At 36.7% G+C, this 211119-nt stretch overlaps 2 protein-coding genes across 3 annotated transcripts in view; both read left to right on the top strand.

The window, feature by feature from the left end:
• SALL3 (spalt like transcription factor 3) overlaps nucleotides 1-2956 on the top strand; it is a 19548-nt gene extending 16592 nt beyond the window's left edge. Inside the window, exons 2-4 of the mRNA XM_009093886.4 lie at nucleotides 1-991; nucleotides 1208-1548; nucleotides 2525-2956. The exon at nucleotides 1-991 is cut by the window's left edge and continues 1946 nt beyond it. Of these exons, the coding sequence (XP_009092134.2) occupies nucleotides 1-991; nucleotides 1208-1548; nucleotides 2525-2956 (1764 nt within the window). The remainder of the gene's footprint in view (nucleotides 992-1207; nucleotides 1549-2524) is intronic.
• Nucleotides 2957-44796: 41840 nt separating this feature from the next.
• Nucleotides 44797-195370, top strand: ATP9B (ATPase phospholipid transporting 9B (putative)). 2 transcript variants are annotated; one of them, XM_050970705.1, is made up of 30 exons: nucleotides 44797-44921; nucleotides 60878-61051; nucleotides 69996-70146; nucleotides 73711-73824; nucleotides 77401-77509; nucleotides 85094-85152; nucleotides 91540-91591; nucleotides 106092-106186; nucleotides 114520-114600; nucleotides 120911-120986; nucleotides 127990-128066; nucleotides 148483-148643; nucleotides 158257-158399; nucleotides 166216-166328; nucleotides 170592-170840; nucleotides 179176-179337; nucleotides 179941-180033; nucleotides 181171-181254; nucleotides 181800-181970; nucleotides 183373-183471; nucleotides 186032-186121; nucleotides 186571-186715; nucleotides 187039-187103; nucleotides 187530-187685; nucleotides 187839-187903; nucleotides 189075-189183; nucleotides 190800-190857; nucleotides 191485-191688; nucleotides 194149-194181; nucleotides 194940-195370. In XM_050970705.1, the coding sequence occupies exons 1-30, from the start codon at nucleotides 44827-44829 to the stop codon at nucleotides 195074-195076; spliced, it is 3420 nt and encodes a 1139-aa protein (XP_050826662.1). In that variant the 5' UTR covers nucleotides 44797-44826; the 3' UTR covers nucleotides 195077-195370. The 2 variants fall into 2 exon arrangements, with proteins under 2 accessions (XP_050826662.1, XP_050826663.1); XM_050970706.1 differs by lacking the exon at nucleotides 194149-194181.
• Nucleotides 195371-211119: the final 15749 nt, after the last annotated feature.

Below are 211119 nucleotides of genomic sequence, written 5' to 3'. Positions count from 1 at the left end.
GGTGGTCTGCTAGACTCTATGCAAACATCAGAAACCTCAAAACTACAACAGCTAGTGGAGAACATTGATAAGAAGATGACAGATCCGAATCAATGTGTCATTTGTCACCGTGTGCTTAGTTGTCAGAGCGCTCTCAAGATGCATTACAGAACACATACAGGAGAAAGACCATTTAAATGCAAAATTTGTGGACGTGCCTTCACTACAAAAGGCAATCTAAAAACACATTTTGGAGTTCATCGAGCAAAGCCACCACTTAGAGTACAGCACTCGTGTCCCATTTGTCAGAAGAAATTTACAAACGCGGTTGTTCTTCAGCAGCACATTCGCATGCATATGGGTGGGCAAATTCCGAACACGCCACTACCAGAGGGCTTCCAGGATGCCATGGACTCAGAGCTTTCCTATGATGAGAAGAACGTTGACACACTGAGCAACTTCGATGATGACATTGACGAAAATTCTATGGAAGAGGACCCGGAACTAAAGGACACGGCAAGTGATTCATCCAAACCCCTTATCTCTTACTCTGGGTCATGTCCTTCTTCACCACCTTCTGTGATCTCCAGTATTGCTGCTTTGGAGAATCAAATGAAAATGATTGATTCTGTCATGAACTGTCAGCAGCTGACCAGTTTAAAATCCATAGAAAATGGATCAGGGGAAAGTGACCATTTGAGCAATGACTCCTCATCAGCCGTTGGTGATCTTGAAAGCCAGAGTGCAGGCAGCCCTGCAATGTCAGAGTCTTCTTCCTCCATGCAAGCTTTGTCTCCTGTGAATAGCAATAGTGAAAGTTTCAGATCAAAGTCCCCCGGTCTCAGTAACCAGGAAGAGCCACAAGAAATACAATTAAAGACAGAAAAACCAGACAGTCCGCCACCCACAACTGAAAATGGAGGCGCATTAGACCTGACATCCACCAACCCGGGAAGACCGGTCATCAAAGAGGAGGCTCCTTTTAGTCTGCTGTTCCTGAACAGAGAACGTGGTAAGTTTAAAAGTACTGTTTGTAATATCTGTGGCAAGCCTTTTGCTTGTAAGAGTGCATTGGAAATTCACTACCGCAGCCATACTAAAGAACGTCCATTTGTTTGTACAGTCTGCAGTCGTGGGTGTTCCACTATGGGTAATTTAAAACAGCACTTACTGACGCACAAATTAAAAGAGCTGCCTTCTCAGTTATTTGAACCCAACTTTACTCTAGGTCCCAGCCAAAGTACTCCTAGCCTGGTCACCAGTACAGCACCTACCATGATCAAAATGGAAGTGAATGGTCACAGCAAGCCGATCTCTTTGGGTGAGGTTCCCTCGCTTCCAGCTGGAATCCAGGTTCCTGCTGCACCACAGACAGTGATGAGTCCGGGGATCACCCCTATGCTGGCACCCCCCCCTCGCCGGACTCCCAAGCAGCACAACTGTCAGTCGTGCGGGAAGACCTTCTCCTCAGCAAGTGCACTGCAGATACACGAGCGCACCCATACCGGTGAAAAACCGTTTGGTTGCACAATCTGTGGTAGAGCTTTTACCACAAAGGGGAATCTTAAGGTAAGAGGTCACATGAAACTGTAAAGGCTTGGGGGGGGGGGGTTCTAAGAGCACTGCTCTTGAATTCAGCAAGTTTTAGTGCTAAGTGTTTGTCCCAAAGACAGCTGAGAAGGGAGCTTCAAGGATGCTTGCTGTACGGTGGTGGTCGTTATGCTTTCACTGTGTAGAAGATAAGGACTGGAAAGTGGCCGTGCCATGATGCAAACTTTAAAACTGGTTCCAGCTGTACATGCAGGCATGTTGTAATTCTGACTGATGTGATGGCACACCCAGTCAGCTGGTGGACGTGTTCTGAGTTCTTACAGACCATCAATGCAAAATAACCTTGCTATAAACCAGGAACACAGGGCTTGCTCAGCTCCTTGGGTGTCCTCCCCAATTTCTATTTTCTATTCCACTTTGCAGCAATTGCAGAGAAGAATGATGTTTCTCACAGATTTACAATGGGTTACTACATGACTGAATGCTCCTATTCCTGCCGTTTGGGTAACCATCAGGACTCAGCCTGGGAAGGCATTTTAAATGTCCTTTTTAAAAATACTAAATTTAGCAAATTAATCAGTGCTTCTGAGATAAAACATGAAAACAGACAGGTTGAAAAAAGGAAAAGGGAAAAACCACCCATCTCCTAGTATGAGTAATGCCCTTGGTAATCTTCAGCATATGAGGACATCCAGCTTGCATGTGAAATTGTCTAACCCGAGAGAGTATGTACCCTTTAGTCTTACAGTGCTGGTTGTTTTCACTGAGAAGAAGCAAATGCACATTGAAAAACTACCACGGATCTGGGTTTTCTTTGTGTGGGCTGACTGGAACTTAGAACTGTGTCCATACTGGAATTGTTTTTTTTCAATGCGAATTAAAAGACATTTTTTTTTAGAAAGCAAGCGCTACTCTAAATAACAGCATTTCAGGCTAGACACCTCACCAGAATGTGCTAACTTGGGGGTGCTTCTCTTCCTTGTTCACTCTGCAGGTTCACATGGGGACTCACATGTGGAATAACGCCCCTGCACGCCGTGGCCGACGCCTCTCCGTGGAAAACCCCATGGCTTTGCTCGGTGGCGATGCTCTCAAGTTCTCCGAGATGTTCCAGAAGGATTTGGCAGCTCGGGCCATGAATGTTGACCCCAATTTTTGGAACCAATATGCTGCAGCTATCACTAACGGACTTGCTATGAAGAACAATGAGATTTCTGTCATACAGAACGGAGGCATTCCTCAGCTCCCAGTAAGTCTAGGCGGAGGCGCCATCCCGCCTCTAAGTAACCTTACCGGTGGCATGGACAAAGCTCGCACGGGCAGCAGCCCTCCCATTGTCAGTCTGGACAAAGCAAGTTCTGAGACGGGAGCCAGTCGTCCATTCACCAGATTTATTGAGGATAATAAAGAGATTGGCATAAATTAAAAGCATTCATTCCGAATAACTGTTGGACCTCTACTCGACACAACACTTGTCCTGTTCCATGTACAGCTTTTGAAGCTAAGCTTTAGTTTCCTGACCTAAATGCATAGGTTCCCTTTAAAATTTTACCCATAGCAGAAATACATAACTTTTTGTGGCTGCTGAAAAGTTGTCTTGCAAGATCTGCATGGTACTTCTTTCAACAGTGAGTTTGACTGTTACTGAGAACTTTGAAACCTTTTAATTTAACAGAAAACAAACAAACCAACCAGTTATGGGATAACTTCATTAGAAACAGAAAGAGGCTAGTCTGCATTCACTTTGCTTCTTACAAAACTTACTATCACCTGAGAAAGGGGGGGCTTCATTGCGGCATTCTGTCACACTTAGTTGCTGGTTTTGTTCAAATTAGTTAGCAACTTGGACTATGTTTTTAGGAATCTTAATCTTAAATAAGTGATTTAGTACCCCAATGCTGTGTATTATTACAGTATCCTTGTCTGTAGTATTTATAATGTTAAGATTATGCGGGTAACAGACAATATACTAGCCCCAAACTTAAATGAAGCTTTTGTACTGCAAAATTCATCTGGCTATGTGATTTTTCTTTTTTCTTTTTCTTTTTTTTTTCTCTTTTTTTAAGCAAGTTTTCTTTTACTATGAATAAGTGGTTTCTTTCAATGCAGGCAAAATTGTGAAGTTTTATGGGAAAGATAGCATGCTTTTCATGTGCAAGTACCTGTCAGTAACAAACCTTTTTTTATTTAAATATTTGTAGCTGCTATGTGGACAGTTGTTCTATTAAATGAAAAAAAACTGTAGTGTGGATTTTAGCTCAATGATTGGAAAACAAGTTACAGACAAACCTTAGCACCATAAATTATTCACAACATTATAAACAGTTGTGAGTAAATACTCCGTGTTATCAAAGCTGCACAATAAAAAGGTAATGTTTGTATAATGTGGTTGCAAACTCTTAATTTATACTATTGCACTTTTAGTATTTTGTATTAGGGAGGTTTGTCTATAATTTGAAACCGAACAAAGATGTCAACTATTTTATAAATAGTACTTTGACTTAAGGAATGAGGAGGAGGACCCTGTTGCAGTTTCTTGTTTTGTTTTAAACTCCGACAATGAGAGATCTCTATCAACTAAGCAGAAAATTGCAGAGAACTGTCAGATCCTTAGGAAATTCGGGGACTGCCGTTTCTTAAACGGAAATGATTCATTTAACTTTTCTACGACTCCCACTTAAAAGCGTGACCACCCCTGACAGAATTCTGATACATTTATCTTAGGAGTGTGATATTAGTACAAGTCTAGGATAGAGGAAGGGGAACATTATGTAGGTTTAATTTTCCTGTAATCTGTTCTGTCTCTTTCACACATAACCGTAAGAAAGATGCTGACTGCCTAATAATAGTGGGAACAAAAGAAGAACTTTTGGGCAGCGTGAGCAGTAGTAACACACAAATGCTCTGTATTTATTTCTAACTGTCTGATTATCTTTTCAGATTGCTCCAAAGCACAATGTACTCTGATTAATCAAATATAATTTTACATTGATTGCATTGTTGGATTTACGCTGAGTAAACAAAGGGATTGGTTCCTCTCATAAGTTAAGTGGGGGATGCTGAGGAGACTGGGGCTTAATCAAAACTTGAACAGTAAATGTTTTGTGTACTACCTCATTTTTGTGCATTACAAGCATGGTGGAGTTGACACTCTGAACTTCCGTCCAGCAGAATTGCTTGAGGGACATTATGGGTAGCTGGGTAACAGCGCAAGGAGTTTCATGCCCCTGAAGAACGAATCAGACAGTGAGGTCTTCTCAGTTAAGACTAAAAAATAGGACAATCTTTCTTATAAAACAGAAACCATTACTGTAAGAGGATGGACTATTTCTGCCATCACGTAATGGAGTGAAAAGAGGTTCAAAGACTTATTAGCTGTTTGTTTCTATCGGAAATGAACAATGAAGTCTACAGCTCCATTTTCTACAGTGATGAGATAGAGATATATAGATATAAATATATATCTATATCTGAGCAAAATTATATATCTGTAACACCTCTACAATATAACATAATTTTTTGCCACAGTGTGTGGGTGGTTAGGGGTGTTTTCAAGCATTAAAGAAAAAGAAAACTGAGGTGGCTTAATGTTGCTGTATTTCAGCAATTGAATGTTTTTATTTATCTGTGTAATTTTTGGTGTGACTTTTTTTTTTGTTAGTATTTGGTACCATGTAGTGTTATCTCTATTCCCTAAAGGATGTGTATAACTTAAGAAAAAAAAAAGAAAAAAATAAAAAAGAAGGAAAAATAGAGAAGAAAAAATGAAAAAGGAAAAAGAGAAAAAATATGTATAGTGTTGTAAATAAGATGGTTGATGATGGTACAGTAAGACTGACCCCATTTTGTATTCAGGGTTAGGCCATTCCTCTCTGCATGGTGAAGAGAGACACTATTTTTATACTGTGATACCATGCAGGGCTAGGAGCCTCCCTGAAACAGCTGGGAATTGTTACCTAGATCCAATATTTTTTATTATTAAATCTTGTTGGCTTGACACATCTACTGATTGAAATGGATGTCTTAGTCTAGGTTACTATTTTTGTCATATGGAATTGAATAAAATGCAGGATGTAATATTATTTCTGAATTGCGTTCCTTGATTACTCTAACAACAGAACAAGATATGAGACTAAGGTCACTCGTGGTAGATTGGTGTCAATGACTTCTAATCATTGCATCTGAAAATCAGAGTAAGGTCGACACCGTATATTCAAATGTTTTTCTAATTTATATTAACAGTGCAAAGGGATAGAATTATTAAAATATCTTTTCCAATGAAAATAAATTTTAAGAGCATTTATCCCAAGGTAGTAGAACTAAAAAAGACACCAAAAAGAAAATTTTGGAGGGGGGAAAACAGACTTTGGAATGACTAATGTTTCCAATTGACTGCTTTCTGAACATTTATCCCATACTGTCTAATGAAAAAGCCTCCTTTTCAGGTTGTTTAAACATCTGCCTAATATTCACGATACACTGCATGATAAAATTTGTGAACAAATTTATCAGGAGCAGTTCAAATTCTAAAATACAAAAAGGAAAAAAATTGACAGCTCGCATCCATTCATTCCAAATGACATAACCTATACGTTTAAACCCATGGTTTTGTTTTGTCTTTTTTTCCAATATCCTCAACTATCAAAGCATGTCTAACTTTAACCAAATTATTTTTTCACATTGGTTTAAATAAAAGTATTTACATTCTTAAGATTAGGCATGTGGTTACGTATCTCCTGCAAAAAAGCTGTATGTTTGAGTAAACTCCAAGCTGTTATATTCCGATGGTGAATGCCTGCTGCATTTAAAACAGACAAAAGATAAATAAAAGAGAAAAATCTGTATTAATCATTTTTCAGTGGCCTTGTTATGCAGATACTGTGTTTTATAAGACGAACCCAAAGAAGGTATGAGTTTCCTCAGGTGACTCAACAACAATGATAGATTTGTGCTTTTCTTCCTCCATGCACGTCCCTGAGCCTTGCTGAGAGAAAACATGATATGCAAAAGAGAAGAAAAGCAAAGGAGAGCTGATAGCTATGGTTCTGTTCAAAACACAAGAGGAAAATTACCTGCTTTCCCCTCCTCCCCCCCCCAAAAAAAGTATGAAAGCAGAATGGTATCTATTTTTAAATACGTATGGGTTATTTTTTTTATCATACGAAGACACTAAAAAATAAAATATGCTACACAGATTAAAATGGCCAAAGTCTGTTGAATTACAGATGTTTAAAAGGATAGCCATGTAGGAACTCTATATATGAACAGAAAAATTGCCTGTTACAATTTTTAAAGGAGAGTGTTCCAGAAAGGCTTTCAAAGTTTTCACTTCCGTTTTCCCCATGAGTTATTAGACAGCATTCATTAAATGATTGAAATAACTTAATTTTTACCCAATTCTTTTTTTTCATTTTGTATATATTAACCCTCAATATATTATCAGTTCCTTTACCTGTTTTTTCCTTTCTCTTCTGGCAAAAGCATTGTTTTCCTAAAGCTGCATTTGTGCTGTTTTTCTGTTGCCTTCAATTTACTTCTCTGCACGTACTCTGTTATTTGGAAGATACTGTAGTTTATTTTTTTCCTTTTTCTCTAATTCTGCAGAGGTCAAAAGAGCTGCCTGTTTTTTACGTCTATGTGTAACACTAGCATAATGAGTGATGAAGTCTTCAGTGATGTGATCAGGTATGTGCATAGCTCACAGGATTTACTGGCAAACGTGCCATTCACACTCCCTCCTGCAGATGAAGGCATGAAGCTCATTAGTTCTGCTGGTAGAGGGCAGCCACAGATGGGCAGGAGGATGGAAGTCCTGATCCTGACTTCACTCTGTCTGCTTTTACACCACTGAAGCTCTACGGCCTTCAGTGGAGATACTCCAGGTTTATTCTGGAGCAAGAGGGACTGCTTCCATGTTCAGGTGTCTTGATTTTCTTTATGCATCTTCAAAACAACGGCTAGCTACACAGTATTTTAAAGTATGTCTAAGCAAAAGCATTCTGGACTTTATTTTTAAAAAGAGGGAAAAGAGAATACATATATTTTAGTACATTCCACGGGATTATCCCAGTTTTAAAGGAGGTCCTGAAAGCTGAATCTAAAAAAATATATGGCTGTGCCCCTTAATATATAACTTGATGCCACCATACAACCATTCAAGTATTCACATAAATCCGTAAAAGAAACTGCAATTTTTATGCATATAAGTGAAAGAATGGGAGACTCTTGCTACAGCTCTGCTACACAAGGTATGCACTCACAGGGAAATGCCTTCCCTTTGCAGATATGAAAGGTATCAGCAGACTTAAGAAAAGAAAAATACATGTTTGTGCGTGTCACCGGACCAACACATAGTACCTTATTTTTTCAAAGGGAGAATGTCTCTATCAATTGACAAAATGACAAATATGAAAGCCAACAGCTTTGGGCTGTGCCACTGACATTTTTAAGGATGTGGGCAAGTTCTTTATTAGACTAATATTTTGCTTAAGAACAAGATACTTCTGGGGCCTCTGGGAATCCCCTTGCAGCATCAGCTAGCACCTTGTAGTATTGGGATGAGTTGCCCCATCAGTAAGATGGGATAACACTTTCGTACCTACCTCACAGGGGTGTTGTGAGGAATAGTTTTGTGTTTGTATAGTGTTTCAAAGATGGAAAATGCTTGGTATTATCACTGAGTTTAGAGACTTTACAGTACAAGTACTATTATTTATTATTTGTACTCCAGTAGTACCTATGAGCTCCAGTCAGGACTGAGAGGCCTTATCCTAAATGTTGTACACTCACCTAGTTGGGACTGATACAAAATTTTACTCAGTAACATTTTTCAATGGAGATATTTCATTATCAAATGCCTATTTGATTACTATAGGGTTTAATTCAATTATTTAGATATTTAAATTGACTATCAGTTTTAGGCTATGGCAGAGAATTATCTGGTATCACAGGTTTTTTTGAGCTTATATTGATTTTCAGAAAAAGTGCACCAATTTTCTATGGATATTCTACAATCAAATCTTGCCATCAGTGGAATTCTACTGTACTTTTTGCTATTAAAGATAAGCATTAAAATACATGTGTGTGTATACATTATTATACACCAATATATAATATATATACCTTAAAACATGTATGTTTTAAATTTCTTTAGCTACTTAGATTAATTTCAAACTGTGTGTGGCATATTTTGCTCAAGAATTGCCCATTTCAGATGCAACTTAAACATCGTTAAATGGTGTTGGCTCTCAACAAAAGACATATTGTTGCTATCATATTTATGAAGGCTTGTAAGGAAAGTGTCTAAGTCTCAAATGTATTAAAAAACCTTCAGTAAGTCATAGAAGTCTACTTAGATTATGTTGAAATAAACTACTACATCAGAATAAGATCACTGTATATAAGTATGTTAAAATGAATAAATAATTCCAAAGGTAATGCTTGCTATCATTTGGATGTTGAACAGAAAGTAATTTGTTTCCAAGACTGGCAAACTATAGTTAATATGTTTTTACAGGTCTCTGATTTACAAGACTGCGTTAAGCAGCCTTTTTAGCATCTGGTCATGTGCTAAATATATTGGCTCAATTAATTCTATTGATAGTCTTGGCTTTTTTATTTGATTTTAAGGAAAGTTTTTGGTTAGTTTTGATGGAATTGTCATCACTGATGTTAGTGTCACTGATTTCACTCAGGCACATCATGGAGTAAACATATGAGCAAGAGTGGGTGAATCTAGTCTAAAGAATGTCTCTTTCTTTTCCTCCTGGGTATTACAGATACCTCTCCATCATCCCATTCCATGCTGGTCACCAGCAAACACACCATAGGTTGTTGTCTTCCTTGTGTATTTATTAGCACTCATGGCTGAGCCAATTTTGTTGAACACTTGGCCCTTGTTCTGCTACAATGCACACTTCATGTGGGACCTATAGAAACACTAACATAAATATCATATTTAAGACAGGCTGCTAATGGAGTAAGTGAACACCTCTGCTGGAAGTTGTGTGTCATTACCTGTTGTGTGTGGCAAATAAAATGGGCACATTTGGTCATCAGGCCACTTTATACTCTCAATGATGTGCTTGATACAGGAGCATTGGTTTGGGTTTTGCTTTTTTAAACAATTGTTGCAAGAGCAGTTGTGAAAAGATACCTTAAAAAGGTGAATGTACATTTTCAGGAGTTTTGCAGGCAGAATTTGATTGGAAGCTGCCTTTTTTCTGCCCATTTTCTATTAAATGACTCTTCCCAACATAATCTTCTAGATAACTTCACAGTCAGAATTTAGTCCTTCACCTAGGTTTTAGTGCCACTATCCCATTCCAAACAGACTTACTAAAACCAAAGGGCTTTATGCTAAGACATTAGCTAATGCATCTAATGGGCAAGAAAATCCATTTTCCTGTGCACTTTTGATATTTTCTTAAAAGAAAATTCAGTTAAATCTTCAAAGAGTTTTTCATGTATCTTGTGTCATTGAATGTGGTAACCTATTCCAATACTTGGCAACAGTCTGGGCCACTCTGCAGTACTTTCCCTTAGACTGAGTAGCCCAGTTCTCCACAGTTTGCCCGAAGTAATGGAATGACATGTGCCAATCAGTATTAGTCATTAAATGGATTTTATTTTTCAATGTGTTATCATTGAAAGTAAGTTATTACAATAGCTGCAATTCCAGCCTCACAGAAGGTAGAGTAAATGAGCCTGGTAGTCTCTGCAGCCTGCAGAATCCCTCTTCTCCAAGCCCTACTGTCCTCATGAAGTAGTTTGCCAGTGTTTCCTCTGTGATAATGTGTCTTCTGATTCTTTTCAGCAAAGTAGTGTTGCTATGTTCATTTCTTTGGTTTCACTGTCTTTCTGTACATGATCATGTTCTTCACATGTTTTCTTTTAAGGCAGTGTTATATTTGCCCAGTACACACATCTGCCCTCGCATTATGTTGAGATTAATTTCTTTTTTGATTTTGGGGCCAGGCCATATTGCCCCCACTCACATCTCCACCTAATTTCGGTTAATTGCTTTCCCTGGGACTATGAGTAAAAGATACTGCATAATGAAGCAAAATTCAGCACTCTGAAACTTTGAAGAATTTTTAAATGTTTGTCCAGCTGTGATTACTGCACACCAACATGTTGAACTCTCGAGTTTATCAACTTCAGCTCTTGGGCCTGTTATACATAAAACTAGTTCCACTCTTAGTTCCTTTATGTCTGAAAACTCTTTCAGGCTGACCCTGATTTTACATACTTTTTAAAAATAGCAGTATATTACTTTTCCCAAAAACCTGTCTCAAAAACCCAGTCATTTAGTGGCTAATGTTTTCCACTCAACAAACAGATTGTAACAAGGAGTAATCAAATTTGGCTAATATTTCAATGGAACAACTCACATAATAATGCTGGAAATAAAGTTCAGATGAGATGGAAGTAAAGCTCAGATGAGCCCAATAAGTAGCTTTTTCTTCACAAGTATCTTTATAAGTAGCTTTACCTGTATATCCCTACTGCTAAATTGAAGAAAAAGAAATCACAGACTGCATGATTAGCAACCAATGTGGAGATCATGGAATAGTGGTGTTAAGCACAAACACAGGCACAGTACCAGAATAAAACACAATAGAAAACACAACAATTTAAGATTCTACCTTTTAAAAATGTACATCATAAGGAAACAGAACCACACCTCTATGCAATTAACAATCATGAGCTTTATTTTTTTACAAGGATTGACTTACCTGAAGTCAAGAGCATCTGAAGGGAGCCAAGCAGCATGTCCCTGGGTTCAGCTTCTTCTCAGACTCAGGAATCACTTTCAAGTTCAGTTGTTAAGGCTGGGGAGCTCCTGAAACCAGAAATATCATCTAGTCCGTGTTAGCATGTATGAATGTTGCAAGTAGATTTTCAGCTTACCCCTGCTCCACAGTCTCAGAAAAAACCAAAATATATTATTAATTCTAAAACTTACCATAGGGCTCCAAAAGAGGAATAAAAATGACCCTTAGCACATCCTGATAAGTGAAGCTATAAAAGGGCTCATCTTTCTTCTGGGCACAGACATTCTAATTTCTACAGAATCACTCCTGATTTACACTAGTATAGGAAGAATCAAAAGGCTGTAGTGACTGCCTCATCCCTTTTTCATCAGAACAAGACACTTGACTCTTTTATTAAATAAATTTATGGTGGAATTCATAAATTTTATGAATTCCATAAAATAAATTCCACAAGTAAATTAATTAAATTCATAAAATGTTCAGTGCACTTTTGCAGTATAAATCACAGTACACTCTGGAACAAGCATGGGATAATCAAAGTGTAACTATGCTTCAGTATGTCTCAGACCTGTTCCTGTTCTAGAGGCCACCTGTCCCAGCAGAAGCTGCATCCATATAATTTCAAACTCTTTCACTCTCTTGGAAGAGGACAGTTACATCCAAAGGGAATATTGAGATTGGCCTTTGTCCCCCAGATCCATCTTGGATATTGAATGGGAGTGTATTTGTCAGCCTGTGTCAAAGCTTCCTGTGAATATGTTGCAGTCTGGTAGGGCAATTCCTGGCTGCCTGCCCTGGTCCTGGTCAGCTCAAGGAGATCATTAAAGCCAATGAGGACAAACATTTCTTTCCTGAGGAGCAAAAGATGCTTTTAGGTGGAGCCATCTTCTATTCTGCTTTTATTGAGCTGTACTTTTGAAGTAACTGGAATGGCCTCTATCAAACCACCCCATTCAGCATCTTTCTCTCTTGCCATGAGGGATTTGACTCATGATATGTGATTTCATAGGTCACATCTCCTGCTCCTGGGAAGCTGGGCTTCTTCCACCAGCTCTAATGTGCAAAACGTGAATCGCTCCTTGTAGGTTTTCTGATTCAGTGAAGCTGCCAGAGCATCTTTTAGCACCTGTTTATTCATTATTTTATCTAGGCATATTATCTAGCCCACTCTTTTTCCAGCAAAAGAATGTTATTCATGGTTATTCAGGAATAATATTTCCTGAATACTTGTGTAGACAGAGTAGTCCCTTAAGTAATGAGTTCAATTAGGCAAAGATACACTATGTAGCAATTCAATAACAAAAGTCCTGGGAGGTAGAGGGAGGAGAGGCTTGCCAATTGCTTACACACAGTATGCTGGATGACAACTAAAGGCTCCGTGCTGTGGCATATTTGGCACATGCTGGCCTTCAGTTATGCCTAGCAACTCCCAAGGTTTGAGCAGTTCCTTACTAGGGTTTTAATCAAGGAAAAAAGTAGCATGGTGTGCAAATTAGTAAGACAACAGGCTCCATTTGAAATCTCTTTGGGGATGTTCATTCTTACAGAATACCAGCATCCAAGAAAATCAATTTATCTTCCATTTTTTTTCCCTAAAAAAATGTCAATAGACAGTTTAATTTAGCTATTCACTACCCTGAGCACAGGGTATTTGATTCAGAACTGTAACTTTAAAAAAACACTCTCAAAACTTGGAATGCACAAAATTTGACAGATTTGAATTAGGAATTACAATGGATTCAGCATTTGGTCTGCATTTCTCATTCCCATTGTTAGAACATTTAAATATTTAATCTAAGAAGATCAGTTAGCTGCTTTTTAAATGGGCTAAACATTCTACCAGGTACTTGAAAAAACATACCTTCACTTTTGAGTGTATATTCTTTTGAGAGAATAATACATTGCAAAACTGCCTGGAAATCTTCTTTGGCTCTGCTTGTAGTCTAGTGAGATTATTCTTCTCAGTTTCCATTTCAAGTTCCTTTTGAGGAGCCTGCCCTGTAAAATGTTGCTCATTTTTGGAGAAAATTCCTGCAAGATTTAAAACCTACTTCAAGTGAATATAATGACTATTCAAATGAAAACAACCCAGAACCTAGCAACACTACACGAAAATAATATGGAATTAGGGGATTCTTATGCCAATACCTCTGAGTCATCTGCTTTTCAGGCTCCTGGTTTTGTGATAGCAATGAGATTCTGCCTGCCAGAGCATTAAGCATTCTTCTCCAGTTTCTGAGGAGGTGACTGCCAGTCAAACCTCTTGACTGCTGCTGGGGTTAAGTCTTCAGAGTCTTGAGATATTGATAGAGATTTCTTGGCATGGATTTTTATGGAAAATGTTAAAATGCAAAGTTTCCCTCAAATGCTTCAAACGAATTACGTTATTACAGTAGTCAAGCCACAGAAGCAAAGGACAACGTTGGGTAATTAAATAAGAACCAAAAGTAGATTTCAGCTGCTGAAGTCATGCCACAGCTTTAGAATCAGGGCTGATAGGCCATTCATGGTCTACAAAGGTTAAAACTTGCCCACTGGGTTTGGATTTCCGAGCCATACTATACCTGACTGCTCATTGACCCAGTAAAAGCAAGACCCTAACAGAGTCCTGGAAAACAGAAAAAAGCCCCTGTTTCTCCATTGCAAGACAGAGATTTGACTGTTCTCCCGAGCACTTAAAGTTGATGTACTATAGTTTTCATGATTAGAGCATTACAGTAGAGCTGAAACTCTGCCAGGGATTTCAATATGGATTTTTTGTGCTTTGTTTTTAACTCATCTATATGCCAGTTCATTAACTTGAGGTAAGCTTTTCTCAGCTTGTATTTGACTTCTGCTATCATTATTCTTATAACTGGCTCCTGTCCATGCTATTTTGTACACAGGCAAGTTGTACTGTTCTGTTCACAGGATGTATTACTCAATAACTAGTTGTAATGTAACTGAAAGCATTCAGAGAAATCACAAACCCATCACATTGCTGCTTTTATTTGTTAAGATGTCAGATACTGTACTCCTTTAAATTCTTACCTTTGGCTGAAAGGGGTAGATTTGTCTCCATTTTTTTCTTTTCATGTACACCTATAAGTAGGGCACAGCCACTAAAATGACCATGTACTTGGTAGCTGCTTCTTTGTTCTAAAACCAAACTCTCACTATCTTGTGCCTGAAGTTTGTATTTATCCCAGAGTGGTTTAACTACATTATATAGTCCTCCATCAGTTATTTTGTGGTTTGTGTGTAGGAACTGGAACAACAGGTTTTTTCTTCTCAGAATGATTCAGAGATTTTAGTCACTTATTAAAATGTTGCTACCAAAATGACCAGAAATGGTTGGTTTGAGTTGCAGCAAAAGCTGGAGGCAATAACTGGCATAAAGTGATGCAGTTACTACAAACTGGCATAAAGTGATGCAGCCTTACTACAGCACAAAAATAACTAAGCAGGAGACAGGAAATTGTCTCAAGGGAAGGAAGGAAGGAAGGAAGGAAGGAAGGAAGGAAGGAGGAAGGAAGGACGGAAGGAAGGAAGGAAGGAAGGAAGGAAGGAAGGAAGAAGGGAAGCAGGAGGACGAAGGAGGAATGAAGGAGTAGGAAGGAAGGAAGGAAGGAATGACGGAGGAATAGGACGGAAGGAAGGAAGGCAGGAAGTAAGGAAGGAATGAGGACGGAAGGAAGGATGAAGGCAGTAAGGAAGGAAGTACTGAAGGAAGGAAGAGGAAGGCAGGAGAAGAGTGACAAAGCTAACTGAAATGTGCATTTAGGAAAAAAATCTCTTTGTATATAATGTCTTCAAAGAATACAAGACAAAGGTAATACTCAGTGCATATATATTTTGTGCAGACTGCAGGCTTTTCATTAACTGTTTGATTTTCTTATATGCTTTCAGACAAACCTTATCTACAATTTATTCCTTGTCTTCAGTATTTCACACTCTGAAAATCACTCATTTTTTATTATCAGCCCTGGTTTTGCCTCAACATCAAACTTTAAAGCTCTAATTGCTCCATTGACTGCCATAAATGCTGTCCTATTGCAAGTTACAGTAGTACAGCAACAAATTCCATTGGCCCCTTCTGAATATAGAAAATGCATCTCAGCTGAATAAAGCTTTTATCGAGGATCATCTCCAGCCTGTGTTCTGATACCATAAAATTGGCCTTTCAGCCCTACTGGAGGCTCAACTGTTGCTGTTTATGGATGTGTTGTAATTTGGCTTTATTTTCTTTGAAGAAACTTACTGAAGAAAAGTTTTGAAACACTGTTGAACAGATTCAGGGCAGACCACTGGAGCCCAGAGAGCCATTGCAGATCTGCTCGGCTTGTATCTTTCAGAGACCAAAAGGCTGAATGAAAGGCTTGGAAGAAGACAGCCACGCCTGAAGGGTGATGGAAAAAATATCATAGGGGTGTGGGAAACCCAGCAGACTTTTCTGCTTCTCAGTTAGAGGACTGGCTGGGATGATGGTCACACCTGAAAGGTTGCTGTAGGCAGAGAATTGAATGTAACACAGATGATTTTGCTCTCTAGCTCCCCTGAGGGCATTTTTCTACTTTAAACTCATTGTTCAAATAAAAGCTTTTATCACAATAAAAATTAGCTTTCCTGAGCTGGAGTGGGGAAGAGGAGGAAGTAGGACTGCACCAAAGCTGTAGTTGAAACAGAGCCTCATGACTTTTTCTATATGTTCATCATGGCAGCTTCCTTAGGCCACCACCAGCTCTAACAAATGTTCTCTTCCCTCATCCATTCAGCCAGCATACAAACACAGCCAGAATCTTCTTCTGAACTGTTTTGAGCCTCTGCAGCTCCAAGTGTCCGCACATGCAGGGTAATGAGATGATGAGGAAAGCTTGCTCCTGTCCTAGAGAACAGGGTGGTGAAGGAGATCTGAGGTAGTAAAGCAAATGTAAGGAATATCTATCCCCATCAGCTGGCATGGCCCATGCTTGGGCAGGAGGTGAAGGCACTTCTTCCAGCACACAGCTCATTGCAGTTAACTGCCTCCAGGCTGATTTCTGACTTTCTGAAATTGTTTGAAACTAATCAGGAACTATCACTGATGGAGAGCAACTCCTATAGATCTTCCCCCCATGCAGAATGGACTGTCGCTGAGCTTGTAGCTGCATTTGCTTTTATATGGCAGCAAACATAATTTAAAATAGTGATCACATCCATAGCTGAGGAGGGGGGAGCAGGATGTTGGGAGAAGCTCATGCATGTCACCTCTAAGTCTCCCTGGGTCTGGATTAGCTTCTTTGGAGGTGTGATTCATATTGTTGTTATTCCCTCCTGGATGGAATAGTGAGAATTTAAAAAGTTTGCAATTGGATTAAATGAAAATATTCATTCTGGACAGAAGGAATGGATTTACTTATGGGCATTGGTCAACCCTGCTCTTGCACATGTGCAATCATATTTTTTTACCTGTATTCAAATCACAATGATAGATTTAAAAATGTATTTAAAGAAAGAGCAAATAACTGTTTACCTACCCAATTTCTGAAATACCTGTATTCTCTACAATGATGGCCTGTGTTTTCCTGAGCCACTAACATCTGAATTCACTTGTCCTGGTTTTGCTTTCTTCTGTACCCCTTGCTTATGCCACTTTTAGGAATGATCTGCCTATCTAATGCTACCAAGCTCCTAAAGATGTGCACATTTTCAACTCTCCTCCCCCATGCTTTTTTCCCCCTTTGGTTACTTCCACAGCTTGTGAACCATTATAACTCCACTTCTACTGGTTTAATTAAATTTACCTATGGAAAACAAAGACATGAGATCTGGAAGTCAGGGAGCTCAGGGACACAAGGTGGTCTGTTACTGAATAAAGTGATGCTTGAGAGGTGCTATTCTTTATGCATCATCATGATCATCAGATAAGGAAGAATCATATGACACATTGCAAGAATGCTTTGAGGAAAGTGAAATTCTAATCCTTTCCCAACATAATCATAATGATGTAAATGTATCCCTTTATGTGGTGTAAAATTGATTTTTCCTTCCTGTTAACAGCTGTACAATTTCTGTTCTGCACACATTTTTCTTCAAAACTGCCTGGTTCCCTCTGAGTACATTATTGTTCTTTCCCTCATCCCTTCCTTAAACTCATTCATTTTTTATTTATTTTATTTGCCATCCTGACCCTTGGTAAGGTTAAAATGATTATTCAGCAGTTGTGCACTGTTGAATTACCTGGCCTTTGTTCCGTGGTCTATTTTGTTGTTAGTGTATTCCATAGACGCCTTTGACTCAATTATCTCTGATATTGTTAATCTCTGGGCTACTCAAGATGAATTCCCAAACTGTATAAAGATGACATTGGTCTATTCTATTCTTAAAAGACTAATTCTTTTGACAGAAATCCAGGAAACTTCAATCTGTGAATGAATAAGGTAAAAAGGACAGAGCAATGATGTGATACTTTTTATCACACTGACATTGTAACTTGACTCTATTATAACTTCTCTTAGGAATCTGATATCCTAGTCCAATAAAAAGTATGGCAGCCTTTATTTTATGTAACAAAAATCGAGCTTGTTCATGTACACTGCTGGACCTTAGCTGTCAGAGTGTGTTCAAAGGAGTGCAAAGGGCTGTGCTCTGTTCTCAGAAATAACTTGTGTGCTTAGAAACTTAAGGAGTCCCAGAGATGTCCCACGATAGGAGGATATTTTACTGATTTACTGCCTTGATAGGGGAGGGGGCGAACTATTGTGCTGCAGAGTTCTCACGGGAAGGCAGGAGTGCTGAAATAGGTGTCTCACAAACTCACTGGACTTTTGCAGCTCTTGAACTGAAGAAAAGCCCGAGGTTTGCTTCAGAGGTGCAGTGTAAGGCCTCAACAGACAATTGGGCACATGTGTTTGGATCCAAAATGCCGAGAGCAGCACCCATCAGGACCTTGGGGGAGGTGGCCACCCATAAGTACTGCCTGCTTACAGCACTGAACACACCCTAATAATTTTACACTATAAAGCTAAAGTACATGAAAATTTGGTAAAAGAAGGATTTTTCCATTTGGTCTCTGATCTCATTGTGGATTTAATACCATAATTCTAATGCTAATGTGAATGGTAATAGTTTAAGCCCACACCTCACTTTTCTCCTGCTTTTCTGGCATTGCACTCCTCAACAGCCTCATAGATATCATTCCTGCCTATTCTATGTTTACCTGCCACATCTCTCCCTAATCCCTGTCTGCCAACTCACATCCCCCTAAATTTGGACACCATATTCAAACTTCACACCTGCTTTTATTCTAGAATATCTCTTTCCCTTGGCTTCACTCACACTAGTCCAGGAGAAGTCAGTTCCTTAGACCAAGATCCATCCAGTTGCAGAGCTTCCCACTGGATCTTCTGAGTGAACTAGTTATGCCTTTAGCCTGATTAGGTGGCTCAGATAGGACTTAGATACATGGAATGAAGGAGATTATTCAAAAAGGAGGATTAGACAGATAATAGCTAAATTGGCAGGGAAGCTAATCCTGTGCATGTGCAAGAGGGACAACTAGCTGTCAAGAGACTTTTCCCTCCCTCATCTGTGTGGCTGCTGGGATAGGTGGAGAGGTGGAAACAAGGCAAGGTGGGTGTGTGGAAACAAGTGGAGTTTAGGTGTAGCTCCAACAGCTCTGAGTCCCACTGTTGGCCTTCACAGCTCTCCTAAAATGGGAGTGAGCCAAACCATTGAGAAAAGGATACAGATCCTGGGCTAAGAGCCATCAGCCAACTTTCAGGATTCAAAAAATAGATTGGTATGAAACATAGATGTGTATCCATATGACGTTACAAGATACTTTATGTCTGTACAGCTGCTCCATCTGTCTGAAACAAATTTACTGGGCTATTATAAAATAGCTATTTCCAATGCAAGCACGAAACCAGCCAGGGATCTCTTCTCTTCTCTTTCTTTTCTATCTCTCTTCTCTTCTCTTTCTCTTCTATCTTCTCTTATCTTCTCTTCTCTGTCTATTCTCTTCTATTCTCTTCTCTTATCTTACTATATATATAATTCTCTTCTCTAAATCTATTCTATCGTATCTTAACTCTTACTTACTTATCTCTATCTTTCTCTATTCTGCTTATCTTATATTCTCTCTTCTATCTCTCTCTTCTTCTTTCTCTTCTATTGATATTATTCTCTTCTATTATCTTCTCGTTATCCTAGCTCTATCTCTATCTTACTATTTCTCTTCTCTTCTCTTCTCCTGCCTTATCTCTATCTAATTCTCTTCTCTTCTCTTCACGTGATATTCTATTATCTGCTATCTATATTCGTCGTCTCTCTCTTCTATTATCTTTCTCATATCTTGTCTTCTCTTCTCTTCTATCTTCTCTTCTCTTCTCTCTATTCTCTATCCTTCTCGTCTTCTTTCTCCTCTATCTTCTTTCTTCTCTTCTCTTCTCTTCTCTTCTCTCTCTTTCTTCTCTTCTGTTCTTCGCTTCTCTTATCTCTTCTCTTCTCTTCCTTCCCCTCCACTCTTTTCTCTTCTCCAGCCGTAGATGTGATAATGATATCATTAATATAGAAAAAATTTATGTTTGATCATAGGTACCCAAATCATTGACTTTCAATTGGGCTAGAACGTTGGGACTTGAGTTCGACGAAAGGATCATTGTCTAATTTTTTTGTTGTTGTTCTTTTTGGGTGTTTTTTTGTTGTTTGTTTTGTTTTGTTTTGTTTTGTTTTGTTTTGTTTTGTTTTGTTTTGTTTTGTTTTGTTTTGTTTTTAAGACTTTTCACCTCTCTGTCTTTGACTATAGTCTCAATTTATTTAGTGTGACTTCTTTACCAGCTGTTCTGGCAGGGTACTGCAGATTTTATATGTCTAATATCTCTTCATTTGTAGTTTTAGGAATTAACATGATTTGGTTCTCATAATTCAATGAGATCTGATCTTAGCCCTCCTTTACTCATCTTACTTTTTTCCTTTCAAAGGATGAAGTGTATTTTGTTTTGAAATATTCTCTGCATTATTCAATCCTACTTACCTTCAAATATTCTTAAACTACCACACAAAATCATATTTGTTAATTTTTTTTGTCTTTGGCTATTAACTAACTTGCAAGTGCAGAAGTCTTAGGTATCAGCTGTGGTATTTTCTTTTTATTGGCAATTCTTTTTCATATAGCTGACCATTTTACATAAGCAAAGAAGAGCTAAAAAACCTGATATTTCACTCTAAATTTTTAGTTTATTCTAACTGAAACAATATGTGCAGTTTGAATTTACATACTTCCATATGAGAAGATTCTGGAAAAATTAACATTTTATGAATTTCTTTACATTTTTATTACTATTCATTTCAGGGCAATGGATCTAATTCAGAGTATTTTAACATTTCAGCTGGCTTGAAATGAAGTTCCTGTTTTGAAATCCATCCCCCACAGATCAAAACTTCACCTTTAACTTGCAAGGCCATGCACATTTTGTCTACATGCAGACTTGGTGAGATAACCAGTGGCACTGGGAATGCAATAATGAAGTGAGATAATCTCTCTTTCCACTTACTTGTGGCCTTACTTTTGTGTTGTCCTTAAGGGAAGTCAACAACTTGATAAATCATCACAACTCTTCCTATATCACCTTTTTTGTGTCCTAATCATGTTGAATTCTCTTTAAATTGTGACAGAATTGCAAACTGGAGTGAGATCCTTGCATAGAGATGGTTTTTAAAATGTAAGCATGATGGTTTCAAATTTAAAATATGTGCCAAATGAAGCACATTAGGTTGCACTCCTTATGAGTCTCATTTACTTCTTTGCCATTTTTTCTAAATTACAAGGTCTTTGCTCATTCAAGAAATAAATACATCTAATTATTGTGATGTGGAGAAAAGAGCTTCCATTTTTGAAGTTATCCTGACTGACAATAAAACAGCAGTTCTGCTCAGAGAAAATAGCCAAAAGCATTGTAATTATTCTGCTATTGCATTTTCTATGTGCTTGGTTTTGAACTGTAATTATTTACTTCGTTTTTAGACTTGCCTATATTTACCCATGGTCAGACTTTTCTGCTTTTGTTTGACTCACATTACATCTAAACATTACTGAAAATATAAACACAACTGTGCTTCAATTACTATTTTCCTTCTTCCCTAATCAGGCTTTTTTCTTCCTTATTTTTTGTGGCTATTATTTGCTCCCCTTTACCTACTCTAGACTGTTTCAGTATTTCCTCTTTGTCTCCACGCAGCCCCATGTCAGTCTCTTTTTGCTGTGTCCACTTCCACATAACTGTGGGCTGCCAAACAGTCTTCCTTCACTTCCTCCTACTTTTGTCTTAGAGCCACTGAGCTGGCAAAATCACAGGAGCCCACCCATTGACTGCAGAGAGAAGCAGGTCAGCTCTCTCCACTCTCCATGCTTTGATCCTGTATGAGAGGAAAGAAGGGAAAAAAGCTCCAATGAGCTCCTTCTTTGTGCTTCTTCTGTGTCCTGTGTCCTCTGTCTGCCTCAGTTTTGCAACCTCCTTGAAGTATAGCTTTGCTTGGGTCATTGAGAGAGGAAAAATACTGTTTTTAATGCATTCACACGTTTCAGTGAGACCATTAGTCTTGGGGTGGGTTGTTTTGGGATTTTCCCTACTGTTTCTAAACCAGTATTTAAGTAATACAGTATGAGGGAAGTTAGAGACTTTATTACTATTCAGAAAGCTTAAAACATTCCCATCCACATGCAAAAACATTAAACTTGTAGTTCTTTTATCAAAAGCCAGAGATGCATCTATGCTGGTGCTGAACAAGTCAGCCCAAGGGAGGAAAAGATTAATCAATAAATTTTTCAAAACTGACTGAACTCCACAGGGTACAGGACTGAAATGAAAAATATTTTCTGATCTCCATACTCGCTATACAGGAGATAAAGCAATAAGGAAGAGCAGCTATGAAAGATAATAAAGCTTTGGGGGAAAAAATGGATGAACTAGTACACTTAAGCCCCACATGAAGTGTTGGAGTAGTTGGTATGCCTGAAAATGCTTAGGGCATAGCTGAGGGCTCAGACCCAGAAGGATTTTTTTACAAGCTGGCTGAAAGAGTTATTGATACAAGCCAATTTAGCTGCCCCAGTTGTGCTGGCATCTGTCAGGAGCTCTCTTGCTAAATAAACTTCTCCCTTCCTGTGTACTGTGCTGGTGGGTTGTGTTATTGTTTTTGTAATAAAGAGGCTCCTTAAAACATCTAGAATTGCTTCTAATCTGAATTACCAAAGTTCTACTCTGGGAATATATATCCAGATTACACTTTGTTACTTTTGCAGAGGAGACAGATGTTCATGGCTGTGAAACAGATCTTTCAATATATTGGTTTTCTCCTCGTGCAGTTCACTACTCAGCCAGACTTTGGGTACAAGGCAAGAGGCATATGGACAGATTTTAACTCCTGATGAAGCAAGCATGTTTACACAGGATCAGTGAAAGTGAGATTTCTGTATTTTCAGGAATGCAGAAGTTAATAAATAAAAAATCATCCTCTTAGAACACTTCATGATGGAGCAGCAAAATGTGGAATTAAAACATCCTATGACATAGTGGTTACATTTCTTTATGTGATACCTTTATTTAATTCCTAAAGGTTCAGAGGTAAAATCCATACCATCATTCAAGGATGAAAAGAAGTCACTTCTCATATCATCATTTCATGACTGAATTTTAGATACCTGAGACTTCAGCAAGCAAATCAAGAACCAAGACCTCTTGACCCATATATTCCAATAATAATTGCTGTGTGCAGCTTTTTTTTTCTTTTTTTTTAAATTGGATATGCTTATGTGCACATGGAAATATATATGTATTCCAATTGACTAAAGGCTTTTTACACATGAATATGACATTTATATTAGGAATATGGAAACCTTCTGAAGTACCTGCCAAAAGAATTAGAAGAGGGACAAAGCCAGACATCCTAACTCTTTTCTTTCTATTTCGTAGAGTGTCTCCTCAGTCTTGTACTGCAGTTTAGTAATGAGGAGTAACTGACAGCTAGGATTTACACTATAATGGTATTATGATAATTGTATCATGTCACCTCTTATTCATCTGCCTCATAAACAGCCCTAATCTCTTCCCATGTGGAATTATTTCCAAACGTCTGATCACTTGCCTGTAAGTCCTTCCAGTTTATTGTATTTTTGCCCTGCTTTGTGAGAAGTGCTGACAAACAGTAAGCAGGATCAAAGCTGAAGGGAAGCTATTAATTTGTAGGATCATATGAAAAATGCCTTCTAGAAAGTGTCTTCTATTCCATCTCTTAATACTTCCTAAAACACTGTGGATTTGTTTGTGGTGGTTTCATGTTCATTTTTAACTTGCTGCTGCCTATTGAGCAGATGGCTTCATTTGAGCCACACACAAGGATGTCAAGGTCTTTTTCTTGAATGTTTACAGCTAATTTAGAAAAGTCCAAAACTCCCACTGAAGTCAATGGGGAAAATCAACAAGAACTGTTGAGGAAAGGCTCAGAGGCTGTCAGGATGTTACAATCTAACAATCTTCAGTATAATTTGGAAAACAAAAAAAAAGAAGGCAGATTCCTGTTCTGAGATACAAACATATTAAAATGATAGTGCTAATATCTTTCTTTTGGTAAAACTGGATGTATGTGATGTAGATATCCATTTCTTATAAGAGGGATAACATAGTTAGAGAATTAAGCATTACAAATAGGTCACAAAATTGTTTCCTCATTCCACAGACCAGAATGATGCAGAACAAAATTTCCACAGCTGGATGTTTCAGCATTCTTCTGGAGGCACATGGAGGCATTGGCGTTTAGCATAACTGAGAATCACACTTCATTTTGGTGACTTTGCATGGAAGCAGGATCCATTTTAGTTATTTAGCTTTTGAGCTGAATAATTTTTGTTTTCCCCTGGGTCTAATGGTAATGCTGCTGAGGCCAATGACTCCTTCACACAAACCAAGGAAAAGTGACAGAGCAGCCCAGCAGTAGGAGCAGGACCATGAATTGGGCTGTTCCCATTACTCAACTCCTTCTCCAGAGAAGCACACATGGAAGATGTACAAGAGCACAGGACATATTTCATATTTTAAATCTAGAAGTACAGGGCGTAAAGAGCTATATGTTAGCTCAGCTTCAGTGGTGGGAAACAGGTACTAATTGGGTGCTACACCTGATGTTTGACACCTCTGTGGTCTTGGCTTAACTAGATGAATGAAGGCATCTACAACAGGGGACTTTACAATCCTGCCCTGAGTTAATAAAGGACCAACAGTGTGTGAAGAGCTCTAGATATATGCATGTCCTTGGCATTGCTGACCACATATGCAGCTGAAACTCCTGTAAGATGTCAGTAATATTTCAGAAGCTCATGCAGTTCTTATATGAACTCCCTTTAGCACTTTAATAGAAAGCATATTGCTCTCTGTCAAACTCTATTTTTATTCTTGTATCCTGGTGTTTGGTCCCTGCATTTCATTACATTTCACAAGAACTATTTCTTTCTGTAATGTTTTTCCATGGCAATATAAATCTATTCAAAGTGGTAAGTGGAACCTGCATGAACCTAAATTTTTTGTGAAATTAATATTATCTATGCAGTTAAAATATTACTTTCATGCATTATTGCAGTTTTTGTTGTGCAGGTACAAATTGAAGTTGTTTGTTGGAAATAATTTGGCATGGCAATAAAGTCCTTTTCTTTCTTTAGCTACCTTACAAGTAATTATGCAGATTGCTTAAATAACAACTACTTATATGCATTATATGCTAAAACAGATCTTTTCTTTGAAGTCCATTAGGGAATTAGAGAAAACCATTTCAGTTACTGATTCTGTTCTATGAGTTGAATAATTTGACAGTTTTCTTCTTGCAAGCTTGTATGTTCATAGATAACTGTTCATCTCTAGTGTGGGTATTTTTCCTGTCAAAATGTTTCTTTCGAAATGGGAATTTACTTAGGGAAAAATGGGGAATTCCATGTCCAGCTGCCATGGGTCAGTAAACACTTAAAGAAAAGAAAACATTTCTGTGAGGTTTCTTATATTGACTCGGCTAGATTGGGAGAAATCCTCCAAAATCTTATTAAGGGTAAGAAAAAAATCCAACATGTCAACTTTTCAGACCAAAAAATTCCATCAATAATTAAAACATATGTGAACCGACAGTAGCTCAGTGACAAAACTGCAGCTGCATGATACAGCTGGGTTCCAAATGATCAGGAGGCTACTGAGAAAGATTTTGTCTAGCTCCTCTGGTTGTCTCTTGAGTAAGAGTCTCACAGATCAGTCTGTCCACTCCCTTACACATAGTAGTGCTGTCTAAACTAAGAAAAAGAAGCGTCAGGAAATGTTAAACAGTGGATTGAAGTCATGATAACTTTTTTTTGAATGCTGGCACCTAAAGAAACCAGATGGAAAAATCTGATCTGGCTGTGGTCAGTCCAAGAGATAGTGAACACGCTTGTTTGGATTCATATTTCTGGCCAAGATGACAAGAAGTAGCATTTAGTGGGACATGAGAGGCTTGATCCTGTCTCCTGTACATATGTATTAGTGCCATCTGAGATTCCCTCAGGTATTCCACCTGATGCCCCTGGCCCACCACTGCAGCAAGGTTAAGACTTCTTCTAGTCCTATATCACATTTGCTGGGCCCATGCAGAGGCCTTAGGCACCAGTTCTCTTGTTTTAGGAAAGTGAAATGTGCACAAGGTGATGACTGGAGCATCTCTTTCCTCATCCAGTATTACATATAGATAAACTATGTGCAGTTTTTGGTATGTGTGCATTTTGCAGTGTGTTTTATGCAAAGGACTGTAGGTGAGACGTAGCTGAGGAACGTTCTGGGTGACAATAAGCTAAACCACCACAGCTGGTTTTGCAGCGAAGAATTCAGAGCTTCTTTTGCTGCTTAGGACGGCGAAAGTGGTGGGGGTTTTTAAAAATTGTTTTAAAGAAGTACTGGATAGCAACAGCTCAGACCATTACACAATAACAATGCTGCAACACACAAACATTCTTTTTAACAAGGGGTCAAGGTATTAATTTTTAATTAGGGAAGAGAAAGATTAACAGTTTACAATACTCCTATGTGTTCTTCATTTGGCTAGGCCCTCGGTTAATTATAAGTCTAGGGAAAAAACAATATCCCCTCACACAAAGACCATATCATTATCACTAATTATTCACATATTTTATAATATCTACATTCAGGAGGAAATAGAGGGCTAAACTGAAACATGGATTCAGTACAAACAAATATTAGTTTTATTTAAAGAGACAATATTCTCCAGTGGCTAGACCCAATCCTATTGACTGCTTCCTGTGTTTCAGTCAAAACTCTCATGTCTCCCATGAATCTCAAGCTTTAATTTCTAGTCAAGGTATTAATTAAGCCAGATTGACTTCAACTGTCTGTTGAATACAAGTTTCATCTGCCTCATGTAACGGCTTTGAAAGGGCTGGTCCTGTGATCCTCTGTCTTCATCAGCTCTTTGGACCTATGACCTGTTCAGAAAAGTGTACAAAACTTAGAAGGCACCAGTGGATGCTTGAGTAAAGGTGTTGATTGGTACCCCATTTGTCAGGACCCTGCTTCCTTACAGCTCCTCCAGCATAAGTGCTTCCTGATCTATGCTGCTGATGGTCAGGCTGGGCAGGTGATTGTTGCTTGGCATCTTTAAACTCCTAATTCTAGGTATTCTTTTTTCTTTTCTCCATTTTTTTTTTTTTTTTAGCCTCCAACAATCTTGCTCTGTATCTAAATGTTTGCTATCTAATCATCTGATTTTTGGCCAGGACTTCAATGGTTCCTTGCTGACAGTTTCCAAGGCTGCAGAAAGCTGCCAAGGGGGTCATTAGCACAAATCCATAAACATCTGCTGTGAAAGGGAGTTTTTTTGCCAAAGATAGTAAAATTGGGAAGCAAGTAAAGCTGCCCCAAAGAAGTCAAGGGAAGCAGCACTTCATCTGTAAATGAAATCAAGCTCTTTTGGGAACAAGGACTTTTCCTTCTGTGCTCACATTGATGGTTCAGCACTCTGGTGCCTGAGCAACATCCTGGAAACTGGAGCTGAAGTAGGAGGGATGTGCTTCTGAAAGAAGAAAGATAAGAACTTAACATCCCTTCAGCAAGATGTACAAGGATGTACAAGGGCATACATTTATACATACATACATACTTTACATACTGATTAGGGTGCAGTCATTTATACATGTTGAGTTTTATACAGCTCGTCTGCCCATTGCATACTGCCAAATGTCAGGTGGTGATGGTACATAAATGCTCTGGTAGAGTGAATTTGATATCCTTTCTTTTCCTCTTTTTCTCTTACCTGCTAAATCTGTATGTGTTAAATGTACACAGATGCTTGTGTCTAATCCATGAACTATGTGCTAGGGAAGAAAAGGATTAGACTGATTTCTATGTGACTGGGATGTCACACAAATGAGTACCAGATCAGTGCTCAAGTCAGCTCCCCCAGGTGAAAGACAAAACTTTTTATCCACTCATGTAGCACCCAGTGACTTACTGGGAAAGGAAGTGAATTTGGAGAAAATTCTCTGCAGGTTAAGTATATTCTGTTATAGATGAAGCACAAAACTAAAGATTATGGACATCTGAACACGTCTGATGCCCCTCAAAACAGCCTTCTAACTGCACAAGAGATCCTACTCACTGCCAGAAACACAAAGATCACAGAGGACATGAGAGAGGATGAGATAAAAATATCTATGATGGACCACTTTGCAAGAACACTGAACAATGGCCTCATTCAGTACATGTGGATGTACCTTCAAGCACAAACTAATGAACAATTAAGTGATGTGTTCTAAGGGAATGTTAGCTGGCAAATAATATTTTTCAAAAAATTTTTTTCAGAAAACAGCATACTAAAATATTTAGCTTTATGGATCACCATTGCTGCTGTTTCTTTTCTGTGTAAATAAGGATGATAGGAAGCCTAGAAAACAGCATCATGTATTTAAAGATATTTCCAGTACTTACAGCTGGAATTCCCCATGCAAGATCACTGTACTGAAGTGGAGGATGACCTAAATCAAGCTTTCCACTCACTTCCAAGAGACATACCAAATAAATATTTTGGACTCTTGTGTTATTTTCTGCCAAAGATTCTATAGAATTATCTATGCAATTGCATAGGATATAATTATATAAGCAAAAATATATTGATTGTATAATTATACAGAATGCAGAATAATAAATAAGAATAATTGGGCCTTAAGAAATTATGAGAATGTTATGAAATTCTTTTAGCTAGTCTCTAGTGAGGGATGGTCTCTCTCTGTGGTATAAAGATACTACTACCAGTTGTGCACAATTTTGCTGAACTTTTAATCAAAGATTTACACCATGAAGAATTGCGAGGAGGTGGGATTTTTTGTTTGCTCACTGCAAAAATATTTCTGTTGCTTCTAAAAATGAGTTTAAGGAAAACACATCGCTTTGCCCATATTAACTGGGAGTAGGATTCTTTCACTAAGATGTTCTTATGCTCTCCTGGCTGGGAACAGAGATTTGAGGCTTGATGTGGCATTGCACAATTTTCTTTCAGCGGTGTTTCTTTTGTCATTATTGCACATTAAGTGCCCAGTTTTGGCCCATTACATGTCTTTAGAAAAGGTCTGTCTTCATATGCTCTTCACAGGCTTGTCAGGCTGGCTGCTGCCTTTGTGAAAGGGCATTTTTACAGTGAATGTGCTCTAGGTTTTTACAGGTGTTCTTCCTGGGTCCTTTGGTACCAAAATTGAAATCAGGCACATCTCCTCTTGCCCTTTCATGCCCTTCTCATGTACAAAGGAAAAAAAATGCCTGAGTGGAATAAAAGGGGGAATGAACAAGTCCTAGACTAGAACGCTAAAGATGAAATAGGGTAAGGATCTGAAAGGCTGGACTGTCAGGCCTTGGGGAACACTGACTGAGAGAGCAGGGGAGTCTGGCATTCAGACTGAGGGCAGAAAGGATGCTTGAGACTTAGTAACCAATTCAGAGGCAGGACAGAGGAGGGCATTCCCCCCCCCTCCCCATAACCTGGGAGACTAAAATTAGCATGTCAGAGGTGAAGGTTAGCATGGGAAGAAGAGGTGTGAAGAGTCTAATAGAGTTGCCTGACATTAGCTAAGCCAGGAGTTTTAAGAAAAATACACTGTGCTCAGTGTAACTAAATGGCCTCATAAAGTGTACAGAGCTGCATTGAGACTGTGGGAATTTGGAGGTCAAACGATGATGCCATTTTTGTCTTGCTTTATTAGACTAATAGAGAAAGGCTGAGATTTTGGTTGGTTTGTTTGGTTTTTCCTTTGTGCAACTTTGAAAGGGAATTAATCCTTCTTTTTTTTTTTTTCACTCTGACAAGCATAAAAAGAATTCTGTTCTTCAAAGTGCAAGCATTTATGAGGACTCAGTGAAAGCAAGAGCCTGAAAAGCCTAGGAACACTTACAGTGCTTGCCTTGGAGCATGTGTTACACCCTGCATGATACTAACCACCTAGAGGACTGGTGTAGCACAGCACACGCAGTGATACCCTGCAGTGTGGTCGCTTCTGATATTTATACAGCCTAGAAAACACAGAGACTCAAGGGAGAAATGATCTCACAATATAAATACTTTCTGGTAGAATAAGGAGCAATGGCCTGAAACTAAGAGAGGAAACATTTCGACTTGCTATTAGAAAAATGTCCTTAATGGTGAGAGCAATTGGGCAGAAGAACAGATTACAATGAGAAGAGATCAAGGAACTGCTGCTATTTTAGATTACATTAGGCTGAGAATAATACCAAAAGCCAACAACACCTGTGGAAGTTCATTTTAAGTGTTTCATACTTACAAAAGGTAGAATTTGTAAGTAACAATATACAGTTATCATGTATTCTTTTTCTTCTGATTGTTTTTCAAAGCAGTGGATACAATACATAATGATTGCACCCAAAGAAAATGGATTAGGGGAAAACCATAAAAAACTGAAAACATGCCTGATGGGATTTGCAAATTTCTTCACCAGAATGAAGATACATACACTCATGATATTTCTTGGTTACCACATCTGGAAAACTTAGAACAATGCTGAGTACCATGAACTGAACTACCTGCGAGAGCTAAGCCAGTCAGTGACAGAAGGGATGTGTTCAGCTGTAGCCAAACCACAGGCAACCTCCCTTTTCCACTGGGGTGAAGTTTTGCAGCTCTGAAACCTGACTGATCTGTCGTGATGGGTGCCTGGAGGAAAAGTCATATGGGGGGAAAAAAGACTGCATGTGTTGTAGCACCAAAGAATGTGTTCAACAGCTTTGGCATTTGAAGAAGGTAGACCTCAAAAACTTCTGCAATGCTAATAGGTTTTCTTCTGTTTGTGTGCAGTTTATTGTGTTTTGCAAATGCCTTTGTGTCGAGTCAGAATCTCAGTCATGCACTAACTCTAAATTATGACAGTAGTAATAATAAAAAACTACATACTTATTACAGTTTTGGCTTACTACATGATCTAAGAGAACCAATTACATTATTTGAAAAAAAGAGAGGCAAGCATAATAGCCAGTGCAAGATGTTGCAGAAATAAAATAATAATCTCATAATGTTGTTTTGTTTCTAATTTTTAATAGCCGGCAACATCTGGAATAAGTAAATGTTATCTATTTTCGTGAAGAATCAGAAAGGCTACATACCAAACCCTTTTATAATTGAAAATAATGAATGCCTGTGGAAATATTTTTGTGTTATGACAGAAAGGAAATTTTTATTGTTCTTAGCTACTCATTTGCACCGTTGATATTAGAATTGAAACCATCTTAGCACAAAGTCTCTGAATGAGAAATAAATAATCACTGACTGACATAGTGGGATACCTGATTGAATGTAACACCTGATAATGGTATTGAGATGCTTCAAAGCCCCAGCAAATATTATGGCTCAAAGAGGATGTTCATAAAAATATAAATCTATATATCCTTTTGCAAAGTATTTGTCTCTTTAGGCAGTAACTTAAATCAAGTAATTTCAAATAATACTCTCTGCAAGAGTTATGAGGGGAAAGTGACTACAGAAGCTAATAAGCTGCAAAGGTAGTTCTTGAGCTCAGAATGTACTTTTCAAGACTAATGTTTCATTGCACATGTGATGATCCATAGTGCCTCATCTTTTTGTTACATGAAATATATGATGGCACAGCTACTTCAGCTGTTTGTCACACCAAGCACAGGAGACTTTTATTGAACATTCACTATCCATTGATTACCTGCCATACATTCTGTGGCCTGAACTGACCTATTTGTATTTATAGTTTAAAAATATACTTAGGACACATATTTTTAAAAAGATTTTGTTATTGTTAAGACTTTATGCTTAACTATGCAAACAAAAGTGATACAAAAAACCCAGTGAGGATTTCAGCATCACCACACAAAAATAAACCTACTTGTGTCACACAGTCTTGGAGGATTAATTGATAAAGAGGCAAAATTAGATTCTTCTTATCTAGTCTGTCCATATTTTTATTTTGAGGAGTAGGGGGTTTTTTAACGCCATTTAAAAGATCTGCTCCATTACACTGTGGCTTTGCAATAAAAACTCAGTGTGGGACAGAAGAACAGCTGTGCTATCTCAGAAGCATCTTAGTGAACCTAAAATTGCCTCACACAATTTTTTTCCCTTTGTCAGAAACTTGGATAATGCAGTTGAAGTTAGTTTGAGTTTTCTTTTGTTTTTTAAAGCTCTTAGAAAAATACATCATCCTTTTCCTTTTATCTGTGGGATAAACTTTTCAAAATATGTATTTAAGTATTCAATTTTCCATCAAAACAGTTTTATCTGTATGTTTTTGATAAACCTAGCTTAGAACCACAAACCATCATATTTTCCATGATCCAGAAAGGGACAAAGGTAGTTTTTCAGTTTGCAGGGGCAGAACTCTGCTAACAAGGAGCCAAACCTTTCTTTCAGCATCTCCCTTCTTGAAATTTTTTTTATAACTAGGAATCCGTATGCAACACTGGTCTGTGAAAGAAGAAAAGTACTTTAGTTCATGGCCTTGCAAATACAGCATATGGAGAAAATGGTCAATCAGCACCTTGTCTTTTGATTCCTTCTTCATAAATAAGCACCTTCACCCTTCAAAGACAATATCACAAATGTAGATATAGGATGGGTGAGAGTTCTCTCTGGCTCATTTACTGGAGCCAAATGCAGTTCTCGGAAAAGGCTGGTAAGGACCATATTTTCAAAGAAATAAATAGATCCACAGAATGTGCCAAAGCACAGGGCAGGTTTTGGGGATAGATAAGAGGGTACAGACTAGGTAATATCTGCCTTAACTCTTGAATGTGAGTGACAGAAGTAGTTGAAATACGGGCAATGGTCCATCAGTTACATGCACTGAATCCTTTTGGCTCTGCTTAACCTACAGAGTTCGAGGAGGGGTGTCTTGGCTACACATCTGAGAAGGTGGGAGGGTGTAACCTTGTGCTCTGCAGAGTTGTGTACAGCATAAAATTGAATTATGATAACATAAACCATTAGAAAAAACAATACTAGCAAAATATTGTGTGTCTTCAGGATGGCAGGACTGCAACTCCAGGATGGGTACAGTCCACAGTGGTTTGTGAATGTTACATGGACTTCATCTAGAACAAGATATTTTTTAAATCTTTCTTCATAAAATGGGTATGTAGTTTTAAACAAGTTCATTCACAGGGAAAATTTAAGAATAATATAAGCAAATGTCTGCTTATGTTATTATATTATTATATTATTAATATTATATATTAAAATTCTATAAGAATATGAGCAAATGTCTGTAAACTGAAATTCTAAAAATAAAAATAGTACAAAATTCAGCACTGCAAAGCTCTTTCTTGCCTCCTGGGACCCAGACACTGGAGAACCACAGATTGCCAGATCTGTGCAGAACATGATGAGACTGGTGCTTTGGGGCTACATCTCCTTGCTGAATTGTGTTAAAAAGAGCAAGGGGGTTATTTTGGTCTTTTAAAGCATTTTTTTTTTTTTTCCATGTGGCTTTATAAGATCAAGATTAACACTTAGAGACAATATATGTGTGTGTTCATTATTACCATCCTAACAAAAGTGTTTCTGAAATATGCAGTTGAAAAACCCATTTTTTGGTTATTTGTGGTATTTTTGCATTACTTTGGAAAAAACAACTCTTAGAAAAATAAAAACGTAGTTTACGAAAGAAGATGTTTGCACATCATGGAAGAAATCTGCTTTGAGCATCCTCAATCATTTTGTTAGTGACAAGGAGAAGCTATATTCTTTGAGCAAATGAAATGCAGGAGATGATGGTTGCTCAGAGCAGCCTAAATTTGCAAGAACAGCAATCTTTGTCTTTATTTTCTTAAATCACTGAGGAAGACCTCCTGTCCTGAAAAAGACAAGAATGCGATATGATTGGGTTCTCTCTACTTTTTGATTATTTATTTAATACAAAATCATCAGTTGATGGGAAGCTGTTGTTAAGAGACAGGATTGCACGAATGAAAAGGTAGAATCCTTAGGTCCTCTCTCCCTTCTCAAGAGGGTGTAGCTCTGCAGGATTTGAATCTATGGATGGGGTCCCATTTGCCCTGAATGCACAGCACACTTGCTCCAGAGCATGGTTTCAAGACTCCATGTCTTTTGGTCAAACAGTAGGGTAGCATTTTTAGTGTTGTGGCTGACTGGACAGGACAAATAATTTGAGTTTATCTCAGCCTTAACTATTTGTTGAAAGAAGGAACTATGGATAATTTTCCTTGTTTGCTACTTCTTCAATGCAGTACAGAACAGGCATTACCTATGTCAATGTTCTCCGTGAATATGAGGCAGGAAAGAAATGAAAATACCGTAATCATCCTTTTGGAAATGCAGGAAGATTTGGACAGAATAATTACTGAAGCTGGAATTTAGCCAGAATGCCGAGTCTGAACACATTTTCTGTTCCAAATACTACTGTGGATCCTTTCCTGACTGCATGTGGCCAGAATCTGATTTTTTGCATGTGTTATAGCAAGCTGCCATCTCCTTTCATCCTTATCCCAAATTAAGAATGACATATTACATCCAAATCATAGACCTGCATTATCAACAGCTCATAGAACAGTCTTCAACATAATCAGTGTAAGTAATTTACCAGATAAAAGAATGTTAATAGCAAGTACAGTATAATTTATGTGGACACAAATTGTACCTATCTTTCAGAAGAAGAAAGGCACTGCTGCGTACAAAGAGTGGATCAAGAGCAAGGTCAAGTGTAAGCACTTCTGTTTAACATGCACAGCCTGAAAACAGCAGGAAGAGCTTTCAAAGACAGATGGAAATTATACCAAATAAGTTATTATAAATAATTGCTGTTTTTATGCTCCTAGCAGGTTTGATATGAGAGGCAGTTATAAATGGAAGTCCTATTCTTTAGAAGGCATTTGATGAAGACCTCATTTCATCAAAAGGGTTGAAAGTTTACAACTTTTAATACTAGAGGGAAATGGTCATTTTAGTTAGCTAAGTTTCTTAGCTAGTGTGTGTAGATATGCATGAAACACTGGCACAGGAGATTTTGTTCACAGTTCTTGCATCTCAGTTATACATGTCTTAAAATCAAACACAGGTGAACATTTGCCTTTGGATTTATGGACCATCTTTTCTTTCTGAAATTACCAGTGCCTAAAATGTACTAGGAATGGACTAGACTGTGAAAATTAAGGGGTTTTTTTGATATGTACCAAGGCTTGGGATTTGTTAGCTGCACAAAAGATCCCATTTTGCCTATTTTTTTTCTCTCCTCTTTATAACTGCTTAATAAGATTAAAGGAAAACATTCAGAACTGTCATACTGTATCTTCATAGTATCTAACAACAAAGCTTCCACTTCTCAGGGAACCTGCTCTTTGCATCATGAAGGGTTTCCCAAACATACTCCTTCAGCAAAGGAAGAAACCTCAGGCTCTTCCCTCTTGTGGTAGCACATGGACTTTCTGAAGCACAGGAGAGAAAGCCACTTTACTAACTGGCATTCAGAAGTTTGCTTGGGCGAGACACACTCTGTAATTGATGTGATATGAGGAATGCTTATTAAGAGTTGAAATTGCACTCTGTATGGCATGGAGATCACCCCAAAAATGTGTTGTCTACCATTCTGAAAACCTTCATGCTTCAGAGATAGGCTATGCAATCCAGTGGATGGGGGCAGGTTTCTGTCTAATGAAGCTCCATATTTTTCAGCAAGGTAATTTACCTGGAATAAGCTGGCAGAAGACTTTCTGGACAAGATACTAGACTAGGACTGAGGCAAAAGTGAATTTTTCACTGGATTTTCCATAGCCATTTTTTAGTTCATTACTGTTCAGTTCTGGTCCTATATTTTTATGTTGTGAAAAAAAAAAAACCTCCATCCCCAAATTTACTTGGGAAAAGTAGGGAATAAATGAGGCCAGACATGCCACACTGATAGTACCTTGTCAGCACATATCAGCACATTTTCTTCTGGGTATCTGCTAATTTTCACCCCATTTTCTTCACCTTCCTGAGCCAGCCCTGTGTCCAAAGGCCTGTGTCTCAGGCTTGTGCTTTGGGAGCTTTGCACAGCTGATAACATGACTCATCTGGTCAATTCTCTTAATTCTATAAAGATTTTTAGTCATGCTCTGACCAACAGTGAGGGCAAAAGGATTTTAACTGGTAGGTGAACAACAAGAGATGTCAGCACTCTGCAGCATTGCTGATCCCAAAAACAACACCTGTGATATAGGGATGCTTTAGCTGATGTCTTTTTCTTGAAGTATATGCCATGGCAGGTAACAAAGGCAGACTTTCCAAACTTAGACAGAACAGGAATCTCAGTCACAGACTATGTCCATACATCTATGGGTATGCACACACATATACACACACTCACATCCCTACTAAGCAAAGGTAACTGAATGAAAGTCAGATATCCACAAAGTCCTCTTGTACTTAGATCATGTTTTCTACTGCCCTCAGTTGTGTTCCTTTCATGCTGTACCCACTGCCAAGAAGACAGCAGAAAGGCTCCTTGCTGTAAAGACACAAGGAGGTGACCAGGGTGACTGAGGAGAGATTGAATTTCAAATACTCACACATACCCCATTCACCTCACAATGATTCTATGGCTCTATGAAGCTTAAGGCTACAGGCCTATTCTAAACTCCACCTTTTATGTACCACTGCACCCACATTGTTCAAGTTTCAGAAAGGGCACAAGGATACATTTCTCCTCTCTATCAGTGATGCTTCCATCTCAGCAAACTCTTCAGATAAGAATCCTGTAATGAAATGCATTTTTTCTTCTTAGGGACCATGTTGCACATTATTAGTACAAAGGGATGTACAGTGTAAAACATTAATTTCTATTTTACAGAAGAAACATCTTTGATCTTAAAATACAGTTACATTTATTTACTTGAAAATGTCATACAAAATTTGCAGGGTACCCTCTCTTTTTTTTTTTTTTGTTGTAATACTGATCAACTTGCCTCTTTCCAGAAAGCAAACCAGATGAAACTTGAGACTCCACATGCATCCTAGAAGATCAATATTTAATAGTAATGTGTATAATAACCCATAAATTTCATGGAGAAAAAGGAATAGGCCTATGATTTTGGCAGGATGGTATAATGCAGTCCTAACCCCAACTGAATCTGTTTGTGAGCAAATAGTTTTAATCTGTATTGCCATACTGCACCAGGTCTGGTACTTATTTTCAAGCACCTCTCTCACTGCTTTCAAACTGATCACTCAGATCTTTCCTTGTTTTAAGTGAAAAAAAATAAAACCACAAAAAAACACCAACAGGAAAGGGAAAATAGAGCATATAATCCCTCCCAAAAAGTCTATATTCAACACCAAGATAATATACCCTCTCGTGTGACATTGATAGAATTCACAGAAGAGAGTATGGCTTTTCTTCTTTTTTTAAACAGGATATATATGGGAGAAGAACAATTCCCTAAGATTCCCACATTTTTGAAGAGCTTCTTCCTTGACTCTTATCCAGATTTCCTCTTGCCAACAACCTTCGAACTCAAAGGTGCAACGCACATCTCTCTCTCCCTCTTTTGTTTCTTTTTAGCCTTTGAAAATGAATTAATTCAATTTCCCCGAAATCTATACAAAACATGGACTCCTTTAGATTCTTGTCACAGAAAATTTACTTAGGGGTTAGAAAAATCTTTCTTTTTACCAGAAGACTAAAAAATGACAAGTCACAGCTGACAGTCCTAGCATCCTTACAGTTGTACATACTATCTGCAAAAGAATGTCATGCTGCTCATTCCCTTAGCTGCTTGTTTCAATCGGGTTTTGTCTTTTGGGTTGTTGCACCTATAATTTTGGCATTATAAATATTTTCATTAACATCATGGGTTATGACTCCACACCTTTGTAATCCAAGAAATTAAATCCTGGCAACTTCAATCTAAATGTATTTCAGACCTTAAGCATTATTTTTAAACAATGGACTAACAATTTATATAGTCACAGTCAATTTTTGTGGATAACCTATTTACTCTGCTATATGAAGTATATCTTTCTTTTCAGTTTAAAGCCTCTTCACAACAATATTATCTACTTTCAAAAACCACTATGTTTGGCTACCAGTTCTTCCAGATTTAGATAAGTTAGAATCAGATAAAGATATTGGAAGTCGCAGGTAACTAACATTTGTAGAGTGACTGGTCTTTATCCTAGTACTTTGAAGACAAAATTGATTTTCTTTATCCAGTATTATTGAGGGCAACCCTGGCTTCAGTTTGCTTTGTGGAAGGAAACTGACCCTTTTTAGTTCTGAAAAGAAGCAATGAGGGTTTTTTTTTTTAATGGGAAATTCCCCAAGGAATGGGAGAAAACATTTGCAAATTATGGAAGCAGTCAAAACCCACTGGAATTATTTGATTATTATAATGGGAAGCAATCTCTCAGTGACAAATAATGGGTTAAGTGAGAACAGATTGCTGCTCAGGTCAGTATTGGGGAAGAAGGTAGAGCAAGGACATGGTGGGGCCACACCTCAAATCCTGTGTCCAGTTCTGGGCCTCTCACTGCAAGAAGGACATTGAAGTGTTGGAGTGTGTCCAGAGAAGGGCAGTGGAGCTGATAGAGGGTCTGGAGCACATCCTATAAGGAGTGGCTAGGGGAGCTGGGGGTGCTAAGCCTGAAGAACAGGAGGCTCAGGGGAGACCTTCTCACTCTCTACAACTGCCTGGAAGGAGGCTGTAGTGAAGTGGTGTTTGGCTTCTTCTGCCATGTCTCAGGTGAAAGGACAAGAGGAAATGGCCCTCAGTTCTGCCAGGGGAAGTTCAGATTAGATATCAGAAAAAAAAGTTTCCACTGAAAGTGTGATTAGGCTCTGGAACAATTTGCCTAAGGAGGTGGTGGAGTCACTGTCTCTGGAAGTGTTCAAGAGCTGTCTGGATGTAGCACCTGGGGATATGAACTAAAGGTTCATATCCCCAGGTGATATTGGGCTGACAGTCAGATTAAATGATCTTGAAGGTCTCTTCCAACCTTGATGACTCTGTGATTCTGTGAAAATAATGCTTCCTATATGGATAAGAGATACAAGAAAAATCTGTAAGGTTTAATTTGCTGCTTGGAGTGAAATCAGTGTACAAAGAGAAGATGTTTAGGTTTTAGCAGAAAACAGATCTGACTGGCAAAAATATCTGAGGAAAAACTCGTTTCAGTAGCAGGTCTGAGGCAAATTTTTGGGTTTTTTTTTTACTATTAGCCTGAACTGATGGCTGGGACAGACATAGGGAGATATCAGAGAAAGAGGAGATTTCAAGTAATTTCAGACTTTTGAAGGATATGCTTTACAAGACACTTAGTATTTTTCACTTCGCATCTGGGAACTTTTTCTTCATCTACTTCTGTATAGCTCCCAGAACAAAGACTCCCTAACCCCAAGTGAAGCTTTTGGTCACTATTGTATCAGAAACTGCAAAAGGAAATCAGATCCAAGCAAGCCTGATACTAGCAATCACAACTGAGTTTACACTTGGGCCTTGTTTGTCCTTCCATGACCTATTCAGAAGCTCTGAAACAACACAAAATTTGTAATTAATCCATGGGTATATTTTCTTTCAGTTTCAAGGAGTAGTTAAAACAGCTGTATTTATTTATTTGAAATATCAACAGCATAGAATTTGAAGAAATAAACCTACTGAGAACACTCAAAAAGAAAAAAGGGTCCTTTGAAAGTACTGGTATGCTTTGCTGTAATTTTTCAAAACAGATCATGGGAATATTTTATCAGATATTCTCTCATTTTAAGAGAAGATCAGAAGTTGGTAATACTGCTCAAGAGTTTTGAGTCCATAGGGCTTTTTATTCTTCAATTAGAAACAGAAATCTAACACTGAGCTTAAATACAATAAGAGCATTAGAAAGAATACCTCAGAAGCTAACTAGAAATTTAAATGCATGGGATTTTGGAATGTATATCAAAGCAATGTTTAAGTTAGAGGGTAACTTAACTGAAGAGATACTGTGCAAAATTACTAGATGGTTGTCAGTGAAGGGTCACTGTGAAAATGCAGTAAAACAATGAACATTGTATTACAAGTTTCTCCTTTTGTTTATTTACAATCAAAACTTAATATCTTAAGTGAAAGCATGACTGATATTTATATCAGAAGTCACAAAAGTTTATCTGATTTTAAACCAATTTTATTTAAGTACTCTAGGATTTGTACTTTTTTCTGCCTCAAGTGTTGCCAAGCAAATTGGAGAAAATGCCCTGTCAGCCAGGCTTGTTACTGTCTAGAAGACGTATCTCTAGTAAAATCCAAAAAACAGCATACACCTTATTTTTCTTATGCAATTGGAGAAGATATTGCTTGCATTTTATTCTGAATGTCTGACTTGGTGGAGTACAGGTGAGGGTGACACAGGACTGAAGCCAGTGCTGAGGGATGCATAGTTTGGTAAGGATGGACTACAAAAGGAGGAATAGAGATATGGCAGTCCATAAATGCTGCAGGGCTTCAGAGAGTTGGCATTCACCTAAGAGAATACCTTGAAAGAAGGTGTGAAAGAAATGTAACAGCTGGGAGTGCAATTAATTGACAAACACTGAATGTTGTGAATATTAAAAATAAAATGTGTAGAAATAGAATTTTCTTCTAGCTATGTAGACAACAATATTTTTTATTATGTGAGCAGCATTTTGTTTTCAGCATTTTTATAGTATAGAAATATTTTAAATTATTATTTTTACTTCTTTTTGCTGTTTTCAAACTCATTTATTTTGGCATATAAGTGAATTGCATGAGGCTTCATTGTCTGAAGAGGTCTTTTAAAACAAGGATCCTTTCAGAGAAAACAGTGTCTTCCCTTTTGTTCTTTCCCAGAGCAAGATAATATTTTGTTATATCCTTCTGTTATATATTGAAGATATGAGGCACAGCTATTAGCATTATTAAAACTGATAGAAGGAGCTAAACCAGCTGCAGTTATTTAATATTTGTTTTGCTCCCTTTCTCTAACAGTGTAAGAATTTATTTGGTGTAGCATTCCTTGCTGGCCTTAGCTCTTCCTACAAACAAAACCATATTCTTTCTGTGTTGGTGTGCTTAGGTCTTGCCAGTGATTTTTTTTTTTTAAGCCACCAGGTGTTTTGGACCAATTTACAATTTGATGAAGATTTGAAGACAGATACCTAGCTGGTACACCACTGATGAAAAAAGTTACACAGTTAAAAGAGAGGTACATGGAGGTTTGAAGGATAAGGAGGTTTAAAGGATAAGGTGAGAAAATACCCAGTATATAAGCAGTGCAAATTTTGTACCTGTAACATTACATGAGGCTTACTTTTTGTTTTATTTTTGAGCAAACTTTTTATTTTGTTTTATATCCAATGATTTTTGTATCATTTCTACATATTTACTCCAGTATAAATGATTTTATAATTTGGCTTTGAGAAGGATAGCAAAGAATGAATTAGCTTCAAACTGCCTTTCTTTTCCCCTGTTACCCCAGCCCAGATTGGATACATAATCACTATTAGGAGGGAGGGAGCACATAACCTTGAACATTTACAGCAGAAGTAGAATGGCAACAGAAGTATAAATTATTATTAAATGCCCTCTGGGGATATCAGGCAGAACTCGTTACAGATAGGTTCTGCACCTGTAGCAGATACATGCAACAAATGCAAAACAGTTTCCATGCCAGCTCATTCCTAGTCAAACCAAGAGTTCACAAGATCCATAAATCATAGGTTCTGGATCTCTGCCACTTATTAGAAATGCAAAAGTTATGCAAAAAAGAAGCACAGAAAGGATGATACAGAAAGTTTATTTCAGTGTGTTGCTATATTTACTTATTATCACAAATGTATGTTATCATGATATTTAAGTTACAAATGTTACTTAGCCAAGTATTGAAATTAATATTATAATATTAATATTGAAATTCATCCCTGAAAAGCTTTTTTTTTTCATAAAGAAAAATAACACCTACCTGAAACAACTGAATACCAAAATCTGGATCAAAAGCAAGTTTATTCTATGACCTTTCAGTGGGACATTTTCAAAAGACAACCTGAAAAATTATCACAGATTGTATGCCAAATTGTCAATTCTGCATGATGAAAACTTTTAGATAAATGTTTAGAATTTTCTTTAAAAAACAAAAGACAAGATCACATCATAATCTAGAGGCAAAACTGAATAGTACATGCTAAAAAATCAAAGATCCTGCACTTAAGAGCTTCTACCATTTTATGAAAATAGTGATGCAAAAAAGGCAATTAAGAGTGATCAAGAAAGTGAAATCATTATAGATTTCCAGCAACTGTCTTAACAAGCTTTAAACATATATTTGAAGTAATCAAAACAGCACGTTTTTAAAATTATTTGGCACTCCCTTGGCCATTGGCATACTAAAAAACTAATTTTGCTCTTCTTAGAAGGCTTTCTGGCCAAACTCTTCTTGGTACACAGGCAATAGAGAAGTATTTCTTTCTTAAAACCTTAAAGTAATCATAAATAGAATAATGCTTTATGGACTACATCAGACTCAGTAAGAAATGAAGGCTCTAAAGGTATTTATGGTTCCTAACTATTGTCTCATGCTGGGGCCTTTACAAGTCTGACAATAATAAACCTTTCATTACACATCCCTGATCACTTATTTGTCTATGTATATGGAATTTACAAACACAAACACATCATTGACTAACATTAGAGATTAGTTTCAGGCCAAACAACCTAAATAACTAGAAATATAACCGAATAACCAGAACCAAAGTTCTGCACAGGCAAGAAGATTATTCTTAGGCCACTAACTTGTGAATGAAGTGCTTTCTGTTCAGCTTAAAAAATTGCTCTGCCATGGGCTAGAATCCATTAATTAACTGGAAGCAATAGCTTTAATTCTCTTGGCCTCAGTGCTTTGCCACGTGAGAATTTTGAATATATAGTTATTAATATTAATGTTAAACATTTTAAAGCTGTGAGATGTGCAGAATTGCAGTAACAACAGCCATGAAAGCACCTAGGACTGGCATTATTGTTACCCTGAAAGTTTTCCAGGCTGTGTTTGCTCATTCCAACATGTAAGCTCCAGCCATCATGGCAGAGCAGGCCCCACACACCCCATAAACTGCCATAAACATAAAATGCATAAACATAAAACACATAAAAAGGGGTTGCAATAGCAACATACCCTTGAGCAGAGTCACCCACCCATACTTTGGGCACTATTACTAATTATGTAGGCTGCACCTACAAGAGGGAAGTGACCCTTCTCCTCTGTCTGGTACTTGTAGGACCTTATCTGGGTTACTACATCCAGTTTTGGTCTTCTCATTACAGAAGCTCATTTTTTTTGTCACTCTGAAGTGAGTCTATGAAAAGGTGACTAAAATGGCAAGGAGGCTGGAGAACATGGTGTATAAGGAGGGGTTGAAAGCTCAGCCTAAACAGCTCAGAGTAGAAAAAGTTGAGAAGAAACTTTGTGGCTGAATAAGACTACTTAATGGCACAATACCAAGAAGATGGTGGCCAGACTCTTCTCAGAGATGGATGGTTTTGACTTATCCTGTGTTTTCCAAGATGGAACACAGGAAGTTTTGAGTACTTATAAGCAATTTGTTTATCTCAAGATAAAGACTGTAACAGCTAACCCAGAGAAGCTTTGGAAACACTGTGCTGTCCTTGGAGGTATTCAATACTCCACATGGCCGTGAACAACCTGATACTAAACGTGAGATCTTGGTCTAGGCAATGTCTAGACATCTCTTTCAATATAAACTACAATTCTGTGATTCTATTGGTGAACTGATTCTGATTCTAATACCAAGAACATTATAAGGATTAACAGAGTTAAAAAGCTAAATAAATATCTTTTCCTCTTTCTGGCATTTCCACCTGTGACCCTTTGAATACCCAGCAAAGTCCTGTCACATGCCCAGCATGTTTTTCCCTTCTAGTCCTAAAGAAGCCTTGTGCTTCCTGTGTAACTGTTGTTCCCATCTCCTGGTTCAACTTCAAGAGTTCTGCATCTGTCAGCGAGTTCAGAATCCAGATAGTACGCTTACAGTCAAAATTCTGCTCAGAAATTTCCACTTGGAAAGCACTGCTGGTGCTCCATAACCTTCACTCCAGCAGACAGGAGCATCCTTCACTGTAAGCTGTGTGTGTTGTGGAGCCTTCAGGGTGATCATCTTCCCTTGGGCGAAGGTACACCTCAGGGTACAGCAAGCCTTCAGTCCGAAGTGCCTGGCTCATAAAAGCAAAATTCATTTAGCAACAGGCAGTGAGGAAAAAAAAATAAAATTCTGTTTCTCCTTCTGTGGAAAGTCTTCTGTATTTGTAATGGTGTTAGGCCTTTTGCTCCCCCACAGCATCCGATTTCAGAGGAACACCAACAGATAACATTCTACAGGAGGTCCATGAACACATGTATCTTTCAAACCAGCTTTTGCTGGTGGTGACTTGTATATCAACCCTGTGAGGTAACACAGACTGGTTCATTATCCCTGACATACAGAATGTCCACTTCCACGTGCCAATACTTGTCTCTGTTTAATGGCAGGAAACCATCACTGGCAGGCGTAGGCACCTCAGAAACTGAATAATTAGGGAATCACAGAACGGCTCAGGTTGGAAGGGACCGCAGGACCACCAACCTCCCTGCCCAAGCAGGGTCGCCCTAGAGCCCAGGCCACAGCGCTGCCTCCAGACGGCCCTTGAGTATCTCCACCACGGGAGACTCCACAGCCTTCCCGAACAACCGCACAGGAAAGAAGTTCTTCCTCGTGTTCAGGTGGAACTTCCTGAGCACCAGGTCTTGTCCTACAGCCTGCCAGCAAGGAGCAGAGCGCGGCTCCCTCCCTCCCTGCCGCCCGCCGTTCCCGCACTGCGGATCCCCGCTCTCGGCGATCCCGAAGGGCCCGAGCCCCGCGCGCTGCCCGCCCGTGTTTACCCCGAGCCCGCGCCCCGCCCCTCCCGACGCCACCGGCGTGGCCGTGACGTCACGAGGGCCCGGGCGGCGCCCGGCTGGGCGGCGGGGGGGCGCCCCCAAGATGGCGGACCAGATCCCGCTGCGCCCGGTGCCGCGCAGCGCCCAGCGCAGGGCGGCCTATTACAGCAGCGCCGCCGCGGCGCAGCGGCACAGCAGGTACGGGCGGGTCCGGCGCGGCGGCCGCTGCCCCCCTCCTTCCCCTCTCCTTCCCCTGTCCTTAGCCGCGGGTGGGGCGGCGTGCGCCCCTCGCCCAGTCCCGCTGCCCCGCGGGGCTCCGGGACCGACCGCTCGCTCCGCGGGGAGGCGGGAAGGGGCGGCGGCCCCGCCGCGGATGGCGGAGGGGGGTGTTGGCAGTCGTTGGCTCCCGCAGGCCTCCGCGGCGGTGGCTGCCTCTCCCGGGCCGCTGTTCCCGCGTCCCGGCGGCGGGGCTGGGGCCGGGGCCGGGACGGGCTGCGGTGGTGGCGGGCGGATGCTCAGGGCGCCCTCGGCCCGGCTGCTCCCGGCGCCAGCCCCGCGCCCGCGGGTGCGGCCTTCGCTCGCCCGGCCCCGCCGCCCGCAACTCCGCGCAACTCGCGTCCTTTGCCAGGAGTTCACTCAGGAAAGGGATGCTCGCTTGTTTGGGCGTCCTTAGTAAATATGTTCCGAGCTAGTTGTTGGGTGCTAGCGCGGACACCATTCCTGAGTGTGGGAATTAAATAGTTTCAAATTTGGAAAAGAAGATTTAAAGATCTGCCATCAAATTGTTTCCAGGCAAAAATTGGCTTTGCTTTCCTTCCCATTATTCTGAATAATTTCTTGGTAAGCTATTGTTGTGAGCATGGAGAAACTCTTCTCCATAATTTTGGTATCTCCATTGGATAACACTCTTACAGTGGATTATGTGATTGTACTTACTAGTTACAGGTTTCTTTCTTCTTTTGGTTCTTGTAGAGCATTGTCTGTGGGTAGAAGGACTGGAGGGAGCAGTTGTAGGATCTGAAGTAAATGGACTTGCTAAGAACAGAGTAGTTGGTGTTCAAATACAGTGATAAATCTATTTCATAAAGAATAAAATGTGATAAATCTGTTTCATAATGAATTGAATGTATTTACTTCTTTGGCTGGATGGGATAACCAACAAAAAAGGTAGTTTAAAGCTGTGCAAAATAGGTTAGGCTTACATTATGTTGTCTTGATTCTTAAACTAGATAAAGGGGTTTTCTGTGAACATTCACAAGTTTGTAGGACAGTCTGCCATAGTATTAGCCTTCCCTATCTCACTAATACTTGAATGTCTGACAACTTGTTGTAGGTTTGTCCTCTGTCTTGAGGTAGGGCAGTGTCATCATCATTAACCCCATTCCTTAGAGAATTGAATCAGAGAACGCTCTCACTGAGATTTGCTTCTCAGTAGATGTGCTTGGGATTGAAGAGGAGGATTTGGTTGGCAAAAATTTAGTCCAGACTGTCAAAGGTACTGGAGTTCTGTTGTAGGTTAACCAGGAGTGTTCTGGTGATGCTGTAGATGGGATGGCTTGAGTCCATAAGTCAGATGGTTACACAGGTTAATTGAAGGTGTGTGTGCAGGTGTCATTGTGGTTCTTTAGACAAACTTTAATTGTGGCTTTATAAGCATATTTGGCAAGCTGTAGGAACTAGCAAGGAACTACCAACTCTTTACAGATTTGCTTCTTGCCCTCTGTCTTTCATCAGTGTTGCCTTCCAAAGATTGTGGATTACATTCCTTCCAGTTTAGGTGACATCTTTCAGAGTTAGGGTCTTTTAAAATCTGTGTATTTAACATATTGATCCTCCATAAAATTAATTATCTGTGTTTTTAGTTACTTTTATGCAGCTTCTTGTAGCTATATAAAGGCTTTAAAAATTGACAGGCTCATTTATTGCATTTCTTCATTTTTGATCAGTTGATTAATAAATTGCTTATATGAGCTCTGAGAATCAGAATACTTATACCAGCCTCTTCACTCACTTTATTGGTTTTATTTTTCTTAATGTGAGTTGGGTAGGTTGGTCATTCTCCTTCAAAAATACCTTACCTTGGATTTGTGAGAGCACCTCTGGAAGGTGTCCAATGGACCTGCAATAAAAACATGGGAATGCTTGTGTAGAGTCTACCACAGCTGTCTTGTGTAGAGTCAAAGGGGAAATACAGCAGTGCAAATAGTGGAATTACAACTTGAAAGTCTTATGGCTCTGAGCTTGTAATTGAACTACAGCTTCTATATCTTTATGAATGATTCATCCTGCTTTTTTAATCTTTATCTTCAGCACAGACTCTGAAGAAGCCTTGTATTCCTGTGGAAACTGCAGCAAAGGTCCTGATGTCAGATACTTATGAGAGTGTTGAAGTGAAGTCACTGAGGTCTCTGATATGCAGAAACCTATCATGTGCATGTATGCTTGAGGATTTTGCCTAAAAGGGTGTAATACATATCTCTGAAGATGTCTAGAAACAAACACCTATTGAAATATACTGGAGTTGGCATGTCGGGTTTAATCCATTTCTGTTGTTTCTGGACCTTCAAGACATTTTGACTTGGTGTGATTTATTTTTTCAGTGAAGAATTTATAGTGTCTTGGAAGTCTTGAATGCACATCCTTAATTTTAGTGTGGTGGTGTTTTTAACTCCAGGTAATTGTGCTGCTGCTGTGCAACATCAGTTAATACAACTCATCAGTTGCTAACCTTTATTGGCCTCGCTGCTAAGTAGGATGACTTCTTTTGCTTGAGCTAAGCAGTCCGTAGGAGTCTTTGCCAATGTTGCTGTAGCTCACTTTGCAGTGAGGACAAAGATTATCATACTCATTGTTTGTCACACTCACTGTTTGTCTGTAGTGCATGTTGTGCTTTTGAGATTTATTTAGACAGACTGATAGTGCATATTTTAAAGCTTTAATATGTTTTCCCACACATACCTAAAGACACTTCAATAATATGCACACTTCTGTATAAAATTGTAGCCAGCTAAGAATCATTAAATGTCCTGGGATGTACTTTATATATAAATAAACATGAGAAATTATGTATTTTTTATATATTCATACTGTATATGTTAAGGCCTGTTAAAAATATATTAAAAATACATATTAAATATTACCTGTGGCTCAATGAACACATGCATCCTGTTCTGCTTTTATTTCTGATGTTTAAGCACAATTTATTACTTTTGCAGAAGAAATTCAGTTTTTATATTTTCTCTCATCTCTCCCTACCTCAGATGGACAGAGAACTGTTCATGTGTTGCCGTTAACAATCAGGGAAATCTATCTTGGAGGAAAAAGTTGTTCACCTTAAAATGAATTTGAAAAATCCTTGCTATTGTTTTGTATATTCAACTTGCATAGTTTTAAAAAGGCTTGGGGGAAAAAACTGATTGGTTCAGCACTTGTTTCAGCACCTTGTCCTTCAGCTTGAAGGTTGTTATCTACAGGAAAATAATTGCTGCTTTTTGTTTACATGGTGAGGGAGAGAGAGGACCAGAGAACAGTCAGTTTCACCTTAAATGGGCAGTGAGGCTTATTCTCATCTGTTTGACTTGTATTTGTCATCATCAACCGCAGAGTAATCAACTGCTGACCACAGGAAGGAAGTTGACTGTGCTGTCATGTGAGGTTGGTGGCAGGAAAACAAGAAGCCTGGTGGAATTTTGAAGCTGATAAGGGACTAAACAGTAGTCAACTATCATATATCCATAAACAAAATACCTGGTTTATTCAGGTGTTCTATGCTTGCTGCTGTCAGTGCTTGATTGTATTTGGCCTAATAGGGCTGAGGTAAGATGTCTTGAGACTCCTGGGCTGGTACCAGAAAATCACATCTTTCAAGCTCTCCCTTATGTGACCTAAATTCATTTGCATTCCGGATATTCATAAAAGAAATCTGTCCTTGTTCATGGTGTGGGCCACAGTAGTGTATTTATGAATGGCACAACTGGATATATTAAGTGGTTGTTGTAGGGCAACAGTTGTGGAACAGATCAACTGCTGTTGCTTGTCCCTGCAGTTTGCCCCTGATGGAGCAACTCTGTTTTGAGGCAACTGACTATACTGTTATTTTGGAATTCTTCTATGTGATTAGTGAATAAGAAAATTGCACAAGAAGGAAAAAGGAAACAAGTAATAGGATAATGTGTCTTTTGTGCAGGTAAATGTAGAATACTTGTTGCTTAACAATTTGGGAACTGTAGCTAATTTAATGTGAAGTATGTGTAATAGAAAAAAATAATATCTGTTCCAGACAAAAGGGAATGGAAGTCTGCAGAACTTGAAGTTCAATGAAAATTCACATGATTTCCTGATACTTAAAAATCTCAAACCAGTTTTTGTAGTACACAAAAAAATAAGATTATTTAATGTAGTAATACTGTTCTAATGCTTTTGATTTGAATGAAAGCTGTTCCCAGCAATCTTGTAGTCCTTATGGTTATGATTTCTCAGAGTGTTTGGCTAGGTTCCACATTGAACCACCAAAAAAAAGAGATAAAAATGTCAGTAGATAATAGTCAGGGTATGTGCTGTAATGCTGTGGGATTTTTCACTTCTGACATAGTCTGATGTGAGCTTTGTTAAAATACCTTTATTTTCCTGCTGTTTTTCCGTTGTTTGTTAGAATTGTGTCCTAATTCTAAATGACAACGTGATTTTCGCAGTCTAGATGTTATTTTTTGTATTCCAGTGGGTTTTGATATTTCATGTGTAATAACTAAGAATAATGTCTCCAAATAACAAAAAATATCATTTGCTAAGACCATGTAACAATCAGAGCTTTTAGGACCTAACATCTCCTGTAGAATGCTGTTCACAGAAAGTTCATGACTTATATTGCTAAAAGTGCAGGTCTGGAAAGCCTTTCAAAATGTCCATAATTGTTCAAACCCCCCAAATATCAATACATTTTCGTGGAGTTTACCCATTGAATGGGCTATATGCATTGATATTTGGTATTTTGTACAGTTTTGTGAAATGCTGCTAGTTCCTATGAATCTCCTTCCCTGGGTATTTCTGAATGTTTAGAACAAACGTTCTTACAGTATCTCGGCAGAGTTATACAGGTTTCAATTTCATCTTCTCCCCAACACACCTGTTAATTGAATGGTTCTACATATTTCATCCTGAAAATGAGCTTGAAAATGATGGATGAGGCTGAATGACTGACAATATTGGCATTAATTTGAATTTTAATATAGTTTCTGTGATAAAAAAATTCCAAAGATGGAACTGAACTTACTTTTGAACATCTGTGTTTTAAAACTGCTTTTTCAAAGTGACAGTAACTTCTTCCAACATCTGTTGTTTGACCAGAAGCAATAACTTGTTAAATCCAGAAACATAAACTATAAATATCTATGGGGGTTTTTTTTGTTTTTGGTTTTTTTGGTTTTTTTTTTTTTTTTGGTAGAAATAGCATTGTTAATGCTATTCATTCTGCTACTCTGGACATGATTACAGAAACTCCTGGAAGTTAAGCAGCTGTGGGAGTGTGCGGGTGGGTACTGTTTATTAATTCTCCATATGTGTACTGGCACACCTGCACTTCCTTGTGGATAAAGCTCCTAACATCCTAGTTCCTGTGGTGCTTCCTTTAAATCAGAGCTCCTGTCTTGTGTTGTTTTTCCTCTGTGACAAGCAAACAGGAATGGCAGCAAAATAGATGCACCATTACTGATGAATCTTCTGTCTCTGTAGGACAGAAATCTTTGCTGGAGGTAGCAACTCAAAGTGAGAGGTATCAGTAGTTACTGTGATGCCAAAAGCTGCAAATGTTGCAGGTTGCTCTGATACTTACTAGAAATGTCATGAACTATGAACAACTAAATCTGTTATTCCTGGGAAGTGTTTCAGGCTACAGGTGCTGATATGTAGATGTTGTAGTGTATTGGGAATGAGAACACATTAAATTACACAGCTGTATGTTATGCTGATATATTCAAATATATATATTCATTACAATACACCTCTGTCTCTTGTTTCAGCCTGAGGTGGAAAGGATCAAATGCAGTATAAAGAAATCTGTCTAGAATAGTCTTTAGGAGAGTTGTCTGTACTTTCATGCCATTCTTGCAAAGTGGATCAATCATGTATGTCCTTTGTTCTTTTCCAGGAGAACTCTCACCCCCCTCTTTATTCAAAGTGTTTGTCTCTTTTTCATGAAAAAAATTTCAACATTGATGTCACTGTCTTGCAGGATGTACTGCTCTTTGTTTATTAGCCTTTCCTGGATTGTTGTTTTTGGACAGAGATTCATCCCTGTTATTTGGAACTGTGTCACTCAGTGACTTAGGCCTAGTCTTAGATCCCATCTTGGAATTCTGATTCTTCCTACAAGGTTGTTTGTTTGGCAGCTTTGTACTTGGGATGCTGTAGTTGGGTCTGTTTTCAAGAACTGAAGTTGTTGAGAAACTAGTTCTCTAGTTTTTAGAAAAAGGAGTAGTTCATGTATTCCCATTCCTGCACTTTTTCGCACTTTTTCGTTTTTTTTTTTTTTTTTTTTTTTTTTTTTTTTTTTTTTTTTTTTTTTTTTTTTTTTTTTTTTTTTTGTTTAGGTTTGGTTTGTTTGGTTTTTTTTTCTTTGCTAAAGACTGTATTTATAAGTTAATACTGCTGGCTGGGACTGATGCCTGATTTAGGACAGGTGCAGATTCTGAAACTTCTGCCTGGAGCAAAAGTCTATGGAGTTTGATGTATAAGTCTTGAAAAATAGTCTTGCCATATGTGAATATTTTCAAACCTTTTATGCAGTGTATGTTGTCATTGTTAGGTTCTGGGGCTTTTACTTTTCAGAGCAAAGTTTAATGATTTAATGATGCTGGTCAGCATATGACATGCATATAAAGTTGTTCCTATTAGCAACTGTAAAATAATTTTACAAACAATAAGACTTTCATTGGTGCCATACCTGAGAAGCAGTTTGTTATATTTTATCTGCAGTCACAAATTTAGGTGACATACAAACCTTAGGTGATTTTAGTAAAAAAGTGGGTTTTAATTGCAGTTGTTTAACTTGACATTATGTAAACTGTGCATTTGGAAAAAGTTTATGTTTTTCTGTTCACTAGTAATGGTCTTTCATTCCAAGATAGGTTTAGAGAAAGTCATAATTTTTAGCAGAGTTATTCTTACAGTAACTATCCTGATCTGAAGTGTTTTAATCATTGGGCAGAAAAAGAGTTTGAGAATTTCAAATAACTATTGCAGGTGTTACTGTTGTTTGCATAAGCACAAGTGACTGCATGTTTAAGCTATTATTTTTGCATGCCTTCCTGGTTTGTACCTGTAGTATCTAAATACAGTGATTTGTATTGCTTGAGCAGGCATTTGGATTGCTAAAAAGAGGGAGAGAAAACAATTGATTGGGCTACAATGTCAATAACAATACCCAGTGACAGTGATAAAATGGCCCTGTTGTTCTGATCAATGACAAACCCAACTAATTAAAAAAGGGTTCTGCTGAATGTAGATGATGTTTCCTGAGGTCCTGCTGTGTACTTAGGTATTTCTGGTATCTATGTGTTAAATACAGAGACTCACTCATCTTGTCATGGGTTGAAAAAGATCTTGTGTTAAGGTATACATAGCACTTTGTAAGGTGAGCAAGGGGTAATAAAGATGGGTGCCTTTTGTCGTGGACGCTCCATTACATATCTTCTCAATTTGCTTCTTCTGTATGTTGTTCTAGTAAGAAAGTGTAATGCAGGAGAAAGAGAAGGCAAATAGCATTCAGAATATTTGATCTTGTCTGGTGGAACCTGTTGTTTTAGTGTCTGTTTTAAGCAATTTTTTAAAAGCTACTGATGAAAGGGAGCTGCTGTGGTAATAAGTTTCTATCACGCTTGTAGACCTTTCTCTGAACAGATGTAAGGGGTTTTCCCTTTGTTCTGCAAGGCTGAAGATACCAGCTTTTTGTTTGTTTGGGGCTTTTTGTATGTTTAGTTTGGTTTTTTGTTTGGTTGGTTTTGTGGTGGAGCTTTTTGTTGTTTCTTGGTTGGTTTGTTGTTGTTTTATTTTTTTTGTAGTAGTAGTTCAACAGTGTTGCCTTGTGATTTTCCATATTATCTCTCTGTATCATTTGGGGCAGTGGGGGGCAATGATTTATTTGGTCTTATTGCAGAGTTTGGTCTTACTCATCTCAGTGACACAGTTACAAACTTGCCTGCATGCAGTAGGAGTACTTTTTCCTTATATTTTGTTGTTCAGTGGATAAAGATGCACTTTGGCAAGAATATTGTACTAAGTTTTTAAAAGATCCTGAACGTAAAAGTTCTGCTCTATAAATATCCAGCGTCCTTAAAAGCTGCTAGTATTAACTGTGGTTACTCCATAAAAATTTGTTACAGCAGTATTTTGTGTGGTTTTTTTTTTTTTTTGTTTTTGTTTTTGTTTTGGTTTGGTTTGGTTTTTTTTTCAGGTCAGGACCTGTGTTCAGAGACTTCCCAAGTAACACTGATTAGGGTGGTATACTTGCATTAGAGGTACAGCTGAAGCTGAATAGGAACATAGAGCAGCAAGTTCTAATCAATTTTAAAAACTTCAGAAATACCTTTTCTGTGTTTTTTGGGAAGAGGTCAAAGAAAATTCTTTCCATTTCATGCATTTAGATGTAGAAGATTTTTCTATTTCCAACTTCTGTTGTAATCTAGGAACAGCATGATTGCTTTGTAGTTTAACAGAATTTACTGCTGTGTGAAGCATAGAGGTGTTTGAAATTAGAGGAAAAATGTAATTTTTAATTCTTAGAAATGCAGAATAATATTTGAGGAAAATAATTATTTGTACCTTGATTTTCTTGGGTAACTTCTAGCAAAGCAATTTATTTAATGGATACACTCGTATTCGTTTCATGAACTCGTATTCGTTCATGAAACTACATGGTTTAGTTAAAAACATGGTTATGAATGAATGTACCTTGGTAAATAAAATCTATGCAGCTGCAGTTTCCTGGGAATTTTTTCTTCATTACTGGACATGATCTGGACAGTTTTGTCAGTGATACAGGTAGTCTACAGCAGTTGTTGATTTGGTTGTTCATCCTTTAAGAGACAATTTTTGCTCTTTGTATAGAAATGCCTGTCACTTTCTTCATTTTTTCTACTGATGCCTCTCTACAATTTGGCAAATTCCTCCTTCATCCTCAGACTGGGAAAGTGTTCTCATAGGTTGGAAGTAGAGCAGGATAGGGTATGAGTGAGACAGATTGTGCAGGTTACTCTGTCCTGTGCCCATGATGGGAAGCAGAGGGAGTCCTGTGGCTGCCACTCAGCCAAATCACCAGCTCTCATCAAGATGGAACATGGTCACAGCATTGTGTGGCAGTAACTCAGCTAGTCTTTCTAAGCTCTTTTACTTAAGACTTTCTGCTGCAGCCTCTCTTCCATGCTACTCTGCATCCCACAGCCATCTCCTGGTTCTAATTCATGCATAGACTCATGACCATGCATTCCTTTTTCCTCCTTACTAGGTTTGAGTAATACTGCTGTAAGACATCAGCTTTTTTTTCCTTCTTGTAAATGGTCATCTATAGCAAAATTGACAGGTGATGAGGAACAAATATTTATGCAGGATCTGATACAGTGCTTTATATTCCTACCTGGGTCTTTTGATCAAGCACATAAAACAACCCTCTTCATAAATACTGCTTCTACAGTTGTTGAGTGAGTAAAACCAGAAAAGCATGCAGTCACAATTGCCCTGTGTCTTGCACCTTCCTGCTGCACCCTCGGATATTGCTCCTTTAGAGTAATGGAAAGCTGGCAGAAAGCATAGAAATTATTATGGACCTGAATAAGTAGCCAAGTTAGATTTAAACAACTTAAAACGTCTTCCATTACCTGTTGTACCTATGAAACTCTGTGTCTGCTCTGGCAAACAGCCATCAAGGTGGAGTGACGTAGGTGCATGTGACTTGAGGCATCATTTTCACAGCAGATATTTATATCAAAATTTCACTTTAAAGGATTTATTATACATGACTTTCTTTCAGTTAAATCTGTTCAATGAGATTCCTAATAGTAGTCAGATTTTGTGGAAAGTTGTTTAATATTAATGTTCCTTTTTTCTTAAGAAACCATATTTTGTCAAGATAGTTTTCTTCATACCTGATTTGGTAGCAGTCATGCTGAGAGTTTTGATGTCTCCTCTCTGGCTTCTTTATTCTTGTTGCTTTCGTTGCTTCCCTGTTTTAATACAAGTTTCTAGGATTATACTTAATTGATTTGTCACTCAAGGAAAATCAGCACTTCAAGCAATTAAGTGCAGCAAAATACTAAGTAACAAAGACACAAAGATTTTTTGTTCTCATCCTAGTTATGAAAAATCCATTATTCATTATCTTACTGTTTTTAAATACTGAAGTACAATTTTCCAACACAATAGCAAAATTGCTTTTGAAACAGAATAAATTGCTTGCCAGTTCACAGGCTGTATTTTGAAGTCAGGCTTACCAATCATGATGGTGCTTATGCTCATTATCTTCACTACTTGGTGCAATTCCATATTTCAAAGTGCAAAAGTAGATACCAATTGTGGAAAAGAACCCCCTTGTTTTTGAATATAATGGTAAACAAATCTTAAGAAATTATGATTAGAAGATCAATGTATTCCGCAAATATTACCACATTTACAAAATAGGTTTTAACATTAAGCATATCTTTGAATGTTTTTCTGTCAAATCTCTCTCATGATTCTCTTGCATTAATGTTTCTTCATGAAAGATTTTACCCTGTTTACTGTGTTACTGTTGTTTATAAGAGATACTATTTTTCAAATCAGACACTTGTTAACTTTGTAGGGAAGTAAAACGAATGTGTTACTTTGTGATATCTTGTACCCTCAATTACAGCTGTCAGACTGTGATCTCACTGGGTGGTGTTAAAATACATCATTAATAAGATGTCCAAGAGCAAAAAACAATGCAACATAAAGCTCTCTGTTAAGACCATGATAATGTAATTTACAAATTTAATTAGAAAAGATTATAAAAGCATTGGACAGGAGTATGTTTAAGCACAGGACTGTCTTATTGGAAGTCCAAGATTAAAGTAATATCTTGAGTTTTTACTGTGCAGTGGTTTTATTACCTAGTGTTGATCTAGTCTAAGAGAAATCAATGTAATTTGGTATAATATGGAACTTAACCTGTAATAACTGCTGTGTTTTGTGAAGATAATTTTTGTTTAATGTTTTTTCTTAATGTCCAATAATAATAATAAGAGAAAATATATTTCTAGATTGTCATATTAAACTAAACATCAGATACAGCTTTTTGCAAGCATCATTGTGAAGGCCAAGTTTTCTCATGTTTGTTTCAAACTTTTTTTTTAAAGTGCATGGTCTTAGCAGTAATTTGGAAAGCATTTTCCATGACATATTCTCACATAACTTTCTGGAAACTCCTAATAGTTTAATATTAGCGCAGTTTATTTTAGTTTGAAACTTTGGTTGTGTTTACTGCAGTGTGGCAGTGCTTTTACACCCTTTGAAACGTTGATGAAGATATCTTGTCACAAGGCCTAATGTAGTAAAGGTTCCAATACTCAGTTGACTTGCAGTGGGGTATGGGAGATGTTTGTTTATTATTACTCCTAGTTATGCAACATTTTCTAGTCTGGTCTAGAACACATCCCTTAATGGTGTTCCATGCCAAGTGATCCCAAGGCAGTGCAGAAATCAGGGTATCACCTGCCAAAGAAAAGAGGGAGTTTCTAACTCAAGACTTGTTAAACAATAGTGGGTTTAGGGCTTTTTATTCCCCTTCCCTATTAGAGTTTACTTCTTAACTGTGTTTATACCAATTTATTATAAAGCTAGTGTAAAGTATGTGATGTACCTTTCCAATAGAAAACTAATATTCAGTCTCTTGCTTCCCTCCCTTTCCTGGCATCCAAAAAAGTTAGTAATTGCTTTAATATATATTCTTGTATACAATAAGGCTCAACATAGAAAATCTAGGGGGAACAGAAATAGTTTCAGGCTTTTTTAATAAATATAAAGTGAGTTGAAAAAATTGCAAGCCTTTTCATGCTTACCCCTTGTGTTTGTAATATTGCTTAAAAAAAAAAAAAAAGAGTATTTGAATACTGTTCAGGGTGCTGGGTGCTGCTCTGTCAGCAGAACTCCCTCCTGCTCAAGCAAGGCCACCAACAGCTGCTTGCTCAGGATCATGTCCAGACAGGTTTTAAATGTCTCAAACGATGGAGATGCCACAGTCTCCCTGGACTGCTCATGCCTGTGCTCATTCATCCTCAAGTTAAAAGTGTTTCCTGATATTGAGATGGCACCTTCTGTGTTTCAGTTTGAGCCCATTGTCTCTAGTCCTGTGACTGGGCACCACTGAAGACAGCCTGACTCATTCCTCTTTGCAACCTCTCTTCAGCTTCATAGACATTAATAAGATCCTGCTTGTGCCTTGTCTTCTCCAGGCTGAGCAGTCCCACCTCTCTCATTCTTTCCTTGTAGGAGAGATGCTTCAGTCCCTTCATCATCACCATCATGGCCCTTCATTGGACTCTATTCAGCATGGCCATGTCTCTCTTGCACTGGACACACTGCTACAGGTGTGGCCACACCAGTGGTGAGCTGAGGGGATGAACCTCCTCCCTTGATGGGTGCTGGCAGCACTTTGCCTGATGCAGCCCAAGATACTGGTGCCTGTCTTTGCAGTGAGGGCACAGTGCTGCTGTCTGCCAGGATCCCCAAATTCTTTGCTGCTAGGCTCCTTCCCTGGAGTAGCCCCCAGCATGTAATGGTGAATGAGGTTGTTCAGGTGAAGAATTTTGTAACTTCTTCTTGCTGACCTTCCTGAGGTTCTCATCAACCTGTTTCTCCAGCCACTCAGATTTGCACTGGATAGTGGTATGTCATCATTCCTTCCAGTTTTGTGTCATCTGCAAACTTGCTGAGGGTGCATTTGGCCCCATCTTCCACATCATCAGTGAAGATGTTAAACAAGATTGAGCCAGTATGGATCTCTGGGGTACACTGTCCTGGGGTACTGACCTCCAACTTTGTGCCACTGACCATCCTCTGGACCTGGCCATTATGACAGAATTCAATGCATCTCACTGTCTGCTCATCCAGCTATTGCAGCAGCAGCTTACCTGCTTACCTACAAGAATTTTATAGGAGACAGTGTCTAAGACCTTACTGAACTCCATGCAGACACTATCCACTGCTCTTCCCTTATCTACCAGGTCAGCTTTTCAATCTTACAAGTTTATCAGGTTGGTCAAATAGGACTTCCCTTTGGTGAAGCCAGGCTGACTACTCCTCTTAATTTTCTCGTCCTTTTTTGGAAAAGATTTCCAAAGATGAGCCACTCTATAACCTTCCCAGGGATTGTGATGAGACTGAAAGCTAAGGGCTGGTTCCCTGGGTCCTCCTTCTTGCCTTTCTTGAAAAGGAGGAGAGGCATTTGCTTTCCTCCAATCTTTAGTCACTTCCCCCAGTTGCCATGATTGATCCAAGATTATTGGAAGTGACCTTGCAATGACACCTGATAGGTTCCTCAGCACTTTGTGGGTGCATCCCATCAGGGCCCAAAAGCTTTTTTATATTCTTACATGCAAATATATATAATAGAATACTACTAATATATAAATATACAATACATATTTATTACATATTGTATTTATTTTATTATATATGTAATATTACACTATTTAAAAGAAAAAAAAATTCTATTTGGTTTGCTTAAGTGTTTCCTCACTCATCTTCCTTGCTTTAGGCTGTTTTCCTGTTCTCTGAGACCTGAGACTCCTAAAAGTCAGTCTTGCTAATCAAGACTGAAGCAATGGCATCCAGTACCTCAGCCTTTTCCATGTCCTGTGTAACTATATCCCCTGTGTTATTCAATGAGACCCCCATTTTCCCTAGTCTTCCTTATCTCACCTATGTACTTAAAACTTCTTGTCTTTGACATCCCTGGCTGGATTCAATTGCATTTGGCTATAGCTGTCCTAGCTTTGTCCTTGGAAGCCTGGACAATGTTTTTGTATTTCCCCAGTTTACCTGTCTTTTTTCTATGCACTTCCATTTTGTGCCCGGGTTTGAACAGTTCCTTGTTTGTCCAGTCAGAGCCATCCCATTGGATGGGAATCTCTTGAACTTGGAGTGATCCTTGAGTACTAGCCAGCTTTTTTGGGCCCCTCTTTTCCCCAAGACCTTATTCCATGGGACTCTTTCAAGCACTTCTTGAAAAGACTGAATCCATTTTGAATTCCAGGGTTGTGAGCTGCTTGCTACTTTACCCCCTGCTCGCAGGGTATTGAACTTCACCATCTTACGGTCACTGCAGTCAAGGCTGTGTTGACCTTCCCATCCTCAGTGAGTCCCTCCTTGCTTTGTGAGTATGAGGTTCAGCAGAGCATCTTGTCTCATGGGCCTCCTCCAGAGCAATTAGAGGAGGAAATTGTTGTCAAAGTGCTGCAGGTCCCTCCAGGATTGCCTATGTCCTTTTGTGTTGTTCCTCCAGCAGATACCAGCTTGTTAGAGGTTCACCATGAAGACCAAGGTTTGAGAATGTGAAGCTGCTTTTCTCTGTCTGTTAAGGGCCTCACTCGCATGTGTTTCCTGTTCAGGGGTCTCTAGCAGACACCTACCAAAATGTTACCTTTACCTGTTCTCTTTGTTCTTAATCCAGAAGCTTTCAGTTGACTTCTCATCCATTCCTAGGCAGAGCACCATGCACTCCAGCTGCTCACTCACATAAAAAGAATGAATGTCTAGTTTTGTTAATTACTATTTTTAAATGATTTGGGATTAGCTTGCTGGGGAGAAAATGAGACGGTCCCGGGATTCACCTTGTAAGAGATGACTTTAAATACAGCTTCATAAAAATTAAATTTACTAATTCTGAGTAACATTGTGTTGTATTGCACTAAACGAGGCATGATCTTACAACAGTGCATCTTCTTTCAATCATCTTCCCTAAGGTATAAAAGTATGAAAGGAGTAAGTTAGTCAATATTCATGCACTTAGAGGAATTTTCTTACTGAATATTCCAATGTTTTGTCTTAGCTTAAAAAGCATTCCATATGTGTAAAATTGAGATAATAGATAATAGTTTCTGGGGAGGAAAGGACCATTGTTAGTCTAATGTTGTTTCCATGGCTCTGATGCCTTAAGTTTTAGCTGTCATATGTTCCAGATTCTGTGCTGCTTTAGTATATACCTCTGAACTTCATATAAAGTGTTAGCAAGCTCTCTTCACAGTTTAGTTAGACAAAAGAATCCTTTTCCAGCCTGAGAAATAAGGACACCCTTGCAGCTTCAGGCCCAAAAAGTATAAACAACAGAGAATTGAGGGAGGATGGGACTTTATAAGCTCAAGCTGTAACTGGGCAATTAACCCCAATATGCAAATGGACCAAAACTTATAAAAGTGTGAAAACGTGTGACCTGTCATCAATGTTGGGTGTAGCCTTGGCTAGGCTCTTGTACTGCTCAGGGTATATCCTCTGAAGGCCTTTTTAATAAATACCTACTTTATTCCTTTAACACTTTCTAGCTTCTGTTCTAGGTAGCTTCTCAAGGTATCAGGTCCCACAGGCAAATCTTCTTGACTCTCTGAATGTTTTCGTGTAGAATTATAAGAGTAACTATAATGTTTTCGTAATTAAAACCAAGATGCTGATGAGTGGTGTAGAAAGTGAGGCTCAAAGGCCTGCACACACTAGAAAATTCATCAGGAAAGCAGGTTGAAAAAGCAAAGTGGAAATAAAAAGTCTGTACTCCCATGAAAACTCAGTCACTTGTGTCTGCTATAAGCTTTGCAAAGTAACTTCTACCTAACAAAATCCTACAAAGAATCCTTTGAAGTGTAGGAAATTGCAACTTTGTATAAACGGATTAAATAAAAATTAAGAATTTCCCTAGAATTATTTATACTATGACTGACAATGATTGCAGGCTTTCTGCTCTATTACACAATTTTAACTAAAATCAGAATATCTTGTTAATGTGTTAAAAAAAATGCATGAGATACTTAGATGAAAATATCTAATGAAATACCCTAATGAAATTCCATATGGCAAAAATTAACTTGTTAGTTTAGGAAATTCCCAGTAATAAAAAGTGATGTACTGGCTATTTATGTAGTGCTTTTATCTCATTTTGCCAGGTACCAAGCAGAAGATGAGTCCTCTCATTTGGATGAAATGCCACTAATGATGTCAGAAGAAGGCTTTGAAAATGATGAGAGTGATTATCATACTTTACCAAGAGCCAGAATTTCTCAGAGAAGAAGAGGCTTAGAATGGTTTATCTGTGGCGGCTGGAAGTTCCTTTGCACTAGGTTTGTCACACACTAGTACTTCTAATTAAAGTTTTAAAAAAAATTGAATAAATACTAATTTTGTATTGTGTGATGTGTGCAGAGTACAGAATACAGAATAATTTGTTGGTCGTGAGTATTTTATTTATTTTATTTATTTGCCTGCATTTTCCTTACTTGGACACTGTCAGCTGTTAAAAGCAGTTCCGAGGAGCTGATGTTATTGTGCTTCTCCTGTCTGCCTGGCTGACTTGCAAGAGGGATCATGAGCTAAACTTGTATTAATCTGAGGTCCATAATTTAGCATGTAATCCTAGTTCTCACTTCACTCAAAACTACATTTGGGTAAAGTGGTTAAATTTTTAATTTTTTCAGATATTAGTTTTCAATATATATAAATTTATTGATGTTGCTGTAAGGAAAAAAAAAATTAATCAACTAATGAGTAGCCAACCCTTCAACCTTAATGGTTAAAATATAAATTTAACTGGGGATCTTGGAGTGAATTACAATTGGAATTAGCTCTTGTGATTTGGTTCTTACTTAAAAACTTTCTCTGCCAAACTCTGCTATATGCAAATACCTTGGAATAGTAATTTTCTAATGAATTTTTAGCAAAACTTCTAAGTAGTGAAACTGCTGTTAGGATTATTAAGGATCTTCCTTTTTCTGTAATTTGGAGTGATAAAATCTGACAATCAGTAAAGTGGAGTGACTGAAGCATTTTGAGTCAATTTAAATAGCGAATGCTTTCTTTGGCAGATGTTTTTAGAACAGATTTAGATAGAAGTCTTCACAGCTGGTTTTCATGGTGCATTAAGAGGCCTGCTGTCTTACCTAAGCAAAGCTGTCTTTGTATACCTTCAGTTTTTTGAAATAATTGTTAGAAAGCTTTAAAAAACATGATCTATGTTGATTTCTGTTTCATATAATGATTTAACAAAACCTCATGGCTTATCATTTTATTATTATGGTTTATTAATTTTATTATATGGGTTAAGTGTTTGGAAGGTGGAAGGAAGGAAGGTGGAAAAGTTTAAACAAGTAGTGTTTGTATGTCTTAATGGGTTTTGGAAGCAGTGTTTCCAGTACAGACCTACATTTTAGCAGTTAAAAAACATTTATAAGTATTTAAAGAAGTTGTTAACTTTTGGACATGTCTTAAAGTTTAGATACCTTTCAAACAATATACTTTTATGTGAGTTCAGCTCTGTAAGTATTAGTGATTATTAGTTACTGTGGTTATATTGCTGTAAGTTTGAAGAAGACAGGCGGATCAGTAAAGACTGCACCATTTACACTGTTTGGATAGAGACAGACAATTGCAAGGTGAGTTTATGTTGGAATTAATTTAAAATTGTAAGAGAATATCACAAGAAATGGTCATTAGTGCTGGAGATTGCAAAATTTCATCTTCCTGCTTGCTTTTAAAAATTGAGAGGTACATCTCAGCTTTCAAGCCTAGAAACTTTAAAACCTGTTCTTTAAATTACTTGAGTCATATTTAGGGTAGATTTTTGAGAAGGAAAAGAGAAAGGAAATTGCACTATGGATTCTTTTTTCTGGTTTTTTTGGGGTTTTTTTGGTTTTTTTTTTTTTGCTATTCTCTAGACATACTTTACTCCTAATATAGGTGTGTGAAAAGGAAAGTCTTCACCAAGAAAGAGGCTTTTGGGGAGTATGACTTCTGCTTTGCTGATATCCTCACCTAAATTTGGACACAGTAAAGAGTCCATTTGGTCTTGCATTTATACCTGCAGACATTTTAATCACGTTAGTGTTCTCTAAAAGAGAACATGATAGCAGATAATTTTCCTTTTTCATGGATAAAATAATGAAAAAATGAGCATCAGATTCTAGCAGAAGCTTGAAATTTCAGTTGGATATTAGGAGACAGAGGATACTCCCATAGGAAAGCTGCAGATGCCTGCTGAGAAGAAGTAGGGAAAAAGATGTGGAAGGGAGGTGAATCCAATGGTATCTTATCTACTGGTCCAGTTAAGCTGGGTAGAAACCTCCTCTTGGGTATAAATACATGTCATTGTAGTAGGGAGATTTCATCTGGGCTGACAGCATTATTGAGGCTTTGTAATTGATAAAAATCAGGGATGTGCAGTCAGTGTAAGTTATTCTTTTTGATTCTCATTGTAATAGCACTTTACAAATTTTTGCTAGGGCCCACAAAATAGTTGAGGTTTTGAAATGCCAATTTGCAGGTGATGAAGTTAGCTAGGATCATACGAAAAATCGTGGGGGAAACTTGGAGGCCACTGTAATGTCACACCTGCAGTATTTGTGTAGTAGAATTAGTTACAGTGTTTTTATGTGGTGTGAAGTATTGGTTTGAGATACAATTGAGAGTTGGTGCCGTCACACTGGAAATGGAGAGGATCACATTAGAAAAAAATTTTTTTTTGTGTTAGTGTATTCATGTTAAAGTAAAAACTGAAACTTATTTCCAGAAGACAAACAGGGTTCTTTTAAGTGTAATGTAAGATTAAAGCAGTCTGAAAGCTGTTCAGTTAAACAGAACTTAAAATTTCACCTATTTTTATGGAAATCAGTACCTCATACCTTCAACAGGGTCAGGTTGAAATCTCTGCTTCAACATCTAGAATTTCTTTTTGTGCTTTAAACAAAGTTGTACATTTTTCAATGCTGTGACAGAAAGATGAACACAATAACAGACTAGGCATTATCCTGGAGCCAAGTTCAGGGGGCCCCTGATTTCTTTTGGATTCTCGGTGAAAGTCTTGTGTTTGTGTTCAAAATCACTTTACATGTTGCAAACAAACAAAAACCCCCATACCCAGTAGGGGTTTTGGTCTGTCTTGCATTGTTAGGATTAATCTCATTTTTGTGAGAGGAAGTTTTCCATCTCTTACTTTTCAGCTTTGGAATTTTATATTCTATAGATGTTTGTTGCTACATCACAAACTGTTACTCTTTTTATTCTAAAAAGTTTCAGCTGCTTTGCAGGAGGAAGCATGGAAGGTCTGACAAAGTTCTGTGTACTTGAAAAATGATTTTGTAAAAATCTTTTATTCAGTTTTTAACTTCAGTTTAGACAATAGACTTGTTGATCAGATCTGAATGGTGCGAATTTTATTTGCAAATCTTCAGCTCTTTAAGAGTTTTTCCATTTGCAAGAAAAACATCATAATTAAATCAAATGTTGTCTTTGATTTTGAACAAACTGAAGACTTAATTCAACCAATATAACTTTTAACTTCAGAAACTGCCTATTTCTTGCTTTCATAGCACAGTTAAAAGAAAAACTTTGTGATATAGCAGCTGTTTTGTGGTTGTAATCATTTCCCCTTTAACTTACAAATTCTCTTCAAGCTTGTGAAATTATAATGCACATAGATCAATACTCTGGAGTTCTTTGGGCTGGATTGATTTCTTTCTCATGAGATTTACATTCCACTTGTTATCAAAAAACACTTTGTCCCTATGAAAATGGTGCCATTGAATGGCATTTCCATATGAAGTGAAGGGGATATCAAATGCTCGGATTAATTTGGGCTCTGAGATGGCCTGTACGCTTTCAATTAATCTGCAACGCATTTGTTATGCAGAAGCATGGGAAAATGCTGATCTTTTGAGAATGACATGACCACTGTGTTGCTTTTGGCCTGATTACTGAAGCTACCTGTTGAGTACAATAATTACAGTATGTTTTCTTTGCAGAACTAGTTTCTGCTACTTAAAACCTAATAAGGAAAAGCTGACCCTTGCAGACAATATAGAGCTTTTATATTATCTTTCCATTCTGATGAAAATGCTGTTTTGTGAAAGATACTGGCAGTTAAGCTTGTAGGATAAAAGTAATGAAAAGAGAAAATAAAAAAAAGCCTTTATTATTAGAGCTGCAGAGTCAGTTGAGACATTTACTTAGCTTTTGACTTGTAGAGATTCGCTCTATTTATGAAAAAGTTAAGGGTTCTTATTTAACAATTACTCCAGGTTTTCATTTGTTGATGGGGAGTTTTTTTCGTTGATGGGTTTTTGTTGCTGTTTTTAGTTTAAATATGGTATTAGTTCCTAATATGAAGACAGTAGTTATTGTTCCTCCACATTAAAATAATGCATTAGAAAGCAGGTTAGTAAAATGCTATTTAATAGCTATGCCTTGAAGTTCTTTAATAAATTTAGTTATTTTTCATACATACAGTTTTCATACATACAGTTATATTGATACAGACAACACAGCTTGCACCTAGCTTAAGGAAAAGACTTTCTGTGCATGTGTTGAATTTTCTTGGCAAGGGTATTTGAAATACAAACTTAAATCAGTAAACAAGGATGCACTTTATATTTTTTAATTGCTGAATCCCTCGAATTATATCTGGTTTTATCTAAGAATTCAGAAAAATCTGAAGTGTCTCGATCATGCTGCATGTTACATTTTGTTTCTAGGCTATTTGAAGCTTGGAGAAAGCTACTCTCATTTATCATACAAATTTACTGGGTACAGAAAGCCCTTGAAAGGCTCTATACTCTTGTTCAAAAATATTTTCTGTACTGGAGAATGTTAATTCAAGAACAGATTAGAAATGTGTTGGAGGGTGATAATCTGAGTTGCAAAACTTGGGTAGACTTCATAGGTGTTAAATTTTTAAATTAATTTAACTTGATTAGGATTTCTGAGGCCAGCATGTCCATCTTGTATTCTTTCTGTGACAAAGCAGTAATTGCTGCTGAGACTGTAAATAGCAGAATCTAACTGATTTCTATTTCTATGGTAGTAAAGCTCATCTGAACCATGACAATATTGATTTGGGCATAACCTGTAATATTTTTATCATCTGTGACCTCTTACCTCTGAAAACTTGACTGTTAGCTCTGTTTCAGTCAAACATTTTATCAAAGGTATTGCAGTTGTTTCCCAGTCAGACATGACTCTTGTGTTTGTACTTTTTGGTATTTGCTAAACTAATGGTCATGATGGTATCTGTTGATCTGTAGCAAAATAAGTAGTTTCAAGGAGGGGAGACTCTGTGGCAAGAAAGGCAGTGTAATTATGTTGCTTTAGGTGAATGTATAACTTTAGCAGTAGAGAAGTCCTTAGTGTCTGAGGAAATGATACTACAAAAGAGACTGTGCCTAATCAAATATTCTGTCTCTTTGTAGTTCAAATTCAAAGACTGATGGAACAATTCTGGATTTCAAAAATTGTCAGGGAATTTCTCTCTATGGGACTGTAGGCAGATCTGTCATGCTAGCTCACTTTCTCCAGGAAAAAATTATTTTCCTGGGAACTTTTTTCCTACATATCTGTCCTTTCACTTGTCACTACATAACTAAGCTGTCTCTTCCATCTCCACATCCCTGCCCTGCAAACTATCAGGTTTAAAGTTTTAATGCCATGAGCAGTTTTGTCAAGTTGGCACTGAGTGGAATCATTCTGCCTTCTGCGGCAGACATATCACTTGCGTTGTTTCAACTATTTTTACAGTTTTTTAGATTTTTAAAGGTTGGGGATGGATATAACTGAAAATAATCCCCTTTTATTCTGCATTAGTTTACAGCTGGGTTGATTTGCAGGCCTAGTTTTCCCATGCGGTTGCAGAGTATTTATGCCAGCACAAGAGAAAGAGCAAGAATCCACACCTTTGTTATGGGGGGAGGGAGGTACTGGACATTTCGGCAGCAGCAGGATCTGTTCACAGCCATTGAACTATTTGTGGAATCATGAAAAGGAAAGATTGCTGTTTATTTTGCTTTAAAGACAAATTTAAGAAATAATATTTCCCTTTTGTGTATGTTACTAAATAACAGGGCTGAATTTTGAAAGTTGATTTAACACTGTTAGAATTTTTGTGATAGAATAATTCTTTGTCACTTGTTTTAAAATGACTGGGAGAAGCTGATGAAAGGACATTTCATTTTTGTAGCAAAAATAAAATATTTTTATTTTTTAAAAATAAAAACCATGCAATAAAATTCATGTTTACATCTTTCCCATAGTGAGAGTTTCAGGGAGAAAATTTTAAGAATCCAGGAGAGTATCTTAAGAGTCCAACATTTAAAATTGAAGTATTTTAAAGGTCAGCTTGTGAGTATTGATGTAGTGGTATTTCCATAACAAAGTTATTGTTGCTATGAATAATTTTGCTATTGGCATAACCTTCAATTTTCTTTAAGAAGAACCAACAAGTTTGAATTCCATTCTTTGGCAAAATTAATTTGTAATAAGCATGGGATTATGTAGACTACACCCAAGAACACTTTAATAGGCATTGTGGCAATGTAAGCTAACTATCAGCCTTCCTTTCCTGCAGTATTTGTGTGTTTCATGATTGTCTAATTGTGAATAAGCAGACTAGGAAAGGACCTTAAGCAGTTTCCAGTTGATTCCTTGCCTGTACAGAATGAATTATATCTGTCACTGATGTCTGATCTAACCACATCTTAGAGATCTGCAGAAATTCCAGCCTCCTTAAGAGTCTCCTCCACCCCTCTCATTGAAAGAGCTTACTCAATATCTGTCCATGTCATGCCCACCCTGCGTATCGATTTGCTACAGCTGAAGGTCTGTCATTAGTTAATGATGGTGGACCTAGAGAATAAAGGTCCATTTCCTCTTTGCAGCAGGTTCTTACATACTTGAAACCATATTAGGTCCACACTCAGCCTTCTGTGAACAGCTCTGTTTCTTTGGTGTATCTAGTAGTCAGCCTGCCCTGCTTTCTAGACCTGTAATTGTTTTCTTGCTCTTGTGTGTGGTCTCTGTTTTCCCAGTAGGCCTGTTTGTTGAAATTTGGTATTCAGAATGGTCCGGTAAGCCAACTGAGATCATGCTAGCACTAACTGAGAGAAAGGAATACATTCATGACTTGCTACAAGCATTCTTGTCCACACTGAACAGATTTGCACGTGTGTAACATTCTCATGCAGTAACTGAGCTGCCACCTGGTTTTGGAGCATTTCCTGATTCAGTATTTGTGTAGTTGGTTGTTTCTCTGTAAACTGTGTTGCACTTGTACCCATTCAACTGCATTCTATGTCTTCCAGGTAGTGTATTTAGTTTTTCTAATCTGTTAAGACAGCCTTCAACTCTGATCTGCTCTTTCTATCTACCCTTCTCTCTTCTAGTTTTTTTGTGGTCTGAGAAATGAAATATTCAACAGTCAATTACCCAGTAAATTCTAAATAAAGCTTTAGAGGCCTTCACTGAAATTACTTTGGTTTTATATAAGCTACTCTGCAATTATGATTTTTCCTACTGCATCAGTTCCAAGAATATGTTCCTTTATTTTTCTTATGATAAATGTCTTGAGAGTTGAATTTTATTAGAGACATAGAATCATAGAATGATATTAGTTGAAAGGAACCTTTAAAGATAATCTAATCCAGCCTCCCTGGCATGGGCACAGGCATCTCTCACTGGATGAGGGTGCTCAAAGCCCCAGGACTCCATAGAGGACATGCACTCAAGCAGTAGTGCAATTGGTTCTTAGATTGAAATTAGTTCAATTTTAGAAATTGTTCTTGACATGTCATTGTTGGTTGTGACTTCAGTTTTCTTACAGGTGTGTACAAATACATATGACCATAAGAATGAATCCAGTAAACAGTGCTGAGGTGATTGGATTTAAATTTCTCTTTTGTTGTCAGCCAAATTCTTCCTGTTGGTGTGAATAAAATTTGTAAGAATTTCCTAACATTTTTTTCTTTTTGCTGCATCAAAAATATTGCCAGTATATTCAAAAACCCCACAAGAAATTGTTTCTCGTGTCAGCTTCATTAGCTGATGTAGCTGAAATCTGCTGTTATCAGCTCAGTCAACTACAGAAGGGGAAGAGCACAGAAGGCCTGTCTGCTCAGTGTTCCTGATTCACTTGCCTAAAACAGACTCCCAGCGTGACTGAGGCACCTCCTCACTGTATAAACAAATAAATACAGATAAATTCTCCTTTAATGTATGGGATTGTAAATCAAGAATACGCAGTGTACAGCAAACCCACTTTTCTCTGCAAATGCTCTCTGGATAGTCTTTCTGCCTCTGTAGATAGTACTAGCAAGTACTTAAGCTGATTACATTATGTGAGTTGAGTCACATCCATGTTTGTTCCTTGTTTTATGACTGTTAGTACATATTCTGGTGAGCCTCAGAGGCATCATTCCATTTGCTAGCTTTTGTTCCTCCTCATTGTGACCCCTTCCCACCATTCCTGTATCCTTGTCCAAAATGCAATTGTTTAAACGTTGCTGTGAGCTCTTCTCTATCTCACTGCCCATGGTTTAAACTTCTTCAGTAGATTTGTAAGCTGGTTAGGCAAGGATGCTGTTCCTTTCTTCTGTGAACTGAAGTTCCCCCATTGCAGATCATTGTGCATTCTGCATTTATGTAGTGGGCTTGTTTTGAATGGTTTTCTGGTTTTGTTTGTTAGGTTTGGTTAGGGGTTTTTTTGTTGTGGTTTTTTTTTTTTTTTTTTTTTTTTTTTTTTTAATATTTGATGGTATGGCATTAGCAGTGGTGTGGAGGAAGCTGAAGATTTGCAAATTATGTGGTAACTGTATCCAAAGCTGCTGAAATCTTTTGGACTGTATCAAACAGAAGCCTTATTTCCCCCTCAATCGTTAGCATAATCTGAATGTTAGTAATCCAAGATAAAGAGTTTAGCCAAAGGACTAAAAGGCATGATGCAGAATCTTATTAACTAGAATTTTTTGAACCTGTATCAGGGTATGATGTAGTGAAACTTTTCATGAGTGTATTACGATTTTCTGCAAAGAATGTGCAAGTGTTTATATATGTGTATGTCTGGGTGAGTTCAGTAATATGAATTGCCCTAAACATTGGAAGCTGACATCATGCTTGCTTATATAGATGTGGCAAACATTTTTTTTAACCTCTTTTTCTTAGGTATTTGCCTTCAGGGATTCCAGGTTTGGAAATTGTGATCTTGTATAATACATTTTTAGTTTTAAAATAAACATTTGTCTCTCTTTTCAGTTGTTCTGATTGGCTCATAAACATTTGTCGAAGAAAGAAAGACCTGAAGGCTCGCACAGTGTGGCTTGGGTGTCCTGAGAAGTGTGAAGAAAAATACCCCAAAAATGCCATAAAAAATCAAAAGTACAACATCTTTACCTTTATACCTGGGGTAAGGCCACTAAACATTTTCTGGTTTTGTGCTGACTGTATGTTCTGTGGTGGTTTTTGACCGTTCCACAGAAAGATAAGTTTATTTGCCCTGGTTCTTCTTTTTCTTTCTGTGTTTGTCTCAATTATTTCAATGAAAGTTAACGGTTGAGAGCAGGGTTGCATTTTTGTTAAATTGTTTGGTTTTTGAAGGGATATGTACTTAATTAAATTTTCAGTGGTTCGAATTCAGTGAAGCTTTTGAAATTTGAGGTGAGTTTCTTTGCACTTTTCTATTCAGCATTAGAAATTTTTAAATTATTTTTAAAAAATAAACAGTTCTGCATGCAAAGGATTGACTTCATCTGAGAAGCAAATAGTTGAAAATTTCAATTTAGTCCCATGGATCTTTTCTCATACTCCTTGCTATTGAAAGTATAATAAATAATGAATTCCAAAATAGACAGCTCTTAAAGGACAAAAACAACTAACATCTTCAATTTGTATCACAAGTAGGCCTAATTTATTACTTTTCAGAATTGAATTTGTTATTGCAGTACTTTTGCAGGTATTTTTGACTTTGAGTGCAGTTCTTAAGCAAATACTTTTGTTAGGGAATGAAAAAATTTTTTGTCACTTTTTTCCTATTGTACCCATATGTACAATAGGAAAAAATGTATATGAAGCCATATTGTGCCTTAATTTCAGTTTTTGCTTGTACTATACTCCGTGTATATGAAGACAAAGAGAGATTACAGTTTTGTCTTGTATATGAAGCCATATTGTGCCTTAATTCAGTTTTTTGCTTGTACTGTACTCTGTGTATATGAAGACAAAAGAGAGATTAGTTTTGTCTTGTTCATAGTTTTTAAAAAAATGTGTTGTTATAATGAAATTTAGCAACAGAGAAACATTTTTTGAAACTTAAGTAGTTAAACTTAAAAATGTATCCTAGTGGGATATTATAAATTTTAGTATTGCTCTTTTAGTCATATTTTTACAAATACCATCCAAGAGTCCTGTGTCCCATAGCTAAAATTGAATGTCTTGTACTTTTGAATACATTGAATGCTTTGTCTTAAATTTTTTATTTAAGTGATCATGCTGATTTATAAGAGTATTGATTCTATTCTTCTGGCCTCTTTAGTTCAAAGACTGGCAGGTGTTTGATAATGCATTTCCTTATTAAAACAACAAAAAAAAATTAATGGCCTTGTAATTAAGACTGATCTCCTGTCAGGAAAATAAAATGTCACTTATCACATGTGGATAAAATATTCTCATCATTATTGGACAAAGTAAATGTTTTCTTCCATAGTTTAAATTATTAAATACACTGAAATTGGTTAAGCCACATATGCTTTCCTAAAGGTCACAAAATTCATTAAGCATATAGTAAGCCATTGATTATTGCAACTCGAAATCTGCAGTGTGGATTACAAATTGTGAACCAGATTCACATTCCTTATAGGGATCAGAGGTAGTTTGCAATTCCCTGTTGTGAGAGAGAATGTTTGTTCCTTTCTGATCTTTTAAAAATCTTGGTTTTATCCAATAGGTCAAGTCAGATTTTTAATTTGGCGCTAGTATTTGAAAACTCAATAGTTACTTCAAAATGAAGTGAGATCCTAAATGTAAAGCCCAATAGTTGGTGAAAATGAAATGTTTTCAAATTTTATTTTAGATATAAAGTAAAACTTCTCATTTGTTAAAATATTGTGTAGCTGTCTTTTTTTACACTGCTTGAATGTAATTTGTAGGAAACATCACTGTATTGCTCCCAAACCCATAAATATAACAAAATAATAAATATTGACTCCAATGGTCTTCTCTGGTTGAAATTTTCATCATGTGAAATTTTGTGTTCTCTTCTATGGTTTTTTAAACATTGAGGCTGGCAATGGGTAATATTCAATGATTTCATATCCAAATACAAACTTAAAATAATGCTTAGATTAACAGCATTTTACTTGCTGGCTAAAAGAGCTGTAACATTTCAAAAATATCACCTAATTTCTGAAGATTACATAAAATTCTTGCTGCTTCTCCCTTTATACCAGTCTTTTCAATATCTATTTACAATTTCATATGCGTCTTGATACAGCTGCTTAGGAATTTTGCATGAGTTTCCATAAAATATATCTTCTTTGATGGTTGGGTTTTGAAGATACCTCTCCTGAACTTCAAGGTAGTCGTTTCATTAGTTTTGTGTAGCTGGAGACTTTTCAATTTGCTTAACTGGACTGAAGTGCTTAGCTTTGTATTAAATGAACTGTCAGTGGTCTGCCAGGATTCAAAACATTTGTAGGAAGGTGTTTTTAACTTCCACCTTCTCCTACAAGATCTGCACCTCCTAATGTACTGTCTGGACTTTTCTTTGACCAGGTGTATCAAGTTTTTGTAAATAGTTAAACATAGTAGCAGAAATGAGTGTGTGAACTTCATCAGGATCAATATAAGGCACAGGTTCAGCGTGAAATACTTTCATTTTGGAAGAGGGCTCTGACCTTTCTGACAATTTCACTTTTTTATCTTTACAGTTTTATTGATAAGTCATGAAATGGCATTCTGTGCTCTGAAAAAAATTTTTGTGTTTAGAGGCTGTTTAGGTAGTCTCTAGCTGAACTGGCAGCTTTGAGGTACTTGTACTTTGTTGTGCCTACCCAAATGATACTTTGAACTTTACTGAATATTTTTTCCTAGCACCTAGCTTTTACATAATTAAGTAATAATTTTGGACTGGTAAGAGCAATAAATAGGAGTCAAATAACTTTATTTCTATGCAGAAGTCATTGTTATTTCAAGATTAGAAGATGGAGACAATCTCTAAATATGGTTTTTTGGTGTATTTTGAAAGTTTTATCTTTTAGATAATTGGTTGCTCGTTTTCTTAAGTGTTCCAAGTTCAGTAACCACTTCTCTTAATGCTGCTGGAGGTGCCAAATTAGCCTGGCTTACTGAGGAAATATGTGAAGACTTTGAAGATTCAAAATTCTATAAAATGAATAAAGTTCTTAGCATTGTAATTACAACCAAAGCAATCTTGAGAACATGTGCTTGCTGAAGTGGTGCTTTTAATTACCAAAGGAATCTCTGCATCTGACGTTGCTTTGGAGTATGAGACAATGTATTCTGTGATAAGTCTACTATAGCTTCACTTAAAAGTTGGATAATTAGCTCTGAGTTTAAACCAAATCTTTGATTTAGTAATAAATATATCTTAATACCTATATTTAAATCTTTCCACAGTGATCTTGATACATAGTCCAGTTTTCAAAATATCTAAAATTTAGCAAGTTGCTTCTTTAGAGTGAAAAGAGTCAATAGTATCAATGGATTTTTCTCAACAAAAATAGCAGTATAATATAAAAATTACAGTATAATATAAAAATAGCAGTATAATAATAAAATAATATAGTAGTGTGTGATGATATATAATATATTGTGCTATATAAGTATTATAAAAATGCCATCTATAACAGTATGACATTTAATGCTTTTGTGTGTCCTATCATGAAAAAGTATACTTTATGTATATTATGAATGGAAATTTTAAGACATTTATCTACTTTATTTTTCATTTTAGGTTTTATATGAACAGTTCAAGTTTTTCTTGAATCTCTATTTTCTCATCGTGTCCTGCTCACAGTTTGTACCAGCACTGAAAATAGGCTACCTGTACACGTACTGGGCTCCTCTGGTAAACAGAAAAATATTATTAACTAGAAATTTGGGGGTTTTAATGTCAATGAAATGTTCATGTCTATGTGCATTGCATAAACCTGCAATTGGTAAACGACAGTGGTCAAAGAACATAACAGAAGTAAAATGCTTTTTTGAAAGCTGTTGTTTGACAGCCTTCCCTTCCTCTTGCCTACTATGCCTCTGCCCCTCAGGCGAGGTTGTTTTTGTTAACCAGCTAGTGTCAGTGTGTAATGCTCCATTCTGCCTGCTGTCTTGAGAGTTTAACAAAACCAACCAGCAAAAAAAGCTCCAGCTACTAAAGAAACTTACAGGATAACATAGGTAATTTGTGTGTCAAATATCATTCCATTTATTGTTATTTGGTGACTCTTTTATGTTTTCAGACTAGGTCAGAATTGTAAGCATAAATTTTTTGCATTCCTTCTGTATCAGTTTTGATTACAACCTTTTCTCACAAAAATTGAGATCAAATATTTTAAGCCGTGGATAAATCAGGAGGAAATTGTGCCTTGAAAATAAGTTATTAATTAAACATGTTTCTCCAAATTGATCATCCTGCCAGTTGCACTGGCTTTCTTTTGATATGTCTTTTTATTATTGAGGTCTCTGCAGTATTTTCTTGGGAAACTGTTCAAACCACTTGCTTCTGGCTCAGGTTTGCTGTGGTTTGCAAAATGAATTCTCTTCAGAAGAGACCCTGGCTGGTAGTCTGCCAGCTGTATTGCCATGATTTGGAATTATTTTCTTATTTATAACCAGATCATTACTTTTTCTTTCATCTTCTTCCCAGTCCCTTCACACTAGATTTAAAGGCAGGACAAGCTAATGCCTTATGTTTTAAACTTTTTCTAAAAATTGGTATTTTTCAGTAGCATTTATTCTCAGTAGTATTCAAGAAGAGCTGTGACATGCTGACTGCTTGAGTAAAGGTCGTTCTTAACAAGTCAATAGAGTAAATATTCTGGATTGATTTCATTGTTTTAATTGTTGTAACATGTGTCCTTTTAACTATGGATAAATGAGGAGACCATCCTGGATGTTCTTCCCACCTCTCTTCCCAGAATTTTGCTTCTTCTGCAACAAAAAGCACTTTCAAGAGAGAAAGCTTGTTCAACAGTGGTATTTTAAATGGATATTTACAAGTCTTTGTCACTGTCACAGTAAGAAAAGGCAGAAGTCAGCCTTATCTGGAAGTTGCTCTGTTCACCATGATGTGCTGTGTGCAGCAGTATACATTAGTGGGATAGTAAGGAAAAGAAGCCAGTAAACCCTTAGCATCTCAGCTCATTTCTATCCTGCTCTAAGAAGGGAGCAAATACTGTATTTTGTGAGCACCAGTGATCTGTCATGTATAAATATGTGTGTCTTATTGAAAGGTATTTTGAATTATGCATCCCAGTTTTCACATATAGCTTGAAAATATTAGTACCTAGTATGGGTTTTTTTGCTAAACTCACTTGTTTCTACTTTAATAGCTTTTCTGCTAATAATCAACCTCCAGGTAAAAGGCAGCAATTGAATGTTTAGCCAAGCTAAGCATCTATGAGGAAAATAGAAAACATTTAAGTTTGATCTATTGATCTGCTTTTGCTGCTTAACAGATAAGTTTAGGTTTTTTTGAAGGGCGTGTAACTACTGATAAATCTTCAGTAATAATCAGAGGAGTAGCTATGACTTGTATTTTTTCTCAAAATTTTAAAGGAAATTGTTTGCCCTGATACATAAATCCAAATGACTATTGCTAGAACTGTTTTGGGGGTTTTTGATGATGTATGTGAATTTTGTGGGTTGTTTTGTTTAGGATTTTTTTTGCCTTTGGTTTATTTCAACAGATTTTCACAACACAGATACAGTTATATCAAGCCCCAAAGTTATTAAAACAAGACTATTTTGCTAATTTATTTTCAGTTGCTTTAGGGAATGGACTTCTCATTTCCACTTCAGCATACAAAAGGTTTTAAATCATACAGGTTTGATTGTAGGCAGTACATGAAAGATACCTGCTTACAGTTAAAGAAAGAGGACAGGTTTCCTTGTTAAATTGGCTTCACAATTTTAGCTCTCCTTTGAAAGAATATCAGCTTCCTTTGAGCAAATGAGTAAAAAGACAAGTGTCTTTCTTAAATTGTTCCTCATAGTCATGGTCAGCTGTACTCAACTGTTCAGCAAGAGGCTGCTAGAAGAAATTCTTGCAAGTAGCACCTTGCATTCTGTGTTTTGATTACTGTCTAGTACCAATGTGTGTGCAAATGAGAAACATGTTTGAAGGTGCTTCAGGAGTGCCCTTTTTTAATGTGGCCTAAATATCTATATTTCCAAAGCATATGAAAGTACTGCTGTCAGAAAGGGAGAAAAACCGATTTTTTTCATTCAGTTATGCCCTGGGGAGTAAAAAGAGAATGCTTTTTGCATAGGCCATACTTTGTTCTATGTAATTCCACTATAATTGTAGCCAATGTAAACTTGAGCAAATAAATAGTGCTTAACTATAAGGTCACAGCTGGATAAGCCTTGGAACTTTGGTCTGGAACTGCAAAACATTGCTAAAACCTGTAGTCAACATTTTTTTAGTCAACACTTTTAGGAAAACTCTACACCTTCACTCCTTTCATATTTCTGGGACATTAAGGGAAGTTTTGCAAACTGTGGACTTCTGCAAGAGAAGTCTAATGGCATAAATTTTCTTCTATAAAGTAGTGGTGGCTATCTGAAGCTAGATAGATAATGTAGAATCTGATTTGTTGGTGGATTTGTTAATATTTGAATTTTGTATCCATCTTATTCATAATAATGAAAGGTCCTTTTACTGGTAAAAATTTTCTTTCTCTTTCATTGATGGTGAAAAACTCAAGTGCTGAGTCTGAGCCAGAAGATCTGATCTGAGGAGGTTTAGAGAGGTAGAGAGAAGATTTATGTGCTTATCCCTCAGTTGTTGTGTTTTTTAGCTTACCACCCTTTCTAGCCAGAGACCATCACAGCTGAGTGAAGCACTCTGTGCACTTCCATAGAAGCTGCAGTAGCATTGTCTGTGAAAGGAGCAGCCAAAGCATTTAGACACTTAGTTTTTCAGAACAAATCCCCTTTTCCTTTCTCCATATTTGTGATGTGTTGCTAAATAGCTAAATTTAAGATGCAAAATTATAGAACTAGCCATCCATTTATCTTTTTCTGTGTATTAGGAAAAAGGCAATTTTTCAGCATTAGAATTGGAGGCTTTTTAAATGTTTTTGGTAAAGCCCTAAAGTTTGTGAATGATAAGGAAATAAGCTTATTGAAACTATAAAGGCTGTCTTTAAGTAATCCAAAGCATCTTCCTTTTTTGCATTTCAAAATGCTGTCTAAATTATGTGTATTTGGACAAGTAGTTACTCTAATTATATTTGTACAATGTGCAAGTATAATTTTGTTTTTCCAAGATAGTATTTTATCTTATTGAATAAAAGACTTAAATCCAAATTGAAAAAAGAAAAGTAAATGTTCTAAGCACATGTTCTTACTCTGTAGTGTTGCTACTTGTCTGTTTCTATTCTAGCACTGAGAATTCTGAACTGCATAATTGTATCTTTAACAGGGATTTGTTTTGACGGTCACAGTGGTACGGGAAGCTGTTGATGAATTTCGACGTTACAAGAGAGACAAAGAAATGAACTCACAGTTGTATAGCAAGCTGACAGTACGAGGTTAGCAACACCATTTTGTAAATCCTTAAAATATTTAATCTTTTTCTTATATATGCATTTGCAGGCTTTCAGTTCAAAGAAATAACGAATAGTTTCAAGCTGTAAGACTCAGTGTGAAACTTGTATTCAACTAAATAAAGCAAGTGATTTTCCTTAGGCAAATATGATTGTTAAATTTGGTTGTTTAGGAATTTTAATAAATTTTTGATTGTTTGCCAAAGAAAGGTGTATGTATATTATTGTATATATTTTTTTAAGAATTCTGCTGTTTAGCACCCTGTCTTCAAAGTGCAGTTCACCTCTGAAATTGATCCTGAATAGTAACTCAACAACATTGTCAACTATGTATCAAGCATATATAGGAAATAAGGGAGTAGTAAATAATGAAACTAATTAAAATTTCCTGGAGCTTTTCAAATTTGGTGGATATATTTGTGCCTAAGAAAAAGAAAGCATATTGTGAGTCAGCTTCAATATCAAAAATATTAATTTGAACTTTTGCATGTAATTTGAAATCTGTTTGATCGTGCAGTATGGAACAGCCAGTTTTCTTTAATGAAAGGAGAAATCAGTTATGACTTTTTTTGGACTCAACAGCTTTGACAGGTTTTCATTAAGACTTTTAAGGAAGTGAAGCACTTCAGATGTGGAACGGCAATTACATTTCGTAGGATATTGTAAATTTTAGACACAAGCAGAAGAGAGAATTGTGCATTGCTCTTCACTTTTATGTGCTTAGCACTTCTTACTGTTAGATTCAGAACAGAGTGCCACATAGAAAGGTTCCAAAAATATTATCAATTATCAAGTTTTCTCAGGAACTGACACATAAAGAGAAGAGACTTATTAAAAAGAAGCTTTAAAAATCCCCCTATTTTAAAAAAAGGATATCAGCTTTTAACCTACAAGAGTGTTTGTCATTTTGACTTTCAGACTTTGGTGTCAGTGCCATCATGAATTCATACTTGAATTTTGTTTTATTTTGTGTGTTTTTGAAGACTGGTCTTCTACAGAAGTAAAGATTCAAAAACTCTGCTTACAGTGAACTCTGAATCCCATGTTGACAATTATGTGTGATCATGAATTAGCAATGTTTTGAGTAATAACTAATTTTAAGAGTGAAAACATTACTGCAGTCACCACTCAGAATTGTATTACACGTTGCAACCCCATATAATAAACCCATTACAAACCCATATATAAAATCATAAGTAGTCATAAATTTCACTTTTTTCCTAATATAGGGTTCTTCCTTAATGAGATATTCTGAAAAGGAGAGATATAATTTTGATACAAAAACCAGGACTTCCTCCCATCATAATATTAGACCAAAATTTTTTACATGTTTTAAAAAGATGTAGGTTTATCTTAGTTATCTGTGTAAATTAATAAAATCAAGTGTATAATTCCATACACTATTCTAAAAAATAGCTTTCAATATAATTACCTAATTTTTTCTTATTGACAGTATTCTTCAAGTGGAAAAATTTAGTTAGGCCTACAATACTAAAGTACAGGCTAATGGTTTGGAGAAAGAAGGCTTTGTTTCTTGTGAATGAACAAACTTGATACTGATTTAATTAAAAGCCTGAAAACTGATGCCACTATTGAGAGTCACTTTTCAGAGTGGAACTGCACTTTATACTGCTCTAGCATTTTTTTTCCTAATGATTTTATGACTTGTGCTAGTTTTACAGTCTTCTATTTGAAATATTTATTTTTTTCCATCTTAAAGTGAGAGAAACTGACATAGAGATGTTAAGCAGGTTGCCCATGCTCAAACTAGACAGTAGAGAAACTTAAAATTAACAAGGCTCAGTGTTCAGTTTTGGTTGATAAAAATGGAAATTTAATGAAAATTATTTCTAGTTAGTTGTTTTCCAAATTATGTGTTTACTAAAGGAAAATAAACATATTTGTCACAACAGAAGTTATTGGGATCTACATTGTGATGAATTACTTCCAAAAAGGTAGTGTGAGTCAGCTGATTTGTAAACTAATTTTTTTTAAATACAGTGCTGCAGAAGATTAAAATTGGAAAGTCTGTGACTATCCATCATGCTTAACTTTCCATTGGAGTCTTCCTTAGTCTTAGAGAATCCTAAACCTGTAAAACATGTGAATGCTGTCTTATGACTTGTACGTTGCTAGTGTAACAACTACCAACATTTGAGGATAAAAGTATTCACACTAGTAACTTGTTGAAGACTTAAAATTTCTTTCTAGTAATTCAAAATCTTGAATATGTATTTATTGTAATAAATAATTTTACAGCTTTTTTAAATAATAATGAGCTTTTCAGAGCAGGAAATCAAGGGGGAATGGGGCATCTCTTTTAAATGTTACTTATTTGTAGCTGGACAGGTATTGACCAGTTTAACCTCCGTAGGCTAATTCTGATTCATGAGATATCCAGTGAAGTGCAGTTCCCTAGTTGACATGTAACATTTAAAATCTTACTATGTTGCATGGTCACCCCTTGTTGAATTTGCAGTGTGTAACTTTGCACTTTGCAAGTTGGTGAACCATAAAGTTTGAATTGTTTCTATTATTTGAACCCTTCATGGCAAGCGATGAAACATGCAGATCAGTAAATGCATTGAAGTTTTTAACTGAGCAAGTCAATTAAGTGTACCTGTCTCCTGTCTGTCATGTGATTCTTTTCCTTTGCTTACTTGATGCTTGATTATTGTATTGAATATATTACATTGTTCAGTGTATGAACAATTCTGCTGTCCTAATCTTATCGAGATGTTTGCTGCAAAATCTGCTTTGTTGCATATGAAAGTCTGCAGATCCTAAATAGTTTTCAGTCAGCATTCAAGTTTAAGTTGGAAGGAGGAATTTCTGTTTCAGAGCAGTTCACCTGCATATATTTTTCTAGAGTAGAAAACTGCAATGGAAAAAATGGGAAAAAATTTAAACCTGGGCATGCAGGTTTGGGAGGTCTTCTCTTTTTCTTACCTAAAGGACAATTATACTTTTGACACAGTTTATTCTCTTTTGCACTTAGGTATGCCCAGTTAAGTGCCTATAAAAGACTGCTATTCTGAAGCAGAATCACCTCAAGTTTATATCCAGGCTATTATCTATTTCATTAGCCTGTTAAAAGCCAATTGGATAATAAAATTGTAAAGCAATTTTAACTCTTCTCTTCTCCCTTTCCATTGTTGAAGTTGGCAGTTCTGAACCTTTCCTAGTGAGGTTTGTCTGTGCGGTGTTACTGAAGTTTCCAATAAAAAAAAATGAAGAAGAAAATAACTTACTATAATAGTCACAATGACTAGTGGCAGAAGAGGCCTGCATCTGTCACTTTATCTCATAATGTTTAACATTTTGCAGAACTCTCACTTTGCAACCTGCAAAGCAAAAGAAAAATTGAGTGTCAGGAGAGATATATTCAATGAAATAATTCCATCCAGGATTCAAGTGTGAAAGCTTAGATCTTGGCTGTATCCTTAAAAGTTATTTAGGAATGTAATGATGTTGAAAACATACATTTAAAATTGTGCAAAATTAAGAAAATATCAACAACCAGTAATTACTATGCAAGAGGGAAAAGTATGAAAGCTAGTATGCTTCTTTTGGAGACCCAAAGTGATTTCCTTTTCTTTTTTTTTGTTAGAATTTCAGCTCTTCAAGAACAGGTTGTCCCTCTGCTTTGAAAAGGCAGTCCATTAAGAAACCACACTATATCTGAATCTAGAGGTACAACATTAGGTCATTATTGCTGGTAATATTTCAGACCTACTGATGATTTTATTCCTGGTATTCAGACCATTTACAACAGACAAGTTTTAAAAAAAATACATAAATTCTGTCTGATTAGGGAAGCAGTACTATCAGCAGAAACAGAATTTGAAATTTTAATGTAAGAAAGAATTTTAAATAGAGCCAGAAAAGAGGAAAAATCAAAGGGACTGTTATTCCACTTTTTTGCAGCATTGAGGGGATTGGATAAGTAAGGATTTTACCCAAGAGTAGACAGGACACGTAGGAGAGAATCTAGGAAGCTTTTTTGTAGAGTTTTACAATTGGTGGTTAAAGACTAACCTTGCTTCACTATCTAAGATGGAGTTTGAAAGAACAACCTACAGACAGCACTTGATCTGAAAGATCAGTGTGCTCATCTTGGACTCACTGGAACTTTAAGTTTTCCTCTGCTGCCTGCCTGCTGTGTTCCCCTCCAACTTCTTGTTACATTATGTGTACTCTAACTATACTGACAGTTCAGGCTAATAGGTATCAGGAAGAGCTTTCATATGGTCTACACTGCCATCAGTCAAAATAGTTTTGTATTTAGGGGTTAGAGACAAACGCTGTTACTAACTCTACAAACAGTACTTCAGACAGTATTAAAGGTACCATGGGTAGGGCGTAATAGCAACTTAAAAAGAATTTGAAAATGCTGTTTTCAGAAGTGTCTGTTCTTTCAAGAGTGGCAGTCAGGTGATGGAGACACTTTTTAATAAAAAGAATCATAGTTTATACCCTTTTATACATTTTGTTTACTTCATTTCTTATTTTTTTGTGTGAAGTACTTGTTAGCACATGTGAGATATTTATTAGTTTTTCAAATCATTGCAGTTCATTTAAACTGGCTTTATCTCGGGAGTATAATGACTTACTACAGACACATTTCAGTGTTCCTGTTCTGCATCATTTTATACATTGCTTTAGGCGAAAGCCTTGCGCCTTGGTGGACTATAAAGTCTGGATGCGCAGCCACTTCTGACAGCTTTGGACTTTTTATTGGTAATTACACAGATGGTGAAGTGTGTTTTGCTATGGAGATGTTTTTAGAGAAAAAATAGTTTGCAAAAATAATTTATGCAGTGAATAACATTCAGTGTCTTTTTTTTTCCTAAATGCATCTTCACTAAGATGTGATGTTGCATTATTTTAATGTTCTCTGAAATGGTATCTAATGAGTCTCATTTTTGCTAGCCTAAAAGAAAGCATTTATGTTGACTTTCCAGAATTTTAAGTAACTTTTTTAATTACTGCCACATTTTATCATTTAGTATTTAATGTAATATATCTGCCATTCAAATTTATTGTAGAATAGTCCTGTATGTATGTAAGGCCTTTTCCTTATGTGTGAGGATGTACAGGATGATCCAACAACACATGTTAGTGTCTAATAAAGAGAGCATTCTCTTTTATACTAAGCCACCTAGAAAACAGTCTGATAAGGAAACTTTTCAATTCATTAAGAGAAAATCCTGGAGTTGCTAGATGAAGTACAAACACAGGTGCAGTGTGGGTTCCTCTTGGTGTACTTGGCACCAAAAATCTTTGCTTTATGTCTGCCCTACATCATGTTGCACATGAACATTCTACCTCCTCTTGGTTATTCAGGTTTAGTGTCTTTTGGCCTTTACTGTAGGTGCAGTTAAAATCTGTGGAAAATTTTGACTGTGGAAAATCTGATTGTTTAAGCTGATAAAATTGCCAGTAGTTACATTTGGTTAGTACCTCTGAATGAATAGTTTTACTCAAACATTACTGTATAGGTAGTGTAGATTTGAGACTTGCCATAGCTCATACTAGAATTTTTGTGGCTGTTACTGCTATAATCAGCTGATTGATAACTTGATGAAAATTCTTAGCAGAAATAAACATAGATAGAAAACAATATAGGTAATGCTATTCTTTTGCTAAAGCCAGCAAACTTAGAAAGCAAAGTAACATTACAGTGTTTCTTCTGGTATATACTATTCACTTCTAGTCAAAGCTTCCAGATTTTTAAGGAGAATTCACAGGCTTGTGCAGGTAAGCAGGTGAATTACATTGATTTTATGTCAGACTGTTCTTTTAGTATTAGTTACTTTAAATTTAAAAAATAAAAAGCTTTTGATGCATTGACAGTTATTTAATTTCCATAGGTATCTTGAAATTCTTGTAAAAAATTGCTAATTTTCTTGCTACAGCTTTTTATACCTTCTGCAGTATTCTCATACTTCCTCTCACCTCACAAATTTATCTATTGAGGACAGCATTTGTTTTATATTTGAGAGCAGAGGACAGAAAGTGCTTATGGCAAGTGAAAAATTGAACTAGTGTAAAAGGTCACTTTCAGTAGCAAAGTCTAGCTCTCAGAAGTAACTTTGCAGACAGGCCAAACAAAAATTGTGACTTTCCCGACATTGCACATTTTTGAAGTGCTATTTTAATGGAAAATGTATTGAATATTGGCTGTACATTGCAGGAATACATCTATTATTGACTGAATTAAAGCAGCTGCTGCTTTTGCATGAAATTTTAAAGAGCAAATACTCAAAATAATTACTCATAATGTGACTCTTACTGCCTTTTACTAAATGTAAATATAAGTATAAGGAATTATGGTCTTTCTTTACTGAGAGTTGTAATGAGAAGGGTCTCATGGATTTGCATCCTACCCTAGGTTTTTTTTTGCTTATACTTAGTATAAGTGATGTGTGACTGTGCATTGACAAATCTGCTACTCATAGTATTTTTGATTAAACTTCAGACTTTTTCCTGCTCATTCTGTGCTTTTGTGTGTCTTCTGTTCTAATTCATTCCACTTGTCATTTAGAACTCTAACACCTTGCCATGTTTTGACGTACTTTCCAGCTATACCTGCTGCTTGGAATCATGGTAATATTTCTGTTGAGGGAAGATCATACTTACAGGGGGTGTGTTTCAGCTCAGCAGGCTGAAATATCTGTGTATTTATATCCTCAGGGGATGTTGGGTTTTGGTTTGTTTTTAACTCAGGGAAGCCACTTTCTTTTGGAGTCATCACCTGGGATTACAACTCCTGAATTCTAATGAGATCAATAATAACATATTTTGGGCAATAGCTTAACCTCTGTCTCAGTTTTCCAGTCCATCAAATAAGATTGTTAAAACTTAAGAGTGTTACAAATATTAATACCCTACAGAATGTATGGAAATTAAATTGAAAAATGTGTTGTGCATATTTTTGAGTGAGTTGTTCACAGCAGTTACTGAACAGGCAGCTTTAGAGGATGAAGAACTTCTATTTCAGCTTTTGATATTTTACTTTTCTAGAATTAAATCTTTAGGCATTTCTTTGACTTCAGAGAGTTTTAGGTCTTTTCTGCTATAATTGCCATCATCATCAAACAGTGCCAATTACTTTAGGAACTTTAGTGGTCAGGCAAAGTTACCAAAGTTACCTGCTGGTAACTGTGCTGTGAACAACAACCCGTGTGCAAGACTGCTCCATGACTATAAACCTAAGAATTCTTGTCAGACACAGAAGTGCTGCCTAGTTGATGTGAAAGATTCCTTTTTCCAATTTTGTAACTCTTACAGATACTACAGATCAGACTTGAGCATATGCCATATGTATTTTTTCCTCTAATACTTCTACAATAGCTAACTGGTTACAAAAGTGGAATTTTTTAAACCACTGGGTTATTTATTCAAACAGATGAAATGTATTTATCAATGTATTCAGCAGAGATCTGTTTTGTATCAATTGTAACATTTTCACTTAATAGTAGCATCAATATATAAAGCTTGCATTCTGGGATTTATATTGTTGTTATTCTTTATTAATGTTGATTACATTTCTTTTTTTTTTTTAAGGTAAAGTGCAAGTTAAGAGTTCAGACATACAAGTTGGAGACCTCATCATAGTGGAAAAGGTTGATACTTTTAAAATATATTTTAGAGACTAAAGATTATTAACATGCTAATTATCTTCTGAAGAAAAGTGTATCAAGGTACTTATCTGTGAAGTCCTAACTAGCTAGTATTTTAGTTCAAGTCCTATTTAGAATCTTCAAGGAAGTCTATTATAGAATGAATTGTATTTTAATTGAATGTATATATTTATATTTTATGAATAGTTATATGCTTAAATCAGTCTTATGAAGGGAATACAACTACAGAATTAAATTCCCTGACATGTGCTGTGCTGAATGTTTTAAGATGTCTTCTTACTGATACCTTCCTTCTGATGGTTTTATCTGTGTTTCATTATCTGAAACTTTCAATGGTTATCTTTATTTATGCATGTATGTATATATATGTATATGTATATATTTTTTAAATAGATTTGTTTCATTTTAATATAATATATATCTAACTATATGTAATTAAATATTGAGAAAGTTTGTATGTTTTTTAATGGACAGAAAGCTTTCCAGTTTGTTTGCAGATGGTGAGTGAAAGCTGTGAATTCTTCTTTGCTCTGATTACAACCTTATAAATGTTAATATAAAGATTGTTGCTTATTTCAGTTGCCTTTCTGGGCTACTAAGAAATTATTGTGATCTTAGAGGTCAGCTTAAATTTGTTGTCAGAGGTAACTATTTTTGCTTAAATTAATTCTGGAAAAGTGACTCACTTTCTGGGTGCCTGCAACTAATCCCTGTCACACTTTGTATGAGAGAGCTGATTCATTGAGATACTGGAAGGAGGCACCTCACATTGAAGCTTGTATCTACTTCTGCTTGGTTTGGAAAACTTCTGTTTCCTTCCTTTCTATTTCTTCTAGTTCAAAGAAAAAACAATACACCCAGGTCTCATTTGACTTGCTGCTCTCAGCTTAAAATAGATATATTTTCATGTAGTTTTCACCGTTTCTGGCTTTTTTTTCCTGTTCTTTTTTGTCTGCTCTGTGTACCTTTATAACTTTTTGGGTCCATCTGAGCAGCAGTACTAGGCTGTGCAAGAAAGGCACTGATAAGTCTGGTCTTTACATGTTTTGCTTTTTACCTTGTTACTTTAGAGTGCAGGTGGAATTGGCTTGCACATGCTTGCTTCTGCCTTCCAGAACTTCTAGGAGACTGAGATATTTGCTTTGATTTTTGTTAGGGAAGTGTTTGGCCCTTCTTGAACTCTAAACCTGGAATTAATTATTATAGAGTGTAGGGAAGACTCTGATGGCTACTTAGGTAATCTGCCTTCCCTGAAATTCACTGTGATCCATCTGTCTGTTGGATTGTACTAGAATTTGGAAAACTGGAGTTACTTTGAGGATCATTCTGTCATTCATGAAGTTGCTATTTTAGCAGTATTTGCAGTAGCTTATAGCTCATCTGTTGTGAGTACCTGAAATTTCTAATGAAAAAAGTAATATTTAAGGATTTAGAGAAATAATGATTAATGGGCTTTTTGATGAAGATTTGAGTCAGGTATTGTCAGTAAGATGCGTATAATGGTTTGAATGTAGTATTTCAGCTTCAAGCTCCCTAATGCCCCAGCAGAGCTGTCTTTTTTCCTTTTGACCTACCTGGGGGTGCTTTCAGGCTAATGAAATTAAATGTTTTCTAGTTCTGTTGAGGAGTGTTTTTGTTGGAGCAAGCAGTTTTCAATTTCAGAGTATGACACTTAAGCCAAAGAACCAGTCAGGAGTGAAATGTTCAATTGCTCACTCTAATGGCAGAGAAACAAGTTAACATTGTATTTGACTGGTAGATGCATCAACAGCATCTGCAGTGAAATTAATGACTCACTTGAGCTGAAGATCCATATGTTAACTAGTGACTGCATCACAAATACTAACAACTTAAGTGAAGGGCTTTTCTAGATTTAAACTTTTAATATCCTGTGATTGTCTCTTTTTTAATAGTCCTAATTAATTTCAAAGTATTTCTTAAGTGACAGTAATATGCTTAAAATAGTTTAGTTTTAAGTAATTAATCTATTGTTCCAGTTGAAAATTTTCATGTAGCACTATTACTAGTCAGGATGAAGCCTGAACAGATGAAAACATTGCCTAATTTTAAAAGCTCAAAGACATTCATATCTGTTAGCTGAAAAATGCCTTTAGCAGTCATGCTACTTCTGGATGTTCTCCTTGGTTTGTGTTAAGATACATTTTTAGTTTCCAGTGGAAGCACAGATGTGCATAGTTATTCCTAAATAAGACAATTGAAAGGATGAGTTGTTGAGTTCAGATATTGTTATTTAGATACTGTACCTTATTGTCTGTTTGGAATACATTTTGGAGATGTGAGGAGGGCATAAAACTCAACAACATGTTTGGTTAATAATAATAACTACACATTTATGGGACAACATTTAACAATAACAATACATATTAGTGATTTAAAGCATGAGAACAGTAATGCTTTTTCTTCAAACCTTGAGAGCTTTTCTTGGAGCTGTTAAGGTAAAAATTGTGTACTTTTATCTTGTGTGTAAAGTGAAATTAATCCAGTATTTGCAAGGATTGCAGCTAATGCTAACATGCAGTATTTCACAGCATGCAGATCCAGGAAGACAACTGGGAAGTGCCTGTTCTATTTATAACTCAGAAGCAAGCAGGAGTATTTCAGTTAATGATAGAAGTACATGGTTCATTGCATGCATGGAGAAGGAAGGACAGTAAATGCAGAATTCCAAGGGTCTGTAGCTATGCACAGTTGAGGGGAATTGGAAGACTGACTAGGGAACAGGAAAAGTTTATGTAAATAACACTTTCTTGATAATAACATGAGAAAAATATGAAAGTAATTTGAAAGCTATGAGAAGAGTATTTTGTAACTGAGCATTGTAGCCTGTGTTGCAGGAAAGTATAGATGTCTTCAGGGGTTTCTTGTTTACCAGTCTGGTTGCTATTCCTGGATAGCATAGTTACTTATGGGAACCCTGGAGCTGGGGAGGCACTTGCCTTGTATTGACCATTGGCTGGCTGTAGTTAGATCTCTAGGACTGAATCTGGACGCTGTAAACACTGAGATAAATGGAGCCCTCCTTCTCTGGATCTCTAATTATGCCCAGATATAAGAAAAACAATATATTCAAGTAATTTTCATGACTTATATATTCAAATTTCAGTATATGTTAATAAGCATTTCTGGTATAATCTCCATGGTAATTGAGATTATGTAGTTTTTTCATGGGTTTCTGAATGCTTGAAGTTGTATCTGTTGTCATTTTAACTTGTTCTACTTTGATAAATATGACATGAGAGGGCTAACGTGATTGACATACTGCTGCTGTTTGACTGTGACAATGTACAACAGAATTTAATTTTCTCCATAATGAGATGTTAAAGATTTTTGTAACATACTTGCCATCTGTTTCTATGTAGTCACACTTTTATAGTGACTAGGTATGTATCTGCAGGGCTATCCTTGCTCTCCAAAGTCAGCAATAATAGTGACACTGGTTTTGGTACCTAGTACTCCTGTAGTGTCTTTCTGCCCTCTTCCAAATTATGAAAAATCTGATAATAAAACAAGATGTTAATTTAAAATACTTTAAAGACAAGTAAGTCCCTAGCCTTCCCTACATGGTAGGATACATTCAGACACATTTATGCAGAAAAGGTTTCATTATTTTACAGGAAAGGAAAAAGAGCAAGACAGAACACAAAAGAAGGCGAAATCAATATCTGTTTTTTGTATCAAAATGAGAAAATATTCACATGACTAATTTGATCACAGTCTATAACTTTCTTATTGGGGGGCAGAGGGGGAGGAGTTGCTGATCATCCTCTGGTGATCAGCATCAGGACATAAGGAAATGGAATCACAGCGGTATGCAGTGACAGTACAAGGAGTTATGGCTTTAAATTGAAAAAGGGTAGATACAGATTAGAGAGTAGCCAGAAATTCTTCACTCTGAGGGTGGTGAGACACTGGAACAGATTGCTCAGAGAAGCTGTGTATTCCCTCTCCCTAGAAGTCTTAAAGGTCAGGCTGGATGGGGCTTTGAGCAGCCTGGTCTAGTGAAAGGTGTTCCTGCCCATGGCAGAGGATTGGAACAAGATGATATTTAAGGTCCCTTCCAACCCAAACCATTCTATGTTTCTATGAATGAAGCTGTGTTGGGGAAGGTTCTGAGAAAAGACTTGTCACTGAGAGGCTGGACAGCCATTGGAACAGGATTCTCATATCATGACACAAAACCTGTTTGAGTTCAAGGACTGTCTGGATGTTGCTCTTAGTCAAATGATTTAGTCATAGACAGTCCTTAAAGCAGCAGGGATTTGGACTCTGTGATCTTTATGGGTCCCTTCAACTTCAGATATGCTATGATTCTGCCCAGTTTTGTCAGGCATAAAGTATCTGAATCTTGGATACTCTGTGCCAGGCTAATGTTTCTGAAATGTGTCCTTGGTGGAAATTGGTAGTGACTTGTAGGTACCTCCTTTGTATTACCAGAACTTCTATTTAATTCAGTATTAGATCCTTTAACAGTTATTTTTGCAAAATTTTTGGATGTTGGTGAAGTGTTTTAGTTTGTTTACAAGTAATTGGAAGTTTGTAGGCATGAAGTCAGTAACCTGAAACTCATGTAATGGATTTATGTCAGAGCTGGCAGGGGAGCTGCAAAACTGTATAGCTAATCTATGTTAAGACTGGATATCTGTTTAATTATTATTGTCATTTGAGGACAGAATTATTTAATTTTGAAGTTGCCTTTCCTTTTTCTCATTTTTCCTTCTAATAGGTGCAAAATAATATAGTTTAAGGTTAATTTTTTTCTACAAATTTGAATGAGGTATTCCTACTTGAATCTGGGCTCATAGTGAATAATAAATTTCACTATATCCTTAATTATTAGCTCTTATAAGGCAAGATGCAAAGAAATGCTGAACTAGTTAGAGATGAACAAACTCTTCAAGGTGAATACTGTTGGCATGCAAGAAAGTGAACTTTATTTGTAAAAGCATAAAGAGTTAAAATGGGAAATGCTGCAAACCAGGAAATTTTGATGGATGAAAATGCGTCATTTTAAGGTATGCACAGGGTTTTTTGCTACCTATGTAGAATTCTCAGGTAAACTAAAACATCCATCTATGTTTTAGTGTTTCCCAACTTCCTCATTTTTCAAGCTTCATCATTGCTTATGTTAGTAGCCCTCTCTGTAGCCCTTTATGCCCCCTCTTTACTGAACTTCCCATAGAGAATACAATTGCCTCCAGTTCCATTTATAAATTGGTATTGCTGAGAGTATGTTACAAGGAGTGCTGAAAAGTACTGGTGTCCCAGAGATTCAGAGAGTTTGCATCATGATTTTGGAAGCTAAGCCTGTACAACACATAGTCTGGCAGTTGACTCTGGCAGATCTCTTCAGATCATATGATCTCTTCAGATCATATTCCAAATGGCACTGTTGTGGTGGCATGATGATTTTGGGAAGGTTTCTTTGGATTAATGGAAAACCTTTTTTTTTTCCTTTCCAGTCCTGTGTCTTGCAAATTTTGAAATGCTGGTTATTTTTGCTTTCTCTGGTGTTTCATTCCTAAACCCTGTGCTGGCCATGTGTAACTGGCGCTGATAGATGCCTTGGGAAAAAGTGGAAAGAGAGCTGAGGATTCGGGTAGTCATGTAGCAGATATCATGTGTGTGGGAGGCTGGTATTGTTCATTTTGTTTAACCTCTGAAAGCTTAGATTGGCCTTTCTGTGATGAACAAATAATTGAAAACTTGATACACACAATTCTGTGCTGGAAAGGAAAATGACAGAACAGGTACATCTGACTGTACATGTCATTCTGTGTCTTAATGAGGAAGAAATTCTGTTAATTTTACATATGTGGAATAGGAAAATGCTGTTCCCTCATTTGCTATTTCTTCTGTGTGTGTTTGTGTGTATTGGAAGAGAGAAGAATGCTTGGTATACAAACATTTGCAACTTGAGTGCCAAGAAAGATATTTTTAATTTACCTTTTTTTTTTCTATTATGTGTGCTAACTGAAGTCAGACTTTTGCTCAGTGAAACTGTGTTTTGAGATATTTCAAATACATATTTATGTATATATATATATATATATTTTACTTGAAGTACTGTTTTCAGTCAAGAAAATGGTAATCTCTTCTTCAGGTATTTATGATTCTCTTATAAAGAACATCTGAAAGGATTAGCTGTTGTTTGCTTATGGTATAATTTTTCGAAAATATTGATTTCTGAATTGCAAATGCTGAATGTAAAGTACTGTGAGAAATCCTATTTTAATTGAGTTTCAATCCAAGTGTGACCTTTTAGTGATAGATCTTACTGGACTTTTGATTGGGATTCACTTTTTTTCATACTTACAAAAAATGTACCCTTTTTCTTTCTTCTTCTCTCAGAATCAACGAATCCCATCTGACATGGTGTTTCTGAGAACATCGGAAAAAACGGGTATGTTTTCACAACTCACATTGGCTACATGATAATGTAACCACAATTCTTATTGATTACATGGTTGGTGGTTGGGGTAGAATTTTGGATTGTACATTGTGGCCGATTTGAAATGGTTAAAAAGATTGATGGAGCTCTACCTTCATCAGATTAATGGGAGAGAGTCCATACAAGCACATTATGCTTGGACTGTAAACCAGGAGTAATCTTACTGTGAACATGAGACTTCTATAGATATGTTTCTCTACATGAGTGGTTTTATGAGCTGTTTTAACAAAAGGTTTAAATACTAAAAATGCTAAAAATATTTAGCAAATAGATTTGTAAGACTGCATTTGATTAGTATGACTTGATAGTTTCACATTTTGACCTGATTTGCAACTGATCATTTTCTTGCAACATATCTTTAGATGTCATCTGATTGTTTTTCTGTTATTAAATTTGAAAGAACTCAAATCTGAACTTCCTAATATGTGTTTAAAATAAGTATTTTTTGAAAAATTTATTACAATGATCTGAACTCCTGAAATAGCTTTTTTGGGTTCTTTTACTTCCAAATAATACTGCCTTTTTGGTCAGTCAAAAAAAAAAAAAGCCAAAAAACCAGGAATATTCTTGCATGAGAGAAAGAAAAGTGCTGCTTGTTAGCTCCATTTCTCTTCACATGGTGATAGGGGAGTACTCTTAATCTTTGAGAAACAAATATCTCCTTTATAGGAACCCTATAAATTATAGCTGTTTTGTAAACTTTAGAAATTACTACTGGATGCCCCTGTGTATAACTCAAATGAGTTTTCCTCCTTTATATTACCATTTCTCTTCAGATCCTGAAGAACTGTCTGGTATTTGTCAGACAGCACTAAATTTCACGAAGCTAATGGCTGTGATATTGCTAAGCCCTGTATTAGTGGCACATAGTATTTCACTGTGGCACTGGAGTTCTATCATATATTTCAGATAAAAGCCTAAATTTGTAGAGATCATTTGAAAGAGAAGACAAAAATACTTCTGATAGCCTGTGGAACTCCAGGAGAGCTATATATCTGCCAAAAGAAGAAATTTCTGTACAGTTACTGTGTCTTGTTAATGCTGATTACATGCAGTGGGCATCTATAACTGGCCCGGAGTGACAAAGTTTTCTAGTGGTCTTATAGAAGCTCCATTTTTGTTAATCACCCTCTGGTTCAGGATACAGGGATGTTCTTTTTATTCTCTCTCAGAACCCAAATCTATTAAAAAGCCTAATTTTCTGTTTACAAGCAACAGGTTAACTAGTTTTATTGGTGCTGCACTTCTTTAAAAAAAAAAAAAAAGCAAAACCACACAAAAATAATTTCCTAAACTTCAAGCATATGGCAGTAATTGTTTTTTTTCTAAAGAGTGAACACTTACATCTGTAATTGTTTCTTCCTGATGTTGTAGTTTTGACTGATTTATGCTTTAATTTATAGTTGAAACTTGTAAGTACTTTGTGAAATAGTTTTTGCATGGTTTAATGTTCTATATGTGATTTTATCTTCTGTGTAATAAAGCAGTTTAACCATAGCTTCTTACTATAAATCTCTAAAGAGTAATGAACTCTTTAGAGAGTTTGAACTAATCTCAAAATCCAAACCTCCCTGTAAGCTTCTTTTGGGGTAAAGTGCAGTTTTCCAGCTTCAGTATTTACATTACATATTAATGTAGTCTGCAGCACTGCAGTATCCTACATCATCACTCAAAAAAAGAAGCAATTTGAGTTATAAATAGGCAGCTTACAAAGTTCATCCAGAAACTTACCCCCCCCCCAATGCATTTTTACAGTTTTCTAGGATATTTTTAACTCTGCATAGCAGAAGCTGCATTCTGGGGTATCAAGCTGATTTTGACAAAACTAATTTCCTGTTAGATGTATTTTTCCCTTTCTTTATCAAATGCATTGTCTTTTAGGTAGTATGATCTCTTCAAAGATCTGATATAATAACTTGATGCCAATTGTGTGCCTGTATCTAATTTCTAAGTTTCCTGTGTTTATAAATCAGACTTTACAGAAGTTATAGTCCAAAGGCTCATATTGGTGGGACTTTCTTTTGTATTCATGTGACAGTTTGTAACATTGGTATTCCTCTCTTTCATGGATGGAGGCAGCTAGGTGGCTGTTTGTATTTTCAGTTAACATTACTTCCCAGGGGGATGGAGCAGGTGGAAATCATTCCTCAAATGTGAATTCTTTGCTGCTGCCTGGCTCCCTGTATAACAGAGGTTTCCAAAAGATTTTCATTGACTCCCAGAATAAATAAAAATAATTTTAAAAAATTAGACATGAAAAGCTTATGGAGCAATATGTTGGAGTTCTATGTATTTGAAAAGGTAGGAGGGGATTATCTATGACTGAATCTTGATTTTACTCATTATATATGGCAGAAGTGACAAGTGATTTGGATGATTTATCCCATTTATCAGCCTTCCACCAAATAAAAGGAAATGTTCATGCTGAGCTGGCTGCAAAAGATGGTTTAAAGGTTATTTTCATTTTCTGTATAAGCAGGCAGCATGCCAAAATCAACTGACTACCTTAGTGTAAAGCTGTTATGCAAATGTAGGCAAGATCTCTGTTACACCAACACAAAACTCCCTTGCTGAAATTAAACTAGATCTTAAGTGGCCCTTAACAAAACGTTCAGGATAATTTTTAATTTTTTTTGGCATGTTCTCTACATTTCATTTGTCTATATGCCATCTCAATCAAAAATCAAAGGTTAGACAGGGCATTTCAGAGATCATTAGACTTGTCCCCAGAAACTGCCAGCTGAAGCGTGTGTTAATAACTTCATTACGGGAGTATCAAAGATACTGTGTGTGTAAAACACAAGAAAAATTTCAAAGATAAACTCTTTCCTTCTCTGAGCTACAATCCTTGCACTTCACATTGGCTGCAGTGACTGGCTTCTGATCCAGGTCAGGTATACCTATGGAAACATATGCTCTGAGCATGGGTCTGGTCCTGCCAGAGAATCTGGTGCGTGTGACTGTCAGACTTGGTGTTTCTGGAATATTTGTACTCTTTCTACTTTCAAATGTGAAATTCTGAGAGTAATACAAACTTTACAGGGTGACTACAAAGTGTCAAAAAAGAATGAATGAAACTTATTTTTTTTCCAGACAAGCTCTTTATTTGCATGCCCCTAATAATTCCAGATTCTTAATATTTATGGTGAAAAGCTGGCAAATGCAGTGGCAAGTTCTGAGCTAAGCAAATGTTGATTTTAGCTATCAATTTTTGCTAGGTCCTGGAACAAATAATTGTTGGAGTTAGCAGCTTGGTTTTCTTTTGTTCATATGGCTCTCTCATCCTCTCTTGTTTCACAAAAACTCAGGGAACTTCCTGATTTTGAGTCCATTGTGCTGCCATACTAGGTTGAAATCGGCCACAAATCAAAAGTTACTGGGAGGAAGATGGCATGGCAGAATAGCATTGTACATGGAATTACAGCTAAAGGAACTAATTGCCTGTGTCTGCAGCTGGAATAGCCAAGGGGTAAAAAGCTTTAGGTCTTGTGATATGCTCCATACACACTAGGTCTGCAAAAGATTGTTTCTGCTAACTACTTAGGCCTATGACAGACTAATCACAGTGCTGGTAGGACACTGACTTTCTTTAGTTGCTTTTTACAGGGTTAAGAATGGCTTAATCTTAGTCAAACCCTTCTGATTGTTCCAGAGCTCCTCTTTGTCACAGAGCGTGCTTTGTGATGGTATGAAAAGTAGAGCTGGATTTTCTCTTTAGCCTTTTCTGGTGAAACTGAACTTCCAAAGGGAGAACAGGAAATGGTTTTCCTGGTGCTTCAGCTTTCCTGACCATAGTATTTGAACCCAGCACATGTCTTCTGCGTAGAGTTAAATTTTTAGGTAGACATTTGATTTCATGTAGAGTAAGAGCCGCTACTTCTGGAAAAGTAGTATTTATTTTTCAAGAGAGAGAGTAACCTGCATTAAAATATTTCTTTTTTAACAAACTTGTAAAAGTTCATTAAAAAGATGTATACGTAGATGTTTGGTAAGATAAAGTCACAAATTTATTTTAATATCTCAGCTGCTTTAGATTTCTCAACAGCTACGAAATTGACAAAACAGGTTTTTGTTTTGGTTTGTGGTTTGTTTTTGTTTTTTTTTTTTTTTTTTTAATTGTAGAGGCCATACTCTGGAGAGAGCAACTCCCAGTGCCTGATCAGTTCCACTGCTGTCAAGCATACTCTCATGCAAACGTTTTTATCATAAACCAGTTTTGGTGCTGTTTGTCCTTAAATTCAGTACATAATAATTTACTGGTGTGGACATGGCAAAACACTGTCCACCATTACAGATGTGCAATGCAAGCAGTAAGGAAATGGAAAATCATTTAAAAATTCTTACAATCCTTTCTGAAGGACATTTAATTCTTTCCAAGGTAATGCAAGTTGCACAGTTGCTACCTGCAGTATTTTTCAGGCCACTGTTACGTTGTTCTGGTGCTTGCTCGTCAGCCCATTTCTCCAGCCTGTCAAAGTCCCCCTGGACATTTCCCATTGCATAGACCAGTGTTTTGAATCCCACTTATGAAATTATTTAAAAATGGTATATTTACTCAGGCATAAAATACTAGCTGCAAACATGTTTATACTTTTTAGAATTGTAGCAAAAAGAGTCATCTCCCTTGCATTAAAATTTGTAGTTTAGCGTTTTTCAGGATTCTTTACTTGTAATTACCTTAGCAACAATGGTATAAGTAAAATGTGGGAATAAAACAGGAAAATAATTTTTATTTTGAGGCTTTTTAGCAATTCATTTCTGTAGCAATGCAACTCTCAGATGTGATTTTTATTTTAAATGCTAACCATTTAACTAGCATAAACTCTGCAAAGCAAGTACAGGCTTAAATAATCATTCGTGCAAGTTGATTTTCTGTTGGAAGGAGCTATGAGTTAACCAATAAAGATGTACACCAGAGTCTACCATCATAAACAAAGTCTGCTCATTAAAGAGTTTTTAAGCCTTTCGATACAAAAAGGGAGCATTGTGCCCCCAAATACGTCTAACTTGTTTAAAATATCTAGTTTTTAGGTCTTAAAAACAAGTATTAGTAGAACATTTATGTCAAAGAATGAAACTCCAAACTCACTGCAAGGAAGAATATAATAAAGGTGATGCTAGTACTGTCTATTTATTCTGGACAGTTAGGAGTAAGTGTTCTACAAATAACTTGATTGTCTGGGCCCCAGCCTGGTCTGGAACTTCAGTTATTTGAAAATTAAACCAGAGGAGAAAACGTCAGTTTGGAATTCTGTCGTGCAGCTAATGTCGCTTTTTATTTCTTCATAAAACCATCTACTGCAGAATAATAAGGCTGAAGGAGTTGCATTTGTCACACATTCTGGAATTTTCTATTATGTTTAGAAAACAAGTGCTGTAAAACCTACCTGTCTGGAAACTAAAATGCTTTGAAAATCTATTGCTATAGAGAATGATAAATGACTAGAGTTAAGTTTTGCACATACGGCCAGATAAAAGTTTATCTTCAGGGCATGAGTAGCTGCCAACAATCTGTCCAAACTACTTTAATCTGTTTCTCTATTTCAGTTCCTATTCTGTTTTTAGCATTTGATTTAACTCAGGCTTGAAATGTTTTGGTATCTGCTTTAAGCCACTGAGTACTAGTGATTTGACGTGATCAGCTACTTGTTTAAAATGTAGTCAGATAGTATGAATGTCATGTGGTGGAAGGAGGTGGTCTCAGCAGGCATTAGGCTCCAAATAATATTCTACTCTCTCTATTAGAACTGTAAAATTACACAGTAAAATATTATTAGAAGATATGATCATATATACAATTCCCTAGGTATTTTATTTTCTCTGCATGCTTGTCTGACTACTGCAATCCATGTGTTTCATTAGATTTGCAGCAAAATAAGCATTAGCAATGAAAAACTTTAATTTTTTTTCTGTATTAAAAAAAAAAAGACTAGTAAGAATTGAGAAAATTGATGTGTAAGGAGACTGTGTGTTGTGTTATGTATAAATGAGCCTCTTCCTATTTGCCAGTGATAATGCATTTTCCCAGAAATTTGAGGTGATTTGGTGGCTTGGCTTGAGTACCAGTCTGTATATCCTGAAATCTCAAACAATTCCCCCTTTTTGGGAAATAATGTAGAGAAATTGAAGGTGAGAATCATCAAAGCAGATGTCAGAGGCAGGGCAAGTCAGGCAAAAAATATGTGTATATTAAGAGCTGTTGTCAAAGGCTTTGAAAACAGAAGAAACAAAATTACTCTTGCAAAAGTAGGGTTCAAGAATTCCTTGTGTGGAAGTTTATAGCGTGTTGTCTGCAAAGTATCTGTTAGGTCCAGTGTTAAATCTTCATAGCTGGGTCTGTTGTTTCTTCCCTGTTACCAAACAGTAAAGGAAAATTTTCTTTCCCCTACTAAACTTTACCTAAAAATTTATCCTCTTGTTTTTCACGTGCCTGTTTGTACCCTGATGGCTTTGTCAACTCCTTTGACTTGTACTTTTCTGTGTTTAAGCTTTATGAGATAACAAGGCTCTTATTACTACTCCCCCTAATTTAGTTAGACTGTCCTTCAAGTTGATTATTATTGCTGCTGCTAAAATCTTGGAAGCAAAACATATTTTCAGTGGATGCTGGTATATTTGGCCATATGCTTTTCTCAACTTTCTCTGTGAGCTCTGCTTTCATCAAAAGAGGAAATATTCCTTAAGTCTTCTACAAGCACTCTTCTTTGAAATGTATATGTATTTTTTTGTGTTACTGGTCTTTAGAAATACATAAGTGCATTAGGGACATTGATGGGGACAGTGAGTTCTGCTGTGCTTCCAGAGCTCTCAAATCATGGAGCTGTTTAGTTTGTATTCATATTTTATCTGAAAAGTGAGAATTTTTTCAGTGTTCTAAGCATTGTCTGTTGCAGACTTTTTGATTTAGTCATGACTCTGAAGATGTAAATAATTCACACCATCTTTTTTCTGTATCACTGGGTTTCTGCAAAAAGAGGTTGCTAGTATGCATCAGAAGAATAATGGAGCAAAAAATGGTGCATCAAATCCTGTTAAATGGAAAATTAATGGTTTTGAGTATCCTTCTATATATCTCAAAATAATATAAATCAGTAAGCCAGAATTTGAGAATTTGAATATGAATGTAGACTTTTTAAACTTAGAACATTGTTTTCTATATCTGAAAATTCCATAATGTTTTAATAGAGATAAAAATTCCTGAAGCGTACTGAATCAATACCGCAATTCAAAAAAGATGCAATGTGATCAAGCTTGGATTAAAAAACGTCCGAGTTCTTGTCAATAAGGAGCTGTGATGAGTTTAGGGGTATCATATTGACTGTGTATTAATACATGGTATCCTATAAGACCATCAGCTGATTGTTTAGAATGTAAATGAAACTGTTCATGGATCCAGTGACTGATGGCTTAAATTCCAATTAATCAATTGCTTCATCGGTTTCTTAATTCAGATCAAATATCTCAAGTACACACAGTTCTTCCCTGGTCTTAAGAGAAATTCATGCTTTTAAACTAATTTAATCAGTCTTCCATAAATGTGCATCCTCTGGAATGGCGATGTAGCTTAAACATTTAGGATGTTTCAGGTGTCTTGCGGTTTTGTTCCTCCTTAGAAGCCATTATAATTGAAAGCTGCTCATTAGAATAGTAAATGAAACTCTGTACTCCAATATGTCATCTTGGTGCTGGTATTCACCTTGTCACCAGTTTAAAATTTTCATGTACATAGTCACTTAAGTAATATAAATGATTTAAAAATTAAGTTGTTTGTAAATGATCTGGTGTTAAGTGTGCAAAGCCAAAGTCTGTTTTTCTTTTGTGGAGTACATTCTAGTAACCCATCGCTTTCAATGTTTTTCACTTAAAGCAGGGAGGCTGGTAATATTGCCAGAAAATATAAAGCTGTTTATGGCACTGCAGTTCCACATGCCCTGTTTCCCAGTGACCCATCAATTAATTCATCAACACTTGACACAAGCTCTTCACTCTGACACTTATACCAGTTGATCTTAATTTGATTGCCGTTAAAACCTTCCTTTCCTGACAACTGTTGTCAATTATACAAAATAAAATCAAGTATTCATAAGTAGGCTGTAATAGGATATAGGCAGACAGATTTAATAATTCAGTTTTGCTGAGGCTTGAAAGGCATTAGTTGTAGCTGTTGTTCTCATTTGTAAAAAATTCATTGGATACAGCTCTGGAGAGAGAAGGCAGACATAATTTTATTTATTTAGATTTGACTGAGAAGAATGCAGACATGTAGTGATAGTTTAGGATTATCTCTGTTTAAGAATAACTGACAGGAATTCTTATCAGTTACATATTTTAGAAAGTAAATGTCATTTACTTTTATGAATTTTATTTTTTTTACTAATTTAAGTACACACATAATAGGGTTGCGTTTTGACAATATCTGCAATCAAGTGTGGAATTCAACCCTGCATTTATGCAAAAAAAGCAATACCTTTTCAAGACTGGGGTGCCTTGCTGTTATTATGCTTGTAAAATATGCATATTCCTGTACATCTGCTATATACAACTAAATTATAGTTGCTTTCCTCTGATGCATCTCCCTTACTGTATAACATTAAAATGTGTGCTATGGCATATACCCATATACTATAGTGCTTATTGGCAAGTCGACTTTTTAAGCTTGCTGATAGTTGGCAAAAAAATTGCAAGCAGAAATCTATTAACTTTAATGTTTTTTGAGAGAACATTACAGTTTTTAGAATTTCTGTGTTGATTAACTTCTTATACACTATTCTTTACCGTCTACACTGATTGTTGTAACAAATACCATAGGAAGGTTGACTGGTAAGGCTCTATGGATTTCCATGTACTTGTGAAATCTAAAAATAGAAATATTTAAAAAAATAATTTCACTTGTAAAATGCTGATTAAATAGATGTAGTCAAAGACAAGATCTGCTCTAAGTTATTGCTCAAAGCAAGAGCAGAAATATTGAAGGATAGAAGTGTGCAACTCCTTTTATAATGTGTCATTTACTTTGTTGCTTTTTAATGCTAGTCAGAATAAGTTATTCCTTAGCAGGGTTTTTTTCTCCCTGAATTTAGAATCCTCTTGTGTCTCATCCCATGAGACTTAGAACTGCTTTCTCAGACCCTTCCTCCAGGCCAAGAGTTGGGAAATGAAAATTAAGTTTGGATACAGAACAAGTTGGATAGTTTAGTTATGTCAAGAAAATTGTCTTAATTTTTCATGTTGCTATTTGTCCAGAAACAGGGTCAGTCCTAGAAGGCAAGTATTAGCACATTTTAGCTTTAGGTATTAGCATGTTTTCCAACCTTTTCTTTGTTACAGCAAAGCCAGTAGACTTCATGATCAAGAAGGAAGGGAGGAAGCTCTGTCTTTTCATCACGCCACTCTACCTAAACTTTTTGCTTGCCATTTGCAGAGTCCGATTTACTCATAATTTCCATCAGTTGATGAATTCATTTTGAGGCACTGGATTCAATTATTCAGTCTTGGATTATTCAAGTGTCTTACTGCCTAACAAAGAACACTGGGTCATATTTTCATACCTCTTAGGATATTCTGTGTCTGTCTGGCTAATTAAGGGCACTATTAGGCTATTAAGAGAAGTATACAACAGAACAGTCTTTGCCTAAAGCCATGTCTGTAATTAAAATGTCTATGATATGCAGGAATGTATGTAATTAACAGCTAGGAGATGCTACAAATAGCACACAGTTTTGATTCTGCAGCAAACTAAATCAACTTCTCTAGGGCAGTTGAGATTTTCTTTCTCCACATATTTCAAATATTAAATCTCAATGTAATTAGAATAACATGATTTTTTTAATTACAGTTTTCTATTTAAATCAGGGATACAGTTTTACAAAGAATAAATTATTTTCATTTTTGTGAAATAATTGCTTTTAGTCTGTCAATTTTGGGTTTCTTGTGTTAAATACAAGTTTTATGAAAACTACTTGTTTAACAGGCTGAATATTAAGCTAATTGTTTTGACGAGAATTTATCCATGTTTCTGCTTAACAGAAAGAACAACATTTCCAAATCAAATAAAATAGGAACAAATACTTTAATTAATACCCAGCAAATTTTCTTTTCTGGCTGACTTTCTTAATAAACCCTGGAAGCTAGAATTCATTTAAGACAATATGTAACATCCCAAGTAATAGTTTGTTTTCAGAAGCTTAATTTAAAAACTGTATTTAATATTCTGAAGTATGTATATTTAAAAAATGAAAGTGTTTGATATTATCAAAAGATCATATACATTACTATAATTTCAGGAATTTAAAGACATCCTCATATAAAGAAATTAATGCATAAACTGTGATTAGCAAGTTTGGTAGTATAAAAAAAACTAGATTAGGCTTTCTGGTGATGATGCGTAGTATTAATTAAGAGAAAGGTTATGATATAAATGTGTTTTAGTAGATTAAGGAGCTTCCCTTCCTGTTTTGGGGAAGAATTTTTTTCTTTTTTTTTTTTTTTCCACTTCTGCATGTTTTTTTAAGGTGAAAATATTCCTAGCTTTTTCAAAGGATGACCTGTATTTAGTTTGAGAGTTTTTGTCCAGCGCCCTTTTCTTCAGGATTCCTAGAGGCAGGTAGGTGACTGCTGCATGTGCACATGTACACCGTTCCCAAAAACATTTGGTGTGTACACATCCTTGAGGTATTATCTGATTGAAGCCTTAAGTCCAGCACACAAGTAGAATTCTTCCTGCTTACTCTGTATTAACAATACAGAGTTTGTTTGACAAATCTAGGCCAGGCATATCATGGCTCTAGATAAGTGCCATCATAGATAAGCTTTTTTATCTCTGTTTCAAAACACCATAAAAGCTACTGAAGTAAACATTTTTCTTCGAAATTCTACTAGCACACAAATTACCTTTAAAAATATATTTTTATCCATAATATCTCAAAAAACATAAATAAGAAGTCTGTTAATTATCAATGTATCCTTATAATGTGAAGTTACATAATTATTTCAAGTTCTTAAAATGATATAATCCTTTGTATTGAGGTGCAGTTTTTCCTTGGAAAAGTAACCTTAGAGTAAATTCTGGACAGAACTCAAATAATTGAGCTCTTGCTAAACCACCAAACAGAATTGTGAAACCAAAACAGAATTGTAGTCCCAGGACTTTCCTAAGCATTAAGTTTCAAAGTTTCAACTGAAATGGTTTCAAAAATCAGTTTAGTTGTTACTTGGGCAGCACTTTGCATGCACTTGCTCTACATTGATTTCTGCCTGTCTTCAACTGATTAGGCTAAACAAATATTACGTACTGGTAAATTAGTTTAAATGTGCTCATGAAGTTTGCACCACTTTTGATAAATGATTAATCTGTGTGGGTTCAGTGTAATTTCCTTGAATCAACCTTAAATTCTAATTCTGATAATTCCAAAATTTTCACTTGAATGATGGAAATAAGTCACATGGTCACAATGTACAACTTTGTCTACTAATTTTGAAGATCTGTATATTTGTGGGAAATGAGCATCTGAGTGCTACACTGTATAAAGTAGAAGTTTTAATTTTGTGCATTCTTCATTATATGTAGCCTTACAAAAATTTCTCTTGTTCAGTGTGTAATTAATTTTTTCTTGTTTTAGTCTTTTCTTTTTGCAAGCAGCTTCTTTTGATTGTTAAATACTTAAAATACTTAATGGCATTTCCTTAAATGCCTCATTTTTAAAAGCATCACAAACTTAAAAAAAATTCACTCTTGTGTGCTGTAAAATAATTGTCAGGTTCAAGAGTTATTTCTGTGTTCAGAAGGAATAGCAACTCCTGATATGCATAGATGATTCGGGGATTTTTTTTTTTCTGGCAAGGCATATTTGGGTTAGAAATGTTAGAGACTTTCACACTGTCCTAAAGCATTCTGCTGAAGTATGTAACACAATTTTTACGACTTTTTTGTATGAGCCTTTTGATTTTAATTTTATTACTGGGGGAGGAGGGTGCAATGCTTCCAAGCATTTTTAAATGGAAAAATAAAATACTTATTTTTTTCAAAAGACTTTGATTTTTAGAAGTTTTATGTACTGCTGACTCAAATACCTCTCAAAGGTTAAGTACATGTGACTTCCACACAATAAACAGTGGGGAATATTTAGTTTTACAAAAATTCAAGGTTTTTTGTAGGGGTGAAGAATTCTTTTTTTATACTTTCCAATTACATATTTAAAAATCTTCCATGTTTATAGTTTAATTAAGCCAAGTTAACTTAGAGAATAAAGTTACTTAGTCAAATCTACTGCAATATTTGAGGTGGAGGAGAGGATTGTATTGTTTCGGTTTTGCTTTTGTGATCACTATTGAAAGCTGACTTGGCAGAAAGCAGTCCCTTTTTCTGGATAAAAGGGAAACAGGCTATGAGATAAGTTATTGATGAAATTAACTGCTGAAGTGAAGAGGAAATGCAGCTGGCCAATACATGTCATAGTGTGAGCTCTATTAAATGAATATATGTGCAGTCAACCATTTACAGCAGCCACACTGGTCTTGAACTGCATTGATCTATAGTATAATTCTAAATGAAATTGATGCAAGAGAGCAACCATTGACAGCAAGGGTAAAGAGAACCATGAAATGTCTTGTACAGGAAAAGTATGATGGAGAGTAGGCTCATCCATGCCATGGACAAAAAATGCAGTGATACTGTGGTGTTTCTAGGTGTTTCTAGGTACGTCACACTTCATTATAATGCAGTGGATGTTGCTGACTCTTCCAAAGATGCTTTATAGTATTTTATTCTTGGAAGAAAATTCATAAAGAATTCTATTAAGAATTTAAAACCAGCTTTTGAAGAACTTCAGACACAGCTTTGCAGCTTGCATCTCTGAGCTTTGGGTGACATTTAGCCGAGATAATGTTTTCTGAGAGCTGTCTATATTAACAATTAAATATTTGTCTATTTACAATGCACTTAATATAAATAGAGCTGTTGCATGAAAGCTTGTAAGATTCTTTGAAGTCTGTTCTGCAAAAACACTTTTAGTCAGGTACAGTTTCAGGTGGCTTTTCTCTCAAGCATGTCCTTTCAGGCAACCGCTCATCAAACTGCTTAATTTGCAGGCTTTGATGGATAAGACATTGGGTTCTATCAGACTTTGCTTACACCAGGGTCCACTTGTCCTATAAAATAATCTATCTCTTCATTTATGTTCAGGGTAGGTACCCTTTCTTGGCATTCTGCCTTGACACATTCTAGCAGACTCTCTTCTTGTCTATAATAAGACTCAAATCTGGACAAACTATGCAGTGTTTCCTTCCACTTAATTGCTACCACATAGCTTCTGAGGTTAAACTACTTTGTTAGTTTTTATTGGATTGGTTGAAATACAGATGGAAATATTTGTGTGTTTATATAAATGGTTTTTTATTAAAATTTATTAAAAACTTATCCAATCTATTTTTTGCACACCCAGAGCACCCAGTAACAATAGTGTATACATTTGTTTAGCTATAGTATAAAGGAAATTGTAATTCCTACTTCAGAAATATTTATGGTTTCTCTAGAGTAGCAGTTGTGAAGAGTGTTGCTAAAATTTTACTACCACCTAAAAAGGCTTCAAGCTTAATGGAATGGCAGTTAATTTTGTATTTTTACTAGATTTGCAGTGTTTGTGTGTGGTCCTTTTTGAATCTTACATTAGTAATGTATGTAATACTCCAGACTTGATGATATCTATCAAACTACATATGGGGGTAAGGGTAGGCTCTGCAGTGGTCTCAGTTTTCTGTTTCTGCAATCCTGGTCTTCAGTCTGTACAGCACACTGATTCTCTTCAGTGCATATCAGTGTGTATCTTGAGTTTCCCTCATATCCTAAGTACTCTGCATGTGTTGACAGGTTTCTTTAGTCTTGGACCACCAATAGTTACAGGTAATTTAAAAATACTTCTTTTAAGTATAATACATTCAGATCCACGTTGTTTTGAATGCTGTCCATGTTAAGGACTTCTTTAATTTTTTTTTTTTCAGAGAAGCCAGGAGACAATAAGCAATGAAAGTTTGTGATATCATACCAGCATGAATTAAAAAATCACAGTATTCTATAGTGTTGGAATTGTACAAGTGACAGAATTCCATAAATAAATGAAATTAAATCTTTTTCAACTCAAGTTGAAGTTGTATCTCTTGATGATAATATTTGAAAACCTGTTTAGAAACTTTGAAGAAATTTGTAAAATAGAAGTTACCTCCATTCATAAACAGTCATATTGCTAATTTTATTAGAAAAAATGGTGCAGTTGTGTGATATCTAAAGCATTCCTGGAAGAGAGCACACAAAGACTCCAAAATACAAGTCCTTTTATATGTTGCACATTTTTTTTAAAATGGTTGTAAGTGGTGATTTTTTCACTCTTTTACATGTTTTTAACCCAAACTGAATTTTTGCAATTTAAATAATAGTTCTGTGTCTCTTTGTAACTTCAAGGTTCATGTTTCATTCGAACTGACCAGCTGGATGGGGAAACAGACTGGAAACTGAAGGTTGCTGTCAGTTGCACACAAAGATTGCCAGCTTTGGGGGTAAGCATTCTGTTTGCTTTTAAGTTATCTTCTGTGTGTGCATTTATATCTATTATCCAAAAGATTGTTACAGTTACTGTAAGTGTTGAAAAATACCTCTTACCAGAACCTTAGTTTTTACAATAAAAAAGACACAAATATTCCTGGGTTTGCATTGAGAAGAAACTGAGTCAGAACTGGATTTTTATCTTTCAACCTAGTGGTTCTCATTGTTGTCCACAAGAAGATTCACACTCTCCAGAAGCAAGTCACAGTGTTTTCAACCGAGCGTTAGACTGCAAGTAGAAATTATTCTTGTCTCAGGAACCATTGCTTTAATCACTTACTTGTGAGCTTGGGAAACAATAGTCTGCTCCTGGAAGGTGAAGTGATTTTTGTTGTCACCATTCTTTCTGATCCAATGTGCCAGTTCTTGCAAGCAGAGCTCTCTAAGAGTGGCTTGAATGTGGGTATTTTTTGAGGGCATACATGTGTTGTGTCACGAGTAGATCTAAAATCATGGAAAGGAACACACGTGTGTGGGTGTGTGTGTGTGTGTATATAAACATACAAAATAGACACATATCTACAATAGCAGATGTAAAATTTTATATAAGTCTCCTTAACAAGAAGCTGAATTGTTTCCCTTGTACTGGGAAAGCTTTCTGTTATACCAGCGAGTTGGCTTGGTATTAGGAGACCTTCTTTGAAAACATACTCAAGTGACAAGCTCGTGGAAATTTACCTCTACAGAATTTCTGGTGTTTTGACACTAAATCTTTTAGGTGTTTTATTAAGGGCAAATACACCTTAAGAAGATTTTTTATATTCCATCTCAATAACAAAAGTTGTAGATTATCTGCTGGATCTTAGCAGGACTTCTGCAGTTACACTTCCAGAAATAGAGTTGCTGCCAGAGTCATACTAGCAAAAAGGAGATGTTTTCTCCTGTGTTCATATTCTCTGACTACTGGCTTCACAAGTGACAGAAGGAAGAAGCAGTTACATGCAGATGCACTTTAAAGGATTTGAGAACAAGGTTTGGAACCAAAGGTTGGTCATGCCAGATAGAGATGCCAAGTCAGGCTTCAAGTCATGAGTTCTGGTGCCAGAACAGACTTTAACAAATATTCCATAACCTGCAATTGAATTTAGTGTTTGTAATAATGCTTCTCCTGTCGTTTTTAACATTTAATCAAGGCCTTTTAATGTTTTCTCATTAAAAGAAAATCATATTCAAATTTGGGGCACATGTAATGTGTTTGACTAAAATACAGTCAACTTTCTATCTTGCTTTAATTTTTTAAATTTAATTTAGTAGTACTTCTCCAAAAGTTATTCGACTTAGGGGTTATGTTTTGTCTTTTTTTTTTTTGGAAATATTACTGACTGCGGTTGCAAATACTCTGCAAAGCACTGCCTCAGAGTTTTATTTGTTGATTATAATTCTGATATTCTGAGCTTAGAAGTCTTGGTCTATTGAGGCTAATGAAATCTGGAGTAAGTTACAGTGCAAAGGCTTTTTTGCATTATCCTTTGGAAAAGGAAAAAACCCCTTTGCATTAACTTTTCTTTTTCCCCTAAAAAGTTCGAATATATGTTTAAAGTTTTTTGTTTCTTGTTAGGAAGAAAGCATGAAATTACCTGTCTAGCTTTTATGTTAGGAGGAACAAGAAATTTTGGTTTTGTAATTTTTATAATATGTTCTTTGTTTAAAAAAAATTATCAATATCAATAGACTTGATAAATAAAGCATTAGGCATCTGTGGAGATAATGCAAAATTATGGTTAAATCTGTACAGTATTGTGATAGATGAGTAATGCAATGATTGACTCTCAAAATTAATGGACAAATATCATGTATATAGGTTAAGAAAAGCTGTATAGATTTATAGTTATGGTGCTACCCCCTCGCATGGTTATCAAGGGACAGCTGGAGTTGGGACATCTGGGAGGGCTGGCTTGTCACTTTGGTGACATCTGACCTCCAGTCAGGATTTGAGGAAGAGATCTCCACCACTGGACAGTGAAGAAGGGGTTGATGGACAGAACTTTGGGAGGAGTTAAGAGGGGAAAACCTCCACTGTGAGGGGGCTGAGCACATGGCGGGGAAAATCTTTGGCTCCCAGCGCCATACCCTTTTTTCTTTATTCTGTCTTCTGTTGTATTTTTGATAAGGTTTAATAAACCTTCCTAAACTATGAAAAGTGAGTAGCTATTTCTCAGAGCATGATTTGGAGAACTAAATTATTGTACTTTTTTAGACTAGTAAATCAAAAGTGATTGAAATTGGGATGTCTGCATTTGAATGGTGGGGCATGCAGCCTCATCTTCCTGCAGATGTGAAGGTTCGCTTCAGGTGGTACTTGTTTTGGGTGTGAAGGGGAGAGAAGGCAAGATACCACCATGAAATTATTTGTGCATCTTGGAAACAGTATAGAATAAACACTCTTGGAAACAATATTGTACAAAACTGTACAATATAGTAACCATTTCTCCTTAGTTGTTTCCACTTAGGGCTATTAACCTCCATCTAACCGATCTGGGCTTCTTGCGAGATCTTTATGCTCTCCCTCTTGAGCTGTAGGTGATAACCTGAGTCGTATTGTAAGTGTGGTTAATCAGGAGCTGCTTCCACTTAAAGCACCTTTCCTGGCTACCAGCAGCATATGAAAGCCACAAGCAGTTGATGTGCCTCTGCCCTTTCTCACACCACTCAGTTTTTGGTGCTTTCCAGGTGCTAGACAAGGCTTTGTCGGCATAAGCTGACATTTCATCCTGACTGACATTGGGTGTAATGTTTTCTGCCAACTAAACTGAAACACAAATTATTCTACTATGGGGTTTGGACAAACTACTTACACCTGGTGGTTCTTCATTGAGCTCATTTTAAATGGCTGCTCCCAGCAAGACTTAGGCCGTTTGCAGTGCTTATGTCATATATCTGCTTTGCTCCAAGCCCCCTCTGTCTGTGACTTACTTTGGTGGAGTGGTAGCCCAATGAACCCAAATGTATATGGTTTTTAAAGGATTCTCATATCCATCACAAAAAATTGTGCTCAGTGCCCATCACAGAATATTATTTCCATTCCTGTAGGAAAGCACATTAATAATTAGATTTCTGCAAAGATGTTTTTACCTTTACTCAAATTACAGTGATTTGCAGGAGTGTCAGTCATGTAAAGAAGCTCTGTGGATAGACAACTTCAGAGATTGGTATGGAGGTCTAAGCAAGCGATGAATATCAAACTAAAAAAATAGCATTATTCAATTATTTTACTGTCAGCTTAATTTTTGTGCTTTATAATATGGTCATAATTATAATTATTTGTATGTGGGCCCTATAGGAAGTCAAAAGGCAGTGTCCAGAATTATTTCATTATAGTTACACAGTCAGGTTCCCATCCTGAATGCCGGGCGGATCGTGCAGTGATCCGCCAGCTGCCGTGTCCGGCAGCGCAGCCGGTGCGCGCCTGCAGCTCGGCGCTCCAAGCCCGGCCCCGAGCACCGCGGGGCCCGGCCGCCCCTGCCGCCTCCCGGCCCTTCCAGCTCGCTGCGGCAGTTCGGCAGGGCGGCACAGCCCTCGGCCCCAAGGTGAAATCCCTACGGCCATGTGATGAGTCGGCACCCGGCGGCTTCTCCCAAGCAGAGCCCGTGGCAACCAGGGCAGCAGAGTTCAGTCCCTGCGGATCTGCCCTCTCTGCCCCTGGGCTGACGTTTCGGGCTGTCACTGGGTGGATTACATTATTCCAGCCAGCCTCTGCCCGCGGTGGCCTCCAGAGACCCATCGCACTTCCCTGCCACAGTGGCTTCTCCACATGTTTGTGATGTACTTTCAAACCTGAGACTTACAGTTCATGCTTCCATATTGAAATATATTTTTAATAATTAAAAAATACAAATTTAGCAAGTTGAATGTAAAGTAGACTATTGTTAGCTCTTGTTTTGGATATAATAAATTTGTCACTCATTTTGATTTCTTTAGTTGTAAAAACATAGTCATTAAGGTTAGAAAAGACCTCTTAAGACAGTTGAATCCGGTGAATAGCTCCACTGTGTTCACCACTAAATTGTGTACCCAAATGTCACATCCACGTACCTTTTGACCACTTCCAGGGATGGTATTTCCACCACTTCCCTGGACAACCTGTTCCAATGCCTGACCACCCTTTCTAAGAAGGAATTTTTTCTAAGATCTAATCTAAACCTGCCCTGGAGCAACTTGGGGCCATTTCCTCTGCTCCTGTCACTTGTAACCTGGGAGAAGAATCCGACCCCCACCTCGCTACAACCTCCTTTCGGGTAGGACAGTGAGTATCTTGTGTTGGCATGAGCTGTCAGCCGTGTCACCAGAGCAGCACTGTAATCCTACCCACTGTGGCACCCAGAACAAACAAACCTGCAGACCTTCAGAGCTTTTCTTAAAGAACAGATGATACCACCAAGATGATCGGTACAGATTTTGTTGTCTTCCTAAAGCACTTAATGTGATCAGAGAATTAAAATTTCAGCAAGTCCCTTAATGATGGCTGAGCAGCAAATATGGTAACACCTGGATTAGGTTTCTTGCAGTTTCATAGAGGTGGGACACTTCTGGCAATACACAACTTCTGAGGCATTCTTCTCTAGCCTGTGAGATCAGCTGTTTTTATTAACAGCAGTGAGGTCACTGTAATTTTCAATAAATGGTGACTTGCTGATTTATATCAGAAGATCCATACGGCAGTAAACAATACCATTTACATTTAATTAGTTTTATTGAACCAAAGGCAATTTTATTTGCAATGAACTACATGTTATGATTAAGAATGTATTTTAATGATCTTTAAGTAAGGTGAACAAATGTTGCCCTTGACCTAATAGAGGAGATTTTTCTATGTTATTGATAATTGTGGCAATTTTTAAATTGTGAAATGCAAAAGAGAGCATTTTCATTATTGTACCATCACAAAGTCATTTTCTGACTTGCAGAGTAGAAGAATGAAATGCATTCTTCTCAAATATTTTTTAAGGATGAGATAATTAAATGCATATCAATTTTTAAGAAAAACTCATATATTGTTATATAAGAATATTATTTTACTTGAGATTCAAGTCTTTAATGTAGTTTTTTTATTCTAGAACTGTTACAATCCCCACCCAAATGTGGTTTTTTTGTCTTGAATAAGAAAATAACTGAGATCGTTTGACTTTATTGCATCCTAAAAGTGATGTAGAATACTGTTTCCATTTAAGGTATCAGTAAAACTATTTGGCTTCAGTGAATCAGCAGTTCAATATATTAATATGAAAATAAGTCTTTACTGAAGCTAAGTTTCACAAATCCCCCATTAGTTAAATCATTAATAAATAGTAGCTGCCTTTTCTAAAAATAATAGAATCAAATCCTTTGTTTAAGGTAATTTCCTTTCCCCCTGCTTTTGTATAAGGGAAAGCAATGACATAACTGAACAAGGTGATTTTTTCTTGCCTAGTGAGCAGAAATTATATTTCCATGTACTGTTGCTTATAAATTGTGATATTTCCTTGTTAAAGTCACCCTCACGATTTCTTTCAAGACATTGAGAGGAGAAATGAAGAGCTTTCATACTGGAAAAGCAGCACTTAGTGAAAAATGTCTTTATATTGCAGTTGTTGAATGAAGTTCATAGGAAATTTGTCTTCTGTAACTGTGTCATTCTTCAAGTTTTGCTTTCTTTACCTTGTATTATAAAACTACCATATTTTATTGGCCTGAGAATGGTGTACAGTTGGAATACAGAACACTTGGCTACAGCAAATAATAATCTTTAACAATTTTCTTTACCCTAATAGTGAAAAAAATATTTCAGAAATCTACTGAGCTCAAGTAATATGCTTTTGTGTCTTTCTGCTACTCATGAATGAAATGCCAATGGGATATCACCCTGGATTTCACTCAGAGCATAGGTTTTTTTATTTTACAAAAAAAACCCCATGCTCTTCTGGAACACTATGCCAGTTCTAGCTGGTAGCATTTCAGAGAAATGCCAATAATGTGAAGATCTCAGTTTTTCACAAAGATAAGTAAGTTTTTTTCACAATTGAAATTCAGAAAAGAAAAAAAAGGAAAGAAAACACAAATTTAGGTGGTAAATCTGAAATAAAAAAGGGGAACTAAAGCATAAAAAGACACCAAAGGAGTGTAGATAGGTAGACAGAAATTTTTACATTTGAGATGAAACAAAGGAGAAGATCACAGTAGGAAAAAATACATTAGAACCAAGGAAAATATATTACTGTACAAATTCACTTTAAAAAGGTGGATATTTCTACTTTCTTTTATTTTAATTTTGCTTCCCAGTAAGGTGTTCTTTGAAAAGAGAGAAGTTGACGCATTTCACTAGCAGTTTTTATTGTGTATATGAGCATGTGTGTGGTATTAGTTTTCTTCTGTTATCCACTACTGAGAGACTCTTTATTTTTCTTTGCATAATAAAGCACATAATAGCTTAGATTAGCTAAATTGTAGGTGATAACAGATTGGAGAGAAGTGAATGATGAAGATATAGGACACCACATGTGTATTAGTTTCATATGAATTATTTCTCGTGAACTCATTGAAAGTAGGTTGGAAGAACAAGGGTGCAATGAATGAACTTTGTGTGATAGACTTCAATAAATGTCTAGTGGTTTAAGATAAAGATAAGTTGTGAGATTCAATGTTGAGATTTCATTCATGTTTTAAAAAGCATATGAAATATAAAGTATGTGTGTTTTTTGGAAGCTATGAGAGATTTCTTGTATGCAGAATATAAACACAATTTATTATTTGTAGAGCTACACATTTTTAAACTAAAGCCAAACATATTTCATAAATGTACACTAGATTTTAAGAAAGCATTCATTTTGATAAGGAAAAGCAAAAATATTGTGATATTCATCAATCTAGCCATTGTATCAGAGATAACAAAGGATATAAAAATGTTGGGCTTTAAGACATTAACACAGGTAGACAATACTTTTAGTTATTTTTTTTACTGTTCAAATTGTGAAACATTCTTACATTGAAAATTATGGGGAAAAAATAATGGCCTACTTTTAAAAGTAGCATTTGAGCCAAGGTGTCGTTTATATGTCCATGAAAGAGGCTGTAAAATAAATTCTGCTTTGAAAGGCAGCACATTCTAGCTAGCATGAACAGGGTATTGTACCCATGTGATTTGGTCCCCAGAGATGGTGTTTGATTAGCCTTTTGCAAGATTCATCTGGTAGTAAGGGATGGAGATAACCCAAATAATGAGGTGCTACGTAGAGTGGGAAGGTGTACAACCTTGCATTTGATCAGAGGCTGGAATTCCTAGATTGACTGGGAGTTGGTATCAAGCATCTGCTTCTCTCCAGAGTAGAAATGGGACTGTTGTGTATTCATGCATGAATGCTCCTTTTGAAATGCCTTTGCTGCTGTTGGTTCTTATCACCTAAAAAGCACTAAAAATTTGCTTTTGGGATTAAAAAATTCCTTTCTATCATGCTTTTAGTCTATAGTATTTTTGCTGTGGATGGTGGATGTTTTACTTGATGAAATAATTGTTTCAGAATTTTAAGGTGAACCTCCCTGGGCCTCTAGGGACAACTCTTAAGATCTAACAATCATCAGATTTCTTAGGGTTTTTTTTTCTTCTGTTTATATTATGCTGCTATCTGTTTATAGAGGCTGCTACTGTACTGTCTTAGGTGTTTCCTGTTCTTCTTAGTTTTAGGCTAGGAACATTTGTGGATTGTTTGCTGTCATGAGTAGTGGTACCACATATATTAGACCAAATTTTATCAGACTAGTTTTGATGTATCCCTGAGTTTAAAGATTTGAGTAATCCTGTTGATGTAGTCAGGCCTTCCTGAAGCAGGTAGGGTTTTCTTGTGGGATTTTCACTGGGGTGCTGGAGCATTCAAGAGAACTCAAATCCATTTCATTGTTGCCTTTTGTACTCAGTTGGCTTTGTCCTGTTTCATTAAAAAACCCAACCAACAAACAAATCAACCCTTCTCCCTCCCCCACTTTATTTTGAAAAGGACAAATATCTGGAAAATATTGTAAGATTACACTATTATTAATTAAAATGGGGCTGTTAAAAGAAATTAGATAAAAATATCTAACTCATAAATGTAAAACAGTTTAGTTTTTGAACTATCAACACCTGAAGGATATCAACTTGAAAGTGATTCCTCTATAGCAAGATGTACTGGAAAAAAACACCATGTTTTTTAGTTGGGTAAAAGTTGTGTGATCTTAGTTTGGGGTGGGTTGGTGGGGGTGATAAACTGGAATCTTTACCAGGTCTTCAACATAAAGGATTATATTTAAGTAATAGTAAATACATTATTCTGTTTTACAGGATCTGTTTTCAATCAATGCTTATGTTTATGCTCAGAAGCCACAGCTGGATATCCACAGTTTTGAGGGTACTTTCACACGGGTAAGTAGTCCATGTAAATACATGTTCTACTTTCCTCTTTAATACCTCAGTCCTACCTGTAGTGTCAACTTTATACCAGATTTTTCCTTGGCTTTGCAGCAGTATGTTTTCCTATGTTCCTGCCATGGCAATACTTCATATAATAAATAACCTGTAACACATGTATGGCAGAAAACTAATGCATAGAGAATATCTGAAAAAATCTGAACTGGAGAGTTGAATGTTTGTTGATTGACATCACTTTAATCTTTTTATGTGAAACTCTTTGTGAACAGTATACTGTTTCCAGGCATCTGATGTATTGTTTATATATGTCAAAAACTGACAAGTTGAATAATAGTAGTAGCCTGAGACAATGCATCAGCTAGTTTATGTGCAATAAAAGTGTGCCTTGTTTAATAGCATTTCTGCTGTACTTCCAAAGTTCAGTTTTCTCAAAATGTAAAACAAGCTAAAAGCTACTTATGGGGACTTTGTATTGAATCTCTTCAACACAGATAATTATATTCAAAACTAATTATGAAAATAACAATGCAATAATATCTATGTCTTGTTTCTGTTGTTTTCAAAAGGTGGCCTGCTAAAGTTGACCTTTTAAAGCAGTGTCCTAATAGGTAGTAATTCTTTTTTTTTAAATAGATTTACAGTTTTGTAGCAGTATGTTAGCAGATACAGTGATTGTTCTGCTTGTTTCAGCCAAACTCAGTGGCGTTAGACTCGTTCCTCTTGATGGTTTGTTTCTAAAATAATTTGAGAGAATTAACTGCTGGGGAGGTAAAGAGAAGGGTTTTTTCCCTGTAACTCAAATTGGTAATAGATTTTGTTTTGTAATTGGAATTCCAGTTCACAGTTGTAAATACACTGATGAATGAGATACTGCAGTTGCTGGCTCTCTAAGATCAATTTATACCAGTTCCATAGTCCATGCTGCCTACAAAGTAAATGTCATTTGTTCACACCTTCTAAAGCAGTTACCAACAGTGTTTACTTAAACCTTGTATTGACCAATTGTCCAAATGAAACTTCTATTAACAGCTGTAAATTCATATTATTTCTCTCAGTGGCTAAGTGTGTACTTTCCTACATATATATTGAATTCTTTGGAATCTTTTTAACAACTCTGGAATAAGTAATTGAGACATTGGGAAATCATCACAGTAATTTGTGTTGTGGGTTCTGTTTGTACACGTCATAAGAGCTGTATGATTCAAATATCCCAGTGTGTGTAAATAACTGTGGTGCATTTTGTGGTTTCAGGATTGCATAAATGGTGGGTTTTTTGGGTGCTTCAGTAGCAAGAATAGTTTAAACTGAACTTCTGTGTTCAGTTTAAAGTATCTGAGGGCATTGCCCTCAAATTTGATTCACAGTGAATCACACTAGAGATTTTTCAAAGGTTGGGTTTTGTTAGTGGTGTACCTTCTGCATTGTGAAATGCTGTTTTAGGACACTTGTTTACTGATTTATCTTTCTGCTTTTGCTGTGAGTCCTTGCTTCTTACAATAAATCAGTTCTTGCATCTAATTTCTATTTTATGTTAAAGCAAAAAAAATTAGTGTGCTTAGTGATGCTAATGCATACATTTTTTTTACTTAAGCATTGATGTTCAAAGAATTCTTGCAAGGGTAGGTTGACAGGGTAATAGCACATTGATTTTTCTTTTTCTTTTTTCCCCCCATTATGGAGACAGAGTACTAACAATGTAAAAGACAAACTTAGATATTTTCAAAAAGTATGTGTCCATAAAACAAACCAGAAACTTGGGAGCACAGCGCTGGAGTTTTTATGAGCGTGCAAGGTCTAAGTACAAATCTGTCCACAAAAAACCTGGGAGCTGACAGAAGATATATTTTGCAGAACACCTGCATAATCATGTCAGGAGGCATAAAAGCTTTGCTGTACTCTAGTGATATCTGCTAGCTTCATATGAAGCTGTTTTCCATTGTTCTCCATAGATTTTGGATATGCAGTCAGTGCATGAAAGTGAGTGTGTGTCCTTGCATGATCATGTCTGGCCCTTGAATAATGGCATAAATTAATTCCTCTCCTCCTTTAGACAGACTATCAAAAAACAATAGGTGAGCTAAATTAATGTTTTGTGGAAATTTATGAGATAGTTTTATTTGTTCTGAGAGCATCATCTGTGTCTTTGCTGAGCTTATTTTTAAATAGTGATGTGTACAGAACAAGGATGTAAACATCACTACTTGAGTTTCTCTTCTGTCTGATGCTCCTCTGTAGGCTTGATAAATGAGGGAGCAATTTTATTTAATGCTGAAAATCTGTTAAAAGACAATAAAAGGTAACCATACTTCTTAACCCAACTTTTACCAGTTGGAGCCTAAAGAGTATTCTAGAGCATTACATCAGTGTGTATTGGCATAGCCAGTATTATTTAACTTTTACTTACTTCTGTATAGGATCATGGAGAGTCTCTCTTGCTTTTAACCTTGGCTATTTTTTGTTTAAATTTGGGAGTTACTTTCACTGTTCCCTTAAGAATATTTTCTTTTTATTTCTTCTATATTGCAGCTCTGTTCTGTTCCCATAGTCTCTTCATTTACTTTGGAAATATATTTTAATTTTTTTACATTCTAATAGCAAGCTTAGAAAACAAATGCCATTGAGTTTAGTTCAACTACTTCAATAATCTTTTTCTTTCCATATAGTACAGAACTATATTGTATAATATATATAATTTTTTACAATATAGCATCTTGTTTGATTCTTAAACTAAACCTACCCTGATGTAAAACCTGGTGTGTGTAGCTCTAGTCATTAATGAGTAGAATCTCTGGCCTGATGCTAATTATACCAATGTTTTCTTGGATATGCCTTGCATTTAGTAGAGAGAACATTAAGTCACTTTTTTCATTCATGTTTGTTAAAGAATTACCTGTTTGGAAGCAATGGTTGCGTTCACTTCATTTTGGCTTACTTTTATGTTGCCACTGAAGAGAATGGCATTATGTTTTGCAAATCCTTTTGACTCCCCTTCCTTTATGCCAGCAGTAACAACTATACAGACAATTTGACTGGGGAGCTAATGTGTATAGAACCTAATCTGACCCTGTCCAAAACATATGCCAGTAAAAGGAACATGGCCAGAAAAATTAATTGTGGGGTTGGGGAAGGAATCTCTTTCAGTGATCCAAGTAAATTAATGTGTATTCCACTTTCCTACAAAAGTTGATGGTGGTTGTTGTACTGCATCCTGTGATTCATGAACAGAGATAGAAAAGGTCAAGTAGAAGTTATACACTGGTTCACTCAAGGATTAGGGATTTTGTCTCAAAGACCTCGCTTGTTATTTACAAAAATTTCTAAAAAATTATAGCTTTGAAAATTTTAAAATTACTCCTTGAAATTTGTCATGTTCTTTGGTCAGCTGTATTATGAATTCGTGAAAGGACTTTATGAAATTATTAATGAAAGGACTGAAAATGGGTTGTATTCAATTTTTATTTCACTGATCATCTTTCCTTTCTCACTGCACATGCAAGAGCTACAGACTAATTTCTGAAAAGAAACTATAGACAATTTAAACCTCTATGATGAATGCTGCTCACAGATTAAAAAACTGAGCCTGAATATGAAGCTTGAATATAATACTGAACTTAATTCAGAACTCAAAGACCAAGAAACATACAGCTGCCAAATGAAATTCAACCCAGCAGACCTTAAGTGGAAACTTTGTCAGCTGGACAAAGAAGCCCTTGTATGTCAAATTTCTGCTATGAGAGCAAGTGATGGATTTCATTTAACCCAAAACATACATTGTTCTGTTAGTGTCAGAAAATTTGCAGTAATATCTCCTTTAACACAGGTCTGGTCTTACTCAGGAATTTCAGTTCTTGTCCTTCCCTGCTTCATCTATCCCTTCTATCTCTCTAGAAGTACAAATAAAAATAGTGTGAAACAGCTAAACTCCTAACCCTTACATGCACCGTGTATTTTTCATTCGAGTAACTTAGGACAGAAGAAAAATAAGGGTAAGCCATCATCTGATTGGGCATGGAAGGTGTGATATTTTGGAAATGGATTGAACTGTAGAAAGCTGAAAATGTTAGGTGAGGGCATAATGACATGAAAGTATCATAATGAAATGAGCAGAAGATGAGGGATTGGCAGACCCTTCTGTGGATGAGCCTGAGTGGACAGAGAGAGAGCTCATTTGATGCTTTCCTATTTTGAATGACCTAAAAGAAGGTATTTCACTAAATCTTGTAGCAGTCTTAGACATTGAACAAGTGACTTTTTCCTAACCCTGTTGTTAGCTCTCCACAATCATTGCAGGGCTTTTGATTTCTTCTTGTAATATGGAAGAGTTTCACAATTCAGTCTTACAATCTGCTAACTGAAGAATAAGGGAAAACAAAGGATTTACCTGGCTTAGTATCCTGTTCTTGACAATAGCCAGAAACAGAGTGCTGGGAAGGAGGATGGAACAAGAGTAAGGACACAGTAGTTCCTCCTCAAAAGAGCCACCTGTTTCTTAACACAAGATGTGGGAAACTTCCTGAGTTAGAGCTGTTTTCTGTAAATAAATTGCAATAAATTTTCCTTCTCTAAACTTACCCAGTTCACTCTTGAACATGTGTAACCTTTTAATATGAAATTGGAGGAAGTTGAACAGGCTAAGTACATACTTAAGAATGATTGCCTGTTGTTTCAATTTTGTTGACTTCATTTATGACTTCTTTCTTCTTTGGTAAAAATAAGCAGTACCTATCCTCCCTTTTTAGGTGCTTGTTTCATAGATGTCTGTCATATTCCCCATTAGAAGTCAAGGTTATTTAGTCATATCTAGTACAGAAGCTATGTTGACGTCCCTTATTGCTCTGTTTGAACATTTTCCAGTTATTTTTACTTTCTGTTTGGAATAAACACAAGAAATAATCACAGAACCCAGATATTTTGGGAAGAAGTGTAAATCAGACCAGGAATCTAAGCATTAAGATGTAGGAGTATAACAAATAATTCTTGCAGTAATAATTCCTGAGATGAGAATCAAAAAATAATTCTCCTTTTTCTTAATTTAAGACTAATCTTATAGAACATTAATGATTTTTCACAGAATATTCTGAATTGTAAGGGACCCACAATGATCATCAAGTCCAAATCTTAGTGAGTGACTCTTAATGGGGATTGAAGCCATAACCTTGCCATAATCAGCACCATGCCCTAACCAACTGAGCTGATTTCAAGATCGTCAGAATATAAGTCTTGATTCAAAATTGGTGGTTTTTTTCTTAGGGCTAATTTTATATCTCCCTCTCTTCCCCTCTGTTTTTGACAGAATGGTTCTCCATGCCTTTTAAATAACATTTTTTCCTCATTTAGGAAAGTAAGAACTGCAGTTTCTTTGCTATATTGGGATCTATGCACAAAAAGTTGTGTATTTAATTGGAGATGTTTCTTTTTTTAGAAACAGAAATTTCCGTGCAGCTCATCCTGTGCTTGGTGGTTGTTTCAAAATAGAGAAGAAAAATGGCTGTAGGTTTTGACTATTGACAATATGTAGAATTTATTGTGTACTTTGATAAATAAGTCATCTTCCCTTTATGCAAAATGTTTAGCGACAATTTGTAATTTGATCAAATACACTTGATTATCCTACCTCCTAAAGTTTCCTTTAGTTGTAAACAGCACATTTCACAGCAGCTAATGGCAACTGTACGCTCCAAATTGATTATGAGAGATTGTCTGTTTACAATCTGCAGATCATTATTGCTTGGGAGGAGAGAAGGGAGGAAAAAAAAGGGGATGTTTAGGGTGATCATGGAAGCAGTGTTCTATTGGAAGTTTTTTCCCTAGGAGTATATATTTTGTAAGCATGTGGTAAGATAATACAAGCCTGCATTTCATTTTAAAAGTTGCAATATTTTTTCCTGAAGTTTATGTGATGTTGATCAGTTGCAAAATGATGACGACCATAGCTTACTGTATGAATTATACATTATTTAAATACAGAATAGGGTGTTAATTTTTGGGAGTTAGTGTTCATAACACACTTTAACTGCATGCTGTAACATACTGTTCTGCAGTTTGATACATCTGAGGAAAAGAATATGTTACTTTTAAAATACTTTTGAATAGTTCTTTTAGAATGTTTGGTTAGAAGTAATATGAACTTCAAACATTATTTCACCTTTTAGGCAGTGTTTTGCATCTGTGTATGTGCAACGAATGCTATTATACAGTGATTGATACAATGATGCAAACATCCTGTGTCAGTTATTCAGATGGTATGACATGGTTCTTAACTTGTAATGCTGATTCACTTATTAGCTGTTCTTATTTTTAACAGGAAGACAGTGATCCTGCAGTTCATGAAAGCCTAAGCATAGAAAATACATTATGGGCAAGCACTGTTGTTGCTTCGGGTAAGTGCTGCAATACAAAGCTGCTAATGAATCTAAATACTTCCAAGGAAATGCATCCTTATTTTTCAAAAGCCATTAATATTTCACATTGTAAAATACTTTTATCTTCCAGGCTATTAAACTGTTGCTTTTCTGCCTTCCCATTGGTTTTATCATGCTGCTCGAAATATTTTCATACATTTTTAATCCTCCTTAATAGCTTTGGGGGTTTTTAAACTTAAATGTTGATCTTGCAGTAATACAGTCCCTTGTAGCGCACTGACATCACTGACCTTTTTGATTAAATTAAAACTTTAAGTTGTAAGGTGCTCTGTTCACTCACAGTGAATGTTTTTCCCTGCTGAAAAGCAACGGTGGTTTTGCATTTTTTAGGACTTTTTCTTGTATGTATACTCTGTGATTAGTATCTTATATTAGGCAAAGAGAGAGAGTAGATAAGTTTCAGAGAGAGTAGATAAGTTTTGAAGTTAGGCAATTTTATAATACTGAGATCTAAATATTATGGCTGTTTCATGTATGTCCCAGATATTATAAATGAGTACACATTAATACCTAGATGCTCTATTCAGACTTTATGCCATTGTAACTTTTTAGTTTTTAGAACAGAAATTTATTTTCTTTCTTTTTTGCTCTATGTAAGAAAAAGGCTGTGTTATTCTTCTGCATGAAGACTGAGAATAAGGAATTGAGAGAGCATGATTTCTGAATAGAACTAGGATTTAAGATGGGGAATTGGAACAACTGGGAACAGCCAAGAAATGGGAAGAAAGTAAAAGAATCTCCAGCAAAATTGTAAAGTTAGTCCATACCATGAAGACTTCTTACATCAGTGAGGAGCCTGCTGGAAGGATATAGGGAAAAGATGAATTCTGAGGAGGTAGCAAAGAAGTCTGTTACTGAGCACTCCTTTCCCAAGTACTGAAAAGATACTCATGTTCTTTGATTCTTAGTGTTATTTGGTTTGATTGCACTGGAAAATTATTCTCTCTAAAACAGTTTGGTCAAATGGATGATGCCTAAAGTTGTCCTCAGTTAGGTTTTTAACTTAGGTAGCCAAAATCTTTAAGTTTGTATAAAAAGATGCTTCTCATGAATTATAAATTTCAATGCTGTCTAAACTTGGTTTGAGTTTCCTTTTACTCAAATCTATGTGTGGAAGAAAACTGCAAACCAAGAGTATGCAGTTGCAAATTCTTTAATTCTGAATCAGTACATTTGAATTTTAATTGAAAGCTATTCATGTTTTCATTTCCATGATAGATGATTTTGTTTAGAAGTGTAGCTATTGACTGATTGCTCTTGATCTGCTATCTAAATTTGAACCTATATTAATGGAAACAGTTCTCCTCAAAATTTATAACTTAGGATAATTTTGAGGTTTTTACTTCTGAGAGTTCTTGTGAAAGTTTGATTATTTATGAAGGACTTTAGCTCATTATTAATGATGGCAGTGGAAAAACATAGGAAAAGATAATTCTCTTGTTGGGACATAGTTTTTAATAGTGGAATAAGACTTTAAGGCAGACTAAGGGCAAGCTCACTGAACAATACAAAGTAAAAAATATTTAATGGCTCTTCAAGACTGCAATCCCTTCTGAAGGGAAAAATAATGTGATCAAGAAATGAAAAATTGTGCCGTGGTGTGCATACAGAAGTTACCTTGAATTTAGGTACCAGACAAAAAAAAAATTTCCTTCAGTAAGTGATTTTGTGACATTAATTATATCTAACCTTTGGCATATCATTTATTTTGCTTACCTCATTTCATGTATTAACTGCAATTTAATACCATGGTAATGTGCTTCTCTCATGTAAGTACTCATTGTCCTGTAGGGCAAAAATCCAGATCTTAAGAATTACTCAGGAACTATGTGGATGTAATTTTAGCATTTGATAGGATTAGCCCTTCAGCAAAAACTAGGAAATTATTTCCTTCAGTCTGTTGCTTATCTAATAAGACATTTATAAGATCTTAGAGGTACACTGTGCATATAGTCATGAGGTAGACCATAAGGTAAAACATCTAGCAAACATCTAGCAAATTGTTAAAATTGAGATGTTCTAGATCTGGTTGATAACTGATGTATCATTCAGTTGTTTCCATCTCACTTCCAAGTTGAATGGACATAACTAAGTCTAAGTTAGAACACTTGATGCTGAGCTAATTAAATTTGCTAGAGGTTTTTTTAAAGTAGGTTTCATAACTTAATTTCCAAGATTTGTGACGACTGAAAATCTTAATAAAAATGCTGGTCACTGTCTGACTGCATTGTAAACATAAATAAGCTGACTTGCTTAAACCTGCTGTGAAAGGATATCAAAAGTGTACTCTGCCTACACAAGTTTGCAGGTGCCTCTTCATTCTCTCCCCTAATAATCAGTCACAGCCCTTAATTATATTTGAAAAATCTAGTGGAGGAATATGCTTGTGCACAGCTTCTATAGATAAGTGACACTAAGATTCCATGAAAACAGAAGAATAAACGGCCTGAAGTGTGTGAAAGTGTGCAGTTTTTCTACTCTGTAGACAGCTACCTCACCCACACTTGTATCTGATTTCAGTGTCCTCACTGTCTAGATTCACAGTTCAGTTACACACATTTTTCACTGAAAAAGTCTATGACGTCTGTGTGCAATCCTAATAATTCTGTTATATTCCACTTCGGTTCAAGAAAGGGGATTTGAGGCCTGAGTCCAGGTAGTGGAGGGTAGAGATCTGCCCTGCAGTGTTTCCTGTACATATCTTCATTTATCCTAAGACTCTTCAGTATGACAGTCTTTAATTATGTCTAGCTTGAAAGGCTGCTCCCTCCAGTGCTCTCTAAGCAGCCTAGACATCATCTGTTACTAAGCTAAGCAAATGTGTGACTTATTGGGACCCTGTTAGACCCTTTCCAACCCCTTGTAGGTTTTAACAAAGTGTTCTGGGTCAACCTAGCACTATTATCTTGACATATTACTGACTGATGGTGTCAGTCTCAGGAGCAGAGAGAGCTACATCACTGACACCTAGGAAAGGAAAATATACCTGAGTTGCAGATACAACGCCTTATTTAATTTTTAAAACAGTTTTGTATAGGACGTACAGGACAATTTTTGGGTGAGGGGGCTCTCTTCACAATGATTAATAGATGCTGATATTCCTGGTAGTACTCTTTGACATATTACAAAAACCACATTGCATCAGGTAGGATAGCCCATTATGTCCAGGATACATGCCATTGCTATTTGTCAAGGTGATAGAGAGGGTCAAGGTTAGGCTGGGAAAAGTGCTTGGGAAATTATATGGGGAATACCTCAGAAAACTTCAGCTCTGGTTGCTGATGCCATGACAGTTCCAGAAGAGAGAGACCACAAATCAATTATTTCACAGATCAGTAACAGTAAATTTAAGTGTATAACGGTTTCAAGAAATCTTATCAACTGCATCTTGAATGAAGATTACCAAAGCTCATGAGAATATCAGAATACTACAATAATGGATTCTACAGAGGAAAAAAGCACCTATTGCCAGAGCAGTAGAAGTGACAAGAAAAGTATTTGCTATAATTTAAGACTTTTTTGTTTTCTTCATGAATTTTGGGAACCAAAAAATTGATTCAAAAAAATTGTGTAATTCCAAACAACTCAAGAATAAACTATTCCATGTCATTCTTTATATCAAAATATAATGTTCAGAAGAGTGAGGTTACTCAAATTTGTACATTTGGAAGGCGTTTACTTTCCCTGAATTTAGTTTGTCTCTTTACCCCATAGAAGAGCAATAAGCTATATGGGAAAGGGAAGGGGAATCCATTTTACTACACCTAATATATACCCAGTTTCAAAACTGATAGTTTAGATATCTAAATGGAGATTCCTACTGATATCCAATCTGCAGGGTTTTTTGCCCTTTGCTGTAAAGCTCTAACAGAGATCTGCTGAGTGTCTGTGATGATTATCCTAACCCTAAAAAGGACAAAGCTTAATGTACCTGCATCACACTGGAAGCCTCTGGCAGGGATGGAAATCAAAAGCCTTTTTCTCAAGTCCAAAGCATGCAGTCATCCTTTAGTTATTCTTTAATAAATAACATAGGAAAAAATATTGTCACTTTTTCACTTACAGGCAGTATTCTAGCAGGTTTTTTTAAAAGTAACAGTAAGGCACAGAGTCTCTGTCATTCTTAATATCTGTATTATCGCTGTGGAATCAAGAACAGTGCCTGAAGGAAAGGAAATTTTGGTTAGTGAAAACTTGCAAAACTACTGTTCCTGGAGAAACACTTCTAAATATTAGCAAGTAACTTAAACTACTGAGTATCCTGAAAACCTCTGAGTTTGTCTTCAATTAAATTACTTATCTTTCAGATCATTTTTGCTTGTGGCATCAATGACTGTGGTGTTTGTGCTTATTGAAAGCTTTGGTAGGTTTCATTTCAGAAAGGGAGACAGGAAAGTTAGCAGTTAAATTTTAAAAAGCCTCAAAAAGTCCACTACAGTATGGACTTCAGCTTTTTGTTCTCCACTTACGGTAATGATCAGTGTGGTTCAAATGCTGAACAAGATAATGCAGCTTTCTGAGAAACCTGCTGAGATACCTATTAAGAGAAGATTTGTATTAATGAAATTGCATCATCATTTTGGCAGATGTCAGTCTTGTGAAAGTCACTTTAGATAAAATCAGAACAATTTATATAAATGCACAGCTGTCAAAAGCAGTATTTTCTGCCAGCTCCTACCTACAACTTAAATTAATTTGAGCACACCCTAGTTTTTATATGATTCATACAGTGAAGGTGTATCCTTGGGAGATACCAAATTGGTATGGTCACACACTGGATTCAGAGTATGCCTGGCTATCACAAGTCTGCTTTTCTTTTTTTTCTAGGTCCACATTTGTTCTGGTGGTATGTCCTAACTTCTCTCCCAGTCTTTAAGTGCTCCACCCATACCTATCAGTGATTGCCCAGTGTAGGAGAGCCAGTTTGCAGAGGCCCTGTACTTTAAAATACGTGAGTTGGTGCTTTTAATAAGCTGAGGCTTGCAGTGCAGCTGTGCTTCTGGAAATCCCAGATTGGATTCAGTTCATGTTATTGGATACCAGAACTGTCCCTGCTGCAACCACTGTGGGACAACAATGAAACTACAGATGGAGTTCCCTGCACCAAGCTACTTCAGATCTAAGGAACACTTAATTACCACTGATACTGTGCTAATGCCAGAAAGTTTAAAGTCTAAGATCAACAACTTGTTATAAGCAGCGGTTTAGTCAGATCTAACCAAAATTCTGCTCTAAGTTCAGTAGTCAAAATGGAATTTATCTGACTTTCACCTTTGAAACCAACTTTTCAAGGAACAAAATATGAGATGAGTAGGACAGCATTTTTCTGAGCTGCAGCAGCCAGGCAAAGCTTTGTAGAAATGTGCCATGTGGAATGCAGAGTCCTCCCCAACTTCTACTGTACTAAACAGCTGTGAAGGCAGAGCTTGCTGGAGTGTGCAGGAGGAGATTCCCTGCAGCATATTGTCCAATTCATTCTGCATATTGGACACAGGTCAACTCAGGATCATTCCAAAATAAAGTGCCCCAAAGAGATATGTGGACATTGGTTGGAGACAGTAGAAAGGGTTCAGAAATTATGAATTAGTGACTATTGGAGGAATTTTGGGGTGGCCTGGGCATTGATCAGTGGGCATGAGCAATGGTACTATGCATCACTTGCTTCACTTGGGTCTTTGTTTTCTTTTGGGGGGAGGTGGGGTTTGGTGTTTGGTTGGTTGGTTTTGATTTTTGTTTTTTGGGGTTTTTTCTCCTTATTACAATATTTATAATCATTACTATTATCACAGGTATTGCTACCACTGTTGTTATGTTTACTTTGTTTCGATCATTAAGCCATTATTATCTCAATCCATGCATTGTGATGACATTTTTTTGTTTTGTTGGTTTTGTTTTCTTTTTAATTTTTTTTCCTTGTTCTCTTCACCATCCTGTCGTTGGTGCTCTGGGGAGGAAGTGGGTGAAGAGCTGCATAAAACTGAGTTGCCTGGGGTTAAACCAGGATTCTTATTTTTGAGTAAATGCAGACATCTTTAATACAAACATCTTTCACTATCATAATTTTTGTCTTTGGGAGCTTCTTAAATTTTTTACGACTTGTTACACTACAAGAGTAGTAGTAGTAGCAGATCTTATATGTGGTTCTAATTGCCAAAGACAAGTTAATGTCAGACAAGCGTGTAATACTTCTACTTTTTTTAAAGTTTTCTGAGTAGGCAGGTTTTTAATAGTTATGTTTATAATTTCTTCATATCATGTGACCACCAAAAAAATCATGTTATAGGTTGTATTGCCATAAAGCCATTTCAGGTTACCTTATGAAGTAATAGAAATAAGGGGAATATTTTTATGCTAGAAAGTGTTATGTGACATATTAATAAAAGAATAGGGTTTTTTTAATATAAAAATTTATTTAGTGATGCTGAAGCCAAATTTTCCTATACCATGCTGTAAAAATTGACTAAAAATAATTTCATAATTAAAATGTTAGTAAGCTAATGAAGATAATATTTCTGTATAGCATTCTATCAAAGTAATTAATTGGCTGAACCAGATTTTACTTCATTATGGATGGCAGAGGTAGCAGGCACTTGGGGTGTGATATGTTCAGCACCACTTTACTCATTTTTTATTCACTCTGCAGTTATTTATGCTGTCCTAACTTCTGAAAACAGTTGGAGGAAATTTCAAGTTCAAATACAAGTTTCTAACTAGTTCCATTGGAAGTATTATTTCCATAAAAAGGAAGGAAAGCATGTGATCATCTTTACGGATGTTTATTGCAGAAGTTAAAATAATTCTTCATTTTACATTCTGAAAATCATCACTCACAGGTTACGCAGAAATGTTGGGGTTTTTTCATACAATTGATTTATTTAAGGAACTAAATTTGTGCAAGTTTTAATTTGGGAACATTTTCTCTCATTTACTTGACACCTCTGGTTTTTTGTTTGTTTTTCAGGAACTGTAATTGGTGTTGTTATTTACACAGGCAAGGAAACACGAAGCGTAATGAACACATCCAATCCAAAAAATAAGGTAAGTTAGTCTTACTCTGGAATTGCCAGATTCTGTTCTCAGAAAACTTAAAAAGAGATGTACCTAAAGCCAAAAATCTAAAAGTTTTTACTGTGATATGTTTCATGTGTGCTGCTGCCTTGAATTTTGATACAGTCTGCCACAGTCGACTTTTGAAAATAAAACTATTTTTCCTTTAGCTGGGAGTGTTACAGGTAGTAATGGGGGCATTTGTCTTTGAAGTATCAGTGTTCATCTTCAGACCTTTATAATTCTGTCTCACAGGTAAATATTAATTTTCACTTCCCCAGATTATTTTACTGTACAGTATTTGCCTAAAGGTAGACAGTAGTTTTAAGGAGTGTTTATAACAGAATACTAAAGTTTATTTAGGCTACCAGTGGTCTCACAACAAGATACCTAATGTTCTAGTCACTACCCAGAACACTCTTTCAGGGATTTTTGCAAGCAATTAAAACATTTTCAAGAGATTTTTCTTTCAGAAAGATACCAAAGGTTTCAGTGCTTCCCTTTGTACAAGATTCTTTCAGTTCTAAACAAAGCAAATAGTTCTTCACTTAATCCGTAATGTTTCTAATGTAAGTTGGGGAACACTCTCAATTTTAAAGAAATAGAACTTCAGCTGTGGGCTGTACCTTACAACCTAAACCTGTGTTTAGTAAGAAGATAATTATATTAAGAAAGGAAAAAATTATTGCAAGAGGTTTAGAAAAAAAATCAACAGTGACAGGTTGCCATTTTCACGCCATTCATAATAAGTTGCTCTGAGTAGGAGCATCAAGAGTGAAATGATAATACAAATTGCTTGAAGCAGTTATTGCAGTCCCCTGAGTGTATTGATTTGTGTTTCTAATAAAGAGATGCTTTTTAAATGTCTCTGACAGAGACAGGTGATATGTACTATTATGAGGATTAAGATGGCCTTTTATTATTTTAATCTTTGTAACGTGCATTTTAAAATAATAGAGTAAAATGGAACCAGAATGTTTATGGTGTATGGTTATTTTCTCTTCTACCTGATACAAAGATGAGCCCTTTAGTAACAGAATCTTTCTCTTAAGAATTCTGAACAACTTCTCACTGTAAAGAATTCACACAGGTGTTTGAAATGAAATTATTTAATGTAGTAAACTGATGAGGAAGTATGCATGAGTGTAACCTGCATTACCTAAATTCAACAGATTCTGGGGATGTATTAGCCTTTTAGCAAATATTAAATTTTTTGTATGTGACTGTTTCAACAATAGTATTGGTGTGGAGATTTTGTCTCTGTGAACTGAACAACCATGTTTAAAGACATAGCCAACATGTAAAATGGCCAGTAAGGATGAATTTGGGAACTAAAACCAGGAATACACTTACAGCTCTCACAGCTGAGTAAGTGATAAAATGGAGTACTGCACTGTAAAAAATAGTTGTCATCATAATTTTAAGATGTAGTTTTAGCTGTACCTTTATTTTCAGTCTGAATCTTACTGTCTCTTTATCTTCTACCATTTGATGAGATTGATTTGCATACTCCTATATGATGAGACACTTGCTGTGTGTAAGTGATATTTTGTGCTAGCTAGCCATGCAGAAGGTAGACAGTACTCAGTTCATTCCTCCTCTGTGGGTTCAGGGATCCTCCTGTGTTTTCTCAAGCTTGAAAATAATGGTTACATGTTAGCTAGGGTATGTAGCATTAAGACCCAAAAGGAGGGAAAAGGGAGTCTAAAATAGCCTTTGAGAGTAGAAGATGCATTACATTTGAGAGTTAAAGATTTAAACATTGAAAAAAGAAATTAGCATACAACTTGAAACAAAATTCAAATTAAATTGATCAGTTTTGCTCTTGCTGCAAACTTGAGACGAAATAAGTCTGCAGCCTTTTCTGCTTTAGGAAAGAATTGTTTGAAATACTGTTTGAAACCAGTTTTAAATGGCACATTGTCTCTCTCTGCTGCTCTTTGAAGACAAATAAAAATAACATTTTAGAGATTCCTGTGCAACATGTTGATACACTCTTGTTGGGAACATAGTTCAATAATGCTGGTGTCCTCTTTCTCGGGAGAAAGCAAATACTGAGATCTATGATTTCCAAATTACACTGTCAAACTGAAACTCATAAGTCCAGAAATTAACAAGAAATTAATGGGCCTGACTCTTTTATCAGTACTCTCTTCATTGAAATACAGAGAAGTGATACAGTTGTATTTTTTGCTGGAGAATAACATTACTGCTGTACTTCATATTATAATTTTTTTTCCTAATGGTAGATTTTTAATTTGCCTTCTTTAAGCTAGATGCTTTTTGAATGGACCAATATTAAAATTTAGATATGTAGACCGGCTCTATAAATGCTCAGCAAAAGACTAAAACTGAAATAAGTTTAGGAAAACTTGCATAAGAAAAATTGTGAAATTTATGTACCTGTTCAAGCATGGGATTTATCTGTATGTTAAACTTAGAAGGATTTATTGTGTTTGCTGAAGTATTCAGTCATTCAAGCAACAATTTTCTTAACTTAAAGTCAACACTTACTTGTTTTATTACAATTGTAAAAATTGTTTCATTGCCTAAGGATGCAAACACAGTCTGAAAAACACAAAGATTGAGAGTGTAGAATTTTCTTAATGGATCAATTCAATATGTTTTTAATTCCAACAATATAAAGAAAAATTATTTCTGGCAAGGTTTAATTTCAGTCTAAAATGATACATGTTCTGTGCTTCAGATAAATGTGGAAGTGGTAACATCAACATTATAGTGTAATGACTCTCTGCATTTTACCTCATTGGCAGTCACATCAGCTTACTCAGGAATGCAGTTCCAGTCTTTAAAGAAAAAAAAAAAATCAGATTGAATTGTGCTCCTCACAATGCTGTAATCAGTAATCAATCCTATTTGGATAGATATTCTTAAACCTTGGCTTTCTGGATGAAGTTGGACTTGTCAATGCTAAAGGTCATTTATAGGTGTTAATTAACCAAGAGGGAAATTAACAAACTAAGGTTATTTATTTATTTTGTCTGGCATTTTGCAGTGTTCTCATTCTTCTTTAAAGTGCAGAACAGTTTTTTGTTATCTAAATTCCGAGTTGCTTTTGCAGCTTTAGTCTTCATAGAAAGCAAGAATGTTGGTGCAACCCTTCTGCAAATGTGACTTGTTTCCATCAATGGAAACAGATTTTTGGGGGTGAAGTTAAAAAACCACATTATCCTTGGCAGGAGATGAAAATAAATTCAAGGTAATGTATTTTGGGTACTAAGATGGAAACATTAAAGTTTCTTGGATTTTGCAATATATATACACCCAGAATGTACACAGTAATGCATCAGAATTAGTAGAAATTATCTTAAATGGAACTGCTGAGAAATCAGTAGGCTCTCTAAAGGAGCTACAGCATGTAATCTGCCTAGTGTGCTTCAGATTAGTATAAAAATAGTTTTAATGTTGCTAATCCTTACAAGCAGAATTCAAAATACTTTTTCTCCCCCCTTATTTTATGGAATTCTACATCTGCTGTTAAATTTTAACATCAGAAGTAAAACTTCATAGTAACCATTTAGTGTTCATCAAAATAGTAATATTGTTTTTACCCTAATTCTTAACTAGCCTGAAAGTTAACTACCTAACTACTCCTGTGGTTCCTGCTTTTGTTGCTTGTTTGCTGTTTTGATTTGGTTATGTTAACATATGAAAATCTCAAAAGGGTGATTGGTATTTTTTTTTCTTTTTGTGTATATATGTTGCCCTTGGTTATTTGAAAATGGCCTTGCTATTCTAGTAAACTGAGGCAAAATTACTTTGCTGCTCTCTCTCTCAGTCTCTCTCAGTCTCTCATTCTTTCTGGCTTTTTGTGACCAAATTTACTTCTCTGTGTTTAAAAGGCTTTTATCTAGACTCTTTCTCCATTTTTTATGAGGATGATTTTTGAAAAATATTTGCTAAAAAAAGGCTAACCCTCCCTCCAACTCTTTATTTGGAGTGCAACGGAGTGGCTGGAGCAGATTCATGTGGTCCCAGAAACTGATGCCACTTCACCAATTTCCCTGTTCAGCATAGCTATTTCAATATTCAAAATATATGGTTCTTCTGCCTTGACACATTTTTTTGCATGACAATAAATTAGGTTGTCCAGCATCTTGTTAGTGTCATTAGTAAGCCATTGTTGTCTCTTCTACTCCAAAGGCTGACATTTCTAAGTCCAATTGGTATTTCTGTTCAGGGCTTCATAAGGGCATTGACTTTATCCTGCTGCTACATTGTTGTGCAAGAGCCCAGTAATTTCACTTGCATTTTTTTTTTTTTACTAAATTGATAATTTCATGTTCCTAGTCTGTTTGAGAAGAATGGCTTTCTCTGGCTGTATGTCTGAAGGGTCAGGGTTAGAACAGAACAGTGAAAACTGTTGCATGGCTCTTCATGGCAAATGTTAGGGATTTATAAGAAAAATGCTTATGCAGCACTTTTTAATGGTCTGTTGTAGTTAATCCCCCTAAAAACTTCTCTTAGTAGTGGATAAAACTAAGAAAGCTGTCACCTACAGGTAGTATGTAGGTGACATGCTTAGTTTGTCCCCTGACACAGAGCTTCTGTCCAAGGAAGTGCTTAACTACCAGCTTCCCATGAAGTATGAGAATTCTTTTCTTGGTCTACAGGAGAATTTGTGGGATGAGGACACAGGGAAATACATATTATGTAGTGTTGTTGATGCTTTTCTCTCCATGCGCTGACATCTGTGAGCAAAGGAAGGAGAGTAGCACCTTGATAAGCCTAGTGTCTCTGAGAAAGAGGGATGGAAAAGTGTTGGGTAAGGAGGAAGACAAAAGGTACTTTTCTTTAAAAATTTGGAAAGAAAGGGCTAAATGGCAATGGAGGCACCTTTGTTGTTCCAAAATTAGAATGTAGGAGTTTTGATGCTTGAAGTAGTCAGCAGTCTTTTGGCAAATCAAAGACAAAATTTTTGTGTCCTTTACTCTGAGACAGAGAGAACATCTACCTACTATAATTATCTTTAACACCATTAACTGAAATAGCAAGAGTGTCAAAGTGGAAATTTCAATCCTTAGATAACTAGTATGGAAAAAGAATAATTCCACATAAAGGAGCTGAGGTTTTCAATTTTCTTTGATATAGAGAAAACTGAAAGAGTGCTAGATTTATTCCATGATTTTAAGACAAGAAGAAAACAATAAGACTGGAAGCCTTGATTGACTTCCTTGAGTATATATGTTGACAATACAAACAGTGCAGTCTGTTGTGCTGGGGTGTTTTGTACATCATGTATTTTATTTACAGCATGCTGCTTCTTTTCAGAGACTTGGTGGGGCACTTTTGATCCTCATTAGCAATGCTTTTCAAGTACTGGTGTATCTATTTTTATTCTCTTCTTCTTTACATTGTTCTCCTCAAAAGGAATAAAATGATAGTACTACAAATGACAAACTGAGGCACAAGAGATAAAGGAGGTGTGGTGGGGGGAAAGCAGAAGAGCCACAAAAGAAACAGGAAATGAGAGTGGTCAGTTTAAGGTATTCAACTTCATTTCTCATCCAACCTAGCTGAAAGTTTTACAGTACTCTTAGGTTTCAAAATCAACTAATTTTGGGGTTGTGTACACATGGGTTTGTGTCTATGTGATTCCTGTGGCCTTAAAGTTGATCCTCATGTATTTTCTTTGGCATCTTAAAATAATTAGATCATCACTTCCTTATCTGATTTGCTGTTATATCCCCAAGCTAGAGAAGTTGTTCCACGATGTGGCCTGCTATCAATTCACAAGTTAAAGTTACAGAATAACCTTTGTCCTGAGTTCTTACTTGTTCTGAAACCAGCAAGTAAACATATCATGCAATTGCTATACCAAGGCACGTGATAGGTCTTTCCTGGCTGCATGTAAGTTGTGTGGCACACAGTGTTGCTGTGTGGTGCCTGAGGCACTCAGCCTGAATGCTGCTCAAGAATCAGGCTGAAGAGCTTGGCTGTGCTGTATTATGGGACTGCTGCTTGGGACATGGATGTTGAATTACTGTCCTTTTTCAGTTGGTGCCACTTTCTGTTTGCAAGGAAAAGGCAACAATATAGAGTTTAGTTCTAAACAAAATCATTGTTATACAACAATATACAGAGCAAGTGAGGGAATGGCTCTTCAGTAGTGAGAAAGAATTCTTACTGTACTCTGGGTATACTCCTGTGTTTATTGTGTATTTTAGAGTTCATGCCAAACTCTACCACTGATTTTGCAAAGCCATATAATTTATTCACAGCTGTAAAATTCCTACAGTGTTAAACTTATTCCCTGTTGCAAAGCTGTAGAAGGATAAAAATTGATATGTGCCAAAATATTAATGGCAAGCCACAAACCATGTCTAACTTGGAGTCCTAAATTCTGGTGATTCTCATCAAGAATGTTACTTGATGCCCTGTGATCTCTCTCTTCCCATTTTAGAGACTCCCATTAAAAAGTTGCTTGAAATTTTTTATCTTAGTATTTTTAGAACATAGGTAGGTTAGAATTTGTCTCAGTAGTTCAATGTCATTTCACACTGGTGTTTAAGGAAGGATCAGTGGTGGACTATACCATTTCTGAAGTACTCTATTAATCTATTAAAATAGATTAACCTCACAAAACAGTCAGAACAATTCTTAAAATGGATCAAGTTATGGAATAGCAACAGCATGCTATTCAGCTTATTCACCAGAAATTACATGTATTTTACTTGGGGCAAGCTAAGCTAAAATTAATGATTTATGGTAAAATCAAGAAATCATTTGAAATGTTGTCATCCTACAGGAGACAGTGCCAAAGGGAGATTCCCTGATTTGGCTTCTGTGGAATAACCCAGTAAGCTCTCAAAGAGACAGACCCTGATGGCTATTTCCTCTCAGCTGCTGCCTCCACTGCTGCTAATCAGCTGAGGGAGTTTGCTTCTACCTTTACATTGCTCCTTATGGCTTTGTTGCCATTCAAAATTTAACCATGCCCTTGGCAAAATTCAGCTGCTGAGAGATGAGAGTAGGGGCAAAGGACACAGCCTCTCAGAGGGTACTTGGAACCTCATCCCATGGCTTAGGACTGCACCATTTTCAGAAGGCTCTACCTGCAAGGCCTTGCTGGCTGTGAGCAAGCCAAAGTGGTGGCAACTAAAATACTGATGTTGTGGAAGTAGAGTGCTGTGCGTGTTCCTATATTAGGGTTATGTTCTGTGCACTTGGTGTTTGTTAATAAGAACAATCACAGTCAGCACTTTTTGTTGTTGTGGTTTTTTTTGTTTTTTTTTTTTTTTTATTGTGTGTATTTTATTGGCAATCTGAAACCTCATTTTTGGAATTTTTTTTTCATTAGTTAAGATGCATGCAAACACATTTCTTTGATGTATAGTTCCAAACACCTGATGCTGCAACTGTGTAGAAAGTTAGGTGTGCCTAAGGTCCTTATGAACTCTAGTTGTTATTAGGAAAAGCCTATATAATGTCTTTTGCATAATTTTCATTATTTCTGCAATTATTTTCATATTTTCTGAATAAGCTTAATTTTTTCTAATATGGAAAGGAACTCTATAAGAAAGAATAGAGATACTAGTTTTAGTGATTGTTAAGTTGAAAGTATATTGATTATTATTTTCTACAATTATTATGAGAGTGGGATGTCACAAATGTCAGAAACTAGGTTGTTTAAGACCTACTGAGCATTCTTAGAATAGATGCTCATCCGATTTTCAAAACTTCTATTTGGATGCTTACAAGCATTAATTATTATTTACTGTTATTATTGGATAGCCTTCTCTTTGTGTAGAGCAAGTATTTTGAGGTTTTTGTGTGACTCAATAATTCATGCAACTGAAGTCTCATGTATTTCTCTAATTACTGGAGGCTCAGAAACCAGCATGATTCACGTGACCTGAAATCTTAGTCTACAGTGATGGATATCTAGAGGGAAAGTTCTCTCCATATCAGAACATAGTATTTGTTTTGGTGTAGGCTGAACATAGTGATCATAACTAAGATAATTTACTGGGTTGTGTTAGATGCTTGAAGTAACAAGCTTGTCATAACCTTAACAAATACAGTCTTTGCCCTTCTTTTTTACCTCAGTTCAGAGAGCAAGCCTGTGATACATTGAGCATTAAAATCAGCATTACGGCTTGTACCAGATGAAAATAATGTGGTTTAGATTGTGGATTAGTTTGTAAAGAGTGGATTGCTCTTCATATTCTTAAAGCTCATTTCCTTCCCATCATATCTTTTGGAATGTATCCCAAAATACTGTTTATACAAAACAGCATTCAGTTTAATTTCTTTTATGATTTGGAGACATTGTGGAATCTTTTCTTAATCTCATAGTCTCCAAGGAATCCACTCAAATGTTTTCTTTTGTAAAAGCAAAGATAGATGACTTGTTACTCAGCTCAAGAAAGCAAATAAGATTCTTACTGATGCCTATTGGGTTTGAGGGATAGGCTTTTATTTTGTTTTTATTTGTTCTGCCTATCACATAGAGCTCTTTTTCTAGTCTAAGTTTGTCAGTGGTTGGACAGTTGTTTATTTCGGGTTTTTTGAAAGAACTGGTGTTGCCAACATATTTTATGAAAAATCCTTTACTTAGGATTTTTCCTTTCCTAGAGCTGAGAAGCCTTGGAACACTAAACAATTCTTATCTGCTGCTGTGGAATGCCACGGGAAAATCTGTGATTGGCCCCGTCGGACTGTTTCCAATTAAGAGCCTATCACAATTCACCTGTTCAGCCCGTCTCGGGCTGAGAAGACTTCAGTTTACACATTCCTATTCTATTCTTAGCTTAGCCTTCGTAGTGAAACCTTTCTCTTTACTCTTTTAGTATAGTTTCTATATCTTATATATCATATCATAATAAATCAAAGCCTTCTGATACATGGAGTCAACGTTGTCGTCTCTTCCCTCATCCTGGGACCTCAGAAAACCCCTGTAATAAACTGGTGAAAAACTTTTTGATTATTTGTTGTGATTCCCTACTATATGTATGGTCTCTGGAAGAGATTCAGCCAGCACCAGTCCTCTGCTTTCTTCTGACTACTTTCCCCCTTGCCTTGTTCTGCTTCTCCATCCTGTTACTCTGGTCTGTCTAATACTTTTACTAGTTCCACCTATTTGTTTTCCTTCTTTTCCTTTTCTTTCTTTTCCTTTTCTTTCTTTTCTTTCTTTTCTTTCTTTTCTTTCTTTTCTTTCTTTTCTTTTCCTCCCTCCCTTCCTCCCTTCCTTTCTCTCTCTTCCTTCCTTCTGCCACTTCCTTCCTCCCTCCCTTTGCACATCTTACACGTGCTTTTTTTTTCTCTGGCAAGGTAGTACATTTGTGAAGAAGGACGTTTAAGTCTTTGATAAGATTAAATTATCAAATAATAATCTGTCACAACTTGTTTACCTTGGAAAATGCTGTCTTGGTTAGTGTGCACTCATTTTGTGATGATATAAGATGATCCTGGTTCACCTCTTCAACTCTTACCTACCTGCATCTTTCCATGGGTTCCTTCTTCCTTAGCCTAACCAGCCCTGTCACCTTTCTTTTAAAGTTACTTTTATCACAACTCATATATCTTTCATCTGCTCTGCTATCAAGTTGTGAATGCATGGTTGATTTTTTAACAGTTTTGTCCACAAGAAGAGATTCCCCATAAACAGCTGAGTAGCCATTTCATTGACCTTATCTATATGTTTGAAATTCCCAAAGGTTCTCTGGTTGCATGTCCACCTCTTATTCTCACTTTCGGGGTTTTGTTTCAGCTATTACTGTATCATTACTTTCTCCTTTGTGCTCAAGTCAATTTGTCTTTCCTTGGCTTGTTGAGGTAGTTCATGCAGTGTACCTAGTGCAGAGCTGTGCTCCATCTAAGAGGATCTCACCCTCAATTTGCAGCTAAAAAAAATTGAAGCAAATTTGTGTGTATTTATAAATGTGGAGGTTGTGGGAATTAATTTTTGTAAATGAGATACACCTAATTGTTTTTGAGCTGTGAAATAGTACTTTTAAGGGCACAATAGAAGTGTGGAGGGGCATCCATTAAAGTGTTGTATTCCACATATGAATCTTCCCCTGGCCTTTTTTTCCTCTTGCTCTGAAGCATGTATTCAGTCAGTATCTTACTCTTGCACTGAAGAAGTGTGTTTATTTGTCCCCTCCTTTGGGACACAGGTTTGAATTGTTTAGCAGATACATTAGCTGATGTTCCTACTAGTTTTGTAATGACTCTCCCCATTGTGAGGTAAGATATGCTCTGTATGCACTGTTTTATTTTTAAATGTATTTAATTCTGTAAACACTAGGTGAGCTTTTAATGCCTTGCATAATATTTTATATTCTATTTTGACCTTCCAATTTTCTTTAAGAACCTGAATAATTTACTTCTAAGCACTGAAGTGTTTTATAGTTGTAGTGCACAACAGTTTCCTTGTGGAAGGTCTGCTAGCTTCCAATGACCCTTAGCTACCATCTGGTACAAATTCAAAGTGCTTCTGTCATCTGCTGCTAATTGCTGTCACCTGCATATTGCAGTCACTGAGCAACTTGGAGTGCAGTAGAGCAGGAGGCATACTGCTTTGTATAGCTGCAATCTATCCATAATACCCATGATTTCTTTATTAATATTAATTTAATAATAAAAGAAGTACATGCCTCATAAAATGGTATGAATTAATATAAATGACATTTCATGTTTATTTTAGTAACTTTCAGGGTTTAATCTGACATTCAAAAATGTGTGTAGATTTGTATTATAAATATATTTATTATTTCGGTATTCTTCAGCCTGTTTATTCTGCTGAGATTGTTCAAACTGAATCTTACAGAAGAGTTCTTTAATCTTTTTTGTAAGCTGATAAGCTTTAGTCAGGGCACTAGCCTACAGCACCATATTATATTAATGTATTTTACTTGTAATTTAGAGAACAAGAAGAATATCCTGATCTGAAGGCTAAACTGTCCCCTGTGGCACTTGCACAGCTGATAATCGTGAACTAGAAAGATGTGTATATCAAATAGTTTACAAAATGAAGCCAGCTGTGTTTCCCTACATACTGTGGCTTCCTGACATGCATCATTAAACCTTATTAGCTACTTCCTTTTACAAAGATTCTTCTAGTCTTGAACATTGCATATTAACATTTTCTGCCCCTCCAACTGGAAATTATTTGCTTTATTGTAGAGTGTCAACTTGCTCTGGTTTCTGATATGCGTTCTAATTGGTACTTTGGAGTATAATCATAGTGAAATACCACTCAGTGCATTTCTTTATTTGGAAAATTAATACAGACCTTTTCACTTCATCTGTCAATCTGTGCAACTTTTCACACAATTCCCAACTGTTGGGATTGCTTGCAAACCATTAAGTATGAAGTGGTTCATAAAATGTCTTTAAGAATATAAACACAAAAAGAAGGAGTTGACTTTTATGGTAAGATTTTGTTGTTGTTGTTGTTATTGTTGCTTCCTTAATAGAAATAAAGCTATTTCAGCTGATAAATTTAATGATTTAAAAAACCTCAAAAATGTAGTGATATTATAAAGTTAATTTTTGTTGTTCAGATGAGGCTTTTTTAATAAAAACCACCATCCTGCACACATGCACACACACACACCACTTGATTGTAGAATTCTGAAAATTAAATTCAGCTCTTAAACGCTAAGAAAGCAGAATTTTTAAAATATTAATCTCTCTGTGGGTAAAAACAGATTTGGAGTTAAGTACAAAAATCAAAATATGTATTATGTATATGCATTTGTACATATTTACAGCTCTTTCGTATATCTGACTAGAAAGACAATTAAATTCTTTTGATATCTATGGACAACATTTTGGAAAATATTAGTCCTGAACCTTATTTGTTTGTATGATCCCAAGAATAATTTCAAATAAACATGTTCTGTTAATTGTCTTGAAATATATTTTCTCTTTATTTTAGGACAGGAGGCAGTAGTAACACAGACATTATATAGATTATGAATAATATTTAACTATATAAAGAAAAAATTAGAAACCATCCTAAAAACCTTTTTGTTGATATTCCTCATCTAAAAAGTTTGATATTTGTTTCAGAAAAACAGTTTTATTTGTAAACACATCAGTGCATTAAAATTGAGCTAGAAATTTTAGAGCTCAGGTCATAATTTCTTCTACTTATTTGAGTCTGAAAATTGATGTTTTTACATAATATTAGTAAGAAGTTGCATGTCAAATCTTATCTAGAAGTCTTCACTGAGAAAATTTCTTTTTTATGTGCCTTAAATGGTTGTGGACATTTGTTCTGGATTTATTTTGGGTATTTCTACTGAGACTTGAAGAAGGGTCACTCTCCTTTCTCGGGCATTTTTCCTTATATTCTGACATATAATCTTTTAGGAGACTACTGATGATTTTCCCACTGTATGGAGCAGCTTTCAAGCTCCTGTTTAATTTTGAAGTAAAAATAAAACGAAGTTTTTCTTTCAGTATGTATCTCAGGCTTTCTGAAACATTTCTTCTCAGTTTGCAGGCTAAGAGGATTTTATACTCAAGAATAGCTGGCAGCAGAGACAAAAGTTCAGTGCAGTCAAAATGCTCTTTCTCAGGTCCTTTCTCACATGTTTTTCCATCTATTCTTGAATATTATTATGTGTAAATATACATACATATTCCTTGTGAATAGGATTCAGATTTAAATGCTTTGAAACAAACTTTGAGATGCTTTGTGTTGTGTGGCTGTTCATTTTTTTAACCTGATTTCCTGTGCAAGAATACCTGAATGGTTGTGTGTGTTTCTGGACCTGTGCTGAGACAGGTTTAATGATGGACATGGGTATACACAGCAGAGGAGGAGGGAAGTTGTAGAAATGCTCCACCAATTAATGAATCACTGCATGCTGCCAATTCTAATTTTTCATTCAAGAATTTTTATTTATTCTCTTGCATTTATTGGCTAATCCATCTTCTGAAAGTTTCCTGAGTCACTTTAATAATCTGTGTGTTGTATCTACTGTATTACTTCATTTACATTTCCATGAGGAAAGGTTGCAGCTCTGATTTCCATCTACTTTGTGGCATAAGCACCAACTTAATCTATCAGTGTTTCTCACTGAAGTTTTTTTCCAACTTTCATTAACTTTTAAAATAACAAGGTGTAATAAAATAAAATGTATGTCATTTACCTAGAAAAAAAATTTAAAAATGCACCTCTGAATTTAACCTCTAGCAAGATGGAAGGAAAACAAATCCTTTCAACTGTTTTTAAGCTTACTTTCAGTTTGAGATAAAATGAAATTGTGGAATTTTAAAATTAAAAGCTTAGACTTTCTGGGTTCTTGTCTTCATTTATTTAATTATATTCTTAATGGAAAAATTGACATGTGTTTTGATAACCTTAGCTCTGACCTCTCTTACCCCAGCCCTGTGTGAGATTAAACTCATTACAAAATGTAATAATCTCTGCTAATAGCTTAATCTAGATAGTCTATGAGGAGATGAGTTAATAACACCTTCTTTTGAATATGGAGCGAAGAAATGTTGGATTTCTTTAGGTATACGTTTTCCAGTATTCAATTTCAAAGATGTATTTGAAAAAGCTGTAAGGTTCTCATACCATTTATGAAATATTATTACACATACTATGTCATATGTAAAACCTACAAATGCAACCCCTGCTATGAAAATACCACATTTGTGCAGTTATCTATTTGAAAAAGTTATTTAGACCAGTCAGCCACATGTCTGACAGGTACACTTCAGCCACAGGTCTGAAGTGTAGGTATGTTACTATTCCCAACATTTATGCAAATGAAAGAGCTAGCTTAATTTGTTAGATCCCTTTTGTAATTCTTTTTTCTTGAAGGAAGTAGTACCTGTTACTGAGCTATTTATTTTCTTTTTACATATATCTCAAAATTTAGCATTTATTTATTTATTGAAATATATACAAATTTTACTCAATAAAAGTTTTTGAACCAGTTTTCTCTGTGCTAATTTTGCAGTTATTTTGGTACAGCTAATTATCTTAATCTGTGAGAGTGTAAATCATGTTTTTTAACCTATTCAGATTTGAAAAAATGCCATCTCCATTGAGAGTGTTTTAATAATAGTGTGTAATGTGTAAAGCTGCTTATTCTGTATTCTGACCTTTGAAAGACCTGGTTACATGACAGCATCCGTAGAAAAGTCTTGAGTTGAAGCTGATGATGGCTGAGCTTAAAGAAGGTATAACAAGCACATATGAAAAGTAGATATGAAATACAAATCTGAATATAATATTCCAGTGTAAAATCAAGCAACTTAAATCCTGCTCTTCCCCCACCCCTGGGAATTCCATGTCTTAGCAATATTGATCAGCTATAAGGAGGATTGCGAGTGCTTAGAAACTCTAAATTTCTTCTGTGCTGTGTACCTAATTTTTTTTTTTAATTGAAAAAAACGGCGATGAATTAGTTTCACTGTGTGATTGGTTTTGGTTGTTGAAGTTTCCAGTATGATTCGTTATCTTAGATTACTGAAGCAATTATTCTAAATTGATGGGTGGTCTTGGGAAAATGGTAGCTTTTAATAGGAGGAGAGTATGTAATACAGCACAGTCCCTGTATAGATAGCGCAATTCAAGGAGCTGTTAACCTTTTCGATTTCTTAACGCGCTCTGTACACCTTTTAATCATTTGCGTTCGTGACAAATACGTAGCGAAGTCGGAGAACATATGGTCGCACAGCATCTGACTGCTGCTGCCTGAAGGTGCCAGACTGTGACTGTATGAAGGTGTGGAAGTGTAGCGTTTCGCTGCGGAGGGAGCAGAGCAGTGTGAGCGCTCGCTGCCGTGTCAAAGCCGAGCCATCCGCTCCGAGCGGCTCCCGCCCTGCGCGCCTGCCGGGCGAGGCTCCGTGCGGCACGGGCGGGCGCGGGCGCCCTCTGCTGACCAAAGCGCGCATGGCAGCGCTGCCCGCCCCTGCCTCGCCTTCCGCCTTCGGGCAAAGCGGAGCCAAAGCCAAATATCCCCGGCTTGGCTTCCCTGCTCTACGGAAAGACTCGTTCTAAGAACAAGCAGCGGATTGAAGAATATTTAGAGACAGTACCGCAGTTTACCGAGCCGCAAAAGTGTTAATAAAAGCCAGATTTATGGTCAGAAGGATATTAGGAATGAGTCATGTTCAGTTTCTCTCGCTGGGATCATTTGAAACAGTATTTTTCACTACAAAAAGAGTAAATCGCTGGCATTCAGGTAAACCAGGATACAATTGAAACAGAAGACACACTTAGGAAGGTTATGAAATCTGTGACTAGCATTTGACAAAACGAGGGCCTTACTTCAAACAGCTGAGCCCTCCAAAGTGCAGTTGTGGAAATAGCTCACTTACAGTTTTTATTGCAGTGGACAACTAGAGAGCTAAGCACCTCTAAAATCCTGGAGAGGACTCTCAAGCTTCAGTTGGATATCCAGACTCAGAGGATGATGAGTCTGGAAAAGGCAACAATATAAAATGGATGAATAAGTGAGGCAGAGAGAGAAAGAACGGTGTGAGTCCTCTTTTTTTTTTTTTTTTTGTTTTTTTTTTTTTTTTTTTTTTTTTTTTTTTGTTTTGTTTTGTTTTTCCCCTTAGAGAATTATAGCTATTTCTATTTATAAGAGGAAATTCTGCATCCAAAGTGATTACTTTATTTCAACACACATAAATATTAATTTATGAATAGTGTGTTACAATAAAGCCAGGCAAGTCAGAAGGATAATTTCAAAACATAATAATAGTATTCTGCTTTTAAGAAAAGTTAAACCTCTGGTTTTAAATATGCATAAAAACACTACAAAAATGTACTTAAGCTTCTGTTTCATTGGACAATGAACTGTATTTCTTCTTTAGTTCTAAAATTTCTGCTGTTTTCAATGCCTATGCATTGGAGACAGACTGATCTATCTAAGAATACAGAGAAGTAATTTGTTTCTTTGGGGATACAATTAACACTAAATATCTAAAATTATTTGTTGCAATCAATGTAGAAATGACATAATCAGTTCCATAAAACTGCAGTATTAACATGATACCAAATATTTCACTTTGCTCAATGGTTCGGTTGCATGAAGGATGGTTTTTTGTGGGTTTTTTTGCCAAAGGTAACACAGAAAATGCTACTGGAATCAAATGAACTATTTTCTGGTAATTACTTCTGCATAAGTCAAATGGAGTGGACTAAATAAGTAAAGTTTATTTCAGTTTTATGGACTTAAGTAGACCAGTCCTCCCCCTGCATTATTGCTCAATTCTAAAATTAATAAAACTTGTAAAAGGTTTTTAGTGCTTCAGAAAATGTTTTCAAGGTTTCATTGTTGCTCTTGCAGCTAAACCAGTGATGAGACTATGTTTGAAAATTGATATCAGAAAAAGCAGGGATAGGTGACTTTTTTTTACTAAATGGCCACTTTATGTGTTTTTGTATTTTCTTTGCTTTTCCCACCTTTAAATATACTGATTAAAAGAATGAGAAAGATATTGATTAAACAGAGTACCATACTGTATGCAAGATTTGGTAATTTTGACATTAATCAGGTCAGGTTTGTAGAGAAACATATTTGTGCAGACTATTGCATGAGTAGAAGGAATTAAGGCAAGATTCTTCCTAAACCTGAATTAACTTGTTTTGATTCATAGTTATATTATCTTAATGTGTTTACTGGGGTTGCTGAGCAGTCAAGACTTTGAATCATAGGAGACTTGAGAAAGAAGAAACATTTACAGATTCCAAAGTTGCTCTTTGTGGTTTTAGTGTAAAAGATTAAGGTATATAGATAAGGATGTATCTCTTTATTTCACCTTTAAACATAGATTAGTAATCTGTTATTTCCAGGGACTATGGGGAGGGTTTAACAGATTATTGGAGAAAGTCTTGGGGGTTTGGATAAATGCAGCTGACTGTACAGTAGAATATATATAATTTTTTATAAATTATGGAATGCTACTAATCATTTTTGTTGGGCAAACCTTGTTTTTGTCACCCTGAAGCTGAAAGATGTATTATTTGAATTTTAGTCGTTTTTAAAACTTACCATTACATACCTTTTATATCTAAGTGTAGGCTACAATTTATGGAAACATGTATAATAGACTAGTATTCAAGACTTAATAAAATAATTTCAGAGTATCTATTAAGAATAGGAAAGAAAATTTTTATGTTTACAGTGCAAATTAAAACCCAAGTCCCTCTCAAACATGCATACCGTGAAATTTCATTGTAGTCAATGTAGTGTTTGGCAGTGCAGAACCAGGCTGATTACTGAAATATAATTACCTTTGTGGAGGAATTTGGTTGCAGGGGGAAGTCTGTCCTAAGACTGTGCCTTAATACTTCAGTACTATTAAAGTAGGGCATTTAAAGGCTATTCATGAGCAATTATTTCTAATGCACTTTAAACTGTAATTGAATAAAAAATGGCTGCACTAGACTATTTTGAGAAATCTTTACCATTTTATTACATTTAATTATCAAATTTTGCATTTCAGAATTCTAGCATTTTAAAAGTTCTCATTTTCAAAGTAATATACATTTTATAGTGCTAACAGAATTGTTCTATTGCTACAATAATAGCTTCAGAAGATGACCTTTCCTAAAAGTTAAGCATCTAGGGCAGGAACAGCAATATTGTTGTTCAGATTATATTTCAGTAACCAGAAAAGTTCTTGTTGTTTTCAGCTTTTTAATTAAATGAAGATTTTTCTCATAAGATAATGAATTGTACCTTGTGGCCCAAAATGTAAAGTGGAGACTTTGAATCATTGCCTCATTCAAATATGAAGCATTTTAAAAACTTGTCAGCTTTTTTACCACGCAAGTAGACAATTGATGGTATAAGCCATTACTTTATTGAGAACCATTAGCTATTTAAAACTCTGTGCATAAATTAAAGAGGAGCTAAATGGATTTGTGGTTGTTGCCGTTAGTAGCATTTTAAATTATACAGGCAATTATTGTGTTCATTTTCATTATCGTAGAGCAGCCCCTTTGCAAAACGATTGTGGTTTTCTTAGACATTACATACAAATTTTCCCTTGGAGATTAAAATTTCCAGTGGTGTGTTTAATTTTGTTAAGTTGTTTCAAATAGAACAAATATTATGACAAGTAGAAGAAAATTTGGTTTACTTATATGGGAAATAGCAATAAATGTGCAAAATTACTCCAATTCTGAACTCATCTATTTCTAATATTTTCATAGTTATTCTAGTTACTATTTTCCAAAGAAAAGAAATAGCTTTTGTAAGATGGCATATTTTACAAATGCTTTGGTAAAATCACAGTCTAGTTAAGATGAAGTCTATCCACTTTTCCAATATTCAGATGAATTTTAGAGAATGTTAGTGAGTTTCTACATTAAATTTATCTGGATATTTCAACAATGTTTCATTAGTTGACTGCAGAAATTGTTTAAGTGGAAAGGCACAGAATTAAACTAATTAAGTATCTTTTAGTACATTGGAGTAACTAGTTTTTGAGAAATGGAGAATGCATTTCTGTTAAAACTTTCTTTGTGTGCCTTCTTAAGAAGAATTTGGCAATTGCCTTCACTTACTATAGTAAAGAAAAACATTGGCATTTACTATGACCAATAGTATGATCTATATTTTAAAAAATGGCATTATTAGTGGCAAATCAAGTGCTCTTGAGCAAAAGATTTATAGTGTGAGAAGTTTTTCAGCATCAACTTTTTTAGTGTCATAATATTTCTCCAAACACATTTTTTTTGGGTCCCAAACTTAAATTCACATCTGTCTTCATCAATTAGAAAGGTATTAATGCTTTGAGCTAGCTACATATCAGTGTGCAGTGGACTAAATTTAACGTTTCTGTCCTAAAAGTGGCATTCTTTCCAAAGAAGCTCTTTATTCATTTCTGTTCTGGGGTGGGGTTTTTTTATGGGGGGTGGAGAGGGGAGAGATAGGCTTTCACTACCATGATGCAGGGGAAAAAAAAGTGTGAGGTACTAGTTATGCATATTGCAAGACAGTGATTCTTTATTTTATTACAAAAAAAGACCAACTCTAGAAGGCCAGATTAAATCATTCCTTTCACTTTTTAATGGGATTTGGATGAATAGAGTAAAATATGCACTTTGCATTCATTGATAGCATCTTTAGGTTGAGGTAATTGAGTCTTTTTTCCCTGACTGAATGAATAATGACTTCATCTGATCCTCAGCGAGGCCTGAAACTTAGGCTGCCTTTGTCAACGCAAAGAGATCTGGGCTTTGAAACATGCTCTACTTCCCTGGCTTCATTTTTCTTCATTTTAATCCAAAAACCTATTTTTCTCAATAATTCAAGCATAAACTATGTAGTAGTTGAAGCAGCGGAAATTGCAAGATATTTGTCCTCGTTGTGCTGCTTTTTAAATGCAGCTGATAAATCAGCCACTGTGGTCTTCAGCTGCCTGGTTCTCTAGGGAAGGGACAGCCCATGTGTAAGCAAGATTGCTGGAATTTTTAAGAACTATATTTAAAGTGCTTCTTTTGCAGACTGTTTGTTATCTAAGGAAGTGTTATGTTTTACTGCTCTTACTGGCAAGGCTTGGAGATAAAAGGGGCATCTGTGATGGGGCCTAGGAAACTCCTCCTGACATGATTTTCCCACATATTTTACTGACTGCTAGACCATCCCAAAAAGTGGAGTAAAAATACCTTAGCTTACATCATGCATTATTGAAATGGTGAGAGTCTTAGTTACATAGCTTAAATATATTTTTTTCATGAGAAACATTTAGAAAATGTTTCTAAATCAAATACCTTTTTATTCATGTGCAGTTGAAGCCCTGTTTCACTATATTGGTTTGAAAATGGATATTCCACTTGATTGTTGTTTTTATTATTATATTGGATAAATGAAAGCTTTATACAATTAAAAGTCATTTCTATGCATTGTTTCAGATGTACAGAGTGGGATGGGAGCATAGTGACGAGTTGCAGTGCACTTGTCACATGAATAGGAAGTCACAGGCTCCATCCCATGTGCCTGTTTGTTCTTGAATCTAACAGGTATTTGATCTTCTAGCAGTCAGTGAGCTCCCTACAAATGTAATACACCATGCCAGTATTTTTGCTGCAAGAATGACAGAAGAAAATTGTCCCTGCTCATTTGTTCATCTGTAATTCTCTTTTCTCCTTGCCCTTCTGTGTCCCTGTCCTAGAACAAGGAATGGAGAAGGGATGTGTCAGTCTTGAAGGCTTGGCTAGGACGGTTCACAATGGTTCCAGCAATTGTTATTGCCACAAAACCAGGGAACATCTTTTGTGTGCAAACATAGGAATAACAATCAATGCAATTATCAAAGTTCAGTTAATAGTTGCAAGTGCATGGATTTTTAATAGGTAGGAATAACCAAAGCAAACAATCGCTAATTGTTTGTATTGCAGAAGCATAAAGTAAGAAAAACTCCTGACTAACTTGATTTCTTTTTCTTCCTCCAGGTTGGCTTGCTAGACCTGGAGCTGAATCAACTGACCAAAGCGCTGTTTTTGGCTTTAGTTGCACTATCAGTGGTTATGGTCACTTTGCAAGGATTTGTAGGCCCGTGGTATCGCAACCTTTTCCGGTTCCTCCTCCTGTTTTCCTATATCATCCCAATCAGGTATGTAGAAGAATGAAAGCAAAATACAGTTGCCTAATTTTACTGTATGTGGCTTTCTTGAAATTTATACTTGCTTCTTATTGCAAAGGAAATTGATCTTATCAGGAAGCTGAAGGAGAAGGTGCCAACAAATCTGCTGATTCTTGAAGGATCACTGTACAGAAAACAATACTGTTGTATTTTTTTTGTATAATGTTCATCTTGCTGGAGTAATCAGGATATCTAATCCTTTGCTAGCATAAATGTATTAATAAGGATACAAGGTATATGAGAAGGTGGCTTCAGGAAGCATGCAGTTTAATGAACTGCTAGACACATTATGGAATTTTATTTTTAATGCCTTAAATACTAAAAATGTTCCATTTCCCTGGTTAAAATATAGGCATTTTACCCCAATAATGATTAATTTAAATTGGATGGCTGAATAATGTAAGTGCTCTTTTACAATGAGAGGAGTTTTAACGTGTAACCAAGTAGAGACTTGCCCTGAATTAATTAATTCATTAAGCATGAGTACTGTATATTCAAATTGCAGATAAACTGGAACACGAAATAATATCCATGTGTGTAATCAAGTCTTCTGTGGACACAGAAGTGAGAACACTGCCCCTGAACTGAATTATTTTCTTTGCATGGGTATTGCCTTTGCAAAATGGAAATAGTGTATCCTGTTAAAATACCCAGTGTTTAGATTAGGGTAATTGTTAATTTTAGATCCTCTTTAGAACTGTTCAGTTTGAGATACATCATTCAGTAAGCCCAGTGATCAGCCAGAGTTAGCAGCATCTAAACTGTAGCTAGATTTAAGACCTGTCCCCTCAGGCATGCACACAATATTTGAGTTCACATAGTAAAGAAAAGAAAAATAACAGGAGGATTTCATTAGGCCTTTTAAACTAAGCTTACATTACTTACACATTACTGTGATCACATTTTTAAAGTACATGTCTGTGTGAAGGAATTGTATCATATTTGACCAATTGGATGTTCAGGAAACCTCTGTCATAACAATTTATAACTTAGGAATTTATTTTTATAGTACTTTTGTATTGCAAGAGAAACAGATTCTGTGGGAAGTTGAAGGAGAAGGTTCTGGCAAATCTGCTGGAACCACAATTTTGGGATATCTTTCTAAACACTGTCACTGTCAAAACTCCTTTACTGCTTGAATGATGCTGTTTAATCAGGTTGCCTTGAATGATGCTGTTTAATCAGGTTGCCATTCCCCCTCCCCCATTACATACACAGTTACTGAGTATTAAGCAATTCATCCATTTTATCCATGTGAAGAGGCAAAAAGGCCTCCATTCAAATGGTTAAGTCTACATTTTACTCAGACATGTAATGTACTTTAAAACTTCCTGGGGAGGGGAAAAAAGAGGATCACTTCTAACTGAAGGATAACTTTTAACCATTTTATTGTCTTAGTTACTGGATGTAAGAGGATTAAGGCCATATAGGTGTTGTAAGTAAATTTTACTTTATATTGAAAGTTCAACATATGCCATTAAAAAAACATTTTCACTGAGCAGCTCATTTTCAATGTTAGAGTTCTACAGTGGGCTTGTGGAATAGCTTTTCTCCAAATATAACTTCTAGTATGCATCCAATCCAATTTACAATTGTTTGTGAGAGATAATATAAAAACTAAAATTATTAGAGAATAAGGTTGGTTTAGTTCATCAGACAGGAATTTATCCCAGAATGCTTTCCTCCCTAGAGATTTAGCTGTTTCTCTACCAAATTTTCTTCAACCCGAAATTCATAAATACAGGGTTGCTTCCCACACTGTCAGCAAGATGAACAACTCAATCCTGCTGGTGTTCAGACTTGACTACACTTCCCTTCCTTCCTTCTGTATGTTAAGCATGGGAATGACTTAATGTTTAGGCTGTATTTTGAGTGTAAACTCAAAGATGAAAATTACAAAGCAAATGACATTGAAGTACCAGGTGTTGTATCCTCCCATTATTTTAAAAATAGCTATGTGGGGGAAATAATGAACTTAAAGATGTAAATGAAATGTCAGAGATTAGGATTCACTGGTAGAGGCAAAGCATATCTGGACTCAGGCACACATGAAATGTGTTGCTTGATAGTTTTAGAGAATTCAGGAAGTTTCTAATTGTGGAGCTTTTTGCAGTTCTGTTTGGCTTTTGGTTTGCAGAGCAAGGAAACTTCCAGTTATGCAATAAAAATAGTTTTTCATGGCTAGATGTGTTTGGTGAAGATCATCAGGAAGATGATGATAGAGTTAGTAGAGTTTAACTGATCTCTGTGCAGCCTCTTCTATAATTAGTAGGGAGAGGAACTTTTCAGATGCTTCAGAAAGAAGTTGGTTCCTTGTGTTTCAGCTGCATCCTAAATACTAATTTAGATCAGTGTTGCTTCACTTTGTGCAGAGTATTACTGTGGGGTATGTAAGACTTTGGAAGTATAAAGATAAAACAACTGTAAAAAAAATCCAACAGCAAAGCAAAATAAAAACCACCCTGATAAGCAACACTTACTTACCCCTCACCTTTAAAAAATCAACCTCCAACATTGCACACATTCTGTAGTGTACAAGGAATCAAGAAAAATGGAGAAAAAGTAGTAATAAACAGATATCAAAAGCTCAGTCCATCTTTAAACTGTTTGTAAGTTAGAATCATTGTGCACAAAATGTTTTGAACAGCCCCATACCCCCAGAAACTTTTGGCCCTCGAAAGTGTTTATGTCGTTGATGTTTTCTTTTTCCATATGCAGAAACCATAGCCCAGGGAGCCTCCACAGGCAATCTGCTGCCCTAAAAAGTCAAGATATTTTAATTTCTTAAGACTGATCAGGGAAAGAGGATATAAAGCAAGTCCTTGACAGACTGTTCAAAACAAAGTAAATCTCTCTATGATTATCTTGATCCATTATCTGAGTTTTTCCATGTTCCTTAGCATTTTTAGGCATTTTTCTTGCTGACTCTAGCCAACTAGACTGTATCACTTAGTGCAGTTGTCACATAGCAAGCTAGCAGGATGTGTGTGCCCTCAGGTGTTTCCCTGCTGCTGCTCTTTGTGATACCACTGTGGAAGTTCTTAAGTCTGTGATGTCGCCTTTACTTTTTTATTAAGGTGCTTTTGTTGGACAACTTGTATTTTTTGGATTGTCTGTTTTCTGAATGGCAAGGGGTCAGAGGGCAATAACAGTCATGCTAATGAAAAGCCAGCAGCCTGGGTGGGGGAAGATTTTTGAGTTTTAAGTGCAAGAGAATAGAAGAGGTTTTAATCAGTATGGGGTGCAAGATACCAACTACTACTGAGATGGAAATTCTGATGTTTGTGTATATGGGTGTAGGAAAGATTTTAAGGCTGTTAGAGAGCCTTGTCACAAAATGACTCTGTTCTTTTCCCTGGCCTTGAGTACTAACATGTCTTTATCAGCTCACTTGAGCTATCATAGCAAATGGTTCAGAAAGCCCAAGCCAAAGAAAAGACTTAGTGATGGCACTGCCCCACCAACTGGATTCCCCACAGTCCATCTCCAGTGGACTGTGTTAATTCATTATCCAGTCTTTTTCACCACCTTGAAAGACAAAGTGAGTTGCACTTTGTGTTGAGGTCTTCTGTATGTTTGGGTTTAGTTTCAAAAAATAAATAAATAACTAAATAATGTAGCCAGGAAATTTTTTCAAGATAATTTTTTCAAAAATTATCTTGAAAACATTTGGTGAAATTGCTGCCTCATGTACAGACATGTCAGTCTTGTAGCTGTATGTGCTTCTGCTTAGCTATTAAGAACTGCAGAGGATTTACCATAAAATTATAAGATATTGATTTGTGATCTGTTAAAAATGTATATCACCCAGGCTCTATATTTAGTAGAAGTTTAAAGCTGGATTGATTAATCAGCCATCATTTTAGAAGAATCTTTTAGTTTTAGTGTGAACAGAAGCTGAAATGTCTCTTGTCCTTTCCTTTGTACACCCCAAGGCTCCTTGTCACTGAGCTGTTCTGCCAAAAGAAGCTGTCCCAGATGCCTGGAAGGAACTGCCTTGACTTAAGTACTAAAGTTTTGGGGCACTACATGGTTCCCGGCTGGGTTTTTTTCAGGGTCTTTAAGAGAAGCACTTAAATCAAATCCTTCAATTTATGTCAGTCTTTTCTCAGGGGCAGTGAGGAAAACACTGCTAGGAGGTCTAATGTCTGAAATTCATTAATAGCCTCTCAAATCCCAGATCATACAGATACGAATTTCTGTGTTTTCTTGAGATCCAGGGAATTCACACCTGTACAGGCTGTCTAATAGCCAGAAGCAACTATGCTGTGTTCAATCATGCTGTAGCTTCTGCTGTATTGGAAATTATCTGTATAATCTATAGATGTGAGAGTATCAGTATATGAAGTCTTACACAGAGAGACAGAATATATATTAGATATATGATGCAAAGGTTTCAGTGTGGAAGAGCCATCTAGTGTATTGTGCTTTACCATATAATGATAGATAATGCAGTCTCTATAGAGACTGAAAAACATTATGTGATGCTTCACGACATTTTACTAATTAATTTTGCAGCAGAAGTTAAGGTGTGTCTCTCTTGTGCTAGGACTGTCTTACACTGTCCAGTGTGGTGCTGTACTACTGCCTGAGCTAGCTTTTTGCTTCTCTTAAAAGGTCTGATGTTCATGCTACACAGAAAAAACACAGAATCAAAAAGTTATTTAGATTAGAGGAGACTTAAAAGATCATCAAGTCTGACTATTAACCCAGCACTGCTAAGTCCACCACTAAAACATTTCCCTAAGTGCTAGTCAGATCTGTGGGTCTTTTTAAATACCTCCAGAGATCTAGACTCTACCGCTTCCCTGGGCAGCTAGTTCTGATGCTTGGCAACAGTTCTGGTGAGGAAATTTTCCTAATAGCCAATCTAGAGTTCCCCTGGTGTGACTTGAAGCTGTTTCCTTTTGAGACTGAGCCCCACCTGGCTACACCCTCTTTCAAGGCGGCTGTAGAGTGATAAGGTCACCCCTGAGCCTCCTTTGCTAAAGGCTGAACACCCCCAGCTCCCTCAGCTCACAGGACTTGTGCTCCAGAAGCTTCCCCAGCTTTGTTGCCCTTCTGTGGACATGCTCCAGCACCTCAATGTGCTGCATTCTTGTAGTGAGGGGCCCAAAACTGAGCACAGGGTTCAAAACATGGCCTGACCAGTGGTGGGTACAGGACCATCGCTGCCCTGCTCCTGCTGGCCACACTATTGCTGATACAGGCCAGGGTCATTGCCCTTATTGGCCACCTGAGCACTGCTGGCTCAGGTTCAACAACTGCCAACCATCACCCCCAGGTCCTTTTCTGCTGGGCAGCTTTCCAGCCAGTGTGTGCCCAGCCTGTGGAGCTGCCTGGGGTAGTTGTGATCCAAGGGCAGGACCTGGCAGCCGTCCTTGCTGACCCTCATACAGTGGCCTCTGCCCAGTGACACAGCCTGTCCAAACCCCTCTGTAGGTCCTTGTTACCTCGTTTTCTGGGGTTCCAGGATGAGGGAAGAGACGAGAAAGTTGACTCCATGTATCAGAAGGCTTGATTTATTATTATATGATATATAAGATATAAAAACTATACTAGAAGAATAGAGAGAAGGATTTCACTACTAAGCTATCCTAAGAATAGAAAAGGAATCTGTAAACTGAGGTCTTCTCAGACTGAGACCAGCAGAACAGGTGTCCTGTGATAGGCTCTTAATTGCAAACAGCATGAGGAGGCCAATCAGAGATTTTCTCTGTTGCATTCCACAGCAGTAGATAAGAATTGTTTGCAGTTTGTTCCTGAGGCTTCTCAGCTCTCAGGAGAGGAAAAAATCCTAAGTAAAGGATTTTTCATAAACCATGTCGGTGACAGGTCCTTCCTGCCCTCCAGTGGATCAACACCCCCATCCAGCTTGCTGTCCTCCACAAACTTACTCAAGCTAGATCCCCTTGTCCTGATCATTATTACAGATATTCATAAGACAGGACTGACCACAATACTGAGCACAATCAGGCTAAAAAAGAAGTAATTTTTTAAACTGATCTATTGTAGTAAATCTTGCTCCTTTCAAATCTTGCAACATTGTCTATTTGCTTCTAGGTTATTTTTCTGGTTTTACATCAAGTAATACCGATTTTGTGTAGAATATACCAAAAAAACCCCATGTTTTAAATATTATTTGTCTTGGACCTCCATTAGCAACATTGTTACATTGGTATAAGAGGCCTAATGAAGGATAGCATCTGAGCTGGTAAATGTGATAATAACAAAGAAACATTTTTCATAGGAAGTGATCACTGTCACTCTGATCTGCACATGCTACATCTCTTACACAAAGGTGCTTGTTTGACATTGGGGTTGGGGTTTTTTGCATTTTTCTGTGTTTTAAACCCATAAGAAATTCACTGATAAATTTTTTAATAATTATTCTCTAGATTTCCTCCTGAATATTTAAGGTCTATCTGTTACAAAATGTAATTATCTGTATCTGGGTGGCATTTGGCCCTTGAAAAACTGCATGTACCACAGTCACTATAGCAGTACAGAGTTGATACACATTTTTTTGCCACAAATATTTAATTGTAAATGTGTGTAAATGTCTTTTAAAGTTGCATTACCTCCCAGGGTTTCATGCAAAGTTCTATTATTTCTCTATAGACCATCAGTGCCAGCTATTAGGTCCTTTAGCATAAAGAGGGTACATTACTGCATGCTGGAAAGTGAGAGTAATTCCTACAATGAAGTAATGCTTTGAAATACGGATTTCTCCTCACTGCTCAGCAAGAGAAGTTGGAGTCTTGTTTTCTTTTCTCTGTTTTCCTTATCTTTAAATCATATTCAAGTATATTATAGTTAAATGCCTGGAGTGTTTAGAATATCAAAGCCAGGTGATACACATGCTTATAAAAGATGCAAGTGAAGATGCCTGCTGCACTTCAGCTTTGAGAGACTTTTCTGATTTTATCTTACTGAAGCAGTTTTTCATATCTTAGCAGCTGCAGATCTCCATTGGTAGAGCAGCCATGAGGATGTCTCTGTGTGTGTGCCATGTACCTGAGACTGAAGTGCTTAAATAGAGTGTCCATCTCAGAATTTCTGTCTTGGTAGATAGCATCAATGCCTCTTTGAAGTGGGGTGGGGAGCAGCTTTCATCATTCAGTTAATCTACTTGCTCGTGGCTAGAGCAAATGTCCATTTGTTTTTAAATTAACTAAGTGTGTTCATGTTTCTCTTGTCAAGTTAGACAGCATCCTTTGTACTTGACTGGCTAACTAGCAGGTTCACATCCCCAAGAGGAGTAAATCTTTTGCTGTTCCTTTGGTTTCAATGTGACCTGTGTTGCTTTGGTCTTTATATTCGCTCTGAAAGTTAACAGACAAGCATAATAAGAATGCAGTTTGCACAGTACTGCCTCTGGATTGAGTAAGATAAGGTAGAACTGTAGTTAAGCAGTGTCAGGCAAGTTACTTCCAATATTTTCTCACTATACTGTAGCATTTTCAGTAAAAAGAATCTGTAGAGTCCTCCTTCTGTTGTCTGTCCTTTTGGTTCATGTATTTGCATGTCTGAAGACAGATGAAATTAGGGAAAATATTGCAGGACTAATTGGGGTATATCACCAATTTAGATGATATACCCCAATTATAATATAATTATAAATAATATAAATAATAATTTTTAGATGATCATGATTTTGGTGGGAAAATAAGATGTAGTTAAAGCATAAAATACCATCCTAAATGGTAAATCCTGTATCTAAAACGTGTGTTTCTTTTCTGCTGCAACATGTTTTGTCTTTTGCTGTACAAATTCAGGAGGTAGGGGATGTAGAATAAACTTTTTTTCAGTCTGTGTCACAATTTCAGATGCTCTCACAATTCTAATTAAATGCATCTCTTCTTTGTGGGATAGTGCAGATTGTGACTCTCTGCTCCCTCCACCGTTTCCTCAGGTAATCCACAATCTGTTGCTGTGATTCCAAGAGGACAGATGAAAACTCCTGGTAGCTGCTCTTTTTGTTATGTAGTTATGTCAGGATGATGTCAGGACTGTTACAAAAATCTCTGAAGTGCATTAGCAGTATCTTGACTTGATAGGTACCTTTGAACAGTTCTAAGAGTTACATTACTGTAAACCTGTTGCTTAACTTGAGACTCTTGTGCTAGCAACTTGGCTACAAATAGTTTGCAGAATCACAGAATATGCTGAATTGGAAGGGACATCTAGTCCAGCTTCTGGTCCTGCACAGGACCATCCTCAAGAGTCACACCGTGTGCCTGAGAGCATTGTCCAAACACACCTTGAACTCTGTCAGGCTTGGTGCTGTGACAGCTTCCTTGGGGAGCCTGTGCCAGTGCCCAACCATCCTTCAGGTGAAGAGCCTTTTTCTAATATTCAAACATCCCCTTACACAAACCAGGCCATTCCCTCAGAGCCTGTCACTGGTCATCACAGAGAAGAGATCAGTGCTTGCCCCTCCTCTTCCCCTTATGAGCAATTATAGACTATGATGATGTCTCCCTTCAGTCTCCCCTTCTCCAGGCTGAGCAGACCAAGTGACCTCAGTAGTTCATGTAGCTACTGTCCTGCCTGTCTTTTCAGTATTTCTGTTAGAGCAGAGTCAAGAGAAATCAACACATGCCTTTTTCTTAGTCACTGCTCCTCTGACATGGCAGCAGAAACATGGTAAATAGCCAGAGGAAAGTAGCATTTTAATGGTTTAGAACAAAGTGGATAGAGTTTTGTGTTGGAGCATTTTATTATGGGGAAGATTAATGTGATTAAATGAGTGAAGACGTTTTTATTGTAGCATGGGAATACAAGATGTATCTTAGTTCTTATATGATGAAGACATGGAAAAATTTAAAAATGAATGCACAGAGTATACTGGAAAAACATATTTTGATTTTGGACTTCTATGTATAATCAGTAAAACTTGCTACAAATTGCATTTTTTCTGTTAGAGAGTGACCCAAAGATTACTTCATGCCAGCATGCTATCACAAGGGTGCATTTTGCTGCTTTGCACTTTTCTCCTTTTACAATGGACCCTCTCTAGCTACAATTTGGGAAGGACAAAAATATCATTGATTTGTTGGGAAAGAGGAATTGACAAATATTGTTGTACTATCCTAAAGAAATAACGTTGTTGGTTGTTTTTTAAAAAAACAAAAAACCACCAGTGACTTGAAAAGGTACAAAAATATTTGTAATTTCACATCATAAAGAGAACATAGGTGGTGTTTGCATTTTTTAGTAGATAAAAACTGACTTCAGTCTGTTCTTGCTGAATCTGTTCTTGCTATACGTTATCCCTCTGTATAAGAGTAGAATGTAATTATGTCAAGAGTCTTCGCAAGGTGTTGGAATCTGTCTCATGCAGAATGCATGATACTGCATTTGTTGGTATTGCCATATCTTCTAAAAGTCTGGGATGAAGCCTGTGAAATGTACTCTACAAACACATAAAAAAAGCATTCTTCCAAAATTTTGGCACACATAGATCTAAGATCTTTCTTTTTTCAGATATACTAAAAAGAACTTCTGGTGTTATTTTTATGGTTATCATTTTTACTTTGCCTAATATTCACACTGATGATGGTATAAATTTCCTTTGCAGTTTACGTGTCAACTTGGACATGGGTAAGGCAGCCTATGGGTGGATGATTATGAAAGATGACAATATTCCTGGAACAGTTGTTCGAACTAGCACCATACCTGAAGAGTTGGGACGATTAGTTTATTTACTAACGGATAAAACAGGTATATCAAGTTACCATTCTGAAATCTGATAACTTTTCTAAAATTTCTAAATGTAATTCTATGAATATGCTAATGTAAGAGTAGATTTAGACTACTGATTTTTGTTTCTCAATAAAATTTTACACATTTGCTTGAAGACTTTTGCAAGTACCAATAGGCTTGCATAGGCCAGTAGTTAGATGTTAAAGTCAATATTTGGTAGTACTCTGATTTATTCCAGTGGGAACAGCTCTTCTATAGCAAGATGATACTGTACAGCATGAGTAATGTGTTCCTCTGAAAAGACTCTGGAATATCACTCAGGATGCTGGTTTATTTTGCCCTTCATTGCTTCTGCAATATTGTATGATAATAAGTTAAGAATGGCTTTTGAGAGAGCAAGTAATTTCCAAACCAAGTCACGAGATCAGCCTCCAAAATGATATCTGTTGTCCCAGTGAAGTTACTCTTTATGTTGCCAAGACCAGTTCTAGAGCTGCTGAATGATTTCAGCTGCATAACTGCAACCTGTTACTGTGCTTCATCTGGTGTACTGGAGCCCCCAACCCTTACCAGGATCAGAAGGTAAGTACTGAGAGTGTGAAGAAGTAATAGCTTGTGTTACACTTTCTTGTTCCTTTCTGAGATTTCATAAATAATTCCTGGTAGACATACATGGGTATTTTTAAAGAAGCTCTACTTCTGAACAGAGAAAGTCGTTTCTCAAAATACTTGAAGAATTCTTTTACTGGTTTTAAGTAAAATATAGTTCAAAATCATTAAATGCTACTGGGGAAGCCAGGGGTTGGCCTCTGTTATACTGCTCCAAAAGCATAATACACAGTTTCTATCTCCTTCTGTTTTAAATGGTTCTCTATTCCCTCCCATGCTAACACTTCCATTACTGCATATTTGAAATGAAGTGTAAATATAATAAATGGTCACATTTTCCAAACGCGCTTTCCTTTTTTATTTCTATAGGCACATATGTTGTCCTATATACATCTGAATGTTGTTCTTCTATTTTGTAAAAGGCAACTATTTTGCTAATTATAGTGTGGCAATTCTTCAGAGCAAGTGAATGATTGTTAAACAAGTCTTATTTCAGTTATGTAATGATTTGTATAATATTTAAAACTGCTTATTGATTTTAATTGCACCCTTCATCATGATAATTTATGTAACTTTGAGTGCTGTCACATCGAAGCCTTGAAATATGTAATTTACAGCATATGTTTGGAAAAAGTATGTTCAAAAATAATTTATTTTCAAAACAATGCAGTGAAGTTTACTTACAAAATAAATTCTAAAATAAGTTACCAAACACTACTTTCTAAGCAAAATCAATGTAGACTTTTTAAACTTTGCTGGTAGAGATTCCAGATTGTTGGTGTTTTTCAGAGGACTGAGGTCTGCTGAGCTCTGGTGGAAGGTTTGAATCTGTACAATAATGATGTAAAAGTGAAAGTGAAGGCCATACTCTAGGGCAGTAGTTTCAAAGTGTTTTGGAAAGGAACATTCAGCAGTCTCACCCTATGCATTTTTACCCACTCAGCTGAAAGCTCATGGAAGTGAAAATAAGCCAGGAGTCCTGGACACGTCACCAGCTTCACACCACTGACTGTGCCTTGCAGAGATGGGAAACACTGCTCTGCTTTAATAATCTTAAGTGCCCTGCCAGTTTTAAACTGTTCTTCATTCTGGACAACCACATAGACAGTGTACTTTTTACCCAAGCATATTGGTAGCTGCTTCCAGTTTCCTTTCCTGAATACATTTGTTCTCATTATGCATTTTATGATAATTGTGAAATGTACTGTTAGGTAATGAACAAAGTCTGTACTCTTAATCCATGATTGACATTGCATGATTATACAGTTTATAAGAACTGGTCTCAGCACTTTTTCATTTCAATTTTCATTTCTACTCATATAAGCCAGTTGATTCCGTTCTTCTGCCCACTTAAGGCCTTGTTGTCAGAGGATAAAGAAGGGAGTCAGTTTTGTAGCCATCTGCCCGAGTGGGTGCTACCAAAAAGCAACACTGAAAGGCTGATTTAGTTAAATGTAAACAAGCAAAGTTTTTCTCAATACTGAAAAAGAAAGGAAATCCAGAGAACTGTCTGCAAAAGTCTTATATTGTGGCCCAGGCTTCACTGGAAATGATTGAGAATTAGTTGTTGAGTCTAAGGAGCATTGCATTACTAACATAATTGCAAGGTAGTCCTTTGTATGATTGTAAATTGGGTTTGTGCTTCATCAATAAGCTTTTTGACAAGAAGCGTCCATCACAGTGGCTCTCTCATTTGCCACAGTATAATAGAAAATGAAGTATCCCAATAATTGCATTATAGTTTCCTTATTGTGGGACAAGAAAGCAATGTGGTATAATTAGGTTTGATTGGAGTGCATGTTTCCGGTAAGATCTGAAATTAATGATGTTGCTATAGTGACACATCTGCGGCCACCAGTGCGTGAAACATAAAGTAATTCATTCGACAAGAGAAGACATCTGTTAACTGCAAGGATGCAGAACATATTGACACTGACCAGAAATACTAGACGTTATGTGATAAATGAACAAATGATGCTGAAACAGGAGGACAGATAATTTGTACTTAATCTGCTGGGAGAACTTTAATCTTCTCACTGGTTGCATTTGACAATGCCATTGTTTAAAGAACAATGCTGCAGAGAACTCATAAATTTTAAAACTTAACTCAGGGTGCAGCCTATTAAAGCAATACATTAATTCCTTTGTTAGGGAGTTTTTTATCTTCATGTAGAACAAAGCCATTACTAAAAACACCCAGTAAAACAACAGGTATTTTAGGACTCACATTTTAATTATAGCATCCATTACCCATAATGCCATGTTGTTTGGACTTGAATCACATAAAAGTTTGACAGAAAGTCATCATCTGTTATGATGGTGGGTAGCAGTTTGCATGAGCATGGTTTCTCATGCTCTCCAGGGTACAAAAATTCTAATGGTGAAAAAAAATTATATTTGCCAATATTTAATAGTTTAATATTAAATATTTAATATATTTATTAGTTTTTGTTTCTTTAGATGTAGGTTAGAAATCCACCTGCTATTCATAACAACTACCGATGTGTTCAGCTAAAACAAGCATGTTGTAGTCTTCCAAGTGTAGTTATTTACTAATGAATGTACTTGTATTTGAGTTCTGTAATTAACATTTTAGTGGGTATTTGGACCAGATAAGATACTTAACAGATATAATTGCTGGACAGATGCATAGAGCAATGGAATTCTTGAAATTTTTGGAAAATCTGTGTATTAGATGTTGGTATATATGGACTCTTGTTAAATGTGCCTAATGTAATGTACTATTAGAACATTAGTATTAGTGAATTTCAGTAATTGTTCATGAAAATTAATCTTTTTAGTTATACTTTGAGTCTTTACCTCTTCAGTGTAAGCAACTAGAGAGAAGGAGTAATTAAAAAAAGTTGATGGAATAACATCTCCTTCCTTTAGTTAGATGGATCTGTATTTGTGCTCTGCCTCTTAAGATTTTTAGTACCACTGGGTTTGAAGGGTGAGTAGAGCAGACTAGAAATGAAATGTTTTGATAGAGACATCCTACAGGAAGATTCCAGACTAAGGAATCCTTACTTTTTGTCTTCTCTTGGACTCTCATTCACTGAAAATACCCAGTGAGCATGATGTTGCTCTTACACTGCTGAATACACAGGTGTTGTGCTTGTGGAGGCAGAAGGCACAGGGGAAATAGGTGTGCTCTTCACAACTGTGTGTGATGGTTGAGGAGTGGTACTGCCTAATTCAGTGCCCCCAAGTTACCTGTTACCTCTACTGTGACCTTCTGCCCAGGAGAGATTAGGCTTAGCTCAGCTCTCTTGGTCTTTGTCCTCATTGTTAATGGGTTGTTCTGGGACTTACTTGGTTTGAGGTTTTGTCTAGGTTGTGTCTATGGCATACAAATGGAGCAGCTGAATGAGCAGACATATGCTATGTATACTTACCATGAGTTTTTCATCTTCTTCGTATTATTTTATACCAGATTTTTTTTTTCCAGGGTTCATAGAAAAAAATTTGTATCTCCAGATTGTTGTCAACAGTCTAATTATTAGTCTGATTAGGCCAGAGCTTCCTTAAAGTTTCCATCGAAATGTTCACATTTACACTGACTTCTTATCTGTTTAAGCAAATAGCTCAAACAAAGTGCTCAAATTATATGAAAAGTTACTCATCCTCTTAATTCCTCACAAACTTACTAGTATTTCTGCTGTACAAATTTTCTTGCTTTTACTTGTTTTGGACTTTTTAGATTGCTGGTATTGGTCCAAATTGCCAGCTAGTAATACAGGATCAGAATGATCTGCATCTGCTTTTTAAAAAACAGCAACAAAAAATCTCTGCTGCTCTGTTGTGAATCACATCTGTTGCCACCCAAGGAATGATGCCTCCAGGACTTTTTCCTTAGAAATTAATTTCCTCTTTGCCTGCTTTACTCTGTGTTTAATGATACAATTGTAGGAAAGAAGGGGGGGAAAAAAAGCTCTTGGCTTCAATAAAGAACACACTAAATTTTTCTCCAGCAATTCTACACTAACTTTTTTGTCAGGCCATTTTCCTTGTGTGGTACCTGCATTCCAGAGTTAAGTTCAAGAATGTATAATAGTAGTAGTAGATGGTATGTTGACTAATGTGCTTTCTGGGACCTTTTCTAAAGTAAGCTTTTTTTAACATCTAACTCTTTGTATTAGCAAAGTCCTGAAAGTGTGGAATTGATAGCTAGGTCTTTAAAAATATTATTAAAAATAGATAGTTCCTTCATTGTTTTGTGGTACTTACCACCTTGAGCAGACTGAAAGAGCTCAGTTTGTTATTGTTTTTCTTGTTCAAAAAGTGGGCTACATTAGAAAATCTGCCTCTAGATTTGAAGAGTTTGTATCTGGGGGCATAAAAATACAAGAAATGTTCTTCTGTCAAAGAGTATTAGTCTTCAACTAAAACTAATTAGTCTTCAACTAAAATTTAAGAACTGCTGCTAAAGTTATAACATGACTGGTCGGTACCATGTAATGTATGGAACAAGTTGTTGGGAATATTTCTGTCCCATTTGGGCATTTCATTAATTAGAAGAATTTAGAAGTGAATTCTTAATTTGCACACATGATGAAACTTCATTTTCATGTGAATGGCTGGAAAAGGTGTATTTTGTTAAGGCAGGTTTTTTTCAGAATTTTTTGAGACTATTTTCCTAACTTCAGCTACCCCTGTTTCTCCAACAAAACATCAGATTTATTATGGCTGTTCTTCAAAGTCTTTCTCTAGTCTTGAAAAGCATGAGCAAACTGGAATTGTTGCTTCTTTTCTTTGTTTTTGGTTATTTGTCATAGATATTTCTTACTAACATAGCTGATAAAAAGGATTGTATAAGAGATGTATAAGATGCAAGTATTGAATCAGGATTTCCAGCATGTTTATTTCCGTGTCTTTGTTCATTCTTTTTCCTCACCTGTTTTTCCTAAACCTTCTTCCCTGGCTCCTGTTGATTGCAAGATAGGAAAATCCATATTTTCTGTGCAGAAGCTTTTCTTCTCTGCTTGCTGAGAAAGAGGGGGCGAAACACAGAAATTTTCCAGCCATCTACCTTTCCCTGACCAAGTGTGATGGACTGATTTAGTGGTGTCAGAAGAAATAATCTTTCCATATAATAATCATAGGGCTAATTTTGTTTCCTGCTCAGTTTTCCCAAGCAGCAATTACAGAAATAGTGGGAAGCAGGTTTGACAGTTGCCTGCTGTCTCACCTTTTGACTAGCATTTAGTTTCACAACTCCTAGAGAGAGATTTTTTAATTCAAAGGCTTGGCAAAGTCAAGGACAGTGAGAAGGTATTAGCACACCTGGAAAGTTAGGAAGGTGATAAAGATTGGCTTGAAAAATTCTTGCACTGAATATTTTTGCACAGTGTGTGGGTTTTGGTTTTGCTTTCTTTTAGAAATGGAGATTTTAGTTTCTTATGTTTATTAGTGGAAATGTTCATGTTTCTCATGTGCAAACTGGAGATTTAATTTTTCTAGTCTTGAATTAAAGTACAAAATGTAGTGAATTTTACTAAAAGGTCTCAATAAAAGTACAGCTTCTAAAAGTAGAAAAAGTGAATTTATGTGATTACCATAAAACAAAATTTCAGTTTCCCATGTATGAAAGTAACCGAAAATTTTCAATTTGCTAATTATAGAGATCTGAAACTTTGTCTTCCTGGGCTGTTTTCCAGCCTTGGAAATGCTCAGCTTCTCATCAATTTTAATACTGGTATGCATATTTTGTAGAGAATTTATGCATTTCACATGAACCTTATTTTAGTTATTTTTTAAAATTCAAATAATATAATTATAGAAAGAAAAATCCTCAACAACATGTAAGGAAAAGTGAATGGGAAATGTAGTTTTTAATGGTAATGGGGGAATTTGGAACAAACATCTTGTACTGGTAAAACAGAAAGACAGGGTTTGATGGTGCAGTGTGGTGGTAGAACAATGGAGATGAAGTGTCACTGTACAGGAATCAGCAGGAAGTGGGAGTGGTAGACATTTCAAATGCAACTGGGAGAGACATGGGACTTTTAGAGCCCTAATGAATCTTTGAAGATCTCTGATAGTTCTAGCCCTGATAAGAGCATAAAGTAGATGCTGACTGGCCAGACAGTGCTGCTTTGCAGATAATTATAGCATATGTCATCCTTTCAGTCTTTTTTTATCCTGTTGCTTAGCATGTAGTTTGGCATACTAGGGTAAAGATGTGAAATAAAAATAGTTAAGGTAAATAAAATAATTATGAAATATTTTATTCTGCAGTATTTATTTCCAGATCATTTTCTTATACTCCATTTAAAAAATATTGTAGAAGCTTCAAGAATGTCTACTCTGGTACCATGTTTGGTTTATTTTTTTATGATCAGACTTATGCATTTTAATGACACAAAACTGTCTGGTTAAATATAGGAATAGCTTTAGACTATTTTTATACTTGCTCTGCCTGAGTAGCCATAGGGAAAAATTTTAGTAAGGGCTATAATCAAAATAATCTTTTGTGCACTGACCATGGAAAGCTAGGCAGTAGTGACCTCTTTCTGCCTCACATACCCCATCAGGCAAGGCTGACACCCCCACCCCTCAATGAGAGGTTTTCCAAACCAGAGGACGTGACTGGTTGGCAGAGGTGGATGCAGTGTCAGTCTGGCTGACACTCTGTAGTTTCTTGCAAATGTGAAGTGAGCACAGAAAACACGGATTTTGTTCGTTCTGCCTTATTCTGCTTGGAGGCTGATCTGTCAAATTTGGAAGTGATGTTAGGTCTTAATGACTTAATCTAGATAACACTGACACTGAATGTGCCCAATTGCCAGAATTTCTGCCTTGGTATATGAAGAGTGGAAAAATTGTAAAATTTGTAAGAATTTTTGGGGTTTCCTGTAGGGTTTTTTTCTTTAGATTTTCTGATACATGGTGCAAACTTTTGCACTGGCTTTTGAGAGTCAGTTCCATCTACATGCTGCAAATTCAGTTTTTTGTATAGAAAGAAAGGTTTTGTCTCTTCAAGTTTGTGTATTTAGTTATTGGCAAAATGAGCTTGCAGGTGGAACCAGTGATTTCTTCCAGAATTACTAACCCTGATCTTTCTCCACAAACATGCCTTTAATTAAGTAAATTGATGCTAACTCTTGATTCATTCCTGCTTTCCAAAGGAAAGATTTTTTTCGAGGAGGAGGGGAGAGGAGATGTCTGTGGCCATCTCATAGTATTTTTCACTGCTTTGTGATGTAGTTCTCCTTTATTACAGGAACACTTACTCAGAATGAGATGATATTTAAGCGTCTCCACCTAGGTACTGTTTCCTATGGAACAGACACAATGGATGAAATACAGAGTCATATTATAAACTCTTATTCACAGGTATGTCATAAATCATTTACTTTTCATATGGGGGGTTTAATGACATTGAAGCATTGTTGTTAATAATTATGTCTAGAATTTGAGATGCTATGAAAGTTGTCATGTGTAGGTATCTCTTAAGAAATTTGATAGAAGGGAAAAATTTGTGAGTGTACGTAGTTCTCTCCTGACTCCAAAGTTCCTCATAATTCCCACTTAAAGAGATTTACTTTTCTGTTCTTCTCTAGCAGAAATCTGTGTAACCTGTCTGTGCAGTGTAGTCTTTCTTCTGCCAAATCATCTAAGAGTAAGCTATTCAATTCTGTGACTACAAATTATAAGGAAGTGTCCAGAACAAAATGAACAGTAATTATATCTTTGAAGATACTCATCAAGAATATACATCGAAAAGCCTCATTTTTTGGTATAACCAAATAGTATAACAGTAGTTGTCAAAATAAAACTTACATAGGTGTATTTAAAAATTCTTTTTTTAAAAAATAGGATTATTTCAAACAGCATAAAACTGGCAGGGAGAAAGGGTGATAAAATGGAAAACTCCATATTGCTTGAGGACAAAGTGTTCTTGTGATATGTAAGAGTGCTTGGTCTGGAAAGTGTACAAGAGGATTGTGACTCCTTGTCTCTGTGTGGGTCAGTTATGGGATTCTGCAAGCATTACTTGCATTTCCCATGTGTGTACACTGTTTGGGTGCTTGCTGCAAACCTTCCTAAACACCTGATTCTACTAGGAGATTAGGATGAACTTTGTGCTTTATTTTTTATTTCTATTCTTTGAAACAAAAAAAATAAGGACATTTACAGTAGAGGCAACAAATAAAAAATTAACTAGTATTTCTGTGTTTACAGTATGATGATAAAAATTTTAATAATTTTTTCTGTAGTAGTTAATGTGGATACACAAACATGACTGCCTAACACAGTTTATGGCAAATTTGGGAGGAAACCTCCAAATGGGGTCCCTCTAGAAAGCAAACTCAAGTGGCCCCTCCCCCACCACTGGTTTGAGAAAGATTTCCTTGAAGAAAACTGGAAAAAACTGTTTATTTAACAAGCAAAGTATTCACAAGTATAAAGAAATTAATAATACCAAACAATGAAATCTCTCGCTGTTCTGAAGAGATGGCAAATTCAGAAAGTCCTTTTGTAGTTCCAAGAGAATCCTCTGGGGGTTTTTCTTGGCTCACTGAGTGTCTCTCAGTTCCTCTGGTGCTGGAAAATGCCACATCCCAGGCCCCGGTGAGCCAGAGGTGTGAGGTCCTGGTGTTTTTCTGGGTGTTCAGTCCAAAGCAGTTCCCAGAAAAAGAAAAGCACAGTCAAGGGAACTTCTTTGTCTCAGCTAGCTAAAAACTAAGAGCAAAGGAGAGCTCTGTCCTGCTGTCTGTGTAGCAGACAACACAGTCTGTGAGAAGGATAAAGGGGAGCAAGTGCAGTTTCTGATAACAAACTGAGCTTCTTCTCCGTCCCTCTGCTCTCAGAACCAGTCTTAAAGGTGCAGAACTCAATATCCAGCACAAACAGAACAGATAACTGGGGATACAAGCATCATAAAGTCACACTAGGACACCCAGTTAAGTTTGTAGACTGACCTCCTTGTCTGTGTCCTCATTTTCTCTCTAGAAGAAGTATAGGATCAACAATTGATTGGAGTATCTAGCTGTGCTGTGTTGTAAACTATGGCTCCCTTCTTATTTGCTCAAAATAAAAATAAAAGTTTAATTTAACGCCACACTGGACCCAGTTAATACTTTGTAGCTTTTGGGAGGAGAGACAGGAGGAAAGACAGTGATGAAGTGTGTACATTTTAAGTTCACAACTTAAATTTTTAATTATTTTCTGTCTATACAATTCAACAAATGCCCTTCTTGAATTCTTTTCCTTGGATAAATCTATTTCAGCCTAATTTTTAGTAGGTATAGCTGTGAATATTAAGTGAGATACAATAATCATGCCTTGGAAATGGGAAATGGAGCTCTTTCACCTAAAGATCAGCTGTCCAGATCTGGTTCAGAATGTGTTAACTGAAATTAACTGCTACTCACCAAGTTTATAAAAATCACCCAAACCTGGCTTTCTTACAATGTGCCATTTGGGTATTCACAGTAACAGCTGTAGCGATAAATGATATTAACTGACAGTCTTGAGCTGGCACACCTTGGTCTGAGTGAGTTTGACAGCTAAGCACCAGTCTTCTAGGGGAGGCATGCTCACAAACACCAGTTTTATATTTTGCTGTCTATATATTTTAAATTTGCTACCTGAAAAGAATTGCACAATTCCTGGAATTCTTACTACTCAAAGCTTTTAGTAATTTACTGTAAATTTAATGAGGGGCAACCATGGTTACAAGTTTTTAGTAACTGTAACATATTTAAAATAAGACATGTGAGGGAAACTTTTCTTCTCAGTTGTGGGAAAAAGATTTCCAAAATGTAGGTTTGCTATTAGTAGATGATGAAAAGAACTTTCTTGGAACGTCCTTTTTTTCAGCTTTATATAACACTACTCTGTGTTTAAATAATGCTTTATAAATAATGCTTTAATTGTGCCTGTGTTAGTAGCAACTTGTTAAAACAGAACAGTGATGGAGTCTCAGTAACAAACCAAGCAACTACTAAACAATTGTTTCAATCTGAAAAAGTATGGTGAGGTTTTTTAATTTAAACCATGATAATAGAAGCTGACGGTTAGCTAGGCAGTGGTTCTTGTGTGACATTGATTTTATCCCTTGTTTGTGTTCTGTTTTATTATTACAGTGGACCTACCAGACTATTGTCATCTTAATGTAACACACAAATCTATTATAACCTGATTATATTTCCCCACTGGAAGCATTTTGTGATAGAGGGCATAATCTTTAATGGAATTTGTGTGAAATTAAATTATACAAGCATCAATAAACATAACATAATTCAGAAGGAGTAAATCAGCTTAATTTATTTGTGACTGTAATGGCATCAGTGTTAGCAGAATGCAAATGCAGAGGTTTAAAGCAGTAGCTGAAAAGCAGTGCCAGATGAGCAGAAAGTTAAACCCTTTATTAGACAACACTGTAATTTGATGGGCAGAATGTTCACGGTTCAGCAGATTGCAGTCAGGAGGAAAAAAGCGTGGATTCTGAAAAGGGTTTCTGAGTTCCATTGGAGTGAGTGGAAGAGCCCTGTGGTGGTACTGCTGATATATTTAATGTGCTGACTTTTAAACAAAAAAACAAAACCCAACCAGCAAAAACCAATAACCCCCCCCCCAAAAAGAAACCCAACTTATTTTAACTAATTGTGAACACACAGTACTTTTCAGAGGAAGATTAGCTCTGTCATGTGCTCGAGCATTTGTGAAAGATAACTTAAAACAGTGCTAGTTTATTGGTTATGCAACAGTAATACAATCCTCAAGTATGTGTCAAGCTGTTATTTTGCATGATTATTTTATTAGATTATTGCATTCTTGTGAGGACAAAAAACATTTCAGCTGCAGCAAAAGAGTAAAACTGAATTAGTTCACAAATAATACAAAGAAATTGTGTAAGTTATAAATAAAATCAGCAATATTTGTATTTTAATTATTCCTAATATTCATACTTGAAAATATTCCTGCTTTTGTTCTTCTGATCTCTTCTGATCTCCTATTCTTCTGGTCTCTCTGATCGACACAAATGTGGTCATCTTTTAAAATACAGAGATTTAGGTGATTTTTTTTTTTTAAAAAGGGGTTCTTTTCAGTTTATTGACACAGGTGAAGAAGAACAACAAAACAGCAAATTTTGAAATTTTGTCTCAGTGTTTCTGAACTCATCCACTTGGTGGCTGGTTTAAATACTTTCTTTTTAAAAGGAAAAAAAAAAATTCACTTAATGCAATAGACACGAAAGGACTATTGTGACAGATCATAGAAAACTGTAAAATCTGAAGTGAGGTAGCAGGGGTTTCTGCAGAATCCAATCAGCCTATTCAGCCCTTTTCCAACATACTTGTTTTCATTTCACATTTTTCAATTGTCTTCAGGCTCTGTTATTGAAATTTGACTACAAATGCAAGGTGATGACACATAGTTATGTATAATTTCTTTAAAAAAGGAGATGAGGCATTTTATTTATCACAAGCTGAATGAATTAAACGTAGGTTATATAAAAATAAATGGGTGCTTCCTAGCCTTATTTATCAACCTTTGCAAAGGGAACAGTCAGATACGGATAGACAAGTATTCATGTTTGGTTTCCTTTTCTGAACTTTGGTTTATTATTTGTTGTGTTGGGTCTTAAAGGTGCACTCTCAGAACAGCGGGAACAGTACAAGCTCAACACCATCCAGGAAAGCTCAATCGTCGGCGCCCAAAGTGCGCAAGAGCGTCAGCAGTCGGATCCACGAAGCGGTGAAGGCCATCGCGCTCTGCCACAACGTCACCCCCGTCTATGAATCCCGGGCTGGGGTGTCTGCAGAAACAGAGTATGCAGAAGTGGATCAGGACTTCAGCGATGAAAATCGAACCTACCAGGCTTCCAGCCCTGATGAGGTTGGTATGCAAGGCTGAAAATATTTGTAACTCCTAAAGAATGGGGTGAACTAAGTAAAAAAGAGAAATGCTGTGAAAAAAAGGTGTTTTGAGCAGGGGTTTCTTTAAAATTAGTATGTTACTATAAGACACAAAATAACACAATGCACACACAGCGCTATTTTCAAAGTAAAAAAGAGAACTTTTAATTTCTAACTTTAACATTTATAGATTTCTAAAAGTGACAGTAGATTAGAAGGCAAAAGTGCTACCTCTCCAATGACACTAAACAAACTAACTGTCTATCAAATATCTCTTCGTCTATAAAAGAATACAAAACAATGTGTTATTTACAAAAAGTGTGTGAAAAAGTTCATTACAAGAATGTAAACATCAAAAAGCTTAAAAAATCTTAAAAAATCAAAACAACATTAGTATTAATCTGCTTTTATATTTTCTACAGCTTAGGAAAGATCTGCTGGTTCTGATGCCTTGCTGTATAAAAGTGTTTTCAGTTATTTGACTTAAAGACCTGTGAAGTCAGTGCTTTGGGGTCAATACTGTATCGAGGATTGCAGTTAAAGGTTTATAATTTTTTATTATTATTCTCAAAACATTAATCCATGTATGAATCATAGTATGCTACTAAAGGGAATTTGAAACTGTTCTGAATGATGAACAACCTGGTACATTAGTTAGAGATGCTGCCAGATACCGGAACATACAGATTCCTAACAGGAAAAAACAAACTAACAAAACCCCCAGAAAGAAACAAACAAAAAACCTCATCAAACTTTGAATGCTTCTGTAGAAAATGTTTTGAGCTTCAAACTCTAGGCAGCTTCATAATCTTTAGGGTTCTTTCAAAATTGCATCAAGTGTAGCACAAATTTAAAATACCATTTCAATAAAAACATGCCTTTGAGTTTTATTGAAATCCAAATTTTAAACAAATTGCAGTGCTTTCATTGGATTTGAGTTATTGTTCTGAATAATCCTATTTTGGTCCCTAAATTGATTGCCTAAAATTCAATCTAAAAAGATACTAGAAGAGAGAGGCAAAGCTCATGTTGCAGGATGCTGCAAAGAGTTTGCTTTATAATAATGTGTGTAGTTGATATAGTAAAATGGAGAAATAGACTGTTTTGAGGTTGGTTTGCATTTGAAAGTGAGCAGGTTGAGAAGAATCTTTGTTTTAAAGAATTTCTATCATTTTCTGAAGGTACTGGTTTTGTTGTAGCCCCCGTAGCTTAGTCATAAATAAAATAAGGGTTTTGTAAGATGTGAAGAAGAAATTATGTACCTGAAAGCCTGAATATTTCTGTAGCTGTGAAAGTTGATCTTGTGCAAGATAATGTTTCTTTCACAAACTTTATCCTGCTACATAGTATATTATTCATGTATACATTTGGTTTTCATGTCTAATTTGTCACCATATGTAATGCCAACAAAACTTGAGCAGTTCATACTGCAGGCTATCATTGCTAAAAGTAACAGGTCTGCAACAAGGGTTTTTAGGAATGCAAGAAATAAAATTAAATCTGTCTTCATGTAGTAAGAAGCTAGCAGACATTACATACCTTTCGGATGCCATAAACACAGTTCATAGTGTAAAAGGATTGTAGAATATAAAAAAGTGTCTGGTTCTCCATGACTAAAAAATGGCAGTCAGAACAGTTTTAAAAATAAAACTCTTGATTTTTAAATAAAGAGGTAGAACTTGAGATGCTGATCTTTGGCTAAAATCAATAATCCATAATACTGTGTATGGTGTTATATAGTGTGAGCTGATCCACGTTATGAATTGAGAATCCTGGAAGGGCATTTGTTTATACCAGAAGGGCATTTGTTTATCATATATATTTGTATAATGTTTGACTAGTATTATGCACAATTGAGCAAATTTTCATCTGCACATGCATTCATATTTACTTAATGTTTCAGTTTAATGAGCCTGTGAGGTGCTACTGAGTATAATGAATGAATGCATGAGCAAGGATCTGACTATGAAGATATGATGGCAACTATAAATTAAGTAAATATTCTGCTTTAATAGTCAAAGGTATTACTAAATCAGGGGAAGAGATGTGCATTTGAGAGAGACTATGTGAGTTTTTTCTCCTGCTCGCTCCTCTCTCCCTGTGGGCTTTTGTATATTTGTTCAGTTGTTTGAAAGCTGAAAATGCTACCATGAAGAGCAATTCTCATCCCATATTTACTAAAGAAAGCATCTGTAAGACTCGAGAATTATACAAGCGGTGCCCTGGGAAGACAGTAGGGAATTTGACCTTGGAAAGATGAAAGGAAGGAAAGGAAAGTTGATAAAGTGCTAATATAATAGATCTGGGACTCAGGGTGGAAAAGGAGGTAGAAGAAGAAATCAACAACAAAGAAACTGTTCATGCTGCAAGGGAGATAATGCACAGATACCATTTTAATAATGATTTTCTTATCATTTCAATTCATACCTTAAAACTATATGGCAGTGAGATGAAATGTTTCCATTCTAAAACAGGCTTAAATTTCATTTTTGTTTCTCAAAGATAATGCTTGAAACACTAGTAAAATTATCATATTGAACAAATATGCTTTTATATAATGAGAAATTGATGTTAGATGGAGTCTTGTAAAAAGAAGCTACGAAAAGCATATAAACACCATAAAAATTGCAGCATGACAGAAAAAAGCCTAAGAGTTGAAAGACTAGCTAGGTCTTTATCATAATTTTTTTAAGACTTCTATTGATGCAATGTTTGCAAATCACTGGAGCCTAAGGAAAATAATGTAAATGGTTCATTATTTAGCTTATTGAACTTTCCTGCAGTTAGGTTGACGGATGATGCCAATGTTTCCCAATCACCAAAGTACCATTTTAAAAGCATTTTTTATTGAATAAAGTGCTTTGAATATTGCACCCTGGAGCTTTATTTAGGGAAATGGTTCAATTGATGTTTTCTGTTTAACCTCAGCACTGACCTATCACAACATACTTGGTTAATAAGCAACATTATCATTTAATAGACTTAACCGGTTTTATGCATTGTACTTTCTCCACATTGCAACTCTGTTCTCTTAGATGTTGTTTATGGATCTGGCTTGATTGCAGTCTTTTGAAACAAGATGTTATTTGCATAGTTGTGTGTTGCACTATATAATATTGCACGATCACACCATAGGATGTAAAGAGCAGAGAACAGTATGTAAGTATAAACTAGTCTTCCATGTAGGAGGGTATAAGCAACAGCTCAGCAATAAGCTGACTATGCTACACACTTAATTAATTGACTTGAGGAACTCTTTTGAAATTCCTCACATCTGTGCATATATGTGTGCATCCATATACAGATATAATATGACCATAACAAAGTATGCACATTTAGAAGTAGGTACATTCATCATAAAAGATGTATTTTAAGAATGTATTCATTGTTAGAGTAACCTGAGATAAGTAACCTGATTTTGTATTCATAATGCAAACCCTACTTATGCCAGGCTCTTTGTTTCTTATGATAAGTGATCAATATTTCATTTTCTCTGAAAGAGTGGAAAGTTTCATTTGTCTGTCACTTGTCCTCTACAGCTGTAGCATAGCAAACAATAAACATTCACTGAGAGCCCACTGGATGGAAAAAAAAAAAAAAAAGAAAAAGGAAAAAAGCCACACCGAAACTCAGCTTCGACTTTGCCATCATAGGTGTGGGTTCAGCTCATCTGTAGAAAGCCAGCTACCTTAATGTAATGAACAATCATGAAAGGATATAAGCTAAGTAGGCAAAGTGATAGAGTTCAAAGGTCAGAGACCCAAGCAATTCAGGGCATGCTAGGAACAGGAGCCTTTGAAGACCTTTGCTCCCCTTAGTCAGAAAAGGTTGATCAGTCATGATTTTTAATGACTGCTTACTCTCATAAACCAGCTATTTATTGGTTATGCTTTGTCCTGTGCTATTATAGTCTCAAGCATTTCTAATTCCAGGATCTTGAATATTTAAATACTACCTAAAGTGTGGTCAGTTATTTAATTCCAACGTTTCTGTCCAGAGACAACAGAGTTGCTAAAATTAATTACAAGGATACAAAGCCAATCATTTAAAAACAGACAGGGAAATTATATGCCCTTAGTGAAGCAGCTTTTGTGTTTACAAAAGTGAAGCTGTAATGTATGAGACATGTTGTATTGTTTAATTCATTTTATTGTGTGTGCTTATTGAAGCAAGACTAATTGTGTTGTTTTGTCAATGTATTGTGAAAAGCAAATCACTCAGTAGCATAAAACCATCACTTGCGTGACCTTCGAGACCCACAAAGAATAACTACTCCATAGCTTGTCTTGAATATTGATTGGTAGTTTTTTCACATGATCAAGCTGTATTTTTAAGTTAATAATTTTATTTTAATTATGAAGGGGTTTTTTTGAAAAGTGACAGACTGCAAATGTTAGTTATAAAATCATTGTTAATAAATATAAACAAACCACTGATTGGAAACAGATATGAGTTGTTGAACAGTCCTGATGGAAATGGTTGGAAATACTCAGGCAGTGGGGAAAGGATAGCTCACTGCTTATTTTCTGTTTCCAAAGCAAAAGCCTTAACTTAAAAATACCACGCTTAAAATGTCTGTGCACCTTATACAACAGTTTGATTTTGAAAGCAGTTCCTGTTGTCTGAAGTGATGCTCTTTAATACTCTGAAAGAAATACAGGTGGGTTACATGGGAGTCCTTCTTAAGCAGCAAAACTAGCTTACAAAATTTCCATGTCTAGTCTTTCTTTCTTGCCCTACAAATTGCTCCCTCATATATGCCAAAACCATTGAAGACTTTATTTATGCAGGTTCTTTTTTGGTTAAATTGGTCAGGTTCATAGCAGGGCTCCAGGAAAAGAAGTGAGTACAACTGTGGTGGAACTCCTAAACTGCCCTGTGAGGTAGAGAACTGCCAACTGCAGCCACGAGGCAGTGGATCTTTTTCATAAACTGATGTTACCTCAAAAGAGAATATTGTATATTGAAAGTGGCAATTATTTGTTGATAAACTGTCTTGAGCAATAAACACTGTAAATGTTGAGCAGCTCAATATTTCTGCTAAGGAGCAAAAATGATAGTCTGGGCCATAAGGAAAGGAAAGCAGGGCATGATAGCCAGGCTGCTGGAGGCTGTGGCCTTAGTGATGAGGTGTGGACATGCTCTCAGAGCATGTCCACACCTCAGAGCATGTCCTGTGATGGAAACCTGCAGTCAAGAGTATTATTGTACAGGTCAACCCTAACCCAGCACGTAAGCTGTTTGGTTTGATATGGTTCCATAAATGAACATTTCTAAACAAATGGGATGATAAGGTCCCCAAAATATGGACATGAATTGTGCTTTTAAAGTTTCACCTCTTCATGCCCTTCTGGAAATGCACTTATTCCTCGGGTGACTGAGTTAGAAACACACTCCTACTGAGAGAAGCTGCTTCTACCTCCTGAGCTGCTACTGCTCTAGCTGATGTTGTGGGTTGCACAGTTACTGCTTGATTTGGGAGAGTTTCCTTATGAAATCTCTGAATTTGAGTGGAAATCTGTGCCCTGGTAATTGAAGAGTTTGCTGTTTGGATCTGTGAACTATAGAAGCTCAGAGTGTTGGGTGGCCATTAGTGGGGAGACTGCTGACAGAAGCAACCAGAGTTCAAGAGTGGGCATGTGGTAAATGGAAGCATCTGAAAGATTTAGGGTAAGAGCACTAAATGAGGTGTTCAGATCTGTTGCATTTCTGTTTCACAATGCAATTATTTGCTCCTTTCTTTCCTAATTTGGAAGTTGCTTCTTTGACATTATCATGTGAGAGGTGAATGGTTATCTTTAGCGGTTGGGTTGCTACTGAGGAGGAAGAAAATTAGTGAGTTAGCAACCACAACTCTCTCTTTGCCTCCATGTGCATTACCTGCCCTAGGAACACTGCACAGTTAGTGGGTTCACTGCATACCTGTGTCTCAGTAATGGAAACACCATTTACCCACCAACATGCTTATGTCTCCCAGGCAGCCAGTTTCCCTAGAAGGGAAGCTTTGTGATAAGCCAGGGAAGATCCATAAAACATTTAAATAAGTCCCTAATCTGGATTCAGGAAACTTGACACATTTCATCTGTGTTTGTGTGTCAGCAAATTAACAGTTATCTGCAAATAAATATTATCATTGCAATGGATTATTTTAAAACAAAATGGTAGCATCACTATCAAAGCCTTTTGTGTTTGTCCAACCTTTAATTGCTTTATCTGACTTCATCCATTATGTCAAGCTCTGTAGAATCCACAGCTGCTGCATTTTCCTGGTATTCTAGGAGTTCTTGATTTAAGTACACTAGATTACAAGACCATTTTAATGTAAAGGTTCCAAAATATATTGAAGAGAAGAGGATGTATTTGTAGAAGGGAAACCTCAAGAAGAGAGACTAGCCTAAAAATCCTTTTTCTGAACTCTCTATAGCCAGCCTTTCAGTATATGTGTATTTGTTAAGATTTATAATGTAGATATTCATGCCATTTGTGAAATACTTGTTTAGGAAAAAAAAATTCTGCATTCTAAAAGCTTCAGGTATTTTAATGGTAAGATCTGGCTATGTTGTTTTGGGTGCTGCTCTGATTTATTCTGAGTGATGGGAGTCAAACTCATCTTTCTCTCAAGTTTTTTCAGTGTCCTTGAAGGCATCTGTTTGACTCTTGAGCCATATTGACTGTTTCTCGTATGGTATTTGCCCTGATCAATTTAAAAGAAAAAATAAATATGCAGTTTTATATAGGCCAGGTATAAGAACACAAAATGACTGCTGCAAAATGCTAATTCCAATGGTATGTGAAGCCAAGCATAAATATAATAAACAGATTTGAGTCACCAAATATAGAACACTTCAGTCCTAGCTGCAAAGGGACACAAATAAGATGATAGGGTTTTAGTAGCAAGATGCAATTTACAGGTCAGAATGTAATAGTAACCCTTCACTGTGAAAATTGAAAATTAACCTTGGAAGTACTGGATTGTTTACAGCTTATATGCTACTTCTGGCAAAGAAGAAAAGTTTGTAAAAAGGCTTCCTGCAGTTTTCAAGAATTTAAAATGGTGCTTTTCAAAGCGTGCTCTATTCTCTTCCATTACTGCATTTCACAGTATTTTCATTGGCAGATGGCATTACTAGGGTTTTTTACAGGTTCACGCAGGATTTTATTCCAATTTTAAATTTTCTTAGAAGCTGAGGTGCTTTATTTGCTTTGTGTGAAATTCTTAGTGACCATCATGTCCACTGAACTTATCTAGGGAATTTTCTACTTGCATGTTTTTTATCAGAGTGCTTGATTTTTAATTTTTTTTTCATCTTGCCTGAGATTAATCGCAGAGCCTATTAATCCATAAAAATCCAGGATCCATAAAATTCATGTGAACTTCATTATAGTTATCTTTCCAGTGATTTAAAAATCTGGTTTCCAGTAAAGATTAGCATTTGGAAAACTAAAAGCAGATTGAGAAGAAGTTTTCTTAAATTGGAAAAAAAAATTTGGCATGGAATGTGTCTTTTATATAAAACAGTTAAATCAGTAAAACAGTTTTTCTAAAATATTAATTTTTTTGAAGGAATAAATCACCTGGTTGTGGTGGGAGCTATTTAAAGTATAATATAGAAAAATGTTGAAGTTAGATGTCATGCACTTCAAAGCAGCAAAATTTTGGAAAAGGGACTTTCCCATGTGAGTTTGTGGGATGCTCTATTGTAAGCTTGGTTTCCATCTTCTTTGATGTCAGAAGTCATATTACTGTTGAAACAAAGTATTTTGCATATTTGAAAATTGATATTATGCAAGTGAGCAAAGTAAACTAAAAATAAGGTCCTTTGCTTACCCATTTTTTACCTATTACATTGTCTCAACTTGCATGAAACTGAAGATGTAGTAAAATATTTTATATTGAAATACTACGAAAGAATTTTACTTACATAATGGTCTTGTTGATATAGAAATTGTCTTTTCATTTTGCAAAATTTCTACTCAATGTCCCTGATTTATTGCTGAATGTATGTGGGTATTTATTAGAATAGTTATTTCTGAACAATGTATTCAGAATACCTCATTCTCAGCAATAAGTTCAAGAAAGTTTTTATATTCTTCATAAGAAATGTTGTAAGCTCTTCAAGGGAAACATGTAATTTGATGTGTTAATATTTTTTCCTCACTCTGCTGCTATTCACTTGGTTTTTTCCCTAGATTCTTGGAAGAGTTTATACTTTCACCCTAGGAACAGTTTGGTTTTAACCTAATTTATGTAAAATGTCATGGACCTCTCACATTTAAATATGTCTTTTTTTTTTTTTTTTCCTTTCATTCTTTAGGTAGCTCTGGTGCAGTGGACAGAGAGTGTGGGTCTCACTCTGGTTAACAGGGATCTGACATCAATGCAGCTGAAGACCCCTGGTGGGCACATCCTGACATATTACATCCTGCAGATCTTCCCCTTCACTTCTGAGAGCAAGCGAATGGGCATCATAGTTAGGGTAATTGGGGGCATTTTCTGGGTGTTTGGTTTGTTTTTTTTTTTAATTCTGGCAGATCAGACTAATTCATTCCTTCTGCAACAGACAATTGCACAGAAATCCATTGATTACATTTGCCTGTGTGTGGATTCCCTGAATATGCAATGAATGTTGTATCATTAAAATGTGTAACAAGCACATACACTAAGTTATTAGTAAATTTTTAATTACCAGGTATTTCAGAGATATAGAGCTTTCTGCTTTGGGCTGGTATTTGCCATCCAAGAAACAAAATACAAGGTAGAGGGGACGTAACAGTGATATTTTAAAATTTAGTTTAGGGGTGCTGAGATTCTCTTATGCTTGTTGACTTCAGTTAGAACTGGTGCTCTTACATGGAAATAGCAGACATGTATCTCAGAGGAATCAGAGATAACACTGGAAATAGTAACATCAAGTAATAAAACCTACCCACTTCTTGGCAAGGTACTTTGTCTTTTATAAATGGGAACCTATTTAGTACTTCAGAAGGCAATTAAGTTATTGGTAGGTAATTGTTCTGACTTTATAAACAGATATTCCTCCCCCCCCTGACCCCTTCCCATTTCTTTTGTAAAATTTTAGGATGAATCTTCAGGAGAAATTACATTTTACATGAAGGGTGCAGATGTTGCCATGTCCACTATTGTACAGTACAATGATTGGTTAGAAGAAGAGGTAAGAAAGAAAATCAACATTTACAAAAATTAAAATTGTATAAAAATTTAAAATCTCAAATGTATCAGGTATTAGAATATGTTTAAAGGACAGTGTGGACAATGCAGTTATGGATTTTGAACTTCAGTTATGCATCTCCTGAATGGGTTTTAAGGGATTAAAACTATTTCCAATTCCTGAGTAACATAAAAGCAAAGCTGGTAGTAGTAGCAGGACACGTTCCTACTTAAAACAAGGAAAGTTGTTTTTTATTGACTGACCTTTCACATAAAACCTAATTACTACTGAGAAGTATTCTGCTATAAATCTTTTTATCTTTTGTTTGATCAAAATCTGCAGTGAGGTATGATTATGAATTACAGACTTTGACAAGCATTGTGTCCAAACTATTTTTTTACTGCATTTATTAAACTTCAAATAAAATAGTTAGTGACTGAATTTCAAACCTGATTAATATTTTTCAGTATGTGCTCTAGTAGATACCAGCAATCATCTTATTTTGACCCTACATACAGCCAATATGTTAATACAATGATTACACCATGTATGTTCATAATGGTATTGGCAATATGAATCAATATCTGCTGCAGGGCAGTTTGATTTATTCAGGGACATGAATAAATTAAACTCCCTCAAGACCTAGCAAAATGTCATAAAAATTACTTTTGGCGATAATGATGCACAATTAATTGTAAAATACTTGTTTAATTTATTTAGCTTTATGAGGTCAAATCAATAAGTGTTTGCACTGGAGAGCCTTGTTTTTCATTAAGACATGCTATTCCATGGCTATTTTAAATGTGTAGATGCTTTTCTGATAAGGGATACGTTCAGTGAAAAAAGAAATGTAACTCTGTTATGTGCCTCAGAAGTAGTTTTAATTTATTTTAAAGCTTCAACCTAAAAGAAATTTTCTTTAAGCTAGGAAAGGAGATCTAATTGACTTACTGATAGCAAACCACTTCATTTGGGAGACCTGAAGTATAATTGCTTTTCATCCTGTTTGTGGCTTCTCCAGCGTATTTTAAGAGTCTAAAGAAACACCAAAGCTACAGATACACCGTGTCAGCATACAGTGTAAAGCATGACCACAGGATTGAATATTTGCATGACTGTTCTGTGCTTTGGTTCATTTAGTGTGGTAATATGGCCCGAGAAGGACTGCGCACACTAGTGGTTGCCAAAAAATCCCTTACTGAAGAACAGTACCAAGATTTTGAGGTATGAAAGGACAGACTGATCTTGCATTTTATCATGTTTAATTACTTCAAGGAGAACATTGCTCTGTTTTATTTTTTTTTAAGGTTGCAAAAAAAGATGATTCATATTTAAAAAATAGATAATTGAGGTATTGTCCACAATCTGTTAAAGGTTTTGTCATTCATTAATTATGGTTCTGCAGTCATATGCAGGATCCTGTTTGCTTTATTATTGGATTGGACAGAGTTTTCCCAGAAGCTAATGTAATGTTTTTTTTGTAGCTTCAGCATGACCTAAAAAAACTACTTGTTCTCAAAGATAAGGCCTTTCCTCCTTAGAAGCCTAGTTCTTAATAGTTCTTCAGAAGGCATTCTCTTTAGGTGCCAGAAGAGCCCTGTATAACATTGGGTATAAAGTAAAATTGCTCCTTTAGTCTTGTTCTTCATTAAAGATATATAAAGACAAACATTTAGCCTAATGGATCCATGCTATCACTGAGGGGTAGACTGAATGTATACTTTATGAGTCGTAGCAAACTCTAAGTGGTTTTGTGTTTGTGCAAACAGAGTCGATATAACCAAGCAAAGCTAAGCATACATGATAGAAACCTGAAGGTTGCTGCTGTTGTAGAGAGTTTGGAGCGAGAAATGGAATTACTGTGTCTCACTGGAGTAGAAGATCAGCTGCAAGCAGATGTTAGACCAACTCTAGAGATGCTAAGGAATGCTGGAATAAAGGTACTTAACACATATTGCTGACATAACAGGTTACCATTTATTAACTTTTTAAATCAAGACATAACTTAAATTTGTCTGTATTTAGGTTCTTTCAAAGTAAGTAATATGTCAAGTCCCAAGCACATTCTGGGCATGAACTAGCAGAGACAAACAAGACACTGTGTGCAAAGTTCCCTTGCCTACAATAGCTTTCATCAATCTCAAACTTACTTCTGTAGGAAAAAGACCCAAGGATAGATGTATGTGTGTCTCAGTCATTTATCCCCTGGCTGTCTACAGTAAACTGTCCTTGCTGGCACTGAATGAGTTTGGCACAAGATTTGTGTGACAACAGTGTTTTCAGGTTTGGTGCTCGTAAGAAGTTTCAGCAAAGATCAAAATGTGAATTATTTGAACTAGAATTCAGAACTGCCCTTGGAGTTTGTTCAGTTCATGGTAAAGGGATGGCATGAAAAGCCATGCAGAAGAGCTGGTTTGCTAGACACCTATCAATTGCACATATCCAAGTAATGCGTTCATTTGAGGGAGGGTTTCAAGTAAATATATGAGCAATATCTGCGGGGAGGGGGCAAGATCATAAACATTTTGCTTTAAGCAGTGTCAAGCTCTACTCCAAATAGTTGTAATGACTTTGCATTGGTTATACTGAGTCAGACACAGTGGGATATTTTGCATATGCTTCTTGCACTGGTCTTCAGCCCCTCCATTATCTGCTGGAAGGGCAGCTCAGGAGGGCAGAGCAAACCAGGAGAATTTTGGGATGTGACAATAATTTCCTTACACTGGTGACTGAGTCATCTTACTAACTAGTCATTGTACTAACAAACCTTGGTGTTAAGGGGCTGAGAGAGCTGTCACACATTGGGAACATAACTTTTTCCCTTAATCTTTACTGCCTTCTCGGTTCTGCATGGTCAGTGGGCAGGATCTCTTTGGAGTGTTGGGACTGTAGCTCATGCTCCAAGATTTGCTGTCTCATGGCTTGGCTGCTGTTTCCTGAGATTATCACCAGGGTCACAGACTGTTGTGTTGCATCATTTTGCTGACAAATGTCATATGTATGCTCACTTTTCTGATCAAGGTAGTATCAGAGCCATAGGGAAAGGATTTTATGCTTCCCCTATGAGCTTTACTTTGTTTTCATATACATTGAGACATTGGCCCTTGTGAGAATGGAAGGAGAATGGAGCTGCAAAAAGTAAAGACAGTTCTTTACTGCTTTGCATACTATTGTAGTAAAAATCTGTTAGTTAATTTTACTTTAAAATGCACAAGTCAGTATATTTTCTTGGATAACCTAATCCAAAAAGGTGACAGAGAAGAGTTGGAGAGAGATGTCATTTAGATTTGGGAAAGAGACATGCTAATGTCCAAAGAAGTAAACTCTTATGGTTTTTTGCAGATATGGATGTTAACAGGAGATAAACTGGAGACAGCAACTTGCATTGCAAAAAGTTCTCACTTAGTGTCTAGAAATCAAGATATTCATATTTTCAGACCTGTAAGTATAGTTCAAACTTTTTTTGTTGGTTCATCAAAGGATGGCTAATAGCAGTGTTGCTGTATTCAGTTAGTAGTTGGTTGGCTGGTGAAAGTTGTTGGGTTATTGTACTGAGTGTCATTGTAATGGTCAAGAGGGTAGTACGTACTTAGGTTGTTATTCAAGGCAGTAAAATTACAAAGCAATTAAGGGTGTTGTTTTCTAGAGTTGTTGATGTGCTGTAGAAATGTTTGTAGCTGTGAGTGGGTGACTCAGGCTTAAAATACATTTTACACCCTTCATAAGAGACATTGCAAGATACCTCTAAAGAGTGATGGAGGGGTCTGTGTGAGGTGAGGTGCTGAGCCACTAAGAAACTGTCCATGCATTTAGGCTGTCTGAGTATCATTCTTGCTTGTTTTAGCATTTTCATTGATAGATCTCTTTAGACTCAAGCAGAATTAATCCTGAATGAAACTGCAAACATCCCCTGTGTAAACAGAGATCAAATTGGTATGAGAAATTTTTTTCATGTCATTATATATATGTGCATTTTACCAACTGACTGTTAAGGTAATTGTTAGAAAAGTAAACTGAATCTTCTTCTATATTTTATATGCATACTATTCACTTGACTGAAGCCAAACAAAAATAGATTTTCCAGACATTGATTGATGCTGTGTGATCAGACATAATGCGTCTGTTTGTTCTAAATGAACCACTTGCACCTACAGAAATAATTATATGAATATAATTTACATGTAAATGTATTTTCTTCTGGAGCATCAGAATGGCAAATTAGGCCCTGCAGACTACTATTTGCAATTAAATTATTAATGCTTCTGATAAAACTTCAGATCAATTTTTGTTGACCTTTCCACATTGTAGCACCACAAATTAAGTCTTCCTGAACAAAATGTATTTAGTTGAGTCAGATTTTTATTTTCATTACCTTGACTGGTAATAAGAGATCAGCATAAAACTGTGTTAACTTTGAATACTCAGTTTTAAATTAGTTAGAAAATGCATTTATACAGAATTACTTCTGTGACTATACTTGTTGCAAAGAAAAAACTGCTGAATTAATGTAAGAAAATATCAAGCACTATAACACTTCTACTGTAGTTATAAATTAGAAAGATAAATCCTTTTGCTACTCTCTTTCCAAAAAGCTGTGTTTTGTTTTTAACAAAACTGTTTATTTTCAGAAGTCTCAGCTTCTGTAGTTTGTAATTCTAGAGGTATTTACAAATTAAAAAAAAAAAAAGTCTTCTGTTAGGTTGAAATGTAGAACAGAGAGGAAAATCACTGCTCATCAGTGTGCACAAGTGCTGACATCTCTTCATCTCTGCAGTGCGGAAAGAATGCACTAGGCCAACACAGTCTGGTGCTCCTAACAGCTGTCAGACAAGGAGGTTTCTCTTTTCATGCTTAATTGTGGAAAAGAAGGAAAAAATTCTGATTTGGGGCATGTGTATGAGTTTTTCTCTTTGCAGAGGCTTTTTAAGGTAACTTTAATTTAATGGGTAGCAGAGCCCATCTGGAGGGAGAAAGGTTCTTTGAACTGCATCAGGCTGGGCAGTAGTGGGTCAAGGACAAAACTTCACATTCAATGTAATTAAGATTCATATATCTTAAAAGTTATTTAATCAATGTGATCTGTTGACACAGACAAAATTAAAAGTGTAATCAGAGCTTGTGTTTCATTCTGTGCTTGGAACTTTGTCAAGCATGATAGCTCTAAAATACATTGATATTTATTGGGGAAAAAAAAAACAAATTAAAAACAAAACAAATTTTTAAAAAACACCAAAAACACAAAACAAACAAAAGAAAAACCCCACCACCACACCCAAACCTGCCAGTCTCCTCAAAATCTGGTTATAATTTCAATTTTTGTTATTCTGTTTATAGTTCAAAACCTTCTAAAATGCATTTAGTAACATCTGACTGGTTTTTTGCACTTCACAGCTGGGCTTTTCTGAAACAATTATGTAAATTTTAAGATCTATTATGTAATTCTTTCATATTATGCCACTTGATCTTGTCTTCAGAGTCATGCAAGATCCAAAAGGATTAGAACTAATGAGCATCTTTATGTCCCTTTGAAATCTGTGCCTGGTTACTGAAACTGAAGGAGCAATTAATAGGAACAATTTCTGTTATTCTAAGAGCATATTTTGCTGGTTAATAAACAAAACGATTGAGGTTTGCATGGGAAATTTTTCTATTTTTCTCTAGACCTACCAGGATGAAAATACTCAGGCCAGCTCAAAAGTCAGATATTTTAAAGTCATTAATTCATTAAATGTCATTAATGTCATTAAATAATATATTAGCCCTTGTGAACTTTGGTGAGGAACCACTCAAGCCAACTACTTAGATTTTACTTGTTTGAGGATTACTCTTTCACTTCATAAGGTTTGAGGCTTATAGTAAAATTCCATGGGTATTAGACTAGCAATGGGATAAAATCCTTGAACCAAGGCTTCTGGGTATGAGTTCTCAAAACTTGATTTGTTTAGGCAGGGGTTTTTTAAGACTATAACAAAATCTTTTAACTGAGTGGTTTTTATTGAAGGTTGTCACTCGAGGAGAGGCTCACTTAGAACTAAATGCTTTTAGGAGGAAGCATGACTGTGCCTTGGTGATATCTGGGGACTCACTTGAGGTAAAAACTTGATTCCTGTCAAATTATTTATATGCTTATGGTCAGAAAGTAATGTATCAACATCTTCATGCTCTTTTTTCAAGTATTTCCCCATAGTTTTAGTATCCCCTTAGAGATACTTTTGCTTATCACTGAGTGCAAATTAGATGATATATGTTGTAAATGTTTCTGGGTTTCTAGTCTTCTGTACAGTAATAGAAATGGAATTTGTATACAGCATGCTTTAGTACTGTCTAGTCTCTTAACCTCAAAGCATGTTGCTGCTCAAAGTGACATTCTCTTTGATTTAAAAAATACTAAAGCCACAGTCATGAGAATCTTTCTTTTTTTCCCTTCCAGTTGGATGTTGTACATGGAAAACCTCATAAAAAAATCTTTATACTGTGGTTTTTGTGTTGGGCTACATGTAGTAATATTTAATTGTAAAGAAATATTTTTTTCCCCCTCAGGTTTGTCTGAAGTATTATGAGCATGAATTTGTAGAGCTGGCTTGTCAGTGTCCTGCTGTGGTGTGCTGCCGATGCTCTCCCACCCAGAAAGCCCACATTGTGAAACTGTTACAGCACCACACCGGGAAACGCACGTGTGCAATAGGTAACTCTGGGCACAATCCTCCTAGGGAAATCTGTAATAAATGTAAGCAGCAGGTGGCACCACAGAGAAATAGCTGAAACCAAAACAGAGAGACTTCTTTACCAGCAGCCAGGTATTGCGTAGTTGTGGCACAAAATGCCATTCCATGAGAAAGGTGTGGTTATCTTCTCTATTCTGCAGGAAAGTCTTGATTACTGAAGTAATTAATCCTAAGTCATAGATTAACTGTAAGAATTTAAAGGCATGTAAGAGGTTTCTTAAATACATTAAGGCCAGGAGAATAAAACCTCTGAAGAACTGAATATTGCAGTGACATTTTCCAGGTGATGGAGGAAATGATGTCAGCATGATCCAAGCAGCAGACTGCGGAATTGGAATTGAAGGCAAGGTAATGTTAACAGTTTCATTGTGAAATATGTGTCACATAGAAGCCCAGTAGAATGTGATTAGAAGCTTTATTCTTAAACAGTGAATTGATCATTTGTAATTAAAGTATTCTGCAAGATTATAAGAATGCTTAGTCTTTAGTATTTTTGCTTGTATGTCTTCTGCTTTATCTTTTTAAAAGCAGAAAAAATTATAGTTGTTTCTGTGTAGCATTTACCTGCAAGAAGCAGGAGATGCAATTAAACTTATGTGTTGCAGCCCACTGCATCTTAGAATATGCACAAAAATTGTTGTGTCTCATTGCAGGGTTGATTTTCAAAGAAGAAACAAACTTGTCTTTTAAATTAATTATAGCTTAGAATTTTGAAACTTGATACACATCTTTTACACTGGGCTTCATATTTGAAATATTTTTCTTTTTTTCTAGGAGGGAAAACAAGCTTCTCTAGCAGCTGACTTTTCTATCACACAGTTTAAACACATAGGTAGGCTGCTGATGGTACATGGTCGAAACAGTTACAAAAGATCAGCAGCACTTGGTCAATTTGTCATGCACCGAGGCCTTATTATTTCAACTATGCAGGTATTTAAAACTTTGTTTTCTGAATAGTTAAAATCCCTATGTCTGTCTTTGAAATGTCACGAAATCTTAACTAACCAGTATTGTTATTTTTTCTATATTGTATTGTTTTGTATGTAGAATTATATTACATAATTAATTATCTGCTTTTTCTAGGCTGTATTTTCATCAGTCTTCTACTTTGCATCTGTTCCCTTGTACCAAGGATTCCTAATGGTAGGGTAAGTCAAAGCAACAGTTACAATTTCTGGTAATAAATACAGCAAACTAACTAGTTAAATAACACCATGTGCCTGGCATGAGTGTACCAAGAAAAGTCACACTAGGTTGGATATGCACTATATGATGGGGGAAGTCTCATTATCAGTTCTCTGGAGAGAGGGATCTGCATAGCCTTAGAAGAAGATACCATAGAACCTGTGCACATACGGGGTGAAAACAATACAGAAAATCTCCCAGACCAGACCAGCTTCAGCTGTCACACAGATTAATGTACAAATCTCAGTGGGACTCACAAGGTTTTGTGTTAAAAATGGAGCTGAAGCTACTATGAAGTTTCCTCTGAGAGTGTGCACTGTCCAAGTTTGCCACATAGATTTCCATTCATATGAATATGGGCAGCATTAGGAGCACATTGGTCATGTTGCAGCAGCTGGTTTACTAATATGTTTCCCCAAGTTATACAGCTGAGAGCTGTGCATGTGTTTGTGTTTGTCCCTGTTCTCTGTCCCTATGACCTAAGAGATTCTTTTTATTCTCCTAGTAAATATTAACAACTTAAATCAAGAGTAACTTAAATCGTAGTCACACTATGGTCTGATTACACCAGACTTTGCAGAGGCAAGCAGCAGACCTCTCTAAAAGGTTTGCAGAAGTTGTGCTAAGTTCCAGGGAAGCACATGTGAAAGGTGTATCTGGCATGTGTATGATAAAATCCAAAGCCACTTGCAGAGCTGTTAAGACTCTTATTCATCCACCTACTTTCTCCATGTTGTCCAGAATATAGTGCTCTTTTTTAAATTCAGTTTTCATGCATCCATCTATAGATGAACTTAAATGTCAGGTCTTTGGAATTCCTCACTTGTCCAAAGTGCAAGTGCACAGGGAGTATGGTAACAGGTGATAAGCTTGGGTGACAGAATAAAGAAATGTGTTTTTTGGTTTTGACTGTATAAGGCCTCTGTCACTTCTCACAACTGACAGCTCTTAGAACCACAAGAGCAGGTTGCATGTGAAAACTTTGGTAAAGTTTACACAGTTGGTAAACTGCCTAAGTTCTGGGAAAAAGAATCAGTTCCATTTCACCTACATAAAAAGAATAATTGAACTCAGTAGATCAGTTTAAAATTATGTCATACAAAAGTGCTAGTGTGTGTTCTTCCTTTCTCCTAGGTATGCAACCATATATACTATGTTTCCAGTCTTCTCTCTAGTATTGGATCAAGATGTGAAGCCAGAAATGGCATTGCTATATCCAGAACTTTATAAGGATCTCACAAAGGTATGAATGTCCTCTGTGCCCAGCTACAAATGCTAAAATCTCCAGTGTGCAAAACTGGCAATTGTTGAAATCATTTTCTTAAGGTATTCCAAGCAAGACAGATTGCACAATGATTCCAACTTCTGTACTATTAAAATAATCCACAGTACCAATCATTTTTATTAATACATTTCTCCAGTCACCAGTGGCTGTACCGAAATAATTCTAACCTGAAGGTATGTTGATAAAGCAACCTTGACTTTGGCCCCAGAATCTCTGATGTGGAGTTACTTATGTTTACATTTTCACATCTTATTTTTCCATTTTAATTGGTAGAAGAATTTATAGATTTTTTTTTTCCTAACATGCAGAAATTATTGCTGACATCTCCAAATACTTTCTTTTAAATAACAGATATTTATAACTGATATATCTGAACTCAATCATCGATTTCTTTGTGTTTGCACATACTTGAAAACAACCAAAGTTTGTAATTTTGTTACCCACAAGAGTGAAATAATTCTCAAGATTCTGTTTTAATAAGCTATTTGAAAAGCACTTCTTCTTCATTCTTAGCTGTCAGCTAGCAAAGTTATGATCCAAGGCAGAAGCAGACAGTCTTTTTAGGGATAGTAAATTCTTCAAAGATGTTTCTAAAAAAGTTCAGAAGCAGACTCCAGTTAAAGACTCTAGTCCAAAATTTTCTGAGTCTTTGTCTTTTTAATTGCACTAAATTAGCTATTACCTATGTTAATCTGGGATAATGGTTTTTCCTCTGCTGGAGATCTTGGTTCTTTCTCTGCTTGAGAATCTTTGAAGTTTTTGAGATTTCAGTCCTTTATCGAACTGCAAAAAGCATGGCCTTCACCTCCTAAACAGAGTCGTTAGCTTGCCTGTGGAAAGCTGCTCACAGAACTTGGAACTTGCTGCAGTAATGAAGAAGTGCTGATTCTTACCTGTTCTAGATTGATCTTTTTTTTTTGAGGCAAAATGGCTGCTTTGTTTGCCACTTTATCCCTTAAAATGTGTATCTTTTCATCTCTTCAGTTCTAACATATTTCATCAGTACCCTCACAGAATGCAAGAGTCATATCACATGTACAGCATTTATACTTTGATTTTTGCATATGTTTCAGTCTGATCATTCACAATCAAAATATTTAAAATTTATTTGGTAATAGTTACTTGCTGAAAATTGGCAGTAGTCACAAATTTATTCTGTGAAAGCAAATGGGCAGATTGAAGTTACTAGTAATTACCTGAAGATTTGCTTAAAGTTTTGGTCACTAGGTACAATGCTCTAGTTGTTTTGATGACTACATTTTAGAAATAAAAAATAAATTAATTTTTCTGTAGTTATCATTCTGAAAACCAGACAGAGCATTGCAAGCTAAAATATTTCTTCTGTTTAGGGCCATAACTTCTTACTCCCAAATTTAGACTTCATGCGATTTCTATACAAGCTTGAAATGAAGAATCATAAAAACAAGTAGAAGCTTTGTAGCCTTTATCACTTCAAATACTGCTTATTTTACTTGTAAAATGTTTCTCTAGCAATGAACTATTTAAAATATATGAGCTGAATAGATTTTTTTTTTTAAGTTGTGTTTAACTGTTCTTTCACATGTTTCCCTTAGGGAAGATCTTTGTCATTTAAGACCTTCCTCATCTGGGTTTTAATCAGTATTTACCAAGGTAGGAGAGAGTCCTAATTTTGCTGAACTGAGAAATTTTTGTCTGCTATTAGCAATATTGTTTTTCAGCTGCAGGTTGAATTCCCAAAGCTTAGCATTTCATCAGTAGTTATATATATTGCTTTCTGTTTATCTCGTAAATCGATATTCCTGTAGTGTGCCAGGCCTATTCAAAACACAGCATGATTGGTATTTTTATTGGTGCATGTCGCCTAAAAGAGGACATGTTTTTAATTAAATGCTAATCCAGAAAAATTTTAATGAGTGCTTATCACATTGCATGTATTTACACAGTAGTTTTCTTTCATTGAATGACAGAAGTACTGTTGAAGAAATCTGAATTATGTAATCAGTTGAAAGTAATTACACTTTCAACAATATCTCATTTATTTGCAGCACTTGACAAAATGAGGTTAATTAACAGTTCATCAGATATATTGCACTAAAAGGTGTTTAATTTGCTAATAGTTTTATTTCTGTATGGCTTTACTTTGGTTGGCTTATTTCACACGAACAAAGTACAGTAAATATCCTTCTTTTAGAAAGATCAATGTTATAAAAATTGCTGGACAAATTTTCATAATGCAGGGTGTGTTGCCAACCTTGTGTGCCTCTCCACCCCTCCCAGGTGGTATTCTGATGTATGGAGCCCTGCTGCTTTTTGAATCCGAGTTTGTTCACGTCGTTGCCATTTCCTTCACTGCCCTGATCTTGACTGAGCTCTTGATGGTTGCACTGACCATACGAACGTGGCACTGGTTAATGGTGGTGGCTGAATTCCTCAGTCTTGGCTGCTATGTGGCCTCTCTTGCATTTCTAAATGAATACTTTGGTGAGTAAAAGTACTTTAGCAAAGAACTGTTTTGTATCTTTAATAATGTTTTTCTCTTCCCTTTTTTTCAATGAAGAATAGGTGATGTTTTGAAATGCAGCTTTCTTTATAAGAAATATAACTGAGTCTGAATTAGGCCTAATTAGTGGTGGGTTAAAATATTCTTTTACCCTTTTCTTCTAGAATTCAACAATCTTTATCCTGTTAGAATGGTTTATCTAGATTATAAACTTTAGTCAAAACACTCCTGCCTTTTGCATCCTTGGTCTGATATTGACAGTCCAAATAGCATACCTTAAATTGGCTTTGAGATTTGCACAATTGAAAATAGACACTGTTTGTTAAAAACCAGGATCTTTCCCTGAATTGGTGCATTATTTTGCACACCAGGCCAAGTAGGCCTCATTAGATCTAACTCACAAGGCTAAAATTGCTGAAGTATTGTTAGGAAGGGATGCAGCAGCCTAGAAGGAAAGATACTTTATATAGGAGCCATTGCTTCAAAATTAAAGTAAGCTTGTATTGAGCTTGCTTTGCTTTAAGTTTTGGTATGCCATACTGTGCCTTAAGGTACTGATTGTTTACAGTTCTCTAGATGAAAGAACACATTTCAACTGCAAATCTTAGCAGTCAAGAATCTGAGCATCAAAATAATACCTATTTCTTCTTGGATCAACTTATCTTTTAGTAAAAATAAAGTGCCTAGGTGGGATTTTACAAACATAGATTACGGAAATATACATAATAGCTTTTATTATACCTCACAAGGAGCAGAATCCAGATTCTTCTCTGCCTTTTAGGATCTGATGAGTACAGAGCTGCCCTTCTCCACCTGTCATTTCACACAGCAGAATTAAGTGTTACATGGCAGTTTCTAGAAGTCTTACAATTCTGCCTTCACTCTGTCAGTTCCCAGGTGTTCAGTGCTAGGGTAGTGTGTGTGCATTATATAATTATTTAGATAATTATTTATTTAATCAGTAAATGCTTCACTGCCTGTCCCAGGTGTTCTGGTACTTCCAAGATCTCTCAGGAGTTAAATTTTAGTGAAGAAACAACCCTGCTGGGCTTGGTACCTATAGTGTACATTATTTCAGGTTTGCCAGAGCACCCTTTTTTTTTCTCTGACACTGATGCACAGGCATATTAATAGAGATTATTGGGTTGATTTTTCAGTCTCTACAGTCAAATTAAAGGAACAAACAAGAAGAGATATAGGTACTTGCACTTGAGTCCAGACTTCCAGGAGCTTCATAAAGCAGAACTTGCAGCTTCACCTTTGAAAGTCTGTAGTACTGGTGACAGCCAGTCCTTCCATCCTTTCTCGTGTTGTTCTGTGAAAAACACTTTTAGATTATGTTCATAAAGGTGTAGAAACCACAGGAACTTTTTTTCTTGCAAACTTTTCTGTAAAGGGGAGCATTTTCCTCTCTGTGCTTGTGGATTTGCTGGGCAAGCCCAAGCGAGTCCATAAACAGTTGTGTGGCTTCTTGCAACCCAGGGACTTAACTTCACTGGTTTTTGTATTTGAGAGTACTGAAAAAGGCTGCAGTTTCATGAGATTTTGTAAAGATGTATTTTACTGTGTGTTGTTCACCACTTAATCTGAGAAAATGCCTTTCTTTTAGTCTCATTTCTGCTTAATGCTTTAGTCCTATTTAATCTGTCCCATTATAACTGGGGGGAGGGAGCTTTTTTGTGTATATGATGCAGCATAAACCTAAGTGATGGTTTGCAGTTCAAGATATAGAACTTCCATGGATCAGAAAAAATGGTCCACCAATAGTGCTTGACTTCACTTGCAAAACTTATGTCAGTGATATTGCTTGTAAGGATCATCTTCTTCCAGGGAAATTATATGATGACATGGCACTCAAATTAGAAAGGCAAAAATACCAAAGGCAAATCAGATACTGTTCTAGAGCTCTGACTCATGAAAGCAAACCAGTTTTTATATTTCAGAGTTAATTGCACATGGGTGCCTATGATAGGTTATACAGGCTTTCAGGATGTCTAAGCAGGCTTAGGCTAAAACTGCATAACAAGTTTTTACATTGAAATTTAATATACTAAGTATATTAATGAGCAGAGTTGGAGCAGGAAAGGATTTCTTTATTGCATTTTATGAAGTGAATTTTCATTCATATGAACAAGTTGTTTATACAGTAAATTATACCTTGAAGTCAAATGTAAGAAAAGTGCCAATCTATTTACAACCTTAAAACATAACCAAATATAAAATCTCTATGTTTTCAAAGTGTTTTGATTTAATTTCTGCTTAAAAGAATCTGATTGACATGTGAAAAGCAACACTAATCCAGTCAATGCTACTAACATATTTTTCATCTCCTCTTTGTGTAGCTAACCTGTTGGAGTTTGTTAATGGCTTGGGTTTTTTTTTTGCATAACTTTTGTATTTTCTGTAAATCTATCCTTTCACTTTCCCTCTTTGTGAAACAGGTATAGGCAGAGTGTCTTTTGGAGCTTTCTTAGGTAGGTGAAGTTTAACTTTTCTTGAAGTTTTGGGTTGGATTTTTTTTTTTTTTGATCTTTAAATATTCACTCAGGAGTAGTGAATTTCTTAATATATGCATTTGTAAATAATGGGAAAAAATAAAAGAAAAAATTCTTGGGGTTCCCTGAGTTCTGGGATCTTTTCATGATAATTAAGTATGATCTAATTATCACAAATAGGGTCAAAAAAATTCATTAGCAAGCATAGTGTGTCAGCATTGTTGTTAATTTTTTGTCATAAACAATTATCTTTTCCCTGTGGTGGGTACAATATCACTATGTTTTCCCTGGAAATATTTGGGCTCTAATTTAATCTCTATGATTTTAAGAATAATTCGGCATAGATGTTGTAAGAAAAATAATACCGAATAAAAGATCCAAACTGGTTGGGAACTTACAGCAGGTAAAAATTATTCTTACTGTAGAAAAATTAGCTGAATTAATTTTTTATTATGAGAGAGTCTTGCTTTTAAACTGAGATTCTGTTTCCCCTAAAAGTTACTTCAGCTGCAAAACAGTGTGAGGACCATAAAGGAACTCTGAAGTCCCTGTCTAACAAAAATAATTTGCAAAAGCAAAGGCTGAGGGTAACTTTCTGTTCCTTTATTGCCCTTTTTTAAAAATTGGACGATATCATAAGCAAACAATTAAGGGACTTTTATTGACTTTGCACTGTGGAAGTTCCAGTTTCCATGCTACTGGCTCCCCTTACTTATTTTCCCTTTTTGTTTCTGCAGATGTTGCCTTTATCACAACTGTGACCTTCCTGTGGAAAGTGTCAGCAATCACTGTTGTCAGCTGTCTTCCACTTTACATTCTCAAGTACTTGAAGCGCAAGTTCTCTCCTCCAAGTTACTCCAAGCTTACCTCGTAAAAGTGATTATATTCCTCTGGTTTCTCACTCACTCCAGTCTGCAGATTGCATATTCACTGTGCTTTAGTGTCTATGGATTCACATTGGACTAAAGAAACTTTAAAAAAAAAATCAAAACTCAAAAGGGATAATGTGAATAGAGCACAAAAAGAGGAGGAAACATCTGAGAGATACAATAACACAGAAGTTCACTAACAACTATCAGAGATAAACTAAATTTTCTTTGCGTTGATTTTCTTTTTTTCTTTCAGTTGTTATGATTATAAAATAAAACCAAATTACCTTTGATTTGACAATGCTTCTGAATGGTTTCATTGCTACTGTAAAGGATCTTTTGCTACTGTAAAGGATTTTTTCCAACTATGTTTATCTTCTGCAACTTAAATTGAAACTTTTGTTATTTATTACATAAATTTTCATCTTTAATTATTGTATGACTTCCTAATTCAAGCCCTTTCTTTTAATGTTTATATATGGAAAAGTTTATTCATCCATACTTACTCTAACAAACCTAATACCTGTAAATGCCTGTGTCTGTATTAGCAGCTATTATTCCTCATCAGACATTGATTAATATGCACTATTTGAATTATGTACTGATGTCTGCATAGCACAGTATTATTTTAGGAGCTGTTGTCCTATTCTGTACTCTCCATTTCTGGCACCCGTAAATTACAGATGTGTGATGTTGACAGCAATTCTTTAAATGCACATTACAGCCAGGTTGCACAAAAGCTGTTTAAAAATTAAATTATAAATTCTGTACATAATTCCACAGCACTTATTGATCTGTACAGATATCAAAACATAGCTGCTCAGTAAATATGTTTTAAAGTTCTTATTCATTTTGTATTTGTAAAACTGCAAATAGTGTCAAAGTACATTTCTATATATGAGAAGTCCAGTAAACCTTGTATTAGCTAATATGTCTAAATTGCCTTGTAATCTGTTTACTTAGGTTACTCAGGTAAAAGAAAATAAGAGGAACACATGAACATCATGGTAGGAAAATCTCTCATCTTCCAAGTTGTAAATGTTATGTTTTTATAACTTAGCTTGGGTGCAAACTTGTCAAAAAAAAAAAAATCAAAACATTTTTGCTCATAAGCTGTCAGAGTTGAGTGTCTCGGCTGAGTTATGACACCTTATTGCAGCTGAAGATTTGTTCCAGAAACTCAAATACTCTGATGCAATCTGAAGGGTCCAAATCTTGCACACTGTACTGGCAAGTAGGATATATTAATTTTCTATTGTGATATATCTTTGCTTTCTCACGAAGTACATATAATGAATTTGGCATAGTCTGTTAATCAGAGGAAAGGAACAACATAATTATTCATGCTTTCTTTATTAAATATTTACGTGTGTGTTTTTAAAACCCACTTAATATGGATGTCATTTTTATGTTTTACTGTATGCCTTTACAACATAATTCCTCATTTAGTCTCTTTTCCCTTATGCCATTATTACTTTGGATGAGTAATATTTAAGTGATAATTATAACTACTTCCTGGGAGAGCAGAGGAAATGGCTGCAGAGCTATTTGGATTCCACCCCACTCCATTAATTTCTGTTTTCAAAGTTTTTCTAACTAGCTATTTATCTGCTTTTTTAATTTTCATTCCTCATTATAAAAGCAATAAAGCCTAATTTCTACCAAATATTAGTGGTATATGTATTAAATAAACTACTGAGGTAGAGTTTCCTTTAATTACCCAGCATCACAGACTGGTTTGCCCTGTCCCTCTGTGAACTCGATTCTGTAAATCCCCACAAGATGTCACTGTTCTTGCATATTAGCAGGAGCCTTTCTGCATTTGGTGTGGTTTTGCCAAGATGCTCCTGATTTACGTTTTTAGCTTAGTACTGTGTATTTTTGTCACTGATTTGCTTTAGTTTTTTCTTTTCCCCAGTAACTGGTGATTACTTTCAAACAAATAAGAAAGTCACTGGTGTGCAGTTCTTCTGAAATGTTGGTGGCGTTTTCTTCAGACCTTTTTGTCTTACACATTGTGGGCTCCCAAACATATGCATAAGATTTGGGAGATAAGCACAAGCTCAGACTTGGTTGTCTTTCATCTATACATCACATCTGTGAAATTAGGCAGAAAATGGAAAAAGAAACAAAACAGAAGTAGAACTAACAGCATGAAAGTGATAGTGTTACTGCAGCACATCTGTATGAGACACAATTGTACCCATGGGTAAAGAACTGCTCAGGTAGAACTTAAGTGTAGGTATATTAATTCCCAGCATTAAAACCCTTCAGGTTAGTGTGGTAGCAAATGTATGGTTCTGTACACAGCTATCAGCCTTTCAAAGTGGAGTCAGTTCTCTAAAGTGCCTGCTTCCTTTGTATTTCCAATAGGCAGCAAAGGTCCCATTTCAGCTCACACTTTGTTTTAAGGATTGTAGAAGCCTGACTCAAGTCACTTACTTTGCTTTTGAGGTTCAGCTTGCATAATTAGGCCTTGGCTCTGCAAGTTACACCCAGAAGGACATTCGATTTTCTTGGTATTAAATAAATGTTTCCTTTTGTGAGCTCCTATGTCAGATATGTATTTCTGAAATGGTAATCATGTCTCTCTGAAAACACATTTGGAAAACAATTTCAGAACTGGGACAGAATGGAGGAAGGAGCAAGGTATGAGCAAGAAATACATCTTCACCAAACTTACGTAACAATATATGGACCATGTTTAATAAGCACATGATTTCCAATAGCACCTTGATTTCCAGTGTAGTTTGATGGAAGAAGAGAGGGAAAGGAGAGATCCTGCAAAAAATGAGAGAACTGGTAATTATATTGGGTTTTTCTGATGCTATTCCAAAATTCTGTGTTCATATAACTTCTGGAATACATTTTACTACATAAGATATTAGTTTGCAAATGGAAGATAAATTAATTGTACAATTGTACAATACAATTGTTAATTGTATACTTAACATTAAATCTGTGGCACTCATCCATGAGTGTGAGTGTTTACACCAATGTTTTTATGTTCAAACTGAGCTTGCTGACTCATGCAATCAGAATTCAGCTGTATAGTATCTCCTGTTTTCTTCCTAAACCTTTAAAGTGGTTGTCAAAAAATGTGCCGTGGCTTTTATATATATGCTGGACATGTTTGTTATCTTGATGAGCAGCTTGCACTCAAGCAACCCTGTATTACAAGTGTCCTACCCTGCATCTGCAAGAGTGTGAGCTGAAACTTTTCTTCAGTCTCCATTTAAAGCGTGTCTGAGAGAGGGAGCTTTGCAGTTGAGAACCTTTTTGGGTTGGACAGCATTTCTGTAGGCAATTAAGCAAGAATTTTGACAGCCAGTTATGCAGTTAAACAGCTGTGCTGTTGGTCATGAGGCTCAGACAGACAAAGCTTCTGTAGGTGAAGAGGAGGTGATTTCCCCACATATTGCTCTTGCAGGGTTCATGGAGGGTTCCTTCATCACTGGAGGCTGGGGCTGTTTGAGCCTGATCCACCTGGCCTTGGATATTGACCTCATCACTGGTCTGGCTCACTGTACAGACAGCAGTGTGGACTTCCTCAGGGGCTTTGGAGATGGGCTGTTAGCAGAGATACCCTGTTGTGACCCCTCTGCCTGCTTCTGCAGAGCTGCATATTCCTGAGTTTTATACTGGCAAAATAATATGAAAGAGGCTTGCATCTGTTTCTCACTTGCATCCCTTCACATGCTCTGAGCTATTAATGTGGCTCCAACAACTCCTGCAGGGTAAAGGAATTAATTGCAGATTATGTGGGCTCTGGATGGACAGCTCTCCTTAACAAAATGACAGCCACAGAAGGAGATTAAGCTGTCCTGCTCTTGCCACTGATGCAGAAACTTTCTGTAGGACCTGCTTACACTGACATCCATTTCAATTTTACCTTCCGTGGAGTTTCTCCTTATTTTTTCTGGCCAGATAGGAAAAAAAATTGGGTCAGCAGTCTCTTATAATACCTAATTGAATAACCTTTCTGTATCTAGGCTGTTATTATTATAACTCAATTGAAACTTGAAGGCAATCAAAAAAGCCCCTCGATATGTTAGCCCCCTGTAGGGAGGAAAATCAGTACAAGTGAACAAAGATAACACAGATCCAACATTATATGTAAATAAACAGGAGGCACAATGTCTTTAACACTGTGTTAAAAAGCGTAGGAATTTCTTTTGTAAACAAATCACACTTAAAGCGAGTTACTTCCCAACAAGTATTAACTACCCAACAGATGCCCTCAGCAGGGTTCACAGCTGTTATTGCAACTGGGAACTTGCTCAGCCAATTGCCAACAAAATCCCCCTCAAATAGGCAATTGCACTGAAAGACCTATTCACTACTTCATCGACCAAAACCGTAGTTTTGATCAAAATATTTTACCACAGAGGTGGTGAAAACTGGGTGCCATGAACAGAATAATGAGAGCGCACTCTGCAGTGGAGTTGAAAAATTCTGCTTTTATTCTTCCATCCCTGACCAGGTTTTAACAGAGCTGCAGCTGAGGTTTCTCCTGACCGTAGCCTCCTCCTCTCCTCTAGCATGCTTTCAAAGTGAGATGGTAATCAGCAATATTAAACTTCTAAATTGCTCAAAAAAAGCAGGCTTGAGTAATTTTGGCTTTGGAATTTAGCCTTTATGCATTACTGAGCTATGAAAAGATCATCTGCTCTAAGGAGGTACTGTGTACTATAGCTGTGATGCATGATAAGTATTTATGTGCCTGGCTTTATTCTTCTGGCAGTAAACTATCTTTATTTCCTCTGCTTTTGACAAAACTGCTAAGAATAAAAAGAGCTTTGGTTATAATCATGTAGCTTTAAGCAAGCAGTACACAAAATAGACCATTGTAATTCTTATTTGTAGAGCTGCTTTCCATTGTTTCTTTATAATGCAGACATCTAGTTTTTTCCATGGGCCCTCTGTGTTTTGCTCTAAGTTCTAAGCATGCATTTGATTTTGCAAAGTAAACACACGTTGTGTGGAAGCAAATTATAGATAACTACTTCAAAAGTCTGTTGAAAATGAATTCCTGACTGGAAGGCTGGGGGATGTTAATGGATGAGCAGACCTGTAAGGGGTAAGTGTATGTACATATGTTTTGTATTTATTGCAATTATCTATTGCCTATTTGAAGGAGAGATCTGGGAATTCTCAGTCAAGATGCTCCCCTGGGGAAAAGCTCTATGCTGCATGTGCTCAGTAGAGGAAGATGAGCTGTTGTTTCCCCTGTGTGTAATTGCTGGTTGCTGCCTCCTCTTGCCATTGAATTCCAAATTCATCTGCAGGAACACGGCTACATAGGCACTTCCTCCCACAGCTTCTGCTTCCCAGAGCACCTTCTCCCTTCATTAGGGTACTGACCCTTCCATGACAGTCTCTCATACATCTGTCGGTTGTCTTTATCCCAGCTCTAGAAGGTGATTTTCCATGTGAGTGTCATGAGCAGGACAGGTGACACAGATGTGGTCTAGTAGACACTTACACTCATCCAAATGCAACTGAAGCAATTGTAGACAATCTGTGATTGAAAACAAATAAATGCAACAAACCTGAGCACATACAATTCTATTGAATTCTAGGAAGGAGGTGAAGGGAAACAAAAGCTAATGGCTTCAAAAGTTTTACCCTGTGGCTGTAGTGGTTTTGCCTTGCTTATAGTTTCCTTTCAATTTCTTACGTAACCTTCTTCACGTGAGAAAATAGTAAAATATTTCAAGTTACTAAATTATTAATCTGATTTTTTTAAAATAACCTAGCTGAAGGCCTTCACATTACCTTCCTACCTGTGCATGGCTAGTTTTAATTCTGGTAGGTCCTTTTACATAATTTTTGGTATTATAATACCTGGAGGGTTGAAAGTTGAAAGCAACGTATGAGGATATCCATACATTTGCTCAGAGATTGGATGTCATAATAGAGGATGCCAAGATTTAAGATTTAAGAATCTTGAAGTGTTTTAATTTACAATTATTGTATGATTCTATGAAATAAGAGGTGGAAGGAAGTAATCTGCTGCTGACAGCAACTTAGGTTTTAGATGCCCTTAACTTGTGCAGACTTCAAAAAAAAAAAAAACCAAACAAGAAACCCACATGGCAAATCTTATTTGAAACAAAAAATAATAACATTTTAAGAAAATAAGCCTTTTAAATGACTGTGAGACGCACACCTGAATGTCTGGAACTACTGAGGAAAATCATGTTTTTAACAACTCATCTTGGGAACACCTGCCTGAAATAAACTATTCCAGAGAGTCAAATGCCTTGCATTTCTGCCTAGCTTGGGTATCAGTCTGGCCCCACTTGCATTACAAGAGATTTGATTTCTCCTGACCAGGAATGACCAGGATGGACTGTCACACTACACTTGCATTGTCATGTTACCCTGATAAAGGCAACCACAGCAAGGTCCCTCTGTGCTTTGGTTCGGCTGTGCCCACTGGAATGTTGGGACACGGGTGGAAGAAGTCCCCAGCCTGAGCAGTTCTCCAGTTGTTGAAACAATTGACCTCTGTGTAAACTGGTTTGTAGAGCTGGAAGGGAAGCAGGGAGGTGAAAAATAAGCTCTCTTTGTATAACCCAAAGCAGATTTGGGGGGAGTGGGAAAAGCCAAGCTACAGTCACATAACCATGCTGCCAGCTTGCCATCTGTCCAAAAGCAATTACTTGGAGATGGCAGGTGAGGAGGGAGAGCAAGGCCATAGCTCAGCTGTAATGCAGAGCCAGCCACAGTCACTGATCTGGTACGTGGCAGCACAGGAGTCTTTCTTCTTGACATGCAGGTAACTCACTCTGCCAGTTCAGACGTATCATCACTGTGAGTGATGGAGCTCACTGCTGGAGAAGCAGGGAAAGGCTCCTTACAGCAAAGCCTGCCCTAGAGGCAGCTACCTCAGGGCATGGCAGCAGAGATGTCCAAAAGTGCACAACTTTACATGTTCTGGTCAGACACTGGAAATGCCTTTGGAGGCAGAAGGCTAGGGAAGAAAATGGGGGAAACTTCATTTTGCTTGAGGCCCAAGAAAAACAAACAAACCCTCACCCCTCCACCCTGTGCTACACTGGACAGTGCAATGGGACCTCCAGACTGTGCCCTGCTGTGGAATCCATGCAGCCCATTGCAGCTTCCACCTCCCAGCCCCCTGGAGAAAAATCTGAAGGCTGCTTGCAGCTATCTTTCAGGAGCCCTGAGCCAAGTCCATGGGGCTGTCTGTCGGGCCCTGTGCCACCCAGGGCTCAGCATGCAGGCACAGCCAGCCCCTCAGCACAGCGTGCTGCTTTGGCCCTGAACTCTTGATAGGAAGTCACCTGGCATCACCCTGGGGACATCAGGAGATCTTCCTTGGTCTTCCTGCAAGCCATCTTGGTTTTTGTGTTCTGATAATTTGATTTGCCATGTCTTTGCCCTAGCTGTTCATCAGCACCTTCCATTCCTGCTTGTGGTGCTCTCCTCTGAGTAACCTGAGTGTCTGGGGCCTCTTTGAAATTGCAGCCTGCTGATCTTGTAGCTGTTGACTCAAGCACAGACACATCTGCATGTGGGTCAGGGCTGGTGACTACAGTCAAGACTTCATTTATTTGTGTTGTATTTATTTTTAAAGATGGGACAAAAATTCCATGAGAGAGACTCATTTGGTGATCATGTGAAGAGAATGACCAGGCAGCTGCATGTGGCTGAGCTGCTTTCTGGCGAGCTGAATTCAGTAAATGCCAGTATGTACTGGCAATAAGGGAGGAATTTTGGAAGGAAGACACCAGATAGAGCCCTCCAGCAACTCAAGGAAAACATGAAAAACAAAGACTTCTCTATAGTCTTTCTTTTACCTGCCAGTCCTGTTTGAGTCGCAGACATCTCACAGCTCTTCTACTTTGTGTCCCTCCTTTCTTGGTTTGATACTTTTCCCAGGCATAAGAAATGTGGGAACTTTATCTTTTCTTATGAGAAAGAAAAAATAGGAGCTGCTTGCAAGTCTGAAATACAGTGAATCAGCTCCATGTTACAAAAATTTCAATGAGAATATCAAAACCTGAGGCAGTAAGTAAGAATTTGAGATGTGAGGCGAGTCAAGGGGGAAAGCTAATAATTTCCATTGTTTTTTTTGCCCACGCAACAATTTCTATTCCCAGTCTATTCCACCAGAAGTGACTGGTGATTTTAAATTATACTATTTTTAAGATGTTTGTTTTGTAAGTAGGAGGCCTTCAGTCTCTTGATTAATCTTAAGCTGGGCAACTAAAATGATCAGCTGGAAGGGAATAAACCATAGTACATGAGCAGCAAATAGATAATGGTGTTGGTTTCACATTACAGAGCTGAGTAAGATGCTGTAGATAATGATACAGGTTATTCAGAGAGAGAGAAAGACCCCCTTTACTCATTAAGAGATGACAAGAGAAGAAGTTTTGCTGCCACTGAGAATGTATGGAAGTGAGAAAATACAACAAGTAATTGTGAGAGAAAGTGGGATAATAGGGCTAGGATTAGTCTGTAAGGAGGAAGGTCCTAGGATGTCCCTGACATGACTTGGGAGGAAAGAAGGAGGCAGAATTTTCATCAAGGTGATAAATCTACTGATTTAAAATCTCTGACATGGGGGGGCTCTACAGTGTCATTTACACACATCATGAAGGAAGGACTTCTTCACTTTTAACCTGAGATTGATCATCCTTCTTCTTTGAGGCACATCACCTTAGGAACCGCTTCGCTTGGATTTGAATTTTTTACATGAAAATTAAGTGTGAATTTTTGCTGTATTCAGACACTTCACTCTAGAAGTGACCTGGTGAACTTTGAGGTAATTCCATACCCATCACTCGATTTTCTTCTCATCCTCCAGCTTACTGCGATCTCACACAAATCCGTGCACTTCTGAGTACAGGAAATACACCTGCAGGGGCTTCTGTCCAGCTCACAGCTCTGCCTTGGTGCTGTGTCTGGGCAGGTTTGAGCAGGTGCCCTGCTGCTCTGCCCCTTCCCGGAGCTCCCTGGCCATCGGCTCTTTGCTGTCGCTGTGCTCCAGCCCGCGAACTGCTCGAACTCCGGTGAGTCTCGTCCAGGGAAAGCACGGCCAGCACCGGCAGAAGTGATTCGGGTGGAACTCAAGCGATGGAGCTGAAGCTTCTCAGCACAGCGCCATGACCGAAATAACTGTACACTCGTCCCAGGGAGCCGGCGGTGGGGAGAGAATGTCTGTAAACGCTCTCCATGCCAACCCCTTTCACCCAGTGGGAAGCAGTACCTGCATCTTGACGTTTCCCTTGACGTTCAGCATCCCTGCTTTCCAAAGGTGGGCTCGGTTCCAGTTTGAATGATTGATCCGTTGAAGTAGATAAGCGTCAACACCAATAAACATAGGGGGTTTTGCTTTAGTTTATTTCCAAGGGCAAGTTTCTTGCGAAACTTTCTGGTGTTTTTATATAAGCCAGAAGAGGGCGATGCAAGCCAACAAATAAGTAAAATTCCACATTCACGGTCATCACAACCAAGGGAAAAAAATCTTTCTTTCAAGGCACACGGTGCTCGTTTTCTAAAACTGTTTCTACAGTATGGTGGGGGGGGGGGGGGGGGAAGCGGGAAAGGAATTTTCAGATGGGACAAAAATGTGTTATGTAAAGGGTTTCTTTCCAGTTCAGTCGCTGTCAAATACCATGACCACAAGTGCTGCCACTGAGGATGCCGTCTCAGTGACAGGTTAATTTATTATTGGGTGTTGAAAGGTGAAGGTATTTCTGCCAGCAGTCCATCCAGGCTAGCTTCAAACCAAAGTCTTGGGTATTCAGAGCCCTCACCCTCTGATGCAAGCTTGTGGTTTTTATTGAACTTTTAACTGGGTGAAGGGAGGAGAAAAAGCCCTTAACACCCTACAAAGTGTTTGCTGTGATAATGTCTGGATGGTGGAGGCAGCTGGGTCAGGACAGACTTCGTGTCAGGGCCTTCATTAACCACTTTTTATCAGATTTGCTGACCACTAGTGCCAAGCATCAGAAACAACATGATCCCATGCTCCTAGAAGGACATGGATCCTAGCAGGACATGCTCCTAGCAGGACAGGATGTTTCATCTCACCAGGACACTCCCCTCCTTACTGCTTCTGAATCAACGACCTCCACAAGGCTGCTCGGGCAGACCCAGCGCTGTGGTGTGGTCTCTGAACTGAGGCAGCATTCTGGTAGCCCTTCCTCTGCCTTCTCCTGCTTCACTTCAGACCTTCACAACAACATTCCTGGAAGACTCTCATCACTAAAATGTGAACCCATGCTTTGGCCCCTCCACAGTTATCCCAAACAGATAACTCTCCCTGCCTTTACCCTCCTCTGATCTGCCACTGATACCAACTTTAAATACGGTTCATCCAAGCCAATCCCAGGACATAAAAAGTCTTGCACTGGGCTTTGTACCCAGGCAGCAGACAGCCTTCAAATGCCTCTGCCAGACTAAGTTTTCCCCTGAGGTTACCAAGTCTAGCTAGCCATGAACTCTGAACAGAGGGGATGCTCCTGCATGTGCATGTGCCCATTGCACACACAGTTTCTGTGGTCTCAGTCTGCCTTATCCTGTGGGTCACTCTATACCTGTTGGCACTCTGAGAACAGGGACAGGAGCTCCCAGGTCTGTGTATTGCTGGAGCTCTGCAGCCCAGCGACCAGTGAGGGAGTTGTCTGTGGGGAGGAGAAACTATGGTGGGTGAGAATAGCCTTTCTTTGTCCTGCTAGGGGTTGCTGGCCGCTTCTGTGAAATTGGTCTGCAGCCACTTCTTGGAGTGCAGCCAGCGAAACTTGGAGCCAAATCCCAGACTTACAGACTTGACAGCTTTGACTCATGTAACTTGAGAAACACCACGAGACTTGCATTGTGGCACAGCTCTTATGGACTGCTCAGGGCATCAGTGCTGGGCAGCAAGCAGAGAGCAGCCCTTGAGCAGTAAACACGAGTGGCTTTCACCTCAAAGACTCACCTCTGGTGACAGATTCTTCAGCTGAAGTCCCAAAGGCAATTTCTGTGAAACAATTCCATGAAACAATGTTTGGCTCCTGTCTTTAGTCTGTCTTTTCACACCTGCCTTCCCCAGAATCAGCCTGGTGGTAGACCCAGCTCCGGGAGGTTGTTCTGCCATTGCTCTGCCTCACAGCTTAACAAAGGCATTCCTGTCTGCACAGCTCTGTCCATGTGGTTCTCTCTTGCACCACGTGCACATCTGTGGGCAGCCTCCTTCTCCTACACTGCAGTTCAGAGGTTTCTTTAATTTCATAGTTTACTCAGTGTGCTTAAAAAGCAATCTGAAATTTAATTGGACTCTCAGAAGGAAGATTGTAATGAAAGTCCTGGAAGGAAAGGAGAAGAGATTAATTTGTACCATCTTCATGGTTTTCTGTAACTGTTCCAGGCCTGCATTTGATGTATCTGCATTAACTTGATGTGGAAGAGTCTGTTGATGAGACCTGAGGCACAGTGCAGACACAGAGCCTGGTGTTGGGAGGTTGTGGGGTTTCGTAACACCCGTGGTTTCACTGTTGTGCCAGAGCACCGTTTAGAGCAGAAGAATCATGAGGCGCTTTTTGGCATTTTTCTCAGCAACGAGGAAAAGGAATCTCTGGCTTTGCAGAAGGGAGAGTCTCATATTTGTACTGCTGGGGCTGTGTTCATCCTGAAAAACTTTTCCATGGCTTTTGGAAGGTCCTGCTCTACCGTGCATGCCAAGCAACTGCAATGACTTAACACATTTAGTTTTCAGAGATTCAACTGAGGGATCTCAGATAGAAGTTTAACCCCGCTAATGTTTGCAAATGTGTCTTGTTCTAGCTGCTAGGGAATTTGCACTCTCACATACAGCAACAGATGCAAAAGAAGAGATGGGGCTCTTCCTGGGACTTTCTGGTTCTGCATACTCATTTAGAAATCAATTTAATGCATTTTAATTGCCTATTTTTCTCCTTGGTTTTCTCTTTACAGCTACACACAGCAAAAAATAATAAGGTAGAGTCTAGCCAGGCAGACTGCTAATGAGGAGGCTTGACACAAGAAGATTTTAATTTTCAGCGTTTGCTCTTCAAGATAGCTACTTCAGCATGCAGGGATGTCACAGAACAGGAATGCTTCTAATGGAACAAAGGCTTTGAGCTTGTACATCATTTCTGTACACAACCAACCAAACCTATCCTTGACTAAACTACAGGAGTCTTGCAGTTCCTTTTGGGTTGCTGGCCCCCTCAATCAAACCACCCCAGTAAAGAAAACTCTAATTGTGCATGGACTGAGGTGTGAAAAGAATGAGGGAGACAAAATGCAAGCTGTAAAAATGGTGTATGTTAAAAGCCCAATTTCTTGCCAACCTTTCAAGGTCCCTCTGGCAAAGAGAAGCTTCTGTCTCTGCCAACCTGACTGAAGTGCTTCTCAGAAATTCCCCATCCATGGGGCATTTCTGTGAGAAACCAGAATTAGCCGAGGTCTGAGGCATCCCTGGACAGCCAGAGCAGGCAGGATAGCACAAAGTCATGCTGGGTGTTGGGATCAAAGTCAGCCTACCACCAAGGTGCCCCTGATTCCACAGCTACTGCAAGGTGCCCCTGATTCCCTGGTCACTCAGCCGTGACCTTGGCATTTAGTGGTGCCAAGGTCACGGCTGAGTGACCAGGGAATCAGGGGCACCTTGCAGTAGCTGTGGAATCAGGGGCACCTTGCAGGAGCTGCCAGTGACTTGGCACCACTGAACCTTTCCATTGTTGCTGAAGTAGTACATTGCAGCTGGAGACATCTGTGTCACCAACCCCATAATAACCCTTCATGTCCAACAGCATACACTTCCTATCATTTCATCTTTTAGGTTGAAAAGCTCCAAGTCTCATCCCTGTCCAAGACCCCTGTCTTTGGAAAGGCTGGGCTGCTCAAAGTGTGGTGAAAATAATAGCAGAGGAGAGTATATTTCTTTACACCATTGGACTGTAATTCATTACCTACTTTACATCAAATGTAAAGGATGCTTCTCAATAGGGCACAGCCACAAGTGAGGGAAGAAAACCTTGGCACCACATTTCATAACCTGGAAAATATTTCATTTTTCCCTAAATACCTCTCATCCCCTGGGTTACCCTATCATGCCGCAAGTATAGGGGAAAGGGGGAGCAGGGACTGGTGTATGCAAGCATCTGGCACAAAGGGCTATAGTCAAAATTGCTGCTAGAGTAGTCCAAATCCTATTCATAAAGTTTGTGAAGGTGAGCCCAGAAAAGTTTAAAGCAATGATTTTGTGTTTGCTAGAGTTTAACAAGGTTACTGACTCTGCCTCGGAAAATGAGGTCAGTAAAATGTATACAAGTATTGGAGTATCAATATTAGGAGGATAAACTTGGGTTAGGGAAGAGAGAAGTGCAATAAATAGCTCCGTGCACCAGAAGAGAGCTTACAGGGCAGACCTCCTGGGGCTCAGAGCCGGGACTCGCTCTGTTTAAGAGTTTTGCACAAAGGAGCCCGAGGCTGGCGCGATGTGCCGGTGTCCAGATGCGGATGACATCATGATAGGAGGGGAGGCTGCTGATAAATTTCAGGAACGCACTAGACTACAGGAGGATTTGGAGACACTGGGGGGAACAGGCTAATACAAAGGAATTCGATATTACACAATGGAAGGTTGTTCATTTAGGGAGAACCAATAGCACATTTAAATGCAGGTTTAATGAACTAGAGCAGGAGGAAACTAATGAAGGCAAAGACTGCTGGTGCTGAGAAGCAGTAGGAATAGCAGCAGTCTGACAAGTAAATAATAGTGCAGTTGAGATATTGGAAAAGAGGGCTCATTCTGCTGCCAGGGAATCCAGGACTTCACATCGGGTCATTCATTCCATGTGGCAGTGAGGGTGCTCCAGCAGCAAACTTGAAGTATGACAGAGGCTGGTTCCCAGTTATATAGAGGAAGGCTACAAAGGGCACCTCACTGCTGGCCCTGCTCTGTGCACAGGGACAAGGAACCTTGGATCTAAAACAATATGCTTCCATATGCATAGTGGAAGTGGCTAAGTACGTGTTTGGGCTCACAGGGCACTTGGTTGTGACCACAGCTCAAGAGGTGCTGGCATTGGAGTAAACCAGCTCAGTCTAGGTCTCCTCTGGCTGTGGAAGGACATGCATTCAGGGACCAAGCACTGGCAGAGGGTAGAGAATGAGAAGGACTTACGGAGCCTGTCACTAAAAGCAGAATTTCCAGGGGCTGTAGAGCTTATGGGCTAGGCAAGAGGGAAAGAAGTCCCTTCTGCACTGGAAGGGCACGTGCAGCCTTTCCTGACTCCTGACCATCCAAACTCAACCACTGGCTCCTGGACTGCTGAGGGAAGCAACACTTCTGCCCATGCAGACACCCCAGAATTTGTGTCCATCTTGCTGGGTCACTGCTTCCATTAAGATTCCTGCAGCAATTCTGTTCCTTCAGATGAAACATGGACATCTGGGGAAAAAAATGCTTTGCACTGCCTGAAAATGAAGGTGTGATCCTGTGCCTTGGAGGATGGATGAGGTGAAAGCCACCATCCCCACAGTCCACAGGAACTGATCCCTACCACAGGTCACAGTCTGCCACAGACATCGTAAATCTGATGTTTCCCTTCCCAAGGAGAGGGGTCTTCTCTGCTGCCAGCTTGAGTCCCTGGGTACCCAATGAGCCTTTCCCTCATTAAGTACTTCTGCATGAGGCAAAAAATGTGTTACCACCCCCTGTACAAGCAACTAGGGAATTCTGAAACTTTAAATTTTCCTGAGCTAAAATATGATGCCTGGTACAAAACCCTGTCACTTTTTCTTTGCAAGTCTGGCAATACTTGCACAAGTACAAAGAGAGAGTCAGACATGCTCTTATTTTTTAACCACCCTGCATTGCACATTCCATCAGCAGGGTCCAGGAAGAAATGCAGAGCATCGGTATTTTCATTGTTGATGGTTGTTTTGCCGTGTGAAGAGAGTTCCTGAATGGCCACGGTGAGACCCCGGGGTCACGCAACAGAGACAGAATTCAGCCAACTGCTGGCACCCACCTCAGCTGGGACAGCTGCAGGGAGGATGCTGCACATTGACCCCAGCCAGCAGCAAGGGTTCTGCCCTGTACCTGCCCACAGTCTGGGTTTGTGCAAGGGGCAAACTCAAAAGGAAACAGAGGGGCACTGATGCAGCCTGTATCATTATGAAATTATTTCTCTGAACCAATGTCTCAGTTTAATTCAGTCACAGCTTTCTGTATATGGGTCTGGTGCGGCTGTCTGATGTCTATCTTGATTTTAAAAAGTCGGTGTCTGAACAGATGACTGTAGCTCCAAAAAGGTTTAAGGTGCTTTGCCTGCAGTCACTGGCTGCATTCCTAAACTGTCGTTTAAAAAGAGTCCACTAAATCAAAAGCCAGGTAAATCAACAGAGCACTCAACATCGTAATGAGACCGGTTATAAGGTAAATTACAACATTATTCAAGCACACGAAATTCCTCCTCTGGCATTTGTCCTGCTAAGTGCAATGCACCTTAAAAGTGGTGAAATGATTTCTGGCAGTCTGTGAAAAAGCCTCTGTCAGGGGGATGGGAGGCTGAGCCCAGCCTCTGCCTTTGCACCAGCTTCCAACTCTGGGCAGCAGCCGGCCACTGCTCAGGTGTGCTTCCTGCCTTGTTGGAAAGGTTTATGGATGGGTTTTCAAAATGGTGCTGTACCAGCCATAAACACTGGCCATGTGCTGTCTCTGTTTCCAGCAAATCTTGTTATAATTTTCAAAGCAGGAGACTAGAAAGACTTTAATTAGGGCCTTGGTTAGGGAGGCTTGAGACTTATAAATCTTTTGTTACAATGAATGAAATTCTGAACAGATGCTGACGTTTTTGAAGCTGCCAAGATCCAAAAGATGGGCAGGCAGACCCTAAGGAGATGGCCACTATTACGAATGTTAGATATAAAAGGCTGTAAGGATACAAGGGCAAGAAGCCCAAAACACAACAAAAATTCCATGCAGAGCATGGGTGGCTTTTTCTGATACCTATTTTGGATTATGGGATTCTGTGCACTTATTGTAAGAAAATGTTTG

This window comes from Serinus canaria, chromosome 2, assembly GCF_022539315.1.
Source record: "Serinus canaria isolate serCan28SL12 chromosome 2, serCan2020, whole genome shotgun sequence".
NCBI classification, from domain to species: Eukaryota; Metazoa; Chordata; class Aves; order Passeriformes; family Fringillidae; genus Serinus; species Serinus canaria.
The sequence above is the reverse complement of the archived record's forward strand: the minus strand, read 5'-3'. Positions and strand labels throughout refer to the sequence as shown.

Bases quoted from the DNA above. Each gene is read 5' to 3' on its own strand.
- ATP9B (XM_050970705.1), top strand. From the start codon at position 44,827: ATGGCGGACCAGATCCCGCTGCGCCCGGTGCCGCGCAGCGCCCAGCGC. The intron at 181,255-181,799 runs GTATGAAAGGAC...TTGTGCAAACAG, and splicing joins AACAGTACCAAGATTTTGAG to AGTCGATATAACCAAGCAAA. The intron at 187,686-187,838 runs GTATTTAAAACT...TGCTTTTTCTAG, and splicing joins TTATTATTTCAACTATGCAG to GCTGTATTTTCATCAGTCTT.